A 288,358-nucleotide genomic window follows, 5' to 3' on the forward strand; every position below is an offset into this window, starting at 1 on the left:
TTAAGGAGATATATTTTTCATCATCATGAATGAACAGTCAGGGGTTCAAGGAAGAACTTCAGAATTTATTTACTACCGTTTCGGACCAAAAATCACCGTGATGGTTGGGTATTTTAACCGGTTGAAAGGCCAATGGCATTATTTATGATATAAACATCATAGAATTAGTTTATAAACGAATATAGTTATCATAACCCAAAGCAAAAGAACAATAACCTTTTTGCAGACAAATTTTTTAGTCGGTAATTTTATTTCAATTGTATTTCATAACAATATTATTATCCGAGAGTTTCGAGTTTGCCCTAATTGTTAGTAATTGTTTTCTACTACAATGAGCACTTTGTCCCATCAGAATGATACTTTTCCGTTCCACCATTAACCAAATATAACGATCTTACAATTTTCGAAGAAATAATGATATATTTCTGCAGAAAAGCAGGGTCTGTGTCTTAGGGCTTGACGTAGAGCTGTGATTGTAGAGATTGACATTCCAAATAGTGGCCTGGAATAGAGCTGTTTATTCCATGAACCAGTAAGCGTTGAAGTTGTAGAAAGAATTCAGAACCATGAATCATCAATGGAGTCTATTTCCAAAAAAAAAAAAGTATTCAAACAAATACTTCATCACAAACATGAGAAACAAGACATGCCCTGTTTTATTTTATTTGTATGCTCTCAATTCAAAATCATTCACAACCTCTACATTTGAACTTATCACTGGGTAGCTTCTTTCTTCAGTTATTAAATTTGACTGAATAGTATATCTATCATCTATATAAACTTAAGTCTAATTAGTCAGTTAACGCAGCGAATTCGTTTCGGTGTCTTCAATGCTGTCAAAACGGGTCCCACGGAGAGGTAATTCATTATATCATGGACTGACACACAGCTGTACTATCGTTGTACCTGTACAGCGTTGTACGGGTACCCTCGAAGCATGACAGACATACTTTGGTTGTACATTGTACCGCATGTCAAACGGACAATCAGAAATTTGACCAATTTTCACCACATATTTCAATGAAAAAGGTTTTGATTTAGCGTCTAGCGTCTAATGTAAACTGACCAGGCGTCCCGCATTTCAACAAAATGCCCCGCGTAAGATTCCGTCCCACGAAACGTCCCACATTTGGCAAAAGAAACGAAAATGTCCCGCAATATCAATATATTTCAATATCACAATTTGATCATGTTGATTTTCTTAAATGGATGAACCTCAAAAAAAATTATTTGGCAGACTGTTCAAGAGCGCTTCCAATGCATTCAACGATTAATACGTTGAGCTGGTTTCATCGCACCGACAGTGGACTTAAGAAAGTTTAGAGAGTATCTACTGGAAACGACATCCACAAAATTGGAAAATGATTTTTATAAAAGTCCCCTATTGATCCGCAGGGACAAACGTGAGTCAGACGAAAAGTTCATCTTTGGACACCTAGCTCGGTCAGGGCTTAACGTTTTAAATAAGCCGGAAGAATTAGTGTATACTCGACAGGAAGAGGCAGAGTTGTTTGATGAAGTATCGTAAATGAAGCGCTGGGCGGTCTTACGGAAGTTGGCCGGAACCATGGCCGATGAAAAGATGTATATCGGCGTGTTATTTTACTTTTTCGCCCAAAAGTTTTCTATCGGGCGCAGCTGGGGAATATTGGGAAGGTTGGGGTCTTCGCGATAATGTTTATCTCCAGCCGATCCATCCTCCAGTGATCTTTTGGCATAATGGGCTGATCCCAGTTTCGGCATAAAGACCACATCACCTTCCAAACTCCGACAAGCACTTCGTACTATATATCTCTCCGTTCACCATATGACTCGAAAGAAGAGCGGCTTGGACATTCCCTTCACGTCTGTCAGAGAAGGACCTTCTTCAAGAACTTGATGTGAATGATATATTCGACGTCATTGCTTACCTGGGGAACGTAAAGTACCCGGTCCCCTGCCATTCGTTGAATTCTAGCATCAAGTACGTCTCGTCTTTTATTATGAGTACGAAAAGAAGTTTTTCACTTCTTTCGCCGGAAAGAAGTTTTTCACCAGCACCTCAAGCTACTCCTTCTGGGTGATTGCCTGCTGGTCAGATACGGCCGGTCTCGTCTGATGTCCATTTTGGCTAGATTCTTCTCCACCGTTTGGCCGGTTGGTTGGATCTCCCGGCTTAAGGAGTGGCAAAGAGATGATATCCTAAATACCAGATCGGCTATATCTGGGGGACACAAAGTGCCTCAGGATGTCCAACTCCTTCGCTGTGGGGTGGAGCTTGCAGTATGGAAAAATCATCAAGTTGCTTGACAGTGCTGCTGCTGCGAATCATCAGCCTTGAATCATTTTTGTTGTAGACTTAATAAACGTAAGATTTAAAGAAAATTGGTTCCTATAAATTGTCTTTCATCGCCATCCGAAATTAGTTCATTTTTTTATTGCATACGTCAACACTAAAATCGATGAAAAATGAATTGGAGTTTTCGAGTATTCCATTCGGTAATTTGAAGAAAATTGTAGAATTTGAACCGTGCTTGCCAGGCGTAAATACTCTGATTGAGCGAGTGATTTCCCGGCGTAAACAAAATCTAAACTACCGAAAAATCACAACTAAGGGACGATGATCAGAAAGAAATAATACTGATCAGTTTAGACTCGCTAAACTATGGTTTATGTTCACATAACGTATATATATATATATATATATATATATATATATATATATATATATATATATATATATATATATATATATATATATATATATATATATATATATATATATATATATATATATATATATATATATATATATATATATATATATATATATATATATATATATATATATATATATATATATATATTGCATTTTTTTTAGCATATCTATGGGTTTCTTTTTAAAACCAATTGGAATCTAATCATAATCCAGAAAAAAAACTTATTTCATGATTCACGATTTTCTTTCCTTTTGTTCCACACTGGAGAAATAGTTTAGTAAAAGCAGCTACCAAATCTTTAGTAGCAAAAACATTGGTAAAATATACACATTTTTTGTAAATATTACTAAAATTGCGTAAAAAAGATTTCAGACGCAATGAATGTTCCTACCAGGAATTCGTGTATTTTACTTCATACCATTAGTAAGTTTGTTTTTATTGTCATACCTAACAACTATGATGTGCGCACTTTGTCTTTTGTCTTTTGGAGACGAAGCGATTTGGAGGTAAGCACTTTGTTTTTATTGAATTCAATTATGCATTCAACTCCCCCGAGAATTTGTTTTCATATTTTCAGCGGGGAAAATATCATAAGAAATTTTGATCCATATTAACATAGTTGACCTAATACCATTTTTTTCTTTTTTAGTTGGCCTTAAAATTATATGCAGTACAATCATTCATCATAAACAAATCGGAGATAAGTATTCGTTTTTTTTACATCATTACATCAGTCACCTCGGTCGGGAAACTATTTTCATATTCCCGCCAAGGATAAACATCAGTTATATTTTATACATTACAACACTATTGACCTTTTTCCTTGTCTTTACAGCTGGCATGATCCCAGACTCGTAATACTTGTTTACCAAAAACTATCCAAGCTATGGGATTGAAGGTAACGGCGAGTTTGTCGCTAAGATTGGAATCTTTCTTCAACACATCATCGACCGTAAAAAACTTAAGGTGAACATACATAATTTATTGCATATTTAATATCATCAACATATGTATTTCTTTTCTTCATAGGGACACGAGAGAACAAAATACGGATGAAACGTGCTAATTCTACCGTCACTCTGCTAATCAGCTGCTAATCAGCTAATGCAAATCAGAGCGATGCAGCAGGAAGAGGAACGGGAACTTGCTTTGGAAATGCTCATCAAATTGAGGTGGTTGAAGCTGCGATTAAAATTTGCCTCTTGTACGCAGTTTATAGAATGATTCCAACGAGAATTATTGATGTTGTTAATAGAATAAGTTATTAGTATAATGTATTCTAAGTATGTAGAATTAAACGCAATCGAATACAATTTTTTAAATTAAAAATAATTATTAAAAAATATTGTCATTATCCCTGATGATTACCTCTAACAAATATGAAGCAATATTTTCACTGTTATTGCACCAATGTTGGACCAACAATTTGTAGTTTGTTTGACATATGTGCCTACCATTCTTTTTTTGTAACATGTACCAATGATTAGTAGGGTAGAAAATGACTAGAGAATTGTTACCAAAAAATTCGTCATATTTACTAAATTTTCCTCTCAGTGCATTTTTCAATTGTCCAAGAAAAGATGGAATGGTTTTGTATCAGTGTTTTTTTTGTTTTGAAAATGCACTGGAGAAATAGTTTAGTAAAAGCAGCTACCAAATCTTTAGTAGCCAAAACATTGGTAGAATATACAAATGTTTTGTAAATATTACCAAAATTGCGTAAAAGCGATGTCAGACGCAATGAACGTTCCTACCAGAGATTCGTAGATTTTACTTCATACCATTAGTAACTTTGTTTTTTTGTCATACCTAACATCTGTGATGTGCTCCCGTGGCCGAGTGGTTAGCGTCATAACTAACATGCCGGGTGTTCGGGTTCGATTCCCGTTCTGGTCGGGGGAATTTTTCGTCAAAGAAATTTCCTCCGACTAGCACTGTGATCACGCGTATTCTAGAGCTTGCCACTCAGAATGCATTCAAGGCGTATTATTTGGCATAGAAATCTCAACTAAGTACTAATAAAAATGACGCAAGTAATACTACGTTGAGACGGCGAAGTTCCTCTAGGAACGTTAGTACCATTGAAGAAGAAGAACATCTGTGATGTGCGCACTTTGCAATCGCTATTTCTATTTTGGAGATGAAGCGATTCGGAGGTAAGCATTTTGTTGATGTTACGTTTCATTACATATATACATATTTAATATTATTAACATATGTATTTCTTTTCTTCATAGAGACACGAGAGAACAAAATGCGGATGAAATGGGCTGGTGCTACCGACACTCCCTAAATAATGCAAACTAGAGCGATGCAGCAGGAAGAGGAACGGGAACTTTCCTCGTGTACGCTGCTCATAGAATAAGTTATATATTATTATTATTATGTATTCTAAATATGTGGAGTTAAATGTAATCAAATAGAATTTTTAAAATTAAAAATGATTATTAAAAAACATTTTTATTATCCCTGATGATTATCTCTCACAAATGAGAAGCAAAATTTTCACTGATATTGCACCAATGTTGGACCAACAAATCGTAGTTTTTTTGACGTTTGTGCCTACCATTTTTCTTTCGTAATATGTACCAATGATTAGTAGGGTAGAAAATGACTAGAGAATTGGTAACATGTACCAAAAAATTCGTCGTATTTACTAACTATTCCTCTCAGTATGGATATTATTCTTTGCATTCAACCAATGTCCTGGAAAAAAGGTAATGAAGATGGGAGAGTTTCGAATGACATAGTATGCGCTGCCAAAACTATTTTTCAAATAGTGACGTCAGTTGTCGTGTTTATCTTTGATTGCCCACCGCATCCGTGTGAAAATGCTTTTTTCAATAAGTGTGTTATCAATGAAAAACATACATTTTATTGATGTTCCCGCGTATTATTAACATAATGTGATAGCGTGCAGTGGAAATTTGTGAAATCACGACGAAGGGAACCAACAAAAGTGAAATTTTAGTGAAACATTTTCACTCCCCCACGGCAATAGAAACAAACGAACTTTCCTTTTTCTAACGATACCATATTAATATGACTATGGCTCTCAGTGTGGGTGTGCATGATGTGAGAAAATAGTGTTCAATTAAGCAGCGTTTCACTGAATATGTTACTGCTTTCGAAGATTAAAACTAAGACTACTCTCTGGTTTTTTAAAACCATATTAATAAGGGAAATAGGCCACAATACAATTGTCATCTGTTTAAAGACAAAAAATTGCAAGATTTCATTAGAAATTTGGCACAAACCATCATGAAACCGTGAGTATTTCGAACATTGTTTTGTTTCTTCCATATACACTTCGTCAAGAACGCAAATAATTACGAAACCATATTTTGGTCGCCAATACAAATATACTTCGCCTACTGCTTCACCTCTATATGTACATCATTGGCATTCAACAGTTACAATGCAGTGTGTCATTCAATGACAGCTCCAAGGTCAAGTTTGTTTCGATTCATATTGGAAACGAACATGTATTTCCTAGACATTTCTATATCGTAGACAAATTTTATTTTATCTTGTAATAACTTATTACTAGCACATTTTACGAAAGTTCTAATCATTCTCTGTAAGTGAGATATCTTTGTGGGTATTAGTCCATCTTTATTCAGTTCTTTTTGTTTCAGAATTAAAACTCTCAATCCTGAATCATGTATTCAAACTCCGGAACCAATCTTGCCTCTCTAAGCCCGTCCGAGATCAAGGACTGGATCAACACATTTGATACCGTGTTAACCGATTGTGATGGTAAGAGTAATCGTGAGCTAATGGTTTTCTAAACTATTGATTCTGATCGTGTGATAGGTGTAATTTGGGTGGACAACACTCCTTTGCCGTTTGCAACCGATGTCATTAACAAATTCATCGAAAATAACAAAAAGTTATTTTTCGTCACAAATAATTCCACCAAAACTCGCAATGAATTTGTGGCGAAATCTAACAAATTAGGATTCAATGTCGGCTTGGTAAGATGTTTGAATGTTTTTGCATGAAATCGCAACTAAAGCATCGTTCTATTTCAAGGATAATATTATTTCCACTGCATACCTAGCAGCCCAATATCTGAAGGCTAAACATTTCGATAAAAAGTGCTATGTAGTGGGGACAACCGGTATCACCAGAGAATTAGACGCTGTCGGCATACGACACACGGGAGCCGGGCCGGATGTTCTACAAGGAACACTAGGCGAAGCTGTCCACGCGTTTCAACCAGACCCAGAAGTTGGCGCGGTCGTCGTTGGCTTTGATGAGCATTTCAGTTTTCTGAAAATGATGAGAGCTGCTTCGTATCTCAACGACCCGGAGGTGCTTTTCATCGGTACAAATACCGATGAACGATTTCCGATGCCGGATTGTGTTATCCCCGGAACGGGCAGTATTGTGAATGCCGTGACGACGTGTGCTGAAAGGGAGCCCATCGTTATGGGGAAACCAAACAAGCATATCTGTGATATCTTGGAGGAGGAGTACAAGGTGGATCCGAAACGGACCTTGATGATCGGCGATCGATGCAATACGGACATTCTGCTGGGGAAGAATTGTGGCTTCCAGACTTTGCTGGTCGAAACAGGCATCCACAATGCTGCTGATATTGAAAAGTTCGCACAGTCAAATGATCCTGACGTTAGGAAACTTGTGCCGGATGTGTACACAAGCAAACTTGGGGATTTGCTTCCCTATCTGTAGCGTTATATGTTATAGAGACAATGACAAAATCAAGCTATGGCGATAATTATCTGTTGATATTCATGCTGCTTCAAAACCGTTTTGTTTGCAATAAAAATGCATTTGCTGCGAATTATTCTCTCTTGTTTTATTTGATTTAGGACTAGGTTTTTTTTCTGGGAGAGTACCATTTAAAAAATTATAGGGGATTGCATCCAAGACACAGCTGCTTAGGACGTAGAACTACGCATTCGCTCTTGTTTATCGTTTCGAACATTATTCATAAATGCAAAGAATTTTCATAAATCACTCTTTATTAGATTAGTTCCGATGAGCCTGAAAAGGGTAAATCATTAACCCTTGGCTTCGTAGAAGCAGCGATTCTCGCTTACCTTTGCGAGAACAATACACGAATGTTGCAATTTCATCATGTCAATGCACGCATTGCACTGAGTATTCATCGCGCTCCCGACGGTCTATTTCGCATTTGACACACACACTCGGTCATATGCGATTAAATATTTGTTCCACCAGCACCCACTGTTACTCCACATTCCTTTACCACTTCAATATATCTTTAGCAACCCATAAAAACAACAAAAATGAAAATATTTGCAAGTAAAAATTATCGTGCTTCATGATGGTTAGTGTTGCCCCAATGATATCGCACCTATAGACATCTTCCGTGCATCACCACTACTTACTGTACTGTACTTACACCCATACCTCGCTAACGACCGCTCTTTATACGGCTTTTCGTTGAACAAGCTTGGAAACGATCCGATAGAGTTTGTATGAATTTGTATTGGAATACTACTAGAATATACTGATTATTTCTCTCAGTGTATTGATGATCATAGATCCGTGATGCATTGGAGTACCCCTCACCAATGTTGTTGATTTATTTGACGTTTAACTGATTTTTAACTGGGCCATCGCCCAGTTAGCGAGCGCCCAGTTAAAAAGCAGCTCAGTTAAACAACGCCCAGTTAGCGAACGAGTGCTGTAATTGATTCGTTATATGGCTTTTTTCTTAGCGACCTAGGAACGTATCTAGGCCGTAAAGCGAGGTATGGGTGTACTGTGTCAGGGTGGAGTTTACGTCGCAAATATTCTCTTTTCGTTTATCCCCTTCGTTGTTTCTATTCTCGCGGCTGCATAAGTTGCCCGCTATTGACAGCTTTGTTCGGGAAAGCACAAATGTATGGGAAAATGGGAATGCTTCCATTTTTCATCAATTTAAACTGTTTAGATGCTATGGAATTGTAATGCATAGCATATCAAACAAATCTTAGAGAATTTCCGATTCGATTGGTATGCAAATCGTCAGAATCCGTTTGCAGCAAAATTAGTTATTAACGTGAACTTTATTTCATAAAAACGTGACCTGTTTTTTGATTTGGCACCCTAAATGAAAGACGTAGTCCTTCTACCTATAAAAATGACGTAAAGAATACTACGATGAGACGGCGAAGTTTCTGTAGGTACGTGCGATTTACGAAGAAGAAGAACGCAGTGTTAGCAGTCCTGAGTCAAAATGCAAGATAGCCATTTTTTCAGAAAAAATGGTGAAATAGGATTCAAACGCAATATAATTCTTCCACATACAACTGTACCAAAGTAGCGGACAGAAATAATTTTGATTTATCCGTTTCTCCGTACCCATTACAAGCAGAACCCCAATTATGACTATGAGTTGTGTATTATCATCAGAGCTTGGAAATATTGAGCTTGTTAAGTAATATTGAAAATATATTTTTATCAGTGTAACGCGTTCATTTTGCTTGTCGATGCTGCTGTTATTTATTCGACGGCAAACAAATTTACAACTGTGTTCAGTCATATTCATTCTGTACTATCTGAGCTTTTCTTAAAGCTTGAGTCATGAGAATTCATTCACATTTATTCATTGCCTTGAATTTTCAGGAATATTGTAACTGTTCATTTTCAATATCACGATATGTGTGTGATTTTCTCATTGAGTCAGTGCCCTGCTTATTCAGTTATTTTTGAAGTTACTTCGAAAGAGCAACGCAAATCGGTGGCGCAAGCGGAAATGAAAACAAAAGAGCAATATCTGCATGCACACTCACAGCTAAGGATTGCATAGTCTTGGACGGCGAGGAGGTATTCCGCAAAATCGATCCGAGTAGCGAATGCAAACTTTGTCAGCCAAAGCTGTATGTTGGCAATTTCATCCGCTAATCCTATAACACAGTTTAATCCGTTTGCAAAAGGAAGCTCGAAATATTCCCATTGCGGTCGTGTCTTGGACACCACCATTTTATGTTCGTGTGTTCGGAATTTGAGTCAAAAATAAAATGTTTGAAATTTAAGTCAAGACGTCATTTTTTTACATCGGAATTGGAGTCTTTTGAAGCGTTTCTGACAAGTGGAATTGGAATTGCAAATTCACTATGTAAAATGAAAGCATTTTAACTGAGATGGAAACCTTGCATGCTTGAACAATTTAATTTCTTGTCACTATTTTTCACAACGAATTTCTCCGTTTTGTCAGTGCCCGAGAACGCTGCTGATAGTGAATGAACTGGTATATTAATATCAATGAATGACAAAACTAGGGATATTTTCTTCTGCTCACATTCCGTGAACGCAGAACAAAATGAAAAAGAGAATGAACAAAACTGGATGAATCAACTGTGAGCGGCTTGCTGTGATTGTGAGGTTCGGCGTTGGTTTATTTTCGGTATCGAATGTGGTCGGAAATTCAGCTGAAAAGATTGATGTGATACTGATATTTTCAAGCACTGATTATCATGTTCGACCGCTTTCGGTGCTTTAAATCGCTTTATAATGGGATGGGGTTTCATTAGTTCTCATCATCGTCAACAGTTAACTGTGATTGCTTGGTAAGTGTTTCGCAGTTGACTATAAAATATAACCAAGTGTAATGTAATTTTCGTTCAAAAAATCACAAAATAAAGTGTCCGAAATTTGAATTCAATCTGTCTGAAATTTGATTTAGTGTCCGAAGTTTGATTTTTATTCGCTTCATTTGAAAAGCATTTTATTCGATGATTTTTTTATGTGTTCAATCAAATTGGTACCAAAGTAGAAGGCTTAAAAGCATATTGAACTAATTTATTAAAAATATCAACCAAATAATACCTGTACATAAAGTTTATATCTGTTTTCTGCATCATATGCCTTAAGCGTCCGAAATATGATTCAGAACGGTACTTAAAATTATCCAATTTAAGTCAAATATGCGCCGTTTTATTCGCAAGCTTGTTGCCATTTAGTAATACGTTGGTCGCAAATTGCATTTGCAACATGGATTGACGCTGTCACATGATATGTGTTAGTATATGGATGCCCTAACATTGGAATTTGTAGATTGTCACGCTAGCTTTTGAACACAACGTATTAGCGTTAATTTTATTCGGATTTTTGCGGCAAAAACATCAGGACAACGTAAATGGAGTTTGAAAGAAAGTGAAGCGATACAAATAAACTCCGGAAAATGTCGGAGGAACAATCATGGAATTGGAAACAACCGCTACTATTAATGAGGCGTATTCGCTTTCATTTTTTGCAGAGGCGATCATGTGATTTAGGTTTCTAATTATATCAAGAATAAAACTAGACTAATGATACGAGCCCCGAAAGTAAACTAATATTCCATAGCCACGAGAGAAGTCCGGAGTTGTATGGTGCGATTTTCATGATTTATTTCCGAAAAAAATAGTAGAAAGTCCACGTGGACAACAGGAGAATAGGTATAGGAAATGCTCATTATTCATGGAGAAAGAGGGGGTATCCAAAATCGTGCATTTTCTGTCCACTTGGTATATAGGCAGCTCCTAACATACATGTCAATAAAAGTAATTAGTTTTGATCAAACTTTAACGCAAATTGAGGGATTTTTTCTCGTGTCGGTCACTGTTGTTCATAAATCATCACTCCATTCATCAGCACCACCGCTCGGAGGTGACCCACCTTCCAGGTATATTATTTCTTTCATGTTCTAATTACCTTTGGTTGTTTAGTTGTAACAATTGTCATCACAGAAAGCACTCACCCTGGGTATGCTTTTGAAACATTTTTATATTTTTTTCTTCAAATATTCTAGCTTTGGTTTGGACTGAACATACAGTGGGTTCCATTATTTTTAGTATACATAAATTCGCTACGTTTATTGTTCATTACTCCGGTTACCTTCTCAGAGATTTTTCGCATCCACTATCATCAAATAAGCGTATATGGTCCCACTAGCACTACTTGAGAATTATTTTGCTATATTCCATAGTTTCAGTTAGCAGTATATTTTTTTTTATTTCAATAAATATTCAATTCTTGAGCTATTGACTGCCGCTGCTGCCCTTTACAACATCTATTTGAACAATTAATTCCATCTAATCTCGCCGCACTTACAATCTAGATTCACATCTGGTGGTTCCTGTTGAAATCAGTATTGGCAATAGGAAGCAAACCCGGCAATTTGGCCATTTTTTGCTTAGATTCTGCACAATGAACACATGGTTTACGCGCTACTCGATTTTAGATCTTATGCTGGGGCGGTATTCGCTCACTTCGTGACAGGTACAGAAACCAATAGAAAACATTGATTGCGAGGAACAGCAGCGGGAAGAATATCCTCGAGGCTCGATCAATTTTGGAGACCGAGTTGAATCGGGGCGTTCGCTTCCTTCGTCTCCGGCGATGGTTGTGATTTGGCTGCGATTGGCTTGCGCCACAGCCGCCTAGCGGTAGTGAGAGTCGTTTCGGGGCTGGTACGGGGGTGGAAAACGATGAGCTAGCGTACTGGATTGGTGGTTCCTGGTTGTTTCCACCGAAGCACGACAGGTCGGCCCAGGACGTTTTCGATGATTTTCGGAGGGGTGTGACTGGAATTGAGCAAACAGAGAGGGGTATAACTTCGACCACCTTGGAATCGGTACCACCAGTTCCGGAGATTGAAGTAACAGCTGAGCAGCGTTTTGAGGCGCAGGAGGAGATTTTGATTGAGTGCAGATTATCACTGCTGACGCAGTCCCAATCGCTATCTTCGTCCGAACTGGAGTTCAACTCATCCGCGCTGAAGTAACATTCGCCGGAGCCGTACTTGGTGAAGTAGTGGACAATTGCGAACTGAATGATCGTTGCGAAAATGAAGGCGAACGAAAGAAATACGAAAAAGTCCAGCGCGGTGGGGTAAGGAACTTTCGGCAAATCTGTGCGTGCTTCCAGCCCTAGGAAGGTCATGGTTAGCACCGTCGTGATGCCTAGGGATACTCTGGAAAGGAAAGTAACTAAGACTGTTTATTTGTGAACGTTGAATCTCACGAATATCTTACCGATCGGCTGTAGCTTCACGATTCAGCCAGAATGAAACCCAAGAAAGAACGACTAGCAGTACACACGGACCGTATACCTGGATCAGGAAATTACCCATATGGCGCTGAAGATGGAAGCTGACTAGGAGCATAGAATATTCGGCTGAAAAATAAAGAAAACATTTTGCTGTACCACATGCATATGCTTTCATATGTTACACGGATGAAAGAGCGGCTTTATGTATGAAATAAAGGCTGGTATTCACCAGATTAGAAGCAAAATTGAATAAGATTAGGATCAACAGCATCAGAGGAGTAGATACCTATTAGTCAATGATGGCATGGTTTTTAGCTCGATGACAATTCGTTAGATCGATTTTTAAACTCATTTTCATTTCATTTTTTTCGATCCTGTGAAATATGTTCCCTTCCTAGATCAGAATAAATAATATTTATACCATTACTGATTACTGCCTTTCATTGAAAAGAACCACGAGATGAACTTCACCCACAACGGGGTGATGTTCTCGCCGAAGCATGTCCTCATAAACGGTATGTCTGTGAGTGGCACCCTTTCAAAAGCCAAAGTAGCTTCCCTCTCTGTTCAGCTTTATGGTTTTCACTATGTTTCACTATGTTGTCTGCCACAATAGACAACAGTGAGGAGCCACGGAACGGAATGGAGAATAAATGTTACAGCATCAAACATATTGCTATTGACTTTATCCTTCTCCATGCCACGAAGAAGAAAAAAATTCTTCCCGAGCGAATGGAACGAATCCATCATTTACCAAGACTGTTAATCTTTCACCCAATTTACATTCTGTTATGCTTACAGTTCATTTTTCTTCTCTCCGCCCAATAGAATAGAGCCACATTAGAGTATGATTCTGGGATTTTGTGTTTGTTTTGGATTCGCTCTGATTGGCTGCGGATCAAGGTTGGAACGTGAATAGGCTGTCTGGATTGACGACAAACGATGCCATTCCGGCGGATACCAGCGATAGCTCGGAAGCGACGGATTGGCCACGGAAGTGTTCAAGAAATAGTGCTCAACATACAAAACGAAACAGCGCTTTCCGTGTGCTTTCGAGTGGATGATTGGGTATTTATTCGAGCACTAGCAGCACGGATTTCTTTCTCAATCAACTGAACACAGTGTTTGCGTAAAAGCTGATTATAATCAGTCAGGATGGCGGATTTTGGGAACATCTAAAATTTCTAACGTAATCGATTTGAATTTACGGAGATCCGAAACCAGATCTTGGTTATTGTACTTCAGTGCGTTCAACGATTGACTAACTTGTGAAGTTTTTCACTTGTATTGAAATGAACATTTTGAAGGATTTCAGAAAAAGAAGGTTGGCTGCGAAGAATATTTAAATCGTAATTCATGTTACATTTTTAGTTTGTGGATAGAATAGAGCAGTTTCGTCTGCAAAAAGCATTCATAATGTCATCCAACAATTCAGCAGTTGCAGTAGATTTAACGCATTTTGAATCCGGGATCACGAAACCAGTTGTATCTCGGGGTTGGTTAAAGCTACATAAAATGTTCTTATATCAAAATGCAGATAGTTTATTGTTCTTTTTACAAAAAAATATTGAAATAAATATTCCGTTTCTATTTTGATGGATTTTCATACTTTTCTTCGGATACTGTCCATCAAGTTTGGACTCTCTATTGGTCAACCTCAGTGGCCATTTTTTTCCACAATCACTTCATGACTTCCACTTGTCAATTCCAAATATTTTTCGATTGGGCGGAATCGGGGGCAATTGTCACGGTACCACTGAAGCACCTCTCGATCTGGCTAAAACTTCACCGGACCTTAATAAATGAGCCTTAATGAACGGAAGGAGACGTTTCTGCAGGCACTGCATACTAGGGTGGCAGCGAAAATGGTCATGTCAAATTTCAAAAACCGACCATGTACATTTTGGTTTTTGGTTCAAAAGAATTACCTGTGCAAAGTTTCAGCTCAATCGGACATGATTTAGTGGTGACTCAAAGCGTTCAAAGTTTTGATTTTTTATCCTCGAAAATCTTACAAGGAGGGCGTAAATAAAATTTGTGAAATCGAACATTTTTTTGAAGGAAATTTGAAAATTTCGACCGAGTGGTCGAAAAATCTAAAGCTTCGAGGCACCCCTTAATCATGTCCAATTGAGTTGAAATTTTGCACAGGTCATCTTTTTGGGCAAATAAACAAAATGGACATGGTCGGTTCTATAAATTCAATGAATAATTTTTGTCCAGACATTCATTGCCACCCTACTGCACACCCTATACATTTTTGAGTTCATTGACTTGTTTGTGTCGAGAACCTTGGTTTTCTATCTACAACTGCAAAATCCTTGCCAAACCAAGAACTTCCTGGCAAATTTTACAGCGAAAATGAACCTAAATTTGCTGGGAACGTCTCTTCTAGCAATGTCCTTATAGTATTCTAGACCTGGGAGCTGTCTAAAATCCATCTTCACGTACGTTTCATCATCCATCAGCATGCATCCTTTGTACTTCATCGAACCTTGTAGGGGTTGTGGGGGCAAATAGGTCATGGGGGGCAATGTGGTCACCTGCTTGTTTGGTAGTATCACTATTGACTATAGATGTCGTATTGATAGTCACCTTATGGTTGAAGAATTTAATGACTTTTGAGTCACCCTGTACTTCAGTAGAGCTGTCGCATGTCAAAATACAAATAAAAACAGAAATTACTCCCTCGATAGCCATTCGGCCGCAGTTCTGTGCGCATGGTATCTAAGGAATTTCTCGTGAAATTTAGTTTATTTAATCTGATATGTTGGACAAATCATCAGTTTGGACGACTGTTTACATATTCTAGGAGAGGTGAACAGATATTTTGTTTAATCTCAGCGAATAATTTGCATAGAAATTATTTTCATGTTTGGGGGCTAAGTGGTCATAGGTGAATAACAACTTACAATGTTTTGTCTACTAAAGCTGATATACCGCATCATATTCTGCTCTTGAAGAAGATCCTTTTGTGGCTTTGACCCTGGATGAATAAGCCACTCCAACTAAACCAAGCCTCATTATGCGGAACGTTATGTGTTCCTTACTACGTTTTTGTATGCAAGAGAAAATTTAAATTGCGACGCTAGGTGAATAGGCCAAGCTTATTTCATGCATGTACCTACTATAACAAAAATGATTTGAACAAATTTGGACGAATAAAACGCATAAATCTATCCCATTTAGCTTGATATGTGTGAGTGACCACTTTGCCCCCAATAGGTGACCACTTAACCACTAAGCAAAAAAAAGTTCGATTTTTCATTTTTTTTTTCTAATGATGAAAAGTGTACTATTTTGAATTTTTATTGTAAAAGCCGTATGCTATCTTGAAGAACAATGAGTTGAACCATAAAATTCTTCCAGAAAAGAGAATTAAATCGGTATGTGGGCGCTGAAATGGGCATACTCCTTAGGGTGACCACTATCCCCCCACTTCCCCTACTACTTTGGAGCGCATCTTTCGATCACCAGATTTTGCTTCAGCGTCCTGTTTGTTTGCTTGCAGGCACAGAAATTACGATAACCTTCTGTCATATGGATTCTTCGGATATGGACTTTGGTTAGGGTTGTGTTCGTGGCGATGTCCGATAGTCCGAAGATCCCGAGTTTGCCTCAATTGTTCTCAATACCTTCAACCACAGATTCCGATCGTGAGTTGCACTACGACGCGTCCTTATTCCGAACAACAGTTGCACGTTCACGGAAACGTTTCAGCACAACATACACGGTTGATTTAGCCACATTCAGCGATTTCGTGTTTTCAATACCTGATCACGCCGGATTTTTAACGAGGGTGTCCAAAATCAAATTTGTTCACTCGGCTTCCACCCTGCATAACTTTTTCAAAACAAAACGGATCAACGTGAAAATTTCAACGATGAAAGATACAGGTACGACACTACACAACGACAAGTGAGTACAAAAATACTCAACACAAAAAAATACCCCTGACTTGCATGTTTTGACAAAGCGGATTCCACCATTCACATTGATTTTGAAGTCCGTGTTAGGGAAACACAGCTCGGTGGGAACAAAAATACCCCCGACTTGCATGTATATTTGGAAAGCGGATTTCCAAAGGTACATCGATTTTGAAGTCTGTGTTGGGGAAACTGTAAATCGGGCCAATCAAAACTTGGCACTTTTAGCGTTTAGATAACGCTAGACATTTTACAGTTATTCAATTGTTCATCTCATGAAAAATTACATTTTATTAATTGTAATAGACGCGTAGAAATATTTCCTATCCATTGATGCAAACATCTTTCCGATCTGTTAAGAAATGTACTAGATATAAGCATTCGAAATAAGGCTAGGGTTAGCATAAAAATCGGCAGAACAAATGTATGGAAATAAAGGAAGTTCTTCCAGTTTTTATTAGCGAATTAGCGAATTGTAATTTATAACATATCAAACAAATCTTACAAAATTTCCAATTTGATTGGTTTGCAAATCATGAGAATTCGTTCACAGTGAAAATAGTTATTAAAGTTAACTTTATTTTATAAAAACGTGACCTGTTTTCTGATTTGGCACCCTTCCTGAAAGACGTAGTTCTACGTCAAAAAAATTAAGGTTTCCGAGATAATTTGAGAGAAAACAATGGAGTTACTTCTGACAGCGTTAGTTGAAATATTGTCGAAACCGCAGCTTTTATTATGTTCAAGGTCGTTCATTAGCAGAATAGCTAATTTTCCGAAGTTGGTATCACAGATGAACTTCGAAAAATGGTACGAATCGATCAAGACACTCGTTTTTCGATTATTCAAAAGTACTGTTTCGAGGAGCTATCTTGTAGAAATATTGCAAAACTTATGAAAACGGTCTAGGTCTGCTGTGTACCAGATTATCAGGAAGTTTGAAGAGCACCATAGTCTTGAAGATTTGCCAAGATCCAGAACCATAAGAGGTGCTACTAATCCTCAAATCGAGGAGAAATGCTTTTGCTGTCCGATGAATCTGAATCTGTACAGAAAATAACTGAAAAAACTAAAAAAGTTAGTGTCGGAACCGCCCAAAATATCAAACGGAGGAACAACATCAGAAACAACTAGAAACACAAGACACCGAAACGGACCTCGGAACAGCATGGACGGGAAGAGAAGCGATACCGGAGGTTGGATACGATCCTGAAAAAGCGAAGAAACTGTTGCATTTTGATGGTAATGAAATTCATTACTGCCTGCGTAGTGATCATATCACGAGACGCGGGATCCAAGCTGCTTGGAACCAGGTGGGACCGCAGGTTGCGGATGGCGGAAAGTACCCCTAGATATGGGGGTCGAGTGTGAATAGCACCCTCGGGTGTAATAAGCACTCCCGGATTAGCAGCAGGAGCTTAGGTAGGGCGGAATGGAATGCGTAGGGGGCTCTACAAAATCTCCATGACCATTACCCAACCTTTCTCCTCAAAGGCGAGTCGACGCCGCCTTAAGCGACTAGCGCACACCAGTGCGTCAGTACTCCAAGAGGAGCGGCCCAAACAGCGTCTGCTGGCATCCAGCGGCTGAATAAGAAACGCTGTTCCCGTTAGCTAAATCTAAGATGGCAGCCCAATCACGGGATAGGGACTTTAGGCTAACAACCTACTGTTCCCGAAATACCGAAACTACAGAAACCAATAATGAAAGAAACTTATTACAAACTGGACACAACAACACTCATTTTTTAATGTTATTGTTTGTAAGGAAAAACCAGATGGCCGATTAGAATGGACAAGTATGGCAAGAATGTGTTTGTATGGCAAGCTGTTTGTTCTTGTTGAAGACAAGTTTGCCATATTTCACAACAAGAACCACAAACGCTAAGAATTATAGAAATAAGTGCATTCAAAAAATGTTGTTACGATACCGTTGTTGTTAGCGATACCGTTGTCAACGTTTTTCAAATGCTGTAGGGGAAGTGGGGGTAAGACGGATATGTTACGAACAACTTCAATTGTATCTTTGGAAACTCATGTTTCCCGAAACATGAATGCAGTTTCTTACAATTCAATATACTGTTTTTCGAAACATTCGGCCAAATGCGTTACAAAAAATGTGTTTCAATATGTTTCACTGAAATTAAAACACACCAAAAAATTGAACATTTTTTTCGATACGGATAATATGGACATATAGTAGGAGGAATATGGACAGGTATGTAATATACGAAGCGTAGAAGTTTATCGCTCGCGAGAGGAATAATTTTATTTAACCAAGGTCTGAACTCATCACGAATGTCTGTGAAATGATGAGAAAATCGATTTAATCCACCTTGTGCTTTTCTTTTTTTGAGGGTATGGCCGTTTATACCGCTTTTCTGCGGTATAAACGGCCATACCCTCAAATATTTTGATTTTGGTTCCAGTCAGCTTCTAGACCAGTGGTAGCCAACCTGTTGCCCTCTGGCTTTGTTCATGCGGCCCGCAGACTCATTTGAAAAATGTTGAAATTTTTTTTACATTTGAGTGATAAATGAACATTAGGGTGCCAATAAAAATGGTCATGTCGAATTTCAAAAAGTTACCACATAAAAAATGTTCACCACCTCGAAAAAACACCCTATGCCGAATTTCAGCTCAATTGGACTTAAGGGAGAGTGGCGCAAAGCAATCAAAGTTTGGGTTTTTTGAAATCCGAAAAATCACAGAAGGTGGGAGTAATTCGGGGTTTCGGTTTTCGAAAAAAAAATTTATGTCAAATGTCTTAAAATTGCATGAAACGTCGAGATCTAGTGTTTTCTCGAAAAAAAATTTTGGTAAAAAATCGACATTATGGGACTAGTTATCTCGATTTTTCATTCGGAACTTGTTACGAAATGTTGATTTGCACGATAATATATCCTATGTAAAATATTAGCTCATTCTGACTTCATTTACTGGTGTCACAAACGTTAAAATTTGAGTTTTTTTTTAAAAACGAAAAATCACCAAAAATCGTGGTTTTCAAAAAAAAAACGAACAGTTGATTTTGAGCCTGCAAGGTGAATCGGATCACAACTCAACCAGGTTAAAAAAGGAAGGATACTCATGTTGTTCGAAAAACAAATGGGAAAATTTATTTTGACCATTTTTTTACACTGAGAATTTCTGAAGTATCGTCAACTAGGAAATGCTTTGACGCACTCCAGGCGATGAAGGCTGATTTTTCTCGCAAGTTTGGGAACCTCAAAGCACATGAAAGAATTCTCCAAGCTTTTTCCTTGCCCCTTGAAATGCAGATGGAACTCATTGAAACGCAGTGTGATTCAGAACTGCGTGACGAATTTGATAAGCATTACCTTTTGAATTTCTTCTCTAAACTTGTTCCAGAAACGCGATTTCTAGAACTAAAAACATGCTCTTCTTATTCCTTCTTTATTTTATCCCAAATACATTTGTGAGAATTTTTTTTCGTTATGAAACAAGTGTAATCGAAAAAAATGAGAAAAAATAGCTAATGACTCAAAGAAGTTGTCTAGGTAAAATTGAAATGGCGTTGAAGTATGTTTGTATTTCAGCATTTTCTATATTAAAATACAATAATATGTTTTTGAAAGACTGAAAGAATATCGAATTTGATCTTCATACCGTCTTCGTATTGTGAAACATAATATTTTCTAATTTGAATGCTATAGTGAGCCATAGAAAGAACCGGCTAAATACGTATATTTTACTTTTTATCATAAAAAGCAGTGGGAAAAAATCATTATGGTTTGCGGCTATGATGGAAAATCTGATCCGGCCCGCATCATGCCTAGGCTCTGTCCAACTTCTATAAGACCAGGTGATGATCTGGCTGCTTCGTGCCATGGTAAACAAACAATGCTTCAACTTATATTCTAGTGTATTGGTATTGGTGACTACCATACACTGCATGATTTTCATATGTGTGTGTGCAAGCGCTGAGCGTAAACCAAAGGTTTTGTTTTTTTCATTTTTTTTTTGTATTTTTCATTTTTCATTTTCAAAATCCTCACATAAAGAGGGTTTATAAGGTTAAAGCTCCTCATCTTACAGCATCTCACATCGGAAGACATCTGAGTTTTGCCAAAACTCATATGAACCGACAGTGTGACATGGTATGTTGTGACAAAGAATGTTTCCAACAGAATACATTTTGCTATATACCATAACGAAGAGTTCTTCAATGTAAAGGTTATCTTTACTGACGAAGACAAGTTCAATTAGGATGGTTCTGATGGTTCAACGGGTGCTGGCGTGTTTACGGAAGAAGGAACAGTATTTTCCAATTTTCCATGTTCTGGAATTCTCTCTCCTACCGTTTTTTCGTGGATATTGTCACAAAAATGTCACATATTATATCATATTCATATCAGCAAGGAAACTAAGCAAATAATTTTTTGGACTGGCCGGCTCGCTCTCCAGACTTGAATCCTGTTGAAAATCTTCGGGGAATCCTTGTATACAGAATCTACACTGAGCGAAAACCGTACACCACGATTGAAGAGCTCAAGGTCGCAATTTCGGAAACATGGGAACAATATCGAGAAAATCGTCCAGCAGCATTTGGTAAATAGTATTCCAACATGAATTTTCCAGGTTTTTAGCCGAAATGGCATGGTTGCCAATTATTGACATGTAAATCAGTCTATCGTTTTGAATTTTTCATTGATAATACTTATGAATTTCGAAATGGTCTTATAGAAACTGGTCAGCTGAAATTGTCATATTTAAGTACAATAAATAAACAAACAACTATTTTCAACGAAATTGACGTTAAATATACTTAATTCTAAGCATTCACAAATGTATGAATGTATCTCGTTGAAATTATAACTGTTTGTGTTGCAACGAAATAGAATCAGGGTGGTCTTATAGAAGTTGGACAGAGTGTATACCTGGTCACCACTGTTCTAGACAGTCCATCTTTGGCGATTTGATTCCCGTTATTAGAAGCAGGGCATTCCTCAAGAATATAATAAACAGGCTTTTCACAGTCCATCTCACTCCCACTGGCAGCTGTCCGTTTTACCCCACCAAATACAATTATTTCAATAATTTGAATTTTCCACTCAAAAATGAATTTACTTTTCCCTACATACCAAATATCGCTTCTCTGTTAACTTACAAACCGGAATGTAACCATTTGCGAGTTGAATTTAGAAATTGAACCAATAAAAATGCTTGATATGGAAGCCGCAAAAATTACATCCACACGCGGAATCATATGAAAAAACAGGAAGTGGGTTATATCTTTGGTATAACCGCAAGGTTGACGAAAGAGTATTGTTGATTTAGTGATTATTTGTATGAAGTTGAATCTTAATCCTTTCTGAATGAATGAATAAATGAATGTTTGGAGTACTTTAGAAGGGGGAACGATAGCATTACATTAGAGGCACAAGGTTTTATGCATATGAAAATGGATACGAAAATATTCTGCTGATGGGGAAGAATAATCTTCAGAAACTTTCCTGTTAATTGCACTTGATTGAAAAATCACAAAAGGAAATGCAATTGATCGCAGTATTATATGAATAAAAAACATTAAAATAAACTCTTTCGCTTGAATGTAATTTTTAATTTCCAGGGGAACGTGCAGATTATTTTTCAGCAACGATAACAGCTTTCCGGAATCTTCTCGATGATGAATGGCAACCAAACGAAGAGTTCCGCGCGTGTATGTGTGTGTGTGGCGGCTGCTCCGATGTCTTCGATGTTTTCCTTCGGCTTTTCTGCGCTCCCTCACAGTTCCAAACAAACTGAATGCGATTCAGGTCAGGTAATGAATCCCTCGATCCCTCGCCGTCCAGCTCGTCCAGCTCGTTCAGTTCGTTCAGTTCGTTCAGTAACGATGTTGTCTTGTCGATGTCCTCACGAAAAATGAATACGTTTCAACACCAGAATTTCGCTTAAGTATGCTTTTTGTTCGTGATTGAATCGAGAGAAGGTGTGGTTTACGATGGCAATTTGGAAGGCAAACTAAAGGCGAATGAACTCTCTGAGTTTGAAACTTTCAGCGACTGAGCAATAATCGATTGAAAATTATATGATTTTGGCGATGCGAAACATTTTCCGTTGCGCGTGCATCCAATATTGAATACTAAAATATCCTACTGATGGGGAAGAATAATCTTCAGAAGCTTTCCTGTTAATTGCACTTGATTGAAAAATCACAAAACCAAATGTTTTTGGTCGCAGTGTTTTATGGTTAGAAAACATTAAAATAAACTCTTTCGCTTGAATGTATTTTTCAATTAATTACAAGGGGAACTGGCAGATTATTTTTCAGCAACGATGGCATCGGGGGCCTCCGTAGCCACATTGGTTGCGCGTTCGCTTAGTAAGCGATCGATCGTGAGTTCAAAACTCAGGGCCCTCATTGACCATCTTTGTGTTGTTATAGAATAACTACGTCCACGCAACAATCATCAGCGATGGAGATCGATCCACGGTCGTAAATATGATCGATTCATCCATACAACTGCTCTGCTCTGCAAGAAGACACATCGGGCTGCTGTTCTATAAATAACTCAACAATGATCAATCAACTGTCTCCGCTGTCCGGTCTAACTGGATAATGGAAGAACAGATAGAAAACTCTTACGCCTAAATGGCTGCTACTGTGTAAATGTGTGTACCATATGGAATGGTATAGAAGGGAATACTCTAACGCCGAAAAATGGCAACTGTGTAATGTGCTAATTATAGATATGATAAATATGTGACATGTACACGATTAAAATTCGGCTCTGTTACAGCTAAAATGCCAATGAGCCTGAAATAAATAAATGGGACAAAAAAAAAACGATGACATCTTTCCGGAATCTTCTCGATGTTGGATTGCAACTAAACGAAGAAAGTTCCGCGCATATATGTGTGTTCGTGGCATCACTATCCTCCTGATGGATTCCCATCTGGCCTAAGGTGCACAAACAGGCTCTTGGTGACACCGTTCATCAGCGCTTTCATGATGAACGAAGTAAGCTTCACCACAACAGCGACAACATGCTCCAATCGCTGTTCAATTATAACTGAGTGGATTTCCGAGCGGCACTCGCTTATATACCGATTGGTGATTTCATTAGCCTGTTTTGAAAGCAATTTTAAGGCTATTGAAACAAGTTTTTGGATGAAACAGTAACAAGTATAGAACGCGCAGACATTTTATCTTTCAAATGAAGTGTATATCATACCATTTCGTTCAGTTGTTTAGGAGCTATCAACGCTCAAAATCTAGGTCTCCGGCGTAACACTTTCGTTTTAGAAACATTGATTTTACACCTCGGTATAGATATGAAAGACGTAGTCCTACGTTCCAGAAAAAATATAAAAATATATAGCGTCTTTGGTCCCGAGACCATGAAACTATCAATAATAACGAAAACATAATTCATATTTTCTGCAACTGTAGTATTCATCCAAAAAAGACCAGCTAATTGGCTTTAATTTAATATATCGAACATCTGAATTGGTCCAGTGGATCGAATGTTATGAATTTTTGAAAAAAGTCATTTTTGGCAAAAATGCGAACAAATGGAAATGCCTAAAATGGAAATGACCACCTAAAATGAAGTGACCACCCTAAAAAAAAAATAAAAAAAATACGGGTCTAATAATTTGCGACAAAGGACAAAACTACCACTTTTGACGAAAATCTGAGAACCACTATATAGGTTTGGAATAGAATGGCTGTTATAGAATAACATGTATACATAAATTTGAAATTCATAACGTTACTTGACAAATCAACCATCTGTCCATATCACCCCGCTGTTCATCTTAACCGCACCTTCCCTAGAAGTTGATGTAGCGCGTTAACGCACCATTCCACCGAACGATTGACGGTAACATCATCAATCATTCTCAATCTATTGGTGCGACTTTAGGCGTTGTTGTAACTCGCTGATACAACTGAACTGTTCATTCGAAGACAGCAATCAAAAAGTGCTCTGTCTAGCATATTGCTGGAGTCATTTCGTTCAGCGCTGAGACTATTTGTTTTGATGCTCCGAATAAAAAGCTATATGACCATACAATGATAAATGATGAATGTTAGATTCAACATCGATTACATTCAAACAAACACTAATTTTTTCACCATTTGTCGGACAACAAACGGGCAATACTTACAAACGTACAGCTTCGCGTTCCGATCCGAACCGTCGATGTCGTCCACGTTGTTAAGCACTGTCGCCCCCACCGAGGCCGTACTGTGGACCACACGGTCGGTGACGTTGCCCGCCGGGCAGTCCACCAGATCAAACTGGGACAGCTTCATGTCCTCGGCAATGGCCACCGCCGAACGGCCGCTGTTCCAACGATACAAAACGTCCGCCGAAGTGTAGCCAACTGGAATGAGAGGAGAAAGGATAAAACGAGAATACTACATTCATCCTGTACTCGGAAGGGATTTTCCTTGATGAGCGCGAGGGGAAGAAACAATAATGAATTTAATTGCTTGTAGTGTGCCATTTCGCCATCGTCGTGTTGTCAGATGACAAAGACCAAACAATTTCATTCCACTTGTACATGTTTAATGTAATTAACTAAGCCGTCTGCGGAGAGCTTTGAATCCTTCGAGTAACGCTGGTATTCACACCGATTCACGAATGTTTGGCGCAATTGTCGGGATAAACATTAAATATCGGCCTTAATCGCTGGTCTGGGTGAATCTAGGTCTTTATCTTTGATTCAAACCGGAAGATTCGGCGGCTGATTTAGCCTTTGTAAACCCATGAATAATGAATGGCGATCATGATTCTCACACATTCGGCGGGCGATGCAAAGACAGCATCATAAGATGAATATTTCCCCGTCGAGCTTCCAATGTGGAGCATATGATGAATATGCATCGTAACTTTTACTCGGTGGATTTCCCAGCGGCCGAACATTCCGCGGGAGGAGTTGTAATACATAATGAAATGATTTCAACACCATTGTGATGGTTTCCCGCCTGTCAAACAAACAACCAGGCAAACACTAAACTACTTTATCAACCAGCAAATCCTTGTTTGCATATATTTCCACCATCCGGGTCCCACGAGGGGTCCCACTTTAGAATGCATCCGGTCGCTCACTGGCAGAAAATTAATTTATTCTGCTTGGTTGACTCGCGCGACTGTGTGCGGTGTGTTTTCATGTGAGTAAGTTTCGAGCAGTTGTAATTGCCGGCTCAATGGGGGAGATTTGTTCAATTTCGAGGAACAAGTTGAGCCAGGATTAGACGATCCCGTTTCCATCTGCCGAGCAATGCCAGACGAGCGATTTGCATACAGATAAGATAGAAATTTTGCTTGAGTTGGAATTTGGGTACGGTATGGGCCGGGAAAACATAAAGTAATGAAATTAGTTTAGGATTTCGCACCGACTGTCCGAGAAGCGGGGAGCTGTGATTGAATTGAAGTTTGGCGTAGACTTTTGATGATAGATTACAATGCTATAAGATTGTGGAATTTCTTCTTCAATGGCACTAATGTTCAGGCAAATTTTATCTTTTTACGTATCATTGGAAATATAAGTTGAAGGCTTTTTGATTGATAATAAAATAATTTTTCTAAATATATTATTTAAAACATTGTGCAGCGAATATCACATCTTTTTTCATCTTTTTGTCAATATATATTTCTGCTTTCTTTATTGAAGGGATGCTCAGCCGAAGGCTGACTCATCTCTGTATGGTAGGGTGGAGAGCCTGAGGAGGCTCTCCCAAATAGTGGGGGATATTACCTGTTACACTCTGTATTATGTTACACTCTATTTATGGAGCCCTGAGGGGGTTAAACCCAGGTGTTGGGGACATCAAATTCTACATATTGATATATTTGCTTAGCTTTGGTTTACATTTTCGTTGGCCTTGTCCGTACCTGTTCTTTACTTTATTAATCCTTTGTTTCCGTTTCCATTATCGTGTCCGGTTGAAAGGTCGTTTCGTCATAGTTTATTCATTTGTTGTATGTTATTGAGAGTCGGTAGTGTGTGGCACCATAAGCTATAATAATAACCTGGCCGATATCGCCTGTTATGCCTCCAGTAATATCCCACCTTTTATGCATATATTTGAAGCACACAAATACGCACGTTACTCACATCCAGTCATACAGCAACAAGCATCGCCCCATAACGAAAGAGTGATTCGGCTTCGCAGTGCATGTTGGGTGATTCCTCCGCAATAGATGTCACACATTTTGGCGATTCTGCCAGACTGCTGAATTTTCAGCAGAAATTCTGGGCTTGCTTTTCTTTACTGAGGAATCACCCACACCACAAGAGTTTTCCAATAAAAGGTGAAATTTTGTTAAAAAGTGGAATCTGAAACATGATCCGGAAAGTGGTCGCTGATAAATCGCCATCGCTAACGTAAGCAGGGATGCAAGGTATTTTTTTAATGTCTTTCATATGGTGCGTGCAAAAGTGTATACACATATCTTCACAGTCATATCAAGGGAGACTGGTATTCGTAACATACTTTTAAACAAGGTTTAAAATATTCAGTGTTTATTCGGATTGATATTGTTGTATGACGCGTTTCATTTGACTTGCCTTGAGATTTCGGGGTTGGTTTCGGTGGGTGTAGGGAAGGAACGTATTGCGTAATTGCGAACTATGTTTTATGGGTTTGGAAATAATGTTTGGCTTGATGGACTGTTGACTAAGTGGATGTAGCCCCACAGAAGCGGAACTGTCATGACTCAATTTGTTCAGCTTCGCAGTTTTGGTTGTGACCCAGACCAAGTCCATAGAGCTGGTAGTTGAATAGGTACGTGACCGGAAAATCTTTGATTTGTGAAGTGGTCGTTTGAAAAATATAGGTTGACCTATTCTATATATTCAAGGTCCAAAAATAAAAATACAATGTCACAATCATTCGAACTGATGTGATCTAGAGAAAATATGTATTCAGACCGCTGGAATTCACTTTGTTGTTGAATTCATTCTACATGCTTGTGGATTTTTCTGATTGGAAAGGTTTGGAAAAAACAAGTGAGTGACCCCGGGACAAAGGTCTCCGTTGATTTCTGGGAGCGGAAGCGGACAGGTGACACTGATAGAAAAGTGAGCGAATAACACTGGGGCGAAAGACCTCCTTTTTTACGATATTTTTGACCTATAGTTGAAAATTCATGGAAGTAGGATCTCTCAAAAACCCAGGTACGCTATCATACAGAAATGTATTCACATGTTTCGTAGTGTCTCCGAAATGTCTTCACAAAATCAAATTATCTTCACTGTGAGTCAAGTGTCTTCAAAATGAGGACATGTCTTCATACGAGGCATTTCTGGGCGTAATGGTTTTCTTGAGCGACGGGGACATTGAAACTCAAGATACCGGGTGATATAATAATAAGCGTAACGCTAAAGGAAAACGAACAAATTATTAACACCAATATGTTCCCCTTTTTTCAATATAGCAAGGTAAAAATAGGTAAATCTTTTATAATAAGTACGGTGTAAGTACGGTACGATAAAGTGGGTATGCGGGTATACAAAAGAAAATGAAAAAAGTGGATCGGGACGACCGCACAAACAAGTACGGCTCGGGACGACCATATAAAAAAATGATAATAATAAGAGTGCGGATCGGGACGACCGTGGTGTGTTAAAATGGAAGTAAAATTATTTGCGGATCAGGACGACCGCGCAGAAAAAGTACGGATCGGGACGACCGTAGAAAAAAAAATAATGATAAAAGTGCGAATCGGTACGACCGTGCTGTGTTAAAAATCGAAGTAAAATTATATGCGGATCGGACAACCGCGCAGAAAAAGTACGGATCGGGACGACCGTACAAAAATATAATGATAAGACTGCGGATCGGGACGACCGTGCTCTTTAAAAATGGAAGTAAAATTAGTTGCGGATCAGGACGACCGTGCAGAAAAAGTACGGATCGGACGACCGTGCTGTGTTAAGAATGGAAGAAAAAATTATAATGATAAGAGTGCGGATCGGGACGACTGTGCTGTGTAAAAATGGAAGTAAAATTATATGCGGATCGGTATGACCGCGCAGAACAAATACATTTCGGGACGACCGTATGAAAAAAAATATAATGCTAAGAGTAAGGATCGGGTCGACCGTACTGTGTCAAAATAGAAGTAATTTTTTTTGCGGATCGGGACGAAAGCGCAGAACAAATACGGCTTGGGACGACCGTATGGAGAACAGAACTTGACTCGATATTTTGTTAGCTAAACCTCATACATAAGTCGATATATCCAAAATGTGGTTGAAACATTCCATTGAACATATTAAATTTATCTACAACATACTGTCGTCAGCAGATCTTGATAGGATATATTTGTTGTTCTCATTCAGCAGTGGTGACTCGATTACGCAGGTGACTGCATTTTTTCCTAAATCAACAGCGGATCGAATCGACCATCATGGTTAATAGCGGCTCGAGATGACCAAGTAGAATCTTGTAGATAGCGGTTTGGGATGACTCCGCAAGATTTTTTTTTATAGTGGATCAGGATGACCGCGTAGGATTCTGTCGATAGCGACTCGGAATGACTGCGCAGGATTCGTTCGATAGCGGCTTGGAAAGAGTATGCGCAATTTTGTCGATAGCGGATTGGGATGATTGCGCACAATTTTGTTGTGGTTCCAGATCAGAATCTTGTGTGGTTCCAGATCAGTCACGCTTTTGAAAACTGACAGTTTGACAGTGAATTACCGAACGATAGGTATAGCAATAGATTTTTTTTAGAAATACTCTATGTGAAACCGATGAAAGATTAGCCAAATGATCATTTCGTTTTTTTATGTTTTACTTTGCACTTCTTCAAATTTTTGGGATGGGGGAGGATGGGTGGCACCATAAGCTATAATAATAACCTGACCGATATCGCCTGTTATGCCTTCAGTAATATCCTACCTTTTATGCATATACTTGATGCTTGATGCCGCAGCCGCCTCTGCCGAAAAAACCTTGGAAGCGTCTGGAAAACGATGACAAGTTGAGATATCGGGTTCCGTCACTCCTATTCCGACTCTCTTCAATGCTTTGAAGCAATCCGAGAAACGAACAGCGTTCTCCGCGCACCAGGTATTTAAAAGTTCCGCAATAGTTTTCCGAACGGCTTGTAAGTTCGAGCCGGCCTTGTAGCGATCCTTTATCATTGTAGGTTTCCTGGAGGAGGCGGTAAGCCTCGGCAAGGAGAAAACCTTTCCCGTTCGGTATTTCTTTCTTGATTAAAAATCCGATCGCACAGTGACATAGAGGTTTCCTTATATAGACTCGGACCGAGAGTATTTATGCTGTTCACAGCGCAAGTACAGCTGCTGCAGAACTACCGGGGCCCAAGCTCGGTTATATGCATAGGCAATGTCCAGAGCGGTTAGTTCGGTGTGAAGGTTCTCCATCCTTGCCTCGTTCAGAGCATGGCTCAGGGTGTTTTCGACGGTTTCCGGATAGGTGTTGAGTCAGTCGTCGGTTCATCATTTTCTCCGTGACCTTGGAGGCGCAGCAGATCAGTGAAATGGTACGTTAGTCCTTTGGCCAGCGTCCGGTTTTGTTTGTTTTTTTTCATCGAGACGACCAGGCTGCTGGATCATTCTCGAGGGAAATCGCGATCAGTCCAGAACCGCTTACAAATCTCCAGCAATGTTGACTTGCCTCTTGTGTCGACAGCCAGCGACAGGTTAAGTTCGCGAATTCCAAAAAGGTTGGTTACGAGTTGGGGTCAATGTGTAGTATTTTGTATCTCTGTATCGAGTCTGTCTTGGCATTGTTTTTTCTTGTGAAGTATTCAGGATAGCCATTCAACGCCGCTAGATGGAAGTGGTTTCCCGTGGCGTTTGCGACTGCGAGTGAGTCAGAAATAATCTCGCTTATCACGGACTGGGTGCTGTATTCGCATTTCCTTTCCTCTGAGAGGGCGTTCACTCGCCGCCATAGCTCAGCCGAAGTGTTGTCACTAGATAAGCCGTCGATTAACTCTCGCCAGCTGTTCATTGTTACACTACGTATCATTTCCTTACATTCGTTCCGAGCCGTGCGATAGGGCTCAACCGCCTTTATTCAATCCGGGTGCTCCGCCAAGTATTCGTTTGGCCGCTCGTAAATACTTCCTCCTCGATTTAACTGCAGCTTTCACTTCGGGAGATCACCACCGGGTTGCTCTCCGGCCATGGACGGAGCTGCTCCTCGGTATTGATGTGAGAGCTGCATGAAATAGACCTTTCAAGAGTTTATTCATAGTCGGGCCGGGATCTCGGTTGAGTCGATCCAGGAGCTTTTCGTCGTTGGTTTGATAGGCTGTCCGCTTGGTCATACTGCTACCATGGTCGTCTGGTGAGCATCGAGGGTTTATCATCAGTCCGAATGATGATCGGATAGCGGTCATTGCCCATCGGGCCAGTGCGTTATTTTTTTCCTGTTCTATAGTGACTGGTTGGTGAACTTCCACTGCAACCGCTGGAAGTTCTGTGCCTATAATCACTTCTTTGAACGGTTGACGGATTCCTATTGCGAAGGAATGGTAAAAATAAGAGTGTACGCTTAGGACCCACCTGTACCGGTTACCCAGGGATCTGTTCAGTTTCGCGGAATCGACTTTGTGGACTTCCTGGTTGGCTAACATAATTGGGGAGTACTTTGAACCAGGAGTTGTATATCACAGATGTTGTTGAAGTAACCGTTTATGTTTCATTGGATTGCTAGCCCGTAGGGTTCTGCTGTGGTACTGATGCTGATGATAGCAGTGCGATAGCTGCTGTGGTACTGATGCTGATGATAGCAGTGCGATAGCTGCTGTGGTACTGATGCTGATGATAGCAGTGTTTGAGCTTGTTAAACGAGTTGCAGACCCCGATAGAGCTCCGCCGACAGCAGTAGTTCGAGTGGGCCACGCTGTCGGCCGAAGTGAGGGAGCCGCGCCAAAAGTGTTGGGGCTTTTGTAGATGTAATAGATCTTTGTTTTTCGCGAATTGTGTTTCTGTTGTGAAGCGTCGAAAAGGTTTGTTTTGATTCTTTTTATATTGTCTTGCGAGGGATACGGGATGTGCTTGTTCGTCTCGCTTTTATAGGAGCTTCTCTCGTTGTCCTGCGTGGAATACGGGGGAGATGCCCACTTGTCCGTCTCGCTCTTCGTGGCTTGTCACCGGCAGAGGTGAGGGAATCACGGAAAATGTAGGAGGTACTCGTGAAGGTCTAGGAATTGGTATTGTGTATTTTCAGATAGTTAGTCGTATTTTGACGTAGGACTACGTCTTTCATTTCTATACCGGGGTGTAAAATCAAAGTTTCGAAAACGAAAGCGTTACGCCGGAGACCGAGATTTTGAGCGTTAATAGCTCCTAAAAAACTGTACGAAATGGTATGATAAACACTTCATTCGAAAGATAAAATGTCTACGCGTTATAAACTTGTTACTTTTTGATCCAAAAACTTGGTTCAATAGCCTTAGAAATGCTTTCAAAACAGGCTATTGAAATCACCAATCGGGATAGAAGCGAGCGCCGCTCGGAAATCAACTCAGTTATAAATGAACAGCGATTGAGGTACCATCGCAGGAATGAATGAATGGTTCACTAACACAGACTTCAAAACCATGAAGCCTGGGGAAACTGGCATTGCAAAATAGATGCAAGCAGCGGGTACTTTCGTACACGTTTGCGCTTTTGCAAATTTGAATGTTTCCCTAACACAGACTTCAAAAACATGGAGCCAAGGGAAATCGGCATTTCAAAATAGATACAAGCAGCGGGTAACTTTGTACTCGTTTGCGTTTTTGGAAATCTGAATGTTTCCCTAACACCGACTTTAAAACCATGGAGCCTGGAGAAATCGGCATGGCAAAATAGATACATCGGGTACTCTTGTACTCGTTTGCGTTTTTGCAAATCGGAATGTTTCCCTAACACAAACCATGGAGCCGGGAGAAATTGGCATTGCAATTGAGATGCAAGCTGCGAGTACTTACAAACCGGAATGTGTTTTCACAACTTCTATCGCCAGCTCACTAAACTTCTACGCATACCGTTTGATGATTAGGCAAAATGTTGATAATCATTTGTTGCGATAACCACTACCATAATGCATGAATCGACCTAAATTGGGATTTGTGTGCAATTGAATTCGTAAATTGTTTCATTCATTCACTAGTTTAATCAATAATTTAATCAACAGCTCTGCGCAGTGGCGATATCGTACCCAATGAGGAGAATTCGAAATGCGATTATTGCTAATTGGAAAGACACAAATGATTACTAGGCCAACGGCAGTCCTACGTCAACCTTGCGGTTATATCATAGGTATAACCCATCCATAGTTTTTTGGTATCAACTGTTGCGTTCGGCGGCATAGTTTCTCTCCCCGTAACTCTCGCAGATCGTCGGAAGGGTTTTATTGCTATAACTTATACACTGGGAGGGTTTCGGTTAACCGGGAGTACGTCTGTCTTATTTTGTCCTTCGTTGTCCTGCGAGGAATACGGGTTGGGGTCCGCTAGTTCCTCTCTCTATCGTTTTGTTTATACATACTTCCCTCATTGTCATTCGAGAAATACGGGACTAAAACACGCTTGCCTTATCGCTTGTTTCCGTTGGTTGTCGAGGGTTGGCTTGTCAGTTCCGATCCTCCAAAGATATCCACACTGGCAGGGCCTCGGCTACCCAAGGTTGTGTTGCCGGTTGCCAAAACCTCTTTTCGAATATTTTATTTGCAATTCCTTTAATTTAGTGTTTTAGAAATCAGTTATATGCATGCATATGAAAAGTAAATCGCGAAAATTGTTATTGTATGATATTTTTTTTATTGATATTTTGTCAATTGTTATTTCATGTTATTCTTAAGCGAAAGTCGTCGGTAATGCCTTGTATATGCTGCAAAACAGATTTAAATTTGGTGATCTGCTGATATTTTAAGATAACTTTGAACTTTGAAAACAACACAATTGCCCCGGTGTACCTTGTTAGGATCTGAATATCAAATTGTTATCTGGAATTATCGAATGCATGACTTTGAATCATATCTTAAAATTGTGAGTTCTGCAACTCTATCTTGAACTATGAATTTACATAACTCCAATAAATGAATCAAAACTAAAAATACAAGCAATTCTAGTTTTTGAAAACTCTGAGGCATTGTGAATATCAATCACATGTAAAAACGAGCAGCATGTCAGGGTAGATTCCGAAACCATTAAAAAGTAAGTATTATTGGGTTATGTTTATTGGATCAAAAACATACATTCATTTGATTGAAAATCATTTTCTGGATTCAGTTGCTCCAATGATCTCCTCATATTTTTTTATTCCGTTTGTTTAGTTATTTAGGCTCATTAGCATTTTAGCTATAACAGAGCCGGATTTGAATCGTGTACATGTCACATGTTTTTGTCGTATCTATGAATAGCACATTACACAGTTGCCATTTTAGGTGTAAAAGTATCCCTTCTATACCGTATTGAATATGGTACATCACACAGTAGCCTTTTAGGCGTAAGAGTATTCCTTCTGTTCTTCCATTCTTCAGTTAGACCATCGGACAGCGGAGTCAGTTGATATGATCATTTGTTGTGTTATTATCAGAACAACAGCAAAGCAGTTGTATGAATTAATCGATCTTATTTCAACCGTAGATCGACCTCCATCGCTGATGATTGTGGCGTGAACGTAGTCATTCTGTAACAACACAAAGATGATGAATTGAGGGCACTAAATATTGAACTCACGATCGATCGCTTACTAAGCGAACGCGCAACCAATGTGGCCATAATCTCCTGATAATAAATGAGATTAATTCCACATTACAAGAATGAGCAGCTTATTCATTAAAACAGGAATAATTTTCGTCGAAATATGTATTAGATTTTGATAAACAGTCTGATAGTCAATGTATATGGAGATATTTTCGAAACTAAAGTAAACTTTAGTTGGTTTTGTCTACGAATGATTGACATTAATACAGTTACATACAGCCGTCAAAGCCTTCATATATACGACACCATTCATATTTATGTAACTCATAAGATTCTTTCTTCCAAATCTTCCTTTCTGAAATCCAGTATGCACATATCTAACGTATAATCATATAAAACATTGGAATCACCTTCTATGTTTTCCCCAAGGAAACAAAACATCTCTTTTCAATGAAGGAAAACATATTTCCCATTGCCGGTGCCAAACTCAAATGTTTGTGCGGGTTCACACGGTCCCAAAATGCCAATAAAGTTGCTCTTCGCCTTTTGCTCCCGGTGGCCCACATTTCCCGACTTTCACCACAAAACTTTCCATAACTCGACCTCACTTTGTCACTTTTCTCGGAATGTGTTTTGCTTGTATCCGTGTGGTTGGCTGCACTTTTGTTGCTACCTTCCCCCGTAAGCCCCTGTTCGCTTTGGCCCCACAATCCCGAAAGGGTTCCGGCGAGGCCACAAAGGATTCAAAGAGTTATGAGTATTACTCTTAACCTGATGCTTTTCCCGCTCGTACCAAAAAAAATATTAAGGTTGCTAAAGTTTACATGTTTTTTTTATGTAACGTCTCCGCAAGGGTGGCTGGGAAAATGCACTCGCAAACAACTCAAGGAGAGGGCGTTGCATCCGGAATAAGATATATGTTGGTTTACGTCCGTCTCTCGACGAGCGGAGTATTTCCTCGTTTTCATCTCATTCCCGTTTTATTTTTGGGGTTGCGCAAAGTAATACTGGTTCGTTCCAGACATCCACCGGTTTATCGATGCAGGTAATCAGTTTTTCCTTTCAGTGAGTTGGTTTTAACTATGTTTCTGAGGTTAGTGTTGAGGAAGTGTTACTCACAGGAAATTTATTCTACTGTAACATGAAGGTTAACTATCGGTCAAAACGTCAATATAACAACTATACTTACATGATCCGAACTTCAGTGGGCAGCGCTGGATGTCCATCGGGAAGTCCTCCAAGTTCATCGGACAGCCCGCCTTAATGGTTAGCCTTTGTGTATGCGTATAGGCGTGGGTGTGAGGAAAGAAACGGAAAGTAGAATTATCTGTATCGACTCGTGAAAAATGAGACCATCATCATCAGTATAATGAATACTTTGGTGCGACTGGAAAGCTTATGTATCGAGATAAAAAGAGCTCTATCAAATTTCCTGACAGCCAAAAATAAATGAATCACGTCGCCTGACCGGAGCAGGAGCGGGTCTGGGAGCGATTCTGCCATCACATAATGAAGGGATAATTGGCAATTTGCTGTCTTCCATGGCTCCTGGCGGATGTATGATTTAGGATACGCGGGAGCGAATAATGCATGAAACTTCGGTTCGATCTTTCCACGTTTGATGGTTCACTCAGCGCAGGGATAGCAGAAATCGAATCCGATTGCTGGCAGGACTTGGGAATCCATCAATTATGTGTCGAGAATTGACAAATTGAGATAAACACATTCGATCGGTCGACATGGGGAAGTGATATTTGAGAAGACTTCTGAGCAGCAGATTGATACGGAGTTTTTGTTTTAAATTCAATTCCTATGTGTCCACTTTGGTTGGCAGCTATTTGACAGTTTACAGTCGGAAACATAATCGAGATTGAAAAGGGAATCGAATCTTTCGTTAGTTGCTGTATTCATAGACTCTAGTTTTTTTTTGGGCATTACAGGAACGTGAAATTCTATGTCGAGTCACAGTTTCACATTATTCCGATATAATTGAATTGCCAGCGAGATATGGGTCAGATGTTCCAATGCTTCTGTTGCACATCCCACACCCGTCTGTGTCATTCAATATCCATTGATGAACGAAACGGCATCCTATTTTCGTAACGACCGACAGGTTTTGAAAATTACTCCCATCGCGGGGATACAGTTCTAATGGAACCGAAACAAGTGATTGCAATTAAAGTCACATTTGCATCCACGTGTTCGGTGGATCCATTTTGATAATTGTTTGAGCTGCTGGCTCAGAGACCCGGTTTGTCGAAACAACACAAAACCCCAGTGGTATAAACAGTACCGGATTTGATGGCTGCTAACCGCAATTGTTGTATCCCGTCTGGTGTACGGTTTGTGGCGGTTCACCACACCACAATGGTGCAGTTCCTAATCACCGTGTGACCTCACGTGGATGTGGTAATGTATGGTTTGGAGTGGGGGATTTGGAACGAGTGGTTTACAGGTTGTTTTGCTTCAACACTTTTTGTTTTGCTGCAGTCAGTTATTCGCGATTATTTTATGGAAGAATAGTTTGTTGATCGTTTATGGGAGAATGAATTTAGAATGAGAGCTAGTTTGTTCACGAAATTCTAACTATTTTAATATTTCAATTTTCTAGTTATGACAGATGGCACGCGTTCCTCACATCATGAACAAACACGGTGTTTATAATTCAAACACATCATGTACAAAACACACCACCCGTTGTCACAGTATGCATTGCTCTTCGTTTCCTTTGATGCACGGAAAAAATAGTGCTCCTAAAACATTTCTTTGTAGAATACTTTTTTCACAGAAACTAACCAGAAATTTAGTTCGTATTGCGTATATTATGCGTTACTTTGCTGCTCACCCCAATTACTGAAAAAGTGTAATAACTTGTGTGCAGTTTTCCAACGTTCTCTGTATTACACAATTAGTTAATACATCCTGCACAACAAATGTTATTATCAATATTTCTGTAATTTTTAACGAATATCTAACAGTGTAATTATTCGCTGGCGCTATACAGCACGTTTTGAATTTCAGTAATCTTCACCGATCAATCATAAAATTTGACTTTTAACTCACGGAATGTGCTGTAAAGCACTGCCGAATAATTTTGGTACATTATATTCGGACAACATGTGTGGTGTCCAATTCGCTTCTTCTACTCTACACACTGCCGTTGCTTGAGGTGAAGATGCAAGAGAAATTGTGCATCATGTTTGTACATCATATGAAACGTTGGGATCAGTTGGGATCATTGATCCATTCACTGAAAAAATCGCTTTCGTTCGTTCAAATATGATCTTACAGAAATCATTTCCCCCAGCGGCATTCTTTTGTTGTTACGTGCTGCAAATAACGACACAAAAGAGAACGACACAATTTCGATATTGATCGAAATTCAAACACTGGTTAGGATCAAACAACGTATATCCAAACATACTACGAATAGAAACATGTCACATGTTCAAACACAGGTACGAAAAAATTATGTTTGTGTGCAAACACAAAACTGCGAAAATAGCATGACCATGATCATCCCGTACGCAGTGTTTTATGTGCAACATGGTAGAGTATTTGCTACCACATTCTCGAGTCAGTTTGTTGTTTCAATTGTCCGATGTTGGCGGCACCCTCTCTGCTGTGGATGTAATGTCTAATTAATAACGTGTGAGGATACACTCTGTCCATCTTCTGTAAGACCACCTTGAATATATTTCGTTGAAATGCAAACATTCAGAATTTCAACAAGATATTTTCATACATTGTTGAATGCTTAGATTAAAGTACGAGGGCAGTCTGATAAGTGCTTAGCCTACAAAAATACGTTTTCTCGAGGCCTGCAAAGTAGGACTCCGTTGCGGGGATGACCTCCTCCGGCGAGTTACTTTTTCAATTTTCGAAGCAAAAAAAGTCACACGGGGCCAAATCTGGAGAATACGGTGGATGGGGCAGCAGTTCGTAGTGCGACGGCGGAATTTCCATTTTTCCATTTTCTATAATCCGCGGACACGCCCGTTTTCACACACGGTCAAAACAAAACTACGAGTCCGATTCAGCTGAAATTTTGACAGTAGCCGTTTACGAGAACGTACTACACAATATTTATTTATTCATTTCGTCAAACAAATGTAGACTACACACTTATACACTAATGTTACAATGTTTTCTTAGGTTAAATATTATTTTTGCGGTACATGTTTCTAATAAGTAATATATATCGCGATACTGACACCATCGGGCGATGAGGCTAAGTACTCATATATTTAACGTCAATTTCGCCCAAAAGAGTTGGTTGTTTATTTATTGGCCTATATGATAATTTCAGCTGTCCAGTTTTTTAAAGACTATTTCAGAATTCATAAGTATTATAATAGAAAAATTCAAAACAATCGGCAGCTTCACATGTCAAAATTTGGTATCCTGGCCATTTCTGTTAAAAACTTGGAAAATTCAAGTTGGTATACTATTCGCCAAATTTTGCAGAGTGGATTTCTCGATATTTTCCGATGTCTCCGAAATTGCGGCCTTGAGTTCATCAACCGTGATGTACTACTTTCCCTCAGTGTAGATTCTGCGTAGATCCTAGGATCCCCCAAATATTTTCCACAGGATTCAAGTCTGGAGAGCGAGTCAGCTTAGTTTTGCTTAGTTTTTTTTTGCTGGTATGAATAGCGGCATTGTCTGATTGAATGTGATTTTTTGCGACAATATCTACGCAAATACGGTAGGAGAAAGGATTCCAGAACATGTACGCAATCCTTGTTATTTATTTTGAGGGATGTGAAAGCGATCTTGATCTATCCGGTTGCAACGAATCCCGCCGAAACCATGCACGACCCTTCACCAAAGTTTATGGTTGAAAAATACTGTTCCACCTTCCGTAAATCACGCCAGTACCGGTTGAAACCCTCAGGACCATCCAAATTGAGCTTTTCTTCGTCACTGAAGATAATCAAACAAAGTTAAAAATAAAAAATGTCGTCTTACATTGAAGAACATTTCGTTATGGTATATAGCAAAATGTATTCTTTTGAAAACATTCTTTATCATAACATACCATGTCCCACTGTCGATTTATGAACTTTGGAAAACTCAGACATCTTTCGATGTGAGATGGTGTAAGATTAGGAGCTTTAATCTTTTTAGTCCTCTATATGTAGGGGAAAGGAGAGCAGTTTCGGACGACACTTGTAAAAATTAAGTGGTACAATTTTCAACCAAATTAAAAATTTGAGTAAGTTTACAGCCCTTACACCAACAGCTGTCAGTGCTCTTTTTCATACACGTTTCGAAACTTTTGAGCTTGAAGTTGTAAGTATTTCCTGATTCCTTTGTGAGCGATTTAGAAATTTAAGTACACCACCTCAGTTAGTAACTAATATGACATTAGTAATAATATATAATAATGACATTTTAATACTCTATAATTCATCAAGTTCGTTCGTTACAATGACATAAAGCAGCAAGATCATCAACTGGTCTTATAAAAGTTGGACAGAGTGTATATTTTAGGCACATTTCCCATACATGTTCCATCCGTCCCAGATATGGGTTGATGGAATCTATCAATTTCGCGGTTGAAGTCTGCTGTTGAATCGATAATTGGATTCTCCTTGATTTTGTAGTATACTAGTTTTCCGAACACAACCCAGTTCACCATCCAGGAAATCTTTAACCTGTGGAACCGACACTGCTTTCCCCAAAACTTTGCAGAATACAGGGAGATGATCTGGCGTAGTGGTAACATCCATACCTCTCACGCTAAAGGTAACGAGTTCAATTCTCACTCCCGACATTCTTCCATAATGGAAGGTAAAAGTGACGAACCAGCCAAAAGTGTTGAAAGTCACTATAATAATACAGGAAAAAAAATACACAGAGCTTAACTCGTTAAAGGCATCGTTATTTTTTCGACACTGATGCCAGACAACATCATCGAAACAGCTATCAATACCACTCAATAAAATGTTATTTCTGAGTCATAGCGTTTCATGTCATGAAAATCAATAGAATAAAATTGTGTTGATATCAATACAATCATTATTTTTACGTTTAATGGGTCTATAATGTAAGTTTTACCAACTTTAACATTGAGTAAGAAAATTGTATTGCAGAGCTCGGAACACTGCCACGGCTGCTTATGCTTTCAAAAACAGTAAACGGAAAAGTATTAAATTCAATCTAAATGCCTCGGCCAACGAAGAGAAGGGTAAAGGCTCTCTAACGTGAATATGTGAAAACAATACGACCAACGAAGGAAAATATTGAGGAATTATCAACATCGAGTTACTATGCGGTAGAACTTGTTAATATCAAAAGAGCCACAATTCGCATGTGTTATAAATTTGCACATGTTACGCTCGCGTATAATCAGAATTTTACTTCATATGCAAAAATACCCCTTCTATATATTTATGTTTGCAATTGGATTGGTTCATCGGAACATATCGTTCATACATTTAACTTCAGTATTGAATTGTTATTTTTTTTTTCAAATGTATTCAAAGACTCGTGTCAATGAAGCACCACACAGTCTTGATGGCGAAGATCAGAGGACCTGTGACGCCCGTCGAATCGTGTCCCGAGAAGCTGAAGGTCATTGTGGAGGGTTTATTTCCGATGCATGATCCTACGATATGGCCACCGACACCGTACGCCGAAATCGCTACCGAACGTTCTTAAGTTTCCAGTGAAGAACTGGTAGCAGTGGCGAAGAGACTGCAGGTAAAGAAAGCGCCCGGCCCCGACGGAATCCCCAACGCGGCCTTGAAAACGGCGATTCAGGCGTTCCCGGACATCTTCAGGATAGTGCTACAGAAATGCCTGGATGATGGTCACTTTCCTAAGAAATGGAAGATCCAAAAGTTAGTGTTGCTGCCAAAACCAGGAAAGCCCCCGGGGGTACCAACATCCTATAGGCCTATATGCCTGCTGGATACTCTTGGGAAACTCTTGGAAAGGATTATCCTCAACAGACTGACGAAATGTACGGAGAGTGACCATGGTCTGTCAAAGATGTAGTTTGGATTCCGGAAAGGTAGGTCCACCGTTGATGCTATCCGGACAGTGGTTGAAAAAGCAGAGAAGGCGTCACAGCAAAAGCGGAGGGGCGACCGACATTGTGCTATAGTAACGATCGACGTGAGGAATGCTTTCAACAGCGCTAGCTTGGAAGCCATTGCCGAGTCCCTACACCGTATGAAGGTTCCTGGGTACCTGTGCAGAATTCTAGGAAGCTACTTTCAGAACCGCCTCCTAGTCTACGAGACGAGTACGGGGCAGACAACGTTGAATATAACGGCCGGAGTACCACAAGGCTCTATCCTGGGCCCAACGCTCTGGAACGTAATGTATAACGGAGTACTGAATCTGAAGCTTCATAAAGGCGTGGAGATCGTGGGCTTCGCGGATGATATCGCTCTCACAGTGGCAGGCGAGACACAGAGATGAAGGTGCTTGCAACCGAGTCCATCGTCTCAGTAGGGAACTGGATGCAAGCAGCGAAACTGCAGATTGCTCATAATAAAACGGAAGTATTGTTGGTGAGTAGCTGCAAAGCCGTGCAGCGAGCGGAAATCACAGTCGGGGAACACGTGATAACTTCTAAGCGTAGGTTGAAACACTTGGGAGTTATGATCGACGACCGGCTGAATTTCAACAACCACGTCGACTACGTCTGCGAGAAAGCAGAGAAGTCCATTAGCGTGATAGCGAGAATAATGCCGAATAACGCAGGACCTTGCAGTAGCAAAAGGCGTCTCCTGGCTGCTGTATCCTCGTCCATACTGCGGTACGGAGCACCAGCCTGGTCTGCGGCTCTCGAAACCCACCGGAATCGTAGAAAACTGGACCGTACGTTTCGGCTCATGGCGATGCGAGTTGCGAGCGCGTATAGGACGATCTCGTTGGAGGCAGTCTGCGTTATCGCCGGCATGATCCCTATTGGCATCACTCTGGCGGAAGACGGAGAGTGCTACAGACGAAAGGAAATCAGGGGTATCCGGAAAACAGCGAGATTAGAATCACTCTTGAAGTGGCAGCAGGAATGGGACACGGCGGAGAAAGGCAGGTGGACGTATTGGCTCATACCGGTACTATCGACCTGGCTGAACAGGAAGCACGGGGAGGTGAATTTTCATCTGACACAGTTCCTGTCTGGACATGGCTGCTTCAGGCAATATTTGCACCGGTTCGGGCACGCAACGTCGCCACTCTGTCCGGAGTGTGAAGATGTGGGGGAAACACCAGAACACGTGGTATTTGTGTGTCCCAGGTTCACCGCAAGACGCGAGGGGCTGCCTGCCCTTCATGCCGGGAACATAGTGGAGAAAATGTGTCGCGACGAGGGCACCTGGAACGCTGTGAACAGTGTAATCATACACATCATGTCCGAGCTACAGCGAAAATGGAGGGCCGACCAGCGTGGTAATAAACCATGGCCATAGAAGAGAAACAAATGCGAGGGCTGTTGCAAAGTGTAGTACCCCACGAGAGTCGTTGTGACGGAGTGCGCGTTATTTTGGAGGGCACTGCCTAATCGGCGCTCCGTTGGGAAGAGAAATCCTGCGAGGGTGGCTGTGACGGGGCGTTCGTCAAGTTGGAGGGCGCTTCCTAATCGGTTCACGTCTCGACAGGTGAGAAACCCCGCGAGGGTGGCTGTGACGGGTTGCGCGTCAAGCTGGAGGGCAATTCCTAATCGGTACACGTCTCGACGGGTAAGCGGAATCTGGAGAGCAGGAGCAACAAAATGCTGGCAATGCCTATTGGTGGATTGAGAGAGGAACACTGCGAGGGTCGTTTCGGCGAAGCGAGGCCTAGGAGAGCATCATCAAATCGGTGGGTACCCCACGAGAGTTGCTGTGACGGAGTGCGCGTAATGATGGAGGGCGCTCCGTTGGGAAGAGAAATCCTGCGAGGGTGGCTGTGACGGGGCGCGCGTCAAGTTGGAGGGCGCTTCCTAATCGGTTCACGTCTCGACAGGTGAGAAACCCCGCGAGGGTGACTGTGACGGGTTGCGCGTCAAGTTGGAGGGCAATTCCTAATCGGTACACGTCTCGACGGGTAAAAGGAAGCCTGTGCAGTGGATGTGCGTGGCGGAGTACAACGGAACCGTAAATGAGATGTATAGAGAAAAAGGGAAGGATCAACGCTAGTTAGCGTTGAAAACTCGTGAAGTGCATGAGCACAGCCGCCCTCTGAAGTAGTCGCCTAGATGTGGTCCCGGGGGGAATGAGGCTACGAGTAGAGGGCTTGGTTTTTGTGGGTGCGATCCCCACTCGACGTTTGGGTTATCCCTTCCCAGATAAGGCTGGAAGAGCGTTCCTCACCTCTATAAAAAGAACAGTCTGATAAGTGAATTGATCTATTTACGTGTGCTTTGCTCTTCTCTCACAAACACTATTACCCCATTTTTACACGTGGGTTTACCTATACTACTACAATGGCTAGCTTCCACCTTCACCTTAAAAACAAAAAACTTTGAAGTAGCTCGGCTGCTAAGCCCCATACATGCAAATCAAATGTCAAATTTCATGGTATGGGTACGTTCGTAATTCTTCGGATCGTTTGATACACTATCGATCCTTCGAAGCGACTTCGCTTTCGGATTCTCGGATTTCTTCGATAATGCTGCTGGCACATACAACGGTTCTACTCAATACAATGGAATGTAGATGGAATCGCATGTGGCTGCCTTCAGTGTGTCTAGATGAGGAAACGCGTTACGCGCATTGGCAATAAAGCACAAATTTCGACATATGCCCAGATTGTTCCATAAAATCATAGCACTTTTCAGGGCCATGGAACCTTTTACTAAAGAGTTATTTCAATAAAATTCAATGCAACAGTTCGATGCATTCTAAAGTAATATCTGAGATAATAAAAAGCAAATTGATTTTGATTTTTTTTTTAATTTATTTATTTCTTTGAATCATCTGACTCACATTTGGTCTAAATGATTATTTAAAACTAAACGTCACAACTACATCAAAGCTTTGGTCATACGAAATAAAAACGATACAAAATACAGAATAAGTCATCTACGAATGAGTCGTCTATAAAAGGTGTCCGATGAGATATTGAAGTCGAATAAGTCGAAAACTTCGTTGAAACGGACTGACATGAAACGGACAGGATTATGCAACGCATAGTTCATACTGCGTCCTTCGAGATACAGGAAGTTTCTGACACGAAGAGTACGTTCAGGAGCATAAATATTGATTTGTGTCAACAGTGCAGGGCAGTCGATTCCTCCGGTCAAAAGTTTAGCGACAAACATAGCTTGAGCGTTGAAACGCCTTCTTTCCAGCGTCTCCAGTCCCAAAAGTTGACAACGCGCCTCGTATGGTGGCAAGTTTAGAGGATCCCGCCACGGAAGGTTCCAGAGAGCATGTCGTACGAATTTCCGTTGAACAGACTCAATCCTTGAAATCCAATTTGCTTGAAATGGGCACCATACAACTGCGCTAAACTCCAGTATGGATCGAACTAGGGAGCAGTAGAGAGATCGGAGACAGTGTGGATCACGTAATTCCCTTGTAATTTTAAAGATGAATCCTAACTGCCGGTTGGCTTTTGCGATTATTTCACTGAAGTGTAATCGAAAGCTAAGTGCATTATCGAGTGTCACTCCAAGGTCTCGGATATGGCTTACTCGCGACAGAACTTGGCCAACAACTTGTGTGAATTGAGAAATATTTTTGGGTTTATTAGTGGCTGGTGATTTTTTGATCGATCATTCAATTTTCACGAATTATTCGTGCATTGTTTCCGAGTTGAAAGTGGCATCAACATTGGAAGGATGATTTTTTCAGTAGTGAGAGCTGTGTTCTTTGATTGAAAACTGAAGGTTGAAATTCGTTCCGATGAGATTGCTGTCTATACTTGCCGCCATCCCTATCGATTTCGGATTTTGCGTTGACGTTCTTCAAAAGGTACTGCATAGTAGAATTTCTTAATTATTTCTTTGGTAATGATCATGTTTTTGATGTGGGTTGGAGATGTTATTTTGCTGAGAGTTACAGAAAAACTTCTTGAGTATTCTGAACATTCTGTCAACTATCTACCGGGAATTTGCGTTTTTAAATCTATAATTCATGCATGTAATGTTCATCTAAATTTATAGTATCGGCTTTAAAATGGGCTCCTTCTGAAGCAACACACTTTTTTCAACAAACAATCCAGTCATCGAAACACTTCTAATAGCAGGAATTACCAGGAATTAGTTCGTTTTTATGCCTTCAATGCTTTCAAAACTGGTCCCACGAAGCGGCAATTTGAGTTTCGAAAATAGGAAAAAGTCACATAAACTCATATCTGGAGAGTATGGTGTCATTTTTTTTATCTTGGTGCAAAATCCAAGTGTTATCCTTCCACAAATCTGGCCGTTTGTGACGAATTTTCGCTTTCAAACACCTCAGAACACCGAGGTAAAACTTATTATTGACTGACCTCCAGAAGGAATGCTGAATAGACAACATCACGAAATTCAAAGAAAACAGTCAGCATTACCTTCACGATTTGACGTGTTTTTTTCGGTTTCCACTCGTGCAGAGGTCTATGCTGATGATTGTTGACTCGTTTGCATGTTACACTCGTTTACCCATGTCTCGTCGCCAGTAATTATGCGTTGGATGATCGTGGGTTCAGAATTTGATCGTTCAAGCATGTCCTCCAGCCACTTGATTGCGATGAAATTTTGATTAATGGCAGATCGCGCTCAAAATTTACATTAAGATCACTGACAGTAGTACCAACTCAGAAAAAATAAATTGGAAAACATTTAGCGAGAAGATTTGAAATTACAAATTCCCGGTATTTATTATATTTGACAGAATGTATGATAGCTAGTTCGTTGGCATTCGTTTTCATCCAACTTCAATTAGACCGAATACTTAGACAAACCAAAGTCCCAGACAAAATATAAAAATTGCCCAAAATAATCTATTTTCATGAATTTAGTTCATATCCTGTACGTTGAATATGTGAAAAATTATTTGAAATTATTATTTATTATAAATGTTTCGATATTGCTTTCATCCCACGAGTCCTTTGAATTGCATTAAATTTTGCAAAACGCTATTACTTTGAGTGTCACTTAAAAGCTTCTGAGTAACATGATTTATTTTTAGGTGGATGTCCGCCCATTCACTTCCTCAACTGTGACTGTTGGGTGTATGGTTTTTCCATAAACAGTTGGCATGTTATTGATGAAGTACAAAGTGTGTTAAAAGTCTTCGGGCTTTGGTCATCCATATTCTCTCCGGTTCATACTGATGTTGTTTGCGGTGAATCACTCATCATGGTGATAAATAATTTGAATCTACAACGGATTTGATATGTAATCATCGTCGTGTAAAAGAGTGGTATACTTCACTCGTTAACATACAAACCCTATACACTTGCTCATATCTAATTGCAGTGAGTATCATGTTTCTTTCTTCTCCGACATGTGTCCATCTATCCAATGCAGATAATTGGAATAGAAGTGGAACGACTCAACGGCTTCAACGGTGTGCCAGAGCAGCAACGAAAAAAAAGGGATAAACACAGAATGCCGGTTGCATCCCACCAACACGTGATAACCCATGGTATTCTCGCCCACAATTCCGGTCTCCAAGGGCCGCCTGCTAACAATTGTGTTTATTTCCAAAACAGAGTTCGAAACTAGATCGGTTGCGCTCTATCTTCTACACACGGCCTTCATTTCAGTGATGAACCGAGAGAATCTGTAAATATTGCACATTCTCTGGACATTTGCGTCATACGAGAGCAATCCAATTTGCGAACTGTTTTTCTTAGGCACCGAAAAGGGGAAATGATCAATTTTTGGAATTGCTTGGAGTTATGTCTCCCCGAAGCGGTGGTGTGACAGCAGTTGTCCTCTGAGAAGACGGACAGTTGAACGATATAACGACCTCGCCCATTAGGTTAACATTACACTTCGAAAAAGTAGTGGCAACGGATTAAATCTTTCATGACAGTTAATAGAAATGTTGACGATTCCCCTATGATATGATATCTAGCCTATTTCGTGGTTTCTCCGGACTAATCACGTTGGATTTCGTTGTAATATAACTGGACACTTACCGGCTGGAGTAAAGCACACGACCATCCTGGTAAAGCCGCACAAATTTATTAGGCGTGGTGATTGTGTGCAGGTAGCTTTGCTTGCCGTTGTAGAAGTAGGTATCCGGTTTCCAAATGCGCCCAAGCATGGAAATGCTGAGTGCTAGCGTGTCCTGGGCCCCACTGAAGGCTAACCGTCGGTCTACCCATGACTGACGGAAATAGCAATCCATTGAGTAAGTCTGCGGGGTAGAATATACATGTTTGGATTATTACACGTTGATTTGTAAGAAACTTGTCGTGATTATACATTTTAGGATCAATACTTTAGTCTTACATAAAAAAGGAAATATATTTTTAATAATCTAAAAGTTCTTGATCCAGTTTTATTTTCACATCTTTTTTAAAAAAAAAATTAATGCATTTTGCTATTGACCCTTTCCAGCGTGACGTAACAACGTTTTGACTCACTAAAAACACGTTTTTTTCACGTTTTCAAATGTAGGGGAACCCGGGGCAAGAGTGCCACCTTAAGCTGATACGTGTTTTTGAATGCTCTTTTGTTATATATTTTTTTCCATTTTTTGTGCTGGTTTGTTCATTTCTACTCCTATTTAGGTGTAGCTATGCATTAAATTGTTCGAAAGTTATGTTTACTATGAAAATGTTTCATTTACAAAAATGATGTTTTTGGCTTGTATTTTTCCAGTACGGGGCAAGAGTGCCACCTCGACGACAAAAATATAATTTTTGATGAAAAAAGCACTGTGAAATTCACAGTGGTTCCAAAGAACGCAAACTCAAGTTCTGATGGCGTTCACGAAAACTGGTAAGCTAATCTTCTCCGGCCAATTTGGATGTTTTGTCGAAAGAGTGATCTAAATTATTTCACTCTGCGATTTTATACCCTAGGTTCCGGATGTCGTGTATTGCCAGCCCATAAAATAACTTCTGCATATCAAGGATGTGACTCACGAGTTGCTCCTCCTGTTGTTTAGAAAACACAGTTTTAAAACGACTTAACTTCTGCACATATTTGGCCAATGTTCTTCTGGGCAAACTATATTCCTCCGCAGCTCGTCTCCATGATTTACAGAATGTACGACAACAACCATAGTTTCCATCTGCCACTGGTTTCGGAACGAAATCCGTTCATATTTACAAACCATTACCATAACAAACACAACCACGATTACACTAATTGCGTTTGACAGATCGAATTCGAGGTTACGACTATGGCATTTTTACCCCGGTAATAATGCCCCGGAAGTTGAGAGATAACAAATTTATTTTTTATTGAAATAAATGTGAACGATTTAAATTAGTTCATACAGTAAGTTGAAGAAAAATGATTATTCTATTTGTATTTATGGGTGGAGTCATGCAAACGTATAGAAACTGAGGGTATTTCGTTAATTTGCGCCTGTGTGTTCTTATATAGATTGCAGTTGTAAGAAGATCAGTTAGTATTTGCCTTTTTTCCAATAAAGAATATCTATGGTTCTGGCTGATAATATGTGAGATATATGCAGTATCTGTATAAAACAAAATTCTGTAGTTGAATAATTGTAAAAGAGGGAAGTAGGCAAAATAATCAGATGGGCACTCTTGCCCCGGGTTCCCCTAAGTCATGCGATTTCCAGAAAATAAAAGATGTCAAAGCAAATTGAGAATATTTCCTACAAGAATTAGTTAGCTGGAGAGTATTTTACATTTAAATTTGCTTGTTACCAGATACATACTTTACAAATACTCCCTGAAATCTTCTCACATTCCTCTGATATCTCCCTTCCCCTTCCAAGGATGCAACAAACATCTATTAACACTCTAAAATTTGTTTTTTTGGTACACAACCTCATGGAATGGGTCTTTAATGTTTTTGACCACCAGACTATGCTAACGTAATGTATCAGTACAGCGAAGTCTCCGAAGGACCGACGGACATGGGACCAAAAACCAAAAATTAAGAATTAACAGTCCTCCAGCAAGCGATCGACGTCGCTCGTAACAGGACATTCGGGCTTCAGCAATACTTAATGAGTACATCTCTACAATTTAGATAGCACTACCAAACACCTCATAAGGATGTGTAACATCTTCAGAAGACAATACCAGAGTTACGGGTGAAGAGCTGATTAATCACGACATGTTTGTTTTTGTAACTAAAATTTTTTATCGGTGCTTGGAGCTTAGCTATTTCCCATCTCTGTGGAACTAAGATCATTTTACTCGAGTTACTAACATCAATCAGCGGCAGCAATGGTGCCTTTGGACATTGAAAAGGCCGTTGACAATATTTGGTATGATGGTTTGGAGTAAAAGTTGCACCGATACAATCTTTCTATGTATCTAATTAAAATCAGCAGCAGTTGCTTTTCAAACATAGCTTTCCAAGTTAGCCTATATTAACATCTGTGCACAAACTTTCAACATTCCTGCGGATGCGCCCCAAAGAAGAAACTGATCTGTTCAATATCTTTATGTCATACATTCCATACCTCCCGAATGGTGGTCACAGTTTGCCATTTGATACGAAGGTCGCGTTCTACGCGTCCTGACATTAATCCGCACGAAAGCAGAGCAGCAACTGCCGAACATGTTTGTTCTTCTTATTTTTCTTGTTCTTTTCCTTTTTCTTTTTCTTCTTCTTCTTTTTCTTCCATCTTTCGGGAACAGATTGGGTGTGCAAATTTGAAAACTAATATTATCTAATAGAGGCGAATAAACTGAAACCCTCTTAAAGCCAAAAAGAAGAAGAAGAAGACTATTATCTAAACGAAAATCCCGGGTTCTGATCACTCTCCGTATATACAGGGTTTTCCATTTCGGGCTTCCGAAAGTATACAGCCCTGCGCTGACAACCGTTTGACATAGCTGTCAACCAAAGCGTCATATCGTTAGTTGAATGTTTGCCATTTTACAATATGGATCGTCTTAGCATCGCACAACGTGTTAATTTCGTTAAATTATACTATAAAAATGTTGAAAAACCGGCAAATGTTTTTCGAGCATTACGGACGGATTTTGGTCGTCATGGACGGCCTACAGAGCACACAATCGCTAATGTAGTGCGTAAATTCGAATAAACTGGATCCGTAGCGGATATTGTGAAACCTGTGCATCATCGTAATGTGCGTTCGGCCGAAAATATTGCTGCTGTTACTGCCAGTGTGGAGGATGACCCGAATGTTTCGATTCCCTAGCGTGCTCAGCAATTGGGTTTGTCAAACACATCATTGTGGCGAATTTTGCATTTGGACTTGCACCTACATCCATATAAAGTCCAACTGGTACAAAAATTAGAGCGTGGTGACCATGGAATGCTTCGGGCATACGTCGATTGAGTGAACGAACAACAGCAGCAAAATGATGAATTTTCGCATCAAATTTTCTTCAGCGAAGAGGCACTTTTCGAGCTCGGTGGCTATGTGAACACCCAAAATTTCCGTATATGGGGCTCAGAAAATCCACACGTGATTGTTGGGAGGTCATTGCATCCGCCAAAAGTCACTGTTTGGTGCGCATTATGGTCTGGTGGAGTCATCGGGCCGTATTTCTTTGAAAATGAGGACGGCGAGACGATAACTGTGAATGGTGAGCGCTATGGCCGCATGTTAACCGATTTTTTTTGCCACAAATTGAAGATATGGATACGGATGACATGTGGTTTCAGCAGGACGGCGCCACGTGCCACACAACACGACCGAACATGGCCATATTGCGAACGAAATTTGAGGGACGCATAATTTCGCGTTTCGGTGATGCCAATTGGCCGTCCAGATCATGCGATTTGAGCCCGCTAGACTTTTTTTTTGTGGGGTTATGCGAAAAACCGTGTCTATGCCAACTCTCCGCAAACTCTTGAACATTTGAAAAACACCATTCGTGAAGTTATGGCTGAGATACCGCCCCATATGTGCCGAAAAGTCATCGAAAATTACCTGTTCCGGATCAAGGTGTGCGAGCAAGCCCTAGGTGGACATTTGAATGATGTTGTATTTCACACATAATGGCATAAATCAAACTTTAATTTGAAATAAAAGTTTCATCGAAATTCGAATTCTAAGTGTGTTTTATTTCAATTTACTTTCGGAATTTAAAGTTGGAAAACCCTGTACTTTTTATTGTTAGGCGTGATGCACAAATTACGTAACGCTAAGATGCATTTTTGGATCCCTCCCTCCTAGGTAACAATAAGTAACGCAAGTCAAACCCCCCTTTCCCTCATGTTACACAAAGTCAAAGTCGATTGATCATAATGTTCTAGATTTTATTAAATAACGAAAATTTCAACATAAAAATCAGACCTCTGCTCAGGTCGGAATCAAAGGATCTTCGAATAAAATATTTAAAACTAGCTGACCCGGCGAACTTCGAACCACCAATAATTGATATTTTCATTCAAATGATTTCGAACACTCAAGCCCCTACATAAATTATTTTTCTGTACGTGATCTATATAAAATCTGTCTTAGTGAGGCGCGATTTGTCTTGTACTCAAAAAATACAAAATGCATCAAAAATCTAGTGCGACTTTTTTATTGCGGTACACCCAGGTGTTTTTTTACGCGTTTTTTTTGCGTGGTTTTTTTACGAGGTTTTTTTACGCGGATTTTCCAATTAAAGCGGTGTTTTTAAGCGGATTTTCCAATTAACGCGGTTTTTATTACGCGGAACCCGCGTAAAAAAAGACCAGTGCAATGTCACATCTCCCCCTCAGCTCCCATTTTTCTTTTATGTTTCCTCAGAGCATATTAGAGTAATTAGTGCTTGTAATGGAGCTTAGCGCTTATGAAAGAAATTGGTTCTGCACCTTATCACGATTCTTACGTGGATTTTAGGTGTTAGGTAACCGGTAGCTCAGCGGGCTGTACAACGGGGCGGGGTTTTTACGGGCAGCGATTCGTGAATGGATTTCCCTGTCTACTTAGCTCTGGACGGTCCAACAGTGGTACTGCACGTGCCTCGGCAGTAGAGTGTACACATCACAAAAGAATCTTCTAGCAACAGCAGATGTCCTCATTCGTAAGGAAAACCTAACTATAGCTACCAGTAGCTAACGAAATTGCAGGAAAAAGCAACGCGTTTTCGGAAGCGAGTAGCAATCAACTTTTTACTTCCGTTCTACGTAAGGATAGTCCCATTTGATATCTATTATTAGGTGGCATGGTTTTTTTTACGCGGATTTTCCAATTAACGCGGTTTTTTTACGCGGATTTTCGAATTAATGCGGTTTTTTACGCGGTTTCTTTTACGAGGTACGTATAAAAAAACGTAAAAAAAACTTGGGTGTATTTAAAAAAAAAGAAGTCATCGGTCATTTAATTTTTTTCTGTCTTTGATAGGTATTTCATCGCTCTACATAGGGACTGTGTCAACTAATTCCCATTTTCATGTTTTGTCCTGTATGTTTTAAGATAGGAGCATATTGGAAGGAGTAAAGAGTTGATTTTATGATCTGCGCAACTGAGTAGACCGCTCATTGAAGTGAAAAAAAATCGAATGTTGATCACGAATGGAATCATTAGGATTTGGGTTATTTTCAAAAAGAAACTTTTTTTATGCGGTCCCTATCCACCGCATAGTAAAAGTTTTTTTTTCAAATTGTGTAGCGATCATTATTTTTAAAGCTACTGGTGAAGCTAGTATGATTTTTTATGCGCTTTTCTTCGTGCGCTCCTTATCCCCCGCATAAAAATAGATTTGCCTGGAATAATAAAAATTACGCAAGTAATAGGGGAAAGTCGGGAAAGACGGACTGGGTAGGAAAGATGGACAACTATGTATGATTGATAAATTACATTTTTATTTTGAATTTGAATGATGTACAAACTTGAAATACAGTGTATCAATACTGTGTACACCAAGCCTCTGTTAAAATTGTAAATAAAAAAAAAAACAAAGACCAGCTTGATGTAAATTTTCGTCTGCAGAAAATAAGGTTCTTATTGTTATTTTATTGAGTATTTTTCGTTACGTGAGTGTTTTATCATCACGCCAGTTTATCGAATCAACGGTGAGCTTCTCATTTTTAATCCAGAAATATCGAAAAAAAACTAATCAAGTCGGTTGAGACGGACTTTTCCCCGAAGGAAAGACAAACATTTTGTTTTGAAAAAAATTATCTCCTACTTATTTTTTAACAGATGCCCACTAACTACGTTTGCAAGGTCAACCAAATATCATAGACGAATTAGCAGGGCGGGTTCATTCCGAATGCTGGAAGCTAATTTAGACGTAAAAAAGACGGGTGGGTAATGTCGGGGACATAACCGGAGTGACGTAGGACTATACAAAGGGGACAGCTTTTGTTAAATATATATTTTAAATATATTGTTTGATTTTCTTCTCCTGAAAAATGGATTAGTTTACTGATTACTCTTTATGAACATGTTGGTGGTTCTGAAAAGAACCTTTGGCGTTGTGTTTTTGCGTTTTTTTCTGAAACCTTTGTACTTATCAACGCCGGGCAACTTTTGGCGTATGCACATATCGTACAATCAAAATGATGGCTGTGATAGGGAATGCATAGGTGGTCATCAGCGCGCGTTTTGTACTCTAGCGGTACACACTCACAGGATAGAGACAAATCGGCATACTCAGCCAAAGGGGCGAGTTCAACGAGACGAACGAATGAGCGTTAAAAGGGAGCGATGACAAAAAAATACATTCATTACGATTTGTTCGCTCGTTGGATTCACATGCAGGCTAAAAAGGGTCCTTTTCAGGGTCACAAAATTATCTTCAATCTAAAGAGTTTATTGTTTTGTTATCACTCGATATCCCCATCTTGTTCGGCTAAACCTTTCTGTTTAGCGATTGCGTTTGCCACTCGCCACAGCTTTCACAGTTGGAAAATTTCTTCCCATCCAGCTTTGTGACATGTTGTACAGTAAATTACATTCAATGCGACGTGCCGAAGCGCCACTCAGTGGCACATTGGAGGCGATTTTAACCTGGAATTGAACATTTGCGATGACAGTGGTACAGTGTCGACTTTCAATGTGGGGTCATAATTTGGATCTCTATGTTTACAAAAATGTTCAACTAAATAAGTCGCATTACATGTCCGTCCAATTAGCTAAATGTCGAACTAATTGTAAATTACTGTACTTTCAATCTGGAAACAATTCAAGAATAGGTGAAAATTGAATAATCAGGAAAGTCCCCAACTATCAATAAGCTCAGAACAACTGCCAAATTCACATTCTCATCATATCCTGGCAAACAAATTATGAAAAAATCAATTTGTGTTTTATTATTATTTTGGATATTGTTTTAGAAAGCATTGAACTGTATTTCCTAAACTCTTTTTTGAAAGGTTTAATGGCCCTGAAAAGCGCCTTGTTTTATGGAATGGTTCCAATTTAGAAAACTTAGTACTCGTGGTTTTGAAAAAAACCATTTCGAACGTCCTCGATGCCGCCTTGTTCTGGATTTGCCACCAAAGCAGTTTGTATAAAGAACAAACTTTTTTCTTCTGCTACCTGATGCCGTCTTGTGATTGCGTTTGCCATTCGCCACTCGCTGCAACTGCCTGTTGTCTTGATGTCCACCGAACTGAATGTGCTCTGTTCCGAATGCGGGGTTTCTTATCGTCGCGAGCAGCTTTGCCAGCTAACTCGATCACTTCGGCGGCCGAAACTATATAACGCCGGCTAGGTGGACTGGTGCACTGGTACTAACGCGCTCGGCCTAGCTACCCTTGCGGGGAACTCCAGATCAACACGGTTCGAGCGGGATTTTGCCTTTCCCTTCACTTTTCCTCCTTTACCATGTCCAGACATGGCTGCTTGGGTTGGTTTGTTGATGTGTTGTGATGCGAACCGATGTGGTGTACGGTTTGGATGAGAATGATCGTTACGGAAGGAAGGAAGGTCTTGAATTATAGAGGCTTTAAACTTTTGCAGTTCATTCGTCTCTAGCCTTGAGGAAGGCCCTTTGAAAACTCTACTCTACTCTACTCCAGCGCTACCACCTCCGCCCTCTTGCCATGAGAAAGGCACTCGATCCCTCGCCGTCCAGCCCGTCCAGCAACGATGTTGTCCAGTCGGTGTCCACACAAAGAATGATCGTTACGGCAGCGGAGCGGGGATTTTTAAGCTGACTGGCTGGCTCGAGAATTACGCATGTGTGAGACTGCGACCAATGTTTCGTTCATTTTTTTTTCTTTTTCCTTTCCAATCGTGCTTCATTGTATTTCGCTGCTGCTCTGGTTGCCCGTTTTGGTCGGTACGATTTGAGGAGCACAAAATGGACCAATCAAAAATGGGCACATAGTGCATTTGGATAATGCTTGATATTTCACAATTATTCAATTATTTATCTCAAGAAAAATGAAATGTTATTCGTTATGATAGATGCGTAGATATATTTCCTATCAATTGATGCAAAAACCTTTGCGATCTATTGAGAGATGCTCGAGTTATAAGCGTTCCAAATCTTGCATTTTTTCCTACTTGTTCAGTGCCTAGATTTCCATTTCACCCCCTATATCTTCCGGTTAGACGTAGTCCTACGTCAAAAGTGAGAAAAATGACGAGTCCTTCTAGGTGATTTTAGTCAAGCCTTTTTGTTCAATCATTTTCAAGGACCTCCAAAACTTATCGAGAACATAAACTTGAATTTTCAGTTAGTGCCCGTCTCTCCTGATTCATTCTTATTTCTTCAAAGATCCCGGACACATTCATTTTGCAAAAATTTGCACTTTTGTAGAAGTTATTAAAATTTGTTGCTTGAGCGTTTCATCTGAAAGACCCTGTAGACTATCTATTTATGGTGAGATAGCTATTTATGTTTACAAAAATCAACGTTTACTTGAGGGGTCCGTCTTTACCATCCTTCCCCTACTACGTTGAGATGGCGAAATTATTTAGGAATGTTAGAGCTAAGAAAAGAGAATTGGAATTGTTGAAAAGGTGATTTTATTAGTGTTTTGAAAAATATATAATATAAACAGCGGCCCTCTCCGATTTTGATGGAGCTTGGTACACATGATGGAAGCTACCTAAAATGATAGTTTACATTATCATATGACCAGAATAAATTACGACAGATTTCTAATAATAATCTTTCAAAAAAACGAAACCCAAAATCTAGATGTCTGATTAAAATATGATGTTTGAAAAAGCTGTTGGAAAATAAATGAACCAGTTAGGAAAAATAACATTTAAAATGAACTGTAAAAAAATCTTACACAAAAATTAAATTTAATATTGAAAACCTATATATTTCAAACACAAAAAACAAGGAAAATATAATCATTGGCTAAGAATTCTAAACCGGAATCCGGTACCATTCATTCCGCAAACCTGGAACTACATCAGCAGCGAGAGCTATGAGGTCCAATAAACCAATAGTGAACAGCTTGTGTTTGCAGTCGAAATTTTATCATTCAAAATCTTTGCAATCCAATTACGTATAATTTGCAACTACTCCCCATCTTCCCACTTAAAGGTGTCGATTTTACCCCGACAGGGTGTCGATTTTACCCGCACTCCCATTTATTTTATCAAAAAACAACAGTTTTTGTATTTTATCAAAATTCAAGTTAAACTCAAAAAGTTAACAAATGACACTGTAGAATGGTTCAGTGGAGTTCAAGTGTGGTTCTGTAACGATTTGAAGTTGGAAATATGTGGAAATCTTTAGGGTGTTGGTTTTGTTCTGATTTCCTCTACGTGGCGAATGTCAATAAAGTGAGTGGGTTCACTCGCTTGTATATTCGAACGACGTTCTTTTGAAGCGAACGTTCTTTTGAAGCTTCTGTTGACATAGTTACTGTCTTTAGAATGTGGAACATGCTATGTGAACTAATCAAAAAATATCATAAGAATTTTTACGTAGGATTAACAGTTCGGCTAAAAAGTTTATAAGGTAACACAGTAAAACATTTTTTTTTGCAAAATTCAATTTTATTATTCAACATGAGCTTTAGTTTTCTTAAGTGGTCTTTTTCAAGGCTCAAAGCCTTGAAAAAGACCACTTGAAGATGTTTAAAGTATCTATAGTTCAAGTCTCCCTCTTTTTCTCTCTCTCTCTCTCTCTCCTGCTAATTGAGTTTTGTTCTAGACATTGAAGACAACAGTTCAAGCTGAGAGTTGATTAGAATTCGGTATTCTGTGCAATACCTTATATGCATTTGTTGAACAGAATAAGAGACTTCGTTATGAAATGTGTTTGTTGCTTCGTTTTGCATCGACGACTTTTTGTCGATGAAAATCGTTGTCCAGATTATTTCTCGGGGACAGAAAGAAGTCGTTTAGTGCTCAATCGGGAATGTACGGGTGTGATATATTAGTTCTATTTTTTAAATGTTAAAATAGCCTGTTTTAGACAGGGCCGTGATAGCTTCGATGGAAAGCGATTCTAATCAAATTTCGAACAACGGTTTGTCACCGTTACTTAAAAATTTACATGTAAACAATATTCCGAACTGTGACCCTCAAGATCTCCGTCATACGAGACATAAAACACTTCCAAATCAAACCAGATCAACTCCTGCGCCCGTACGAGACGTGAGAATCCATTGACGAAGACAATCAAAATTGAACTGCGATAGGTAACCCGCCCCGGGTATTTCATCTCCGGTCCAAACGGTTTGCAATATTTATTCATATATGCATAGGGGGAAAAGGCGAACGAAAAAATATGAAAGTGAAATGAACCATGCACTAAGTTGAAGATGAGTGGCGCTGCTAAACGTTTTCGGGCGTTTTGTTTTTTATCACTCAGCAACATGTTCGGTAAAAATCTCACTTCCTTCCTCCCTCTCCTCACCGTTTTTGTTTGGTTAGTCAGAGACACTTTCATCCTGTCCCATCGACATCTCCTCATCTGGCGAAGAAGCTACAAAATACTCCCAGCGTGACGACGGAAGACGCCTGCTTACACTGCAAAACGTTACCTCAGAGTTCTCTAGAACAAAAGACGCGTGTAGTTGATGCGGGGGAGAGAGCACGAGGAAAAAATGTGGTGAGAATGCGAAAAATTTCCTCTTGTGCCAGAACAACCTCCGTCAGGGCGACGACAGTGCTTGTGGCATGTTGGCGAAAACCGAGACGCGATTGCGGTTGGATCCGATTTTTACTCGTCAGCGCACACCAAGCGCGAGACAGGAAATAATCAACGGTTGTTTGAAGGTTGCTTCGGGAAGGGAATCCTTTATGGGTGCGATGAAAAGTGGAAACAGTTTAAGGGACCAGGAGGTGACAGACAGGTGTTTACTAACTTTAAGCACGGTGACAATTGAAAGTGGGGATCAATGAGATGAAGACTTGAAATGGGTTGAATGTTGGGGATTGTGTTTCATAAGTAGTTCAACTGTATACACAAGTTGTTGAGAAATTCGATCTGCGTGCTGGTGTTTGCTTCCAAGAAAAGCAGAACCACTTTGAAGAGCAACATTGATACAAAATACAGAGACACTCCCCCATCTTTTATCTCCATGGCCAATAACGAAGTTTTGATAAGTTCATTACATCAGCGAATTACGTTGTTTAATTCCAACGTGAAATCAGTATTTACCACAACCTGCTAACCGCCGGTAATGTTCACAATCGAGGGTGCTCAACCGCAACCGAAAAACTTCCCGATAAGTATTTCAAACTCGTTCGTGCGTACGGAGAGGCTCGCTGCCGAAAGATGGATTCTCGGGACACCCAAATCGCCCAAGATGACGGAGATGGAGAAATGAAAAGAAACACAATAATAAAGTTAGTCCACCAGCACGCGTCGAGTTTAGTACCGCTTCATCAATGATGCTCCACAACAAACCCGCAATCGTTTTTCGGTAACAGATACCACAGTGGAAAAGGTTGGTTGCCGTGGGGATGTGATGGAATCTCGTTCCTTTAATGTGGTTTCCCTCTGATATTCCGATTGTCGACGGTGAGAAGTGGTATCAATCGACATGCTCGAGAGTATGCCAATAAACACAACAGAACTAATACCCACTGCGAACGGGAGGTGAAATTTTGACGAAGGAAAACTTTTCCCCCTCCCCTCCAGGCCTTAACAATAAGGGTGGCTGGGATTGTTATGCCCGATTTACTTTCTCGCTTCGATTCGGCCCCAGTGAGGACCGCCACCACTACAATAGGCTTATTGATGGTCTCAACTGTGCTCACAACATTCTTTTCGTGGAATCGTATATTAACTTGTTGACAAGTGTGTTTTCTTTTTCTCCTGGAAAGGTAGTAGGAAATGATTGAGGTGAAACTTACCATATCCACCTCCGAGATCGGTCCCATGCTTCGCACCATGATGTCGACTTCAATCACAGCCGGTGGCCCTGTTTGCAATGGGGAAGAGGAAATACGTTAGATAAAAGGTGAACTTTTTTGACGTAGGACTACGTCTAACCGGAAGATATAGGGGGTGAAATGAAAATCTAGGCACTGAACAAGTAGGAAAAAATGCAAGATTTGGAACGCTTATAACTCGAGCATTTCTCAATAGATCGCAAAGGTTTTTGCATCAATTGATAGGAAATATATCTACACATCTATCATAACGAATAACATTTCATTTTTCTTGAGATACATAATTGAATAATTGTGAAATATCAAGCATTGTCCAAATGCACTATGTGCCCATTTTTGATTGGTCCATTTTGTGCTCCTCAAATCGTACCGACCAAAACGGTCAACCAGAGCAGCAGCGAAATACAATGAAGCACGATTGGAAAGGAAAAAGAAAAAATATGAACGAAACATTGGTCGCAGTCTCTCACACATGCGTAATTCTCGAGCCAGCCAGTCAGCTTAAAAATCCCCGCTCCGCTGCCGTAACGATCATTCTCATCCAAACCGTACACCACATCGTTTCGCATCACATCACATCAACAAACCAACACTAGCAACCATGGTTGGATATGGCAAAGGAGGAAAAGTGAAGGGAAAGGCAAAATCCCGCTCGAACCGTGTTAGTCTGGAGTTCCCCGCAAGGGTAGCTAGGCCGAGCGCGTTAGTACCAGTGCACCAGTCCACCTAGCCGGCGTTATATAGTTTCGGCCGCCGAAGTGGAAAAGCTGCTCGCGACTATAAGAAAACCCGCATTCAGAACAGACCACATTCGGTTCGGTGGACAACAAGACAACAACAGGCAGTTGCAGCGAGTGGCAAACGCAATCGCAAAACGACAGCAGGTAGCGGAAGAAAAAAGTTTGTTCTTTATACAATCTGCTTTGGTGGCAAAACCAGAACAAGGCGACATCGGGGGCGTTCGAAATGTTTTTTTTTAAAAACCACGAGTACTAAGTTTTCTAAATTGGAACCATTCCATAAAACACGGCGCTTATCAGAGCCATTAAACCTTTCAAAAAAGAGTTTACGAAATACAGTTTAATGCATTCTAAAATAATATCCAAAATTATAATAAAACACAAATTGATTTTTTCATAATTTGTTTGCCAGGATCTGATGAGTATGTGAATTTGGCAGTTGTTCTGAGCTTATTGATAGTTGGGGACTTTCCTGATTATTCAATTTTCACCAATTCTCAAATTGTTTCCAGATAGAAAGTACAGTAATTTACAATTAGTTCGACATTTAGCTAATTGAACGGACATGTAATGCGACATTTTTGTAAACATAGAGTTCGGGGTCCAAATTATGGTTAAAACACAGGTTAAAATCGCCTCCAATGCGACACTGAGTGTTTCGGCACGTCGCATAAAATGTAATTTATTGAACAACATGACACAAGCTGGATGGGAAGAAATTTTCCAACTGTGAAAGCTGTGGCGAGTGGCAAACGCAATAGCTAAACAGGAAGGTTTAACCGAACAAGATGGGGATATCGAGTACACAACACCAAAGGTTTTTTTCAGAACCATCAACATGTTCATAAAGAGTACTAATCCATTTTTCAGGTAGATAAGTAGGTATTCACGTAGGAGAAGAAAATAAAACAATATATAAAAAATATATATTTAACAAAAGCTGTCCCCTTTGTATAGTCCTACGTCACTCCGGTTATGTCCCCGACATTACCCACCCGTCTTTTTTTTCTTCTAATTTTAGAAAGCTTTTGGCCTTTAAATGTATAAAAGGTATTAAGTTAATAAGGGTTTCTACGCATGTATTTCTTGTGATTTGAGAGTAGCCATAAGTCAGAGTCAGGGTTTTTCATTCTTGAGAATAAGATTTTAAAATTATTTTTTTTGCTTGCTCCATTCCCTTTTAATCAGAAGTACAAAATGCTATTCGTACTCTCAGAATGTACGATAATGTACGATTTGTTAATATCGTTATCATGAGTTTACAATGTGCATAATGAGCTTACAAAATTACGAACCGCTCATTCTTTGAGTACGCACTTCTGAGTTCGTACTTCTGGTAAAATTGACGATGATGTGCTTCTCTAATTTACTCCAAACTTTGATCGATCGGCTAATAAAAACCGCTAAACGTACCAATATTACCACGCGCACACACTATCTTGAAACCCAAAAATTTCAGTAAAAGTTTTACTCGCGCTGACAAATGAGATCCCTAGGGACTCTGTTCAATCTTTCCTAGTTAATCGACGGTCATCCAAAAACGATTTCCTGGATTTGTGCTACAATTGTTGTTGTAATGACTTTAGTGACCTCGATTATATTCAGCAACCCAAATTTTTACTGTTTTATTTGGAAGTGAACAATCCTCATTACGCTTTTGATAATAGCTCATGATTCAATTTCAGAATTGTACGATTTTCCCTTTTTCCCATTGTAAAAATACCGTGCAACTCCAACTTTGAACAGCTGTTGATATGTTGAATGGGTTGACCGATCTACATGATACTCCCAAAATAATTATGCCTGCTGATAAAATGACGGAAAATGTACCGAGTGCCCAGCTCACTTAATCGCCAAGCTGACGATGTCTGTGTTGCCTGAACTGGGCATGCCACACATCTTCTCTTTTCGCCAAAAAAAAAGAATTGAAAAAATAGTCACAGGAGGGTTGTGTCCGAGGCACGACCGCATAGTTTACGTAGGATTCCGTTAGGCTATCTGTTGATTTTGGATATGTTTGAAGAATTACATCGTTAAACTCTTTGATAATGATTTGGTGGCCTAATTATATTTTGTATTTTTTTGTATTGCTTGTTCACTCCACCAGCGTTTACCAAGTGATGATGACAGAAGGATGGTAAACAGTCGTTGGATGGTGCGTATCAGATGAAAGTTACCGAAGAGGAATGAGATATGATGAAAATCCTCCTCTATGATCCTAGACGAGATGCCTCCTGTGCTATGTATGGAAGAAATAAAGAAAAAAAAACTCACCAATGTAATATAAGATAATTACCAATACCAAACACAATTATCAATTTTTCTCATCAGGAAAACATGTTACTTTAATATAGAAAAACCATAATTGAAATGGAAAAGGTAATCCTTTTATAATTTTTATTTTATGTGTGTTATGTGTGTTAAATCAAATCAATGCGAATGTTAATTGGACTAACAACATCTAATACTACATGTAGAGCAAATGGGAAATCACTTTTTCTAATATTTCTTCACTTTTCCAACAAAACAGACAATTTAAACCAAACGACCTGTTCTCGAGCGGGAACACACCTTGTTTTTTATTTATGAGAATTGCAATAAATGGTTTCATATATCAATTCATTTTTAACACAACTACTACCATATACAATTTTACACTTACACTTGTGCTCAATTTTACATAAAACATATGAACTTTCACGAAGCAACCAACATCAAAGTTCCAAATTTAAATTTGATTTGCTAGATTGAATCGCATCACTCACCTTACTTGCAATATAAAAATGCCTCCGACTTACATATGTTTGCAATGCCGATTTCCCCCGGGCGCCTTGGTTTAGATGTCTCTGTTAGGGAACACTTTACGGTGGGAACAAAAGATCCCCCTTCTTCTTCTTCTTCTTCTTCTTATATGGCACTAACGTTCCTAGAGGAACTCCGCCGTCTCAACGTAGTATTACTTGCGTCATTTTCATTAGTACTTAGTTGAGATTTCTATGCCAAATAACACGCCTTGAATGCATTCTGAGTGGCAAGCTCTAGAATACGCGTGACCACAGTGCAAGTCAGAGGAAATTTCTTTGAAGAAAAATTTCCCCGACAAGAACGGGAATCGAACCCGAACCCCCGGCATGTTAGGTTTGACGCTAACCACTCGGCCACGGGAGCACAAAAGCTACCCCTACTTTCATGTATTTGCAATGTCGATTTCCCCCAGGCAGCTTGGTTTGATGTCTTTGTTAGGGAACACTTTTCGGTTAGAACAAAAGTTCCCCCTACTTTCATGTATTTGCAATGCCAAATTCCCCCAGGCAGCTTGGTTTTGATGTCTCTGTTAGGGAACACATTTCGGTAGGAACAAAAGCTTCCCATACTTTTATGTATTTGCAATGCTGATTTCCCCCAGGCAGCTTGGTTTTTATGTCTATGTTAGGGAACCCATTTCGGTGGAAGCAAAAGCTCCCCCTACTTCAACGTATTTGCAATGCCGATTTCCCCCCGGCAGCTAGGTTTTGATGTCTCTATTAGGGACCCGTCGCATCATCTTGTGATAGGGGTTGATATTTTTCAATTGTTCGATAGCTAGTTTCATGACATGTGTTTTTTCTTCAATATAAAAAATTGTTATAGAGTGCCGAAATCGATTGACGCAAAAATTTAATCAATCCATCATGAAATGACTTAGCAATAATCGTTTGAAATTGGACAATTTTCACGATGTGCTCGATTTTCGATTTTCAATTTGGACCCCAATATGTTCCCGAAAGACGTAATCCTACGTCAAAAAAAAAAAACGGAAAGAACACATGCATGTGAATTTTGTTCCAGTGTATTTTCCTTTACAGAAAACATTTGAACCACCTTTGGGATGTATGAGCTTATTTATGACGTTTAAATAACAAAATATTGAGTCAAGTTCTGTTCTCCATACGGTCGTTCCGAGCTGTACTTGTTCTACGCTTTCGGCCTGATCCGCAAATAATTTTACTTCCATTTTTACATAGCACGGTCGTCCCGATCCGCGCTCATATCATTACATTTTTTTCATGCGGTCGTCCCGAGCCGTACTTGTTCTGTGCGGTCGTCCCAATACGCTAATAATTTTACTTCTATTTTTATAGAGCACGGTCGTCTCGATCCGCATTTTCTTTTGTACTCATACGGTCGTCCCGAGTCATAGCAAGTCATAGCCGGCATCATGATGTATGTTAACGACAAACTTAAGTATAGTGTCATGAATTTTTCTTCATATCCACCAAGAACGCCATGTTCCGAATATATTGCGATTGAAATTCTACCTCACCATGGAAAGATATTTTTAGCTACTTTTTACAATCCACCTGAAGTTGATTGTGCAGACATAGTCGATACCTTGTTGTCTCACCATGGGACAACATTCGAAAATATACTCCTAGTAGGCGATTTTAACACGAATATTCTTGATAACAATTCGGCTAAGACATCCGGATTTAAATCCGTTTTATCCATTCACAAAATGTTCAGCTTTGGTTGCGAACCAACATTTTTCCATAGGGATGGTTCATCACAATTAGATCTTATGCTTTCTAATCGTAGAACGCGGTTGCTTCGCTTCAATCAAATATATGTACCTGTACTTCCGAATCATGATTTGATTTTCGCTTCACTTGATTTTGAAATAGTATCCACTTCATCACAAGTCGAATATCGTGATTATTCCTCGAAAAGTTGTGCTGACATTAATCTCTCTTCCAAAGAACTGTAGAAAAGATGAAAAACATTAGGTTTTTGTCAATCAAAATCATCCTGTTCTGTACAATTTGACTCTAATGAGATAAATGAGGGTTTTGCTAGAAATTTTCCTGCAAATTCGATTTCCACTGAGAATAATGTCAATCAAGTTGTAACAAATCGGAATTCACTTCATTTCGATATGATTAATGAAACTGATATCATAATTACTTTATGTCATATAAAATCCAGTGACTCTTGGTCTTGATTTTCTTCAAATTAAATTCTTGAAAGCAATCATTTCGATTGTGGCTAAAATTAAATTTATTTAATTGTATCATAAATACTAATGTTTTTCCCGATGAATGGAAAAAATCTAAAATAATTCCGATAAGAAAAAAGGCAAACATAAATAACATCCAAAATTTGCGCCCTATAAGTATACTTTGTGCGTTGTCCAAGGTATTTGAACGAATTATTGAAAAGCATGCGAGTTATTAAGTTCGATGCGATCTGGATATCGTCCCCATCACAGCACAAAAACCGCAATGCTGAAGGTGTTCGATGATATAGGACTTATTGTGGATAACGGTCGACCTGTTGTCCTATTACTTCTAGAATTCTCAAAAGCTTTTAACACGATTGTCCACGAAATTTTGTGTGAAAAACTGTTGCAAAACTTTGATTTCACGAGCCATGCAACGGCATTGGTGCGATCGTATCTATTAATACATAGTCAGGCCGTTTTTAATAACGGTGTTTATTCTAGATTTGTTCCAATATCCTCTGGAGTACCTCAAGGTTCGATATTAGGACCAATCTTGTTCTCATTGTATATTAACGATCTTCCTGATGTTCTAAAATATTGTAAAATACACATTTTTGCGGACGATGTCCAAATATACTTCGACTGTCTGGATAATACAGCAAAGGCTATTTCAAGAAAAATAAATGAGGACCTTGACAGAATACATGAAGGGTCGTACAGACCTTCTACTGAATGCTAATAAAACCAATGCATTATTCAGAAACAACTCACAATCTAACAATATTCTCAAACCAATGCTGCAGTTGAATAGCTCAGTAATTCAATATGTTGAGCATGGTTCGAGTCTTGGTATAGTTATTCAATCTAATTTTAGCTTTGATAATTATATTTTCAAACAATATGGAAAAGTATATGGTAGCGTTCGTACATTGTATGCAACCACATCTTTCCTCAGCACTGGCACTAAACTTAAGCTTTTCAAAAGCCTTGTATTGCCGCACTTCATTGACTGCGATTTTCTTTTATCTAACTCAACAGTTTCCGCGCAATCTAAACTACAAGTAGCTTTGAACGCTTGTGTTTGATATGTTTTTAGACTGAGTAAATTTGCCAGGGTCTCTCACCTCCAATATCGTCTGATTGGTTGTCCGTTCAGTAAATATACTCCGATGAGATGTTGCCAGTTTTATTCAACCTTGCAAACTTGGACAAAACTCCCAGACACGAAAAATTAGTAACTCTTAGAGGGTTATGCTCAAAAAAATATGCAATTCCACGTTACTTCACTTCCAGGTATGGTAACTCTTTCTTCGTGAGAGGCATTTCACACTGGAATTCATTGCCAAATGAAGTAATTCTTGTAAATTCACAAGCAGTATTTAAGAGGAAATGTATAGAGCACTTTAGTCGTTAAACTCAAGAATTTCTTCAAAGCAACAGTTAATAATTTTATAATCAGTAACACACCATTTGTTCGTAAATCAGTGTAACAATTAAAGAGACAATATTCTCAAGTTACTAATTAAATTTGAATAAAATAAAAAAAAAAATAGGAGCACGGACGGGATCCTGACATAGGACTGAGATTTTGTGTAATAATTGCATTAGAATTGAGCTTTTACATTGTTCAAAATCTGTAGAAGCCCATAAATGGAAGCCCAAAAAAACCGTTTCCTTATGAACTTGTATCCATTGAACGGGTTAGATGACATAACGTGGTAGAATCCGGAACCAAATTCTGTTCAAAAATGTACACAAAAATACCATTAAAGTGCATTCGAGGGAGTGAAGCGGGCTTCTGAGAAAGACATATATGGGGCACATAATATTACGAACGCGAGTACTCAATCTATCATAATCCGATATGCGTGAGTATACCTTTTCGAGCTTCTAAATAAGCAGCCGGTTACATTCATTTTTTTGCGATTTTTACATAACCAAACAACATGCTCGATATTTTGTTATATTATGATAAAGACGTGAATAGATCATACCTCCATTGATTCTGCTAACTTATAAATGCCTGTTTGTCCGAAAAATGGAGAATAACTCGTGATATGCATCGACTCACATTGTGAGTTAACGCCGAATTGCAGGCAAAAAGATTGCTCGTTGCGAGTGGTTTGTGCAATCGAAAAAAAGACGGGTGGGTAATGTCGGGGACATAACCGGAGTGACGTAGGACTATACAAAGGGGACAGCTTTTGTTAAATATATATTTTAAATATATTGTTTTATTTTCTTCTCCTACGTGAATACCTACCTATCTACCTGAAAAATGGATTAGTTTACTGTTTACTCTTTATGAATATGTTGATGGTTCTGAAAAGAACCTTTGGTGTTGTGTTTTTGTTATCACTCGATATTCCCATCTTGTTCGGTTAAACCTTTCTGTTTAGCTATTGCGTTTGCCACTCTCCACAGCTTTCACAGTTGGAAAATTTCTTCCCATCCAGCTTGTGACATGTTGTTCAGTAAATTACATTTAATGCGACGTGCCGGAGAAACACTTTGCCACTCACTGAAACTAATTGTTGCCTTGATGAGCGCCGAACCGAAGCTGCTCTGTTCTTGATGCGGGTTTTCTGATTGTCGTGAGCATATACTGGTGCTCCGGCACCAATCCGTTCGGCCTAGTTACCCTTGCGGAGCAATCAGTGAATGCAACCAACAGGGAACTGGAGACCTGCACGGTTCGAGTGAGACTTTGCCTTTCCCTTAACTTGTCCTCCTTTGTTACGTCCACGATGCCGATGCCGTACAACCATACGGGTTTACGGTTTGAAAGAAAATATGATATTTTTTTGGGGTCCGCGTGTTTTATACTCTAGCGGTACACACTCACAGGATAGAGACCAATCGGCAGACTCAGCCGTTGGGGCGAGTCCAACGAGACGAACGAATGAGCGTTAAAAGGGAGCGATGGCAAAAAAATACATTCATTACGATTTGTTCGCTCGTTGGATTCACATGAAGGCTGAAAAGGGTCCTTTTCAGGATCACAAAATTATCTTCAATCTAAAGAGTTTATTGTTTTGTTATCACTCGATATTCCCATCTTGTTCGGCTAAACCTTCCTGTTTAGCGATTTGTTGCCACTTGCCACAGCTTTCACAGTTGGAAAATTTCTTCCCATCCAGCTTTGTGACATGAAAATTACATTCAATGCGACGTACCGAAGCGCCAATCAGTGTTGCATTGGAGGCGATTTTAACCTGTAATTGAACATTTGCGATGACAGTGGTACAGTGTCGACTTTCAATGTGGGGTCATAATTTGGACCCCGAACTTTATGTTTACAAAAATGTCCAACTAAATAAGTCGCATTACATGCAGAGCTGCAATCCATCACCGTCAATGTCACAAAAAAGCTGACCATAGTCACTCAATTCCTCTCACCGCACGTGAGATCCAAATATTCAGTAGTGATACTCACTCTTTTGTTTCTGACACCTAACCAAATGACGGTTGGTTCCAATGCCTCTCACTACCGATCGCTCTGTTTACAACTTTACGTTACGAGAGCGGTGGTTGTGGCGTATGATGGTAGTAGGAATGTGAGTAATCAGACAGTTCCAATCATTTTTGACAATCGCGACGGTTGTTTAGATCAAGAAGGTGGAGTTAACAGGTGGCTCGCAATTTTCACTATTTAGAAAAGACGTATGAGGAATGGCAAGACGAAAGGTTTGGATTTGTTGATGTTATTACTTACGTTGGTATGGTTACATTTGATTTCGTCGAAGGTATTTGAAGCAGTATAATAAATAAACAATTGTCGTTGAAAATAGTAACCTAGTAACCTTTATGCATATGCTTCCGCCAGCTGGCTCGGCTAATGTGATATGATTTATTCAGGGAATGTTTTGATCGTGGTACCGACATGGTGCATAATTTGCAGCTTTGTTTTTTGTGCTGGTTCATAACGGCAATCAACTGTGCCGACGAAACTGTAGCCAATGTTTAGTGTTGTTTGGATACCATCTATGTAAATAAATTCAAACTTACGGGATACGTCCGAACGGCAATTCTGACATTACGTTTTACCTTCCACTTCACTTTCCTTGGTTTAGATTTGTTTGTTGAAGTAGAAGTTGTTGTTGTTGTTAGAGATGTCTAAATTTTTAGTTTATTCGATTATCGATTAAACGTGGGGCCATTTTTAAATATTCGATTCATTCGAACAATTGTCTTTCAGTATTCGAGTATTTATTTCTTGCAGTTAAAATGAACAAACATTTATAATAAAAAAGATTATGGTGTCATAATTTTAAAAGTTATATTAAATATAATTTTCAAATAAACATGGTGCAGCCAAAACCATTATTTGAATGAAATGGTATTTAAGTATATTGATAAATTTATCATTTCATAATTATTTGCGGATCATGAAAATGATCCGATTGAAACCCGACAAGGCGTTTTTTTATTTAGAGTTAAGCCTTACCAGAACTATTGAAGTTTAGTTAATAAACGTGAGATGAACACAAAAATTTCATTTTTTTATAAAACGAAAGAAAATTGCGATCTCAAATAATCGCTCAAAAATCATCCACTTCCATTGAGGCTTTATTGAGAAACTTCTTATGCAGTGTTACAAACTGCGCCACGAACACGTCCAGATGGAATATATGTTTGCTTCCTTGCTGCATCCAGTGTTCATAATGCCCGTCAAAATTCAATGTTTGCGTCTTCAGACTCATATCGCAAATTTTAACCAGATTCGGTACCAATCCACAGATTATAACATTCGATAGAACGCCTTGAAATAGCAGCTCGTATAGCCGTTCGCTCACCCCCTCCAGCTTCTGTGGACTTTGTTCGAGGACAATCTGATTGGCGGTTTCTCGATGGAATATTTGCCAGTCAATTTCCGGTACTTCTTAGTTGACCGTGAACGGTTACTGTTGTACCTTGCAAGCTTCCAGCATGAGGATAGCGTAATTCTTTTCTCCGAAGGAATGTGCTGAAATGCAAATAGTGTTGTTACATTCAAGAAACAAACAAATGACAATATTACATTCAAAATTTTAAGAATATCCTCCTAAGATAGAGCCGGCCCCCTTATTCCCAAGCAACGACTTCTCACCGCGGGAATAACCCGCGAAGTAGAATTGGCGTACAAAATCAATCTGCACCTAGACACAAACTTTTCAATGGTTCTTCTCAGTGCATCCTGGGTATCTTTGGTCAGCTAATCCACCACGGACAAGACGAGTCTCATATTCACTCTACCCACTGGGATCAATTTGATTGATCAAATCCGACACGACCATCCTGTCATATATCCCGGTAACCGATGAATTCAACTCGGTGTGGTAATTACTGCTGATGGTACTGATTTCCACCTTCCGGTTCGAGGGCGTTGTGAAGTTTTCGTAGTACAAAATTTGTTGATTATCTTTGTGTGAGTACCATCACTTGATTCTCACGACAAATTGCAGCTCTGATTACATGTCCGTCCAATTAGCTAAATGTCGAACTATTTGTAAATTACTGTACTTTCAATCTGGAAACAATTTAAGAATTGATGAAAATTGAATAATCAGGAAAGTCCCCAACTATCAATAAGCTCAGAGCAACTGCCAAATTCACAAACTCATCAGATCCTGGCAAACAAATGATGAAAAAATCAATTTGTGTTTCATTATTATTTTGAATAATGTTTTAGAAAGCATTGAACTGTATTTCCTAAACTCTTTTTTGGAAGGTTTAATGGCCCTGAAAAGCGCCTTGTTTTATGGAATGGTTCCAATTTAGAAAACTTAGTACTCGTGGTTTTGAAAAACGCCCTCGATGCCGCCTCGTTCTGGATTGGCCACCAAAGCAGATTGTGTAAAGAACAAACTTTTTTCTTCTGCTATCTGCTGCCGTTTTGCGATTGCGTTTGCCACTCGCCACTCGCTGCAACTGCCTGTTGTCTTGATGTCCACCGAACCGAATGTGTTCTGTTCCGAATGCGGGTTTTCTTATTGTCGCGAGCAGCTTTGCCAGCTAACTCGATAACATCGGCGGCCGAAACTATATGTCGCCTGATAGGTGGACTGGTGCACTGGTACTAACGCGCTCGGCCTAGCTACCCTTGCGGGGAACTCCAGATCAACACGGTTCGAGCGGGATTTTGCCTTTCCCTTCACTTTTCCTCCTTTACTATGTCCGGACATGGCTGCTTGGGTTGGTTTGTTAATGTGTTGTGATGCGAACCGATGTGGTGTACGGTTTGAATGAGAATGATCGTTACGGCAGCGGAGCGGGGATTTTTAAGCTGACTGGCTGGCTCGAGAATTACGCATGTGTGAAACTGCGACCAATGTTTCGTTCATTTCTTTCTTTTTCCTTTCCAATCGTGGTTCATTCTATTTCGCTGCTGCTCTGGTTGCCCGTTTTGGTCGGTTCGATTTGAGGAGCACAAAATGGACCAATCAAAAATGGGCACATAGTGCATTTTGACAATGCTTGATATTTCACAATTATTCAATTATTTATCTCAAGAAAAATGAAATGTTATTCGTTATGATAGATGCGTAGATATATTTCCTATCAATTGATGCAAAAACCTTTGCGATCTATTGAGAAATGCTCGAGTTATAAGCGTTCCAAATCTTGCATTTTTTCCTACTTGTTCAGTGCCTAGATTTCCATTTCACCCCCTATATCTTCCGGTTAGACGTAGTCCTACGTCAAAAGATACCCATTATAATCGTTAAATTGTTTAACTTTTTTATTATATTTTCTGTTGGTGTTCCAAGCAAAAAATGGGTGGGTTTTATCTATGATATAACCCCAAGGTTGACGTGGGACTACCTTAGCTTAGCAATCATTCGTTTGTATTGATTAAATTCGTGATTGAATGAAACAGTTTCCAAATTCAATTGAATTTAATATATTTGCTCTGTGAGTAAAAAGATTAAACAAATGCCATGTAAAGTCAATTCATGCATTGTGATAGATTGTTTTTCGTTACAAGTAAATTTAATGACAGACCTTTTACGTTTGGTATGATGCCTAGGACAAAATATATGTACGGAAGAATTATCAAACGTTTGATGAACCAGCCTAAGTCTGAAAATCTTTCTAATAAAGACAAAAAAAAATATCAAACGTTTATTTCATTTTGCATTTCTCTCTGAAGTTTACATCTCTCAAGTGTATGAACTTCTCGAACCGCGAATTTGCTTGACACTGGAAATTTCATTCGCTTCTAGTGTCTGCACGATTTCCCCAGGTTCCTAAGTTTAGAAGATCGTGTAGGGACAGACATATTCTAGTCTGCACAAAGGCAAGCGAGGACAAAAGTACTCGCAGTTTGCATTTATTTGCAGAGCCGGTTTCCACAGAAACCTTGGTTTTGAAGTCTGTGTTAGGGAAACACATTTCAATCGAAACAAAGATACCCTCGACTTCTATGAATTCGCAATGACGATTTCCCCACGCTCCATGAATTTGAAGTCTGTGTTAGGGAAACACATTTCAGTAGGAACAAAAAGTACCCCCGACTAGCATGTATCTGCAACGCCAATTTCCCCACGCTCCATGAATTTGAAGTCTGTGTTAGGGAAACACATTTCAGTCGGAACAAAAATACTCCCGACTTGCATGAATTTGAAATGCCGATTTCCTTCAGGCACCTTGGTTTAGAAATCTCTGTTAGGGAACACATTTCGGTGGGCACGAAAGCTCCCCTTACTTTCATGTGTTTGCAATGCCGATTTCTCCATCGCTGCTCAGTTTAGAAGTCTGTGTTAGGGAACATTTTTCGGTGAGAGCAAAAGTTCCCCTACTTTTATGTATTTGCAATGCTGATTTCCCCAAGGCTGCTTGGTTTTGATGGCTGTGTTAGGGAAACCGTAAATCGGGCCAATCAAAACGAGGCAGTTAGGGCGTTTAGATAATGCCTAGTATTTTACAGTTATTCAATTGTTTATCTAATGAAAAATAACATTTTGTTAGATGCGATGGATGCGTAGAAGTATTCCCTATCAATTGATGGAAACATCTAACCGATCCAGTATGAAATGTTCGAGTTATAAGCATTCAAAATCTTTCATTTTTTCCTGCATGTTCTGTGTTTAGGTTTTCATTTTACCACCCATATATTCCGGTTAGACGTAGTCCCACGTCAAAAATTACTGGATAAATTTCCTGTCTAATGTTATATAACGTTTGCATGAAAAATGGACTTTTTCGGATGCTGATAAGTTTAGTTTGATAAATTTCTCATGAAAGGTAATTATTATTTTTTTTTTTTATCCATAATATATATTTTTATTAAGGCTCATATGGCGTCAACCTGACGGGGCCGGGAGTTCAATATTTCGACAATGTTTGCCTTATAACTATGTTAGTAATATGCAACCGATTACCCGCGGTTGGCTCGAGGTTAGTATTACAAGTGTTTTCGTAATTGTGATGTTGCTGTCTCCAATGCTCTGTACCTGTGCCCGACACGGGATACTTCCTTTTGGGATGCAGCTGACCATTAATCAGCAACGCCCCCTAGTCTGTACCCCATATCTAGCGTGGTGCGTCTTCTCGACTCGAGGAATTCAGGATAGAATGGTCACTAGCCGGCCCAAACATCAGCTCGTGTAGAGTTGTCATGAGCGGTACAACCTTTGGTTCTTGTTGAATCATCAGTGGACTGCACAACCTTTGGCCCGTGTATCTGTAAAGAGTGTGTGTATGTATTGCCGCGACTAAGTAAAAGTTTATAGATCGGATAGGAGGGATATGAAACGGGGACACAACGAAGGAAACATCATTAAACGTTGACATCGGCGTTTCTGAGGAACAGGTATAGATGAAGCAGAAGATCAGGATCACGGCTACCTAAGATATCCCGGACGGGGATATCCGATTGTCTGCCTTTTGCTCTCAGTGCTCTAGAGAGCTGAGAGCGAGCAGCATGGAACCGGATACACGACCAGACAATATGCTCGATGTCGTGGTAGCCATCGCCACAATCACAAAGATTGTTTTCTGCGAGCCCAATGCGATAGAGATGCGCGTTTAGGTTGTAGTGATTGGACATAAGCCGAGATATCACGCGAATGAAATCACGACCTACATTCAATCCCTTAAACCAAGCTTTCGTCGAAACCTTAGGAATAATCGTGTGTAACCAGCGACCGAACTCATCTTCACTCCACATGCGCTGCCAACTAACGCCAACTAATGTGAAAAAATTCATTATAGGTAATTTGCCTTTCAAAAAGTGTGCCTTCTGAAGCGCCCACCTTAGCTAGCGAGTCCGCTTTCTCATTCCCCGGAATCGAGCAATGAGAGGGAACCCATGCTAAGGTAATCTTGAATAATTTTTCGACCAAAACACTCAATAGATGTCTTATTCTTGTTAGGAAATAAGATGAGCGTTTATCAACTTTCATTGAGCGGATTGCCTCTATTGAGCTGAGACTGTCTGAAAAAATAAAATAATGGTCGATGGGCAGTGTTTCAATGATCCCTAGCGCATAGTATATCGCACCCAGTTCAGCGACATACACGGAACAAGGATCTTTGAGTTTGAAAGAGGCACTGGAATTTTCATTGAAGATGCCGAAGCCAGTGGACCCGTTTATGAATGAACCGTCAGTAAAGAACATTTTATCAGATTTAACTTTCCCATATTCTGCCGAAAATATCGGCGGAATAGAATCGGAGCGTAGATGATCTGGGATTCCATGGATTTTTTGTCGCATGGACAGATCAAAATTGGCGCAGTCGGTAGGACTAAATTATATTAGCTTACTTGCAAAAAACAATCTACGCCCTTGCGAGCGGCCTTCCGACTATTAACCGGAACATTCGCCATGATGGACGATGACATGCGTGTAGGCATGTTTTTGAGTTCTGTTTTATTTGTTGTATTTGTTTTATTTATCAATTCCTTCTCAGTTTTCGTGACAAAATTGTTGGAGTAGATCTTACGCTTCAGGTTTGCCCAGAAATTCTTGTTTGGACGCAGCTGGGGGACGTTGGATGGGTTCGCCGACTTGAGTACCTAATCGTTATTCAGCCACTCCATCTCCTCTAACGATCGCTTCGAGTAGAGGGCCAACGCAAGGTCCGGCCAGAACACCTTATGGTATTTCTTGATAAACGACGCATCTTTCGGCAGGCACTTCGGCACTACTATAAATTTCCCCGTTCAGGGCCAGTTCGGAGCTACAGAAGAGCGGCTTTGACTGATTGTCAGCCACAGCAGCACTTTTTTGGGGAACTTGATGTGTGAAATAAACTTCACTTCGCCATCCGCCATTCAGTGTGAGATAGGTTTCGTCGTCCACCACCACCGCCACGTCGCGATTTGCCGGGAAAATCAACTTGACCATCTTATTCAGCCGCTGCCGCTGAGTCATTACCTGCAGCTCCGAGACCAGTGGATGGGACTTCCACTTCCTGACTTGTATGTCCATGTTCACCAGATACTTTTTCACTGTCCGGCCGGTTGCACCGACCTCCCGGCCAAGCGCACGCAGCGATGAAGCCACTTTCCCCTCGATCTTTCTCTTCAGCATCCTTTGGAGCTTCTTGTCGTTCCGGGTCGTTGACCGTCCGGAACCGAGCTTCCTTTCGATGCTCTGATTGTTGCCCAATAGCGCCAAGATATTGTAGATGCCGGAACGGGCGGTCACTTCACTGTTTTCGCCATCACGGTTAGAGTCTGATTGATACAGCTGTCAATTTTCTTTTACTGACTCATGGGTTACTATGTTTGATGCAGCATGGGTAGTTTCGTCAGTGCGTGTGAAGCTAAACCCATGAAAAATCAACAATATTTGTCCATTTTTTTTAATGCAAACGTTATTCAAGCGAGAAACAGAAAATGCAGCAGAATAAATATTGCCGCTGTTATGGCAAATCATCAGTTTATGATTTCATATCGTACTGGATGGATTTACAAAGTTGTTCGCTTCAGAATTAATTATCAGAAGCCCTTCCAATAAAAAAATAAATTTTTTGCCTCTGGAATATCCCAAATTTTCGTATGACCCGTTTTGATTTCTTAAAGTGTGAAATTTTGTGTCGCAAACAATTGTTTTGTGCCTAAACGTTGTAAATGTTGCAAAATACATTTGGTGAATCAACTATTTCGAAAACACGGGTGTATGAATGGTAGAAGGCGTAGAATATGTGAGCGATTTTCCACGTCAAGGACGAACATCTTCAACTCTTGGAACTGATGGAAACATCGACATTTAAGTCTCAGAGAACTAGCTCGTGAATTGAACGGTCTCACGAGACCGTTCGTCATATTTTGGTTGATGTTTTGGGCACGAGTAAAGTCGCAGCACAACTAGTGCCAAAATAATTCTAATTTCTTCAAAATTGGCTTTTAATTTTATATTTATGTTACGTAAAAAGGTCTTGAAAAATGATATAAACAATTTTGGTTTCTTTGGTCTTGACAGCTCAAACCCCACAAACACCTAAAATTGTTGAAGGTTTCTCCTAACAGTAGACTTTTTTTTCAATAGATAATTCAATCAAATATCTTCTTATTGCTGGTAAGAGATTGGAAGTCGGTCAAGTGTCTAAAAAATAACATTTTTTCTATAATGGTTATACTCGGAAATGAAATTCAAAATTCACCGTTCCTCACGATCGCTTTCCACTATCAGAAACAACACAATAAAACATTATATGCACCATAAAAGGACACTCACCGCCAAAATCCGGCCGTATGCTATTATCATAACCCCGCAATAAATTATCCAATAATTCGGAAATGTTCCCATGGTTGTTACGTTGCGTCAGCCGGATGGCACAGTCCACCAGGATGCTGGAGCTGCCGGAGCCGGTGTTTGGCGTCGCAGCCCAAAAAAATGAGGTCCCAATCCCGAATACGGCACTGCTGAAAGAACTGAAGATGATTCGGTTGATGGCTATGAATAAATTTGCTTTCATTAAGCCGCTTGTCGTCGTCGTCGTCGTAGTTGCTGTGGTCGCGTACCATGGCCGCGATGCCGATCCAAGCATACTCGAAGCGGGGTTCTCCCGGCTGGTTTTAATGGACGTCCCGTTAGGATGTCTCGGAAAGCTTCAGTCTCTGTATCTTGCTTGTTTTTCGGAAGTAATAATCGACCAGGATGTAGCCAATTTGTGACCCATTGGGTAGTTGATGCGCGGATCAAACAGCAGCTGCTTTGCACTTTTCCTTTGAAGGGCTGTTGAATAGAAAAGAAATATTCCAGTGTTTAATAAAAGATAAAATAATGCTATATTCAAATATGGGTTGATGATAACTGGAACACTTAATAGTTATTGCTAGTTATTCTGGCGCCACTCGAATGGTTTTTTCTGCTCTTAAAACGAGCCGTACCGATAATAAATTAACTACCAACAGTGGATGTGGTCAGAATATGCTTAAACACAGCATCGTTCCCGCCATAGTTTTTCATCATCCATGCCATCTACAACCCAAATTTCTCGGAAGTGGCCACCATCTCCAAATATAGCAAACACAAAAAAAGCAATCAATCAACATCAACTATTCATTTCTACCCTCCGAACCGCTGAACATTCCTTGCATCGGAGCGCTAGGAACGGCTTATCCCTGGTACACTTACTTTAAATATGACCAGCGTACTGGCAGTTCGCCAGCATCCACAACCGTTCATGTGCTCCAGGGCATGGCACCCCCCAGGTGATTGTCATATAACAATCACACATACACACACACATACTGGAACATGGGATATTTTGCTGCCGTAATTCACGCGAATGTGTTTCCTCGGGCAGAAGAGATTAAGCGCCTTTTTCACCGGCTATTGTGTGAGATGTATGAAAATGGGCCCTAAGGGCACCCACGCCAACGTCGCCCCGAATCGACCGGTCATTGATAATTCATCGATGCCGCCGCAAGTTAAGCCGATAAACAATTATTATTCTCATTATCGTTGTTGTTGTGTGTGTGGGGGTATCACATTTGATGTACCGCTTTACGTTAGATGGGGAACATTGGATGGGACACTGTGAATTAAGCCGATGATGGTGACCATGTTAGGTGAAAATTAAAATTCGATTGTTCTTTATGCTGCTTTACACCATTGATTTACCAGACATATTTTTTATTGAATCGTGCCAGCTATAGTCTAGCGATGAATCATATCATTTTCCTTTCAAGCAATTCAACGCCAAATTAACCGGTCGCCTCCACGACCCTATCCATTTTTATTATTTTTTATTATATTTTTATTTTAACGGTTTTACTTAGCTTGTCCTGTAATATGATTGTATGATTGTATGTTTGTAACATGTTTGTCTGTAGCGCTTACCCGCATTAATAGAAATTTGACCCTCTTCCTGTTGACCGCTTGATCTGAAATCTGGAACACATCTTTATCTCTGTAGTCATTATAAAACTGCATATTTCATTATCTTGGAAATGGCAGCCGCTACAAAATGACGGATTACATATTTTCTCAAAACCTCATCAAAACGGGTTTTCCAAAACCCCATCAATATGGGTATCAAATGAAAGCGCTTCACTAGTGGAACACAGTTATTTATGAAAAATACAAATCCAAGATGGCTGCCACGACAAAATGGCGGACATATTTTCTCAAAACTCCATTAATATGGGTACCAAATGAAAGTGCTTGACTAGTAGAACACCATTTTTATGAAAAATGCAAATCCAAGATGGTTTTCACTACAAAATGGCGGACTACATATTTTCTCAAAACCCTATTATGATAGGTATCAAAAGAAAGGGCTTGACTAGTAGAACACGGTTATTTATGAAAGATGCAAATCCAAGATGGCTTCCACTACAAAATGGCGGAATACATATTTTCTCAAAACTTCATTAATATAGGTATCAAATGAGAAGGCTTGACTAGTAGAACATGGTTATTTATGAAAGATGCAAATCCAAGATGGCTTCAACTACAGAATGGCGGAATACATATTTTCTCAAATCTTCATTAATATGGGTGTCAAATGAGAGGGCTTGACTAGTAGAACACGGTTATTTATGAAAAATGCAAATCCAAGATGGCCTCCACTACCAAATGGCGGACTACATATTTTCTCAAAACTCCATTAATATGGGTATCAAATGAAAGGGCTTGAATAGTAGATCACAGTAGATCATGAAAAATCCAAATCCAAGATGGCCGCAATCTCAAAATAGCAAATTACTTTATTAAACTGTTTTATTCAGCTTGAACTGTTTGTATGTATGTTTGTATGTCTGGTTTTGTCCCAAATTAATAGAAATTTGAGTAATAGGAACTGACCGAATTTATAAAACACTTTTATTTCTGCTGTCATCTTAAAACTGCATATCCCATGATCTTGAAAAATCCAATTCCAAATCCAACCTATTTTTTTTTTATCCAAAATATATATTTTTATTAAGGCTCATATGGCGTCAACCTGACGGGGCCGGGAGTTCAATATTTCGACAATGTTTGCCTTATAACTATGTTAGTAATATGTAACCGATTACTCGCGGTTGGCTCGAGGTTAGTATTACAAGTGTTTTCGTAATTGTGATGTTGCTGTCTTCAATGATCTGTACCTGTGCCCGACACGGGATACTTCCTATTGGGATGCAGCTGACCATTAATCAGCGACGCCCCCTAGTCTGTACCCCATATCTAGCGTGGTGCGTCTTCTCGAGGAATCCAGGATAGCCGGCGCAAATCCAACCTAATATTATGTTATTTTTGCAATATCTTTTATATATTTTTCCTACTTCAAACTTCAACCAGACCGCTCGGCTGAAACCAAGGCTTTGAAATGCCCCGGTCGGAAATGGCGATGTACAACATAACCTTTTTTTAGAACTTGTGCTTGAACTTGTATTTCACTTCAGGCGGTGTGGATGACTTGTCGCTAGAGTAGTAATTATCATTTCTTGGAATATGCATTATGGACAGCGGAAAATAGCTTTCGTCGTCCAGAACGAAAGACATCCCGCGGTATTTTTTGGTCATCCACCGACACTGTGATTTAACCGTCTCAATCTGTTCCTCCGTGTACTCCGGCGACCTCGTCTTCTTCCTGCAGACGATTCCTTCCATCTTGAGGGTCCGATGGATCAATACGTGGGAGCAGCCATATTTCCGACTGGCGTCACGCAGGCTGGTTGCGTCCTCGTTGTCAAACAGCTTCTTTAACGATGTCTTCCTCTGCTTCGTCATTATCGTCACCGGACGACCACTTCCGATCTTCCGCTCTACGTTCAGGGAACCCAGGATACGATATACCGTACTGACAGGTACATTTTATTCCTTAAAATGTGCCACCGTGAACTTTTTTCCTTGCTAGAAATGCGTTTCGTAGAACCGTATACTGCGTTCGCGGAGCACGTGCTGTTTCGACGCCATCTTTGCTTTGACTAAATTCAAACTAGCAAAACCAAACACCCCTACTGTTTCTAGGGAGCCCAAAGAGCAATTTTCTCGGAGAAAGAAAATTTTACGCTCTTTATTTGAGTTACTGAAAGGTATTGAAAAAATTCTCATTTTTTATTAAACACCCGTTAGCAGCTAGTCTAGGGTTAGTCTCATCAATGCCATAGACTAATATAGAAGAGGTGTGATAACTACTACTTGCCTAATTATTTTCTAGCTTTTAGTACAATATGCTGTTCAATCACAATGAAACCGTTTAACTTAAAAAGTTTTTTATACTTGTCTTATTTTAATTTGTACTTCAGTTAGAAACTACCATAAATTACAATTTTCGTTATTGTGATAAATTTTGATCAATTTGATTTGCACCGCACCTTGAAATTCATTTTTTTTTCTAAATACAGTGTTCGATAAAGTTGGAAGCAGGAAAAATATATAAAAGATATTGCAAAAATAACATAATATTAGGTTGGGGAAAAAGTAATCCATTGTTTTCTAATTAGCTGGCTTTACTGTAATATCGATCATACAATTTCATATTTAGGCACATTGTAAAGGTGACATTTCACACTAAAAAAATTCTTTTGCTGTTTTTTGTTTGTTCCATTCAGTTGTGAGTTACGGGGTGGTAACAATGGAAGTCAACAAAAAGAAAAGTCGATACATTGTACACATTGTACACAGACGAAAATGCAAGCCAGGCTGCTGAAATTGCAATTGTTGGGTAAGAACAGTTAAAGAACTTAACTGGGTGATGATTTTGAGGTTCGAAAAGGTATACTCACGCATACCAGATTATGATAGCTTGAGTAGTCGTTATCTCAATATTTTGTTCTCCATATATGTCTTCCTTAGAACCAACCCCTTACAAACAATGTTCCGGACAACGTGGCAACGGAGGAGAACTGCTATTTTTATCTATAATATATTTCTGTAGTCATAGATTTATTTGACTTAGGCTTATATTTATGTAGATCTTAGCTATTTAGACTTGTGTTTAAAAATGATAAATGATGATTCCTTGTCTTCTTCTGTATAATTGAATAAAAAGAAGAAATAGGTAGCAATGGCTTTAATGGTGTTTTTACGAACATTTTTGAACAGAACAGACCGGATCCCGGTTCTACCACGTTATATCACCTAACCCGTTTAAAGGATACAAGTTCATACAGGAAACGGTTCTTTTCAGGGCTTCCATTCGATGTATCGAAAGAGAAAAAATACTGATTTTGAACTGATTATGTCAAGATCCGGATCATGCCGTTTATCTCTATTTGGTAGATCAATTTTATCTCTATATAAGCCATTCCATGCCAAACCGATATAGCGGTTCTCAGATTTTCGTGAAAAGTAGTAGTTTTGTTCTTTATCGCAAAACATTAGACCCGTATTTTTTTTTATTTTTTTAGTAGGGTGACCATTTCTATTTTAGGGTTGTCCGAAAAATCAACTTTTTACCCTTTTTTTTTTCCAAAAATTACTTTTCTCAAACATTCATTACTTTTGAACTACTAAACCGATGTTTTGCAATAAAGAACAAAACTAACAATTTTTACGAAAATCTGAGAACCACTATATCGATTTAGCATGGAATGGCTGTATAGAGATAAACGGCATGATCCGATTCTCAAGCACTGACACGTTTTTCAGATGGACATTTCTTACCGAAACGGTCTACAACACGAGAAAATTTTGTTGCAGTCCATTGTGCTATACTGTTATTCACTCCATGAGGAACATTGTTCGACTGATGAACGATGTTTGAATTTGAGTATCTTTATATCATATACAGAGGTCCATTAAAGATACCAGATTTCAAGTACAATTTAGGCATAACGTAAACAAGTTATATGTTTTAGTACCCATAGCGTTCAGTTGAATCAACAAATTGTATTTGTGTTGTTGGGATTTGAATTCTACTTCAAAAACTGTTTGTATTTGATTGTGCAACACAAATAGTATGTTGAGAGTTAGTATTGAGATGAAAAAAAGATTTTTTAATGTCGCTAAGTTTTGTATTAATCCACATGTCTTTAAATGTTTTTTTCCTAAACATATACTTTTACCATAATGATGTGCTTGGAAAAATTATTGGAAATTATAAGCAAATTCATAAAATTTCATGAACATGACGGTATAACACGACAAACATATAGAAAGGACCTATTTTTCACAAAAAAGACAATAAATTAGACATATTTTTTTTGATATCTCGAGAATGGCTGCATTTGGAAGGAGATTGATCATTAGTTTTTTTTTTGTTTAAAATCACATCAGGATTCTTAATTTGTGGCTAAAAATGATTGTTAACATACAAAAATTCGAAATCTCGAAAATTCATGAAAATCCGATGTTTCACAAAGTTTTTTTTTCTAAATTAGTTTATTTTTACAGGCTTAGTTACATAAGTTTAAAGGAGCCGAATATATATATATATATATATATATATATATATATATATATATATATATATATATATATATATATATATATATATATATATATATATATATATATATATATATATATATATATATATATATATATATATATATATACCGATTACTCGCGGACACTTCCACAAAGTTTGTCAAAATTGTTTTACCATCTTGGACTGATTTTTTTCAATTTTCTACATGATTTCTATTTTATCTGAAAAAAAAATTATATAGGGTAGGGCGCGGCTAGTTTGCCATAGGCGTAAGTTGGTCAGTGACGATATCTTAGAATCTGAGCGTCCAAAAAATTAGATCTATGGATGAAAAATAGCGAATTGCTGATGCAATAAAATAAGCAAATTGGAAAAACTTTTTATTAAGTAGGTTAAAAAATACGAACCTGATGCCGGTTTCATTCACTGTTTGCGCATTATAAAATTGGTTCTGAAAATGGCTAATAGTCATGAGAAAAAATCGGTTCTAACGTAAAACAAAAAAATATTCGTTTCAAATACACTTTTTTTTAAATTTGGTTTGTCACACAAATTGCTCATTTGAGAGCAACGCATATAAAATTTCAGGTATGACTCGTTTCATTACGCAAGCTATAAACAAATAAGGAAAGCATACGTTTTACTGCTAAACCCAGTGTATTTGAAACGAAAAAACCTGATACCAACTACCACACAACCACTTGCAATATACTTATCATATTTATATTTTTGGCTGTAAAATTTTCATTAAATATAATGAACGCTATCATTGAATATCAGAACTTACAATAATGCATCGAGTAATGTAGCATACCTGGAGGTTATTTCAATTTACGAGGGCAGTCCGATGAGTACTTAGCCTTAAAAAAAAAAAATTTTTTTTGGAAAAGTGGCGATTTATTTCTCAACATAGTCTCTTTTTAGCTCGATATACTTGACCCAGCGATGCTCCAACTTCTTTGATCCATCTGAAAAATACGTTTTCTCGAGGTCGTTCGACTCAAATTTCTGCCCGGTGAGTGACTTTTTCAAGTTTGGAAACAAAAAATAGTCGGACGGGGCCAAATATTGAGAATACGGTAGATAGGGCAGCAGTTCGTAGTGCAATTCGACCAATTTAGCCGTGGCGACGGCGGAATTTCCATTTTTTAATTTTTTCTAAAATCCGCGGACACGCCCGCTTCCACACACGGTCAAAACAAAACAAAACAAAAATTTTGACAGTAGCCGTTTACGAGAATGTACTACACGATAAGTAATCTCTCTTGCGAAACTGACACCATCGGGCGGTTAAGTACTTACCGCCCTCGTACTTTGGGGCGAACGGTACAAATGTCATCAAGACAAATGAAAGCAAGAAATCGGTTGTGCGCCGCAGGGATGCCAGGTGATTTTTTTCAAATGTTTTCACCATAATATCGGAGGAAAGTTCTTCAGACAAAAACGGAACTGTGATAGCTCTTTTTGTTATTACAGCTTTGAAGTTTTTGTTGTAAGTCAAGCCATATCCATGAAACTAATTGTTGAAAAAGGTATGTAACCGGAAATTCTTTGATTTGTGAAGTGGTTGTTTGAAAGAACTAGATTAATCTGTTGTATAGTATAGGCCCAAAATAATAGAAATGCAATGTCACAATCATTCCAGTTTTCGAGCGCAAATGAACTAATGTCTTCTGGAGACAATATGTATTCAGACCGCTTCATTCACTGAGACTATAGCCCTACTTTTTGACGATATTTTTGGCCAATAGCTAGAATTTCATGGAAATAATATCTTTTAAAAATCCACGTACGCTGTCATATTATTCACATATTTCATGATGTTTTCAAAATGTCTTCAAAAAATCAAATGTCTTCAAACCTGGCGCCGCAAAGTGGAAGAGAGACGAAATCGCTAGAAAAGATTGTCTGACTAATTTCCAACAGCGATGAGATTTTTATTTTTAATTTATTTAGCTTTTTTAATTTTTTTTTAAATTTTATTTATTTTTAATTTTATTTATTTTAATTTAATTTATTTATAGCTTTAAAATATTTAGCTATAAATTTAGAATTTAAAATTTTTATTAATTTGTTTTTTTTTTACTTGACTACATGATATTTGTTAACTGTTTTTGTTTTGATTTAATTAATTAATTTATAATGAAGGAAACTTCTAATGGAAAACGTTTAATAATTGCTCATAAAGAACATGCCCATTGTTGACTAACTTACCCCGTGCGTGGGGTAAGTTGGTTAATTTATTCTGAAATATAAAGAAGTTCAATAAAAGAAAAATGTCAAATAAATGATTCCCTGCTTATTTTTCATTGAAAGGGTAAAATGTAAGCTTCATTGTGGTACATAACATTCAAACGCAAAACTTCGTACTACAAAGTTTTAGCCAAATTTATTCAAAAATGACTAATTAGCTCCGCCCTACCCTATTTTAGATATTGCAAATTAATTTTTTTTTAAATAAAAAAAGAGAGTACTATTTTTTTTCTCAGTGTATATTTTTTCACGTTTAAACATCATTACTCTATAACTCTTTCTAAGACACTATTTCGGTACGACTCATAGTTTTTGAGATATAAATTATCAAAGATTTCTCTTCCTAAAATCGATACTCCCATTTCAAAAGTCACGCTTCAGTCAAAAAATGTCCAATTGCTGTGGAAAACTCATATTTCCTCCAACCCAAACGGAATACAAACTTTCATTCGAATCAAGAATACATGTTTTTAAAATCTGCTTTTCTAGGACGAATTCATTTGGAATTTCTCTGTTCTAGAGCCAAATGAATTTAAAGCTCAGAGCTAGAAGCAAAAAAATAAATTTTGACACAACTGTCCCATCCGAAAACGCGAGGAGTCTCAAATCGTCTACTTCTCCCAAACCGATCGAGCCATTATGAAAGAGCAACCTTTCATTTAGTAACAGTCAATGGAACAATCGTATGGACAGCATGTGATGAATTAAAATTCAGGTTAGTGGTTCAGTAGGATGTGATTTAAGTTGCATTAGAGGAATGCGACATTCGGCCACTTGTATTTTATTCTTGTGAAGGCAAGGCAAAATTGAATCAACTATCTTCATCCGATTGTATAAAATTACGTAACCATCGGTCATTTCGGGGCCAATTCTTGCTCTTATTACGAAAGCAGTTGCTATGTCGAGTAATTTCGAAATTTTATTATTTCACTGGGTCACTGAGATTATCTGATTCTACGCCGCTGCATTTTTGCTGCACGTGCACATGCGAACTATCTGGAATATTTGAGGCAGCTGGTGATCAACATCTGAATTGAGTCATGAAAGCGGTGATTTGAGTGATATTTTATTCCGGAATTACCATTTTTTTAGTTCCTCGACTAGACTTCCTTCAAAAAACTGATGAAGCATTATCAACAATTCCTTCAAATCATTTACACAACAGTTAATGAGAAACTCAAGAAACGAGTTCAGATCTACCGAGCACATTCTGCATAATAAGTGCATTCTTTAATTACCGAGTGACCTTCCTCTTAGCCAATAGCTGATTATTCCATATCCAGCTGCTGCACTTTCCATCAACTTAACCTTCCAACCTTGCTCAACACACAATAGTGGTGAAGACTTCCGTTTCGCTGAATTTCGCTTAATCCAGCAAAATTTCAACGTGTGACCGGGCCGTGCGGTTAAGGGTATTATCCTTGTTATCCCTTTTGCATCCGCACACCACCCAAACAATCTAGGTAGACCGAAGGGGGAAAAATGCTGAAAAACATCCGGTTATCTGGCTGGACCTTCGTTCGGTTGGTGGCTTTCCCGACTGGCCGCCAAAAAGTGGAACGAAGTACAGTGGTTGGTAAACTTGCTTTCAACCTCACTGTCTACATGAAGGATCGGTTTGGCAGAGAGCGGTGAGTGGTTGGGTTTTTGATCGTTTCGTTCGTTTGTTTGTTGCCGCGTTACGTTACGCTTACGGTGAAGTTGCTCCCGAGCCAAATTTTCAACTATAGCACCCTGTGGCTCACTTAGCAGTGAACGGATTATCCATCGGATTTTTTTCTCTTACAATCAACAAACGTTTTGTTTTCATGTGTGACACACTGTTCATGTTTCCAGGTGCCTCTCTTTGGTTTGCCTGTCTGGTTGAATTAATTCGTCCATGATTCAAGATCTTTAGAAAAATGAGTTGAAAATTATTTAAGAGTACCTCCTCAGTTAACACACAACGAAAAGACATTTCAAACATAACAGGAAAAAATACTCCCTATCCGTTACTCCAGCGTCAAGTTTATGTATTTCGTTCCGTCTAGTTGAACAGTAGTAGTATTTTGTCAACTCCAACTTTTTCAACGCTTTTTTGGCCCTACACCTCCCCAGGGGGTGGCTCACACGAACTTTTCCCCCCGCATGTTTTCATCCTGTTTGCATGCTATGGTGGGTGACAGAGTGGAATACAGTGTGCGCTCGCCCAGTGAAAGTTCTGCCCCAGCCATTATCCCCGTCTCGGTGTACTTTTGCCAGAGGGAACGTGGACGGTAAAAGTTGAATTAAATATTTACACATCACATTTATGCACTTTAATTACACTTGTTGGCACGGGTTTTATTTACGAAAGTGTTTGTCTTCTGTCATTTGGACATTTGAATTGGGTGGGGAGCATTGCTTTTAAGTTTATTGGAAGAAAAAAAGTTTGAGTGAGCTCCGATATTTGAGAAACTGGAAGGTTTGAGTTTAGCACGAACACGTTTAATGTCTGTTTGCGAAAGAAATGATCCATCATTCAATCTTACTCAATAGCCCCACTAGGCTAGTGATGAGAATAAACACGGACAACAACGAGAAAAAGCAAACGAGCGCAACAAATGGTTGATGTTTCTTCTGTTCCGTATGTTAACAGTGGAAGAATCAACACAAATCGCCTCTCGGCCATGTCGCTTCCCGTGGTATTAAATGTCACCCCACCGGGTGCTGATGTTTTCCCAATAAAACTAAGATTTATTGCCTCTGCTGGAAAGTGAGACTCGTTGGATAGGGAACCGTGACAGGATTCGGCACTTCGGGCGCATTTGCTAGCGTTTTTTTATGAATCGTTAGCATTTATTGACACGGATCATAACTCATTTCTGCGAGATTTCGATACTGTCGAGAAATTGATTGTTTATGAGAGATGTGGATTAGAAATAGGCCAGTGTTATAGAATGAACACTTTGCAAAGAGGACTTAAACTGGCCCCAATCACAGACATCTCTTTGCTTAATTTAATTTTTAAGAGAATTCAACCCGAAAATATCATAGATGCGGAAAATTATGCGGTAGCATTACGTTTTTAGAGACATATTGAGGGTACGGTCGTGTCATGAAAAATTGTCCTATTCTAAGCACTTATTGCTCGGTCATTTCTTGGTGGATCTGCGAGCTTTTTGCGCCAATCGGTTTTACCACTCTCTAACAATCTGAAAAATGTCACAATTTTTAATAGTTAATTTGTTGGTATTGCTTTTATTCTTCATAGATTTGTGCAAACCACATTCTTCTAACACGGACTCACACTCTTCAATGCAAACAAGGATTGCAAACATTGCTGTTCACAATGTACTTTAATGATGTGGTAACTCCTCTGCGAAACGGTGGGATACTGATTTATGCTGACGATCTTAAAATTTTTCTAATTGTTCAAAATGAAGCTGACTGCAGAGAGCTGCAGGAGCTCTTCAATCGTTTTGCGTATTGGTGCACTATAAACTTTCTCGAAGTGAGTGTCACTAAATGTTCGATTATAACCTTCCGGAGATGTAAAAGGCCTATCATATACAACTACACCATTCGTGGAGAACGACTTGAACGCATCGAGAAAGTTAAGGATCTTGGAGTGTTATTGGATTATCGACTCTCTTTCAAACTGCAATACACAGCTATAATTGATAAAGCCAATCGTCAATTAGGGTTTATCTTAAAAGTCGCCGAAGGTTTTGATGATCCCTTGTGTTTGCGTGCTCTCTACTGTTCGCTAGTCAGGCCAATTCTGGAGTATGCATCTGTCGTTTGGTGTCCATTTGAAGCAGTGTGGATTGCGAGAATTGAGCCCGTGCAAAGGAGATTTGTGAGGCGGGCGCTGAATAACCTGCCTTGGCGTGACCCGATGAATCTTCCACCTTATGAGGAACGATGCGCGCTGTTGCATATTGAACCCCTTCAAATTCGGCGTGCTAACAATCAAGCTGTATTCGGAGCAAAGATCCTACGGGCTGAAATTGACAGTTCTGAGCTACTGGGTCGCATGCGCATATATGCACCTGAACGAGTTCTGCGATCTAGGCAAATTATCCAAGCTACACGCAAGAGTACCCGATATGGCTCACACGATCCAATTAATTTTGTTTGTAGACGTCTTCATGTAGCATACAATTTGTTTGAATTTAATGTGTTCACTTGTACATTTCGCCAACGTATATTTTCCGCGTGTCCGTTTTAATTTATGTAGTAAGTTTCATAAAGACCTTGATGTCAAATGATGAATAAATAATAAAGATAAAGATAAAGATAAAGATAAAGATAAAGATAAAGATAAAGATAAAGATAAAGATAAAGATAAAGATAAAGATAAAGATAAAGATAAAGATAAAGATAAAGATAAAGATAAAGATAAAGATAAAGATAAAGATAAAGATAAAGATAAAGATAAAGATAAAGATAAAGATAAAGATAAAGATAAAGATAAAGATAAAGATAAAGATAAAGATAAAGATAAAGATAAAGATAAAGATAAAGATAAAGATAAAGATAAAGATAAAGATAAAGATAAAGATAAAGATAAAGATAAAGATAAAGATAAAGATAAAGATAAAGATAAAGATAAAGATAAAGATAAAGATAAAGGATGGAAACTGTGGGCTGGGTTGTACCCGAGTAAAAGAAAACAACTGAGTATATTTTTAGTTTGTACATGAACGGTTTGTAGTTTGTAGTGCATTGTCTGAAAATAAATAAATAGTCATTTATGAAGTGATCGTTTTGATCAAATCGAATTGAAATTTTAAAATGTATTTCTACAATTGCATATTTTTTAGAACAATTTGAGAAAATTTATACAATTTTCAGAAAGTCACCTATGGAATACATTTTTAAAGGAGCTATTGTTTTTAGTTATTGGGTCTGAAACTTAATTCGTTCCGCTTTCACAAGATAATCGATGGAGACAGTCGATTTTTGCTGAATAGTTGAGTGTCGATATCTGTCAAACAAATATTGTGTAGGGTAAGTGACCCAATTATGGAGGAGATATGTCATCAACTTGCAGAAATTTGCGAATAAATACTCTATTTTAGTTTAAAAGTATATTTTTTCTAGCAGTTTGAACTCTGTTCTTGAAAATTCCCACTGATATTTTGATGATTGATCGATTAAATTGTATAAAAAAACATGTTTGAAAATGCCGCTTCCATGTTCCCATTATGGCAATAGTATTCCTGGAGTTTCGTAATGAGTGTACCTATTAAGGTAATAGTCGTTGTCACACGGAAAAAAAGTATTAATAGGATTCAAATAATACTTCGATAATAATCTATAAATAAAAATGGAAGGCCAAATGGGTTGCGCAAAACCCGAGGAAGGAATGGTTCAATTTGAGTCATCTATATATCGTTGTATTCGTCTCTTCCCGTAGATCAATATAGCGGAGAGAAAGATCGGGAAATTCGGGAAATTGAATTCCCATATGTTCTACAATTAGCTACGCGTTGTTAGTCCATTTTATGTTGGCGCTAACGAAATTGATTTTTGTTCGAAAGTGGAAAAGGATTTTCAGACGGAATAACGCATTCCTATATCTTCTATCTATATAAACAAAAATGGAAGGAAAATTGTGTTGGTGTGCCCTAAACCCGAGGAAGGAATGGTCCGATTTGAGCTGTCTTTATTTGTAATATTCTCTGTATCCAACATGTATTCCATGCAACGGAGAAACATGTTATTTCCAAATGCTTGAAGAATCTTGAACGAGAATTGTGTCTGAAAATAATTTTATATTATAAGGACGAATTTTTGTAGAAGTACTAGACAATTTATAGTAAAAGAAAATTGTAAAGACTCAAAGGGTAATCAATCAATGAAGAGTTAAGTGATTGGACTCACTAACGTTCACTTAGTAAGAAAACGTGGATGTTTGAAAGTATTCAAATCGAAAAATCTAATTTTGGACGGGACAAAGTTCGCCGGGTCAGCTAGTGAATAATAATAATATAAGGGGCAATAAATGTTTCTATAGTGGTTTGACACTCGCATAATTCGAGAATCAATCAAGCAAACGAAACCAAATTTGGCATGTGAAGGTTTTAGAGAGCACGAAATGTTTCTATGGTGGTTCGATACTCCTCTCCCCTCTCTAAGGGGAAGGGGGCTGCCATACAAATGAAACACAAACTACTGTATAACTCAGAAACTAATCAAGCAAATAGAGCCGAATTTGGGATGTGAGGGTTTTTGGGTACGAGAAATGTTTCTATGATGGTATGACACCCCTCCCTCCTCTGGAATAGAGAGGGGGTCCCATAAAAATATTACACATATTTCAACGAAACATGACAGTTGGAAATTTTCGGAAAACTCTGAAGGGGAATTGGGAAAATTCGGAATTCAATTCCCATATGGTCTATAATTACACAGTGACAAACCTTGTTAGTCCATTTGATGTTTGCGCCAACGAAATTGATTTTTGTTCGAAAGATGGAAAATTTTATTGTGATAAAACGCATTCCTATATCTTCTTCTATTTATATAAATAAAAAAGGATCGCCGAATGTGTTGATAAGAGCAAAACTCGAGGATGGAATTTTCCGATTTAGGACTATCTTCATTCTATCATATTTTCTGTATCAAACTTTCATTTGATGTAACGAAGAAACATGTTTTTTGCTAGTGATTGAAAAATCACGAACGAGAATTGTGTCTGAAAATAATCTGATATTATAATGACGAGTTTTGGTAGAAGTCCTAGGGAATTTATATTAAAGGTAAATTGTAAGGGTCAATTAGAAGATGAATCAATGAACAGTTCTACGATTGGACCCATGATCGTAAGTAAGAAAACGTGAATGTTTGGAGGTATTGATAACAAAAAATAAATTTTGGGCGGGACGAAGTTTGCCGGGTCAGCTAGTTTTTAAATAAAACTATGCCCCTGAATCTTATTCCTAGTATGCAATACTATGTCATTGATTCTACACTCGACAAAAATTAAGGGAACGGGAGTGCGAAGTCGAAGTTTTTAAGTGATTCTAGAAACACTGTAACTTTATGAAAAACCAACGCATGAAGATGGGATATACATCTTTTTGAAGCTTCATTTAAAGCTTCAAGTTTTGAAGTGTGATACTTGCTTCTATCTTTTTGTGTGTAGGTGTAGTAAATAACAATACTGGAAAAAAAATCTGTTTTTTTTTAAATTTTGAAGATGAACGCAGTGTTTTATTAACCAAGTCAATATAAAATCCAATTAACCTTATCCATCAGCATTCATTTGAAACTTTTGTGTAGGTCATTTTACTACAGGAAAATGTTTTGATAGAATGAAGAATTTCCTTTTTTCTAATCAATACTTTTGCAATAAACGATTATTCCCAAATCAGAAAGCAGTGTGAAAATTCAATAAATTCTGTACAAGGCTAATTACTTATTATTCATTCATTATTCGGCAATTTTTGCTTCGATCGATTCTCTTAATTGGTTTTCTCTTATGATACTAGGGCTTTTCAGACAGATTTTGTGCTACATAATTTCAATATGCAAAGAACATCAACCAATTATTTGTATTCAAAATTTGAAAAAAAACTACGAACTTCCGGGATGATAATCTTAGAGAGGGTACACTTAATTAACTACAAATCAAAACAGAATTAACAAACATTACAAGTTCTGGTTATGATTTATCCCCTGTTAATGAGAAATTATTGTTTTTTTTTCTAGTATCCGGTATCGGTAACCGGATAGGCAGGATACCGAATATCCGTTTCATCTCTAGATTAGACTGTTATTATGTGCTTCCCGGTTGTCAAATAACTGCCGGCTCCTCATTGCTAGGTCTCTCTGCTAGGTGACAAGAGAATCACAAAGGCGTGATGGTTGTGATGCAGTTTTCGCTTCTCTTCAGTAACTGAAAAAAGGGTATTCACCCATTCCATCTAAGATTGATTTTCAACAGAGTGGATCAAACAAATATGCTTCGGTCGGACACGCATAGTGCTATTTCACAACACTACTGAGCGTTCAAAAGCGCCCTATGATATGTAATTGTACAGCGTGAGAACGTGAGTTACAACCATAATAGCATAACAACCACAACATAACAACGTACTACCATAATAGGAACATATAGCAGCTCTGCTTTTCAGCTTTGCAGTGATTTCCTACAACCATAATAGGAACATGCATCTTTCGATATTGCGATAATTGGCACGTAGATGTGAAATTGTACCAATTATGGTACAGTCAACCCTCCTATAACGCGGTGAGTGCGTACCACGATTTGGTAACCGCGCTATAAGAAACTCAGATTTTGCATACAATCCTGGCTAATCCGTAGCGCGTTGTATGGAAACCATATACCGTGTTGTATGGAAACCGCGCTATAAGAAACTCAAAATGAGTACAAATCACATCCTTCGTACCGCGTAGTATGGAGACCAATTAGAGATCATAAAAAAATTATTAAAAAAAATAAAATAAAAAGTAGAAGGGGCCTAGGGGCACCAACGGAAGTTTGACGTAGTACAGTAATTGTTCAGAACAGTTGTTTTTTAAAATGTAATTCTTTTCATTCATCAGAAATCTGTTAGTTTATATTTTTGAAACTCTAAATAGAAGCCCTGAAATGGGCCTTTTATTATATGTACTCATAACCGTCATACGGTTTGTAACGGTTTGTACTCATAATCGGGAGCAGTAGCTTTTTCGGTGGAATAATGTTCGTTTGCAGACTATCACAATCAAGTTCTACTGCTCAATCTATCATAGAAGGAATTTAATCATGGAGATTTATGAATATGAGTCATGAAGATTAATATTTCATTTCGTTTCATTTTCGTGATGCCGTGATTTTCGATGTAATGCCGACCTCAATAGGTTCTCGTATGATAATCGCTGCCATCCTCCTAGTATTGATATCATTTGTCGCTGTACAGCCCGCAGCCCGGAAGACACTCGCTTATGATGTTCGTCACCCCGTCATATACAGAAGTCATTCCCTAACTGGAATATCTTCAACTGGCCTTATCTATAACAGGGTGTACGTTAGCCCAGTTAGCAAAGCATTTATGTATCAATAATAGATGTCATCTTCAATTTGAAGTATAGCTTTTGCTGTTTGCAGTCCAGTTAGCGAATAAAATTCGATAAGTGTATTGGGTTTTCGGCCCAATTAACGAACCTCTTTTATTTGTTCAATTGTACACTGTTTTATTATTTTCACTGTTGACATCTCAGGCAAAAAAAATGCTAGATAAATTTGCTGTCTAATGGTATATCTTATTACATATATCGTAAGAACAATTCTGCGTAATATGCATTTGAAAACTCTTAATAAACGTTACATTTTTCGTAGAGTGACCCCCCCTATATAGAAATCAAAGATGTAGTTTTACGTCAAAACTAAACTAAAAATTTTCTTTATATTGGGGAAAAAGTATTCTATTATTTTTGGGTGAAATTCAAAACTATTTTTGATATACGAAGCATATCAAAAATAGTGTCCGATTTGGGTCAAATACACCGTTTTTTATTGGAAAATTTGTTGCCATTCTAAAGATAGCTTCATAATGCGAAAGACCATAGCAATAGATTTTTACAATCTTCTCTTGATTCCAATTTCTTATCACTCTGAAAATTTTCCATTGCGAGAAAAAGGTGAAAATCGTTTGGTGCCAGGTCCGAGTTATATGGTGGATGCATTAAAACATCCCAATCAAGCTCTCGGAACTGTGTGGCCTTTTTTTCTCAATTATAGTGACTTTCAACACATTTCGGCTGGTTCGTTACTTTTACTTCCATTATTGGGAGAAAGTCGGGAGTGAGAATTGAACTCGTGATCTCTGCGTGAGAGGTATGGATGTTACCACTTACGTCAAATCGCCTCCACATTGTGTGGCCTTGCGTTGTCCTGATGGAACACAACACATCTTCTGTTGGCCAATTCTGAACGTTTCTGGTCAATCGGTCCATTTGTTGACAGTAGCGATCATAATTTAGTGTATTGCACAGAAAAAAAAATTTAAAAAATTAAAGAAAAATTTCCAAAAAAAATTTTGAACTTGAAATTGTATGATCGATATTACGCGATATATTGAACTCTAAAGCCAGCCATAAATTTAATAAATTTAATAATTTTCCTCAACCTAATATAAACATAGCCAGTTAAAATCATGCATTGGGTGCACGTAAAAAGCTGATGGGACGTTGTTGAACAGAAACCGCGTTATAGGAGGGCTGTCGCAATTTCATCTCCGCGTTATATGGAAACCGCGTTCTGAAAGTGAACCTAAACACAGAACAAGCAGGAAAAATGAAAGATTTCGAATGCTTATTACTCGAGCATTTCTCAATAGATCAGGAAGATGTTTGCATCAATTGATAGGAAATATTTCTACGCATCTATCACAATAAATAAAATGGTATTTTTCCTGAGATAAGCAATTGAATAACTGTAAAATGTCAAGCCCTATCTATACGCCCTAACTGCCCGGTTTTGATTGACCCGATTTACGATTTCCCCAACACAGCCATTGGGGAAATTGACATTGTAAATACATGCTAGTTGGGGGAACTTTTGTTCCCACCGACATGTGTTCCCTAACACAGCCATCAAAATCAAGGTGCCTTACATTACATGGCGTTTGTACAAATTCATTACTAACACAGCAAATATGTTGAATTTAATTGAATTCGGAAATCGTTTCATTCAATCAATAATTTTATCAATACAAACAAATTATTACTAAGCCAACGGTAGTCTCGCGTCCCACCCATTTTTTTAATGCGTTGAAAATGTCGAGTTTTGTTGCAAATAAGTGCCATTTGCGGAAAGTTATGATTTTCCGTTTCAATTGGAAGAAAAGTGCATCTGAAGCGCATCGAATGCTTGTGGTAGCTTATGGTGATTCTGCACCACCGGATAGATTTCGTAGGTAATGGTTTGAGCAATTTGAAAGCGGTTATTTATGTGTTGAACGTGTGGGTCAACTAGAAAAGTTTTAAGATTACAATTTGTAGTTGAACGACGAATAATTAGTCTTGAAGGGTGTTTTCCCATGTACGAAATGTAGCTTGAACGGCACAAAAGAAAGTTTCTGACGTAGGACTACGTCTTTCATTTTTATACTGGGGTGTAAGTTCAAAGTTTCGAAAACGAAAGCGTTACGCCGGAGAACGAGATTTTGAGCGTTAATAGCTCCTAAACAACTGAACGAAACGGTATGATAAACACTTCATTCGAAAGATAAAATGTCTACGCGTTATATACTTGTTACTTTTTGATCCAAAAACTTGTTTCAATAGCCTTAAAATTGCTTTCAAAACAGACTTTTGAAATCACACCAATCGGTATAAAAGCAAGTGTCGCACGGAAATCTACTCAGTTATGATTGCGCAACGATTGAGGTACTATCGCTGGAATGAATGGAAGTTTTTCTAGCACAGACTTCTATACCATGGAGCCTAAGGAAATCGGCATGACAAAATAGATGCAAGTAGCGGGTACTTTTGTACTCGTTTGCGTTCTTGCAAAGCGGAATGTGTTTTCTCAACACAGATTCCGAAACCCATAAGTTGGGAAAATCGGCATTGCAGATCTCGGCAGTACTATTATACCCCCATGCATTTTCACACTTCAGAATTCGTTTTGCTAATACGGTCTACAAAAGCGGGTTCAAATACAACGCTTTGGCTCGGTTATTCAAGACTACATATCCCTTCATGTCGCCAGCTCACTGGACTTCTACGCATACTGTTTGATGATTAGGCAAATGTTGATAATTATTTGCTGCGATAACCACTACCATAATGCATGACTTGACCTAAATTGGAATTTGTTTGCAATTGAATTCGTAATTTTTTTCATTCTTTCACTAGTTTAATCAATCATTTAATCAATACATACAAAATATAGCTCGGCGCAGCGGCGCTATCGTACCCAATGGGGAACATCAAGGTGCGATTATTGCTAATTGAAAAAAACACAAATGATTACTAAGCCAACGGCAGTCCTACGTCAACCTTCCGGATATATCATAGGTATAACTCATCCATAGTTTTTTTTTGCATCGGATCGTTATCGGGGACGAGAAATGGATCTATTACGACAACCCATAATGTCAAAGATAGTATTTAAAGCTTGGCCAACCAGGAATATAAGCACCGAAACCGGATATCCACTGTGTCAAAGTTATGCTTTGTATTTGGTGGGACCGAAAGGGTGTGATCCACTATGAGTTTGATTGAACTTGGTAAAACGATTAAAGAAGACGGAATGTCTAACTGTCTAACTAAATCGAAAGCCGGAAGTCACAGTGACGACAAAAAGAATGACTGTCGATTTGGAAGAAAATAGTGATGTGACAAATCGCGAAACAAACAAAACAAGACGGCTCGAAACAAGAAACTCGATTCAGGTCGCTGTACACGACGATGCTAACGAAGTTCGATAGCGCTGTAATGAACGATGATATCTAAGTCAAGGCAATCTTCAAACCAGGGTTGTGGAGTCGAAAATAATCTCCCGACTCCTACTCCTGCTGAAAAAGTGGAATAATTCCAAAATATGTTTTTTTTATTAAAACGTTTCATTTTTTATAATTCATTGCATCCCAAAACCACAACTTTTGCTTATGAATTAATGACGTAAATTAAGGGGAAGACGGTAATACAGGGTGGGCCATTTAAAGTGGAAGCATCTGGCAACCCCATAACTTTTGACAGAGATGTCAGTTTAACAAATGTCATACCGCGTTGGAAGCGTCATTTCAGTACAATTTTAACCATGGAACAATACACACCTAAACAACGCGCTGAAATTGTTTAGCTGTACATTCAAAATAACTTCTCAATTGTGTTAACTAAACGTGCGTGGAAAAATAAAAATAAAGTTAAAACATCGCCTGGAGACAACACTATACGTCGATTATATGCCAAATTTATATCGTCTGGTAGTGTTGGTAATGCCAGTCATCTGTCCAGACAACGACCAAGACGTTTCGACGAGAATATTGATGCCGTTCGAGCCAGTGTTGCAGAGACTCCATCGACATCAGGTCGCCATCGTTCGCAAGAGTTAGGCGATTTTTTATTGCCATTTGTTCGTGAAAATGAATTGGACAATTACTGGTTCCAACAGGACGGCGCTACATGCCATACAGCGGCTGCCACGACCAAATAATTGCGCGAAATGTTCCCCGGAAGATTAATATCGAAAAACGACGATTATGGCTGGCCACCGAGATCACCTGATTTAACGCCTCCTGACTTTTTTTATGGGGATATTTAAAATCCAAGGTATACACTGGTAAACCAAGGACCCTGGCTGCGCTGAAAGACAATATCCGACAAGAAATTGCTGCCATATCGGCCGAAACATTGGGCAAAGTGATGGAAAATGCCGAAAAAAGGGCACATTTTGCGGTCAAGGCCAGAGGCGGTCATTTACGAGATATCATAATCCAAAAGTAGTTAGAACGAATCTCCTTGGACCAAAATAAATGAATTTCAAATTTTTTTTTTTAAATTCCACTTCTTTACTTTGCTATTGCAAAAACAAATCCTTCCACTTTAAATGGCCCACCCTGTATTTTCTTTTTTCACGATTCACTTCTGTTGTGCTCCTACAAAGATGTTTGTCTTGACGTAAAGGGTGTGTCACATCAAATTGCATCACGGAAAAAACGCTGTAGAAATTCGCCCAGTAGACCGATCTTTTTGAAAATTTTAGACAGTAAAATAAAAACTATTAAACAACTTTTGGCATTTTCTTTTTATTCATACTTCGAGCCCAAGCCCGTATGCTCGTACCTTCCTCTCTACCCCGTCCATAAGGTTCTGTACAACGTCAGGTTGTAGTTTTTTTTTAACAGAAATCCATTTTCTCTTGAAGTCCGCCTCCGATTTGACAACTTTTGGGTTCTTCCGGAGGGCCTGCTACATAATCGCCCAATATTTATCTATTGGGCGAAGCTCCGGCGCGTTGGGTGGGTTCATTTCCTTTGGCACGAAGGTGACCCCGTTGGCTTCGCACCACTCCAACACGTCCTTTGAATAGTGGCACGAAGCGAGATCCGGCCAGAAGATGGTCGAGCCCTCGTGCTGCTTCAATAGTGGTAGTAAGCGCTTCTGTAGGCACTCCTTAAGGTAAACCTGCCCGTTTACCGTGCCGGTCATCACGAAGGGGGCGCTCCGCTTTCCGCAAGAGCAGATCGCTTGCCACACCATGTACTTTTTGGCAAACTTGGATAGTTTCTGCTTGCGAATCTCCTCCGGAACACTGAATTTGTCCTCTGCGGAGAAGAACAACAGGCCCGGCAGCTGACGAAAGTCCGCTTTGACGTAGGTTTCGTCGTCCATTACCAGGCAATGCGGCTTCGTCTGCATTTCGGTGTACAGCTTCCGGGCTCGCGTCTTCCCCACCATGTTTTGCCTTTCGTCGCGGTTAGGAGCCTTCTGAACCTTGCATGTACGCAGGCCCTCCCGCTGCTTGGTCCGCTGAACGAATGAACTTGACAAATTCAGCTTATTGGCGACATACCGGACCGAACTTCTTGGATCACGTCTAAACTGCTTAACTACGCGCTTGTGATCTTTTTCACTGACGGAGCATCCATTTTTGCCGTTCTTCACCTTCCGGTCGATGGTTAGGTTCTCGAAGTATCGTTTTAGTACTCTGCTGACCGTGGATTGGACGATTCCCAGCATCTTACCGATGTCCCGATGTGACAACTCCGGATTCTCGAAATGAGTGCACAGGATTAATTCACGACGCTCTTTTTCGTTCGACGACATTTTTCCAAATTTACAAAAAATTGACAGTGAAGCATGGACAACGTGATCTATACACTCTTATCTGATTTTAAAGCGAAAGCTGAAGATATAATTCCTAAAAATTAAATTTCTACAGCGTTTTTTCCGTGATGCAATTTGATGTGACACACCCTTTAATGTATTTTTTTTTAATGCGCATCATAAACCACGTCGGGGATAAACAAATTTAACATCAAAATTTCCTTATCTTGAAATAAAATTTCGTTAAATGAGCTAAATATTTTGATTTTGTCGCCGCAAGGATCACGATATCAGAACGTGATTCATTGCCTAGCCATAGTGCGTGTGCTTAGACCGCGCTCTATAATAAATAAGTAAAATATAATATTCTCCTCCGGGCAGCGATAACCTACCGGAAAGAAGAGAAGCAAAAACAAACGCTAAGCAGGCAGCATAGATCAACTCATCGCACCATATGCGATGAGTGTTTTAAAATATTCAGGCATCACAGAGCGTAAAGCACTCTCACTCGGACTCGGACCACAAACGCAGAAGCGTCGTCGCAGTGGGAAAAACACAGGATCGTTGGATCGGATCTTCTCGCTGCGGGAGTTGGTGAGTATGTGTTAGAAAATCCGAATTCATTTGGGTATTTCCGAAAATTCCAAATCCTTCCTTCTCCTCTCCCTTTTCCTTCAACATCTTGCGTTGCACGGACAGGCTCCTTACAGACGTGGTACCATCGGATCGCAAGTAGTCGCATCCCCTCAGTAGTGCGTCTATTTGCAACGAACAACGTGTCTAGTACAAATGGATTGTCAAAAAGTTGGAAAGGAGAATTTTAGTAAAAGCTTTGCAATATTGAATATCTTATTTAAAACGGATACCGGTCAAATTTAATGAAAAAATATAAAATATGCGAAAAACTCCGGAAGTGGCGTCACAGTCGGGAATGACAAAGTGCTAAACGAGGCAGAAATCGATTACCGGAGAGAGTGAGGACTGCTCCGGTGAAGAGTTGTTTACAAAAGACGTCGAGATTACATGGTTAGGTCGACCTCGGACGACATCCATCAAACACGAGCACGGATGAGCATTCCGCATCCGGGATGAAAAAGGAGTGTATCCACCATCGAAAGCTTGCTACTTGCTGACACGCTGGTGTTCAGTTTCAAACCGATTGAGAGTCTTTATAATCGAAGGTCAACAAGCAGTTTTCCTTGGAGGGCAAACTCTTGTGGGGAAAATCGATTCGAAACAATGGCTTTAATTCGCTGGAAATGGAACACGATTGAGATTGCGCGCTTATAAAGACGAAGGTGACAAATTCGCCGGAACAATGATCCAGTTACAGTCATTATCACCACGATAGACTTCCTGGAGCTTAGCTCGGCGTGGTAGAACTCAACGTAAGAGCGAGTAATTGTTATTAGCTTTCATTGCCTTGCACTGCTCCTGCAAGGTACACACATCGGAAGACTTCACACGTGTCGACTCACATACAGCATCTTGAGGAGAAAAGTGTGTTCGTTCGAGAATTGGAATGCAAGTGCCGCTGGCTGGCTGGTGTTAGCGGCGTGTGGATTTTAATGACTGCACAGGAAGCACAGCACTTGGCATCCTGTTGAATATTCCTTCTTCGCTTGGATGGGAGCACGTGTGTAGACATGCTCTATGGAGAAGTCATTTTGAAGCCAAGCATTCTCGGCTAACGATAATGAAAACAAATCTGATGCTCGAGAAAACAAGCAAAATGTCGTTTACGTCGTTGGCGAGCTCCTGTAATAACGTCTTATTTACAGTCTCATTTTAATAGAATTCAATTATGAAACTACTTATGGCTTATATAATAATACCTAACCTAATAATTATTTTAAACCTTTCCATATTTGGGTTCATGGGTGGACTTTCAAGCAGTTGATTGATATTGTAATAATATGGTATAATTTTCAACTGACAAAAAACGTAGACGAAGTTGTGAAATATGACAAAGCAGTATATACATCATCCGATACTTTTGAGGTGCACTACGTCTTTTAGTTAAGGTGTCCAATCAGGAAATATGTCACGATATCATGGAAATTCTTTTTATAATCATAATTATTCGTGTGATGATCTGTATACAAATCGAATCGAAAATTCTCTAGGATTTTTTTTAATATGCTTAATTTTACAATTTCCGTGTCCTTTAATGATTTGAATTGACGAAAATTGTAGAAATCCCAGATTTCTATACATTTGTTTCTTCGCATTTCTGTGCTTACCTATCCGTACGGCCGAAAACGATCAACTATTGTAGCGACGAAGAACAATTTTTATAAATCCCTGTGATCTAGACGCGCGTAAATCATTCGCCCGAAATGCAAATGTAGTGTTCGTTCTATGGACACCAGGGTTGCCATAATAAAATCTGTATTAATATAATTGAAATACACAAATTATATTAATAATAATCATGAAATTGATGTCAATGAACTGGATTTCTATTTGAGTTTAAATAACTAATCATATATAAAAATCTGTGATGTAAATACTGCTAATAAATAAACTATATTTTAACAAAAAAAAAAACAAAAAAAAATATATTACTAATAGTAATTTTCTCCATTTTTGACCCAATTTCACCCCCATAACCCATTTTCATCCCCATCGACGGTATTTTATATGCATAATTGAAAGAAAAGCATCAAGTTAAAGTCGACCAAATTATAATTCGTGTTCAAATATTTATCTTATATCTAAGCGGGAACAGTAGTCCAAATCTGAAGAGAAAGAAAACTGATTAAATATAAAATGGCTTTTTTATGTCTGTTCAGGGAAATGCCACTCAGATAGTAGTCTACATGAGGAATAAAATACGATTTAGTGTCCATAATAAAGCCTCATTATCAGTGATACTCCACGAACATGACAATATTTTCAGAACTGTGCCATTTTCTAATCTTTGTCACAAATACTTAAAGATTTTGACGTAGAACTACGTCTTTCATCAAGGGTGACAAATCAAAAAACAGGTCACGTTTTTATGAAATAAAGTTAACGTTAATTACTATTTTTGCCGCGAACGGATTTTGGAGATTTACATATTTACCAAAAGAATCGTAAATTTCCTAAGATTTGCGAGCTGGACGGCGAGGGATCGAATGGCTTTCTCAAGGCAATGGGGTGGAGGAGTAATATGATGGATAAAGTAAAGTTTTCCAAGGGCCTTTTTGAACTCTACAGACGAATGAACTGAAGAAGTTTAAAGTATGAAGCAAGGAAGGAAGGCCAACTTTCAGTATCGTTCTGTATTCAAAGCAATGGATATCGCTTGTTCTTCCTTGTTTTGAGTCATCACATGTCTTCGTGTCGGATTGAGCTATGGACGCGACCAAATTACTCACTCGTTGATGTCTCTGGCATTGCAATCATTGCATCAAACTGACGCCATTGCATTAACGTTCAGAGCTACACAATTATGTGGGTAATCATCAAGCTGGCTTTCGTCAGCTCACCAAGAAAATAAATGTTCTGAGTTTTGTCAGAGATTTGGTTTCGCATGATTGTAGTAAAACTTTCTCTGTAAAAGATGAGCTAATCTAATCTAGACTGGCAATATTAACGGAAAAGGCTTCTGTTGAAAAGACCGCAAAACGGAGATAAGTGTGTATTTTTTAGTTACTTCAAGCCATCGTATATGGATATTTGTATGCGTACGTGCGTGCTTCATAACCCGTACGTAAAAATAGTGCATCTTCGCTACGCCGAAACCCCATTTGTGTCTGCTCCCGTGTGCATTGGCGATGCAATAATCGCTTAATTTTTTTATGCTATGATTGATGATTGTTTGGTGTTGCAAATTATGCAGTCGTAATGATAAATATAAACAAGGAGGGGAGATAGCGGGAGGGAAATATTTGCGCTAGGGTATTGGTAATGAATCTCTGCTGAGGCAAATATTCAGCCTTTTTCCAAGCAGTTAACATTGTTTGTTTTCTGTCATCAATGCATTGAACTGACGCTATGGTGAAGCAGGTATTGTGGTTGTGCACCAAAAAAATATTTGGGGAATACCAAGTTATTCAATAAGTTATATGAGGTTATTAATTTATTTGGGCTCGCGTGCGAGTCGCAAAACTGCTTTCAACTAGAATTGCATTTGTGCTAATCTTGATCATAATGAAGCAGTGCTACTCTTTTCGATGTTGTTGAGATTAACAGATAGAGTTTATTTCGTTTATTTAGTCACCAAGAAAGTAAATGTCGTTCTGAAATGTTGTATGTGATTTGGTTTCGCTTGCCAGTAGCAAAACTTTCTCCACTAAGGATGACAGCTGCGCTTATCTCGAGCATGTATTGATCTGCGAGCACAAGAATGAATTATCAAACAATTATCGTCAAATGATTCTACAATGAAAGAACATTTCAGGGCGACCAAACTGGTAGAATGGTTAATTCAAAACTTTCGTAGCATCATAAAATAATATCCGCAGTTATAAACAAGCGACTTGAATTAAACTGCAGCGTAGTTCTACGTCAACGGTCGTGTCTTGAATACAACCTCCTATATTTTTTTTGAACTGAATAAGAATAACTTATTCGTTTTGTAACGTCATGCAGACGATATCCTCTGAGGCAAACCACAACCCTTGATCGAGTAGGTTTAGGTTTGGGCTACCAGCTGGTAAATCTTGATGTGAGACTCGGAACATTGTTTTGAAGCTCGTTTGAGCTAATTCTCTAGCCGCCACCAAACCATCTCTAATCATCCGTTTTCCATTCGCGGGAAAAGCTCGGACGTTTCTCGGAATGATCGAGCATAGACATAATCGTTCTGTTCATTGAAGGTATCTTCGACTGTTAGGATTTTTCATCAGTAAACCGGATTTGACCATGGGTGTTCCTTGTTTTGTTGCTGGTACAATGAGTGTGATTTCTCTAACGTTTTTTCTTCAGTTGAAATTCTTATTTGCTTCTCATTCACTACAGATCGAACCCCTCCATGCATCTTGAAGCAGCAGAATCATACGGACTACGCGAGGTGATTGATTCATACACTGTTACCACAACTGAACCCGACCCATAGTTGTCAGCAAGTGCAACACTAGGTAAACGAACAGCTGGCCAAGTATGGAAAAGTTCATTCGCTCATTTCTCCACACCTAATTATAAATCACTCTTGTATCTGATTGTAATAATCATGACGAAAACAATGCAGCAAGCGATCGTGAAATTGCACGATGAATCAATTTTCACTCTCCGACCATCTTTATTCGGGACTGAGAGTGAACATAACAAAACAAAGAGTGGAAAACTACATTCAATGCATGATTACTCCTTTGGAAGGATCGCACGAAACAAAATAACGAGTGAGTCAAAATAGACCTAATCTGCGTGTATGTATGATTTTCTTTTCCCTTGTACTCTTTTCCTTGTCAGCATTCAAGTACACATGAACGTACCTTCCCGCTCACCAATAACTTATGGTTTTTTGCGTTGACTTAGATCGTTTCATACTAGAAACAAAAAATGTCATTGCAATAGTGTACAGGAAACAAATCGATTTCAACTATCTACCTATATTCTACTGCCGCAATCGAGGCTTCTATGATTGCTATTTGAGTGAAAAACGAATGATTTTACAGAGATACTCGCTGACTCAAGCAAAAGTATCCAATTTGATTCTCTCACCATCTAACGTCACTCCGAGAGGCAAATGAGAGAATGCAAAATTCTCTGAGAATAGATGAGCGAGACAGTATTTTTCCGTTCAACTCGAGAATGAACTTTGCGAAGATAATAGGTAAATGTTTTCTGTCTCGAATAAAGTGAGGCATAAACGGAGAATAGAAGGGTGAGTTTTATCTGTGAATGAGTGTTGTTGAATGAATTTCGATGCGATTTTGCCCATACCTGATACCTGGATAATGGAAGAACAGAAGGAAAACTCTTACGCCTAAATGGCTACTGTGTAAATGTGTACCAATGGTATAGAAGGGAGTACTCTTACGCCGAAAAATGGCATCTGTGTAATGTGCTAATTATAGGTATGATAAACATGTGACATGTACACGATTAAAATTCGACTCTGTTTCAGTTAAAATGCTAATGAGCCTAAAATAAACAAAAGGCATAAAAAAACGATCCAGTGAGAGACGGAATCTTTCTCGTTATAGTTCTTCCCTCATCCGCCGCTTGCATATACCGAATTATGACGCTTTTAATTCTTTATGTATCATTCATCGCTTTATACTCTTCTGTGCAGCGCTTATTTATTTATTTATTTATTTATTTATTTATTTATTTATTTATTTATTTATTCATTTATTTATTAGGCATCAACAGACTACAGTGGTCCTAATGATCCGAACATCTACTTCTAATTACAATTACAACGACGTTACTTTTTTTCGAATCCGAATGACATAGAAAATGCATAAAACGTCGAGATCTGGTTGCTGAGTGATCATCTAATTTGAAAAACCACCATTTAGGGTGTTCCGAAACCATTTCCATTTAGGGTGATCCAAAGAATAATGTTTTTATATTCTTATTATATTTTTATATTCTGATTTTTTACATAACATATCCAAAAATAAAGGAGGTGTTTTTTCGTTTCTGAATTATGATTTTTTAAAGTTAGCTGTTATTTGGAAACTCCATGGAAAGAAGAAATTTTACGCCTATGGAACCCATTGCAAACGATAGCAACGAGTGAGGACCTATTTGCCGTATTTCCACCACTTTCAAGTCAAACTCACTCCACCAAATTTCATGCTCCATCAGCTCCAAATCCATGCTGGCATACATAACACGACCAAATCTCACCTCAAATCCAGATCAAAGGCCTGTTGCTGGCGGTTATGCAGAAAAGCAATAGGTATATATTGCGTTGAGCAAATTCCAAGTTTTATATTCGTTGTCAATACAGGCGAAGTTGTTATCTGCCGTCACGCTTTAGTGGCGAAGGTAAAGTCGGCAAGAGTGTGAATGATGTTGGAACGGGGTGGCGTTCTGGAATTCCGCGCTGAAAAGGAAACTAGCTAAAATTGTGAAGATTCCAACATTTTCCAATTTTGAACCTACGTCGCCCCGATTCGAATAAACTCGTTAGACGATGGAAGATGAGATGTCGCTCTAAAATCGGATCCAGATGATTTTTTCACACATCTGGTACACTTCTTCGTTACGCCGATGCAAAAGAATGAGCTGAGTACCATGGTGGCCGTTAAAATCACAACATTACCCCTGTGTTTGATCTCCTTCGGGGGGAGTATAAACGAGCAAAATGGTTGGAAAGAAAGTACACACGAACTGCGGTGAGATCATTGAGTTCCTCACGTGGCATATCTTCATGTGATGCTGTCGGTGTTATCTCCTTGGTACCGATAGTAAAAAAAAATCCGGCCGTGGAAATGTTCGACGTTCAGATTTATCTCTCGACTTACCTATCGGAACCAGCAATACGCGTACCGGCTCCTTGGTTTGGCGGAGTGAAAAGGGTAGAGTCAAATGGCAAATACCAAATAGTAAAACTGATTCTGATTTCAATCTTCAATATTCACTGCTACCTTGTCGGGATTTCTGCCGACAAACAGTCGATGTGGGGGTGAATGCCAGGGAAATGTGCTCTAATTCCCGTTGTTCGGTGGGAGTTTTCGGTTGGTGGAATACCAGAGTACGTGGGTGGAGAAGAAATATGCAGAGGGATGTACGGAAGATGGTTTTGGCTGACAATCGCTTCAACCAGAGTGGTTCGGAAATAGTTTATATTCTTTCTCATCGCATTCTCAGGATTAGTTCGAGCGGGAAGCGGGCTCACTGCACCGAGAGGGATGATTTGCGTTGAAGCGGAAAGGGATTATTTGCATCGAGCTATAACATATCGAACGAGTGCGCCAACTAGGCGTTAACAATGTGTGAACGAATCGATTGTTGTGCACAATACATATTGGAAGGCATTATCGTGTCGTGGAAATGCAACCATTCTAATACAGATTTTTTTTTTCACAACATTGAATAGGTCATATTTATGTAGGTACCTTAGAATTTTTTTTGTGGCGTAATTTTTAATTATCTGTTGTCGAAATAGCTATTAAAACTGGAATAACCCGAAAAACTTCAAAAAACAACACATCACAATGAGCAATAAACCAAAGGTGCTGTATACATTCATGAAGCTATAAACAGTTGGGTGTTGTAAATTGCCGACTCTAAAGAAAGAACCTACCAAGCTTTTTTTCTACAGAACAGACAACCGATGTATATTATGTTCGCTCAGAAATGCATCATTATCTACAACATAAGAGCTTTCTCATTCTGTACCACAACATGGTCCAAGAAGAAAAGTACATGAGTGAAACTTTTCGGTCAGTAATGTTTTATTATCCTAGTTGAGTTTTCAGTGTTCGTTTGAACAAGTGCGAAGTAAAGCAGCGGAAACTTGTGAGCTCCATCAAATAAAACTTGTCAAAAATGGCCAAACATTGTAGTCAAGCGCCATATGAATTGGCAGCAATATTAAATGTGAAACTTCCACAAAACGTTTGCAAACGATGTCAATTATTGAAAAAGAGAATAGTTTCACATGACTTATTAGGACCTTCTCTTAGTGTCCGTCCCAAAAATGCTGAGGAGAAGAATTCATTAATTTTTTGCAAATTTATTGACGTAGGACTACGTCTAACCGGAAGATATAGGGGGTGAATTGGAAATCTAGGCACTGAACAAGTAGGAAAAAATGCAAGATTTGGAACGCTTATAACTCGAGCATTTCTCAATAGATCGCGAACGTTTTTGCATCAATTGATAGAAAATATATCTACGCATCTATCATAACGAATAACATTTCATTTTTCTTGAGATAAATAATTGAATAATTGTGAAATATCAAGCATTGTCAAAATGCACTATGTGCCCATTTTTGATTGGTCCATTTTGTGCTCCTCAAATCGTACCGACCAAAACGGGCAACCAACGGCAGCAGCGAAATAGAATGAAGCACGATGGGAAAGGAAAAAGAAAAAAATGAACGAAACATTGGTCGCAGTCTCACACATGCGTAATTCTCGAGCCAGCCAGTCAGCTTAAAAATCTCCGCTCCGCTGCCGTAACGATCATTCTCGTTCAAACCGTACACCACATCGGTTCGCATCACAACACATCAACAAACCAACCCAAGCAGCCATGTCTGGACATGGTAAAGGGGGAAAAGTGAAGGGAAAGGCAAAATCCCGCTCGAACCGTGTTGATCTGGAGTTCCCCGCAAGGGTAGCTAGGCCGAGCGCGTTAGTACCAGTGCACCAGACCACCTAGCCGGCGTTATATAGTTTCGGCCGCCGAAGTGATCGAGTTAGCAAAGCTGCTCGTGACGATAAGAAAACCCGCATTCGGAACAGAACACATTCGGTTCGGTGGACATCAAGACAACAGGCGAGTGGCGAGTGGCAAACGCAATCGCAAAACGGCATCAGGTAGCAGAAGAAAAAAGTTTGTTCTTTATACAAACTTATCGAAATGGATTTTTTCAAAACCACGAGTACTAAGTTTTCTAAATTGGAACCATTCCATTAAACAAGGCGCTTTTCAGGGCCATTAAACCTTCCAAAAAAGAGGAAATACAGTTCAATGTTTTCTAAAACAATATCACTGTTCCACTGTCATCGCAAATGTTCAATTACAGGTTAAAATCGCCTCCAATGCGACACTGAGTGGCGCTTCGGCACGTCGCATTGAATGTAATTTACTGTACAACATGTCACAAAGCTGGATGGGAAGAAATTTTCCAACTGTGAAAGCTGTGGCGAGTGGCAACAAATCGCTAAACAGGAAGGTTCAGCCGAACAAGATGGGGATATCGAGTGATAACAAAACAATAAACTCTTTAGATTGAAGATAATTTTGTGATCCTGAAAAGGACCCTTGTGAATCCAACGAGCGAGCAAATCGTAATGAATGTATTTTTTTGCCATCGCTCCATTTTAACGCTCATTCGTTCGTCTCGTTGGACTCGCCCCTCTGGCTGAGTCTGCCGATTTATCTCTATCCTGTGAGTGTGTACCGCTAGAGTATAAAACACGCGACCCCAAAAAAATATCTTATTTTCTTTCAAACCGTAAACCCTGTATCGGCATCGGCATCGTGGACGTAACAAAGGAGGACAAGTAAAGGGAAAGGCAAAGTCCCACTCGAACCGTGCAGGTGTGCAGTTCCCCGTAGGTGTATCCGCCAATTGCTCAGCAAGGGAGCGCGTTAGTACCAGTGCACCAGTCCACCTAGCCGGCGTTATGGCGGGTTTACATTAGGGAGATCTATAGCTATAGATGGATTTATTCACGTGAAAATAGGTGTAAACGGGTGAGAATAAATATGATACACTTATTCGAGGTATATATAACTTGAATAAATTCAGCATATGTAAACGCTTGTGAATTTCTTACTGGTGAGAAATCACTAAAGTTGGATGCAGTTCTACTTTAGGTGAATAAATTCACCGAAAATATGCATATATTCATTGTAGAAGTTCACGCTAGTGTAAACGGTTGATGCGATTTCTATAAATCTCATCATATTTCTTCACATGAATATATCACTGGTCTAAACCCACCCTTATATAGTTTCGGCCGCCGAAGTGATCGAGTTGGCTGGTAAAGCTGCTCGCGACGATAAGAAAAACCGCATTCAGAACAGAACACATCAAGACAACAACAGGCAGTTGCAGCGAGTGGCGAGTGGCAAACGCAATCGCCAAACGGCATCAGGTAGCAGAAGAAAAAAGTTTGTTCTTTATACAAACTGCTTTGGTGACAAATCCAGAACAAGGCGGCATCGAGGGCGTTCGAAATGGTTTTTTCAAAACCACGAGTACTAAGTTTTCTAAATTGGAACCATTCCATTAAACAAGGCGCTTTTCAGGGCCATTAAACCTTCCAAAAAAGAGTTTAGGAAATACAGTTCAATGTTTTCTAAAACATTATCACTGTTCCACTGTCATCGCAAATGTTCAATTACAGGTTAAAATCGCCTCCAATGCGACACTGAGTGGCGCTTCGGCACGTCGCATTGAATGTAATTTACTGTACAACATGTCACAAAGCTGGATGGGAAGAAATTTTCCAACTGTGAAAGCTGTGGCGAGTGGCAACAAATCGCTAAACAGGAAGGTTCAGCCGAACAAGATGGGGACATCGAGTGATAACAAAACAATAAACTCTTTAGATTGAAGATAATTTTGTGATCCTGAAAAGGACCCTTGTGAATCCAACGAGCGAACAAATCGTAATGAATGTATTTTTTTGCCATCGCTCCATTTTAACGCTCATTCGTTCGTCTCGTTGGACTCGCCCCTCTGGCTGAGTCTGCCGATTTATCTCTATCCTGTGAGTGTGTACCGCTAGAGTATAAAACACGCGGACCCCAAAAAAATATCTTATTTTCTTTCAAACCGTAAACCCTGTATCGGCATCGGCATCGTGGACGTAACAAAGGAGGACAAGTTAAGGGAAAGGCAAAGTCCCACTCGAACCGTGCAGGTGTGCAGTTCCCCGTAGGTGTATCCGCCAATTGCTCAGCAAGGGAGCGCGTTAGTACCAGTGCACCAGTCCACCTAGCCGGCGTTATGGCGGGTTTACATTAGGGAGATCTATAGCTATAGATGGATTTATTCACGTGAAAATAGGTGTAAACGGGTGAGAATAAATATGATACACTTATTCGAGGTATATATAACTTGAATAAATTCAGCATATGTAAACGCTTGTGAATTTCTCACTGGTGAGAAATCACTAAAGTTGGATGCAGTTCTACTTTAGGTGAATAAATTCACCGAGAATATGAATATATTCATTGTAGAAGTTCACGCTAGTGTAAACGGTTGATGCGATTTCTATAAATCTCATCATATTTCTTCACATGAATATATCACTGGTCTAAACCCACCCTTATATAGTTTCGGCCGCCGAAGTGATCGAGTTGGCTGGTAAAGCTGCTCGCGACGATAAGAAAAACCGCATTCAGAACAGAACACATCAAGACAACAACAGGCAGTTGCAGCGAGTGGCGAGTGGCAAACGCAATCGCCAAACGGCATCAGGTAGCAGAAGAAAAAAGTTTGTTCTTTATACAAACTGCTTTGGTGACAAATCCAGAACAAGGCTGCATCGAGGGCGTTCGAAATGGTTTTTTCAAAACCACCATTACTAAGTTTTCTAAATTGGAACCATTCCATAAAACAAGGCGCTTTTCAGGGTCATTAAACCTTCCAAAAAAGAGTTTAGGAAATATAGTTCAATGCTTTCTAAAACAATATCCAAAATAATAATAAAACACACATTGATTTTTTCATAATTTGTTTGCCAGGATATGATGAGTATGTGAATTTGGCAGTTGTTCTGAGCTTATTGATTTTCACCAATTCTTAAATTGCTTCTAGATTGAAAATACATTAATTTACACTTATCTCGACATTTAGCTAATTGGACGGACCTGTAATGCGATATATTTAGTTGGACATTTTTGTAAACATAGAGTTCGGGGTCCAAATTATGACCCCACATTGAAAGTCGACATTGTACCACTGTCATCGCAAATATTCAATTACAGGTTAAAATTACCTCCAATCCGATACTGAGTGGTGGTAATGCGACGTGCCATTGAATGTAATTTACTGTAAAATATGTCACAAGCTGGATGGGAAGAAATTTTCCAACTGTGAAAGCTGTGGCGAGTGGCAAATGCAATCGCTAAACAGAAAGGTTTAGCCGAATAAGATGGGGATATTGAGTGATAACAAAACAATAAACTCTTTAGATTGAAGATAATTATGTGATCCTGAAAAGGACCCTTGTGAATCCAACGAGCGAACAAATCGTAATGAATGTATTTTTTTGCCATCGCTCCCTTTTAACGCTCATTCGTTCGTCTCGTTGGACTCGCCCCTCTGGCTGAGTCTGCCGATTTGTCTCTATCCTGTGAGCGTGTACCGCTAGAGTATAAAACACGCGGACCCAAAAAAAATATCTTATTTTCTTTCGAACCGTAAACCCGTGTGGTTGTACGGCATCGGCATCGTGGACGTAACAAAGGAGGACAAGTTAAGGGAAAGGCAAAGTCTCACTCGAACCGTGCAGGTCTCCAGTTCCCTGTTGGTCGCATTCACTGATTGCTCCGCAAGGGTAAGTAGGCCGAACGGATTGGTGCCGGAGCACCAGTATACCTAACAGCGATTATAGAGTTTCGGCCGTCGGAGTGCTCGAGTTGGCTTGCAAAGCTGCTCACGACAATCAGAAAACCCACATCAAGAACAGAGCAGCTTCGGTTCGGCGCTCATCAAGGCAACAATTAGTTTCAGTGAGTGGTAAAGTGTTTCTCCGGCACGTCGCATTAAATGTAATTTACTGAACAACATGTCACAAGCTGGATGGGAAGAAATTTTCCAACTGTGAAATCTGTGGCGAGTGGCAAACGCAATAGCAAAACAGGAAGGTTTAACCGAACAAGATGGGAATATCGAGTGATAACAAAAACACAACACCAAAGGTTCTTTTCAGAACCATCAATATATTCATAAAGAGTAAACAGTAAACTGATCCATTTTTCAGGTAGATTTTCAGGTTCACGTAGGAGAAGAAAATAAAACAACATATTTAAAATATATCTTTAACAAAAGCTGTCCCCTTTGTATAGTCCTACGTCACTCCGGTTATGTCCCCGACATTACCCACCCGTCTTTTTCTTTTTGATTATATTATTAATTTTCTTTTCAACAACTTCCATTCTCACACTTTGTGGCAGCATTGCATTCCCTCATTCCGTTATCGTTAAGATTGCATCCAGGCTACACTGTTATACGAAGCTCATTTGACAAAATTCAATTAACATGTTTTCTAAACATCCATCTTCATCACCAATAGTTAATTAAATTCTCTGGAATGTTCGGACTGTACATAATTGTTGATGTCGGCCTGAATCTAGTCATGGTTTCTTTGAGAACTGTGGTGGTAGATTTTTTTTATCAAACGATTTTTTTTTAAACAAACGAGAGCGTTACGTAGGAGGCACAAGATGTTGGGCCTTAATACCTCTTTGTCGATTAAACAAAGATAAAATGTCTACGAGTTATTTGCTTTGAAAGCAAACTATTGATAGAGACGAATGAGCTTTCTTATGTTTGCCCTATACATAATACTTTGCTTGTCGCCAATTATCAAACTCCTTCCCTCCAGTATGTGGGATATAATTTGTATACCATCCAATTGGCGATCTAACGTACAAATCTACACCTAGGCGGCGCTGTGGTGAAAGTGATTTTTTTTTCCAATATATATATTTTTATCAAGGCTCATATGGCGTTCGCCTGACGGGGCCGGAGCTCAATATTTTGACAATTTTTCTTATTATCAATGTTAGTAATATTTAACCGATTACTCGCGGTCGGCTCGAGGTTAGTATTACAAGTGTTCTCGTAATTGGGATGTTGCTGTCTCCAATGCTCTGTACCTGTGCCCGACACGGGATACTTCCTATTGGGATGCAGCTGACCATTAATCAGCAATGCCCCCCTAGTCTGTACCCCATATCTAGCGTGGTGCGTCTTCTCGACTCGAGGAATCCATGATAGAATGGTCACTAGCCGGCGCAATCATCAGCTCGTGTAGAGTTGTGATGAGCGGTACAACCTTTGACTCTTGTTGAATCATCAGTGGACTGCACAACCTTTGGCCCGTGTATCTGTAAAGAGTGTGTGTATGTATTGCCGCGACTAAGTAAAAGTTTATAGATCGGATAGGAGGGATATGAAACAGGGACACAACGAAGGAAACATCATTAAACGTTGACATCGGCGTTTCTGAGGAACAGGTATAGATGAAGCAGAAGATCAGGATCACGGCTACCTAAGATATCCCGGACGGGGATATCCGATTGTCTGCCTTTTGCTCTCAGTGCTCTAGAGAGCTGAGAGCGAGCAGTATGGAACCGGATACACGACCAGACAACATGCTCGATGTCGTGGTAGCCATCGCCACAATCACAAAGATTGTTTGCTGCGAGCCCAATGCGATAGAGATGCGCGTTTAGGTTGTAGTGATTGGACATGAGCCGAGATATTACGCGAATGAAATCACGACCTACATTCAATCCCTTAAACCAAGCACTCGTCGAAACCTTAGGGATAATCGTGTGTAACCAACGACCGAACTCATCTTCACTCCACATGCGCTGCCAACTAACGAGTGTGTCCTGACGAGGAATGTGAAAAAATTCATTATAGGCAATTTGCCTTTCAAAAAGTGTGCCTTCTGAAGCGCCCACCTTAGCTAGCGAGTCCGCTTTCTCATTCCCCGGAATCGAGCAATGAGAGGGAACCCATGCTAAGGTAATCTTGAATAATTTTTCGACCAAAACACTCAATAGATGTCTTATTCTTGTTAGGAAATAAGATGAGCGTTTATCAACTTTCATTGAGCGGATTGCCTCTATTGAGCTGAGACTGTCTGAAAAAATAAAATAATGGTCGATGGGCAGTGTTTCAATGATCCCTAGAGCATAGTATATCGCACCCATTTCTGCGACATACACGGGTGAAAGTGATGATGGTTTTAAATTTTGCCATGTGAGCTTATGGAAGGTTTGTAGTTCTTTTCAAAATTACAATTTTATTATCATAAAAGATTATTTGATTGCGATGAGTTTTAAAAAATTTAATTCTGCGCTTTTTTATATTAGGCTGTCAAAAAAGTCCTGCGGTATTTCCGCGAGGTGTCGTTGTAAGCGCGTAGTTCTAGTTGTATTCATTGTATCGAGTCATACTATAGCTTGTTGGAAAGGTATTTTTGCGCGCTATAATATAGTCCTTGACAGTGTGTTGTTTGATTAAGTCGTTCGTGAGTTATAGTGTCGCAAATAAAGAGAAAATCCGACATATTTCACAGTACTACTATGACAAAGGCAAAAATGCATCTTAAGCTGCCAATAAAATTTGTGCAGTTTATGGACCCGATACAGTTTCCATTTCCACCGCACAACGATGGTTTCAACGTTTTCGTTCTGATGTAGAGGTCGTCGAAGATGCGCTACGCTCCGGAAGGCCTGTCGTCGAAAATTGCGACAAAATCGCTGAATTATCCGAGAAAGACCGGCATAGTAGCAGCCGTAGCATCGGCCAAGAGCTGGGGTTAAGTCATCAAACCGTTATTAACCATTTGAAGAAGCTTGGATTCACAAAGAAGCTCGATGTATGGGTGCCACACACGTTGACGCAAAAAAAACATCTTTGACCGTATCGACGCATGTGAGTCGCTGCTGAATCGCAACAAAATCGATCCGTTTCTGAAGCGGATGGTGACTGGCGATGAAAAGTGGGTCACTTACGACAACGTGAAGTGCAAACGGTCGTGGTCGAAGCACGCTGAAGCGGCTCAGACGGTGGCCAAGCCCTCATTAACGGCCAGGAAGGTTCTGCTGTGTGTTTGGCGGGATTGTCAAGGAATAATCTATTATGAGCTGCTTCCCTATGGCCAAACGCTCAATTCGGACCTGTACTGCCAACAACTGGACCGCTTGAAGATAGCACTCATGAAGAAGAGGCCATCTTTGATAAACAGAGGCCGCATTGTCTTCCATCAGGACAACGCCAGGCACACACAGCTCCGGGAGCTCGGATGGGAGGTTCTTTTGCATCCGCCGTATAGTCCGGACCTTGCACCAAGTCACTACCACCTGTTTTTGTCCATGGCGAACGAGCAGAAGTTAGCCACAAAAGAGGCCTCTGAAAATTGGCTATCCGAGTTTTTGACGTGGGACTACGTCTAACCGGAGTATATGGGGGGTAAAATGAAAACAGAAACACAGAACATGCAGGAAAAAATGAAAGATTCCAAATGCTTATAACTCGAACATTTCTTACTGGATCGGAAAGATGTTTGCATCAATTGATACGAAATTTTTCTACGCTTCTATCGTAATTAATAAAATGCTATTTTTCATTAGATAAACAATTAAATAACTGTAAAATGTTAAGAGTTATCTAAACGCCCTAACTACCTCGTTTTGATTGGCCCGATTCACGGTTTCCCCAACACAGCCATCAAAACCGAGCAGCCTTGGGGAAATCGGTATTGCAAATAGATGAAAGTATGGGGACTTTTGTTCTCACCGAAATGTGTTCCCTAACACAGACTTCAAAACCAAGCAGCATTAGAGAAATCGGCATTGCAAATACATGAAGGTCGGAGGTATTTTTGTTCCGACTGAACTGTGTTTCCCCAACACAGACTTCTAATCCATGGAGCGTAGGGAAATTGGCATTGCAAATTCATGCAGGTTGGGGGTATTTTTGTTCCGATTGAAATGTGTTTCTCTAACATCGACTTCAAATCCATGAAGTGTAAGGAAGTTGGCATTGTAAATTCATGTAAGTCGTTGGCATTTTTGTTCCGGCTGAAATGTGTTTCCCCAATACAGACTTCGGAGCCAAGGTGTCTGGGGAAATTGGCATTGCAAATACATGCAAATCGGGGGCATTTTTGTTCCGACTGAATTAAACAATCTTTCTACTCACAAAGCAAATAAATTGAATTTAATTGAATTCGGAAATTGTTTCATTCAAACAAAAATTTATTCAATACAAACAAATGATTGCTAAACTAAGGTAGTCCCACGTCAACCTTGCGGTTATATCATAGATATAACCCACTCTTTTTTTTGCCAATAAGGAAGCGAGCTTCTATAACAGGGGTATTATGAAGTTGGCATCTCGTTGGGAACAAGTCAAAACAAAACGGCGCATATTTGACTTAAAACAGATGATTGTAACTAATTTTATGAACAAATGAAAATTCAAAAAAAATACCGCAGGACTTTTTTGACAGCCTAATGTATAACATGTTATTTTCTCATATCTTTCAGTAGTGAAAATTGTATAAATATTGACAATGGTTGAATCAAAGACGGAAATTCGAGAGCACCATCAAAAACAAGTAGATAAATGCATGGTTATTGCATGTGAGAACTACCTTGGAAAGTCCGGAAGTAAAACATACGTGATTTGTTTTTCAATTTTAGGTTACCTTATCATCATTTTCTTAGTTCAAAAACAGAATCCAGATGTCTCACCGATCGCTTACGTTTTGCGTTAGATCGCCAATTAGTCGACATAAATTTTGCGCCCACTCTGTCCTTCCTCAGAACATCTACTTCTATTTGAGAAATTGTTGAGTAAACATCGTTTGCCGGCGAGCGACGAGCGGGAATGAATTGTCTTTCTGAAGATTCATCTTGTACCCCTGATAAGTTTCCGAAATACGTAACTTTACGTTGATCACACATGATTAAAGAAATTACAAAAAGAATGTATTTGATCACAGCATTTGATAAACTCTTTTGCTTCAAAGAAATTTCGAATGCTAAGAAGAATTATTTGATATGCTGAAAGCAAAACAAAATCTCTCGTGTTGTGCGTGATGATGTTCAGCTTTCTTTCGCAGTTGCTACCGATTTCTTTGGCTCTGTCGTTTTCGAGGTCTGTGCAGCGATTTATGAGAATCTGGCTGACGTTTGCTTTCGGGCAGCCGCACCGGCAGAAGCAGCAGCTTTCTTCTTGTTGGTCGTCTTCATCACCGGCTTCAACGAACACGACAGACCAGTGCCCTTCGTTTGCGCAAACAGAACCTTGGTGATACCTTTCTTTAACGCTTCCTTGATGAACGAAGCTAGCTTCGCCACATCAATCTTGCAGCAGCGATAACATGCTTCAACCGGTGTACATTAATAACTGAGTGGATAGCCAAGCGGGCGTCGGCCTATGTACAGATTTGTGTGATTTAAATAGCCTATCATTGAAGCAATTTTGAAACTATTGTAACAAGTTTTTGGATCAATAGGTAATAAACATATAACGAGTAGACATTTTATCTTTCGATTGAAATGGTTATCATATCGCTAGGAGGCGATCTGGCGTAGTGGTAACATCCATACCTCTCACGCAGAGATCACGAGTTTAATTCTCATTCCCGACATTCTTCCGAAAATGGAAGTAAAAGTGACGAACCAGCCGAAATGTGTTGAAAATCACTATAATAAAACAAAAATCATATCGCTTCGTTCAGTTGGATAGGTGGTTTTAATGCTCATAATCTTGTTGGTTCGGCGTACGCTCTCGTTTTCAAAACATTGAACTTTGAACACCCCAGTATAGAAATGAGAGACGTCGTCCTACCTCAAAACTAAATATATAGTTTTAACCTAGGACTAACCGTTCTCAAGATATAATAAATTTTATAATATTAAATCCAATAAGTAAGATTTTTTAACAGTGCATTCAAAATGTTATTTTCCAATAAGAGGCGAAAGTGTCCAATTTTTCGTGTCGCATTACAAGTCCGTCCAATTAGCTAGATGTCGAATTAGAGGTGAATCTCTGTACTAAGAGACTATCCATATACAGGTCGGACCCGATTATAAATAGTCGACCATTTTTTTTCAACAATTATTCTCAAATCCTATACATAATCGAATCTCAAGAAAACAATTTTTTCATTAATGTATGAATGTCAAACATTGATAGAAAAATTGCTTTTTTGCGATTCGATTATGTATTGGATTCGAAAATTAACGTTGAAAGTGAAATTGCGATTATATATAATCGAGTCCGACCTGTACTGTATGAACACTTGACACCATGAGGCCTGACAGAATTTTTTATTAAAGTGTCCTACTTAACGTCGACTTTGACTATTTTCATATGAATATCAGTCTGGCTTTGCCGTTTTGTCTTTGAAACGGAAACACGAGACATCTACAAGAGGTAAAGGTCCATTTATACGTTGCTAGGAGCTGATTTGACAGTGAGCAGCTACTGAGCCGGTGAACTCGCTTGACAATTGGTTGACTCGCCTTGTCCGTTCACACAGTGTGAGCTGCTGGCGAGATACTAAAGGGTGTGTCACATCAAATTGCATCACGGAAAAAACGCTGTAGAAATTTAATTTTTAGGAATTATATCTTCAGCTTTCGCTTATAATCAGATAAGAGTGTATAGATCACGTTGAACATGCTTCACTGTCAATTTTTCGTAAATTTGGAAAAATGTCATCGAACGAAGAAGAGCGTCGTGAATTATTCCTGCGCACTCATTTCGAGAATCCGGAGTTGTCACATCGGGGCATCGGTAAGATGCTGGGAATCGTCCAATCCACGGTCAGTAGAGTACTAAAACGATACTTCGAGAACCTAACCATCGACCGGAAGGTGAAGAATGGCAAAAATGGATGCTCCGTCAGTGAAAAAGATCACAAGCGCGTAGTTAAGCAGTTTAGACGTGATCCGAGAAGTTCGGTCCGGGATGTCGCCAATAAGCTGAATTTGTCAAGTTCATTCGTCCAGCGGACCAAGCAGCGGGAGGGCCTGCGTACATACAAGGTTCAGAAGGCTCCTAACCGCGACGAAAGGCAAAACATGGTGGGGAAGACGCGAGTCCGGAAGCTGTACACCGAAATGCTGACGAAGCCGCATTGCCTGGTAATGGACGACGAAACCTACGTCAAAGTGGACTTTCGTCAGCTGCCGGGCCTGTTGATCTTCTCCGCAGAGGACAAATTCAGCGTTCCGGAGGAGATTCGCAAGCAGAAACTATCCAAGTATGCCAAAAAGTACATGGTGTGGCAAGCGATCTGCTCTTGCGGAAAGCGGAGCGCCCCCTTCGTGATGACCGGCACGGTAAACGGGCAGGTTTACCTTGAGGAGTGCCTACAGAAGCGCTTACTACCACTATTGAAGCAGCACGAGGGCCCGACCATCTTCTGGCCGGATCTCGCTTCGTGCCACTATTCAAAGGACGTGTTGGAGTGGTACGAAGCCAACGGGGTCACCTTCGTGCCAAAGGAAATGAACCCGCCCAACGCGCCGGAGCTTCGCCCAATAGAGAAATATTGGGCGATTATGACGCAGGCCCTCCGGAAGAACCCAAAAGTTGTCAAATCGGAGGCGGACTTCAAGAGAAAATGGATTTCTGTTCAAAAAAAAACTACAACCTGACGTTGTACAGAACCTTATAGACGGGGTAAAGAGGAAGGTGCGAGCATACGGGCTTGGGCTCGAAGTATGAATAAAAAGAAAATGCCAAAAGTTGTTTAATAGTTTTTATTTTACTGTCTAAAATTTTCAAAAGGATCGGTCTACTGGGCGAATTTCTACAGCGTTTTTTCCGTGATGCAATTTGATGTGACACACCCTTTAGATACTACAGCACGCGTTTACCAGGGATGGCAGGTGATTTTTCAAATGTCCATCAAATAGTCAGAAACAGCAATCAGATCCGAATTTGACAGATGATTGATCCGAAATCGACTACTCTATTGGCAGTTTTCGTCTCAGATTTTACGTTGCATTTATCGTTACATAATTTTATCGTTTTTTGTATTATAATATATGCTGAGGCTGAGAACATAGTGAATGGGATGCGGGCGCGGTCTCGTTTGCGGGAAAGCTCTTTCATTCACGAATGCGGAAATCAAATGCAAACCGCCCGAACCTGGTACGAGGGTCACTATTTATGTTTCGGGAATAGGAACAAAAACAAATAGTTAAGCTGCGAATATATTTTTATTGTTTTTCAAAGTACTCGCCACGATGATCGATACACTTTTGCATGCGCTTAAACCAATTTTCAAAGCATTTATTCCAATCGACACGAGCCTTTTTTTTTGAGCGATTGTCAAATTATGTGGGATCCAACGTGAACTTAATTTTCGCACAACTGTGTTCATGTAAAATCGCATATATGCTGGTGGAACTAATGCTTAGGGATGCCTCAATCTCACAATAGGTTACATGACGATCTTGCTTAATCATTTCGTGCACAGCATCGATGTTTTCTGGCACTACAGTCGATTTTGGACGACCTTCACGAAACTCGTCGGACAGCGAACTACGACCACGATTGAATTCACTATACCAGCGATACACAGTGGTTTTTGATGGAGCTTCATCGCCAAAAGTCAAATTAAGTTGATTGACGCACTCTTGTTGTGATAATCCACGTCGAAAGTCGTAAAAAATCATCGCACAAAAATGTTCACGATTCAGTTCCATTTTTTTGCCGAGACCAAACTTTCAACTAAATATAAAATAAACAAATAGCGTCCGTATGACAAAATGTTCTGAGTACGTATATCGTCAAAAATGTCAAACTTTACGATGGAACCGTCAGATGACATCATGACATCAGTGTTGCCAATTCCCGAAATATAAATAGTGACCCTCGTATAGTAAAAGCGATGCGAACGCGATTTCAATGCGGCGAAACTGTGTGTGGAGTGTTTTGCCGCCAGTGAACGCAAATGGTGGTTGCCAGACGATTTTCATAAATATCTTCACAATCGAACTCATCGAACGAAAATAAAGATTGAGTTGTTAAATTACTACTTTCGTTATGTTCGATGAATTATATAACTTTATTCTAATTTACATAATGCATATAATGAAAACTTTACGTTAAAGGCTTTCCATTTACCATGTTCACAGATAAAAACGACCTCACAATTCAACTGTTTACAAAATGAAGACATGTTATCATATCTGACATCCTTGTGCTAGGTTGTTTACATGTAGAATGGAGTGGAATTAAACATCGAAAAACGCGCGATTTAAAGCGATCAGTATGTCATAGCACGCGATGAACTCCAACTAATCGCACCGCCTTTACTACAGGTGGAAACACTGTTGGATTTCAAATCTAAAAATACAACACTGCAAGAGTGTAATGACATTGATGTGCCTTTCTTCTGGAATATCGTTCAGATTATTGATTATTTTAGAACCTCGAAAGCATCCATAGCTAACATAATTCCGGAAGTATGTGATGCTATAAATGGCAGTCTAAAAGATTTTCTAAAATTTTATTTACTTCGCCTTGACAGCAGTTTCGTGCTACAATTTGTGAAATGAAAATGATAGTAGATTTACTGGTGGAATAAATACGCGTCAGAAATAAAAATAATGAATGAAAATGGAGTTCTTCAAATCGCATATGTATTCTGTTTTCTAGAACAATGCCTTTGTTTGCAAGTGGTGAGTGAATTTTGAATGAAAATTGTGTCTGATAATGATTTTATATTATAGACTAGCTGACCCGGCAAACTTCGTCCCGCCCAAAATCTGTTTTTTGTTATCAATACCTTCAAACATTCGCGTTTTCTTACTAAGCGTTTTTTTTTCTAAGTTCATGAGTCCAATCGTAGAACTGTTCATTGATTGATCTTCTAATCGACCCCTTTAAATTAACCTTTTATTAAAAAAATATCACATTATTTTCAGACACAATTCTCGTTCAAGATTTTTCAACCACTTGCAAATAACGTGTTTCTCCGTTACATGAAATAAATGTTTGATACAGAAAATATGATAGAATAAAGACAGACCCCTCCCCTTTTCTCCTTTTAGAGGGGAGGGGTGTCTATTCACCATAGAAACGTTTCGTGTCCCCTAAAATATTCACATGCCAAATTTGGCTACATTTGCTTGATTAGTTTTAGAATTATGCAGAGTTATTTTTTCATTTGTATGACAGACCACCCGAAAAGAAGGGGAAGGAGTGTCGAACCACCATAGAAACATTTATTGCATCCTACAACCTCCACATGTCAAATTTGGTTTCGTTTGCTTGATTAATTCTCGAGTAATGCAGAAATTTGTGTTTCATTTGTACGGCAGCTCCTCCTAATAGAGAGGGGAGGAGTATCTAACCACCGTAAAAACATTTATTGTACCCTAAAACCTCCACATGCCAAATTTGGTTTCGTTTGCTTGATTAATTCTCGAGTAATGCAGAAATTTGTGTTTCTTTTGTATGGCAGCCCCCCTTTAGAGAGGAGGGTGGAGTGTCTAACCACCATAGAAACATTTATTGCATCCTACAACCTCCACATGTCAAATTTGGTTTCGTTTGCTTGATTAATTCTCGAGTAATGCAGAAATTTGTGTTTCATTTGTACGGCAGCTCCTCCTAATAGAGAGGGGAGGAGTATCTAACCACCGTAAAAACATTTATTGTACCCTAAAACCTCCACATGTCAAATTTGGTTTCGTTTGCTTGATTAATTCTCGAGTAATGCAGAAATTTGTGTTTCTTTTGTATGGCAGCCCCCCTTTAGAGAGGAGGGTGGAGTGTCTAACCACCATAGAAACATTGATTGCGCCCTAAAACCTTCACATGCCAAATTTCGTTTCATTTGATTGATTAATTTCCGAGTAATGCAGAAATTTGTGTTTCATGTGTTCCTCCTTCCCCAAATACCCCTACATACCAATTTTCATGTCGATCGGTTCAGTAGTTTCCGAATCCATAAGAATCAGACAGTCAGACAGACAGAAATCCATTTTAATATATATATATATATATATATATATATATATATATATATATATATATATATATATATATATATATATATATATATATATATATATATATATATATATATATATAGATTTTATATATATATATATATATAATATATATATATATATATATATATATATATATATATATATATATATATATATATATATATATATATATATATATATATATAGATTTTCAAAACAGTTTTTGTCTCAAAAAGAAAGTGTGTCATGCCAGCGTGCAAAATTAAATAACAACGATTTCGTTTAGAAACTATGATGGTTATATTAGTTTTTCCAATAACTTTGAAGTCTGTTCATATCTTCGCATATTTTTTTTCTTCAAAATGGAGATATTTATTTTCACGCTAAATGTTGTTTTTGACGTTTTTGGGGATGCGAGTGCGAGTAAAATCAAAAAATTTTGAAGTAGCTCGCACGCCGGATCACACATGACACTAACTGGCATGGTGTGTTCACACGGTATGAGTAGCTGCACTGCAGTAACTGACTAGACCGACTCGTATGCTTACTCACACCGTATAAACTAGGCTTAAGAACGCTTACTTCCTGTCGGCAAGACACAAACCGTGTGTCGGTTTTACTTCGAATAGACTTGAAATTTCAAAACAAAACATTTGAGCATCAACAAGCAACAAAACCACTCGCAGAATACACTGAATAATTATTTAAAAGTACCTAGACTAACAAAAAGTATCGAATTTTACGAAAATGTTACCAGCGAATTTTTACACGGACTGTTTCCAGTTTGTTGATCGATTTTGTTTTGTTGTTTGTTTTGTCAGAAAAGCGATTTCAGCAGCTGTAAGGTGACTCGAAACGTAAGAAATGGTAAGTGTGTACAACGAGCATCGGAAATTGCAAAAAAAGGTAGGACTAACGTTGACTTAGCAATCAATAAGTAACAATCATATACATCTTGTACATTTCATCTTTCAAATGAAGTGATTATCATATCACTTCGTTTAGCCGGAAAAGAATTATTAACGCTTGAGAAGGAATGGATTCATCCTCGGAATAACAAGTTGAAAATAAGACCCTCTTCACCATTTCATATCGTATTTTTCACTATGAAATCCATAGTCAACGGTATCGAAGTATCATCGACACCACGATTTTCGCTAAATGCTCCTTTCAGTTCGGCCTGCAGAAACTTTTCCGAACTGTAATCCATCAAATTTGATGTCCCTGAAAAGGGTTGTTGATTATATGCTAAGGTACTCAGGTAATAATGACGAAAGCGGAAGAGCGGCTGTTTAGGCACGCACTCCTCGGATACGACGGGCCAGATGGATGTCCTTGGGCATGATGTGACGCGTTTTGCATGGATAGCACACAAATTGCCTATCTTAATATGCCTCGCTTGCCTCCTGCAGTGCCATAACGGCGGAACTTTGGAAGCGCAAGTCGGTTTTGAAGTCCTGGACAACTTCATGAACCAAAAGCTGGAACGGTAACTCGCAGATCAGCAATACGGTCGACTTCTGATAGCGACTAATTTCACGCAAAGCTACGGTTCCCGGTCGGTAGCGATGTAGTTTCTTCACCCCTCCTGTGGCTGGTGCGCTTTTCCGAGTTGCTTTCGTGGCTACCAGTTTACATGGTGCCTTACCACTGGTAGATTTACGAGCTGTCTGCTTGGTACGAACCATTACAATGAGCGATATGAATACGATGCATTCTAAGTTTTCTCAATGAAGCGAGTTCTCACGGTACGAGAGTAGAGGTAGCAATGGATGAAAGCAAAGGAAGCGTCATGTTTTATACTCAGACAAGGTGGAACGAATGGATTTTCAGAGCGTGTGCGAGTTTATAGACGGTTTCAATAACCTGATTTCAAAGCAATTTTAAAGCTATTGAAACAAGTTTTCAGGTCAATAATTAACAATCATATAACTCGTGGACATTTTGTCTTTAGAATGAAATGATTATCATACCACTCCGTTCAGCCGGTAAGAGGTTTTAATGTTTAAAATCTTACAGTCCAGCATCACTCTCTCGTTTTCGAAACTTTGAACTTACACCCCGGTACAGAAATAAAAGACGTAGTCCTACGTCAAAATGACTCTCAACTAGAAAAGTCAGAGGGTGTCGGTTTTACTCTGATTTCCCCTATACGGAACCCGTCGCGAAAGGGTCAATGTGTGCTTATTTGTAAAGTGTCTTTTATTGTTTGCTCTCTCAAATTCCTGTTATACTGCTATGACATTTATATTATACACAAACTCGCCTCTCGCTTGAGTAAATGTTGAACTAATATGAGCGCATAACACTTTATTTTTCTTATTTTGTGCCAACAATTTATTTTGGGTGTATATATAGCGAAACATATATTATTTAGAAGAATGCGGTTATGGATTGTAATTAATATACAATGTTTACATTTTTTGGCATACAACGTTTGTAAACTAAAATAGTCTTCATGGTTTTATTTTATACTGTCATACCTATCGATTCCAGCGCCTTTGTTTTTTTTTTATTTTTTAAGCTTTTGTTATTGCATGTTTGTGTTTAATTTTCCCTGATAATATTATTTCAAGTGATTATGAATTTTTTTTCTTAATTTTGGATAAGTGTTTATTAAAATATATTCTAATTAATTCGGAGAGGATCCAAGCGGGGATGATTCTGCATGGGATAAAACAAAAATCAAAGCCACTTCTTTGATTTCAGATATTTCAACAATATCATTCGAGACTCAATAAGCATTACAACTCACGTCGCTCGACAGAATTGCAATCATGTTTTAATTACTTTCGAGGCACGAGATAAAAATGGAGAACTCCCCAAGCATGTAACCACCCGGATGGCAACTTAATTAGAGGTCAATTAATCGACTCGCATTTCCATCACTTTAATTGACACAAATCCTCACAGCAGCGGCTGGCTGCTGAAGGGAAAACTACTCTCGGTTGCAGTTGCTTGCGGCACTCGCTGAGTCGCCGTACCCTTCCTCGGATCTGTGAGAGTTTCAAATGAACAAATCGTATGCAGCTGAAGGAAATGTCGTTTCCTTCCCCACATGCGAGCCGTCTTCTGTGGTGGGAATACGAAACTCAAGATTCTAGCTACGTACACACACTCAAATGGAAACACGCTTACATTTTCCTTCCTACTTTCCATTTCCGGGTTAACGCAATTGTGAAATTGTATGAGAATAGACATCCACGAGTGGTTATTTCAAAATCGGAAGTAATAAACTACGAAAATGTTCTGTAATATGCCACAGTGTTAAAAGTATCACACAAAGTTCCGACGTCCACAGAAACATGAACCCATCCCACCTCTCCAATATGGGCGAGCCATTTTGTTTACACATAAAAATTCATAATGGATTAACCTAAATTCTCTTGTTTATCGTCGAAGATTTCGCCTGTTCCTGTTTTCCCCGAACATTCTGTTGATCCCACCAATTAGAAGCAGCATCACGGTGGTGTTAAAAGTCCCTAAACTTTTAATAGGATAAATATTTGAAGGATTTCAATTCGTTCAAGTCTTTTATCTCGGCATCGCCGCTTGTGCTGGTGATTTTTTTTTCTTGCCGAAGAACAAGGAAAAAAATTGGCCCGATTCCAACCGATCTACTAGATTGAAAATAACGATACTCTTCCTTCTGAGTTTTTCGGTTTGATTTGACCCTCCGGTGGATCTAGAAGAAGAATGATAGCTAGAAAAAAAAGCGAGTGCCGCGTTGTCGGTCGGAGAAAGGACACGACTTGCCATCGACTATAAATAACAAATTTTCCACACCAGATTATAAAACACAGGTGACAGCGGACAGGTGGGTGGACTCATTTCACTTCCGATAATTGAGCACATCTATGTTTTCCTTTCGGTCCGAGTTGTTCAAAACTTCCGTGGAGGAATGGACTCTGAGTGCGAGGTGTAAGAACCGAAACAGTGTGAAAGTTGTTGTCTAGAAGATGGGGAAATTGAACTGCGAAAAGCGCAGAGGATAACTGAAAAATCACGCAAGCAAAAGTCAAGCTTCTTGAAGTGAGAAAAAAAGCTAGAAAGAGAGGTTTGAGTCAGGAGAGGAACATGTGATTATATTTATTACATGGTGTATGGTTTGAGAAATATCTTTTGTCACATAGCTGCTGTTTCCATTTGCACACTTTCGCTTCATTGGAGGTTATTGGCAGATTCAGTTTCGTTTTAACGATTTTAATTAGAATTCTTTTTGTTTTAGATATCTGGAGAGGCATTGTGGACAGATGACGTAAATTCGAGCTATTTGATCGTAAATATCGATTCAGGATTGCTGCTTTTTATTTATATGTTTTCATTTTCGGGTGTCAATAATCTCTAAATCCTGAAGCCTTCACGGTGACGATTGGTACTCCCTTTGTAGGTTATTTACTTTGATATCGTTTTTTTTATCCAAAATATATATTTTTATTAAGGCTCATATGGCGTCAACCTGACGGGGCCGGGAGTTCAATATTTCCACAATGTTTGCCTTATAACTATGTTAGTAATATGTAACCGATTACTCGCGGTTGGCTCGAGGTTAGTATTACAAGTGTTTTCGTAATTGGGATGTTGCTGTCTCCAATGCTCTGTACCTGTGCCCGACACGGGATACTTCCTATTGGGATGCAGCTGACCATTAATCAGCAACGCCCCCCCTAGTCTGTACCCCATATCTAGCGTGGTGCGTCTTCTCGACTCGAGGAATCCATGATAGAATGGTCACTAGCCGGCGCAAACATCAGCTCGTGTAGAGTTGTCATGAGCGGTACAACCTTTGGCTCTTGTTGAATGATCAGTGGACTGCACAACCTTTGGCCCGTGTATCTGTAAAGAGTGTGTGTATGTATTGCCGCGACTAAGTAAAAGTTTATAGATCGGATAGGAGGGATATGACACAGGGACACAACGAAGGAAACATCATTAAACGTTGACATCGGCGTTTCTGAGGAACAGGTATAGATGAAGCAGTAGATCAGGATCACGGCTACCTAAGATATCCCGGACGGGGATATCCGATTGTCTGCCTTGTGCTCTCAGTGCTTTGATATCGTTGTCTCTAATCTAATTCAAATCAATAACACGGATCGCGAGCGATTTGCAAAACCAATCGGAACCGTTCGATACGAATACATATGACCGTGTAAAATAGTTCGAGCAAATAATCACATCAAAGCTAAATCATAAGTCGAAATTAGTTGCCAGCGAACCACGAATCAAATAGTAGTTAGCGATTCTAATGATTCGACAGATTCATGTTTTTCAGCGGCTTGGTTTCAAGTCAATTTAATGCTCCACCAAACACACCGTTTTCGTCGTGGGGAAGAATCCACGTGTCATAGGTTACAGAAGCAAAAGTGTAAACTAGCGACGAAAGACGTAAATAACGTCGGGTTTGAAAGTCCCTATCCCTATCCGGCAGTAACATGGAGCAAGCTGCTCGTTAACTCTGTTTATGGGACTTAGCTGAGAACATCATAACTCGATAACAGGAAGTTAGATCCCTCTTACTATCCGACGAATGGAGAGAGCTATGAGCATTGAACCAACTCCACTCCTGGATAGGCAGCAGAAGAATTCGATTCTACGTCCGGAGTAAATCTCTCCTGATAATTTTCGCTTTCGTCCACTAGCGGCAGGCACACTGCAAATTTATCGTGTTGTCTTCGATTTTATTCTCCGACGTTTCATTACGTTCTGTTCCCCCCGCCACAGCGCCCACCAGAGATTCAATTTGTCCGATGCCAAACGGATTCTGGCGAATCTGTTTCGGATGCAAAGTACATCAGGATGGGAAATGGGCTAAATTGATGTTATATTGTGTTTCGAATGTTTGAATACTAAACACTTTCCAGCGTCGGAGTAGGAAGTGCTAGATTTCTATGGACGACAATTCATTCCCGTCTGGTCGATTTCGTTTTGAGCGGCAAGATAGGGAACGCCAGACAGGGTGGAAAGTGGTGTTTATCTCCGACAGCGTGCTCAAATATTGACACTCGAATCGCTGATTTTCTCGCGAGATACTGAAATTTCGTGTCGACAATTTGACGTTCGAAGCGATAGACGATTATCCGTCGAATGCGTCCTTGGGCTATTCGAATTGCCACGTAAGGAGTGGATTGATTGCACTCAATTCGCATGAGAATGAGGCTAATGTGAGATTTTAAGTTTCAAGTTTCCAATAGAGAGAATTGTTTGTCTTTGACGGTTATTCGAGGCTATAACATCTGAATATTATTGGAATGGCTCATTGTGGAAATAATAGTTCAAGTAATCTTGATTTTATATTAATTTGATATTAAATAATAGCAGTAAAATATAATTTTCAATAGTTTTGTTTATTGTAATATGAGTTTTGCAGTAATTCCATCCTACTGAGGATCCCTCTTCCTTTCGAAAGATAAGCCATTCTACTCAGTTTGAATGTTTCATATGGTGTAAAACCACCCTGAAACACCTTTTGTGCAACCTGAAAGACAAAGTTTCGCCGGATGAAAAATGTGGAATCTACCAGGTTACTCAATCGATAAGCATTCCCCCATCACATTGATCACGTTCGTTACAGCTGATTTGGCTACATCTCACAATTTTTCCAACTTCGCTTGCGAGAAGCTAAAATTTTCGTTGGACGGCCAAAATTTCCTTGCGATGCTCCTCTTCCGTGGTCACCATTCTGTAGAAAATGAACAGCAAACGTCAAAATCAAAATAGAACAATCATTCCAAAAGCACCTATAACCTCAAATACAACTCGACAGTCATCCAGGTGGCAACATATTGGCGCAGAGGCATCCAAATGGCTTGGTCTGGAGGCGATTGAACTGCAAAAGTTTAAAGCCTCGATAGGCAAACTTTCTCTCTCTCACACACACTCTCTCTATCTTTCTCTTTCTATAAAAGTCTCGCTCTAGCCGACGACCAATCAACGGTTCGGTTCGCAACATTAAATAGGGTACGGGGTCTTCGTAGCCACATTGGTTGCGCGTTCGCTTACTCAGCGATCGATCGTGAACTCAAAACTCAGGGCCCTAAATTGACCATCGGGGTGTGTTGATTTAGACGCAACACGCAACAATCATCAGCGATGGAGATTGATTCATCCATACAACTACTCTGCTCTGCAAGAAACATCGCGCTGTTGTTCTATTAATAACACAACAATGATCATATGAACTGTTTCCGCTGTCCGGTCTGCTGAACAATGGAAGAACAGAAGGAATACTCTAACACCTAAATGACTACTGTGTAATGTATCATATGCAATGGTATAGAAGGAATACTCTTACGCCTGAAAATGGGTACTGTGTAATGTATAATTTATAGATTCGATAAAACATGTAACATGCACACGATTAAAATCGGCTCTGTTACAGCTAAATGCTAATGAGCCTAAATGAATGCACAAATGGGATAAAAAAATAGGGTGAATGATGTTGGTTATTTCAGTCGAAAATATGATCTTGGTTTGTCCACTTTTTCTAGTTCAACGCACCTGTGTCAAATCAGATATAAAATTGTCTTAATTATAATTTACAGCAGTTTTACAGGATATTTTTACGGATTCACATGTTTTAAAGTCCACCTTCTATTAGTGTCAATGCGTCACTCATTTGAGCTTTTTATCAACCACCAGATGATTTTTTGGTACATATTAAAACCTTTTCTGGATTATAACACTTACAAATATTGTAAACATCAAGCTTGCACACCATTTGAATCAGATGTATATAAGATACACCGGGTTGAAACACAAGGTAAGTTGTAACGGAAACCATAAGTTTTACTTAGAATGATGGATTAACGTTATATTTTTTTCAGTAAACAGTAACTTTTAACCCACCTTATGACATCCATAACCAAAATATTAGTATGCCTTACCGCAATCCACGCCTGTTTTTATTTTCGGTGTTCGTGAAATTAAGACAAACTTTTTTGCGCATTGACTCAATCGGTCCAAAAACCCTATTTTTTTCAAAAATATCGCCATAAATTCACGTCAGGTAATCAAACAGGGATAATTAAGTGTAGTGAATTTGAAAACTAAGAGGGAAATTCTTTTTCGCGCATAGCTGTGAACTTTTCAACCTACCCCATGTTTTTTCAACCCTGTGGTAAGTTAAAGCAGCAGTGAGATTCGATTATTTTTATAACTTAGCTGCAAGCGGCGGACGTTATTCGCCGATGATTTTTATATGAATCAATTATGATAAATTTAAAAAATAAAGAACATTCTTATTTCGTTCCTCAGTATTGTCTTCGTTATTTATGAATATACAGAGATAAGAGAAGTCAAATTTGTTAACTTTTCAACTAGGGAAACACAAATTTCTGCATAACTCGAGAACTAATCAAGTGAATCGAGCCAAATTTCGCATGTGGATGTTTTAGGGGGCAGGAAACGTTTCTAAGGTAGTTGGATATCCCTTCCTCTCTCTAAGTGTGAGGGGGAGGGCAGCCATACAAATGAAACAGAAATTTCTGCATTACTCTAAAACTAATCAAGCAAAAGGAACCAAATTAGGTATATGTAGGTTTTATGAGTCAATAAATGTTTCTATGGTGGTTTGACACTCCTCCCCCTCCCAAAGGGGAGGGGGGGGTTTTGGTACTGCAGTACTCGAGAATCAATCAAGCAAACGGAACCAAAATTGTGCATGGAGGCTTCAGAGGGAGGAGGGGGGGGGGGTTGTGGTTGCATAACTCGAGAACTATACAAGCAAATTGCAAATCTTTCTATGATGGTATGACACCCCTCCCTCCTCTGGAATGGATAGAGGGTCCCATAAAAATAATACACATATTTTAACTAAACATGACAATTGAAAATATTCGGAAAACTCTGAAGGAAAATGGGAAAATTCGAAAAATTCAATTCGCATATGTTTTATTTTATATGAACATATAGAATTGTGTCTGAAAATAATCTGGTATTATAATCACGAGTTTTGGTTGAAGTACTAAGAATTTTACAGTAGAAGGTAATTTGAAAGGGTAGATTAGAAGATCAATCAATGAACAGTTCTGCGATTGTACCCATGAACGTGCGCTTACTAAGAAAACGTGGATGTGATAACAAAAAATAAATTTTGGGCGGGACGAATTTTGCTGGGTCAACTAGTATTTGAATAATTTTATGATCCCATAAACCGTTTGAGTGGCTCTTTTCTGAAATAAAAGCGTCTAAAATAGTTTTCTTTATTTAATTGTTTTGTATATGAATTCCTAGTATGTAGTGACCAATTTGCGTGTATCAGACTACTCCCCTACATCTAACGTATACCGAAACCCTTCCTTTCCAATACTTTTTATGTAATTTCTTCAAATTTTTGATTCATAAATCAGCTGTAGATAATTCGAGAAGCAAAATCGCACATTAACTTTAGCGTTTCAACTTACCTCGCTCTATAGGGCAAGTTCAAACAATGCATATGAAAACTAAAAAATAGAAAATTTATATTTTTCGGAGCATCCAGTGTGAATCTCTATTTTCTATCGGAAATCATCTGTTATCTCGTGTGTATGGTGTACACAGATTTCAATTCAGTGATTTAGTGATTTTCTAGGAGAACTTTCAAGTTGAACGTCGAACAACCCGTTTCAACTTGCTCCGATGGAGCTTATTTAAGTCATGTAATCAATGCATCTCGATGACTTCAACTCTGATCATGGTCATGGTTTGTCCGATGCACTGATGTTGGTTTGTCGACATGATTACTATGGCAGCCGCTTGGCGCGCAGCAGTTTCTTTCGTTCCTAGCAGGAATAAAGTTCTCTGTGTTGAGTGCTGTTCACCTTTACAATGCACAAGATAAGGCAACATTCTGAAGATAGTCTAAATTATGAATGGATCAATATGATGACAGTAAACTTAAGCAAATGTTGCATTTCTACATCTACTTGGAAATTTGAATTTCTTCATTCAAAAGGTGTGATTTCTAAAACCGAACAAACCATAATCATTTTTCGGACAAATCATGATCAGAGCTGAACAACCGATGATTTTAATTTTCTTTGAAGAAAATCGTTAAAAAACATAAAACTTTGGATAATTTGAACATCTTATGGTAGCACTAGCAACTAGACACTTGAGGCTTTTCAACAAACCCAAACTCGTCTTGATTACATGTGATTTTTATGAACAAAAATAGATGGGTCTGAACCTAGGGGCACGGACGGGAGATTGACATAGGACTGTGATTGTTTGTAGTGATTGCATTTGAATTTAATTCATTGTTCAGAAATCTGTATTTTTTACTCTTTTGATACATCAAATGGAGGTCCTAGAAAAACAGTTTCTTATATTAACTTATATCCTTTAAACGGGTATTTTCTTCTCTCTCCATAAGCACTTTTCCCTTTGGCATTTTCCAGATTTATGGATCAAAACAACTAAAACAGCGGAAAATGTAACTGGTCTTATAGAGACTTGACACTTAAAAAATACCAAAACATTTGTTTACGATCAGCGCTTGCATACACACATATTTTCATGCACACAATCATGCAGTGTATGGTTGTCATCAATACCTACACACTAGAATATATAGTTGAAGCATTTTTTGTTTACAATGACACAAAGCAGCAAAATCATCACCTGGTCTTATAGAAGTTGGACAGAGTGTAGTGGTTCTCAGATTTCCGTGAAAAGCGGTAGTTTTGTTCCTTATCACAAAATATTAGATCCGTATTTTTCTATTTTTTATTAGGGTGCCCATTTCCTTTTTAGGGTGGTCCAAAAATCGATTTTTCCCCTTTTGTCATAAGCTCATAACTTTTGAACTACTCGACCGATTCCGATGATCAACATATCAAATTGAACCCAATTAGCTAGTATTCTCTGAAAAAACACAACACTCGAAAAAAAAATGGATTTTGTTCTTGTAATTATTTTCTTATTTTTGTTCTTGAATTATAATTTTTCAAAGTTAACCGATGGCATGAAAAATAATTTTTCCCCATTTTTTTTCCCAAAAATGACAAAAATGTTTTCATAAATTCATAACTTTTGAACTACTGGGCCAACTCATATGTTCAATATATCAATGTGAAGACAATGAGTTAGGCTTCCTACCTCACACCTCACTTGCGTGAAAATTGAATTATTGTTGCACATGTGTAGTATAGTCGATAGAAATATTGATATAATTATGATTGAAATATGGTTAACTTTAAAAAATCATAACTCATAAACGAAAGAAGACACCTCTCTGGTATTTCGTTATGGTATGTGAAAAACCCTCAGCTTTCAAGAAAATATATAAAAAAAGTATGGTGCCCTTGGTCCCTAAACCATGTAAACTATGAAAAACAACCAATAATTACGAAAACAAAATTCTATTTTTCCCAAGTGTGATGATTTTCTAAACAAGAATAGCTTAAATTTGATATGTCAATCATCTGAATCGGTCCAGTAGTTCAAAAGTTATGAATTTTTGGGGTGCAAAAAGGGGTAAAAATTGATTTTTCCGACCATCGGTTAATTTTCAAAAATCATAACACAAGAACAAAAAAAAGCCTCTGTGATTTTGGATATGTTATGTAAAAAAAATTCAGCTTTCAAGAAAAAACATAAATAAATATTGCAAAATTAAATAATAGCGCCATTGAACCCGAGACCATGTAAACTATAGAAAACAAATACACCCATACCTCGCTTTACGGCCTAGATACGTTCCTGGACCGCTAATAAAAAAGCCGTATAACGAATAAATTATCCCAAAATACAAATGCATACAAACTCTATCGGATCGGTTCCAAGCTTGTTCAACGAATAGCCGTATAAAAAGCGGCCGTATAGCGAGGAATGGGTGTTCATTGCCTTTAATTTGATATGTTGATCATCGCAATCGGTCGTTCTGCTTCAAAAGTAATGAATTTTTGGAAAAAGGCATTTTTGGAAAATGGTACATGGTACGTGGAAAGCCCCTTATGTAGACCGTGTGAATTTTTAATGTAGAATTAAAAAAACAATTTTAAAGCACAAATTTTACAAAACACCATTAGTTTAAAAAAATGAGTATCATGTGGTATAATATTAGAAATGAATAGTAACGTTGAACAAGTGAACTAATTCTGATTAAAATTGGATGTGCAATTTAATTCGTTCCGTTTCCACAAGATGGCTCAAGGTGCTATAAATTGTCAACGGCGACAGATTATTTTGCTGAATCGTGAAGTGTCGAAATATGTCAACCAAATATTGTTCACGGGTCTTGGAGTTTTACACAGCAAGTTCAATTTTTACTGCGTTGAAATAATTAATATTCTGTATTTGGTACGATCAAAAAGCTGTGATCCACTATGAGCTGCAAAAACCTGGCCACACGACCCCTGGAAACTTCTACAAGCAGCAATTGATCCGTTTAAAACGAGTTGAAAACGTCCAGACTAGGCTCGAGTCGATAATATTCCATGATAACTGTTTTGTCTCAACACAACACAAAGTCGCTGACGATCGCACACTCAGATCGCAGCTTGCTCTGACTCGTCGAAGGACCACGGCGCACATTCGCCGTAAAACAACACAAAATAAAGTCAATTTTCACCCTAACTTTTAGCGGCACACAGCAGAACTAGCAGAGAAATTTCAGCGGCTAAAACACGCCATTAACCGCTGCACAACACGATGCTGGCAAAAGGACGACAGGATCGAACACGTTCGTTGCTTGTTTGTCGCCCGGTGACTCACAAGACAACGGAGGATGGAAATTACGTTGGTCGCCCTGTTGACCAGATTGGATTTCACTGCTGCTGCTTCACTGGGACACTTCTTCAAAATAAGGCAATTTCAATTTAAGATCCTACTCCTTTAATTGTCACAAACAGAATGAGGAAAAACTTAAATCTACACATCCTTACGCACTAACAGAATAAGAAAAAGAAAAACTTAAAACTACACTTCTCGCTATGTATGTGTGTACGACTGCATCGACGAGTGCAGCCGATTACATCTTCGTTTCTTCCGATTACATCATCGTTCTCCCCCTGTTCGTCTGCAGCTGGCTCGGGTCGCGTTCGTCGCGAACATACTCCCGTCGGTTGGAATATCATTCCAAATCGGAAACCTTCGTCTCTTCGTTATCGTTATCAGATATAGGAAGAGGTGCTAACTTCCGGATAGATCGTCGGAAAACTCCTGTCGTTGTCTTTACATCAACGACTCGGACCACATTATCTCCTCCCGGGTAAAGTGCAACAATCTTACCCAATCTCCATGATTGAACGGGTTGATTATCTTCTATAATTAACACAACAGTATCCATTTTCATATTCGGCTCACCTTCGGTCCATTTAGCTCTTGACTGTAGCGTCGACAAATAATCACGGGACCACTTTGTCCAAAATCTATCACGTAAATGATTTAAATACTGATGTCGGGATAAACGGTTCACTGCTATATCAGAATACGATGGTTTCAAAACTGGCTCCAACGGTTCACCAAACATCAGATGAGCTGGAGTTATCGGAAGTGTTTCGTTGGGATCATCAGATAACGCATAAAGTGGTCTGGAATTCACTATAGCTTCGATATGCGTTAAAACGGTACCGAACTCTTCGAACGTCAAAATTGCGCTGCCTAACGTACGATGTAGATGACGTTTGACCACTTTAACACTTGCCTCCCACAATCCGCCAAAGTTAGGGGTTCTAGGCGGAATGAATTTCCATTCTATCTCACGTTTAAGTAGAAAATCGTCAATTCTAGTCTTTGAAGTTTCTTCACGGAACATCACGAATAATTGGTGTAACTCCTTAGCAGCGCCAACAAAATTGGTTGCATTGTCCGACAGAATTTTACGAACCATTCCACGTCGGTTGATAAATCGATCCAAAGCGGCAAGAAAAGCTTCGGTCGTTAGATCCGAAACCAACTCGAGATGAATAGCTTTCGTCGTGAGGCACACAAACAATGCGATGTACGCCTTAATATGTTTCGGCTTGTATCTTCCCTCTTTCACTATAACAGGACCAGCATAGTCCACACCGGTGAGCTCGAAAGCTGCAGCTAACGTCACACGTTCCTCTGGTAAATTTCCCATTAATGGCTGCACTGCTCTCGGATTGGCCCTAAAACACTTCACGCAGCTGCGTGTCACTTTTCGAATAACAGAACGAGCTTTTACAAACCAGAATTTTTGTCTTATCGCTGCCAGCAAACCGGATGGTCCCTCGTGAAGTCTCTCCTCATGATATTGTCGAATCAGCATCTCCGTCACCCGATGATTATGTGGAAGAAGCAATTGATGTTTGGCATCGTACGGTAATTTAGAATTTTGTAGACGTCCGCCGACGCGTAGAAATCCTTTCTCGTCCACAAAAGGTTGAAGATTTGCAAGTCGCTTGGGTAACTTATTTCTCTGAATACACTGGATCTCTTCATTTAGCGCAGTATTCTGAAGTACTCGTACTATATATCCCATCGCATCCCGCATATCTTGTACAGAAATGTATTGGGATTTGTTTCGCTCTTCCTTCGCCATACATAGTAGTCGAGTGAATCTCACCACCTGTGCCAAAACACGTTGCAATTTTGAAAACGTGCCGCACCGCTCAAATATTGGTTCATCTTCAAAATTTACCACTGGATTACTAACAGTCGGTCTTCTCATTTCTGGTAATTCGTCATCTTGTAATATTGGTGTCTCCAGAATTTCGTAGTTGGTAGCTTGCAAAAACGGCGGACCATTCCACCACATGTCAGAACGTCATAAACTTTCTGGATGACAGCCTCTGGAAACCAGATCTGCTGGATTATTTTCAGATCTTACATACTTCCACTCATAATCGTTAGTAAGTCCATATATCTCTATAACTCGATTTCTCACGTAGGTTTGAAGTTGATTGGGATCCTTTTTTATCCACGCAAGCACTATCTGACTATCCGACCACAACTTGACATCATGCACTTTTATTTTCAAAATAGGTATCACTAGGTTGATCAATCTTGCCAATAACAATGCGCCACACAGCTCAAGTCTAGGCATAGTAAGACGACGCAGAGGACTAACTCTGGACTTGCTACACACTAGTCTAAATAACACTGTTCGCTCCGTTTGAACACAACGTAAAAACACACAAGCGCCATAAGCAGTGCACGACGCATCGGAAAAGCCATGAATTTCAATGCGATGAGCATCAGAGATTACGACACATCTCGGAATTTGTATCTCGTTCAACTGCGGTAGTGACTGATGGAACACGATCCATCTTTTCAACATCTCACCTTCGAGGGCCTCATCCCATCCTAACCCAGCAGCCCACAATTGCTGCATAATGGACTTGGCTGACACTATTACTGGTGATATGAGCCCGAGCGGGTCAAACAGTTTGGCAATTTGGGATAGAACATGTCTTTTTGTCACTTTCGCATCGGATTGCATCGTTTCTGGACTTCTACAAAACAGGAACTGGTCAGTTTTCGGATTCCAAAGAACACCTAAAGTTCGAATCGTTTCACTCGCTCCAGAATCTTTTATGTGCACTAATTTCTCACGATCTTGATCAGGAACACCATCGAGCACCTCGTTGTTGTTAGAACACCACTTCCGAATAGGAAACTTTCCGTTCATCATAAGTTGCTCAATTTCACATCGCAATTGCTTCGCAGATGATAGCGTTGAAGCACCACTCAGAATATCGTCCATATAACAGTCTTCCAATATCACTTCGGCAGCTGCAGGAAAGTTTCTACTCTCATCTCGTGCCAGCTGAACCATTGATCTCACTGCTAAGAACGACGAAGGAGATGTCCCATAGGTTACCGTTGACAACTCTAACACTTTTATTTTTTCTGCGGGCTGGTCACGCCAGAAAATTCTTTGGTATCTCGTTTGTTTTGGATCGATCTTCACCTGCCTATACATTTTCTCAACATCTGCTGAAAATGCATAAATGTGTTTCCGGAAACGCAGTAGTATGGCAAATAAATCGTTTTGGATTTTGGGACCGATCATTAGCACTTCATTCAAGGATAATCCATTTGACTTCGCCTTACCATCAAATACCACACGTAGCTTTGTGCTGGTACTTGAAGGTTTGAGTACAGCATGATGTGGAAAATAATAATTCTGCTGTCCTGGTGGATCGTTCTCCTCGTGAATCTCGTGACAATGGCCAAGGTCCTGGTATTCCTTGATGAAAGTTTGGTACATCTCTTTCATAATTGTATCATTGGATAGGCGCTTTTCACTTGACAGGAATCTCTTCATCGCTAAAGATCTGGAATTACCTAGTTGGTTAATGGATTCGCGGAAAGGTAATTGGACCACAAATCGACCATCTTCATCACGACGATACGTTCTGCAAAAATGGTCTTCTATCTGTTGTTCTTCACTAGTTGGCATTTTCTCCTCAAAAAGCTCTTCTTGCACGAAAAACCTTTGAATCTCTTTCAACAACGGATCCTCATTGGTGGCACACAACACGTTAACAGCTTCGGTCTCGTACTTGAGAGCACCAGCAAAAACCCATCCAAATTGTGTCTCGTACAAGCTTGGAAGACCTTCGGCCAATTTCAGTTGATTTTGTCTCAAAATTTGGAAAAATAGTTCGGCCCCGATCAACAGATCCACATCTCTTGGCTCATTAAACATTGGATCGGCTAACACAATACCTGGCGGAATATTCCATTCAGAAATGTCAACTGGAGCAGAAGGAACTTTTCCTGTCACTTTTCTTGTCACTAAACAGTCCACGTCACTTTGGAACCCAGTATAGTCGGAAAATAGGCGCATAATCACATGATGTAGGATTCTAGACTTGGCACCACCTACACCAATAACTGGAACGTTCGCAGGATACTTTGGAAGCGCCAGTAAGTGAATAGCAGACTCAGATACCAGGTTAACTTGAGACCCGGAATCGAGAAGGGCACGTAGCTTAAATATTTTCCCACTTTTTGATGCTACACTCACCAACGCAGTCATCAAAAGAACTTGTTTTGTTGGTCGTTGAATGCTGGAACATGCTGTAGACACTGGACTTTCGGGAATAGCTGACACTGATGCTGTCTTTTCCGAAGTATTTGAACTTTGCGACTTAGGTTCGGTACAAAATTCGCGCTCAAAGTGCAACATTGTGTGGTGCTTTTTACCACACTTCGAGCATGACTTATCTGAAGGACAGTCTCGAATTTGATGGCCTTTACGAAGACAGTTGAAACACATCCCAATTTGCTTCACCTTGCTGACACGCTGACCAACATTCATTTTCAGGAAAGAAGGACACTTGTAATTAAGGTGCGACCCTGTGCACACGTCACACACGCTATCTGATGGAACGGATGTCGCTGGATGAGATGTTCTCGGTGACCAGCTGGGCTTCCCCGACTTAGGAAGTTTTTTGGCTACGTTTGAAGAGGACGTCTTATCTATCTCACACCTTTCGAGGACCTGACAATAATTCCTGAGAAACTTTAGGGATTCATCAAAGTTCGGAAGTTCCCCATGTTCCAAAGTTTGTTCCCACTGCTTTCTCGTTTCTCCATCGAGGCAAGATGTCAGCAGCTTCACAACGATAAGACCAGCTGTCCCATCGACGCTTTGCTCCATAAATCGCAGCCCCTCTACATGACGATTGCAATTGTCGATCAAGTTTCTCAGTTCTTTCCAGCACTGCTTAGATATTGGTTTCATCGACAATAAACCGGAAATGTGGGTGTCGATGATCACTCGCGGGTTCTCAAACCGCTCCTCTAACAACTGCCACGCTTGTTGATAGTTGTTGTCGTTAATGATTCTGGCATCCAGGATGCCGGAAACTTCACCAATTAACGCTTTGTCAAGGTATTGCAGTTTTGTTGCATCGGAATCACCACACTTACCTACCAAATCATTAAACAGCGCCTTGAACTTTGGCCACGCTTCATACTTTCCGTCGAATGTCGGAATCGGCGTCTTCAGAGGTTGTTGGGTAACAATAACTTGAGGAGATCTACGGTTGTTATGTGTTGAATCGGCACGAAAGAAATCCAACAGATGATTGAGCTTCTCCAAAGCATCAGTATGAATGCTGTCAAACTCATCCAACTTTTCGTCCTGGTCTTCTGTTTTCCCAAAACTGGGACACTGAGCCATGATCAAATCATGTTTCGCCATATACTCCGCATAATGCAACTCTAGCTTCTTCTCATACGCTTTTAACTGCGATAAGTTGGTATTATCGTTTTGCTCTATCGCATCACTTAGCTTGTTGATAATCACCGATACTCGCGCCTGCACTCGGCCTCTCTGGTAAACTAATTGTTTAAATTGCTCCATGGTTTCTCTCAATTGCTCTCAAATGGCAACACTTTCGCTAACACAACTCAAATGTTCAAAACTTCAAAATAACACTGTTCGGAAGTTCACACTGCGTATGAAGGCTCACACTTTATTAATCGCGGAAGGATGTATCACACTCAAATCCTTTAATAATCGCGAATACACGTATCACACTGGTAATTATCCGGTTCGCATGGGACCAAATGCTTTGTCTCAACACAACACAAAGTCGCTGACGATCGCACACTCAGATCGCAGCTTGCTCTGACTCGTCGAAGGACCACGGCGCACATTCGCCGTAAAACAACACAAAATAAAGTCAATTTTCACCCTAACTTTTAGCGGCACACAGCAGAACTAGCAGAGAAATTTCAGCGGCTAAAACACGCCATTAACCGCTGCACAACACGATGCTGGCAAAAGGACGACAGGATCGAACACGTTCGTTGCTTGTTTGTCGCCCGGTGACTCACAAGACAACGGAGGATGGAAATTACGTTGGTCGCCCTGTTGACCAGATTGGATTTCACTGCTGCTGCTTCACTGGGACACTTCTTCAAAATAAGGCAATTTCAATTTAAGATCCTACTCCTTTAATTGTCACAAACAGAATGAGGAAAAACTTAAATCTACACATCCTTACGCACTAACAGAATAAGAAAAAGAAAAACTTAAAACTACACTTCTCGCTATGTATGTGTGTACGACTGCATCGACGAGTGCAGCCGATTACATCTTCGTTTCTTCCGATTACATCATCGTTCTCCCCCTGTTCGTCTGCAGCTGGCTCGGGTCGCGTTCGTCGCGAACAATAACAACGTTCGTGAGACTCATGTTGTTCGAGTTGAAAACTATTTGGAAAATAGCGAATGGGAAATTGTGGTTCACCCGCTTTATAATATCCGCAATTTGTCAGAATGATTGGGAAAAGTAGTGGCTAGTGATCACCAATATTTTGAATAATGTATTAATTCATTTCATTATTCAAATAAAAAAAATGAGTTTTCCATGCAACGGAACGAATTAAGCTTCATCAATTCTGAAGTAGGAGTTATAATTGAAAATTAGATCTACATTCCCCAACATCTTCAACTGAATCGGGAAAGGAAGTTCGATAATCTTTTATTCAAAACTAATGCATCCTTTATAGAATAAAACAGAATGTAAAATGTTCGCTGATAAATGTTAGGATGCGATCTGGCGTAGTGGTACTTCTTACGCTAAAGATCACGAGTGCAATTCTCACTCCCGACATTCTTCCAAAATGGATGGTAAAAGTGACGAACCTGCCAAAGGTGTTGAAAGTCACTATAATACAGAGAAAATAAAGGTCGCTGATAAAAGGTCTCCTTAAGATTGTAATTGATTACCAAGTATACATCATAACTGTTTGTCTGAGAAAGCATGACTTGATAAAAAAAAGAACAATTTCTCATAATGAATACTCTTCACATTCTTTTTCACTCATACTCCCAAAAGAACTCATTTTGATGATTGCAGTTGAAGCATAACATTGCTCCGCCAGAAACAAAACGCTACAAAAATCATTCAGCTCAAAAAAAAGAAAACAAGCAACTACTAAAATAAAACGCAATAAGCCAGGAGACTATTCACTATGGAAACGTTGCGATGGTATGCGATGATGATATGGCCCCATTATCTGCGCTGGAAACCCGGCCAAGTCCTAATGGGTGTGGGACGGCCAGCAATAACAATATGCTGTCCGCAGCATTGGCCATTGAAAGCGCATTGTCCTCTTGGAGAGTTGTTCCATTGTATCGGAATCCTAGAGAGAACAAGAAATTAATTGAATACATCTCATATCTTTGCTCTGTACACCGAGCAAGCTATTCGTACAAAGTGCCAAAAGGCTGACAACCCCTTCGGGAAATGGAGAGGGAGGGGGTCTCTGTTGGCATGTTGACGGGTATGAAAGTTGTTTAGATTTTTGCCCCTTGCTTTCTGTGGTAATTATTCGAGGATTTACTCTGAGGATCCCGCTGAAACAGGATTTTCTCGTCGAATGATGAGAATTCGATTGGATGCGGACTGGTTGCTAGCGAAGAGATTGTTACAAATTATTGTGCTCTGTCAGATTCGCTAACCGTAAGCATATCGTTTAACCACCATGAATTTACTGGAGCGATTCAATCCTGTAATGGTCGGAATATTTATCGCAGCACAAGGCCAAAGTGTGTGATTAATTAACGCTACATTTATTATCAGGCCTCGTTCGTTGCATTTCTCACCTCCTAATGGATCCCACATTGGGAAGCTATTAGTGAACTGCTCTTTTTTTCATTTGCACAACGTCATCGTGAGAACTTTTTAAGCGCGACTCCATGTTGCATACAGTCGACCCATTTGCAGGAAATTAAACTTCCGCTTAATTGTAGTGGACAAATTAAATGCCTGCCACCTGAAGCGATTCTTTTCATTCGTTTCACGTTTCACGTGGCTTTCCGTACCCTAGGGGTTGAAACGAAGTTGGTACGATAAAATTGCCAACACCTTCGCCACGCTGATGGGTTGTTCGTATGTTGTATTTGTTGAGGGGTGAAAATTTTGATGAATTGACGAGTCATGAATTGATTTCACTCAATTTATCAAATCTCTTTTTAGTCGCAAAGCGACTTCTTGTTTACACTGGGGTATATATCAAGCCACAAATGTCACAAGATTTACGATCGAATCAGATGGACAATTTCGCACCTAATGGGATATAATTCTTCAGGCACACATGGTGAAAGGAGAACACAACGGTATTAGGAGCTGTTATCTGCTTGATTTTACCCGAAATCCCGAGAGACGGAATACTACAAACGACATTTATCGTCTAGGTTGGGATCAGCTAAGCGATTGCTTTTACCGCCCATTCAGTAAGTAACCCAAGGGGCGGAGAGAAAAAAGGATTTTACCCACGAGCAACAGAAAAAACGGAAAGCAGGTCACATCGGAAGAAACCCATCCCCCAGGCGCTCAGTTGGGGCGTATGCTAATTTACCCTCGGTTCAGCCGTCATCCAAAAACCCACAAAAACCATCCCACAAAAAGAGAATCTATCACATGCGAAATCCAAACTGGCGCGTTCGAATGCGAAAGGACACGTGATAACGAGGTGCTTATTTAGAGCTTGCTCAGAATGTAGACGCCTCGGAGATGTGATGGGTTCTAGGAGCTCGAAGCCATGTTGTCCTGCTAGGGGTGGAGAAACGCAATTTAGAAGTCATTTACTCCTCTCTGGACCGCGTTTAACCAGTTTCTTTATTACATCGGATCCAGGATGTGTGAAAGGATAACAATTCGACCGGGGGAGCAAATCGTAGAAGCGGTTTTAGTCGATATTAACACATTAAGGACCGGAAAGAAATCTGTAAGACATACGCCTGTGACCGCACGTTTTGACTTGTGTGAAGTTAACAGATGAAAGTTCAGCGGATAAAAGTTTTTGTTGCGTGCAAGTTTATGTTCAACGTTTATATAAATTGATTGTTTATCAATTAACAAAAATCATTCTCATTAGATAGAGAATTGAATCATTCATCTTTCCACATAATTCATTTTTTTCTTGATCGTGACAGAGAATAGTTATAAACTGAAACGTGAGCATGGGTCAATATACCGTTCTGAATCATATTTCGGACGCTTAAGGCATATGATGCAGAAAACAGGTCTAAACTTTATGCACAGGTGTTATTTGGTTGATATTTTTAATAAATTAGTTCAATATGCTTTTAAGTTTTCTACTTTGGTGCCTATTTGATTGAAAACATAAAAAAAATCATCGAATAAAATGCTTTTCAAATGAAGCGAATAAAAATCAAACTTCGGACACTAAATCAAATTTCGGATAGATTGAATTCATATTTCGGATGGATTGAATTCAAATTTCGGACACTATATTTTGTAATTTTTTGAACGAAAATTATATTATACTTGATTTTATTTTATAGTCAACTCCGAAACACTTACCAAGCAATCACAGTAAACTGTAATACTCATTGGATAGAGAATATCTTTATCCATTTTCAGTCAAATTTTTGTTGGCCGAAAAAGGGTCTGGGAAAAGTAATGGGCCAAAACGTATACAAGTTGTAGGAGGTAAATTAATAAATTCAAAGAATATTGGAAAAAGTTATTTGAAAGGACCCAACACACATTTTTGAGATAATACTCAATCGATAGAGAATATTTTTATCTAGCTTTAGCCAACTTTTCATTGGTCGAAAAAGGGTCTAAGAAAAGTTATAGGTCAAAATCTGTACAACTTGTATGGGTGAAATTAATTACAGTGGAACCCTGATTATCCGCTAGCGGATGATCCGCGATGCGGTTAATCCGCGAAAGCGAGTTCCTTAGTAATTCTATGGACTAGTCCGAAATTTATCATTGAATGGTAGGCTTGTGCTTTTTTGTTTTGGTCATGGATTTCACATTATTTGACCACATGTACATGATCTTAGAGATGGATAGTTTAATGATTCTTGTATTGATAAAACAAAGTTATCATGCTAAACAATTTTTTTTGTGTTTGCATCTCATTTTTAGTCATTTATTGTGTTATCCGCGATTTTCTTGATCTATTGACCTTGCCAGACTATTCCGCGGATAATGGGGGTTCTACTGTAGTTTAAAGAAAATTTAAAATAGTTATTTAAAAGGGCCCAAAACACATTTTTGAGATAGTACTCATTCGATAGAGAATATTTTTATTTATCTTTGGCAACATTTTCATTGGTCGGAAAAGGGTATGAGAAAAGTTATTGGCCGAAACGTTCACGAGTTGTACGGGGAAAAAGGGTCTGGCTGGGTATGGAAGTAAAAAGTGCCCCCAAACCAAATCACCAGCTCTGTGGAAAATATTGTACAGTAATTTTTCGAATCCCTTTGTAATTCATCATAGGATCTACGGTGATAAACATACCTTTCAATTTTTAGCCCGCCATTCTCAATAGCTTCGAGATAAAAGTTTGAAAAAAAAATTTCGAAAGTGCATCATGATATATCGAAATATCGAAATATCGATATATCGAAAAATATAATTAAAAAAAATTCCTAAAAAATTGAAGTACTGAAAAAAATCTTGAAATATTGTTTTTTTTCAGGATTTAGAGATTCAGTACTACTCTAATTCGTATTTAAATGTGTTCCTTCGCCTTTTATAGATATGTGTGATTTTTTTCAGAATTTTAACAATGTTGCACGGTACAAAAAATATATATTCCCAAATTTAGTTTTTTTTCAAATTTTGAAATTCAGTGCCGTTTTTATTTATATTTAAATATGTTCGTATGTTCGGTTTCTGATATTTGTATTTTTTTCAGAAAACTACGAGACCTATGCGGTACGAAAATATTTAATTAGTTTAAACATTCTTTTTAATTCCTTTTTTTTATTCTTTTTTCCATGAGTTCCATGACTTTTATTTTCCATGGGTTCGTAAAAAGTTCCCCAAACATTATCACCAGCAGTATGGTTACCTTATTTTTCTAGGGTACCAAACTAGAAAATAAGATAATTCTGTGTGTATAGAATTTATTGGAGTTTTCAAAACTGTTTTTCGATGATTATTTATTAAACTATTCATCATCAAATACGAATTCGAAATTTTTCGTTCGAACAGTGGTAGACATTCGTTTAGTCGCACCCTATTTTTTCTTAATATTTTTAAAAATAAGTGAATTATTTGTACAGTTTTGTTCATAAAAGACTATTGTTGTTTATTTTCATCGAATTCATTCTAAAAAAAAAAAGAATAAATTCTCTTTTTGTTTTCTAAGTAATTGAAATATATGGAATCAGGGTGGACATTCATTCGTTTACTCGCATCCTAAAATTTCAATAAAAGAACATTTGTGCCGCAAATTTCGAGTCCAATCGGTAGCTAATATTTAGTATGTCCACCTCCATTTCGGATCATTTTGAAAACGTTTTGGCATCGAGTCAGACAGCTTTTAAAGTGTTGCCATGTTGATTATAGCCCAACGCTCCTGAATTACTGCCTTGAGGCTGGAAATGTTGTCAAATTGTCATCCGTTTGCATAAACCATCTCGGCCAAGATTCTTCATAGATTCTCTGTGGGAACGCAAACGACTGCAAGCAGGTCATTCAAGAAGCGGAATGTCCTTCTCAGCATACCATGCCTTCGATTGCTTGGAAACGTGGATCTATGCATTATCCTGCTGATAAAACGTTATCCTCGGTAGCGTTATTCTCAATATGGCCAATCAAAACGTCCTCCAATAATTGAAGATACTTTTGGAGTTCATTCGGGTGAAAATGAAACAAATGGGAATTTTGCTGTGATAGGAAAAGGCTCCCCACACTGTCAAACTTCCGCCCCAAAGTTTCGCTTCGCTCTCACGACATTCCGTCGACTTAAATTGTACCAATAGCAACTGTAACAGTCCGGGCCATCCAAATTAGCTTTTTTCGCCGGAAAATACAACATTTCTCCATTCCAGTTTCCATTCCATGTGTTGCCGGGCGAAAATGAGATGGTTCTGCTCATGGGTGGCGATCAGTTTCGGCTTCCCTTGAAGTTTCTTCCACATTATGTTTGGTGACTCGTTCAAGATGCACGCAATATGCCTCTTTGTTACTGGAACAACCGATACTGCCTTAATGTATGAGCAGGACATCGTTTCTTGGTTGCTTCTTGTCTTATTCGACATTTAAAACGCAAAGTAACTTTGGTGTACCCATTTGTTGGTCGCTGTATCCCATATTTCAGGCACTATTTAAAGAAATTCCGTACCACTTTCTCAGATCGACCAATTTTTGTTACGATCGAGCGATTAGAAAACTGTTGTTCACTGAATATCTTTATTATTTTACGCCCCTCTTCCGTCAGTAGAATACCTTTCGCCATTCCTTTAAATTCTACGTAGATCACTAATCTGACCAACTACTTACGTTGCACATCTAATATTTACCTTGTAAATTTAACATTCCCAAGTATTTTTTCAAAAAAGACAGATAAAGGCTTGGTGATTATGCGAAAACCTGATTTTTATGCCCTGCGGCTAAGCATATGTCTCGGAGGAAAACGACGTTTGAATGTTTATATCCACCGATGCCGCCTTGTGTGTGTGTGTGTGTGTGTGTGTGATTGTGACGCGCGTCCTTTCAATAAAATTGACTTAAATATACTTCCACTACAGCAAATAAGTATCCCGATAAAAAGAACATTCCTTGTTGTTGTTTCAGTGCGACTAAACAAATGTCTATCACTGTATATTTGTACTGAATGGTACTACAACAACGTTATAGAAATCAAATGAAAGATAGTTGATAACGTTAATTGGATTTGCTATCTTTGAAAAAACAGAAAGAAATCGATTTCTCATTTCTTCCCGATATTTTTGTCCACTATATCTACATACATCGAGATACAAATTTCTCTGTAAAATATTCCGTGTAAATCCATGTAAATTATGCTTTAAAATGTTTTATAACTCTATTAGAACAATTTTTTTTTAAATTCAAAATTCTGTATATTTTCCTATATTGACCCATGCTCACGTTTCAGTCTATAACTTTTCTCTGTCACGATCAAGAAAAAAATGAATTATGTGGAAAGATGAATGATTCATTTCTCTATCTAATGATTGTGAAAGAGGTTACTTGATAAACTATCAATTTATTTCAATTAAAATAATTCATTATTCAGGAAAACCAGCAAGACGTTGAACAGAAACTTGCACGCATCCGAAACTTTTATCCGCTAATTTCACACAAGTCCGTAAAGAGAGAACTCGAAAGCGAGAAAACTCATGAGCGGTCCGTAAAGTGTTAATACTCAGAAAGCGGATGAGAGAACCGGCTTTTTTGTTCGAAATTTATCACTCATTCTAGTGAATGATTGCGGCTCGAGAAGAATAGCAAAGTTTCCACCAGCCGATATGATAAGTTTGGTATTATTTGAGATGTCGCTAATCTCTGTCGTCCCCCCAGCGATGTTTCTCCTCATTCGTGGACTAAACCGTAATCGGTCTCAGATTATCGCAGCTGATGAACACATAAATGATAGAAAAAAGCCTTCCGCACTTGCCGGCGTCAGTTCTTGCTTGCTCAATTTTTCTCGACATTTTTCATTTCACGGATTGTTGAACGGGACGGAAGTATATTTGCTGCCTTTCGTCACCTCATTTAGCGACAGCTTTTTTTTTCTTCGGTTGGTCTGTTTCTTGCCCCTTCCCTGAGGGATGAATATAAATCGCTTGCCGGGACTTTTGGATGCGCTGTGTTAACCCATCGCTTTTGGCGGTTTGTCATAAATTTTAACGCTCGACGCGGCCTTGCACTGCTTTTGGTCCCTAGCCAACGAAAGTCGGGGAGTATCAGTTTGTGCTCTGTTGGATGGAAGCGGTCGGCGACTGGGTGAAAACATGATTAATAGAAAAAAAAAGTTGAATAACTTCTTCAGCTAAGTTTGTGTAATCGTTCATAAAATGTTCTCTAAATTTCAGATCGATTAGAAATGGGTTCACATTTACATCGAACCACTGCTTTCAACTGCCATGTCCGATCTCAAGTGAAAACAAACAAAAAATGAGATCAAAATTACACTGAATCAATTATCAAAGTATCAATCTGAGAAGGCCTCTCCAAAGCTCAAATAATGTCATAATCAAGCAACTCGCCATCAATGAGTAACTGTTAATGACAACTTTCTAAAGGGTTGCCCTTGCAGGCTACAGCAGGCAGGAAGCATCAAAATTGACCTCTCCAGACCGTCTCCGTCCCACACAACCAGCAAACCTAAATCAAATTGTCATAAAATTTCACCCTGATAACGCAGCACCGATGACATAGTCAAAGACCCTCCTCCCTCCTCCACGCTCGATAGTATCCCGCGTAAATTGCTCGCAAGGGATTCAATTTGCGTGCGCGTTTCTGCTGGTGGTGGGGTACAACCCGACGAGAGCTACTCTAACCGACGAAAGCTCCTTTTCATTCATTGACAATGTAAGCAATTTACTGCTGTGGTAACAAATGGGGAGGGGGAAGAGGGGTGGTGTAGGGATAAAGCGGCTCGTTTGATAAGAGAAAATATCATAAGCAGATCTGTGCACCGAGAGACACAACGCACCAACCCAATGTACGCCAGAGAGTGGAAGCTTTAAATAAAAGATGGGAAAAATCACCGCACCCATAAAAACCCCATAATGGGAAAGCTGGAGAAGATGTTCTTTCGGTAGTAAATTGAATCACTTCATTGGATATTGAGATTTGGAGATTGAGCTGTGTGGGTGGAGTGGGATGTGATGAAGAGTGGGAAGGCGGGGCAAATTGGAACGATAATAGAATTATGATTTTTATTATTTCAATCGAGAGAGATCTTTGTCACTCTGGCTGAGTGGTTGGCCCTCGACACAATTTTGTTGGGTTTACATTGGAAATTGTTGTAAGTACTGGGGAGCCGTTCTATATCGGTTTCGGTGATTCTAAAATGAAGAATTAAAAAGTTTAACCGTTAGATAATGGAACCGGATTTCCTAAACAGATAATAGAGTGGTCTGTGGATACAAGTTTTTTTGTTTTTGACGAACACATCGACTGTATAATTATTTCTTCTATATTTACATTATAACTTATTCTTTTTAGTTAGAACTTGACCACAGGGTACATACAGTATTTCTTCGATTAAATTTAGAACATCGGCAATCCACTCTGGTGAAAGAGGATATGAAAAAATGACAACACTGTATTTCCAATGTTTGTGAAAAATAAACAATAGTCAAAATAAAAAGATGGCGAAACATGAGAACATAAAGTCTGTCCACGTTAAATTTCGGACACTTTTCTTTCAGTGTAGTTTATGAAATATTTCACTAATCAATGAAATATTTCACTTTTATGACAGCTGAAACCCTCCCCTTTATTTCGATGTCCAACATGTTTACATTCTTCTTCATTTTGGTAAAATGGTGTCGAATCAAGTGGAAGTACGCAAACGCATTTTGCGCGAACGGCAGCAAAATCCAACACTGTCGGTACGCGATCTCGCCAAAAAGCTAAAACTACCGAAGAGTACCGCGTTTAATGTGTGCAAATCGTTTGACCAGCGCTTAACTGTGGATCGGAAGGTTGGAAGCGGAACAAATCGAAAAGTATTCTCCCGACAGATGGACCGAAAGGTGGTTGCCATTATTGAGAAATATCCCAACCTTTCAGTTAGAAATGTGGCTCGAAAGGTTGGAAAATCAGAATCATATGTACAAAAAGTGAAGCAGAGGCATGGACTGAAGGTGTACAACGTGAAAAATGTGCCCAATCGTGATGATAAGCAAAATTTCACTACAAAAAGCCGTGCTAAGGTGCTCTACACCCATTTTTTGCAAAAATGTTCATGCACCATAATGGACGATGAAACTCATGTTCTCGAAGACATCAAACAGCTTCCGGGTCTCGCTTTTTATACTACAATACGAAGGAATGCTACAGCCGGGTGTTTCCGGATCAAGAAGCAGCATAAATTCCCCCAAAAAGTACATGGTTTGACATGCAGTTGAGGCCGAAAATCCAAATCTTTCGTCTCTACTGGTACTATCAACAAAGATGTCTACGAGAAGGAATGTCTCCAGAAGCGGTTGCTACCATTCATAAGAAGCCACGACTCTCCAGCGTTGTTTTGGCCAGATTTGGCCTCTTGTCACTATGCAAAATCCATCCTGGAATGGTATAATGCATATGAGGTCAAATATGTGCCAAAAACAGCAAATCCACCAAACTGTCCAGAACTTCGCCCAGTGGAAAAGTACTGGGCTCTGATTAACGAAAACTATTCGAAACTAAGAAGAAAGCGAAAGGCATTAATGATTTCAAGAGGAGATGGAAAAGCCGCCAGCATATCTGAGGATACTGTACGGAACCTAATGGCAGATGTTCCCAAGAAAACTCGTGAATTTTACAGACAACGTATTTAACATCGAAGTAAGCTTTCCTCGTTTCAGATATAAGTATATTTTACTGAAATAAACAATTACAAAACAATTTTGTTGCATTACGTGAATTTTTGTTTTACTGGCATCTTCTTGGTGTCCGAAATTTAATGTGGACAGGCTTTACGTTCATCGTTTGTCATATTTCTTCGTGTCCAAATAAGTGTCAATGAAATTGTTCAGCAAGTAAACGTGTCGAATCAGCAGTTAATTACATAAAGGAGACTTTGAGAAACATAAAATATCGTACCTTTCTGAACGGAAACAGCATTAGAGCCGATTTGATATAATACCCCATAGCGACATTCACCTGAATGTAACAATAACCCATATGTAACAAGAACCCAAATGCGACATTCACCCGAATGCAAACTTTTACCCGAATGAAGAAAGAAAAATTCCGACAAATCAAATTATGAGTTTTGTCGAATCTCTTGTTGATAAATCAGATTAAATCAAGAAAACATGAAAGAGTAACAAAAATACGAAGTAAAATGATAAATTGTAGTGAGGAAATTCGAAAATGATGTTCGCTGTGTTCAGACATTAGTGTAGGCACAATTGACATGCCATCTTCTTTCCTTTCCCTATTGCTCTTTAAGGCCAAAAGATCACTCAAAAATGAGCACGGGTTATGGAATATTTCGGAAACTAAGCAGGTAATTTCAACATAAAAAATATAAAGCATAAATGCCAAGAAAATGTGAACAGAATTGATAAGAAAAAAAGTGGTACTTACATATTTACCATCGCAGCGCAATTTTTATAATGAATTTATTATTTCGTGATGAAATTTATTCTGAGGTCATTTAACGAGGAAAAGGAATCGGCGGCCTCTCGCAAGCAAACCTGTGTAACACCGATTGCCCGGTTTGTTTGAAACATAGGAGAAGACCGTATAATTAGGTCCGACCGTGCGTTAGCGAGCTGCATTCTTTCACTTTTCATTATTTAGCAAGGGATTTTATCCAACACCGCTATTTCTCAAATTGCACTACCCACGAAAAATACTTCTTGAATGGAAATACAAGACAAATATAATCTTTATATAACACTCATCAGAAATAAATATACAAATACTTCCTAATAATAAATTTTGCGTATTATTCGAATATATTCTTCAATTTATTTTCTAGCGTGTAGGTATTAGTGACTACCATATATTGCATGATTCCCATATGTGCGTGTGCAATCGCTGAGCGTAAACGATTGTTTTTGTATTTTTCAAGTGTCAAGTTTCTATAAGACCAGTTACATGTTCCGTTGTTTTAGTTGTATTGATCAATAAATCTGGAAGATGGCAAAGGGAAAAGTGCTCACGAAGAGAGAAGAAAGACAAATCGATGTATTTCACCAATAAAGTGTTAGTATCAAAGAAATTACTCGTCGGTAAGTGTTGCAGTATTGTACACACCTATCGAGTACACCCCTGCATAGCTGTTATTCGTATCTTGCCTCTCCCTTATTTTCTTGTCACTTGCCTGATTGGAAGTTTCCGGTTGCATCATCATCAGAATGAATTAGAGTTTGAAAGGGTGAAGTCGTTATAATCGAAATCGTGAAAAATCGTCCGTAGAAAACCGAAATTTAATCCGAGAAAAAAATCGTTCTAAAGTTGCGTAGTGTCAGCTGCCATTTGGTTTTTTTCCGGTCAGGATCGTCAGGATCTCATCAAAATGGATCCAAACCAAATGAAAATGTTCACAAAATGATGGAAGGAATGCAAGCAACCCAGAATCGGGCTCAAGCAGTACAGCTGCAGCAACCAAGTGCGTCGAATGTGCAGGTTCCACAGCCGTCGTCTCTAGCAGTTGAGGGCGACATGCACGAGAAAAAACCCCATCATATGGGTATCAGATGAAAGGGCTTGACTAGTAGAGCACAGTTATTTATGATAAATCCAACTACAAGATAGTCAATTACTTTTTTCATGCAACTCCCGCATCGAATGAAATGATTTGACTAATATAATACAGTTAATCATGAAAACATTCCATTCGAAATATTTTAAAATTGTTTGGGATATAAAACGGGAGTGATGAAGCGCGGTTATCCGTATCAGAGAAGTTTGATACATTGGTTGGCAATCTTCAATCTTCACATGATGCAAAAGCTGCTGCAATATCTATTGTAGATAAATATTAAGTGGAACCACATTTGCTGAGATTAAGCGACCCGTTGCATTGGTGGAATGAAAGGAAACCTATCTCTTCGCGGCTCCACAATTTTTTTGAAAATATGTTTCTCCGAAAGCAAGGCAAGTTTGCAGAGAAAGATGTAATACACTTTCATCATATAACATTGAAAAGATAATGTTTATAAATAAAAAAAAGTAATGAAGATTATTGTGATGGAAATATACCAGAGAAAACCTTCAGTAAAGTAATATTTCTTCTATTCTCTGCACTGATGATTGTTTCAAACCTTATTTTTTACGTCTTCCATTCTTTACATATCCGAATAAACCAGTTCTTGAAAAGAGGCGTCGAGCCACTCAAATGAGCCGGCTCTTTTAATTGAGCGCCCGGCTCTGAGCCGCTCATTGAAATGAACTGTTTTGCATATCTCTAGTTTTACAATCTTGGACTGATTTTCTACATGATAGAAAAAACAAAAAAAAATTAAAAATGCGTATGCAGAGCGGAATCGATTATATACAGCTTCCGATTTTTTTTCACTGTATATAATCGAATCTTGTATATAATCGAATCAAAAAAAAAATTCTTTTCGTTTTTTTTGCATGTATTTTTCTCTTCTTGAATATAAAAGAGTAATTTGATTCGTCCCCTTAAAGTCAGAAAATACATTTCTCACATGAAAAAAAAATTATCCAGATTCTCTCAGAGGGTGATAGACGATCATATTTGATGAAAAATATTCTTCTACGCATACGTTCGAAATTCAACAATGACAGAGTTATTAACTTTTTTGACGTAGGACTACGTCTTTCATTTCTATACCGGGGTGTAAAACCAAAGTTTCGAGAACGAAAGCGTTACGCCGGAGACCGAGATTTTGAGCGTTAATAGCTCTTAAACAACTGAATGAAATGGTATGATAAACACTTCATTTGAAAGATAAAATGTCTACGCGTCATATACTTGTTACTTTTTCATCCAAAAACTTGTTTCAATAGTCTTAAAATTGCTTTCAAAACAGGCTATTGAAATCAAAAATCGGTATATAAGCGAGCGCCGCTCGTAAACCCACTCAGTTATGATTGAACAGCGATTGGAGCATGTTGTCGCTGTTGTTGTGAAGCTAATTTCGTTTATCATGAAAGCGCTGATGAACGGTGTCACCAAGAGCCTGTTTGTGCACCTAAGGCCAAAAGGGAATCCATCAGGAGGAGAGTGATGCCACGGTTCCGCTTGAAACATCGAAGCAGCCGCCACACACACACACATACACGCGCGGAATTCTCGTTGCTATCATCGTTGCTGAAAAATAATCTGCCAGTTCCCCTGGGAATTGAAAAATACATTCATGCGAAATAGTTTATTTTAATGTTTTCTATCCATATAACACTGTGACCAAATACATTTGGTTTTGTTATTTTTCAATCAATCGCAATTAACAGGAAAGCTTCTGAATATTTTTTTCCCCATCAGTGGAAATTTTCGTATCCAATATTGGATGCATAACATGAAAAACGGAAAATGTTTCACATCGCGAAAATCAAGTCATTTTCGAGCGATTATTTGCTTTCTACTCATATAATGCTGCGACCAAATACATTTCGTTTTGGATTTTTTCAATCAAGTGCGATCAACGTAAGACCACGTCTTTCGGCAATTTATTAGAGGTGCAATGAATCTTTAGGAATTCCCACTCTACGCGCACTGGCAAACAATGTTTACTCAACAATTTCTCAAACTAGAAATGGGTGTTGTGAGAAAGGATTAGCGAACGCGAAAACGACAAACGGGAGAAAGATACGTTTGGAGGTTGAAGGAAATTGGCAGAAAACTTCTTCATTCTATCATTCAAATAATGTGATTCATACCACATCGTTTTGCCAGAAAGAGATTATCGGTAACGAATTATTATCGAAACCACGATTTTCGCTAAATGCTCCTTTCAGTTCGGCCTGTAAAAAACTTTTCTGTACTCTAATCCATCAAATTTGGAGCCCTGAAAAGGGCCGTTGATTATATGCTAAGCTAATAGCACGCTCTCCTCGGATACGATGGGCCAGCTGGATGTCCTTGGGCATGATGTGACGCGTTTTGCATGGACAGCACACAAATTGGTATCTTCGAACAAGCCTCCTGCAGCGTCATAGCCGCGGAACTTTGGAAGCGCAAGTCGGTTTTGAAGTCCTGAGCAATTCCACGAACCAAATGCTGCAAAGGTAGCTTTCGGATCAGCAATTCGGTCGACTTCCGATAGCGATGAATTTCACGCAAAGTTCCCGGTCGATAGCGATGTGGCTTCTCCACCTATCCTGCTACTGGTGCGCTTATCCGAGCTGACTTCGTGTGCCTTACCACCGAATGACTAACGAGCTGTCTGCGAAAGACTAACGAGCTCGAGTCCTCACGGTGCGAGAGTAGAGTAAGAAATGAACGAAAGCAAAGGAAGCGTCATTTTATAAACCATAAAAGTATAGAATCTAAATCCCACCCTTATTATATTCGTGAGTATACAGTAAGCTTATACAATAAATAGGGTGGGGTTTACATTCGATTCTTTTATGTTTTATAAAATGACACTTCCCTTGCTTTCGTTCATTCCTTACTCTACTCTCGCACCGTGAGGACTCGTTTCATCGGGACTAAGCAGACAGCTCGTTAGTCTTTCGGTGGTAAGGCACCACGAAAGCAGCTCGGATAAGCGCATCAGCCGCAGGAAGCGTGAAGAAGCCACATCGCTATCGACCGGGAACTTCGCATGAAATTCGTCGCTATCAGAAGTCGAACGCATTGCTGATCCGCAAGCTACCTTTGCAGCATTTGGTTCGTGGAATTGCTCAGGACTTCAAAACCGATTTGCGCTTCCAAAGTTCCGCGGTTATGACGCTGCAGGAGGCTTATTCGAAGATACCAATTTGTGTGCTATCCATGCAAAACGCGTCACATCATGCCCAAGGACATCCAGCTGGCCCATCGTATCCGAGGAGAGCGTGCTATATTAGCTTAGCATATAATCAACGACCCTTTTCAAGGCTCCAAATTTGATGGATTAGAGTTCAGAAAAGTTTTTTACAGGCCGAACTGAAAGGAGCATTTAGCGAAAATCGTGGTGTCGATGATAATTCGATACCGATAGGTGCCATGGATATGGATTTCATAATGAAAAATATGAAATATATGACATGATGTAGTGAATATATCCCCATATCGAAGAAATCACTTTGATGAAACTGTTTACCGTTTGTCGTTTTTAATTGTTGGGAAAGGGCATTATTTCTGCTGACTAAATTCCAAGAAAAAATCCATTCCTTCTTTAAGCGTGATTCATTCTGCTTCGGATCAACGGAACAGTATGATAATCATTTCTTTCAAAAGATAAAATGTCCAAGAGTTATATGATTGCTATTTATTGAGTCGAAAAATTGTTTCAATAGCTTAATGATAGCTTCGAAAACAGGTTATTGAAATCATTCGTATCCGTATGTAGCGCGTCCACTTGGAAGCCCATTAATCTTATTGGAATGTGAGATGGGGAAGCTCATACTTACGTCTATGCATTATGCTGTACACTACAGACTTTTTTTCTCCGTACTGATTAAGAAGCCGACCGAACTATCGGTCGACAAGTCAGTCTGCAGTCGGCGGGGGCTCTTAATTTCGTTTTTGCAGGCCGAACCGAAAAAATTTCAGTCGAGTTAACTCTTTTTTACAGTAATGCTTTTGAATCCGGACACATTCAATATCATACCACAGCCATAACATTTTTTTCATGTTGAATTTATGCGATTAATAGTTGCTAATAAAGTTACTGATAGTTTCTTGATAGTTACTAATCAATCGCATTAATTCAACATGCAGAAAATGTTGTGGCTGCGGTATGGTATTAAATGTAACGCAAAGTGTCCGGATTCAAATACATTACTGTATACTTACTTCGATGTTATTCGTTTCTCTCTCAGGGTAAGCAACGAATATAATAAGGGAGGGGTTTAGATTCTATACTTTTATGGTTTATGAAATGACGCTTCCTTTGCTTTCGTTCATTTCTTACTCTACTCTCGCACCGTGACGACTCGTTTGTTTGGGACCAAGCAGATAGCTAGTTAGTCTTTCAGTGGTAAGGCACACGAAAGCAGCTCGGATAAGCGCATCAGCCGCAGGAAGCGTGAAGAAGCCACATCGCTATCGACCAGGAACTTTGCGTGAAATTCATCGCTATCGGAAGTCGACCGAATTGCTGATCCGTAAGCTACCTTTGCAGCTTTTGGATCGTGGAATTGCTCAGGACTTCAAAACCGACTTGCGCTTCCAAAGGTCCGCGGTTATGACGCTGCAGGAGGCTTATTCGAAGATACAAATTTGTGTACTATCCACGCAAAACGCGTCACATCATGCCCAAGGACATTCAGCTGGCCCATCGAATCCAAGGAGAGGGTGCTATATTAGCTTAGCATATAATCAACGGCCCTTTTCAGGGCTCCAAATTTGATGGATTAGAGTTTAGAAAAGTTTTTTGCAGGCCAAACTGAAACGAGAATTTTCGTTTGGATGCCATACAGCATCGAGAAAATTCCGGAAAGATCTAATCGTTGCTGAAAAATAATCTGCCAGTTCCCTGGGAATTGAAGAATACATCCATGCGAAAGAGTTTATTATAATGTTTACTAATTATATGACGAACACAGCGACCAAATACATTTGATTTCGTAATTTTTCAATCAAGTGTAATTAGCTGGAAAGCTTCTGAAGATTATTCTTTCTCATCAGTAGGATATTTTCGTATCCAATATTGGATGCATAACATGAAAAACGGAAAATGTTTCGTATCGCCAAAATTATATAATTTTCAATCGATTATTGCTCAGTCGCCGAAATTTTCATACTCAGAGAGTTCATTCTCCTCTAGTTTGCCTTCCAAATTGCCATCGTAAACCACACCTTCTCTCGATTCAATCACGCACGAAAAGCATACTGAAATGATATTCTGGTGGTGAAACCGATTCATTTTTCGTGAGGCGTCGTGCACAAATTACGTAACGCGATAAGAGGGGAGGGGGTAGATGTTGCGTTACTTTCTGTTTATTAGAGATAGGAAATTGCGTTACGAAAGGGGGGGGGGAGAGGTGGTTCAGAATTCGGATTTCTAGCGTTACGTAATTTGTGCACGACGCCTGAGGACATCGACAAGACAACATCGTTAGTGAACGAGCTGAACGGCGAGGGATCGAGGGATTCATTACCTGGCCTGACCTGACCTGAAATGCAATCAGTTTGTTTTAACTGTGAGGGAGCGCAGAAAAGCCGATGCTGATACTCTCGTGACCAAGAGAGTATCAGCATCGAAATACGGTTCCTCGGGAAGACATAGAAGCAGCCGCCACACACACACACATACACGCGCGCAACTCTTTTCGTTTGCTGGTTATCGAGAGGAAACCTGGAAAGAAATGATCGTTACTGAAAAATAATCTGCCAGTTCCCCTTGGAATTGAAAATTACATTCAAGCGAGTTTATTTTAATGTTTTCTATCCATATAATACTGCGACCACATACATTTGGTTTTGTGATTTGTCAATCAAGTGCAGTTAGCAGGAAAGCTTCTGAAGATTATTCTTCAGAACAAGGTTTTTTGTATCCAATATTGGATGCATAAAACCTTGAGTCTCCAACGTAACACTCTCGTTTTTGAAGTCACCCAAATATATATTTATTCATTCATTCAGGATGGATTTAGATTCAACTTCAAACAAGTGATCTCTAAATCAACGATAGTCCTACGTCACCCTTGCGGTTATACCATAGATATAACCCACTTCCTGTTTTTTTGTTTTTGACTCTGTTGCCTCAAACTGACTCTACATTACAAAGTACGCTACGGAAGACGATTCTGTTGCTTTCATTTGAACGATGAAAATTTAGTACAGGATAAAGTAGTGAAACATCTAAATCAATGGATTTTAATAACATTTTGGAAGTTAGTAATTTTTAATGTGTTATTATTAATGTCATCCTAATTTTTTTATTAAACTAGATTGTTTCTATCAATTAAATTTATGCTCTTTAACCGCTCTACAATTTGTTCTCTGACACCTAAATTCTATTTTTCTTAATATGGCTGCAATATCGATATAAACAATTCCTGGTGAAAATAAGAGCAAAATCTCCAAAAATCACGATTTTCATCCCACTGTACATGAATTAGTCACTTAAATTACACCTTAACGTTGAGAGGTTACATTTATTTTTGAAATAAGTCATATTTGAAATATAAAAAAAATTTTTTTTTTCAAACTGTATATAATCGAGTCCAATTGTATATGATCGAATCACATATAATCGAGTCCGATCCGTATTACAAATTTGTGTTTTTTGGAAATAAAAAAAAAAATTTCTCAGTATATTTTTTCACATTTAATCATCAATACTCTATAACTCTTTCGGTCCGACTCGTAGTTTTTGAGATATAAATTATCGAAGATTTCTCTGATTAAAATCGATACGCCCTTTTCAGAAGTTACACTTGATTCAAAAAATTCCCAAATTCTGTGGAAAATATAATCTTTAGATTATTTTTTATGCATTAAAGTTCACAGTTTTATTTTTCCTTTTTGTAATTTTATTGAATTCTAGGATTCATGATTAAAAATATAAACGTATGTCTAATTGCCAGTATCAGCACCAATCACACCTATCAGGACCGTTTGATTTCGTACATTTTGAAAAATATTAAATTGCTTACATTGTATTATTTCTGATTTTTCAAATGTTTCACACATTGCAGAGATTATGTATCAAAATCAAAGAGCCAGAATATCGTCGTATCAAAATGGCATAGTTGAATCCAGACGTAATATAACTCATTTTTTTGGCTACAACCATTATGAGCACAATGTTCCTAGCACATGCATCAGCAGGTTCGGTTATCACCAAGCGTCTCATGTTACACATGTTATCACTAAACTCTCTTCCTCATTGATTGAAACAAATTGCACAGCAACTTCAACTTATCTAGAGATAAGACATTGTGTACAACTTATAGACATTTTTTGAATCATTTTAATAAACGACAGTTGGTTCTCGGCCGTCGAAAGGGATTGGATTTGTTGAAGGAAATGTTCCAATGCTGACATGACTTTCACTTCTTTGTTTTTTTGAAGAAAAAAAAAAGTTTCCATTGAAAATACGAGTTAGCACAAAATGGAAGTGATGTGTTTAGAAGAGCACATATTAATATCTATCCAGTTTGTGAATTTATATCAAAAAGAACAACTGTATTGTTGTGATTCACGATAATTTGTGCAGTTAAAAGTTTTTTCTTCTATTATGCTCGTAAAATGACAATTCATGCTGAATATTACATGATCAACGAAAAATGTAAATGAAACAATTTCCTTTGAAAGATTAAGTAATAAAATAAAACTAAAAAAAACGTGCACGAATCCCTTCAAATTATGTGTGCTTCATTTCCAATATAAGTATTCAAAAAGCACAGGTAGCTTGTACTACATGAAAAGCAAACATTGTTTGCTGCAAACTTTATGTTCCAATCCTGTCGAAAAACAATTTCAAAAACAATCTTGAAAAGTTAGTTTCACCAGTATCCAGGCCAGGCAGAGTATTTCATCGTATTTAATCCAGCGCTTCATTCCGTACAAAAGCAACACTACAACGATTAAATTCCTTCGTACGAAGCGCGGGCAAGAAACGTTTTAACTGCATTTTCAATTAAGTTCAAATACCTTTGAATTAATTTTGCTTCCCTTCCATCTCTCGTTAATCCGAGTGAAACGCGAAGAAAAAAAGTACGTCCGAAGGAAAAGTCTTCCAGAGCCGTCGTCTGCTTCCACTGGTATCGTTGACGAAGAAAACACAAAATAATGCTTAACTTCTAGGCAATAATTTCATCCCGTTCTCAGCTTCTCAGTCGTCTCAGCATCGTCGTCGTCGGTTGATTGTTGTAAAAAAATATGTTGTTCTCTTAAATCTTCATCGCCACGAGACGAAAAACAGGAAAACAAAGTTCGTGTATACGCTCCTTTCCTCCCGATCACTAAGAAGCTTAAGTCACTTGTTTAACTCGGTATACACTTTTACTGAGATTTTTTCTCCTTTCATCCAAACCACAAGGCCTGAAAAAACAACAATATTTTTTCTATTAAATTGAAATTCACATAATTCAAGCGAAAACACGTCGCATTTCTCTTCACACCGTCACACGATCCTCCCGAGGGATTCGATGCGATTCAAGGTATTAAACGGTACTGTATTGAGAGTCCTCACTGCCAATGGCGAACCATTGGGGATACCGCCGCGAGCTTCTAGGATTCGCGTTCAACCGCGAGCAAATCACAACAGCAACTGAAGAACGCTTTCCATAAACCGTCAGTCGGAAGCCCTTTTTCGTCCCAAGTCCCAATCACCGTGCGAGTGGGTAATCGGAGTGGGGAGGCAAAAAAAGCTGCGGAGTGCGGAATGGAAGCTTTTCCCACGTACCACGTTCGTTACCATCCTGTGAGTATCCCCGTCATGTTCACAAGGATGTGATAAACAGCATCTCGGCAGAACGGCATCTCGTACAATAATGAATTCGGCATGAATGGGCGGCTACGCGAGGTGGGGCCGCATTACAAGGATGGTAAACACAACACAGAATGTGTCCCGCGTAAAGTTGGCGCCAAATTCGGTCGCAATCGTGGAGTAGTCTGAATTGATGCGCACGCACTCCACGTGTTGGAATTCCGCAAAACCCGAACGGAAGCTGCCGAAGAAGACCTTCGGCGTTTGGTTGTTGTTGTTGTTATGTTGTTGCCGGTGAAGCACGTGGTTTTCCGGGGATTCCCTCTGTTCTTTTTTCTAGGGAGAAGCACATCTAAACGTGAAATGAACTGGAAGAACGCCGGTAAATTCTTAATCATAACATCAGCTGATTTTCAGGGTGGTGTGTTACTTTGTAACACAAATGTCAAATGCAACTTGCAGTATATCATGGTTAGCGAGAGTTAATGAGTTTTCTTTATTCCTGAATCCGATTTATTATTTTTGTTGATTCTTTCTCATTTTCGTCATTTTCTTCCTCAACATTTTGAACCAGAGCAATTCCAAATGAAATCGACAAATGACAAAACATGAGTATTTTTGATTCGAACGAAAGTTTGTATTCCGTTTGTGTTGGAGGAAATATAAGATTTCCACAGCATTTGGGAATTTTTTTACTCAAGTGTAACTTTTGAATAGGGCGTGTCGATCTTAGTAAGAGATATTTTGATAATTTATATCTCAAAAACTACGAGTCCTATCGAAATAGTGTCTTAGAAAGAGTTATAGAGTAACTGTGGAAAACTGATATTTCCTCCAACCCAAACGGAATACAAACTTTCGTTCGAATCAAAAATACAAGTTTTTAAAATGTGCATTTTTAGTTCCATTATTAAATAAAGTTATTTGATTTGGAGTATTATGAATATGGACCAAAAAACTCATTTGCAAAAGTCTGTATCTTTAAACAAAGTTACCCCGCTCTTTGCTCGTAGCTCGTAGCTCGCAGAATTATCGTCACCATTCCTACGCAGAATATTTCAATCTGCAAAACAATTCGATTAATTCCCACCATCTGGGCAAAGTTTAATCTGAAGACGTACGGATGCACTGCACCAGACTGGAAATAAATTACTTAAATCAAATCAATTATCAATTGCACATTCCGATTGCTTGAGAATCATCCTGTGAGAATTGGCTCTGTTTTGTGAACAATTGTCGTTCGAGTTCTCGATTGAGAGGACTAGAACAGCTGCTTGAGGGCAACATCATATCCATTCATTTAACCTGTTTAAAACAAGGTGCTCAGCTATATCAATGCGAATATTTCGATGCCGAAAGCATCGATTCCGGCACTGATTACTGCTTCATTCTTGTACAATTTACATCCTTGTGAAATCCCACTATAATTTACATGAGATCTAGTTTCATACGCTTCCTATTGTGGGTGTTACGACTGTTCCTACCCTTCCATCTCGATCAGTATACTTCTGTGTCCTGTGGCTGGAAATCTGTTCCAATTCTGCACACAATGTTAAGCGGAGTTGAATTGAGATGTGCAGCTTTATGTCGGTGCGATAATTGCTTTTTAAATTTAGGATCAGATCTAAAAAAATATATAGTATTGATAAACATTGAATGTTCACATTAGAATTGTTGTTATGGTTCCATGTGAATCCCACCATAATACCGCCGAGTGGAAATAAGCCGAATCGAAACGTTGGCTGAAACATCTGTGCTCGATTGGAAAGCGGAAAGCTACTCTCCTGGAAATAATGATATAATAACAGGCATTAGCCACATAATACTTTTGATGTTGATACACACATTGGAATGTATTTGATGGTTAAAAAGGTTCAACAGGTTTGATTACTTTCTATTTCTGTTCGCTACCGGAGAGAACTATTTTTTTGTGAAGAAAAAAAACCATTATTTTACGTAATCCTCAAAACGCCATTCAGTATGGATAGAATGATCTGATTCAGGTAGAATGTGCTCCATTGCTTCCCTATTGGCAAAAAAAAACTGAGACAGTCGATTTTTACAAACTTTGCTTGTGATGAATTTTGTACCATTGAAAGATGGCGTCATGTCAATTCCACCAAACATATTTTTTTTCTTTTATATTTGTTCCAATTTTTTAATGATAATGTAACTTGTGAATTGTGTAATCTATCCGGGAAATGAATTTGTTAACTGAAAAACTGAAACTGCCCTCTAACCTTTGAGAAAAAAGAATTGAAAATCGAGCGATTTGAATAAAAACTTGTTGTGAAACGTTAGTTTTTCAATGAAAACCGCTATTAATAAAATAAAATAAAATAATGAAAATAATAAAAAAAATTTAAAAATTAGATATCGTTCTTACAGTTATTATTTGGCTGATATTTTAAATAAATTCAATACCCTTTTAAGCTTTCTACTTTCGTACCTATTTCATTGAAAACATAAAAAATCGCCAAATAAAAATGGTTTTCAATTGAAGCGAACAAAAATCAAACTTCGGACACTACTTATAAAAAATAAAATTTAGCCCAGAGTGAATTCGAATTTCGGACACTTTGCTAAACGGTTTCTTGTGGTTTTCAGCTCAATTTATACTTCTGAACAATTACTAATGTAGTAATATGATCAAACATCCGAAAAAACGACGACTTGGCCTGTCTAAAAGTTACTGCAACCTTCCATGCACACACAAATGTCTTAAAAATTTTCTACAACCATTGTTGGCTTGTAAACTTGTAATAGAACTTTTACCACTTGTTTTTTTTTTAATTTAACTCGAAATAATTTTCAACAGCTTCTCTTGTGATATTTGAAAGCATTTTCATCATTCCCCTATTTTCTCCCAAAATGCTTGTCGTTTATTGATGTTTCTTTGTAGCTTCATGGTTTAAAATACCCTAAGGGTTATATTGCTTTAATGATAATTATATATTTGAATTCAGGCTATTTGTTGCTCAATGTCATAAAATAATTGAAAGTTATTCACAGAGCAAGAATCTTGATTCTTGATTTTGGTTACATAGTTTCATCTATTTTGTCATTATCCTTCTGTACCAATTTTACTTTCGTGATTTTTGGATTAGCAGTTTTTTTTCCTTTTCCTTTCCTGAAGCTTTTGACGCTTCGTCATTTTAATCAACTTCATCGCAAATTCTACTGCTTTATATAACATATCCCAGGACTCGCTTGTGGCCATTACAGGATTATCGTGAGGTTTACTTTTATCGTGAGTTGATGTGTTGCCAGGATACACGGTAACTTAGGAAGGGCTCAATGTTTCTTCTGTTAGAAGTTCATCCAGTTGCACACTGTCCACTAATTATTCAGCTTCCCCCATATTTATCTGCTGTTCTGTTGCAAAACATGTGTATTATTTATGCAAGATTCCAAAATAATTTATATGAATTATATGAATATATATGAATATACGCCTTGCAACCCTAATAAGCCTGAAAACTCATATTGTAATACCACCAATTTCAACTGTCCGAAATATGAATCGTAGGGAAAAAGTTCGATTAAAATTTCGTACGATTTATAGTAGAGGCTTATCGATCGCGAGAGGAATAATTTTATTCAACCAAGGTCTGAACTCATCACGAATGTCCGTTAAATGATGAAAAAATCGAATTAATCCACCTAGAAGTGATATCGGGCATTTCAGCAGTATAAACGGACATACCCTCCACAATTTGGTTTTGGTTCCAGTCAGCTTCTAAACAGTCCACATTTGGCGATTTGATTTCCATTTATAGATGCAGGGCATTCCTTAGGAATAGATTAAACAGACTTTTCACAGTCCATCTCACTCTCACTGGCAACTGTCCGTTTTACCCCATCAGTACAATTATTTCAATAATTTAAGTTTTCCACTCAAAAATGAATTTACTTTTCCGTACATATCTAATATTGCTTCTCTGTTAATTCTCAAATCGAAATATAACTATCACCGAATTGAATTTTAATATTGAACCACTAAAAATGCTTAATATCGAAGCAGCTAAAATTACAACCACACGCAGAATCATGTATGATTTTCGGTTTTTGTTTCCCTGTTCCACTTTTGATTAGTATTCATTGCCATAGGGTGGCTTAAATATTATAGAATAACTTGTAGAAGGTGTTCACCTTAACAGAAGTTTGAAATTCAAAATGTAACTATACAAATCAACCACCTGTCCATTTTACCCGCGGTTCCCCTACGGTTAAATTCTACATGCGCACGCTATGCGAACATCATATACAAACCATAATGGATGCTGTTATATTTTTACCTACTGTAATTCTCATATAAAATAATAGTGAAACCAAGGGATTGTTCAAAAGAACCAATTGTGACATTAATTCTATAGTTATACAGCGCGGACTCGATTATATACAGTTTTTGATTCACTGCATATAATCGAATTCTGTGTATAATCGAGTCAAAACAAATTTTTTTTTATTTGTTTTTTTTGCATGTATTTTTTGTTTCTAAAAATAAAAATGGAATTTGGTTTTTGATTCATTCCCTTGTAGTCAGTTCTCACATGAAAAAAATATATTTATCCAGATTCTCTCAGGAGGTGATAGACGATCATATTTGATGGAAAAAATCCTTCTACGCATATGTTCGAATTTCAACAATGACAGAGTTATAGAACTTTTTTTTTGTTTCGGACTCTGTTGCCTCGAACTGGCTCTACATTACAAAGTACGCTACGGAAGACGATTCTGTCGCTTTCATTTGAAATATAAGAAAATTTGATACAGGATATAGTAGTGGAACAACTAAATTAGTGGATTTTAATAACATTTTGGAAGTGAAAAACTTAAATGTTAATGGTTTTTAACATGTTATTATTAGTTTAATCCTGAAAATTTATATTAACCTAAATTGTTTCAATCAATTGAATTCAAGTTCTTTAACCGCTCTACAACTTATTCTCTAACGCCCAACTTCTATCTTTCTTAATTTGGCTGCAATATCGATATGAACAATTCCTGGTGAAAATTCAAGCAAAATTTTCTAAAATCACGATTTTTATCCCACTGTGCATGTAATATACACTAAAACTTCACCTTAACGTTGAAAGGTTACATTTATTCCTTGAAATAAGCCATATTTGAAACATGAAAAAAAAATATTGTTTTCCAAACTGTACATAATCGAGTCCAAAATCCATAATCGAGTCCGACCTGTATCATCAAAGCATTAAGCATTTCTAGATATTATTACAAAGTGTCCGAAATATGATTCAGAACAGTATTTCATCTAGAATCACAGCATTACATTGGAATCCTTAAGGTGGCCGTACACTGTTTGACCGGAGGTCAAATATTTGACACTTTTTGACAGAAAAAAATTGGTAAAAATTTAGTACAAATTTGATGTTGATATTTTACAACCATAATTACACGTATTTGTTTTTGTCAAAAATTTGACATAAAACTATTTGGAACTAGAGGCGAATGAACTGAAAAGTTTAAACCCTCTTAAAGCCAAAAAGAAGAAGAAGAAGCTATTTGGAATGAATGCCAAACACGGTTATCACATAGTACACTGTTTGTCGATTCGGATACTATTTTGTGTGCGTCCACTGTCATTTAAAAAAAAAAGAAAATATTAATAGATGAAAATAGCTTAACGGCTGAAACAGTATCGACGTCTGGTGGCGACTTTTTATTTGGGGCCATAATTTTATCATCTTTGACGCTCTCCTAAACTCGTAAACGAAGCTCAATGCCGTCAATGCGAATAACAGCAGCTCTGGCCACTGCAGCATAATTAAAGAGGTTCCATAACCGCAGCATCTGACATGATCGTAGACACGATTTGTTCCTTCTCCTTGATCCAATTTTCCTCATCAGCCATACCCAAGTAAAACTGCCACAATCAATTTGCACAGCTTGGCGTAAGCTGGACACGATCGAAAATGATGGAAGGATCACACGGTTTATAATATTCTTCTTCATCACCCAAGAACTTCTGCGAGTTCTGTACGACTTACTTGACCCGCTCACCGAGCATATTGATATCATCGGCTTCGACGTGAAAAATGAATCAGACTAAATCTACACAATGCCGCACCAGATAAGAAGGGCATATTTTTAGGAAAAAACTTCTAAACGAAACTTATAACTAACACTTTCTCTTTCATTAATTCAATTCAATTCACCCTGTGAATTACATTTTGGCCAAATGATGACACTTCCAATTTTATTTCACTACCATTTTGTGTTCCCTTCGAATAACAGTCATGAATATTTTTGTTGTTTATCGACTATTTCGATGAGATTAAATAACCAAGAAATACACAAAATCTATAATAATAATACCAGCGACGGCGCCCTTCACGTAACGGAACTTTCAATTCAAGTATGTAGTGTCTTTTTTATGCTTTTGCTAAAGCACCGATAAGTTCTGTGTTTTGATGTCCAGCTCAGAGTGAACCGTTCCGCACTGCAAAACGTCGTCGATGTTCTGAACCTACAAAATAATGTCGATCAACAAAACTTCCGTTGTGCTAAACAATGTATCGTCTTACCATTATCCGTTGCACATCCTGAAGCTGTGTATTTATAGTGTTGATATTTCTTCGTCGATCCGAATGCTTCTGCAGTAAATCTTCCACCCCCATCAGATTGCCATAGTCGTCAGTCAACAGCCGCTGCTTTTCTTCCTCTATCGAGTCCAAGGTGTAGATCGTTTTCTGGAAGTTCTGCTGCGACTGAATGGAAAACTCCATTCGCATTCTTCTAGCACACAGCAGCTCCAGCAAGTAGTTCCAAGGTCGCAACACATTTTCTTTGCGAGCTGCAGTTCGCTTCATATCACGGTAACGTTCAACTTCCAGCTCGTTCGAGACAATTCTGACAATTCCACACATTCTGAACACAAAAGGCAAAAATGGCTGTCTCGATAGCCTCATGCTTCTTGGCAGCTGCTTCCACTACAGCCAGATTGAATCCGAAATTATCGGTACTGCCCAGACGTTGACATTCCGAAAGCCAGGTATCTCTCATGATTGCCTTGCGGTTGTAACGAGCTAAGACAAGACCAGACAACTGGCTTCTTACTCTTCTTCGTCGTCCAAAAACGAAGCCATGACATGAAGATGCCAGAGCTGCCAAATATTATAAAATATCGGATTTTTCAAATTTCTATTTTAATGAATCGTAACATTTGGTTGGTGCGAATTCAATGATTATTGCATATTTTCAAATAGACAATCTCAAAAATATGCTTTAAAAGGATAAAATAAGTCTTTTAAATACCCATATCTATAATATAATCGTTTCCAAAACAAATTTTGGATTTTTTTTTAGCAAATAAATCTAATCTGACAACCGTTACAGCGTTATGCAGATTCTCATTGTCTGAACCAAAACATTCTATCTTATTATATGAGCAGGAATACAACCAAAACAACGTTAGGAAGCCATTTTATTCATACAAAACGTAATCCAAAAATAAAAATGAAGTGTAAAGCCTTAAATTGTGAGCGAAGGACGGATACTCATCCTGAGTATAAATTTTATCGGTTCCCTCAAGACAAAAATATTCGGAAAGAATGGATTCGATTTTGCGTGAACAGTGAATTAGAAGTTCCATTCTTTGAAATCAAATCAAGCACAAGAATATGTAGCGTAAGTATTAAAAACTAATTCTAAAACATATCCTAATACTAGTATATATACAGGCTCATTTTGTTGATGGGAAATACAATGAAAATGGAGTTACGAAAATTCCGACCTTAGCTGCATCCGCGAATGAGGAATGGGAAGAGATACAAAGTATTGAGAACAATTATGATTTGGTTGACGTATATGAAGGAGATAAACAACTACAGGAAGAAATATTTCGTTTGAAACATCAAATTTCCAAGCTGAAAAGGTAGTGTGTCAAAAAATATGTTATTTTCTAATATTTTATATTGATGTAACCGTTAATAGAATTGTAAAACAATGGAAGAAAAAATGCGGATATCTGACCTCGAGAATTCGTGGAAAACAACCCTTGAAGAAGCTTTTCAGAGAAGATCAAATTAAGCTATTAACAGGAGAGGTTAAAAAGTGAAACGTTGGTCCAATGAAACGATTACGGAAAATTTACAAATTCGGTTTGCATGTCAAGGTGGATACGACAAGCTTATTCAAAAAGGCTTCCCGTTCCCATCCACGAGGACTCTACTACGCCAAATTGAAGGAGTTCGTTTCAGTCCTGGTATGTAATTATAATCATATGTCTCATCGCATGTTAATATATGAAATGATATTTTGTAGGTATTCTTGAAGATATATTCGAGCTGCTACAACATAAAGTCTCCACAATGTCGGTTGAAGAAAAGGACTGCGGATTGGTTCTAGACGAAATGAGCATAGACGAGGCAAATGAGTTTTGCCAAAATACGAAGCAGTTTGTTGGAACAACAACGCTTCCTATGTCCCAAACTTTAGCCTGTAAAGCTTTGGTATTCATGCTAGTTGGAATCGCAGCGCGCTGGAAACAGGTGGTTGCTTTCGAGTACACCGGCAACTCTATACAAAAAGAGTTTTTGAAGAATGCTGTATTGTCTGCAGTTTCAAGAGCAGAGGGAATCAGTTTGCGTGTCCATTTTATAACAACAGATTCCGGGTCCGAAAACCAGCGCATGTGGAAGGATTTGGGGATCGATATTCGTCGCAAAAATGAGACATTAAATGCTGCGATACCTCATCCAAACGCTGAGAACAGAATGCTAGAGATCATACCCGATCCCGTACACGTATTTAAAAATACAGTACATGGCTGGTTGAACAATGTCTACCTGAAAGTTCCGGATTGGTATGTTCGTGAAAAAAAGCTAACATCCAATATTGTTCATCGAGACCATTTAACCACAATCGTGAACTCCGAAATAAACAACACGTTGCGGCTTTGTCACAGACTAACGGCCTCGGATGTGTGCTTTGACAACAGAACATCTTCAATAGATAAAATGAAAGTATGCAACGCAACAAAATATTGCAACAGGACGGTGGCTGCAGCATTGAAGTTTCATGCGGAAATACGAGAATTACCGGAGCTTCTTACTACCGCATGCTTCATAGAAGACTTTGCTCGATGGTTCGAGCTTATCAATAATAGGCCAGAAGAAAAAGTATTTTGTTTGAATGATCCTATGAAATATGACGAGGATATCGCTCATCTGAAGACCATGGTGCGGTTAATGTATGATCTCCAAGTAGGACACGGACATTGGAAACCATGGCAAACAAGTGTAATCGTTTGCACGAATGCAATTGTGAGGTTGACAGATCGGCTTTTGCATGAAGGACACCCACAAATATTTACATCGCGGTTCGTCCAAGATTGTCTGGAGAGTCTTTTCTCATTGATTCGTGCAAAGCAACGACGCCCAACTCCATTGCAATTCAGCAATAACTTGAAAATTGTGACTCTTTCGCAATACATGACCGTAGTACCGAATGCTTCGTATACAGCCGATATACAACAACATCTTATTGGATTGATAGATTTGCTATCAAAGCGGCGTGAAGAATGTTCAGCCCAGAAATTGATGGACAATGAAGCAGCATCGACATCATATCGAATTTCAGCTTCATCTAATTCTAGTGATAATGTGGATGATATGAATATTGAATTCGACTATGAGTACACCGTCGATGAAGCGAAAACTTTTCTCGACAGAACAGAACAAAATTCATTGTTCTATATAGCTGGTTTCATCATCAAAAAAATTATTCAGCGGGAAAGAACATGTCAGCAGTGTAACAAGAGATTGGTAGTCAGCAAAACACAACCTAGATTGTATCAACCGTCTCTTTTTTCATATTTGCGAGCTACAGCTTCTAACTCTCCCATCTGCATAGTGAATGATGAGACTTTTAATTTCTTCTTAGCAATGGAAATTCTATTCCGAAATATGAAATCGCATTTGGAACCTAACGAAGCTGATTTGCCGGAGAAAATGGCAGGAGAAATGTATGTTTTGCCATCCACTTTATTCCATTGTGAAAAAACAAGGAATGACATTATAAAAAAATTTATATCTTTTCGTTTAAAAAGCGGAGAAAACAAAAAAACAAGGAAACGAAAATTTGATAGCAGGAGCATGGCATGGTAGAAATAAAATATATTAGTATCAGAAACCAAATAGATTATTATTAAACTAAACTTATGTCCATTTCCATTTTAGTGTTGTCCGAAAACTCATTTTTTCCACTTTTTCCCAAAAATGACTTTTTCAAAAAATCATAACTTTTGAACCTCTGAACCGATTCAGATGATCAATAAATCTAATTGAAGCCAATGAGGTAGATTTTTAATAGAAAAAATATTGAAAAAAGTATTGAACTTGGAAAGAGGGTTCTAGAGAGGTGTTTTTTTCGTTTTAGAGTCATTATTTTGTAAATTTAACATGTTTTAAGTCTTCGTTCAATATTCTTATGTGACTAGACTAGACCTATGCGACTAGAATCCTATCTTTCCGGTAAGTGTGATATTTTTTCAAAAAAGATTGGCTTATTGGCTTCAATTTAATATGTCGATCATCTCAATCAGTTCAGTAGTTCAAATGTAATAAATTTTTGCAAAAAATTATTTTTGGATAAGAGTGGAAAAATGATTTTACGGACCACCCTAAAATAAGAAAAGGTCACCCTAACGAAAAAATAAAAAATACGGGTCTAATATTTTGCAATAAAGAAAGAAACTACCACTTTTCATGGAAATCTGAGGAGCAACATATCGGTTTGACATGAAATGGATGTATATATATATATATATATATATATATATATATATATATATATATATATATATATATATATATATATATATATATATATATATATATATATATATATATATATATATATATATATATATATATATATATATATATATAAATTTTTCAATTCAATCAAAATATAGTAAAAAAATAATTAGGTAAAACGTGTATACAATTCCTTCACATTTCCTCTAAACTAAGTATCGTAATATCAATTAAATTCATTTTTTTTCTAAATTCAATACAAACCCAACGTAATTTATTTTTATTGGCAACACTGGAAAAATCGACTTTGTTTACAAAATTTATCGAAATCGACCAATCAGAAATCAGAACGACTGACAGAAATTTGGTCCGTATCTGACAGAAATTTGGTCCGTAAAAGACCCCCTATTGTCTGATCTTATCTTAGGTAACGAGAAGTCAGTTGTTCGAGCTTCTGCTGTCGAAAGGTCTTCTCTCGTTCGTGATCAGATTTCTCCAAACGCTCCCAGGCTTTGTTGATGATGATTTTTCCCTCCTTGGGTGTGTACGGTTTTTGATTGTTTACTCTCATTTTAAATTGCAGCGTGCAGCACTTCCAGATTGCATTTCTCCACAAATTTTGTTGTTTTTTCCACTCGCTTTATTTGACCATCCAGAAATTTCTAACCGTAATGATCTGAAATATAAATCAATCTTATAAATAACAAAAAAATCTAATATAGAAAATATCAAACATTAGTGAACATTTCGCAATAAGGCTGAAAGGTAACAGCCATATTGCGAAATGTTCACTAATGTTTTCTTTAGGGCATGAATGCCAGGTGCACAGATTGATCCGTTTTGCTTTTTTTTTCAATGTATCTCAGGCCTAAAATTCATTGAATTATTTCGTTGGGGTTAATCAAATAAAAAGAGTGACAAACTCACCTGAACAATTTAGATAGAAAACACATAGTACACAGATTTCCACTGGTTTGAAAATGAATGAAAAAAAATATAATAAAAAATCTGGCATCCCTTTCGGCAGTTTTATTTGCCACTTGCCACTTTGTTTGCCACTCCTCAATAATCAACAGTGGTAAACACGGCAAACATCAAAAAAACAAAAAATATGACTGAAATATTTAACGTACATCAGTACACGGTTTGACAAATCGGTCTAAAAAAGTTTAAGCAAACAAGGACTAAATATTTGCTTGTCGTGTTTTTTTTGTCGACCAGTACACGTTGATCAAATTTTATCTGTCAAAAATAGTCAAATATTTGGCATCGGTCAAACAGTGTATGAGCACCCTTACATGACAACATATTAATTCTGCGTTCAAAAGATAAAACACATGGTGGGAAGCCTTTAAGCTATCCCCTTTAATAACAAAGATTCTCTAGCGAGATGCAAAAAAAAATCCATAATGAAACGTGACCAAGTGGCAATCCTTCGGTCGCTAGTTTCATTGCTTTCGTTCAATTTCCCTCAAAACTGTGGTGGAAATTAGAATCATCGATAAACTCGATAATTGCTCTCAGAATTGCACTACTTTTCCACGCTCCACCAAGGTCGATCAATTCATTCACTTACCTACTATAAAAACAAGGCGATGAACTTAAGGCAACTGATTTTCTTCGCGCAACGCTGAATAAACTTATGCCATTGATCTGTGTTACATAAAAGCAGGGGCTTTAGAGATTTTTCGGCTGATACGACTTGTCTAGACCAGTTGATCATGTTTGCCATTCTGTGCTTATCAAGCGGCTAAAGATCTATTATTTGCCACTTGCCATAAAAGAAAGTCGTTGTAGCCGCTGAAGCGATGGAGGTAGGAAAATCCAAAATTCAACAGCAACTTTGATCATTTTTAATGTCTTTGGAAAGAAACCATATGGAAATGTTTTTGCACCAAATGATAGCTTAGTTTATTAGCTACCACTTGTCATCAATGTCATTTAATTTTGTATGACTTCATTAGGCAATAAATTCGGCTTAAAGCAAATATGTGCGGAAGGTGTTTCTTTAACAAACTTTATTAAATACAAAAATAGGTGAATAATAACTTTTTAGGAATATTACTTTAAAGCAATTCCACACCAAATCACCCGAAAAACGACAACGACCATCTCCGATTTTTTTTTTAAATCTTGGGGGCTGTTCACATACCACGTGGACAGAAAAAAAGCACGATTTTAGACTCCCCCCTCCCCCTCCGTGGACAAGCGTGGACATTTTCATATCCCTACCCCCCTTTGTTCACGTGGACATTTTTCCTTTTTTATTTAAAATAATTAAGGAAATAACTGAATTGCGCCTAAATTCCATTAAAGTTTATTTTATTTCAAATTTCAGTAGCTATACCCTGTTGTACCAGCTTTGCTGTGGCTTATTGTTGTTGTACGGTAGAGAAATGAGTAGCACAAAGCACATGTTTAATTTAATTTTGACTACACAACTTCAAAGATTGATCTTTAGTTTTACTAATTGTGATTGCAAACGCCAATCGAATAAAAATAAATGGATTGAAAATCATTTTTAAATACAGGGTTTTCCAGCTTTAAATTCCTAAAGTAAATTGAAATAAAACACACTTAGAATTCGAATTTCGATGAAACTTTTATTTCAAATTAAAGTTTGGTTTATGCCATTATGTGTGAAATACAACATCATTCAAATGTCCACCTAGTGCTTCCTCGCACACCTTGATCCGGAACAGGTAGTTTTCGATAACTTTTCGGCACATATGGGACGGTATCTCGATCATAACTTCACGAATGTTGTCTTTCAAATGTTCAAGAGTTTGCGGAGAGTTGGCATAGACACAGTCTTTCGCATAACCCCACAAAAAAAAAGTCTAGCGGGTTCAAATCGCATGATCTTGACGGCCAATTGGCATCACCAAAACGCGAAATTATGCGCACCTTTAGTCGGTAGCGCAATTCGAAACCTTTTCCGTCATAATTTGTAGAATTTTCAAAGGGTATTGAAAGCGTAATAAAATATTTTTTTATTCATCAAATCCTTATCGACCATTCTGCAATTCATTAACTTATTGCGGTCGTATGTCTGCTATCAGCCACCACAGCAAGCAATCATACTAAATACTTTATCCTACCACATGAAATAATTTACACTTCATTTGTACGAATTTCAATGTCTAGTGAATTTGATCACGAATCAATACGCAGTTTCTATGGATAATAGATAACGGTACTCGGTGTAAACAAAAGATGATTAGCATGGAGAGATAATAGGATATTATTCAAGGGAAATTATGACGACTTGTGGTGCATGAATTATCATACGCAATTTACATTTACACATTAAATCCTAGGAATTGAAAAAAAATCCAATGCTTTGAGAAATTGTAACTTTCCGAGAAAAGTAATACAACAAATTTATTTTACACGTCATTCCGCATGAAGAACTTTACAGACATTTTTATTCTAAGACTAACTGTTCTCGAGATAGAACAAAATCTATAGAAAATTAGATTTGATGAAAAAACCATATTCGTAATATCATGAAAACTCAACCGTTATGGAATTGTATAATTTTATATTATAGTTTTTGGTTATAAACGTCTATGCATAGCTCGTAACTATAAAAGTCATAGGATCATAGGGAATAGCTCAGTCGTTCACAGTTTACGTCAGTCATTTTCAGAATATGGATTCCAGTGAAGAGGTCCAATGATTTAGTAAAAATATATGAAGCACTCTCAGGCAACTCAAGCAGTTCATTGATACTTACGGAATACTCAGGTTAGGCGGAAATTCTTGAACACGGAACAGTTTTTATTTATTTTAGAATGTATTATATTTGATGATTATATTTAAAAAAATATTTATTATTCGTGTCCACGTGGACATAGTTTATACCCCCTCTCCCCTCTTCGTGGACAACAGTGGACATTTTGATACGCCCTACCCCCCTAAAGTTGTCCACGTGGTATGTGGACCGCTCCTTGTACATATGGTGTCCCAAAATAACAATTTTCATTATCATATGACCAATTTTATTACGACTGATTTTCCATAAGGGCGTGTGCAATAAAAGGAACATTTTTTCAAAAAATCGTCACTTGAAATCAAGATGTCTGGTTAAAATATTATGTATGGCATAGCTATTGGAAAATAATTGATATATTTAGGAGAAATAATATACACTGTTGAAAAATATTACTCTAAAATTGAATTTAATATTAAAAACATATTTTTTATTACATTTTTATTGGAAAACAACAAACAACAAAACAAATTTTGACATATAGTGATGCGATGTCAGACTCTCTAAATTAGAGATTTAAATTTTTAAATATGAAATTTGAATAGAAATCGTAACAGTTTAAGAAAAGTAATATGAAAAAGGGAATTTACATGTGATTAAACATGAAAAACTATAAATAACTATAAGGTTTTATGCGACTGAGGCTCCGACACTGTATAGATATTTAACCCATTTCATGCCAAGCGTTCGAAAAATCAAACAGCAACTTTGATATTTTTTCATGGCTTCGGAAAGCAACCGTTTGGTAAGGTTTTTGCATCAAATGATAGCTTAGTTTCTTAGCTACCACTTAGTATTAATTTCATTCAATTTTGTATAACTTTATTAGCAACTATGTGCGGAAGGTACATAACCTAACAAAAAACAAAACCTTATATAATGCAAAAAATGTAAACTTTTTTACAGTATTAGTGTGTCTAAAGGGTGTGTCACATCAAATTGCATCACGGAAAAAACGCTGTAGAAATTTAATTTTTAGGAATTATATCTTCAGCTTTCGCTGAACACATCGGGACATCGGTAAGATGCTGGGAATCGTCCAATCCACGGTCAGCAGAGTACTAAAACGATACTTCGAGAACCTAACCATCGACCGGAAGGTGAAGAACGGCAAAAATGGATGCTCCGTCAGTGAAAAAGGTCACAAGCGCGTAGTTAAGCAGTTTAGACGTGATCCGAGAAGTTCGGTCCGGGATGTCGCCAATAAGCTGAATTTGTCAAGTTCATTCGTCCAGCGGACCAAGCAGCGGGAGGGCCTGCGTACATACAAGGTTCAGAAGGCTCCTAACCGCGACGAAAGGCAAAACATGGTGGGGAAGACGCGAGCCCGGAAGCTGTACACCGAAATGCTGACGAAGCCGCATTGCCTGGTAATGGACGACGAAAACTACGTCAAAGCGGACTTTCGTCAGCTGCCGGGCCTGTTGTTCTTCTCCGCAGAGGACAAATTCAGCGTTCCGGAGGAGATTCGCAAGCAGAAACTATCCAAGTTTGCCAAAAAGTACATGGTGTGGCAAGCGATCTGCTCTTGTGGAAAGCGGAGCGCCCCCTTCGTGATGACCGGCACGGTAAACGGGTAGGTTTATCTTAAAGAGTGCCTACAGAAGCGCTTACTACCACTATTGAAGCAGCACGAGGGCCCGACCATCTTCTGGCCGGATCTCGCTTCGTGCCACTATTCAAAGGACGTGTTGGAGTGGTACAAAGCCAACGGGGTCACCTTCGTGCCAAAGGAAATGAACCCGCTGAACGCGCCAGAGCTTCGCCCAATAGAGAAATATTGGGCGATTATGAAGCAGGCCCTCCGGAAGAACCCAAAAGTTGTCAAATCGGAGGCGGACTTCAAGAGAAAATGGATTTCTGTTCAAAAAAAAAACTACAACCTGACGTTGTACAGAACCTTATGGACGGGGTAAAGAGGAAGGTGCGAGCATACGGGCTTGGGCTCGAAGTATGAATAAAAAGAAAATGCCAAAAATTGTTTAATAGTTTTTATTTTACTGTCTAAAATTTTCAAAAGGATCGGTCTACTGGGCGAATTTCTACAGCGTTTTTTCCGTGATGCAATTTGATGTGACACACCCTTTACGTTCACAGAGGAGTGTCTGCCTAACTCTGTTACTTCCTAACCAACTGAACGAAATGGTATGATAACCACTTCATTCGAAAGATGAAATGTCTACGTGTTATATGCTTGCTATTTATTGTTTCTAAAACTTGTATCAACGGTTCAAAAATTAAAATCACAAAAATCTGTATAGAAGCGGATGCTAGCTCGGGAATTCATTCAGTGTATCTGACAGTTGTCAGTATAAATAAGCTTAGCGACAGGGATTATTACAGTCAGATCTAGTACTGCCACACTGAAATAAAACAACTGAACAGGTTCGTGTAGTGGTAGAATACTGTCAGTTTTGAATAGGCAGCTAAATAATAGCTTCAATAGTAAAAAGAATTGAATTTGAATTTGACTTAGCGAATAATAAGTTAGGTTCAATAAAGCCACTCAATCCCAATTGTACCGCCAAAGTGAACAGAAGTGTTAAATAAAATTTATTACAAGCCATTAGCCGATCCAAAGTGCCTACTGAATTGCTCTACATCCGATTAGAAATCAACGATCCTGCCCTAACAGTATCTTTTGCTTTCGCATGGAGTGGTCATGAGACAATGTTCACTTGTAAATGCACCCGAGTGAATGGATTTGTGTTCGCATACATTTGCACAATCGATTAGGTGTCCTGTGATGCAATCGCTACCAAGAGTATCAGTTTTTGAATAGTCTTCCTCAAAACATGGAGAGGAGTTGGAATTAAATATTCCACAAGAGCCTTTTTCCGGGCTAGAGGTAAATAAACTGGAAAAGCTTAAAAGATCTTTAATACAAAAACGAAAACGAATGCGGATGATGCATCAGTTTCAGTTTTACTTGCGAATGCATTCCAAGAATTCTGTACAAAGCTTTGTACAGAACTCAATCAGAAGAGAAATAATCATTAGGCTTCTCAAGCTTTATACTTGAAAAGAAATTGATAAATTTCCTAATTTATATTAATTTCTGGCTAACTGTTCCAGTGATGAAATTATACCTGAACGAAAGAAGAAGTACTGGTTGAATATATCCATACCATTGAGAAAACAATAATATCGAACCAATGTGTATCTTTGTGTTCAAGTGAAAAAAGAAAATATTCGTTCATCCATTTATTTAAATTATTTAGATGCAACCTTAAACCAATTATTACAAAACCAACGGTAGTCCGACGTACACCTTGCGGTTATATCACAGCTATAACCCACCCCTAATTTTCTTTTCTTTTCCCCTCTGCCTCTTTAGTTTTTCCGTCGGGTTGATGGTACGTCATCCACTTTCTTCACCTTCCTTGAGTTTGAGCTTCATCTTGAGAAGACTGTACACTTCGTAGTTGCTCTCTGTGATTGACCTGAACCGGCGAATGACGCTTGGGAGTAGCAAATCATTCTCATTGGGCATGTTTCAGTGAATCGAGCTTTAAATAGTTAATAACGATGCCGGTGTCGCCTCTTTAACAGGGTTCCCTAGCGATTATCAAAGAAGGGATTGTTGTTAGTGAGGGGAGGTAAGAAACAGGATTCACTGTGGTGAGTGATGTGATTAAGAGTTTATCCATTTCTCTCTTTGCATAATAACCATGAATAACAGCTATTACCACCATCCTCCTTAGCTCTTGTTCTCAATAGTTTCAGGTTCTTTTTCGGATATGCATTATGGTAATACGAGTGAGTTTTATATTAGTATCGAAAACATATCTTATTTTGAAAGGCTCTAATATGATTTTTAAACATCAGAAATCTCTTCTTTGTCGATTTTGGTTCTTGATTCCATGCGAAACATTGTTCTTTTGTTGAAAAATTTAGTTCGAAATTAGTGTGTCCCATTGATGCTTGCTTCTAAGCATTTTGCTAAGGAATATGCGATCAAAATAATGAGATTTTTAAGCTGTGAAGCGCTGTTTTGATGCAAACACAGTGTAGGCGCATACATTACAACCTTCTTGATGTTGCGATTCGGCCAATTTATACGATTTTATCGAAATAAACATGTATTTTTGTATTACCATAATTGGTACAATTTTACATGTACGTGCCACTTATCGGAAGTTATCCTGTTCCTATTATGGTTGTGCGAACTCGCTGCAAAGCTGAAAAGCAGAGCCGATATGTTCCTTAGGGTGGCAATGGATGTATGGAAAAAAAATCATCTCGGAAAAAAATTTTTGGTCGAAAATCGACCTTTTGGGACTTATCGAATAATTATCGAATTTAAAGAACCGACCATGTACATTTTGTTTATTGGTCCAAAAAAATTACCTGTGCACTCAAAGCACTCAAAGTTTTGTTTTTTTGTCACTCAGGCTAAGTCCTAAAAAGCCGATTTTTGGCCAAAAATTTTTTTTCCAGATAACACCAGATCTCGACGTTTCATGCATTTTTAAGTCATTTGGCATCGAAAACAAAATTTCGATTTTCCAAATTTCCTTAACTCCCCCCTTGGAAGATTTTCGAGGATCAAAAAATCTAAACTTTGAGCGCCTTGAGGCACCTCTAAATCATGTCCGTTTGAGCTGAAACTTTGCACAGGTCATTTTTTTGGGGCCAATAAACAAAATGTACATGGACGGTTCTTGAAATTTGACATGACCATTTTCGCTGCCACCCTGATGTTCCTATTATGGTTGTACGTTGTTATGTTATGGTTGCTATGCTATTACGGTTGTATCTCACGTTTTCACGCTGTGCAATTGCATATCAAAGGGCGCTTCTGACCTCTCAGTAGTGTTGTGAAATAGCACTATGTGTGTTCGACTGAAGGATATTTGTTCAATCCACTTTGTTGAAAATTAAATCTTAGGTGAATGGGTTAATATCCTTTGTTCAGATCCTGAAGAGAAGCGAAAACTTCATCACAACCCTCACGTCTTTGTGATTCTCCTGCAGCTAGCAGAAGAGCCTAGGTACGAAGAGCAGGCAGTTATTTTACAACTAGTAAGCACATAGCAACAGTCTAATCTAGAGATGAAACGGATATTCGGTATCCTGCCTATCCGGTCAATATTTGGTATCCGGCCGGATACGGGATATTAGAAAAAAACAATAACTTCTCATTAACAGAAGATAGATCATAACCGGAACTTGTAAAGCTTGTTCATTCTTTTTTTATTTGTAGTTAATTAAGTGTACCCTCAGATTATCATCCCTGAAGTTCTTAATTATTTTTATTTTGATAACAGGTAATTGGTCAATGTTCTTTGCATATAACCGTGTGGCACTAAATCTGTCTGGAAGGCTATGGTTATCGTAAGAGAAAGTCGATGAAGGGAATCGATCAAAGCCAAAGCAAAAATTAGGCGCAAATTGCCAAATAATGAATAATGAATAATGAGTTTTGTACAGAATTAATTGGAATTTTCAAAACTGCCTTCTGAATCGCATTATTGAAAAAGTATTCATTAGAAAAAGGGAACCTTTTCATTCTATCAAAACTTTTTCCTGTAGTAAAATGACCTACAAGAGCGTTCTTGGGATCGAATGGAAGTTGATTGATAAGGTTAATTGGATTTACTATTGATTTGGTTAATAAAACACTGTGTTAATCTACAAAATCTTAAAAAAAACAGAAAAAAATTGTTTTTTTTTTCTTTCCAGTATTGTTATCCACTACACCTACACACAAAAAAATAGAAGCATTCAAGTATTACATCTCAAAACTTGAAGCTGTAAAATGATGTATATCCTTTCTTCATGCGTTGGTTTTTTACAAAGTTACAGCGTTCCTGAAATCACTTAACAATTTCGACTTCGCTCTCCGTTCTCATAATTTTTGTCGAGTGTAGAATTAACGACATAGTATTGCATACTAGGAATAAGATTTAGAGGTATAGTTTCATTAAAAAAATATTATTGAAATATTATTCGAATCCTATTAACACCTTTTCCATGTGACACCGACTATTACCATAATAGGTACACTTGTTACGGAACTCCAGGAACACTATTACTATAATGGGTACATTGAAGGGACATTTTCAAACATGTTTTTTATACAATTTAGTCAATTAATCATCGAAATGTCAGTGAGAATCTTCCAAAACAGAGTCTAAACTGCGAGAAAAAGTATAAAAAAAAGTAAAGATTTATTCGCAAATTTCTGTAAATTTGTGACATATCTTCTCCATCATTAGTACATTTACCCTCCCCAGGAGTGTCCTTGCTTCTTGTGTCCAATCGCGGTTTCAAAGGTTTCTTCGGCGTTTGTAGTATCTCAACCGTTTTCTCCCTGGCTCCTATCAGCACCTGTCCAGCAACCTCTGTTTTCATTTTCAGTGCGTTTTTCTCACGTTCAGCACTATGGCGTTAAATAAAGGGCGTGTCACATCAAATTGCATCACGGAAAAAACGCTGTAGAAATTCGCCCAGTAGACCGATCCTTTTGAAAAATTTAGACAGTAAAATAAAAACTATTAAACAACTTTTTGCATTTTCTTTTTATTCATACTTCGCACCTTCCTCTTTACCCCGTCCATAAGGTTCTGTACAACGTCAGCTTGTAGTTTTTTTGAACAGAAATCCATTTTCTCTTGAAGTCCGCCTCCGATTTGACAACTTTTGGGTTCTTCCGGACGGCTTGCTTCATAATCGCCCAATATTTCTCAATTGGGGAAGCTCCGGCGCGTTGGGCGGGTTCATTTCCTTTGGCACGAAGGTGACCCCGTTGGCTTCGTACTACTCCAACACGTCCTTTGAATAGTGGCACGAAGCGAGATCCGGCCAGAAGATGGTCGGGCCCTCGTGCTGCTTCAATAGTGGTAGTAAGCGCTTCTGTAGGCACTCCTTAAGGTAAACCTGCCCGTTTACCGTGCCGGTCATCACGAAGGGGGCGCTCCGCTTTCCGCAAGAGCAGATCGCTTGCCACACCATGTACTTTTTGGCAAACTTGGATAGTTTCTGCTTGCGAATCTCCTCCGGAACGCTGAATTTGTCCTCTGCGGAGAAGAACAACAGGCCCGGCAGCTGACGAAAGTCCGCTTTGACGTAGGTTTCGTCGTCCATTACCAGGCAATGCGGCTTCGTCAGCATTTCGGTGTACAGCTTCCGGGCTCGCGTCTTCCCCACCATGTTTTGCCTTTCGTGGCGGTTAGGAGCCTTCTGAACCTTGTATGTACGCAGGCCCTCCCGCTGCTTGGTCCGCTGGACGAATGAACTTGACAAATTCAGCTTATTGGCGACATCCCGGACCGAACTTCTCGGATCACGTCTAAACTGCTTAACTACGCGCTTGTGATCTTTTTCACTGACGGAGCATCCATTTTTGCCGTTCTTTAACTTCCGGTCGATGGTTAGGTTCTCGAAGTATGGTTTTAGTACTCTGCTGACCGTGGATTGGACGATTCCCAGCATCTTACCGATGTCCTGATGTGACAACTCCGGATTCTCGAAATGAGTGCACAGGATTAATTCACGACGCTCTTTTTCGTTCGACGACATTTTTCCAAATTTACGAAAAATTGACAGTGAAGCATGGCCAACGTGATCTATACACTCTTATCTGATTATAAGCGAAAGCTGAAGATATAATTCATAAAAATTAAATTTCTACAGCGTTTTTTCCGTGATGCAATTTGATGTGACACACCCTTTATATTTCCCACACTAAGTTCCCGCACAAGATCTTTCTGTGGCTGATAATCAGCGGAAGGGAATGTCCAAGCCGCTATTCTTTCCTTTGATTTTGTGCCGAACGGAGAGCTATACAGTACGAAGTGTAAGCCGGAAGTAAGTTGCCGGCCTCATCAAACAGTATCTCGCGAAAGGGGGATGGGGTCTTTTGGCTGGAACGGGTCTCCGCTCGTTATGCCAAGAGACCGCTGGAGGAGATAAAGCGGCTAAAGATAAAGTTGTATCGGAGACCACCAACTTCTCCAGCTGCGACCGATATTAATTTATTGGGTAAAATTCAAACGAAGGCTCTACTCCAGAAAAAACAGTGGCCAAAACGGAGAAGCATCTAATCGCCAAGGCCACGAAAGAACTGAGAAACATGCTGAAATCCATCTATTCATCGGTCATGGTCAAGCTTACGGCCAAATTCCCAGCAGGGCGTCGAAGCACTTTTGTAGAAGGATCATAAATGTAAAGGAGATGTGTCTAAAATGCACCTGCCGGGCAATTTGACCCGCCTGATTTTCTCGTAAACCAGCTAGAATAGAAATGCAATGGATATAGGCAATCGTGCTAGTCAATGATAGAATCCTACCATGCAAGTTTTACATTTGTAACATGCTTAAAAAAAATGAGAAAAATAATGATTTTCGATGTAATTTTCTACATCATTTCTATCAGGTTTTTGTTGCTCGAAACCGATTCAGAGGCGATAACTGTGGGTCATATTTATTGAGTCGAGTTCCCAGTCCCCAGAATATATCAGATGAAGAAAATGGTAAGAAAAGATTCTTTTCTTTCTTAATTTGATATTTTCCGTATCAGCTTACCATCGGGCAGTATGGCATACCCTCGATCGGAGCAATTTGGTCGCTTTCGGCCGTAAACATTCTCACGAGAGAAATAGCTTGTATGTGAGGGATGCTAGATGATTTTTTCAAATATATCTGCATGGCAGGAATAATTGTCTTCAAATGTAATCATAATGAACAAAAATGAGCAAACCATCACGATATTTCTAAATCATGACCTCAGTATGTTTTCACAAAATTAAATGTCTTGAAAACGAAAACATGTCTTCACATCTGGCATCTATATTATGTGCTCAGAGAATACAGGAAAACAAGAGCACGGACTGGAGAATTAATGCACGAATACTGGGAGAACACGCTCACCGGAGGAACGGTTGCTTCTCTTCGCTGGTGGGCATGAAGGGAATAGATTGATGGAATCTCTCATTCATACAAGCTTTTTCTCTGAGCTTTTTAGTCTCTGAGAGAAACAACTCATGGGCATATTATACTTCTGCTGGGCCATTTAACACCGTATGATTGGAAACTTAGAATTTGGGCGCCTTACAAAATAAAATTCGTAGTACTTTTGTTATTCAGTATCCAAAATACAGAACGATTACAGATGATTGAGGGTTAACTAATCTACGTACTGACGTAGTTGTTACCTTAAATTTTAAGAGCACGTACAAGATAAATTCATTCTCGCTTAGGGGGTGCGTATTACACACTTCTTCTATAGGATTCAAGGAAAATTTGGTCCGTTGAATTATCTTATATAATTTTTTTCATACCCATCCGAAATGAATCCAAAAAATTTGAAATGCATACTTAAGTTACGGTTTCCGGTTTCAACTCGTCCCGGTGTACCTCATATAAAATGTACTGTGTTTTCGCTCAACTCACAGAAACCATGAATTTATGATCTAGTGAAAATTGTTCAAGAAAAATATACTTTACGAAATTTCGCCGTAAAAATCGGTGAAATAGTCCAAAAACATACATGGTCGTTTCATCTTTCTGTAACTAATAACTAAATCCTAAACATTCAACTATTTCAAAGGGGGCGATTAAAAACTAATAAATGTTTAAAGCTGTAAAAACGGTTGCAAATTAACTGTTACATTAGCTATGGTTTTGCATTTCTGGTTATCCCAACGTGTCAGCATCCACTCTTGCAATTATGTTCGTTCGAGAGAAATGAATGCAAAAGTCATAAAAAAGGCTTAAAAATTCAATATACAGCCAAGTGCGATAGAACGCTTCCCATGAAACAATTTTTCCTCAAGTGGCAGGAGTACGGAACGTATTTTCACCTGTTCTCTTACACCGAAGCCTCGCGCGAAGCAAGCAAATGTGGAAATGTTTTATTTCTATATTTTCACCTGAATCCCTTCATCATCATATGGATGTACAATTGAAAGTTGAGCGCTTGCAGGGAATGCAGCGGGACAATATCACCATCAGGGATTTCATGTTCGCAGTTCCTGAGCGATCTTTATTGCTCTAAATTATGGTACAATTCTGACGATGCGAACGAACGATGAATGCACAATGTGTTGAACATTAGACCTTCCTACACCTTCATACAATGAGATAATGATAAAAAAAATTGCAGATGCATTCATCCACAACAGTGTATTATCACTACAATAGTGTAACTACACATTGCGCACCATATTGTGGGTGTCCTTTTCAAGACGAACAGAAGCATGAAAAAGCTTCATTGTGTCAATATTATGTGCGAACGATCCGATTATCCGATTCCGACTATAATGTCTACGCGATAATGCAATCCCTTCAATTAGCCCAGCTCACCTGCAATCTCGTAAGCATACAAACATACGGTACGTATGAGGTGCTTTGCCTAGCCGTGCTACCCCTTCTGGGCCTCCAGAAGGTCGTACCGATCGCGGGGGTGAGCGAGATTGTGTGCCTCTGTGTGGAGATACCCGAACGGTCGTTCAAAATTACTCTAACATTTCTCAAACCATTAACCATACACGGTGTGACGATGGCGATTAGGTTTTGTTGTTTGCTAACGTTCGGCTCTGTTGTTATAAAAAGTATAGTAATGACAAAAGCACAGTCATTCGCGATCGTGGTTTTAATCGGCGTTGAGGTCCCGCAGGGTTTAGACAGGTGACGGAGTGCTTTCCGGAGAGAAATTGTTAGTATTGTTCGGACGAACTGTAGGTTACGATCGAAATGATCAACAGTGCAATGAAAGTGGTGCTACTGTTTGTGATATGTGTTTTTGGGGCTGAATCAAGTGGATCTACTCAACCGAACATCATAATTATAGTGACCGATGATCTAGTGAGTTCGAAACATAAAATACACGGCTTTCTTCGACTGATTGTGAATCTCATCCGTTTCCTCCCAGGGATGGAACGATGTCAGCTTCCATGGGTCACTCCAGATACCCACGCCAAACATCGATGCACTGGCGTACAATGGTATCATACTTAATCGTCATTACACACCGCCTCTCTGTACCCCATCACGAGCCTCTCTCATGACGGGGAAGCATCCGATCAACATTGGAATGCAGCATCACGTTATCGTGTCGGATGAACCGTGGGGTTTGGGGCTGGACCAGAAGCTGATGCCGGAATATTTTCGAGACGCTGGTTACAGCACTCATCTGGTGGGGAAGTGGCATTTGGGATTCTACCGGAAAGCCTACACCCCCACGCGGAGGGGCTTCGACAGTCACTTTGGCTATGTTGGGCCGTACATCGACTATTGGGATCACAGTTTGCAGATGCACAACGTAAGTTTTTCGACTTAATCTGATATGTAATTAAAGCCAAGAAAGGTCCGTTATTTCGAGTGTATGGTTTCACATTTAGTTATGGCGGTTATCGTGTATGAACATGAGAACGAAGTTAATTTGTTCCTTACTTCTAAAGACTTTGATATTTTTCAACAAGTGTGAAATGGGAAATTTCAAAAGTGTTTTTCGGATTTATAAAGTGTTTTTCGAATTGCCTAATAAATGAGTAAAAATTTCGAAGAAAATTCTGAAATAAGTGAGACCATATCTAGAAATTGGTATCAAAATAGTTTTATAATGTACTATTAACGTTCGAAATTTGTGAGTGTACTCAATTATACAGCGCAGAATTGCAATTCGTCTCGGATTTGGCAGCACTCTCTCAGAATTAGTTCAAACTGTAGAGATAAACCGGATGTGGAGATATTAGCTGTAAAAAAGATCACTTTGGAATTGGCTCTAATCGCAGGAAAATAAAAAGGCAACATTTTTGACTACATATTAGGATTGGGCGAACCTAAAGGGTGTGTCACATCAAATTGCATCACGGAAAAAATGCTGTAGAAATTCGCCCAGTAGACCGATCCTTTTGAAAATTTTAGACAGTAAAATAAAAACTATTAAACAACTTTTGGCATTTTATTTTTATTCATACTTCGAGCCCAAGCCCGTATGCTCGCACCTTCCTCTTTACCCCGTCCATAAGGTTCTGTACAACGTCAGGTTGTAGTTTTTTTTGAACAGAAATCCATTTTCTCTTGAAGTCCTCCTCCGATTTGACAACTTTTGGGTTCTTCCGGAGGGCCTGCTTCATAATCGCCCAATATTTCTCTATTGGGCGAAGCTCCGGCGCGTTGGGCGGGTTCATTTCCTTTGGCACGAAGGTGACCCCGTTGGCTTCGTACCACTCCAACACGTCCTTTGAATAGTGGCACGAAGCGAGATCCGGCCAGAAGATGGTCGGGCCCTCGTGCTGCTTCAATAGTGGTAGTAAGCGCTTCTGTAGGCACTCCTTAAGGTAAACCTGCCCGTTTACCGTGCCGGTCATCACGAAGGGGGCGCTCCGCTTTCCGCAAGAGCAGATCGCTTGCCACACCATGTACTTTTTGGCAAACTTGGATAGTTTCTGCTTGCGAATCTCCTCCGGAACGCTGAATTTGTCCTCTGCGGAGAAGAACAACAGGCCCGGCAGCTGACGAAAGTCCGCTTTGACGTAGGTTTCGTCGTCCATTACCAGGCAATGCGGCTTCGTCAGCATTTCGGTGTACAGCTTCCGGGCTCGCGTCTTCCCCACCATGTCTAAACTGCTTAACTACGCGCTTGTGATCTTTTTCACTGACGGAGCATCCATTTTTGCCGTTCTTTACCTTCCGGTCGATGGTTAGGTTCTCGAAGTATCGTTTTAGTACTCTGCTGACCGTGGATTGGACGATTCCCAGCATCTTACCGATGTCCTGATGTGACAACTCCGGATTCTCGAAATGAGTGCACAGGATTAATTCACGACGCTCTTTTTCGTTCGACGACATTTTTCCAAATTTACGAAAAATTGACAGTGAAGCATGGCCAACGTGATCTATACACTCTTATCTGATTATAAGCGAAAGCTGAAGATATAACTCCTAAAAATTAAATTTCTACAGCGTTTTTTCCGTGATGCAATTTGATGTGACACACCCTTTAAAAAAAAGATTGATTTTGACGAATCGGTTTTCTAAACGGTTTAATCCATTGATTCATTGATTCATTGATTAATAATGGTACCGATTTACCATAGAATCGATCTTTGTCGAATCGATTTTTGAAAAATCAAAAGTCTCTTTTCCAATTTACCTGCTTGTTCTATATGAGTGTGATATGACTTTTCTTTAAACTGGGTATAAAAATTCTATATTTCAATTCAAATATTAAAGCATTTTGTTTCGTTTCTCAGTATGAAAAATATATCATTTTGGAAGCAAACATTAACCGGGCAAACGTATGCCGTCTGACCGGACAATCGGTGAAACACAAGTTTGCTTGCGAGAGGTCGCCGCTTCAGGCGGCGGTTTGGTGGCTAGGGATCGCCTTGATTCCTTATCCCCGTTAGATGAGGATTTCGCACTAACCTCAGAATAAATTGTATTAAGAAAAAATAAATTTTATAATAAAAATTTTGCTACCGTGGCGTTTGTACCGTTCTGAATCATATTTCGGACACTTTGTTCTAATATCTCGAAATGCACTGATGATATAACTGTCACATTAATAACACAATTGCAAGGTGGGAAAATTTTCTCCATAAACAAAATATATGACGTCATAATTTTGTTTATGTTTAGATTGCCGGACGTTCGAGTTTCAACATTCAGTTGAAACATTTTGCGTTTACGTTTAAACTTTAGATAGAAGTGTTCAGCACCCAATTGTGTGAGAAATTATTACAGTTGTGGTCAAGAGGTAAGCTACTTAAAACCCACCTGAAGTTCAGAGGCAACGGATGTAATTCTGCCGTATCCAACAAGAAGCGAAAAATTTATGCGTGTGTTCGAATAATTTCTCTGCCGAATGCTTTGGAACCAATGTACAGTTGCAGAGACGACTTTTTCAAAACACAGAAATTGGGCACAAGAGCTTTTAACATAATCGAATTATAATATACTCGAACTCCTTAAATCTTCTCAACTTACGGAGGATTCCATTTCGATGGTCATTGGTGAGATTAAAATAGATGTACACTGAAAAAAAAACTCTTCCTAAAACTTTTTTAAGATCGAAAAAATCGGAAGAAAAAAATATTTTCTGCGATTTTTTCGAATACCATGAATGAAATCAGAAGTCGGAATGGAAGAAATCACCCAATCCTACTATAGATTGGCCATCTATATATATAAAAATGGAGTGATATCTGTCTTTCTGTCTTTCTGTTTTTCTGTCTTTCTGTCTTTCTGTCTCTCTGTCTTTCTGTCTTTTTGTCTTTCTGTCTTTTTGTCTTTCTGTCTTTCTGTCTTTCTGTTTTTCTGTCTTTCTGTCTTTCTGTCTTTCTGTCTTTCTGTCTTTCTGTCTTTCTGTCTTTCTGTCTTTCTGTCTTTCTGTCTTTATGTCTTTATGTCTTTCTGTCTTTCTGTCTTTCTGTCTTTCTGTCTTTCTGTCTTTCTGTCTTTCTGTCTTTCTGTCTTTCTGTCTTTCTGTCTTTCTGTCTTTCTGTCTTTCTGTCTTTCTGTCTTTCTGTCTTTCTGTCTTTCTGTCTTTCTGTCTTTCTGTCTTTCTGTCTTTCTGTCTTTCTGTCTTTCTGTCTTTCTGTCTTTCTGTCTTTCTGTCTTTCTGTCTTTCTGTCTTTCTGTCTTTCTGTCTTTCTGTCTTTCTGTCTTTCTGTCTTTCTGTCTTTCTGTCTTTCTGTCTTTCGTCTTTCTGTCTTTCTGTCTTTCTGTCTTTCTGTCTTTCTGTCTTTCTGTCTTTCTGTCTTTCTGTCTTTCTGTCTTTCTGTCTTTCTGTCTTTCTGTCTTTCTGTCTTTCTGTCTTTCTGTCTTTCTGTCTTTCTGTCTTTCTGTCTTTCTGTCTTTCTGTCTTTCTGTCTTTCTGTCTTTCTGTCTTTCTGTCTTTCTGTCTTTCTGTCTTTCTGTCTTTCTGTCTTTCTGTCTTTCTGTCTTTCTGTCTTTCTGTCTTTCTGTCTTTCTGTCTTTCTGTCTTTCTGTCTTTCTGTCTTTCTGTCTTTCTGTCTTTCTGTCTTTCTGTCTTTCTGTCTTTCTGTCTTTCTGTCTTTCTGTCTTTCTGTCTTTCTGTCTTTCTGTCTTTCTGTCTTTCTGTCTTTCTGTCTTTCTGTCTTTCTGTCTTTCTGTCTTTCTGTCTTTCTGTCTTTCTGTCTTTCTGTCTTTCTGTCTTTCTGTCTTTCTGTCTTTCTGTCTTTCTGTCTTTCTGTCTTTCTGTCTTTCTGTCTTTCTGTCTTTCTGTCTTTCTGTCTTTCTGTCTGTTTTCTAAACCGATCGACATGAAAATTGGTATGTAGGGGTTTTTGGGGTCGGGGAAGGTTCTTATGATAGTTCGAGACCCCTCCCCCTTTCTAAGTGGGGGGTTGTCATACAAATGAAACACAAATTTCTACATTACTCGAGAATTAATCAAGCAAGTGGAACGAAATTTGGCATGTGCATGTTTCAGGGTGCAATAAATGATTCTATGGTGGTTAGAGACTCCTCCCCTTCACTTAGGGGGGACTGTCATACAAATGAAACACAAATTTCTGCATTACTCGAGTATTAATCACGCAAATGAAATAATATTTGGCTTGTGTAGGTTTTAGGATGCAATAAATGTTTCTATGGTGGTTACATACTCCACTCCCCTCTCTAAGGGAGAGAGGGGGGTGTGCTGCTGCTATACAAATGAAAAACTTCCGCATAATTCAAAAACTATTCAAGCAAACGGAACCAAATTTGGAAGGAGAGGGGGTCCCATGAAAATAATGCACATATTTCAACCAAACATGACAATTGAAAATTTTCGGAAAACCCTGAAGGAAAATGGGAAAATTCGAAAAATTCGATTCGCATGTGTTCTACAACTACCTATTGACAAGCGTTGTTGTCTTCATTCTATCATATTTTCAGTATCAAACATTTATTCGATGTAACGGAGAAACATGTTATTTACAAGTGGATGAAAAATCTTGCACGAGAATTGTGTCTGAATATAATCTGATATTATAATGTCGAGTTTTGGTAGAAGTACTGTCATTGTATAGTAAAAATAATTTTGAAGGGTTGAATAGAAGGTCAATCAATGAACAGTTCTGCGTTTGGACCCATGAACGTGCGCTGAGTGATAAGACGTGGATGTGATAACGAAAAATAAATTTTGGGCGGGACGAAGTTTGCCGGGTCAGCTAGTATATCAGAAAATGGACATATTTGAAGAAGGAAGTTTTATGCCAACAATATGTCAAACTGCAATCACAGCCATTCCATGCCAAACCGATATAGTGGTTTTCAGATTTTCGTTTCGTGAAGAGTGGTAGTTTTGTTCCTTTTCGCAAAATATTAAACCCGTATTTTCATTTTAGGGTGGTTCGAAATATCGACTTTTTCCCCTTTTTTCCTAAAATTACTTTTTTCAAAAATTCAATACTTGTGAACTACTGAACCGATTAGGGATGGTCAACATATCAAATTAAAGCTAATGAGTTAGTTGACACAAAGCTAGTCTTTCTTGGAAAAATGAAATGATAAAGTACCCACAAAAGATAATCCTAAACAAACCATAGGATAAAAACTGAACAAAAGTAGAAGTCGCATTTGGCTAATAAAGCTTAACCAAGCTCTCAAAAGAACAATAATAATTTCCTATATAAACCGAGATTTCATTCAAAACTTTTTCAATGCGCTAGCCGGCTTCCGATATACCATTAATAACGTCAAGACGTGTTACGTGTTAAAATCACCCGAATCGCTATGATAGGAACATAGGTTTGACGATACAAACAGGATAAAACCGTTATCCAGCTTCAACCTTGACAATACTTTTTGTGACTACTTTTTCTGTTGGACATACAAGATATCTACATATGCACATTCGGAACCACATCGTTTCACTTTTGTTGTTCAAACTGATCGTCATTAACTTCGTCCTATTATGATAGATCAGCATGATGTGGCTTCCGTTTTTTTTTCCGCCTGTTTCAACAGAGTTTTTTACTTGCGATAACACCTGTCATAATCTGCATTCGGAGCCGTGATTTTTCATAACTAGATGTGTGATGCAACTGCTGTAGATAAAAATCGGTTTATTAGCTGAAGTATCGATGTTCGTGGTAATGAACTCATTCGGAACATTTAGGATTCGCACACTTTTCGGTTATTACGTTGCAGGTTAAATGTATGAGATTACAATTTTTTATCGTTCTCGTTCGAAGGTCGTTGCCGAATTGGCAACCAATCGCATTCTCTCACCAGAACAAGTCGTTGCATATTTTATCGCTTACCGTGGTGTTCAACACTTATCTAAGTAGGGTTTAGGGAAACAATTACTAATTGTTTCCGTGAAAAGCTCTTAGAGTACTGGGAGTATCAAATTGATCACAGGTACGGTAGCAGCTTTGTATCCCACGCTCGCAAACCTCCCACAATAAAACACTATCATTTAACGTACACTCTCCGTGTGCGATAGTGCGATACAGTGAAAATATCTGTCTAAAGTTTAAGCAAATGTTTTAATTGAAAACAAATGTTGCAATTCCGATGCACAATCGTGCGAAGCTTATGGCCTTTATGACCATGAAAATTAATCATGTAACTTATGCGTCGGTTTTTATTGCATCTCCCATGGAATAGAGTTCAACCACTTTCGACAGATAAGACAGAATTCAAGATGACCGACTCTGACGTTATGATTTGATATGGTGACAGACTTCAAGCAATTTTCTGATTGCTTTGAACTTCGAGAATATAGTAACAAGAACAGTCTGACTGTTGAAAGAACATTTCCAAAGTTAAAGTCCTGAAAAATCAAATATAGAGATGAACTCTATGCAGGTATTGGCGAAAGATGCTTTTCTCCGATACGATACGCTCTGTTTTGTTATTTTGATATACTTCAACATAACATGTGTATTTGAATTGCATCTAATATGGTCGCTTTTTGACGCTTGAATTTTGCTAAGAATGTTATATTTTATAATATTCAATTGTAATTCGAGATTATGACGCTGGTTCTAATTGCAAACTTCTAAATTTGACACCTTTCTCTCTTTTTTCAATTCACCTATGTTTTGAAACTTGAAATTGTGACATTGTGGAAAGTAATCTGAGGGAGACTGTTAAAAATTAGAAAGCATTTGATCAACCTAAAAATGGGAGGCCACACCTCTGACGATGAATCTCTCGTTAGTTGCAGTTCACACCACTTTTGACTTGAGTTTATTTCAGATGAGTCCGGTAATATAAACACTACGGCAACGGCAACCAGTTCTGGAAGATATCAAATCTTTCATTTAAATTTAAACAAACAATTGACATCAGGCAAATTTGACAATACTATTGACACTATTCATCACGGACATCGTGGTGAATTGAGCAGATTCGACGCATGTTTCGTTCATACGGATCTCTTCTCACTTTATCCCTTCCAAATAACCGTTCCTTTGTTTAACCCTTTGTAAGGCCGTGGAAACTATATTGCTATCCAGAAAAAAAATTTTCGCTGCGCTTGGAATATTTTTCCAACATTTTGCTTAACCGAGGTCTTCTAAAAGCATTTGGGAATATTCCATTTTTTAGGGTTGTCGAAAATATACGATATTAATTTGGGAGTCGTTTTCAAGTAAAAAAAATCGCGATTCTAGAACGCCGGCAGAAAATTCCGTGAAAATGCTGCAAGTTAATATATTTTTTTTTACTGGAAATGTTTTGTTTCGTTTTTTTCCTTTTTTAGTTTTTTCAATAAAATAAACGGTGTACAGCGCGGACTCGATTATATACAGTTTCTGATTTCTTTTCACTATCCTATGTCCTGTATATAATCGAATAAAAAAAACATATTTTTTTTTGGTTTTTTTTGCATGTATTTTTCTTTTTTTTTGAATATAAAAGTGGAATTTGATTTTTGATTCATCCCCTTAAAGTCAGAAAATACCTTTCTCACATGAAAAAAAAATTATCCAGATTCTCTCAGAGGGTGATAGGGTGATATAATCGAATCACATATAATCGAGTCTGTATATAATCGAGTCCGACCTGTATATACAATTTTGAACTCGATTATATACAGTTTAAAAAAAATATATTTTTTATGTTTCAAATATGACTTATTTCAAGAAGAAATGTCACCTTTCAACGTTAAGGTGTAATTTAAGTGACTAATTCATATACAGTAGGGTAAAAATCGTGATTTTTGAAGATTTTGCTTGAATTTTCACCAAGAATTAATTATATCGATATTGCAGCCAAATTAAGATAGATAGAAGTTGGGTGTCAAAGAACAAATTGTAGAGCGGTTAGAGAGCTTCAATTTGATTGATAGAAACAATCCAGTTTAATAAAAAAAATCAGGACGACATTAATAATAATACATTAACAATTACTAACTTTTAAGTTTTTCACTTCCAAAATGTTATTAAAATCCATTAATTTAGATGTTCCACTACTATATCCTGTATCAAATTTTCTTATATTTCAAATGAAAGCGACAGAATCGTCTTCCGTAGCGTACTTTGTAATGTAGAGCCAGTTCGAGGCAACAGAGTCCGATACAAAAAAAAAGTTCTATAACTCTGTCATTGTAGAAATTCGAACATATGCGTAGAAGGATTTTTTCCATCAAATATGATCGTCTATCACCCTCTGAGAGAATCTGGATAACTTTTTTTTTAAATTCCTCTTTTATATTCAAAAAAAAAAAAGAAAAAAAAACGAAAAAAAAAATTTTTTTTTTGATTCGATTATATGAGGGGCTCAGAATGCAAGGGGTGTAAGTGACTTGATCGATTTCTCTTCATCAACTTTTTATTTAGTTAATAACTTAACTGCAAAAACGTTCCAATTTAAGTTTGCTATACAATCCGATAGATGAGGTTCGGACCTATCTTCCACATTTTCAAATACAGCTGGGAATGTATTTGCAGCTAAGTTATGGCCAAAAGAGAGAGTCGATGTAGAGAAATCGATCAAATCACTTACACCCCTTTCATTCTAAGCCCCTCATATATAGTGAAAAGAAATCAGAAACTGTATATAATCGAGTCCACGCTGTAATCGAATCACATATAATCGAGTCTGTATATAATCGTTTCCGACCTATATTAAAATTTATTTTTTTTTTCATTGTAAGTCTATATAAAAAACAGGAAGTGGGTTATATATTTGGTATAACCACAAGGTTGACGTAGGACTATCGATGGTTTAGCGATCATTTGTTGCATCTGAATCAATTTTCAATGAATGGATGAATGCATATTCGGGGGAATTCAACAACGAGAGCGTTTCGTTGGAGGCACAAGGTTTTAAGCCTCAATAGCTCTTTGTCAACTAATTGAAGTGACACGATTATAAATCTTTCACTTTTGTATACAACATCGTCGAACAATTTGCTCGCCAATAATTCTCAAACTCTTTCGAACTCTGTGATATGATTTGAATACAAAATATCTGTCGATTGTATGCGACATGTATGTCTACATAAATGTTGCGTTCAATCATTCTTGAGTTGAGTTTACTCAACAATTTCCCATTTGAGATTTGTTGAGTAAACATCATTTGCCGGCGAGCGTCAAGCGGGAATTGTCTTTTTTAAGATTCATTGCACCCCCGATAAATTGCCGACAGATATGATCTTACATTAATCGCACATGATTGAAAAAATTACAAACCAAAAAGCGATCAAATATATTATAAATGGAAAACAAACTAAATTCTTTTGCTTTAAGTTATTCAAAGTTCTACAAAGAACTGGATTTGATTTTCTAGTGCTGTGTTCTGCGCTCAGAACCACTTTGCTGCTTTCTGTGGCATCGCTGTCTACGGTTTCTGTGCAACGGTTTTTGATGGTTTCGTTGGTGTTTTCTTCACTACAGAGCGGTACCGGTGATCAGGTATGGGTAAAATCGCATCGAAATTCGTTCAAAAACACTCGTCCACAGATGAAACTCACCCTTCTATTCTACGTTTTTGCCTCGCTTTATTTGAGACAGACGCATGTTTCGTTCATACGGATCTCTTCTCACTTTATCCCTTCCAAATAACCGTTCCTTTGTTTAACCCTTTGTAAGGCCGTGGAAACTATATTGCTATCCAGAAAAAAATTTTTCGCTGCGCTTGGAATATTTTTCCAACATTTTGCTTAACCGAGGTCTTCTAAAAGCATTTGGGAATATTCCATTTTTTAGGGTTGTCGAAAATATACGATATTAATTTGGGAGTCGTTTTCAAGTAAAAAAAATCGCGATTCTAGAACGCCGGCAGAAAATTCCGTGAAAATGCTGCAAGTTAATATATTTTTTTTTACTGGAAATGTTTTGTTTCGTTTTTTTCCTTTTTTAGTTTTTTCAATAAAATAAACGGTGTACAGCGCGGACTCGATTATATACAGTTTCTGATTTCTTTTCACTATCCTATGTCCTGTATATAATCGAATAAAAAAAACATATTTTTTATTGGTTTTTTTTGCATGTATTTTTCTTTTTTTTTTGAATATAAAAGTGGAATTTGATTTTTGATTCATCCCCTTAAAGTCAGAAAATACCTTTCTCACATGAAAAAAAAATTATCCAGATTCTCTCAGAGGGTGATAGGGTGATATAATCGAATCACATATAATCGAGTCTGTATATAATCGAGTCCGACCTGTATATACAATTTTGAACTCGATTATATACAGTTTAAAAAAAATATATTTTTTATGTTTCAAATATGACTTATTTCAAGAATAAATGTCACCTTTCAACGTTAAGGTGTAATTTAAGTGACTAATTCATATACAGTAGGGTAAAAATCGTGATTTTTGAAGATTTTGCTTGAATTTTCACCAAGAATTAATTATATCGATATTGCAGCCAAATTAAGATAGATAGAAGTTGGGTGTCAAAGAACAAATTGTAGAGCGGTTAGAGAGCTTCAATTTGATTGATAGAAACAATCCAGTTTAATAAAAAAAATCAGGACGACATTAATAATAATACATTAACAATTACTAACTTTTAAGTTTTTCACTTCCAAAATGTTATTAAAATCCATTAATTTAGATGTTCCACTACTATATCCTGTATCAAATTTTCTTATATTTCAAATGAAAGCGACAGAATCGTCTTCCGTAGCGTACTTTGTAATGTAGAGCCAGTTCGAGGCAACAGAGTCCGATACAAAAAAAAAGTTCTATAACTCTGTCATTGTAGAAATTCGAACATATGCGTAGAAGGATTTTTTCCATCAAATATGATCGTCTATCACCCTCTGAGAGAATCTGGATAACTTTTTTTTAAATTCCTCTTTTATATTCAAAAAAAAAAAGAAAAAAAAACGAAAAAAAAAATTTTTTTTTTGATTCGATTATATGAGGGGCTCAGAATGCAAGGGGTGTAAGTGACTTGATCGATTTCTCTTCATCAACTTTTTATTTAGTTAATAACTTAACTGCAAAAACGTTCCAATTTAAGTTTGCTATACAATCCGATAGATGAGGTTCGGACCTATCTTCCACATTTTCAAATACAGCTGGGAATGTATTTGCAGCTAAGTTATGGCCAAAAGAGAGAGTCGATGTAGAGAAATCGATCAAATCACTTACACCCCTTTCATTCTAAGCCCCTCATATATAGTGAAAAGAAATCAGAAACTGTATATAATCGAGTCCACGCTGTAATCGAATCACATATAATCGAGTCTGTATATAATCGTTTCCGACCTATATTAAAATATATTTTTTTTTTCATTGTAAGTCTATATAAAAAACAGGAAGTGGGTTATATATTTGGTATAACCACAAGGTTGACGTAGGACTATCGATGGTTTAGCGATCATTTGTTGCATCTGAATCAATTTTCAATGAATGGATGAATGCATATTCGGGGGAATTCAACAACGAGAGCGTTTCGTTGGAGGCACAAGGTTTTAAGCCTCAATAGCTCTTTGTCAACTAATTGAAGTGACACGATTATAAATCTTTCACTTTTGTATACAACATCGTCGAACAATTTGCTCGCCAATAATTCTCAAACTCTTTCGAACTCTGTGATATGATTTGAATACAAAATATCTGTCGATTGTATGCGACATGTATGTCTACATAAATGTTGCGTTCAATCATTCTTGAGTTGAGTTTACTCAACAATTTCCCATTTGAGATTTGTTGAGTAAACATCATTTGCCGGCGAGCGTCAAGCGGGAATTGTCTTTTTTAAGATTCATTGCACCCCCGATAAATTGCCGACAGATATGATCTTACATTAATCGCACATGATTGAAAAAATTACAAACCAAAAAGCGATCAAATATATTATAAATGGAAAACAAACTAAATTCTTTTGCTTTAAGTTATTCAAAGTTCTACAAAGAACTGGATTTGATTTTCTAGTGCTGTGTTCTGCGCTCAGAACCACTTTGCTGCTTTCTGTGGCATCGCTGTCTACGGTTTCTGTGCAACGGTTTTTGATGGTTTCGTTGGTGTTTTCTTCACTACAGAGCGGTACCGGTGATCAGGTATGGGTAAAATCGCATCGAAATTCGTTCAAAAACACTCGTCCACAGATGAAACTCACCCTTCTATTCTACGTTTTTGCCTCGCTTTATTTGAGACAGAAAACATTCACCTATCATCTTCGTAAAGTTCATTCTCGATTTGAACGGAAAAAAACTGTCTCGATCACGCTCATCTATTCTCAGAGAATTTTGCATTCCCTCATTTGCCTCTCGGAATGACGTTAAATGGTGATAAAATCAAATTGGAAACTTTTGCATGAGCCAGCGAGTGTCTCTGTAAAATCATTCGTTTTTCATTCAAATAGCAATCATTGAGCCTCCATCGCGGCAGTAAAATATAGGTAGATAGTTGAAATCGAGTTGTTTCCTGTGCACTATTGCAATGTGTTTTTTTTTTCTGTTTCTAGTCTAAGCCAACGCAAATGATCATACTAACGCAAGTTATTGGTGAACGGGAAGGTAGATGCATGTGCACTTGAATGCTGACAAGGAAAAGAGTACAAGGGAAAATAAAATCATACATACCAGCTTTTATCTCTTCAAGGGGAAAGTTTCATTGTTGCTCGAGCTTTCTTGGTCGCCTTCTGAGCGGTACCAATCTTCTCCTCGGTGGATTCCCTTTTGGCCTCAGGGGGAACTCTGCTGTTAGTTTGCAACGCGTAAAAGGAGCAAGTATACATATTTCCAAATTCCCTTTTCTTATCCCTGTCCAACCCAAAAACACAATAATCCCGTGCTCATTAGTTATCCAAAGTGTTCTTTAATTCTCCAACGCAAGCCACTTTCCCAAATCCTGAGCTGTCAACATCCAGGCCTCCTTCAGGCGAAGGATCCGTGTGATCCATCTTACAGATTTGTGTGATTTCAATAGCCTGTTTTCAAATCAGTTTTTAAGCTTTCGAAACAAGTTTTAGGATCAATAATTAACAAGCATATAAAGCGTAGACATTTTATCTTTCGAATGAAGTGGTTATCATACCATTTCGTTCAGTTGGTTAGGAGGTATTAACAGTCAAAATCCTGTTGTTCCGTAACACTCTACTTTACAAAACTTAGAATTTACACCCCATTATAGAAATGAAAGACGTAGCCGACGTCAAAATATTCTTTTTTGCCGTACTAGAAATATTGTTTTAATCAAACAGTAAACCCTTTATAAGGCCGAGGCAACTATATTTCCACCCACGAAAAATATTTTTTTCACTGCACTTGAAATATTATTTCAATATTTTACTTAGCATTTAGCATTAGCACTGAGCAAGTTGCACAATATCGCAGGTGGTACGAGTTCAGAACTGTTAAGTTAAAAGCTAGCCTCCATCCATTGCTGACGATTGGTAATATCTCTTAGATGAAGGCATGCTTACTCCAACAGTTAAGAATTATCCTGGCCACGTCCTTACAACTGCTAGGGAAAGGGAAGAAATGTTAGTTCGACATTTACTTAAGAGAGATGCAGAGAACTCTACAACCTCTCATAAATGTCTCGGGAATTTAGGAATGTGTTAGTAAGGAAGGTAATCCATAGGGAATATTATTTCAATATTTTACTCAACCTAAATCATCTAAATATATCTGGCAATACACCTTTTTTTTGCGATATTAATTTGGAAGTCTTTTTCATGTAATAAAACCACGACTTTAGAGCCGTGGCAGAAAATTCTGTTTAAATTCATTGAAAAGTTTTCCACTGTAAACGCATTATTTAGGATCTACTGTGTAAGATTATGCAGTTTTTTAAATAAAATAAGTGGTGTTCAGTACTGTTCAAACTTTAATTTGCTTCTTCGAAACACTATATAAAAAACAGGTTTTCTCACTGCATTCAAATAATCGGTATCGCTGCACTAGAAATATTGTTTTGATTTTTGCATAACCAAAGACGCAATAAAGTGAAATTACATGGCAGGGTTTTTGGCTTTAACGGGCCACGGTAACTATGTTGCCACCAATTTTTTCAACTATTTCAATAGTGAATGTTTTTTCAAATGCAAATATGTTTTATTCCTCATGTAAGGATTATGTTCTATGAAATTGGAATCGATTCGTTGCCTAGTTTCTACGGCCTTATGAAGAGTTAAAGAGCGCTTCTGTTAGTCCCAGCGACTCTCGTAACTTTCACAAGCTGAGAGCACGTGTGGGGTTCTCCCGCAATATGGACACTTATGCTCAGTCGCACTGCTGAATTCGTCCACATATTGCTCTCCGCGAGTGGCACAGCGCTCCTTGTTGGCACAATAAGCTGAAGTTTGATCAACTTACTTGCACTTTTGGCAAGTCATGGTAGCCTCAATTTGTCCATCATAATGTAGACAGGGAGGACGGAGCCAGCAAAAGTGACTCGAAACGAGTCGGACTGCGCAAATTTTTTTCTCCTTCCTGGGTGACTTTTCCAAGTTGGCGACATTCCATGATCTTGACTTCCATCGATGGAAGGCTCTTGAACTTGCCAACTCCCATACTTTGTACCGTTTTGCACATCAGACTCGTTTCAGATATGACGCCCCCCCATTTCTACCTGGGAGGGAGTGAAAACTCGATATTCGAGGTTGAAATGCTTATCAGTAACAGTCTCGTTCGCGTCCTTTCGGTTAGACAGGACAACCCGCAGTTTGCGCGGTTTTACTTAACAAATTTCTGAAACAGAGGTGTATCTTTTCAGATTTGTCATAATCTGAACGACCTTCAGCCCAAGCTCCCAATGACCAGCTCCAGGTGCATTTCCCGGAACCCTGACACGGGGAGCGGAATAGGAGAGATATTCGAGGACGAGGGTTGAGTGAGGACAGTTACATCAGAGAGGGGAGGTGAGATCGATGATTGGATAGAAGTATTGGAGGAATCAGGGGAGAGGTTTGCAATCTTTTTGACGTAGAACTACGTCTTTCAGGAAGGGTGCCAAATCATAAAACAGGTCACGTTTTTATGAAATAAAGTTAACGTTAATAACTAATTTCACTGTGAACGAATTTTCATGATTTGCATACCAATCGAATCGGAAAATCTCTAAGATTTGTTCGATATGCTATACATTACAATTCGCTAATCTCTAAATGGTTTAAATTCATGAAAACTGGAGGAATTTCGTTTTTCTCATACCTCTGTTCTTCCGATTTGTGTGCTAACCCTACCCGTGTTTCGAACGCTTATAACTCGAACATTTCTTAATAGGTCGGAAAGATGTTTGCATTAATTGATAGGAAATATTTCTACGCGTCTATCACAATTAATAAAGTGTTATTTTCCATGAGATGAACAATTGAATAACTGTAAAATGTCAAGCGTTATCTAATCGCCCTAACTGCCAAGTTTTGATTGGCCCGATTTACGATTTCACTAACACCGACTTCAAAATCGATGTACCTGTGGAATTCCGCTTTGCAAATATACAGGGTCGGGGGTATTTTTGCTCACTCGAGCTGCGTTTCCTAACACGGACTTAAAAATTAATGTGCCTGGGTCCTCCCGCTTTGCTAATACATGCAAGTCGGGGTTTTTTTTTGTGTTGAGTACTTTCGAATTCGCTTGTCGTTGTGCAGTCCGGAATATGAGTTAACGCAACTCCAGCCAGCTCAACATACGAGTCATCACAATATCGACCAGCGGTCGATAAACATAAACATTCCCAGACGGCCCGGATAAACATAAACACATCAGACCACCCGGATCGTTCCCGCTAAATATGCTGAATTAAGATAAGATAAAATTATTGTAAACCATCTCAAGTGAATATAAAAGACAGGGATAACAATTGTAAAGTCAGTCTAAAGTTATATTTCAACCAATAAATAAAAACGGAGCTTCACTCCGAAAGAAAAAATATTTTTTTAAATTAAGTGAGTTCGAAATGTCTTAACTGGCGCCCGAATAGGGACCAGCGCGAGTGTAGTGAGTGATAGTAAGATTCGCCACGGAAGAGTGACGCGAACAAAAAACTATCCGAAAAATCCGAAACTCCGACCGCCATTGAGCAGCCGTGTGGAAAGGCTCCACAAGTAGCAATCAAGCAAAAGGGAACCAGCCGCCACACCGGAAAGATTTCGGACACCGCCTGGTCTCGACCCGAGGAAGATACCGACCGTCAGAGGTTCCGGTACCGAAAATCAAAGACGAGGACTTTCACCGAAAGAGGTTTCGAAAACTCGCACTTCCACTGGAAGAAGTCGGAAGTTAGAATGCTAGGAATATTCATACTCGCCCTCTGCGTATCTCAGACACTGGCAGGAATCCAAATACACGATCTAACAAACAACCCACTTGCAATTATACCTCTTGGAAAAGCTAGAACAAAAATAGGATATATACGCATTGTACATCCAATTGATTTATTCCAAATAGGCGACACAATATCTCATGTAAATAGAGAAATACAACTAGAACCATCAAACAATCCGTTGTACGAACTTATACAAATCAAAAATAACAAATTGTATGAAATATTCCTCAAACTTAAACCATTTGTAAAAAGACAAAAGAGATGGGACACATTAGGCACCATTTGGAAATGGGTAGCAGGCAATCCGGATGCAGAGGACCTACGCATCATCAACGCAACGATTAACTCCCTCATTACACAAAACAACAAACAAGTTATGATCAACGAAGCCATAAGTAACAGGATCCAAGAAGTAACCAATCTAGCTAACCAAATCCTTACAATTGAAAATCAAAGAATCAAGAATCACTCTATTGAAATCAACCACCTTATGATGTTATCAAATTTAGATTCACTTCAAGACCAAATAGAAACACTTGAAGAAGCAATCTTGATGGCAAAACATGGCATACCAAGCAGCAAACTTTTATCCATGCACGACTTTAACACAATCGCAACCTTTTTGGGAAATCATGATGTATATGTTACATCATTCGAAGAACTCCTATCACAATCAACAGCACAGGTGATGTTAAACACAACACATATTGCATACATTCTGAAAATTCCTCAATTTTCCAAAAATATTTATGAATATGAGTACATTGATTCTATCATAAGCAATAATAAACGAATCGCATTACAACACAATTATCTTATGCGAAATACCACATATGTATATGAATCAAGCCAACCATGTGAAGACCAAGGAAACTACTTCTTATGTGAAACTCAAACATTAACCCCAGGCAATGATTGCATAAACCGCCTCATACGCGGACAACATTCTAATTGCACATTTGAAAAAGTATATTCAAAAGGATTAATCAAACGAATAAACGACGCCTCCATTCTCATCAATAATGCAATCGTGACAATTTCATCAAATTGCAGCAATACAAACCAACAACTTAACGGTTCATTCTTAATCCAGTTTGAAGAATGCAGCCTACAAATCAATGGAGAATTCTTCTCAAATTTTGAAACCGTCATACCTGGACGACCATATCATACTACAACAGGCTTATTAGCCACTGAAATTGACACTCTTGATGCACCACCTGCCGAATATCTCCAACATCTAACATTAAAAAACAGAGAACAATTAGAAACAATAAGTCTTCAAAATAATTCACTCACCTGGAAGCTTAACTTATTTGGATCTTTAGGAGGAGTAACATTCATATCTAGTATCGCCATTATCGGAATATTCCTATATAATTCAAGAAAACCAATCATCAAAGCCGAATTCAAGGTTCCAGATATCAACAGAGAAAATATCACCCTTGAGGAAATCCAAACTCCAGTCAACAGAAAAGATGAAACCATCATCACAAATCCAGAGTTAACAACAACAGAATTATCAGAACAACGCAAAACAGAAATACAATCATTTATCAATATGCCATCACCATTTCGAACAATCCAACTTTGAGGACAAAGTTACTTAAGAGGGGAAGAGTTAACGCAACACCAGCCAGCTCAACATACGAGTCATCACAATATCGACCAGCGGTCGATAAACATAAACATTCCCAGACGGCCCGGATAAACATAAACACATCAGACCACCCGGATCGTTCCCGCTAAATATGCTGAATTAAGATAAGATAAAATTATTGTAAACCATCTCAAGTGAATATAAAAGACAGGGATAACAATTGTAAAGTCAGTCTAAAGTTATATTTCAACCAATAAATAAAAACGGAGCTTCACTCCGAAATAAAAAATATTTTTTTAAATTAAGTGAGTTCGAAATGTCTTAACTTATGTTACCCTAAAACGTACTTTTAAACTGAAAAGCATGGGAAATCGTTATTTCAGATAGTAGAGATGAATGAACTTCCGCGATTCATGCACTACGTAAACATGAGATGTGAAATAATTTTAGAGGGAAATGTAAAATACAATGATCGTTTAACAATTCTTCCGTTCACATATTTTGGTAGTCCTAGGCACAATATCAAACGTAAAAGGACGTTCATTACAATGCTTGAATTGATCTTACATGGCAATTGTTCTAACTTTTTACTTACAAAGCAAATATGTTGAATTCAATTGAATTCGAAAATTGTTTCATTCAATCGATAGCTTATTCAATACAATACAAATACTTACTTAGACAAATAAAAATTGTTACTTTTGAAGTAGTATCAATAAAAAGAACTAAAAAGTTGTTTCAAAAATTTCAATGCATTCTAAAATAACATTCGAAGCGGTAAACAAGTGGATTGCATCATATAATTGCGTAGTTCTACGTAGAAAATGCGGTCGTGTCCTAGATACAACCCCTTACTTTTTTTTTTTGGGGAGGCTTGGCAGGGTGAGGTGAGTCGTCCCCAAAAGAAGTATCTTCGGGTATAGGAGTACGTTTAAGGGACTTACTACTCGCAAGGGAGGGAGAGTCCAATACAGACGCCGATCCAGACAACTGCAGAGGTGCTGCTTCCTCGGTTCCAACTGCTTTGGACACTTTGAGCACTACTCCACCACGGAACACACGAGAAAAAAAAACAACTCGTTGGGTAGGGGAGAAAAAAAACTTCGATAGCTTGAAGAGTGATGAAAACTGCACCAAACTCCTTCTGGTTGTTGGCGAGGAATGACTATAATAGTTCATCAGTCATCGCTCTCAACGCTCGTCAATTAATTTTCTAGTCAATTTAAACCATATTGACTTCGAATGCCGAAGTAGTCCTAGTCGAAGCGAAGCTATCAAAAGGATCAAAAAGGATCAAAGGAAGGATCAAAAAGGATCAAAGGAAGGATCAAAAAGGTAATTCGCGTTGATGATATTGGGCTTCGTATCACAAGTTTGGGAAGCGAAAATGACCATAATGAATATTTTAGATGGAATGAACACACTTTCAAGATGAAAAATTATGAATTGAAATAACTTTCCTATATCTAATATATAATATGTTATATATCTAAAATGTAAATCTAGAGTGTCGACATCTGGTAGCGATATCCATTTAGGGAGGTATGTTACTCTCTATCAGTTCACCAGGCCCGAAGGCAGTTTTAAATTGTTGAAATGAGAATGAAAATGAAAATTTCTACTTCAAAAGCAGTAAAAATAATTAAATAGCTAAAAAGTTATTTCAAAAATTCCGATGCATTCTAAAATTATATCCGAAGTGATAAACAAGCGGATTTACTAATATAATTCCGTAGTTCTACATCGAAAATGCGGTCATGTCGTGGATGCAACCCTTTTTTCCTACTTGTCCTGTGTTTAGGTTTTCATTTTACCACCCATATATTCCTATTACTATTCACTCACGAGACGCGACACGGAACTACGACACAACACTTATAATCCTTACAAACATTAAAAGGGTTAAAATTACCTTTTTCGTCGACCGGTTTCGGGCTCGATGTTGCCCATCTACTGGACGGTGTCCGACTGGTTACGATGGAGCACTAACACATATTCATACGGTTATCAGTACTTGTCGAAGATATATTTTGCTGGGTTATCAGCTTCGTCAGATGGAAGAGTTGAGATGATATTGGTGCATCTTCTTCGTTCATAAGTGGGGAATCGCTGGTTGAGATGTACATTGATTCCCATGCATTCAGCTGTGAGGCTTTTCGTACATTTCTAATAATTTTTGCTTTCTCCCAGTCTACGCAGTGGGTTTGAGTTAAAGCATGTGCTGCCACACTTGATTCATTGGCTCGTTCATTATCCACCGCATTCTTATGTTCACGTAGGCGGATTTTGAATTTCCGACGAGTTTGACCGATGTATACACTAGTACAGTCTTTGCAGGGAATCTGATAGATCCCTGATTTTTCATCCGGTGGAATTCTATCTTTCAGGTTGCACAAAAGGTCTTTCAGGGTGCTCTCACTTTTGTACACCACATGAAATCCGTGTTTCCGGAGTGTAGACTGGACTGCGTTGGTTATTTTGTGATAGTACGGTAGGCTGATCCTTTTGTGTTGTTCCTTCTCAGGCTCTAATGTGGTGTTGTTTTTTCTCCATTTCTTCTTCTCGTGTTTCCGAAGGATTTTCTCCACAAAACATCTCTTGTACCCATTCAGCTCTGCAGCATGGTAGATTCATTTTTTCTCCGCTATGTAATCATCTCTCTCCATTGGTATGTTGAGGAGACGATACACCATGGAGTGGAAGGCTGCTTGTTTTTGTGCGCCGAAGTGATTAGAGTCATATCGAGTCATATCATATCGAAAGAGTCGAAGTGATTAGAGTCATATTATATATCTATCCGTAGACGTTGGTTTACGGTATATCCCAAACTTTAGCCGATTATCTTCCTTCCGGGTAATGTACAGGTCCAGAAAAGGAAGTGTACCGTCTTTTTCTTTTCCGACGGTAAACTAAATCGTCCTATGTCGGGAATGTCGGGAACCTATATTCCTAAAGAACCTGGCTGAGGAACTCACCCTTCCCTTACATTGCATTTTCAATATGTCACTACAAACTGGAATATTCCCAGAAAAATGGAAACAATCTTTTTTGGTACCTATCTTTAAATCAGGCGCTAAATCTGACGTACGTAATTATCGTGGAATTGCCATTATCTCTTGCATTCCTAAACTATTCGAAGCAATAGTCAACGAAAAAGTCTTCCAACAAGTAAAGAATAGAATTACGTGTATGCAACATGGCTTCTTCAAAGGCCGTTCAACTGCAACTAATCTGTTGGCTTTTGTGACTTTTATTTTGAATGCAATGGAAAATGGCAAACACGTAGAAACTCTTTACACTGACTTCAGTAAAGCATTTGACCGCATCGACATTCCATTACTACTCTTTAAATTGCAGAAAATAGGAATGGAATAAAGACTCTTAAACTGGCTCAATTCTTATCTAACAATCCGTGAACAAATTGTTCATTTTCAAAATTCTCTTTCAAATCCAGTAAAAGTCACTTCGGGAGTCCCACAAGGCTCTCATCTTGGTCCTCTTCTTTTCATTCTGTACGTTAATGACATCTCCTTCGTTCTCAAGCGTATCAATGTACTTGTGTATGCCGACGACATGAAGCTTTTCGCGGAAATTGGAAATGAAAACGACATCGAAGCATTTCGAAACGAAATACATGTATTCCATACTTGGTGTGATAAAAATCTACTAACACTGAATGTGAAAAAGTGCAACTCTATAACATTTAGCAGAAAAAAACATGTACCAAATATTGTAATATGTCTTGGAAATCAAAATGTAGAAAAATGTGAAATAGTTAGAGATCTAGGCGTCGTCCTGGACTGTAAACTCACATTCATAGAACACTACAACTCTGTAATAAATAAGGCGAATAGTGTGTTAAGTATTGTCAAACGCTTCTCACATAACTTCCAGGACCCATACACAATAAAGCTTTTATATATTACATATGTAAGGCCTATTCTGGAATACTGTAACATCGTTTGGAACCCGTATATGGTCATACATGAAGAACGCATTGAGTCAGCCCAGAAACAGTTTCTTCTATTTGCACTTCGTAAACTCAACTGGACCTCATTTCCACTTCCTTCATATGAAGCACGTTGCATGCTCATAAACATCCAAACACTAAAAGAACGCCGTGAATTTGCAATGCTTTCTTTTATTAATGACCAAATTTCGCAACGAGTACAGTCAGCTGAATTACTATAAAAACTAAATTTCTATGTACCTGGACGTCAACTAAGAACGCGAAATTTGTTTCTAACCAAAACATCCAGAACAAATTATGCAAATAACGTCCCTATCAATCGCATGATGCGTATATACAATCAGCACTGCGAAATAATTGACACAACAATGAATAAAAAACAGCTAAAAAGAAACATGTACCGCAAAAATAATATTTAACCTAAGAAAACATTGTAACATTAGTGTATAAGTGTGTAGTCTACATTTGTTTGACGAAAATGAATAAATAAATTCAACAACTCCAACGTCTGCTTCAAGTAGTGTTCTTTCACAACTGCGAAGATGTCATCTACATAGCGTCTCCACATTCGAGGGAAGAATTTTTCTTTTGCCAACTCTGTTTTAAAATCTTTCATGAAAACCTCCGCCAAGAGTGGCGATAGCTTGCTACCCATACTGAGACCGAACGTTTGCTTGTAGAACTTTCTCCTGAACGAAAAGAAGTTCTGATTCATACAGGTTTTCGTTACCAAAAGATATGCTTCGATCTGATTGGGTGGTACGCGTTTCCGTTCCAGATGTCTGCGCAAACTATCTACCGCCTCTGTTACTGGCACGTTCGGAAAAAGAGCTGTAACATCGAACGACACCAGAATTTCCCCTTGCCTAACCTCGAAGCCTTTCAAATGGTCTTCTTCTTCTTCAATGGCACTAACGTTCCTAGAGGAACTTCGCCGTCTCAACGTAGTATTACTTGCGTAATTTTTATTAGTACTTAGTTGAGATTTCTATGCCAAATAACACGCCTTGAATGCCTTCTGAGTGGCAAGCTCTAGAATACGCGTGATCACAGTGCAAGTCGGAGGAAATTTCTTTGACGAAAAATTCCCCCGACCAGAACGGGAATCGAACCCGAACACCCGGCATGTTAGTTATGACGCTAACCACTCGGCCAAGGGAGCACCAAAATGGTCTACCAACTCAAACTATATGTTGACATTTTTACCGTGAGTTATGGGATATTTTTTTCAATTCTTCAACCAATCAAGCAGCCATTTTTTCAGTTAGAGTGCAGATGTTAGACGAAATCGGTCGCATCGCCACAGGATTTTTATGTATTTTTGGGAGACATTCAGTTTTCGTTCAAGTTTATCCCCACCCATCAAGTGTGTGACTTTTTGGCGAACAGAATTAGCTTCTTCAGTCATTGCATTAAGTGGATCTTTAGGTTTCCCATTTTTGAAGCAATGCTCTTCATACGGACCGGAGCGGATCATGTCAAGAGCCCGTAAGTCATAATCATGCTTATCCATGATCACAACTGCATTCCCTTTATCTGCCCGTGAATAAACTACCTATTCCTATATTCCTATTAGATGCCAAAACAAGTCATTCACAGTGCTAAACTTAAAGAATTTATTACGAAAAACTATTTCTTAAATTTATTATAATTTGTTGAGAATTCTGCTGTTGAGGTTAGTCCAAAATCAGCTAGCCCTTAGGCAAGATTGTATGATCATAAAACAGAGCTGAAAATATTCTTTTTCGATCTTAGTGAATAAACATCTGCTACAAGAATTAAGTGCTTTTCTCCTTCCGTGTCCAAACAATAGTTTTGATGCGCTTCATCTTATTCAAAGTGCATCATTGTGAATTTATAAACATGTGCTGTCGAAGAATCTCAACCAAGAATATAATGTTACATGCGAATAAATAATTCATAATTAGTGTTTCCATGTGTTCAACATATTAACACCTTGTAATATGAATGATATGCACATTATAATTATTTATTTTTCTCTCCATTGATAGATTCATTATTTCTTATCACCTTCTCGCTCAGATCATCCAATAAATCAATCACCCAGTCTAATGTAATGTTCATTTCATGCTCGTTTATCACATCGTACACGAGCCGATCGAGAATGATTTATTCCAACGAAGGCAATTGCGATCCACATTTAAATATACTAATGGAAGTCGTTGGGAGAGCGCACCTAGCAGGTGCAGAACTAAGCTAACAAGACTAGTTCAAGGACACCGTAACCTATAACGTATAATGAATTCAAGGTCTGATCTGTGTCTTATAACGTATGTTTATTTCCTGGGCTTTATCTACTGGTAACTGTTACTGACTGGAGAGCTGTTGGCAAACCTGCCAAGCTACATGTCATTCGTGTTCTAGATCAATCGGTCTCCCTCAGATGGGAACCATACGGATTTATACAGCAAAGCCTGGGAAAAAAAAACAATATATGCATGTCCAATCTAATCTTTAAGCGGGATAACATACAGCATCGTTCGAATGGTTGATGATTGTAATGTTTGTTTGCCTATTACTTGCCTCCCTCCGACCATAATGGAAGGTAGTATGCAAATCACAAAAAAAAAATTTTTTAATTCTAGACTCTCGCTGGTATTGGTATGATATCGAAGTTGTTCTCCACAGACATCCACACGGGGACTTGATATGCGCCAAAATTTAGAGGTGAATTATAAGGTAAACGGAACATACGCTACCGATTTATTCAACGCAGAAGCAACACGCTTAATCAGGGAACACAACCGGAGCAAACCATTGATGCTAGTCTTGACTCATCTTGCTCCACACACCGGCAACGAAGACGATCCCATGCAGGCACCAGCGGAGGAAATCGAAAAGTTTTCCTACATCAAAAATCCTCAGCGGAGAGTACTGGCTGGTGAGGAAGTCGTAAGGGTTTCACAACTAAGAATCAAAACGTTCTGTTCTTATTCTCAGCCATGATTTCGAAAGTGGACGACGGCGTCGGACAGATCGTACAAACGCTGAAGGAACGTGACATGCTCGACCACAGTATCATCCTGTTTCTGGCCGACAATGGAGCGCCCAGTCTCGGAACTCACTCCAACTCCGGTTCGAACTATCCGCTACGTGGGGTAAGGTTAAATAATTCTCCAACTTTAGCATGACACTAACAAGTCTTTGCAAATCAACAGCAAAAGTACAGTCCCTGGGAAGGAGCGGTCCGGACAGTGGCAGCGATATGGAGTCCACTGCTCAAGAGCAGTGGTCGTGTTTCGAACCAGTGGATTCATGTGAGCGATTGGCTTCCAACGTTGGCCTTTGCTGCCGGCGTGAAAGGAATACCAATCGTCAGCGAGATCGATGGCCAAAACCAATGGGGAGCGCTGCAGAACCCAGAAGTGGCTGGCAGAAGTATTGTGATGAATAATATTGACCAGTTGCATCACTACAGTAGCTACGCGAGAGACGGCTGGAAATATGTCAACGGAACGTCATGGGATGGAATGTACGATCATTGGTTGGGTTCATTGGATAGAGAAGACGAACTGAGCGAAGAAGAGTACGTTATAAAATTGATTGGATCTACGGTCGCAACCATTATGCCGATCGATATGGAAAATGTCAGCAGACTTCGACGTGCAGCAACGGTAGAGTGCAACAGGCATCCCGAAAATGCCTGCAATCCTAGACAATCAGCTTGTTTGTTCAACCTGTTCAGCGATCCATGCGAACGGAACAACGTTGCCTCCAAACACGTTGATATTTTGGAAACACTACGAGAGGAAGTTCAGCGGTATTCATTGCGAGCCGTCAAACCGAGGAACAAACCGGGTGATTCACGATCAGATCCAGCATACTTCAATAACACGTGGACCTGGTGGGAGGATGAACTGGATCGAATAGACGATATCAGGTTCTTGATTGCGATCGGTATAATTTCCGTAACAGCCGTTACGTTACTGCTGGTTGTGATGAAACGTATTGTATGCCCGACTGACAATGAATATATTTATAAGTGAATGCTACGTTTGGTTTTTTGTTCATATACTTCGAAGACGTCCCTTCCTCACAACTCAGTTCAAATAATTTGTATTTAGTATCTGCACTCTCGCATTCTATTTGAACTTGAACTTGAGTTCCGATCCGTGCAGTTCGCTTCCACCGTATGAATCGCGTAAGAGATCCAATTTATATGCAAACAGCATACACTCATTTGTATTGTTGAAGCGATTCTCAAATTATATTCCAGTTATTCGTTTTAACGAAATGAAGAAAGAAGAACGGTTCCGATTCATGATGATAACAGTGAAACGATGATCAATATTATTTATGCGACTGCTTATTGCACTTCAAGTCATTCATATAACACCTGAATCTACATCGATCTTTATACACGAGAATATTGAAGAGATCATCCCGAGATAAACGGTATTATGGGAAGCGAAAATATATCGGGAGAAAGTGAAACAAAATGCTTCTGTCAAGATTATTCAGTGAAACAAATAATATTGAATTCAAAAATTAACAAAAAAAGTCTATTTCAAGAAATTTTCTAGCGGGGGAATAGTCAGATATATTATCGAGAATTTTCAAAATAAAAAAAAAATATCTAGATTTTTATGAAGGTTAGACTCAGGTGTTACCGGTATATTTCTGACAATTAACATATTATATTAAATGTGATCATTCATAATCTGAAATCATTATCATCCCTTTAGGAGATCAATTCCTTTTGATCGTTGTTTTTGCGATTTAATAATTATGAATTTAGGAGAGCTGCGGGTAATACGGACAGTAGGGGTAATATGGACAGGTGTTTGATTTGTATAGTTACATTATGACTTTTAAATTTCTGTTAATGAGAACCCCTTCTACATGTTATTCTATAATATTTAAACCACCCTATGACGATGAATACTGATCAAAAGTGAAAAAGGGAAACAAAAGCCAAAAACCATTTGGTTGGAGAAAAATTTATCCATTATTTTCTCGATAGCTGGCTTTAGTGATCAATATATCGCGTAATATCGATTATACGATTTCAGCAAAGCGCTCATTGTAAAGGTGACATTTCACCATAAAAAAATTCTTTTGCTGTTTTTGTTTGTTTCTTTCAGTTGTGAGTTACAGGGTGTTAACAATGAAGGCCATCAAAGAGAAAATTCGGTACATTTTACATTTTTTCTTTTATAAATGCGAAAATGCAAGTCAGGTCGCTGAAATTGTGAATGATGTTTATGGTGCCGATACAGGAATAGCGAAATACGTGCAATTTAATTAATTTTTTGAAAAATTTTCATTTTTCTTTCAAATTTTTTTAATTGTTTTAATAAAAATTTTCTTTCAGTGCAATACGCTAAATTAAGATCTCTACTATCAAACAATGGACTGTTTGAATTTAGCAATTGACCAGAAACGTCCACAATTGGCCAACAGAAGAGGCGTTATGTTCCATCAGGACAACGCAAGGTCACACGATTCCGAGAGCTTGATTAGGATGTTTTATGCATCCACCATGTCGTCCGAATCTGGCACCAAGCGATTACCACCTTTTTCTCGCATTGGACATTGGAAAATTTCCGAGGTGATAAGAAATTGTAGAATCAATAGAAGATTGTAAAAATCTATTGTTAGAGTTTTTCGTCAATAAGGACCAAGACCTCTATGATAGAGACATTATAAAGCAACCATTGGAATGGCAACGAATTTTACAACAAAACGGTGTATATTTGATCCGGACAATCCGAGGCATATTAAAAATAATTTTGAATTTCACCCAAAAATAATGGATTACTTTTCCCCCAACCTAATATATACGATTCCGCGTGTAAATGTAATTTTTGCGGCTTCGATATTAAGTATTTTGTTTGGTTGGTAAGTTTGGCATTGGAACAATTTGATTTCAAATGGGGGTGGATATTTTTTGTGCCCATCACTGTACCATAGTCATCAATTAGCCGGAACACACTTCTAATTTTCGATAAAAAAAAGTTTTAAAAATCAGTTCGCTCCTTAATGCTTTATATATTGTTTCAAAAAGCTTAGAAAATTTTCTAAATAATTCTTTAGTAGAGAATTTTAGTGACCCAGAAATCGACCGATGGGTTTGCGTGGTTTTGTAGAGCTGCTGCTACAGCTAGTTTTGTAGACTAGTGAAAGCTCCTTTAGAAGAGGTCTCTTTTGTGGTCTTGACCCTGGAAAAATGTGCTTGCCCTACCAAAACCAAATCTCATTATGCGAAGCGTTATGTGTTTCTTACGTCGTTTTTGCACGTATTTCAAAATGACAATTACGACTCTAGGTGCTTATATCATACCTGCACCTACTATTTCATGATTGATTCAAACAAATTTGGACAATATACAAGGCATAAATCTATCCAATTTAGCAGGATATGTTCAAGTATTCATTTTGCCACCATCAGGTGACCATTCAATTCCCACACTAAATGTTCGATTTTTTATTTTAATGAAATGAAATGAAATGAAAATAGACTATTTTCGTAGTAAAAGTATTCTCTGTGCTTCCGTGGCCGAGTGCTTAGCGTCACACCTAACATGTCGGGGGTTCGGGTTCGAATTCAGTTCTGGTCGGGGAACTTTTTCGTCAAAGAAATTTCTCCCAATATTTTTTTTTTATTTTTTAATACCCTCTTTTTAATAACCCCCACACCAGAAAGCTCGAACAGAGAGCCCCCTTGTAGTGCACTCGTGCTAACAGACAACGAACAAAAAAAAAATAGCGGAGAAAACATCTACAAACGAAGAAAACAAAACATGAGAGATCCCAGTGGAACATTGGAGTTCCATTGAAGGGATCCACCATATTATAGAACATCCTGGAAAAAATAAAAGTAAAGAAAATATACTAGCCAAGGTCTACATATATATAAAGTGGTCGGCACATTTACAAATATATTGATTTATGTTGATGGTTATATACTGTTCCAGCTTACTTTTAAAAATATGTTTATTGCATATTGCTTTCAGGTCATTGGGAAGCATGTTGAACTTCAATGGACCGTTACTCTTTATGCGTGTAAGCCCCAGTTTCGTACAAGCTCTGCTTCTCATTAAGTCATTGTCTTTCTCGTATTCAAAAGGTTTATTTGAGTAGGGAATGTGATATTATGGTGAAAATTACGATTATCTAAAGTGTTGTGAACAAACACAATACTTTGGATATCACACAGGCCTGAAATTGGAATAATTCTATTTTGTATTTGATAGAGGAGACTTTTTCAATAAACAGGATTCCCACACATGGATCACGGTGTAGAGGAATTTTTTTTCGCGGCGAGTGGAAGGCCATATACTTTGTTTTAGTAAGATTCATGGTTAGATGGTTGCCGCTGAAATAATCTATGAGTTTCGCTAGATCTGATTCCATGACCGCTACGATGGTTTGAATATCAGGACGCGGATAGAATCACGCCGAATCGTCTGCGAAAAAGTCCGTGGTATTCCATGAAATTGCCAAGATCATTAATAAAAATCAAGAAGAGTAGAGAACCTATGCTTCCTTGAGGAACTCCTATATCAATCGGCTACTACGAAAACTGTTAATTATTACGAATTGTTTTCGATCGGACAAGTAACTTTTTACAAAACTCCTCTTACCCCACATCGATAAAGTTTTTTTCAGTAGAAATGCGTGGTTAACAGTGTCGAAAGCTTTCTTGAGATCTATAAATAAGCTTCCTACGATCCTCTTTTGATCAATTTCGCATATCAGTTCGTCGACGAGCTCTGTAATAGCGGTCATTGTTCCACAACTTTCACGGAAACCATACTGATGTTTGAATATAACATTGTTGACACACAAGAAGTCGGTAGTCAAGAGTTTTTCCAAGATTTTATTGAGAACAGACAGTTTTGAAATTGTTAGATAGTTCGAAGGATCACTATTGTCTCCAGATTTGAACACAGGTGAAACTTTGGTGATTTTCGGAATATTCGGATAATCTCCAGTTAGGATTATTCTATTGAAGATCTCGGAAATCATTTCAGAGAACCGACTTATTGATTGCCTTCATCAAGTCAGCATGGTCACTAGCCGGCGCAATCATCAGTTCGTGTAGAGTTGTCATGAGCGGTACAACCTTTGGCTCTTGTTGAATGATCAGTGGACTGCACAACCTTCGGCCCGTGCATCAAGTCAGCTCAGATGCACGGGCCGAAGGTTGTGCAGTCCACTGATCATTCAACAAGAGCCAAAGGTTGTACCGCTCATGACAACTCTACACGAACTGATGATTGCGCCGGCTAGTGACCATTCTATCCTGGATTCCTCGAGTCGAGAAAGACGCACCACGCTAGATATGGGGTACAGACTAGGGAGCGTTGCTGATTAATGGTCAGCTGCATCCCAATAGGAAGTAGCCCGTGTCGGGCACACGTATAGAGCATCGAAGACTGCAACATACCAATTATGAGAACACTTGTAATACTAACCTCGAGCCAACCGCGAGTAATCGGTTACATATTACTAACATAGTTGTAAGACAAAAATTGTCAAAATATTGGACTCCCGGCCCCGTCAGGCTAACGCCACATGTGCCTTAATAAAAAATATATTTTGGAAAAAAAAAAAAAAATCAAGTCAGCTGGAAAGATGTCATAACCTTTGCTTTTCCTAACATCAAGCTGACTTATCAAGATGCGAACATCGTTCAAGCTAGTAGGTCTCAGGAAGATTCAGTTTCACTTTTTACTTGTTTTAGATAGTCGAAATTTCGCACTGTCAATTTACTAGCTAAATTGTCACCAATACTAGAGAAATAATGATTAAATACATAATTTGAATTAATGGTTCTATCATCAACTCTAAATTCAATTTGCACACCAGGTTTAGAGCGACCAAAGATTGCGGTCAACTTTTGACGTAGGATTACGTCTTTCGGGAACATATTGGGGTACGAATTGAAAATCGAAAATCGAGTACATCGTGAAAATTGTCCAGTTTCAAACGCTTATTTCTCGGTCATTTCATGATGGATTGATGATTTTTTTTGCGTCACTCGATTTCGGCACTTCATAACAATTTTTTATATTGAAGAAAATAATATATGTCATCAAACTAACTATCGAACAATTGAACAATCTCAACCCCTATCCTAGCGGAAATACCCACTTCTTCTTCTTCTTCTTCAATGGCACTAACGTTCCTAGAGGAACTTCACTGTCTCAATGTAGTATTACTTGCGTCATTTTTATTAGTACTTAGTTGAGATTTCTATGCCAAATAACACGCCTTGAATGCATTCTGAGTGGCAAGCTCTAGAATACGCGTGATCACAGTGCAAGTCGGAGGAAATTTCTTTGACGAAAAATTCCCCCGACCAGAACGGGAATCGAACCCGAACACCCGGCATGTTAGTTATGACGCTAACCACTCGGCCAAGGGAGCACAAATACCCACTTCTGATTGGTCGAAATTGACGACGCATGCGGCTGGTCCCTAACAGAGACATCAAAACCAAGCTGCCTGGGGAAAATCGGTATTTGAAATGTATGAAAGTTGGGGGTGCTTTTGTTCCTACCGAGATGAATTTCCTAACAGAGACATCTAAACCAAGCTACCTGGGGGAAAACGGCATGGCAAATATATGCAAGTCGGAGGCATTTTTGTATTGCAAGTAAGGTGAGTGATATGATTAATTCTAGCAAATAAAATTTAAATTTAGAACATTAATGTTGGTTGCTCCGTGAAATTTCATGTCAATGACCGATCGTATATTGTGAAAAATTTAGCACAAGTGTAAGTGTAAAAATTGTATATGGCAGCAGTTGTGTTAAAAATGACTTGATATATTAAACGGTTTAATTCAATTTTCATAAATAAAAACCAAGCTGTGTTCCCGCTCCAGAACAGGTCGTTTTGTTTAAGCTGTCTGTTTTGTTGTGTTCATTTTCACCCAAGGAAAGTTTATACGGCGTGAAAAATTGTAAAAGTGAAGAAATATTAAAAAAGTGTTTTCCCATATGCTCTACATATAGTATTACGTGTTGTTAGTCCAATTAAAATTTGCATTGGGTTGAATATTGGGTCATAAAATAAAAATTATAATAGAAAGTTACGTTTTCACTTTTAAATAAGTAACATGCTTTTACTGATGAGAAAAATTGATAATTGTGTTCGGTATTGGTAATTATCTTATATTACATTGATGAGTTTTTCTTCTTCATTTCATTCATACATATCACATGAGACATCTCGTCTAGGATCACAGAGGGCGGTTTTCATCATATCTCGTTTCACTTCGGTATCTTTTATCTGAAACGCACCATCCAACGACTGTTTACCATCGTTCTGTCATCATCACTCGGTAAACACTGGTGGAGTGAACAAACAATGTTTGTTTGTTTATTTATTCATTACCATCAACAGGCCTGAACATGAGTGCCCTAATGATACCTAATAAATTAATAACTTAAAATACTTAATCTACTTAAAACTATGCCTAACTGGAAAGAGCGGTCAAGAATGCCTTTCTTAAACGGGCGCGAGATAAGTGAAAGTCATAAGATAAGTAACAGCGGTTAAATACCCAACCCAACAATCAAACAAAACGGCTCTCTCTTCAGGGCTATCAAATCAGTATCAAAGAGTTTAAAGATGAAATTCTTCAAACATATCCAAAATCAACAGATAGCCTAACGGAATCCTACGTCAACTATGCGGTCGTGTCTCGGACACAACCCTTCTGTGACTTTTCCTATACATTGGAATGATAAGCAGCACTGAGAATAGTTTCATAGTATTCCTTTTTACATTGTTTCTTCATATGTGTTTTTTGGATACATAAGATAACATTTCCCTGACGCGTACATCATTGAGACTGTTTTTCACCTTTTTGAGATAATTATTCTTGATTTGTATCAACTTCCAAAGTCTATAAGTCATGGATATTGATCCCCCTTTAATTTTATAAGTTTAGTCAAGTTTCTGGTACAGCTTATTAATAGGTTGTTATAGATTGTAGTAAGGGAATCTAAATTAGCGTCGACATCGTCAGTAACTACAAAATCATTCAAAAATATTGAGAACTAATTTTCAAGTTTAACACGTTCAACAATATTCATTTTTAGTTCTCTCTGGCTCTTCTCATTAATCAAAGAAAGAAATGAAATAATAGGAAGATGGTCGCTAATATCATTAAAAATTGTGTGATGTTGTAGATTTCCAGCAAGGTTGATCGGACATATAAAATGGTCTAAAATATTATAACTTGCTGGACGAGTTGGAAGTGTATTTGTACATACATAACCATAAGATTGTAATAGGTTTGTGTACCTGTATACTACGTTATTGTTTTTAAGATTGATTGGAATATTGAAATCTCCAAGAATTAGAAACGGTTTTGATGGGGTAGCAGTTGATAACCAATCTTCTAAAATATTTTGAAATTCGTTGTAGTCAAAGAAGGAGGGCGATAAACACCAGCAACTGTATAAAGTTGACCTTTAAGTTTTAGTTCTAAGTGAATATAATGCAAGCCGTCTACCGTTTGAGTATCTATCAATTTGTTTTCGAATGAACTATTTACAAAAATTGCTAAGCCACCAGAAGGATTATCACGGTACTAGAAAAAGCGTGATAGCCAGGAATATTGTAAATGTGACTATTCTGTTTCTTTACCCAGGTCTCACCAATAACTGTGATTACGCGTATTGTAGAGCTTGCCACTCAGAATGCATTCAAGGCGTGTTTTTTGGCATAGAAATCTCAACTAAGTACTAATAAAAATGACGCAAGTAATACTACGTTGAGACGGCGAAGATCCCATAGGAACGTTAGTGCCATTTAAGAAGAAGAAGAATATTCTCTTAGGCAGTTCATATGTCTAGACAAATATTCAAATTTTCGAAAGTATCAAAAATACCGCACTAGCAGGTACAAGCATCCAATTTTCCATCATGAAATGAACGTCACATTAAATATATGCGGAAATATTTTAAATCGCCTTACCATCACTGTAGTTTTCAGTATCTCAAATAGAAAAATCTGAAAAAATATTCAAAGTAGCCTCACATGACCGTAAGGACATGGACATGGGTCCTTTGCGACAGACACACTTGGTTTGTTACTAAGTCGCCAATCGTCAGTCGCCGTTATTGCCAATTACAATCAATGAGTATTTGAGTTCAATTTATAATTCATGCTAAACCGAATGGTCATAACACAAAAGAAGCATGTTATTTAGCATCGATGCCTCAATTAAGTAATGATTCATGAAACGATTAAACTTCTTTTGATTTATGTTTCATTATGGACAAAAGATATTAAATATATAGATATGAGAGATCAAGGTATTTTTGCAGCTTTCGAAGTTCTTATGTTTCAACGAAACCAGCAGATACATTTTAATAACGATACAGCATGTTCGTCGCAGCTAATTTCAAACCTGTTTTTTGTCGGTAGCCATATGTTTTGCGCTTATTTTGTTCTGTTTTTAACTGCCTGGAGTATTTATATTGTTTTGTGCCATTTTTTGACGTAGGACTACGTCTTACATTAAGGGTGCCAAATCAGAAAACCGGTCACGTTTTTATGAAATAAAGTTAATGTTAATAACTATTTTCGCTGCGAACGGATTTTAACGATTTGTATATCAATCGAATCGGAAATTTTCCAAGATTTGTTTGGTATGTTATACCTTACAATCCCATAGTCTGTATATGGTTTAAATTGATGAAAATTTAAAGCATTCCCATTTCCCCATACATTTGTTCTGTTCATTTGTGTGCTTTCCCGAACAGAGCCATCGATAACGAGCAACTTATGCAGCCGCTAGAATAGAAACAGTCGGAGACTGTTTGAATCGTTGAATCGTTGGATTTAATGTATCCATAAATAAAGGAAAAGAAGAAGAAGAAGAATAGAAACAACGATAGAAACAAAAACAACAACGATTTCGATAGCGAAAAGAGAATATTTGCGAAGTAAGTAAGCTGTTGCTAGTGTATAAGTATTGCATCTCCTCTGAGTAAAATTCTCAGAACCTTTCTGTGCCCGAAACAACAAAGGTCGCTTATTCTGCTCGTTTTGTGTTTTATGTTTCCCCTCGAGCTGTGAATGCTAGCGCAACTTTTTACTGAAGAGTTATTTATGAACTTTCGACGTATTCGCAAATAATATCCAAAATGATAAACCAACAAATTAAAAAAAAAAGATTGCATAGTCCTACGTCCTAAGCGGTCGTGTCTCGGATACAACCCCTCGATTTTTTATTCTTGAAGATTTATGCTTCCGATTCTATTTTGCTTTTTGTTATCTTTACCAATGTTTAGGGCGAGACCGTGCATTGATTCGCTGTACAGCTAGGTTACTAGAATATATGCAAATATTTTCAGGTGACAAACGGTCATAAATCTCAACTATGACAGAGTTATTGTACTTTTCTTCAAACTGCCTTGAACTGACCCCTATTCAATTAGTGACTATAATTAAATTAGTGAAATGAAGTACCATATAAGTAGTAAAATACCTAATAGTAAGTATTTTTAAGGAGTTTTTATAGGGCCTTCTCAATGACCTTCCTCAAGACCGAGAGCTAGTTTAAGATGTTCTAGTTGGGCGAGACGAATGAACTGAAGTTTCAAATCTCTATAATTCAACACTATTACTATTACTACCAACGGTTAGTTTCTATTTTGCTACCATGTTGAACCGATGTGCAAAATTGTTTGCTTCAGAATACTTTCTTAATTTTCTTAATAACGAGGGACAATCTCGTATCGTACCTTAACCAGCTTTGTATCAATTTATGCTTGCGTTAAACTATCCAAAACGAACCATATTTCGTTAGAATGGACTCATTATGTGAACAACAGGCAGATAAAATCACATTTCATATATCAACAGCACGTGAAACATATTTAGCCTAGCCTAGTGCACTATTGCAAATCAAATAGTAAATTAGTAATTTCATTTGTTGTAGTACTTTACGCTAGGTCAAAGCCTCCGCAATACGGTGATCATAAATAACTGATATCGGAAAGTCAACGAATTGATTAGAATATATTCAATAATCTCTACACTTCACGAGACTTGATTTCATTCGACCCGGTCACGAACTCGGCGATTATACAACTCTGAAACAAGGCCTGAATGAAACTTGCATTGAGCCAATGGTTGCATCTTGCAGAGTATACGATGTTGTGTTGTCATTTACTGAACACTGATCCTTTCGTCGATTCAACGCTGTTCATGAATTCTGATTTATCATGACAAAACATTCTTGTGATCCGATATTTAATGGTGGATTCAATATTGGGGATTAATTACTCCCCTTTATACCGCGCGGCGAGTGACGTGAGATTGCAAAGTTTACTACTTTACTATGGAAGCCACTTTACTTTTTAGCTCCTATTTGACGCTCAAGTCGATAACAAATGAGGACACGACTTCAAATCTCACCTAGTGACGAACTATAGTCACGCCATTCGCTTACGGGAATGCAGTCACTTTAGCCATCTCACGTCATTCGCCGCGTAGAATAAGGAGGACTATCATAATCTACCTCGTGCAACACTAACATGCTTTGATGACAATTTCTTCTTCAATTTCTTGACTCTACAAATTAAAATTAGACTCGAAGATTGCTTAGGAAAAACATTAATTGCTTTGAATCAACATCCCTGGAAAAGTATAAAGATGAGAGTACGAAATATTTTGTTTGTTGTTATACTGTGAATAAATTCACGGAGGAAACCGACAAATTTGAATATGTGAAAACAGAACCAGAATTTTTTTTTTTTTATTTTTTTTTTATCTTCGCTTATTTTTCGTCGGCCTATTTCCGCCACTTTAGTGCCAATCACCGACATCAGGGAGGCGACTCCACCTGTTCCTACCTATCAGACTCAACAACTCATGAGCCGGGCCAACTTCTTTTACTTCCGCTCCGAAGGAAGACGTAACCAGAGATTTTTCGCCTCAGAAAATCCCAACGACGCCAGCTGGGATTGAACCCAGGCCGATCGGATTGTGTGAACCAGAATTTGATACCCATCATAAACCACTGTCATGATTTTATCTCCCATGTCAACATGAACCGATCTGATAATGACACCCTTAATCTCACTCCCCGGCATGATACCAGATTTTACAGGCATTGTTATACAAACCTATTTAAAATATGACACATTAATGGTTGGTTATCGCAATCGAGGTTAAACAATGCTAATTAGGCGTACCCTTTTTGACTCAAGTGCCAAGAATAACCCTCTCTTATCGGTGTTGACAGTAGGAACAATAATTGAAGTGGTCAGTGGTCAGTTCAAGTGAGCGGGTGCATCTGCTCTGGAAACTTGTCAATCATGTGAAGCGTGCTGTGGAGCAGAACTCGATCGTTTGTTTTTGTTTGCAATCAGTTCCGCTGTAGCACTTGCTTGTTGAGGATGATTGATTCACTTTTACTCACGCTTCTGATGACAGTGTGATAGGCATCGACCTTGTTACTACTGTTCGGTTAAATTAAGCTGAAACCGAAATTTTTTTTTGTTTCGGATCCAATAGTATTAAATTGTTGCTATTTTTCAACATTTTACTTGAACAGTGCACCGAACCAAGTCGATGAACTTTCTGAGACAAATAATATTTTATTGCTTCCAGAATGTCAATCTGCCGTGGCCCTTATGGTTACGAGTCAATATGAAGGAAATAGATCGACCGATTTTTCTTTTACTTTAGGTTCTGTTTTGCAACGTTTCATCTGGGTTTTTGTTATGATTTAACAGTTTGTTATAAAAAAAAGACTGTATTTTTGTCACGCTAATTCTATGTGTGACCATCGCTTTACTATAATATAATGCATTATGGATTTTGCGGCCTTGCACTTTTGAATTCAATATCAATCTACTGGATAGAGAGCAATTAAATCCAAGTGGTGTTTTCATTGACAGACTATTGATAAATATTAACGTTTTCCGTACCATCAACATCGTAGTACAAATAGCGTTAAAAGTATTAGTAGAAGTCAGCTCCCATTGTTTGACAACTGATGATCGTCGTTCCCATGTAACATGTAAACCCCGAAATAAAACACTTCAGCACGACTTCGATTTTTTTTAACTCTACATACGTAGAATGGATTTCAAATCGCTGCACAGTATTCTAGTGAATAATGAATCAAATCATTGAACAGAGATTTCAATAAGTGAACATCAGAGGAATCAATCGCAATTTGCATGATGTATTCAAGGCTACTGGTGGTTCTACCACCGAGGTGGTTGTCATGAACTCTCAGTTCCAATAAACTCCTAGATCCCTAACACAGTCTAGTCTGACTAGTCTGGTTTGACTTACATCGATGCAAAGATGACCCGTAATTCTCCCCTCAAAAATTTCTGATGTAGCCATGAATTCATAAGCGAGATCGTCGCAAATTTTCACCGTGAGGCAGTCCAATAAAATAAGATTCAAGTATATGTAAAATATTGCCACCGAAAACTAGTTTGTCAAATTTTTGCACTGCAATGTAATGCTTGGTGACCGCATTCAGCGCAGAAATTCATCGATCGTAATCAACGTTCTTTTTGTCGCCCTTTTCATGTACCTCAAGAATTTATAAATATAAATGTCTTCTCTCTCTGAATCGAAGAGGATATACGCGTTGAGAACTCATTTCCTACATGAGCTGAAAAGTCCCGGAATTTTTTAATGAAAACAATCGTTTTTTGGGCAAAGCTATATTTATTCCTCAACATAGTATCCTTCGAGTGCAATACACTTGATATCCGGACCTGGCACCAAACGATTACCACCTTTCTCTCGCATTGTAAAACTTCCTAAGTGATAAGTCATTGAGGTCAAGAGAAGATTGTAAAAATCTATTGCTAGAGTTTTTCTTCAAAAGAACCAAGACTTCGTTGAGAGAGGCATTATGAAGTTACCTTCTGATTGGCAACAAATTTTACAACAATATTTGCATATGCATATTTGACACAAATCGGACAATCCGAAGCAAAGATACCAACCTTCCTGATTTTTCAGGATTTCCCAGACTTATTGACACGTTCCCTGAAATCCTGATAAACACTCAATTTTGCCTGATTTTTCTGAAATGATCCTAATTTTTCATGATTTTCGTACTTTTTATTTTATCAGAATTCAAACTGTCGGTAATGAATCTACTGGTCTCCCTTCCAAAGTTCATAAATGCTTCCACTGCTAATATCCTTTCCTCATTGGGTAAATAAAGATTAATTCCGAAACATGGAGAAATGAACTCAGAGAAATTCTGAATATACCGTTCTGAATCATATTTCGGACGCTCTGTAATAATAACTTGAATTGAGAATCCTCCCTCCTCTCTAAGGGTGGGGGGGCGTTGTTTGGCTTCCATACAAATGAAACACAATTTTTTTCGTTACTCGCGAATTAATCACGCAAATGCAACCAAATTTGGCATGTGGAGGTTTTAGGGTGCAATAAATGTGTCTATGATTGTTAGACACTCCACCCCCCTCTCTAGGGGGGAAGGGGGCTGCCATACAAATGAAACATAAATTTCTGGATTACTCGAGAATTAATCAAGCAAATTAAACGAAATTAGACACGTGGAAGTTTTAGGGTGCAATAAATGATTCTATGATGGTTAGATACTCCTACTCCCTCTCTTAGGGGGGGCTGCCATACAAATGAAATACAAATTTCTGTATAACTCGAGAACTAATCAAGTAAACGAAACCAAACTTGGCATGTGCAGGTTTTAAGATGCGATAGATGTTTCTATGGTGGTTCGACACTCCTCCCCCCTATCTGAGGGTGGGCTGTCATACAGATGAAAAACAAATTTCTGCATAACTCGAAAACTAATCAAGCAAATGGAGCCAAATTTGGCATGTAAAGATTTTAGGGGGCACGAAACGTTTCTATGGTGAATAGACACTCCTCCTCCGTCTCTAAGGAGAGAAAAGGGGAGGGGTCTGTCTTCATTCTATCATATTTTCTGTACAAACATTTATTACATGTTACGGAGAAACATGTTATTTGCAAGTGGTTGAAAAATCTTGGACGAGAGTTGTCTGAAAATGATCCGATATTATAATGATAAGTTTTGGTAGAAGTACTAATAACTTTTAACTAAAAGGTAATTTCAACGGGGTCCATTAGAAGATCAATCAATGAACAGTTCTGCGATTGGACTCACGACCTTGCGCTTAGTAAGAAAACGTGAATTTTTGAAGGTATTCATAACAAAAAACAAATTTTGGGCGGGACGAAGTTTGCCGGTCAGCTAGTGTTTGAATAAAAATGTGAAATGTTTATTTCATGTTTAACGCTAGATTCATAAACACGCGACTCTCATACGCCCTCAACTAAAAGAACTCTCAGTTCCTCTGTTTCCAACTAATATGCGTAGATTTTTATTATTATCTTCCGTAATACTTGAATTATTTGACCATAGAAGTATGGTGTATCAGAGACATATGTTTATGAACAATGTAACTGTAAATATAGTGTATGAATCAAGGCTTAAAAAAAAGACGATATTTATATAGAATAAGTGAATAAAATGAAAAAAGGCATTCGATTTTTCAAAGATCGATTCTTTGGTACCGTTTCAATCCGTAAATCGATCCCTGCGTCGTTTAGAAAATCGATCCGTAAAGATCGATCTTTTTCTAAAAATCGCCCAATCCTAGTGTGGTGTCCGTACAAGTTATCCTGGATAAGCAGTTGCGAAAATACTCTTGGGCGATATTAACGCAGCGGAAATATTGACACAATTGAACATAAACGCACCTGTAAGAACTATCCGACAGCGGGATTACCTGTTACTCGACACTCGTCGCTCAGAATATGGTCAATAACACCCAACTCGTTTTATGGCGACAAGATTCAACGTGGTCTATCAATTATTTGATTTCAGATTTACTGCTGAAACGCTTAACACTTTAACGATCACCATTCACTAAGTACCGGCTTGGATTCGGGTGCATTTACTCCCGGTTACAGCTAATTTGTCGTTACATATCGTATTACACTTATTCCCTTTGTTTCAAAAGAAGATAAATTTATTGAAATTAATGCTAGACTATTAATTTCAATAAATCTCGATAAATAGTTAATCGAACTCTATTAAATGGATGACAACAACAACAATGGTAAGAAGCTGACCTATTAAACTGGAGGATTGCCAACTTTAACAGCATTACTGTATGGATTATGGTATGGATGTCCGTTCACTAACCAAACGATCGTGAGTTCAATCTTAGGACTTTCAATTGCAATCTTCTAAATGGCTTTTTTCAAGGCTAGAAGCAAATGAACTCGAAAGTTTGAAGCCTCCATCAAAAAAGAGGAGAAAAAATGCTCCAAACCAAACGTTTGTATTTTCTTATAGAACGACAAAATAGTTTGTTATGTTCGATCTAATCTAACTGTGTCCAAACAAACTCGAAAAACTTGTTTGTACCTTTTACATTTTTTGGCTTGGCAGTTAATGGAAATGTAACTAAAAAATTAAACCCCCTTCGCCAATCCACCTTACGTAAACAAAGTATAACTGATTGCATATAAACTTATATCGTATTCGAAAACCCGCTTTTATGCAAATTCTCATGGTAATCGGTTCAGTATTTTCTAAGACTGACATGTAAATATTTATTATTATACATATAGATAGGCATTGAATATGCCCAAAATCCAGTTTTTCTTTATTATCAACGCACAGTGTTTTGGGGACATGAACAGTATAACCTGAACTGGTCTTGTTGGAATCAGAATATACTTTTTGAATTTCGTTCATAAATGCATTTGGTGAATTATAAGTTTTATATAATATAAGTTTACCTTCCACTACCATCTGAATTGGAAATATTGGGTGGGGGAAAAGGAATTCATTATTTTCTCGGTAGAAGGCTGTAGTGATCGATATCTCGCGTAATATCGATCATACAAATTCAAGTTTAGGCTCGTTGTAATAGTTCGGCTGAAAAGTTTATAAATTAATACAGTAGAACCATTTTTTTCGCGAAATTCAATTTTATTATTCAACATAATTGTCTTCGAGGGCGATAGAGCGATTACAGAGATCTTGCAACTTTTCGATAACATTTTTATAGTACTCTTTCGGTTTTTCCATAATAGGTCTCAGTTTCGGTAATCACTTCATCATCGGTCTTAAATTTCTTGCCAGCGAGCATTCTCTTCAGGTCTGCGAACAGAAAATAGTCGCTGGGGCCAGATCTTGAGAATACGGTATTTTTTTCTTTTATGAAAAAGTCGAAAATGCAAGCCAGGCCGCTGAAATAGTGAATTGTATTTATGATGACGGGACTATAACAGTAAAATACGTAAATATCAGGAGATATGTTGTGCTCCATCAAGAAAACACAAAGCCGCACAACTCCGAGAGCTTGATTGGGATATTTTAATGCATCCACCATATAGTCCGGACCTGGCAACAAGCGATTACTACCTTTTTCTCGCATTGGAAAACTTCCAGAGTGATAAGAAATTTGGACCAAAAGAAGATGGTGAAAATCTGATGCTAGAGTTTTTCGCCAATTCGGACCAAGACTTCTATGAGAGAGGCATTATGAAGCTACCTTCAGAATGGCAAACAACAAAACGATGCATATTTGACCCAAATCGGACAATCCGAAGCATAATGAAAAAGGTTTGAATTTCACGCCAAAATAATGCATTAATTTTTCTCCAGCCTAATATCCATCGCAAATTGTGTTAGTTCTATTAAAAAACCTTTTGTGATATTCTTATCATCCAATATCAGAATATTTATTCAAATCCACGACTTGGTATGACTAGTAAAAAAAGGCCCATTTAGACAGTACATTTGATGATGATGATGATCCTTCCCCTACAGAGGTTTGAGCAAGACGAGTTATCTAAAATATATTATTTTGTTTTCTCAGCATTGAAATCAGCTTAGCAAAAAAAACGAACTGATTTTATTTACAGATATAAGTTCAAAAAATTACAATGTCAAAAGACAAGCCAATACTCAGTCTTGTCCGCTACAGAACCGATACGGTCCCGACAAGGCCCTTGCGGCCAAATGGTCCACCAAGGCACAAGTCCAACCGCCAGCCAGTTTTGGATTGACTTTAAATATCCCCATCCAGAGAAATCGAGGAATTTTTCTTTACGAACAATTTCTAGACCGGCTCTTTTGAATTCTTATCCTTTATATCTGTACAACGCGCGCGATGCTCAAACTTTTGTAGACTACTTTTATTTATTTTTTTTTCAACTACTACAATATAAGAACAACAAAATAATAATAAAAATAGTCCATCATCACCAAGATCATGACAGACATAATAGAGACGAATACAAATTAAAAAACAAAAAATATAACATAAAAGAAAAATTGTTCAAAATTATCTAAACAATATAATCCGTTTAAAACAAAACTTCGTCAGGTCATACATTGAGAATAATAAAAACCAAAAAAATAAAAAAAAACTGTTCACTTCAAGATATCCGTTCGTATAAAACTTCGTCAATCACCATCGTTATCAAAATAAAAAAAATTTTGGCTGTTAGGAAAATACAGCTTTAACGTGTGAAATACAGTTTCTTTAAATTCTGCTAGTGTTGTTGCACGTTTAATATGTCTTGGCATCGAGTTGAAAACATTTACTCCTTTAAAATATAGAGAATTTTGTGAAGCACATGTTAATGTGGTGTTCTTATTTCATTCGCGTTTCTAGTATTATATCTATGAAAATCACTTCCCCTTTCAACTCGATCACACAAATATCGAGGCAGCAAACCGTTAACTACCTTAAAAATGAACACCATAGTTAAATACACAATTCTTTGCTTCACAGATAACCATTGCAGAGCGTCCAGCATCAAATATGAGGAAGTGAACCTGCTACATTGTAAAATCAAACGCATTATTTTATTCTGCAAGTTTCATTGGCCAAAAACAAAATGGAAGAACAAAAGTCTAGATGAGGAGAGATAATTGATTTGTATAGCTGTATTTTACTGCAAATAGTTAAATTGTTTCTTAGTCGACACAAAATTCCATACTTCTTGGCAATTTTCTTGATGACATTGTCAATGTGAGTATTGAACTTAAGTTTGTCATCAATAATCACGCCAAGATATTCAATCTCCCGAACTCGATCAATTGTCTCATCATCAATCACAATAGAGACGTTTTCATTTATTCGATTTCGCGAGATTACCATATATTTAGTCTTATTAATGTTCAATTTCAATTGCTTATATTTCAACCATCTACTCAAAGAACGCAAATCTACATTCAAGTGTAAAACGACCTCATGTACATTCTTAGCTGCAATGAATAACACAGTATCATCAGCAAAAGAATTAATATCACAATATCGTAAAACTCTTCGCATGTCATTGATGTACATAATAAATAAAATGGGCCCTAATACACTTCCCTGAGGTACTTCAAGATTATTCCCTACGGGACTGGAAATGAAATCGTTGAAAGCAGTCCGTTGAGTTCTGTCATATAAATAGCTTTCAAACCATTTATATGCAGTACTCGTAATTCCAAAGCGCTTAATCGTGTTCAACAACAAGGGCCTAGAAATTGTCTCGAAAGCGCGCTTTAGATCCAAGAAAACAGCAACAATCGTGTCTTTACCTTCTAGTTTTTCGTTCCATTTTGCTAACACCAAGTTCAATGCGGTTTCACAGGAATGACCTTCCCGATATCCCGATTGTTCTGGTATTAGTAAAGAGTTACGATTCAAATATTCTAACAGCTGGCCTTTAACAACAAGTTCCAAAATTTTCTCTAACGTGTGCAACATGTTGATGGGACGAAACTCTTCGGCTTTAATCGTCCCTGCAACCTTTTGAATGGGAATTCCTTCCACACTTGTGGTACATAACCAGTTAGCAATGATGTATTAATGAGGTTCAGCAAGATGTGACAAATTACATGAAAGCAATCTTGAACAACTCTAGCATTAACATTATCTATACCAGCCGTTTTTTCTTATGAGAAACAAATATTTCTAAGTTCATTCAACGTAATTGGGTGAAAATCTTCAAATTTACAACTACTATTAACCGGCTGTTTTATTTCATCGTGTTCATCGACCAATTCAATAGATTGATTGATCAATGAAACGCTGTTGACAAAATAATCGTTGAATTTGGATGCTATTACTTGCTCAGATTGTTCTAATGTGCCATTAAAGGTTATGGACCGCGGTTTGCAACTACTAGGTCTTAACAATGATTTTAAAATTCTCCATAACTCTTTGCTGTTATTTTGATGCTGATCAATTTTCCTCTGAAAATATTCACAACGAGTTTTCTTTATCGTTTGTGAATATTTATTGCGCGCAATCGTGTACATGTTCCAATGATGATTCCTATTTGTTCTACAAAACCTTTTGTACCATTTGTCCCTTTTTCGTTTTAGACGTAAAAGATCCAAATTGTACCAGCTGTTTGAGTTTTTTATAGATACATACTTTTGATCAACTAGTTGATTTGTACACATTTTCAGAACATTAGTCAAAACAGCTGTAGATTCATCTATGTTACCCGAATGGAACGGAAAATCCAGGCTTCTCACGACAAGGTTCGAAACAGTCTGTTTCGAATACTACATTTTGATTGCCAAATTTAAAAAAAGACCGACTTCCGTTCGTATTGTGTAAACGCGGTACATCATGTAGGGGAAGTGGAGGTAAGACGGACATGTTAACAAGAACTTCACTTGTATCTTCGAAAACTCATGTTTCCCAAAACTTAAAAGCAGTTTCTTACAGTTCAATATACTGATTTTCGAAATATCGGGCCAAATGTTTTATAAAAATGTGTTTTCCATGTTTTCAACTGAAATTGAAGCAAGCCGAAAAGTAGAACATTTTTATCGGTGTGGGTATAATAGACATGTAGTGGGGGGAGTATGGACAGGTTCATAATATACGAAGCGTAGAGGTTTAGCGCTCGCGAGAGGAATAATTTCGCTCACTCTCAGTGTTTGTGTTTCTCTTTCAGTTTCTCTGAAATAGAACAAAAAGAGGAAACAATATAAAAAAAAGTTGAATATTCTTCCCTTCACTTTCCATCATGCATTGGATGTGATCTTGGATATGACTGTCCATTTTAACCCCACCAGTGCAATTATTTCAATAATTTAAATTTACCATTCACGAATGAATTTACTTCTCCGTACATACCTAATATCGCTTCTCTGTTAACTCACAAATAAAAAAATAACCAGCGAATTAAATTTTGCAATTAAACCCCTCAAAATGCTTAATATCGAAGTCACAAAAATATCATCCACACGCGGAATCATGTTTCATTTTCGATTTTCGTTTCCCTATACAGTCATACCTCGATATAAGACAACTTTAGTTTTTTTTTCTCGTTACGTTATATCGAAGCAAAAAAAATATTTTTTTATGTAAAACTGTTCATGGTTACTTAAAAATGCACAAAAACTTTTTTCTATCACTCAGCATAAACCTTTCTTATGCCCATTTAAGATAATTATCGTTTACAAATATGGTCAGTCGGCAGTTGGATATTCGGCTTTTCATTTATGAATACGAAACTGGAAGACATTGCATTTGTGCATGAAGCGAATAACGGATTACATTTTAGAAGAAATAAACACATTTTTACATAAAAATAATGAACTATGGATGAATTTACCGTTTCCGTGGATATCTTTTAATAGAGATTCAAGTTTTCTGCAAGAAATCTCCAACAGGATTTTTTTCTGATTTGGATTCAACTACTTAAGGGAACATCAGAGATGCTTAATGGAAACCTTTTTATTGGAGTACATAAAATATCTTGCGACCGGTGTTGCCACACGTACAGATTTATCTGAAAAGGTACAGTTTTTTTTCGCTATTTTTGTTACAGATTCTGTACGATACAGATTACAGATTTTTTGTCAAAAAGTACAGATTGGTGCAGATCTATTCCGCGTGTGACATTTCTTACATTTGAAGAAAGCAACATTAAGTTACATGACGAGTTTTACGCCGCAGTATCGCTTCATAAGGAAGAAATTGTATAAGCATCATCAAACACTCGAATGACTTCCAAATTTAAATGTGGTATTTGTAGTAGATAAATGAGTTTTTTTTTTCGTTCTAATAAAATATATTTTTTCTGCAACGAATATTTTCGATGGTACATATTTTTTAAAGAAAAAGTTCAAATGATGAAGATTTTTAACTTCTCTGGTACAGATTAAAATGTGGCAACACTGCTTGCGACGAATCTTCTGAGAGTAACAGCTCATCGTCGTCTTCAAGACCTGTAAATGAACTAAAGAGACGAAACTGAATCAAACCTCATACACGAAACTCACGACACACCTTTTAGTACTGTTTCAACGAAGTGGCAAATGAAAATAATAGTTAGCGTAGCGATCAGGATCAGTTAACGAAATCGACGAAATATAAATCACGATTGCAATCGATTCTAAATTTGGTGCTCATTAAAATCTAAGCAGTCAATCGAGGACAAGGAATACTAGAGTTTATTTTTCAGCTTGCAGTAGTATTACAACGAAGACTGTTCTCTGAAGCAGACCTGGTGTACGAATCATAATTTACCACCGGATAATTTTGAGTACTGTTCATAAATTAATGTTATGAGTAAATATAATTTTAATTTTTAAAAAATCTGAAATGCCAGTAATCAAACCTTATTTTTTATTTATGGATAAATGATAGCAAGACCATGCTATGCTAGCTAGCTAATGCGCTATTTTGTTATGATTTATGTTGTGTTAATGAGAAATTGTGGATTTTTTCCAATATCCGGTATCCAGTCATCTAGCAAATATTGGCCGGATAAGCCGGATATCCGTTTCATCTCTAGTATCAATGTTTATGTTATAGTTTCTATGTTTGACTTACTTTATCTCCAAATGGAAATTCCTCTGAACTCTGTTCTTGAAACATGCCAAAAAATGCCATTATATTAAGTGGAAAGATCACCCTAGGATATCAGGTTGAAGGTATGCGTATTTCATTGTCGTGGACTGTAATACAAAACAATCCGTACATTGCTTTTCTATAAGTTCCTTTTTATGAAAAAATATGTAATAAAATCAGGTAATAGTAACACAAACATATTTCCTGAAATGTTCCAATCAGCTAAATGGAACGATCGGAGTCATTTTTTACGTTTGTAAAATGTTTGTTAAGTACAAATTCAACCATGTATCGATATGCGTCGTAAGTTTCCAGAACTAAATTAATTCAACTTTATTGAAAAATTCCGTTATCAGATTGAGATCCAAAATTAAAACTAGACGTGAGACATTTATTTTAATAAATTTGATTTGTTTTAAAAAAAATGTAAGCTTTATTTCCTTCCGTTTCAACTAGGGCAGTACTTATCTTGAAAATACATAATATTATTGGGTTTAGATAGTATATATTTACAAAACATTGATGAAAAGACCAATGCTACCCCTTTTTTACAGTACTTATTTGTTTCAAGACTTACTAGAAACATTTATTCGAAATAATTTATACTCCAAAAATTATTTCTGTATCGTTTATTTTTAATTCTAAGACATCTTAAAAAGTTACGTTATATCGAGTTACGTTATATCGAGGTTGCTTTATATCGAGGTATGACTGTACCACTTTTGATCATTATTCATTGCCATAGGGTGGTTCGAATATAATAGAATAACATGTAGAAGGTGTTCTCATTAACATAAACCTGAAATTCAAAATGTAACTATACAAATCAACCACCTGTCCATATTATACTAATAAAAATGACGCAAGTAATAACACTCCGTTGAGGCGGCGAGTTTCTCCAGAAACGTTAGTGCCACCGAAGAAGAAGAACAGTTGAATAGTTGAAACAATATTTCGACAAATTTCTGTTTCATATTTACACACCTGGTATTATAATTTTGTACTGCATTTTGAATCATTCTCCGTGTGGATAATTCGATAAAATTATCATTCCATCAAATGATATTGCCTTTTTGGTTCCGCGAGTTTACAAAAAATAGTTTATTTATTATCTATTCTTGTGTCACTCAGTCATCGGCGGGGTTTTTACTCAGCTTGCGGCGTTTTTACTTCTACTGCATCTCCTTATATCATTTTACGCGCAGCGCGCGTATAATAGAATAATTCGAAAACAACATGAATAACATTCACACTGGAATACTCACGTGACATCTACGATATTAATTCTGACGAATACTATAGACCATTTGCTCGTAAGACACTACTGACAAGCCGACAGTTAGTTCTGGGCCTCATTCCTGATAACTGGTTCGTTGCAGACAAATCGCAACAAACCGTGACGACAGTGTGGCTGCCTATAAGCAGTTGACACCAGCGCAGATCCCATGCCCATGTCCCATTCGAGCTGCGGACGCCGCCCAGTGAAGAGGTGCCATCGAACACAACACTGAAGTATCTGTGTATATCAATCGATTCTCGAACTGCCGATCGCCTTCATAAAAACAATTAATCTAAATTGCGTGCGTTGGCACGTTGATACGGACCAAGTGTTGCGCGCGAAAAACGTATTGAGGCGCCTCCCGCGGGTGGAACCCTACCGCGATCTACTGCGAGATGTAAACAATCGGTTGCTCCTCTGCCGGACAGAGTTTGTCCATTTATCCGAGAGTGATGTGATAACAGTTGTCTGCTGTAAACAAGAGCATGATAAGAGTCTGAAGGCAAGATTTGCAAACGAGAACACCTAATTGAATTGAGTCGTTTGTCGAATCGGACGTACAAAACTATGTGATAACTGAGTGGTTCTACAACTGAAGAAGACTAATTGTTCTCCGATCAGGGTAGTCTCGAGTTTCGGCTAAGTGATTGAGTGTAGAAACGTGATCATCACGAGATAGCAGTCTCCGCTTCCACTGGTTCATGGTCATCGAATCGTATTTTGAATGAACCTTTTAGATAGTCGTTGCGACTAACAGTTTGAAAGATCGGAAGTGTGAATAGTGAGTGTATTTAAATTTATTTTAATTTTTAATATTGAAACGGGTTTCTGCACAAAATTGAATTCATACGATGCATTGAACTCTTCCTGGTGATTCGATAACATATCTGTGCATAACAGCAGTGATCATGACTAACGCAATATGTCAATTTGTCTCGAACCAGAAGAAATTGGAAACGAATCGAGTAACTACCTTTTGCATAAGGGGTGAGATCGAGATGCTTGAATCTAGAGACAAGCACAAATGAGCATTAATATTATCTAGTTTGCATAACCGACACCAACAGAATTATTCACTCATAGATTGCATGGATTGCATAGATGGTGAGAAAAATATCGAATAACAACTAAACTTTAGGTAATCAACATCAATGGTGGTAGAACACCGAACGTGTTTTTCTTCATCAAATTCTTAAAATCATTCTCGCATCAAAATTATATTTATCAGACAGGGCTTCCAGCGCACATGGAAATCATACAGGGTTTCAGACCGTAATTTGGCAGATTTGTTTCATATTGCCCTGCACAGATAGCTACCAAAACAGCCACTGCTACGAAATGCTATCTTGTTGCACTTGTATCTCCCACCGACACATATTTGATCTCAGTCATACTGATCAGAAATTTTAACAGATTGATGGTGATCTGGTGACGATATGGGTCGGACTTGGTAAGTTGCCACTACTCATATTCCCCCAAACAGTACACAATGGTGTAGGAGGTGGATTTGAAAGGAAATTATCATTTAGATCTCGACATTTATTCCCTAGGTAAAATCTGTCTTCGACAAAGTTGTTGCATATGATAGAGCGCTCATTTTTATGTTATCAAAAATAGGTTGACAAAAATTGACGATGAAATATAAAATATAACTTTCTTATTTTTTATAGATAAAGATAAACATAGTTCAATGATGTTGTAGTCCCAGTTATTTGAGATATCTTTGTAGAACAAAGTTTTTTTTACTCTTGGAATAACCGATATAGTGCATTTTTTTCTAAGTTGCTTTAGGGTGACCATGAAAAAACTGTTTTTCGCTCTAACCATCAAACTGCCGCCTGCATTGTTACGAGTTGAAAAATTAAATGACACCTTCTGTAAATCCATCCAGTATGAAAAAATTCCATTCAAGTTGAATTTCTTTTCATCAGAGAAGTTCTCCTGAAATAGTGATACCCAGGGGATTAGCTTCCACATTAGTTTTTCGATCCGCAGCTTTAAAAATGACATTTTCATAGTTTGGGGAGAATTTTCTCAAAAAGGCCTGGTTTAGATAGCTTACCATTAACACGAATGAACAGTCAGAAGTGCAACAAAGTACTTCAGAATCATTTACTGCTTTTTTTCCTCAAAAACAATTTGATAATTGGGTAATTCGGCATCAATTCATAAAATCCGGAAGATCATGGCATGGTTTAATGAAAAGGGGCTTCAGATTCTGGATTGGTCAGCTTGTTTACCAAATCAAACCCCTGTCAAGAACTTCTGAGGAGTGATCGGATGAATAGTAAATGCAACTTACAAGCAGTATGTGTGGTTTGAAGAGCCTCACCGAGCAGTATCTTCTGCGTAGAACGAGATGCACACTACAACATGGCGCAGCTTGGTCGAAACCACCCCGAATGGGTTATTTGAACTAATTGTGAACTAAAGATGACCTACGAACTAGAAACATGTGAAATTGACGTTAATTTTGTGATGGAGTGAGAGTTTTTCCATCTGGTTCTATAGTTATGAAACACTGGAATTTTAGTTTTTCGAATGTTTCTCGCCTGGACATAACAATAAAGTTGAGATGGTCAGTCTTATAAGTGAAGATAGTTATTATTTCCTACACTATATACTTCGAATGAACCGACTTCTTATATATCTCTGGAAACTCAGAAAAATGAAGTGGTTCTATAGTTATGAAACGCAGTGAGCTGACACTGTGAGCCAACACAATATCACCTTGGTATCGTTGAAATGATGATTTTTTTCTATGAAATTGGAACCATTTCACTAACCCACTCCGCCATCTGCATTACCCTTATTCCTACACATTGATTGGATGTCTAATTCATTCGATAGAACGAATTTTTGCACACAATTTTGTGTTATATACAATATTCACGGGAACTGAGCTGAATGAAAGAATGCATAACCCATGAATTAGCTTCGCATTCGCTCGGGAAATATACCTCTTTTATTCGTTAAATTGTTCAATAGCTGACTGAATTTGCCGTCTAATGATATATATATTATATCATATATCGTAAGAACAATTCTGCGTAATTTGCATTTGAAATCTGTTAAATGCAAAATATCAGCTAAATCGGACTTGAAGGAGAGTGGCGCAAAGCGGTCAAAGTTTGAGTTTTTAGAAAATTTGAAAATTAGAGTAAAGGAAGTAAAGAAAATCGATGTTTTCAAAAAAAAATAATACCAAATGTCTTTAAATTGCATGAAACGATATCTACTGTCATCTCATTTTTATCGAAAATCGACATTTTTTTTCTTTTGGAATACGAGGCAAAACGTATAATTTTCGGTGTCGATAAAAATATTTTTCTCGATTTTTCATTCGAGAACTTGCTGCGAAATGTTTATTTACACGATGAAATACCCAATGCATAATATTAGCTCAATCGGACTATATTTACTAGTGTCGCAGATGTTTTTTCAGATAATTGTAAATATCGACATGTCATGCAATTTTATGGCATTTGGCATCAAAAATATTTTTTTGAAAACCTCGTTTTCCGGTGATTTTTCGGGATTTAAAAAACTTTAAAAAAATTAACATTGAACACGAAGATTCATATGAAAAATCGAGATGATCACTTTCATTGGCACCCTAAACCATACGCTTTGCCTCGTTCTCCGAAAAAAAAACTCGAAAAACTCAAACTCCCAGGGTGTCGATTTTTGACAAAACAAAATTTTCGATATGTTAGTATATCTCGACGTTTCATAAAACTTTAAGACATTTAGCATCAACATTTTTTTTAAACCCAGATTTTCTTTACTTGGGTGATTTTTCGATTTTCAAAAAACTCAAACTTTGGGTTTTGTTTTTAAGATGTATTAAATTCTATTTTGGAGTGAGATTTTTTATCAGTGCATTTAAAATGGGATTTTTCCTAAATAGTTCATTAATTTTCCAACAAGTTTGTCACATATCGTATATCAATCTGACATCTGGATTTTGAGTTACGATTTATTGTAAGAAAGATCAATGATTTTAAATACGTCCTTTTAAAATATCAGTCGTAATTTAAATTGATCTTATGATATCGAAAGTTGTAATTTTAGGTAGATGTACCATATTTCAGTAAAATCGAAGAGGGTCGCGTCAAAATTTACTATTTTTCGGATGATTTGGCATGGAATTGTTCAATATGTAAAAAGGAGAGAAGATAGAAACACTTTGGTTGAAAACAATATTTAATGCAAAGTGTTGGGATGAATTTAGACGTTTGTAATCGAACTTCTTCTTTGAAGCTTGTCGCTTTGTTTTTGAACAAAGTCGAACTCACGAGCGTTCACTTACTCGTGAGTTCAAAACTCAGGACCCTCAATTGGTCATCTTTATGTTGTTATAAAATAACTACGTCCACGCAACAATCATCAGCGATAGAGATCGATCCTCGGTCGAATGAAGATCGATTCATCAATACAACTGCTCTGCTCTGCAAGAAACGTCGGGCTGTTGTGCTATTAATAATCCAACAATGATCAAAATCAACTGTTTCCGTTGTCCGGTCTGCTGAACAATGGACGAACAAAAAGAATACTCCTACGTTGAAATGGCTGTTACTGTGTAATTTATCATAATGTAATGGAACAGAAGAAAAAATACTCTCACGCCTAAATGGCTACTAACTACTGAGTAATTTGCAATTTATGGAAACCTAAATATGTAACATGTACACGACTAAAACCCGCCTCTGTAACAGCTAAAATGCTTATGAGCCTGAATAAATAAACAAAATGGATAGAAAAGTCGTAAAAATTCAGTTATGTAACAGTTAGGAAAGTGGTTTGCAGCACAATAGAGTGTTCCCTCTTTTCGTTACACTCTAAAATGCGTAGACCGAATTAGCTCCATGTTGAATATGATTGAAGATTGCACATATCTGAAAAACTTCACGAAACTGTCCCAAATATAGTGCAAACTTTATTAAGCGTGTTACATCTATCCTGTTGTCAAGCGAAAAAAAAACAGCATAGAATATTTTTAGACGGCTATAAAGTTTCCTGAGCACTTCAAATATTTTGAACCGCTGGAAAAAATTCTACCCGAGCTCAATAGATTCAGTTCAAAAAAGATGTGGATCACAATTTAAATTGTTAAAATCTCACTCCCAGTGGCAATCAGTGGTGGTCGATTTGCCGAATGATTCGAATTCGCATTACTGCAATCTCTAGATAACGCGTGACCACAGTGCAAGGAATTTATACTAAGAAAAAATCCCCCCAAAACCGATCCCCCATTTTGACGTGCATGAGATTCCCACTCGGAGAACCACATTGTCTCATATAGAGTATGCAAAAAAAAAGTTTATCCACCCCCAGTGAAAAATAATATTCCTTCCAAAAAACCCACCTGAAAATTAAAACACGGTTGATTGTTGATCAATTTATTATTTATTTTTTTTTTTTTTTTTATTTGGCAGACTTATCTCACTTCTTAACTAGGCGAACCTAGCCAGAATTTTCACCTGCCCCCGGGCTTCTGAATGCCAAAGGGGGACTAGGCTCTGCGGAATGCACGTATCTGCATGCTCGTGCTGTTTTAGTCCTGACCGAGGAATTGTCGGACAATCGCGCAGGTGCTAAGGATGACCGACTTTTGGATGCCGGCCAATTCCTTCTCGATGTTCAACACCTTTAGCGCTTCCAGAAGTGTCTTCGGGATAATTCCAGTTCCAGAGAGAACGACTGGAACAATTCTTGGGACCTCCCTTAGCCCCCACAGTTCCTTGAGCTCCACGGCCAATGGTCGGTACTTGCAGATTTTGCGACCGTGGGTCTCCTCCAGATTCTGGTTCAGTGGAATAGCGACATCGATGATGGTGACTTTGCGGTCGCTCTTGTCGTAAACCATTATATCTGGGCGGTTGTGGTGGATCGAGAGGTCGGTCAGAACAGTGCGATCCCAGTACAGCTTGAAACGGTCATTTTCCAGGACAGGTGCAGGCAGGTACCGGTAGTTTGGTACGTTGTCTTCCAGTAGAGCACATTGGAGCGCCAGTTGTCGATGAACAATACGGGCCACGTTGTTGTGGCGCTCGGTGTAGGCTGCGTTGGCCAAAACGGGACAGCCTCCCATAATGTGCTCTATGTTTTCACCTGGTTGATGGCACATCCGGCAAATGTCATCAACGTCTTGATGCCAGACGTACCGCCTGCAGTTTCTCGTCGGCATTATCCTGTCCTGGATGGCTATCATGTCGGCTTCTACTACTGAAGAGAGTTCACCACGCGTTAGCCACAGATTAGATGCGGCCTTGTCGACGTGTGGCCGGTCCAGTTGATGGGGGTGGGCACCATGCACTGCCTTCTGCTTCCAAGCTGCAATCTTCTCCTCCACTGTCTGCAGATTGCAGTTGAGTTGGTACTCCGCTTGCGCCAAGTGCAGAGCGCTGTATCCTCTGTCGGCGGCGCAGACAGCCCGGTATAGCGCGTTTTGGTTGGCGCGTTCTGCGAAGTACTCGCGCAGTTGTCGTACCTGGGCAACACACAGTGCAGAAATGTCGACGATTCCAAGTCCCCCTTCTTTGCGTGGTAGTGAAACTCTCTCCAGTGCCGATTGAGGATGGTACATTCCGGCCTCTTTGAATGCTTTCCTCATCCTCCTCTCAAGGTCCTCTAGGTTAGTTTTGCTCCATTTGACTACACCAAAACTGAAGGTCAGCAGGGGAACCGCGAATGTGTTGATCGCGCGTACCTTGTTCCCCGCGTTGAGGAAAGTCCTCAGGACACAGTTCACTCGACTCAAGAACTTGTCTCGCAGCTGCGTCTTGATGTCGGAGTGGCGAATCCCGGTGAGCTGTCGGAATCCAAGATATTTATAGGATTCGCCACGAACCATGTCTCTTATAAACTCGCCGTCATAGACCTCGTAGCCTCCGGATTCGGTAAGTTGTCCTTTCAGCAGGTGGACACAGCGACACTTGTCGAGGCCGAACTCCATACAGATGTCCCTGCTTATGTCTTCGACAACCCGGATAGCTACACCTAGACGCTGACGTGAATCAGCGTAGACCTTGAGATCGTCCATGTAAAAGGTATGGGTCACTTCTTCGTGGGCGCCGTCGCCATACCTTATTTTATAGCCATGACCGTTTCTATTGAGCGTCCTACTGAGGGGGTTCAGTGCCAGACAAAACCAAAGCGGGCTGAAAGAGTCGCCTTGGAATATCCCCCTCTTTATCTGCAGCGTTCTAGACTGCAACACATTTTCCCCATCACTGAGGTGCAGAGACGTACTCCACTGCCTCATCGCATGCTGCAGGAACCTAACGACGACGGGATCAATTTTGTAGAGCTCCAATACCCGGACGAGAAACGAGTGAGGTATGGAGTCATAAGCCTTCCTGTAATCGATGTAGGCCATACTTAGGTTCCGCTGGTTATATACCGCCTGGCCGACTATGGCTGCGTCGATGATGGCCTGGTCTTTGCAGCCATGCGTATTTTTCCTGCATCCTTTCTGCTCTTCTGCGATGATGTGATGCTGTTCGCAGTGAGCAGAAACTTTGGCGGTAATTATGCTGCTCAGTATTTTGTACAGACTCGATAGGCACGTTATCGGTCTGTACTTTGATGGGTTCAATGTGTTGCTGTCTTTCGGGAGGAGGAAGGTGACGCCACGGGTGGCGAATTCAGGAAGGTTGTGTGGGTCACGTAGCACCTTGTTGAAGCACTCAGCTATCTTTGGATGTGCGACGGTCAGCTTCTTGTGCCAAAAGTTCTGGACACCATCGGGGCCCGGTGCTGCCCAGTTCCTCAGGTACCGCGAGGCTTCGCGGACATCGTTCTCTCCGACGATGATAGCTGGCATCTCTCCAATTTCACCACAACTCTCCTCCTCCCGTCTTAACCACATTTGCCCGTCGCGATGTTCTACTGGGGTCTCCCAAATACCAGCCCAGAAGTTCGTCACATCGCTAATATCTGGCAAACCTTCGCGGTAGTCGGGCTTCTCGTCGCTAATGTGGTCGTAGAACGCTTTTTCGTTATCTCTGAACATCCGATTTTGTTCCTGGCGCTTTGCAGAGTCAGAGTAACGTTTCAGCCGTTTAGTTAGGACGCTCAATTGCTGTACCAGTGTGTCGAGTTTTTCCGTCAGCTGGTGAGCTCCCAGCTGGCGAAGTTCAGTAGGCCGCACGATCACAGCAACTTGGCGACATAATTTCGCCGATCTGCTGCCTCTTTTGTACGCCATCAGTCTTCCAATTGCGGCGCGCTTGTTTAGGATCCGTTGCTCCAATCTCCTTCGCCATGGAGGCTCACGCCTTTCACGGAGATGTTGGAGCAGTCCGCCTCTTGGCCTAATACGGTATCCTAAACTTTTGGCGGTCGCCACAGCAGCACAGTAAACTTTCAGTTGCAGCTCCTCCATGTTCTCAGCATCAACCAAGTGCAGCGGAAGAACGTGCTCGTTCATGAGCTTTACTGCACTTGTCAGCCTGCGGGAATGCTGCAACTTCGGGATCCTGGGGCGCGACAAAGGGTCCGTGTCGCGGAACTGTGAGATCGCCTCGTCGTAATGGAAGACCAGATCGCGTAGTAGTTGTTGATCTGGCTGTGGATCTTCCGGCTCAGGGGGTTGTTGTACTGTGGCCTCCACTGGTGCTGATTCGCGTGCCCCACTCGCGAATGAATTGCTCAGCCGTACTGAACTTCGTCTCGACACATCGCTTGCTCTGCTTGTTCTGGAGCTTAGTTCTCTCTGCACCTGCTGCTTGATCTCGTCGACTTGCGTTTGGGAGAGCATATTGTTGCGTACAATCGCTCTACGCCTCGCGTTCATCGCGTTTTGGTCAAGCCTCCCGACGAACTCTGGATACGCTTCCTCGAACATTGCGAGTATTCGAGGGCGACCGCTCATGTCCGTCTCCAAAGCAGTGCAGATGTAATAGGCGCGGATCACGAATTCATTCATTTCATGTGTCCACATGATCCGTCGCCTAGTAGTACCCACAAGTGTGGACGACTGTCGTCTGACAGTCGCAACACGCCTCGTAGGCGCAGCGTTTCGTTGGTGATGTCGATGGCTGCTGTTTCCGTGTGGCGGTAGCTCTTCGGGTTGAACCCGGCTGGTGGCCCGCTCTTGCACATCGCCCTCCAGCCGCTGGCCGCTCGCTCTTACGCCCGTTCCAGGACCAGCTCCAGTTCGGGGACCCTCCTCGGGCGATCGCATTCTGAGTATTCTTCGTGAACGTAGCTCCATTTTCTGGGTGTATCTCCTTTGCCCGGGAGACAGCGGGTTGGCAAGGCCTCCATGACCCGGGAGGCCTTCCCCGGGAGAGATATAGCGCTCTGACTCGCTCGCACCCCCTCACTTAGCCACTTTCGACACCCGTTCTCGGAGCCAAGACCAGGTGTGTGTTTCCAGTTCACGCCCGATCTAAAAATGTCGTCATATGATCTTCGTGGAGGCGTGAGATAGGAACATTTGAGACCAACAGGTAGGCTCCTACCCTAGTGTTGATCCCCATTTGAGAACCATCTTTTTTTTTTTTTTTGGCAGACTTATCTCACTTCTTAACTAGGCGAACCTAGCCAGAATTTTCACCTGCCCCCGGGCTTCTGAATGCCAAAGGGGGACTAGGCTCTGCGGAATGCACGTATCTGCATGCTCGTGCTGTTTCAGTCCTGACCGAGAAATTGTCGGACAATCGCGCAGGTGCTAAGGATGACCGACTTTTGGATGCCGGCCAATTCCTTCTCCATGTTCAACACCTTTAGCGCTTCCAGAAGTGTCTTCGGGATAATTCCAGTTCCAGAGAGAACGACTGGAACAATTCTTGGGACCTCCCTTAGCCCCCACAGTTCCTTGAGCTCCACGGCCAATGGTCGGTACATGCAGATTTTGCGACCGTGGGTCTCCTCCAGATTCTGGTTCAGTGGAATAGCGACATCGATGATGGTGACTTTGCGGTCGCTCTTGTCGTAAACCATTATATCTGGACGGTTGTGGTGGATCGAGAGGTCGGTCAGAACAGTGCGATCCCAGTACAGCTTGAAACGGTCATTTTCCAGGACAGGTGCAGGCAGGTACCGGTAGTTTGGTACGTTGTCTTCCAGTAGAGCACATTGGAGCGCCAGTTGTCGATGAACAATACGGGCCACGTTGTTGTGGCGCTCGGTGTAGGCTGCGTTGGCCAAAACGGGACAGCCTCCCATAATGTGCTCTATGTTTTCACCTGGTTGATGGCACATCCGGCAAATGTCATCAACGTCTTGATGCCAGACGTACCGCCTGCAGTTTCTCGTCGGCATTATCCTGTCCTGGATGGCTATCATGTCGGCTTCTACTACTGAAGAGAGTTCACCACGCGTTAGCCACAGATTAGATGCGGCCTTGTCGACGTGTGGCCGATCCAGTTGATGGGGGTGGGCACCATGCACTGCCTTCTGCTTCCAAGCTGCAATCTTCTCCTCCACTGTCTGCAGATTGCAGTTGAGTTGGTACCCCGCTTGCGCCAAGTGCAGAGCGCTGTATCCTCTGTCGGCGGCGCAGACAGCCCGGTATAGCGCGTTTTGGTTGGCGCGTTCTGCGAAGTACTCGCGCAGTTGTCGTACCTGGGCAACACACAGTGCAGATATGTCGACTATTCCAAGTCCCCCTTCTTTGCGTGGCAGTGAAACTCTCTCCAGTGCCGATTGAGGATGGTGCATTCCGGCCTCTTTAAATGCTTTTCTCATCCTCCTCTCAAGGTCCTCTAGGTCAGTTTTGCTCCATTTGACTACACCAAAACTGAAGGTCAGCAGGGGAACCGCGAATGTGTTGATCGCGCGTACCTTGTTCCCCGCGTTGAGGAAAGTCCTCAGGACACAGTTCACTCGACTCAAGAACTTGTCTCGCAGCTCCGTCTTGATGTCGGAGTGGCGAATCCCGGTGAGCTGTCGGAATCCAAGATATTTATAGGATTCGCCACGAACCATGTCTCTTATGAACTCGCCGTCATAGACCTCGTAACCTCCGGATTCGGTAAGCTGCCCTTTCAGCAGATGGACACAGCGGCACTTGTCAAGGCCGAACTCCATGCAGATGTCCCTGCTTATGTCTTCGACAACCCGGATAGCTACACCTAGACGCTGACGTGAATCAGCGTAGACCTTGAGATCATCCATGTAGAAGGTATGGGTCACTTCTTCGTGAGCGCCGTCGCCATACCTTATTTTATAGCCATGACCGTTTCTATTGAGCGTCCTACTGAGGGGGTTCAGTGCCAGACAAAACCAAAGCGGGCTGAAAGAGTCGCCTTGGAATATCCCCCTCTTTATCTGCAGCGTTCTAGACTGCAACACATTTTCCCCATCACTGAGGTGCAGAGACGTACTCCACTGCCTCATCGCATGCTGCAGGAACCTAACGACGACGGGATCAATTTTGTAGAGCTCCAATACCCGGACGAGAAACGAGTGAGGTATGGAGTCATAAGCCTTCCTGTAATCGATGTAGGCCATACTTAGGTTCCGCTGGTTATATACCGCCTGGCCGACTATGGCTGCGTCGATGATGGCCTGGTCTTTGCAGCCATGCGTATTTTTCCTGCATCCTTTCTGCTCTTCTGCGATGATGTGATGCTGTTCGCAGTGAGCAGAAACTTTGGCGGTAATTATGCTGCTCAGTATTTTGTACAGACTCGATAGGCACGTTATCGGTCTGTACTTTGATGGGTTCAATGTGTTGCTGTCTTTCGGGAGGAGGAAGGTGACGCCACGGGTGGCGAATTCAGGAAGGTTGTGTGGGTCACGTAGCACCTTGTTGAAGCACTCAGCTATCTTTGGATGTGCGACGGTCAGCTTCTTGTGCCAAAAGTTCTGGACACCATCGGGGCCCGGTGCTGCCCAGTTCCTCAGGTACCGCGAGGCTTCGCGGACATCGTTCTCTCCGACGATGATAGCTGGCATCTCTCCAATTTCACCACAACTCTCCTCCTCCCGTCTTAACCACATTTGCCCGTCGCGATGTTCTACTGGGGTCTCCCAAATACCAGCCCAGAAGTTCGTCACATCGCTAATATCTGGCAAACCTTCGCGGTAGTCGGGCTTCTCGTCGCTAATGTGGTCGTAGAACGCTTTTTCGTTATCTCTGAACATCCGATTTTGTTCCTGGCGCTTTGCAGAGTCAGAGTAACGTTTCAGCCGTTTAGTTAGGACGCTCAATTGCTGTACCAGTGTGTCGAGTTTTTCCGTCAGCTGGTGAGCTCCCAGCTGGCGAAGTTCAGTAGGCCGCACGATCACAGCAACTTGGCGACATAATTTCGCCGATCTGCTGCCTCTTTTGTACGCCATCAGTCTTCCAATTGCGGCGCGCTTGTTTAGGATCCGTTGCTCCAATCTCCTTCGCCATGGAGGCTCACGCCTTTCACGGAGATGTTGGAGCAGTCCGCCTCTTGGCCTAATACGGTATCCTAAACTTTTGGCGGTCGCCACAGCAGCACAGTAAACTTTCAGTTGCAGCTCCTCCATGTTCTCAGCATCAACCAAGTGCAGCGGAAGAACGTGCTCGTTCATGAGCTTTACTGCACTTGTCAGCCTGCGGGAATGCTGCAACTTCGGGATCCTGGGGCGCGACAATGGGTCTGTGTCGCGGAACTGTGAGATCGCCTCGTCGTAGTGGAAGACCAGATCGCGTAGTAGTTGTTGATCTGGCTGTGGGTCTTCCGGCTCAGGGGGTTGTTGTACTGTGGCCTCCACTGGTGCTGATTCGCGTGCTCCACTCGCGAATGAATTGCTCAGCCGTACTGAACTTCGTCTCGACACATCGCTTGCTCTGTTGTTCCTGGAGCTTATTTCTCTCTGCACCTGCTGCTTGATCTCGTCGATTTGCGTTTGGGAGAGCATGTTGTTGCGTACTATCGCTCTACGCCTCGCGTTCATCGCGTTCTGATCAAGCCTCCCGACGAACTCTGGATACGCTTCCTCGAACATTGTTAGTATTCGAGGGCGACCGCTCATGTCCGTCTCCAAAGCAGTGCAGATGTAATAGGCGCGGATCACGAATTCATTCATTTCGTGTGTCCACATGATCCGGCGCCTAGTGGTACCCACAAGTGTGGACGACTGTCGTCTGGCAGTCGCAACACGTCTCGTAGGCGCAGCGTTTCTTGGGTGATGTCGATGGCTGCTGTTTCCGTGTGGCGGTAGCTCTTCGGGTTGAACCCGGCTGGTGGCCCGCTCTTGCACATCGCCCTCCAGCCGCTGGCCGCTCGCTCTTACGCCCGTTCCAGGACCAGCTCCAGTTCGGGGACCCTCCTCGGGTGATCGCATTCTAATTATTCTTCGTGATCGTAGCTCCATTTTATTGGGTGTATCTCCTTTGCCCGGGAGACAGCGGGTTGGCAAGGCCTCCATGACCCGGGAGGCCTTCCCCGGGAGAGATATAGCGCTCTGACTCGCTCGCACCCCCTCACTTAGCCACTTTCGACACCCGTTCTCGGAGCCAAGACCAGGTGTGTGTTTCCAGTTCACGCCCGATCTAAAAATGTCGTCATATGATCTTCGTGGAGGCGTGAGATAGGAACATTTGAGACCAACAGGCAGGCTCCTACCCTATGTTGATCCCCATTTGAGAATTTTTTTTTTTTTAGTGGCAGACTTATCTCACTTCTTAACTAGGCGAACCTAGCCAGAATTTTCACCTGCCCCCGGGCTTCTGAATGCCAAAGGGGGACTAGGCTCTGCGGAATGCACGTATCTGCATGCTCGTGCTGTTTTAGTCCTGACCGAGGAATTGTCGGACAATCGCGCAGGTGCTAAGGATGACCGACTTTTGGATGCCGGCCAATTCCTTCTCGATGTTCAACACCTTTAGCGCTTCCAGAAGTGTCTTCGGGATAATTCCAGTTCCAGAGAGAACGACTGGAACAATTCTTGGGACCTCCCTTAGCCCCCACAGTTCCTTGAGCTCCACGGCCAATGGTCGGTACTTGCAGATTTTGCGACCGTGGGTCTCCTCCAGATTCTGGTTCAGTGGAATAGCGACATCGATGATGGTGACTTTGCGGTCGCTTTTGTCGTAAACCATTATATCTGGGCGGTTGTGGTGGATCGAGAGGTCGGTCAGAACAGTGCGATCCCAGTACAGCTTGAAACGGTCATTTTCCAGGACAGGTGCAGGCAGGTACCGGTAGTTTGGTACGTTGTCTTCCAGTAGAGCACATTGGAGCGCCAGTTGTCGATGAACAATACGGGCCACGTTGTTGTGGCGCTCGGTGTAGGCTGCGTTGGCCAAAACGGGACAGCCTCCCATAATGTGCTCTATGTTTTCACCTGGTTGATGGCACATCCGGCAAATGTCATCAACGTCTTGATGCCAGACGTACCGCCTGCAGTTTCTCGTCGGCATTATCCTGTCCTGGATGGCTATCATGTCGGCTTCTACTACTGAAGAGAGTTCACCACGCGTTAGCCACAGATTAGATGCGGCCTTGTCGACGTGTGGCCGGTCCAGTTGATGGGGGTGGGCACCATGCACTGCCTTCTGCTTCCAAGCTGCAATCTTCTCCTCCACTGTCTGCAGATTGCAGTTGAGTTGGTACTCCGCTTGCGCCAAGTGCAGAGCGCTGTATCCTCTGTCGGCGGCGCAGACAGCCCGGTATAGCGCGTTTTGGTTGGCGCGTTCTGCGAAGTACTCGCGCAGTTGTCGTACCTGGGCAACACACAGTGCAGAAATGTCGACGATTCCAAGTCCCCCTTCTTTGCGTGGTAGTGAAACTCTCTCCAGTGCCGATTGAGGATGGTGCATTCCGGCCTCTTTGAATGCTTTCCTCATCCTCCTCTCAAGGTCCTCTAGGTTAGTTTTGCTCCATTTGACTACACCAAAACTGAAGGTCAGCAGGGGAACCGCGAATGTGTTGATCGCGCGTACCTTGTTCCCCGCGTTGAGGAAAGTCCTCAGGACACAGTTCACTCGACTCAAGAACTTGTCTCGCAGCTCCGTCTTGATGTCGGAGTGGCGAATCCCGGTGAGCTGTCGGAATCCAAGATATTTATAGGATTCGCCACGAACCATGTCTCTTATAAACTCGCCGTCATAGACCTCGTAGCCTCCGGATTCGGTAAGTTGTCCTTTCAGCAGGTGGACACAGCGACACTTGTCGAGGCCGAACTCCATACAGATGTCCCTGCTTATGTCTTCGACAACCCGGATAGCTACACCTAGACGCTGACGTGAATCAGCGTAGACCTTGAGATCGTCCATGTAAAAGGTATGGGTCACTTCTTCGTGGGCGCCGTCGCCATACCTTATTTTATAGCCATGACCGTTTCTATTGAGCGTCCTACTGAGGGGGTTCAGTGCCAGACAAAACCAAAGCGGGCTGAAAGAGTCGCCTTGGAATATCCCCCTCTTTATCTGCAGCGTTCTAGACTGCAACACATTTTCCCCATCACTGAGGTGCAGAGACGTACTCCACTGCCTCATCGCATGCTGCAGGAACCTAACGACGACGGGATCAATTTTGTAGAGCTCCAATACCCGGACGAGAAACGAGTGAGGTATGGAGTCATAAGCCTTCCTGTAATCGATGTAGGCCATACTTAGGTTCCGCTGGTTATATACCGCCTGGCCGACTATGGCTGCGTCGATGATGGCCTGGTCTTTGCAGCCATGCGTATTTTTCCTGCATCCTTTCTGCTCTTCTGCGATGATGTGATGCTGTTCGCAGTGAGCAGAAACTTTGGCGGTAATTATGCTGCTCAGTATTTTGTACAGACTCGATAGGCACGTTATCGGTCTGTACTTTGATGGGTTCAATGTGTTGCTGTCTTTCGGGAGGAGGAAGGTGACGCCACGGGTGGCGAATTCAGGAAGGTTGTGTGGGTCACGTAGCACCTTGTTGAAGCACTCAGCTATCTTTGGATGTGCGACGGTCAGCTTCTTGTGCCAAAAGTTCTGGACACCATCGGGGCCCGGTGCTGCCCAGTTCCTCAGGTACCGCGAGGCTTCGCGGACATCGTTCTCTCCGACGATGATAGCTGGCATCTCTCCAATTTCACCACAACTCTCCTCCTCCCGTCTTAACCACATTTGCCCGTCGCGATGTTCTACTGGGGTCTCCCAAATACCAGCCCAGAAGTTCGTCACATCGCTAATATCTGGCAAACCTTCGCGGTAGTCGGGCTTCTCGTCGCTAATGTGGTCGTAGAACGCTTTTTCGTTATCTCTGAACATCCGATTTTGTTCCTGGCGCTTTGCAGAGTCAGAGTAACGTTTCAGCCGTTTAGTTAGGACGCTCAATTGCTGTACCAGTGTGTCGAGTTTTTCCGTCAGCTGGTGAGCTCCCAGCTGGCGAAGTTCAGTAGGCCGCACGATCACAGCAACTTGGCGACATAATTTCGCCGATCTGCTGCCTCTTTTGTACGCCATCAGTCTTCCAATTGCGGCGCGCTTGTTTAGGATCCGTTGCTCCAATCTCCTTCGCCATGGAGGCTCACGCCTTTCACGGAGATGTTGGAGCAGTCCGCCTCTTGGCCTAATACGGTATCCTAAACTTTTGGCGGTCGCCACAGCAGCACAGTAAACTTTCAGTTGCAGCTCCTCCATGTTCTCAGCATCAACCAAGTGCAGCGGAAGAACGTGCTCGTTCATGAGCTTTACTGCACTTGTCAGCCTGCGGGAATGCTGCAACTTCGGGATCCTGGGGCGCGACAATGGGTCTGTGTCGCGGAACTGTGAGATCGCCTCGTCGTAGTGGAAGACCAGATCGCGTAGTAGTTGTTGATCTGGCTGTGGATCTTCCGGCTCAGGGGGTTGTTGTACTGTGGCCTCCACTGGTGCTGATTCGCGTGCCCCACTCGCGAATGAATTGCTCAGCCGTACTGAACTTCGTCTCGACACATCGCTTGCTCTGCTTGTTCTGGAGCTTAGTTCTCTCTGCACCTGCTGCTTGATCTCGTCGACTTGCGTTTGGGAGAGCATATTGTTGCGTACAATCGCTCTACGCCTCGCGTTCATCGCGTTTTGGTCAAGCCTCCCGACGAACTCTGGATACGCTTCCTCGAACATTGCGAGTATTCGAGGGCGACCGCTCATGTCCGTCTCCAAAGCAGTGCAGATGTAATAGGCGCGGATCACGAATTCATTCATTTCATGTGTCCACATGATCCGTCGCCTAGTAGTACCCACAAGTGTGGACGACTGTCGTCTGACAGTCGCAACACGCCTCGTAGGCGCAGCGTTTCGTTGGTGATGTCGATGGCTGCTGTTTCCGTGTGGCGGTAGCTCTTCGGGTTGAACCCGGCTGGTGGCCCGCTCTTGCACATCGCCCTCCAGCCGCTGGCCGCTCGCTCTTACGCCCGTTCCAGGACCAGCTCCAGTTCGGGGACCCTCCTCGGGCGATCGCATTCTGAGTATTCTTCGTGAACGTAGCTCCATTTTCTGGGTGTATCTCCTTTGCCCGGGAGACAGCGGGTTGGCAAGGCCTCCATGACCCGGGAGGCCTTCCCCGGGAGAGATATAGCGCTCTGACTCGCTCGCACCCCCTCACTTAGCCACTTTCGACACCCGTTCTCGGAGCCAAGACCAGGTGTGTGTTTCCAGTTCACGCCCGATCTAAAAATGTCGTCATATGATCTTCGTGGAGGCGTGAGATAGGAACATTTGAGACCAACAGGTAGGCTCCTACCCTAGTGTTGATCCCCATTTTTTTTTTTTTTTTTTTTCTTTCTTTATTAAAGAGATTTTCAGCCAATTTATTATTATTATTTATGTAAAAACAATGACAATTCATGTGAATTCAAAATAAAAAAAAACAAATTCATTTGAGACGTGAGGACATCGACTCAACAAACTCAGCAGTTGTTTCCGTGGTGATTTTTCATTCAGTTGAGATCACCTGCCGCAATTGCTGAATGCTTGTTGGTTTTTGCTCCTGGAGCTTAATTTCAAAATTGATCAGATATGCTAGATCGGATTAAGGTCGGGAGACCGGGCTTGGCACTCCATAACCTTGATACGATTTTCCTAGAACCACTACGATACCAGCTTTGAGAACGTATATCTGCGACCCAACTTTAGACACTGGTAGTTTTCGCTTTAAAATGTCCGAATAAATCTCCTTGGTCATGATTCCATCGATGAACTCAAGTTCTCCTACGCCGGATGTAGCCATAGATCCCCACATCATGACTCTACTTGCAGAATAAAATCATGCTCAGTTGGTAAATCAATGTTGGTAAAATATCTCACCACCGCCATGCTTGACTGTAGGCCGTAAACTATCCTTTCACCGGTTCGCCGCCATTTTCTTGTGATACCATCAGACCCAAAAAGGATTACTTTCATCACTGGTCCATTAAATGAGGTCCTGGGCCATGGCTTTTTAAGTGCTACTCTGCCCTTCTTATAAAGAAGATTTCGTACGGATTGTGATGTCGGTTGAATGGAAAACTCGCTTTCAATCTGTTTCGCAATTTTCGGAACTGATAGTACCCGGTCCAGCTTCATCTTCATCACGATAGCTCTGTCAATTCGGCCAGTTGTCTTTGAAAGACGCCCCGATCGCTTAGCTGGTGAGATAGAACCACGCTTTTTGTACATCTGCACAAACCTAGCGACCGTATCTTTATGAAGCTGGACAATATCGACAATATCACGGTAGCTTTTGCCGGTTTTGTTATGTTTCCTAATCAAATTTCGGATGCTGATCGAAATTTGTGCTTTTTTTGGCATTTTTCCATAAATAACTTCCAATTTCGGACATGAAACTGAAATTTTGAGCACGTAAACTTCAAGGACCCTGAATGACAGTTAAACATAATATTTACATTCGAGATAGTTGCAGAATACACACGTAAACTCTGTAAAACAAACTTAAATCTTAGTATCCGTTTGGGGGTGGATAATCTTTTTTTGCATACTACTTGTTACATAATGCTTGCTCCGATTTCTGTGTAATCGAAAAAAAACAACAGATTTGACAAAATTGTTCCGGATTTTAAAAAGTTGCGAAAAGCACAAAAATCTTGAAAAGATGCGCAAAAATAAAAAAAATAGTGAGAATTTCAGAAAATCATTGTCATAACATTTTAATTTCAAACAATTTCCCTGCTTCGAAACAGTTCACATGTAAATGAATTTCTTCGAAAGGCTTATTTATCATAGAATAACAGGCAGATAGAGTTATCTGCGGTCATAAAAATAATCACCTGAAACAAGGGATCTTTGATGTACATCGATTTGCTTTCGTTCCGTCAATTATAAAAAGGCATGTTCTTTTTGAAACCCCATAAAAGTTAATCTGTAGATAAAAGTAACACCATACCCATCTCCCCGCAGTGGATTGTGCTCACCTCTATTGTAATTGCTCCGAGTGCCGTTCGACGAAATCGAATTACAAAAAGAAGTCATTAAACTAATCGATGTCTCGCCGAGTCATAACACACCTATGATGCAACAGATGCAACTCGGCGTTGAAATGAAAAGTACCGGGAGCAACTCGTAAACTTGTTTGCTAACGCATTGAAGTGCTCCCGGGGAGAGAATATTAGTATCAGTTTGTTCAACTGTGTGATTTTTAAAACGTTCTCGTTTGAATATTTATGGCTTTTTCTCTAGGTAAGACAGTCATTTGTTGACGATTATGGAAACGGCTAGAACACTTTTTTGGGCTTGCACCATCTTGCTCACCCAAAGCATAATCAGGGGCAACACCATTGAACATGCACAGCGACCTCACATCATCATCATCATGGCAGATGACATGGGCATTGATGACGTGAGCTTCCACGGTTCGAATCAAATCCTTACGCCCAACATTGACGCGCTAGGCTACGATGGTATCATCTTGAATCGACACTACACGGCTCCCATGTGTACACCATCGCGAGCTGCCCTGATGACCGGTAGGAACCCCATCAGTACCGGAATGCAACACTTCGTTATCGATTCTGACGAACCGTGGGGACTCGGATTGGATCAGAAAATTATGCCGGAATACTTCAGGGAAGCCGGCTACCGGACTCATCTGGTAGGAAAATGGCATCTGGGATTCTTCACCAAACAGTACACGCCCACAATGCGAGGATTTGACACGCACACAGGCTACCTCGGACCATTCATTGACTATTGGAATTCCACGTCGAAGATGCCTTATGTGGGTATTAGTCGATGCAGCATTCATAGATATATCAGGACGCACTCTAGCGTGGTTTTATTTTCAGAGAGGATACGCTGGGTATGACATGCGCCAAAACTTGGAAGTGGATTTTAACACGAGTGGAACATACATAACGGATCATTTCACGGACGCCGCCAGTTCTATTATCCTGAAACATAAACCAGAAGAGCCTCTGTTTCTGATGGTGAACCATCTAGCCCCACATGCTGGTAATGATGACGATCCGCTGCAGGCACCGGACGAGGTTGTCCAGCGGTTCAAACATGTCTTTGACGGCGATCGGCGCACATATGCAGGTATGTTTATGTGTTTAGTTCATTTTATTTTATTCAGTACATTGGAAAAGACTAACAAATATGCCTAGCGATATGTAATAATTCGCACTACACTGGCGGCCCGTACGCATTACCACAATTTAATTCGCGTTTTCCCTATATTAGGCTGGTTATCTCATTCATTCATTCCTCCGATTTGTATCACTCTATATAAACAGTCAAGTGATTATAAAACAGTCTTTAAATTTATAATGAACATACAAACATGTGTACTACACTGCGTTTCACAACCAAGTATGGAAAAGTTCACTCGCTCATCTCTCCACACCTATTTATAAATCACTCTTGTATCATGGCGAAAAGAATGCAGCAAGTAATCGCGAGATTGCACGATGAATCGTTTTACACTCCCCGACAATCTTCATTCGGGACTGATAGTGAACATAACAAAACAAAGAGTGGAAAACAACATTCAATGAATGGATACTCCTTTGGAAAAATCGCACGAAACCAAATAACGAGTGAGTCAAAATAGACTGAATCTGTGTGTATGTATGATTTAATTTTTCCTTGTACTCTTTTCCTTATCACCATTCATGTGCACATGAATCCACCTTCCCGCTCACCAATAACTTGCGTTAGTATGGTCTTTTGCGTTGACTTAGATCGTTTCATAATAGAAACAAAAAAATGTCATTGCAATAGTGCACAGGAAACAACTCGATTTCAACTATCTACCTATATTTTACTGCCGCGAACGAGGCTCAATGATTGCTATTTGAGTGAAAAACGAATGATTTATGACACTCGCTGGCTCACGCAAAAGTTTCCAATTTGATTCTATCACCATCTAACGTCATTCCGAGAGGCAAATGAGGGAATGCAAAATTCTCTGAGATTAGATAAGCGTAATCGAGACAGTATTTTTCCGTTCAAATCGAGAATGAACTTTGCGAAGATGATAAGTGAATGTTTTCTGTCTCAAATAAAGTGAGGCATAAACGGAGAATATAAGGGTGAGTTTTATCTGTGTATGAGTGCTGTTGAACGAATTTCGATGCGATTTTGCCCATACCTGTTCACAACTATAGAACCACTGATTTTTTTTGAGTTTCTAGGGGTATGTAAGAAGTCGGTTCAATTGAAGTATATAGTGTAGGATATAATAACTATCTTCATTCAAAATACTGGCCATTTGAACTTCATTGTTGTGTTCAGGCCCGGGACAATACAAAAACTAAAATTCCAGTGTTTCATAACTGTAGAACCAGATGGAAAAACTATCACTCATTTACAAAATTAACGTCAATTTCACATGAACTACAATAAGGTTCTAATTCGTAGGTCATCTTTAGTTCTTAAACAGATCAAATAATCCATTCGGGATGGTTTTGACCAAGTTGCGCCATGTTGTAGTGTGTATCTCGTTCACTCATACTTCTTGTAAGTTGCATATACTATTCGTACAATCACTCCTCATAAGTTCTTGATAGAGTTCCGATCTGGCAATAAGCTGACTAGTCCAGAATCTGAAGCCCCCATTCAATAAACCATGCCTTGACTTTCTTGATGTTATGAGTTGATGCCAAATTACCCAATTATCACGGTGTTTTTGATGCAAAAACAGAAGTAAATGATTCTTCATTGCTTCATTGCACTTCTGACTGTACATTCGGTGTTGATGAAAAGCTATCTGAACCCGGACGTTTTGAAAATATTTTCCTTGAACCATCAAGCTGCCGCCTGCAAAGTTATGAGTTGAAAAATTACATGTCACGTTCCGTGAGTCCTTCCAGTATGACGAAATTCTATTCAAGTTGGATTTCTTTTGACGTAGGACTACGTCTAACCGGAAGATATAGGGGGTGAAATGGAAATCTAGGTACTGAACAAGTAGGAAAAAATGCAAGATTTGGAACGCTTATAACTCGAGCATTTCTCAATAGATCGCAAAGGTTTTTGCATCAATTGATAGGAAATATATCTACGCATCTATTATAATGAAAAACATTTCATTTTTCTTGAGATAAATAATTGAATAATTGTGAAATATCAAGCATTGTCAAAATGCACTATGTGCCCATTTTTGATTGGTCCATTTTGTGCTCCTCAAATCGTACCGACCAAAACGGGCAACCAGAGCAGCAGCGAAATAGAATGAAGCACGATTGGAAAGGAAAAAGAAAAAAATGAACGAAACATTGGTCGCTGTCTCACACATGCGTAATTCTCGAGCCAGCCAGTAAGCTTAAAAATCCCCGCTCCGCTGCCGTAACGATCATTCTCATTCAAACCGTACACCACATCGGTTCGCATCACAACACATCAACAAACCAACCCAAGCAGCCATTTCTGGACATGGTAAAGGAGGAAAAGTGAAGGGAAAGGCAAAATCCCGCTCGAACCGTGTTGATCTGGAGTTCCCCGCAAGGGTAGTTAGGCCGAGCGCGTTAGTACCAGTTCACCAGTCCACCTAGCCGGCGTTATATAGTTTCGGCCGCCGAAGTGATCGAGTTGGCTGGTAAAGCTGCTCGCGACGATAAGAAAAACCGCATTCAGAACAGAATACATTCAGTTCGGTGGACATCAAGACAACAACAGGCAGTTGCAGCGAGTGGCGAATGGCAAACGCAATCGCAAAACGGCAGCAGGTAGCAGAAGAACAAAGTTTGTTCTTTATACAAACTGCTTTGGTGGCAAATCCAGAACAAGGCGGCATCGAGGGCGTTCGAAATGGTTTTTTTCAAAACCACGAGTACAAAGTTTTCTAAATTGGAATCATTCCATAAAACAAGGCGCTTTTCAGGGCCATTAAACCTTCCAAAAAAGAGTTTAGGAAATACAGTTCAATGCTTTCTAAAACATTATCCAAAATAATAATAAAACACAAATTGATTTTTTCAAAATTTGTTTGCCAGGATCTGATGAGTATGTGATTTTGGCAGTTGTTCTGAGCTTATTGATAGTTGGGGACTTTCAAGATTATTCAATTTTCACCAATTCTTAAATTGTTTCCAGATTGAAAGTACAGTAATTTACAATTAGTTCGACATTTAGCTAATTCGACGGACATGTAATGCGACTTATTTAGTTGGACATTTTTGTAAACATAGAGATCCAAATTATGACCCCACATTGAAAGTCGACACTGTACCACTGTCATCGCAAATGTTCAATTACAGGTTAAAATCGCCTCCAATGCGACACTGAGTGGCGCTTCGGCACGTCGCATTGAATGTAATTTACTGTACAACATGTCACAAAGCTGGATGGGAAGAAATTTTCCAACTGTGAAAGCTGTGGCGAGTGGCAAATGCAATCGCTAAACAGAAAGGTTTAGCCGAACAAGATGGGGATATCGAGTAATAACAAAACAATAAACTCTTTAGATTGAAGATAATTTTGTGATCCTGAAAAGGACCCTTTTTAGCCTGCATGTGAATCCAACGAGCGAACAAATCGTAATGAATGTATTTTTTTGCCATCGCTCCCTTTTAACGCACATTCGTTCGTCTCGTTGTACTCGCCCCTCTGGCTGAGTCTGCCGATTTGTCTCTATCCTGTGAGTGTGTACCGCTAGAGTATAAAACACGCGGACCCCAAAAAATATCTTATTTTCTTTCAAACCGTAAACCCGTGTGGTTGTACGGCATCGGCATCGTGGACGTAACAAAGGAGGACAAGTTAAGGGAAAGGCAAAGTCCCACTCGAACCGTGCAAGTGTGCAGTTCCCTGTTGGTCGCATTCACTGATTGCTCCGCAAGGGTAACTAGGCCGAACGGATTGGTGCCGGAGCACCAGTATACCTAACAGGGATTATAGAGTTTCGGCCGTCGGAGTGCTCGAGTTGGCTTGCAAAGCTGCTCACGACAATCAGAAAACCCGCATCAAGAACAGAGCAGCTAGGAGAAGAAAATAAAACAATATATTTAAAATATATATAAACAATATATTTAATGTATATATAGAGGGGTCCCCTTTGTATAGTCCTACGTCACTCCGGTTATGTCCCCGACATTACCCACCCGTCTTTTTATTAGAGAAGTTCTCCTGAAATAGTGAAACCCATGGCATTAGCTTACCCATTAGTTTTTGGACCCGCAGCTTTGGAGATGGGGATTTTATGGATTGCATAGAAGACGTAATCGACAACACCATTAGTGTTGGAAAAACGCATTCTTGTTGTTTTTTAGCCTACATATATTGCATATCCATGCAAATTTCCGATGAAATGATCTGTCCAGTTGAAGGATATTATCGGCAAAAAGAGGGCCTAGGATGCGGATTAGAAAATATATTTTCCATTTGAATAACGCTTGCGTCTGTTCATGCGGCCAATCAATCGTTTGAATGAATATTTGTCCGCATAGCTAGACGTAATTGTAGAGTTCAGGGTACGATGATTTAAAATTTATCACTTTATTCCTCAAAGCTCATTTGGCGATTGAATAAACAAAAATAGAAGAATAATAATAATAGGAAGATATATGAGTAACATGCCATGAGAGCTATAGACCAATCAGAAGAAGGAAAGCTGTTGAGCCATGCTATAAAAGCGCTCGCAGTTCGGCGCTGCGGTTTTTCTTACAACGGACGTGGAACGAGCAACATCTAGCTAAGCTAGCAGCAGCAACAATATAAGAACCAACAGGAGCAACAAGCAGCGGAACGAACATCGAAGCCAACCCGAGCAATCAGCCATTGAGCAGCAGCAGCAGCGGTGAAATAAATCCGTGCAGCCAGCAATTCAGCTGGGTTTTGCATCGGTGTGCTTCATCGTTAGCGAATCGAAATGGACGCCGCATCGGTCTGCTTATTGTGGCAGCAGCAGCAGCAGCATCGGTCTACTTCGGTAGCAGCAGCAGTAACATCACGAGCTCAACATTGTCGGTACTCTCTCTCTCTCTCTCCGCTGATAGCGCGAGGACGCGCTTCCATTGAGCTTGAGAGAGTGTTGCAGTGTGGAGTCAACGCCGCACTACGTGATTAGCACCCACGTATTAGTCGGCTACATAAAAGAGTTTATAAAGTTTGCCAGAAAAGAATTTACAGAAATGAAAAGCCGATCACGATTGATGAGTATATTAGCAGTCGCGACAGTAATCACCAGGTTGCTCTGTTTGTAGCGCTAGTATTTACAATTCCGATAATAGTCAAAACGTCTTCGTCGGTAGTTTCAGTTGTTATCGGATACATTCAAAAACGTTTGAAAGAAATTATGTGAAATGTGATAGTACTTTTCATGAGAAACATGTTTGGACTCTACAAAGAATGTGATTCAAATGTAGATTTAGCTTATAGCACATAATACTGACAATTGTTGATTTTCGAACGATGTATGAAAGCTGTATGGACCTACGCCCGTTATGCGGATAAACAGTGATTTTTCGAAAACAGCGAAAAAGTCGATTTTGTTCATTTTGTCGTTTACGTCTCCTATACAAACATGGGCAGTATTGTGGTATGTCCATTTTTTTCCTAACACGCTTCGAGCTTATCTACTGTTTATTGATGCAGGCAGAGATGCCAACCTTCCTGATTTTTCAGGATTTCCCAGACTTTTTGACTCGTATCCTGATATCCTGACAACCATTCAATTTTGCCTGATTTTTCTGAAATGATCCTGATTTATCCTGATTTTTGAGTTTTCTACTTTATCAAAATAAAAACTATCCGTAATGAATATACCGGGATTCATTTCAAAGTTTCCTTGGTTGGAAATGAGAACTGTCGGAATAGCCTACACAAAAAAGCTTAAAATAGAATATAGCGATTGATCTTTCTTTCGTTAATTATTTATTCCGAGGCGATTCACGTTTTTGAAAGTGTCGACATTTAAAAAATTTTGAAGTTGACGTGAAAGAAAGATTCTTTATCAGATTGAGACGCTCGAATACAATTTCAAATTTTTATATTTTGAAAGAAAATAATTACTCGGATGTTTAAAACACGTAGTGCATTTATTCCACCTGAAAATCTATTATGATTTTTGCATCACTATGACAGAAAATGAAGCTCAATGTCATCAACGCCAATTGAATGAATGAACATTGAGGATAATTTTGCGATTTGTTTTTCCTTTCACTCACTTTTTCAATTTCACTTTCGCTCACAAATCCAGTTCATGCCGCCACTAATCCACCGCTGAGGAGCATCTGGTGAAGCTTGGTCTCGTAAATCTTTACGATATGAAGTTTCCACACAATTTGAATGAAATACCTTCAATGGATTGCATTTCAATCTGCGATTTGCTTCAAAACCGCAACGAAAATACCGTTTTGAAGAGTGACGGTTGATGAAAATGGATACTTTACACCAATTTTGATCGGCGAAAAAGATATACGCGAAATAAACAACCTTAAGCTAACCCAAAAGTCGATCTTCAGCCGAAGAAAGTCATGCTCTGTGTCTGGTGCGATTGGAAAAAATCTGTACAATAACTTTCTACCAAGTAACCAGTCGATAATTTCCCATAAGTACTGCTAGCAAATAAACACATTGAAGGTAGCGATCCAGGACAAACATCGTGAATTGGTCTATGTGATAGGCGTAATATTCCCTTCACGCCAACGCAAAACTTCATATCACTATGTATAAATTACATAATAAACTATTTTGAAATCTGGCTGGGAGGTCCTATCTATGGACAGTATAAAATAATACCTTGGACAGTTTTCGACGAGAAGGCAAACATTATCTGGTAGGAAAGAATTTTTAAACTGTATGAAAGATGACGAGAGATTGTGGAACAAACCTATGCATATAAAATTAAATAAATGTATGTCTGCCTACAAAAATTGTGCTTTTGTTCTTTGAAAAATTGACACAAACATTCCGGATAACCCAATTTGAGCTATCCTGATTTTTCCTGATTTTAATTTCCATTCTCCCTGATTTTTGAAAAAAAAAGTTGGCAACCCTAGATGCAGGAGTAGACTGCTAATCAAGGTACTAATCAACAATAATCTGTCTAATGAAAATAATAATCCTTGTTATAAGACCATTGGATGGGCTGAAGTCTTACTTATTAAGACTCAGCAATTGTTGAGTAATTTTATTACTCGGTGTGATAAATTTTTTTGACTGGTTAAGTTGTTCAGCCATCCAAGTGGGCATCACTTTCCGGTCTTCCCAATTATTCAGCTCACTCATCAACACTCAATCAGAAATTCCACGGAATGGTTCTGGACCATTGAAGGGTGAGCTTGAGCCGCATTTTACAAGTATATCTGTTTGTTCATTTCCCTCTATAACGCAATGGTCAGGGATTGAGTACCGTTGTATCGAACATATCTGACTTAGTTGCCCTGAAAGGCAAATGCAGTCCCAGACAATTTTTGAAGAGCACGTGAATGCATTAACGACTTTAAGTACCGCTTGAGTATATGATAAGATGCAGTATGTTTATGATTCCTTTTGAGGCAGACATTTATACAATCTACTATTGCAGCTATTTCTTCCTGAAATAATGCTGGTGAGTTCCCCATAGCTACAGCAATTTTTCATTCTGGGACCAAACACTCTAGCATCTGTTCTGACATTCTTTTCGGCACCATCAGTATAGAATATAATTGAACCATTACGACCACTGGGAACATCCTCATCCCATGCTGAACGAGATGGTTCAATCACAATGCATGAAATATCATTATTAGTCCTAGATTCCATCCAATCACTGTTCATCTCTGAGGACGTAAAATACGGGTAAACGGGTAAAACGGGTAAAAGATTCAGCATACTGAAGTGGTCATTTTTGTCCCAGTCCAGCATTCTCTTCCACTTTTTCTGGTTTAGAGCGCTTTTATTAGCAATTGTTGTTTTGAGGGATTTATCCTCATACTTTCTGTGATACAAAAAATATCCCATCTGCACCTGCGGATCTGTATGGTTGAAAAGATTTCACCGCGTTTTATGGCTCTTGTGAGAACCAATCCAGCAACTATGTTTACGACCTCGCTCTTTCAGGTCCTGTGAGACACCTTCGAGAGCATTTTATGTCACGATTATAGCTAGAACTGGTATAAGAATGGCCAGGTGTAGATCCCGAGAAGGGAGGCTTCATCACTAGGTCTAATACTTCTGAGGGATATTTTGTGAACGAACCGCCGTCCCTTTTAAGGGACCCTAGCCCGTTCGAGTAATCTTTTGAAAGAGTCTTACTAAGACTTGCAACCAAGGCTCGGCAAAGTCATATTCAAATGAAGATAGTCAGGGGACTATGAAGCCATCGATCTTCGCATTCAATTGAATATGAGTTTTTGCTTCTTCCAGCAGTTCTCCGTCAACATGAATTAACAATCATTGGAGCCGTCTTGTCGCTAACTGTTCTAGAGAAGCTCCGTGCTCACTCCTTTCTTCACTATCGAATGGACTTCTCGTCAAATTGAAGGGATCTTCTCAGACTGGATTCGTTTCTCTCTTTAGTGCGGCAAGCTCACCACGAATAACGGAAATCGCGGTTAATACAGTAAAGGATTAAAAATAATGAACAAACACGAATAATACCGTATTCCGTTTACGTTGTGCATGTATCGGTGCTTAAGTTCACGGTGAGCAAACAATAGAGCCGTCCATTAATGGTGTAACTACTTTTTTGCATCAGAAAGTTTTCGTTTCACTTCGTATGGTCGTTAAAATAATATTGTGTACGCGGGCAACGAGATTCATGCCATGGTAGAGTAGAAGTGGTGGTTTGAAGTTACGTTGAATGAAGAGGCAGATTTGCATTCATTCGTCACGTCAATTAGAATAACCATTTGCTAGAATAGTTCTTCAGTCATGCACGCTCTTAAGGCTCGTCAATTCATTCTTCTTCTTCTTCTTTTTGGCTTTAAGAGGGTTTAAACTTTTCAGTTCATTCGCCTCTAGAAGACAATTCATTTCTAGTCAATTCAAGTCATGTTGACGACGAATCTCGAAGTGAAGCGACTGAGTTGGTTTTCAAGTTTCGTCTTCAAAAATGTAGGATGCTTTCGCAGTTATTTACCCAGGATTTTCTTTTTGAACGTCTTAGCTTTCTGCTATAGTCGATTAGGGCTCTCCTGTATTGAGACCAATCCAAGATAAGTTTAGCTCTGTTGAACGCGCTGTTTTGCGAAGTCGCTCGAGTTTTTTGTTCCTCCAAGAAACGTTTCTTGTCAGAGAAACTCTCTTAAGTAGACAATTACTTTTATAGACAAATCCTGTCGTTATAGGAAAGTATTTGATATTTGTATTTACTTAGACAGCAGTTCTTGGGGAGTCATGCTTGTCATCGTAGAATAACTTGCATGAACCTGTTTGAATACCAAGTATTCATTCTTTGTGGACCCAAAGTTCTTGAATTAGAGCTAAATTCATAGCATCTCTGATAAACCTCCTAGACAGCACGCTCGAAACTGCTTTAGCGTGGTGGAGGTTTATTTGCAGAACGTTAGTGTTATACATTAGTTTTGACCGCTCATTTAGTTCATTTGGGAGAGTCGAAATCTCATCTTTTTCACAAGCTTGATCGAAGTTGCGAAACCTCTTGCGGTAGCCGCTGAACCGGAACCGCTTGGCCAAGGAACTGCCAGGATGTCAAGCTTCGCGGATTTCGAAGGCTTACCGCGTAGAATCTTCTCTTTACCAGAATCCCTGATGAAGTCTGTTTGAACTTTGCGCGTAACCACGCATTTGCCACTAGTTCCAGAAGACCCCGTGCTGCCGGGACCCGAACAGTTTTGTTTGGTGGGATTCTTCATAAAGGTCCCACGAGTTGCGTGGTAAAGAATGGCAACTGCATCAGTGACATAGTTTCAATAGTTTCAGATTCCTTTTCGTATATGCTACTACAGTGATAGACATTCGTTTAGCCGCACCCTATTTTTCCTCAATATTTTTTAAAAATAAGTCAATTCTTTGTACAGTTTTGCTCATAAAAGACGATTATTGTTTATTTTCATCGAATTCATTCTAAAAAAAAGTATGAATTCACTTTTTGTTTTCTAAGTAATTCAAATATGTGGAATCAGGGTGGACATTCGTTTAGCCGCATCCTAAAATTTCAATAAAAGAAAATTTGTGCCGCAAATTTCGAGTCCAATCGGTAGCTAATATTTAGTATATCCACCTCCATTTCGGATCACTTTGAAAACATGATTTGGCATCGAGTCAGACAGCTTTTAAAGTGTTGCCATATTGATTATAGCCCAACATTCCTGAATTACTACCTTGAGACTGGAAATGTTGTCAAATTGTCATCCGTTTGCATAGACCATCTTGGCCAAGATTCTCCATAGGTTCTCTATGGGATTGTAATCGACAGCCAGCAGGTCATTCAAGAAGCGGAATGTCCTTCTCGGCAACCATGCCTTCGATGCTGAAAAAACCTCCTCAGTAGCGTTATTCTCAATATGGCCAATCAAAACGTCCTCCAGTAATTGAAGATATATTTCGGAGTTCATTCGGGTAAAAATGAAACAAATGAGAAGCTTGCTGTGATAGGAAACGGCTCCCCACACTGTGAAACTTCCGCCCCCAAAGTTTCGCTTCGATCTCACGACATGCCGTTGACTTAAATTATACCAATAGCAACTGTAACAGTTCGGACCACCCAAATTGAACTTTTTTCGCCGGAAAATACAACATTTCTCCATTCTAGTTTCCATTCCATGTATTGCCGGGCGAAAATGAGATGGTTCTGCTTATGGGTGGCAGTCAGTTTCGGCTTCCCTTGAGGTTTCTTCCACATGATGTTTGGTGACTCATTCAAGATGCACGCAATATGCCTCTTCGTTACTGGAACAACCGATTCTGCCTTAATGTATGAGCAGGACATCGTTTCCTGTTTTATTTCCTGTCTTATTCGACCTTTAAGAGGCAAAGTAATATTGGTGTTCCCATTTGTTGGTCGTTATATCCCATACTTCTGCCCTATTTAAAGAAATTCCGTACCACTTTCTCAGATAGACCAATTTTTGATACGATCGAGCGATTAGAAAAATTTTGTTCATTGAATATCTTTATTATTTTCCACCCCTCTTCCGTCAATAGAATACCTTTCGCCATTCTTTTAAATTCTACGTAAATCACTAATCTGACCAACTTCTTACGTTGCACATCTAATATTCATCTTGTAAATTGAACATTCCCAAGTATTTTTTCAAAAAACACAGATAAAGGCTTGGTGATTATGCGAAAACTTGATTTTTATGCCCTGCGGCTAAACGTATGTCTCGGGAAAAAACGACGTTTGAGTGTTTATATCCACCGATGCCGCCTTGTGTGTGTGTGATTGTGAAACACGTCCTTTCAATAAAAGTGACTTAAATATACTATCACTACAGCAAATAATTATCCCGATAAAAAGAACATTCCTAGTTGTTTTGTGAGTGTTTCAAGATTTTTTTCAAGTGCGGCTAAACGGATGTCTATCACTGTATAGAGATTCGTAATTCGCAGGCGGTGTTCGTGGTTTCATCTTGAACAATAGTAGAAATTCTACCCATTCTATTTTTTTTTACATTCTGCAGCCATGGTATCAAAACTGGACGACAGCGTAGGACAAATATACAAAACTTTGCAATCGAAGAACATGCTTCAGAACTCGATCATCCTGTTCATGTCAGACAATGGAGCACCCGCGGTAGGCCTGCACACCAACTCCGGATCAAACCAACCACTTAGAGGGGTAGATAGCTAGACGTTGGCGCCCAATGCAAATTGAACCAATTTTTTGCATTCTTTCTTTCCTCCGTAGCAAAAGAACTCGCCCTGGGAAGGTGCAACGCGAAACGCCGCGGTTATTTGGAGTCCTCTTCTCCGGGAACGGCAACGAGTTTCCAACCAGTTTATTCACATCAGCGATTGGTTGCCTACGCTCGCATCCGCTGCCAACGTGCCGTATCCGCTCTATGATTTGGGAATCGATGGAATCGATCAGTGGGAAGCATTATCGTACGATACCGGAAGCCCGCGCAAGGTTGTCCTCAATATGATCGATGAAATATTCGGCTACAGTAGCTATATGCAAGATGGGTTTAAATATGTTAACGGGACTACTCTCAACGGGAATTATGATGAGTGGTTCAAACAATCAAGCGTCAACGACACTAGCCTCACCGACGAAGAGTACATTGGAATGGTAATGGAAACGGAAATTATTCAATCATCCACAGAGTTGTTGTCGAAAGATTTGATAAAACACTTGAGAAGGCACGCTCGAATCAATTGCGGCAGAAGGCCAGCCGAGACGAACGACTGCAATCCATTGATTAGGCCCTGTTTGTTCGATGTGATCAATGATCCTTGTGAGTTAAACGACATCTCACACAAATATCCCGGCAAGCTTCAAGAACTCGCTGCCATCGTAGAACTCTACCGTTCCAAAGCTGTCAAACCACGCAACAAACCCGCCGACCCAGCGGCTAATCCGGCCAATTTCGGTGGTATCTGGACCTGGTGGATGAATGACGACGATCTTTTCTACGACCAAGCGACACCTCCTCCGACCCAGACAAGCCTCCCGGAGAGCATTCAGTTGATTGTAATTATCACAATTCTCGTTGTTGGCACCCTGTTTGTGATAGTCGCACTAATCTATTTGTCCAATAAAAACTTGTTGCGAATCTTTAGGTCGAACAAAATGATCTCGACAAAGGAATCCGCCGAAAGTCAGGCAGGGTCCCAATCGAGTATGCCTGAGTGTGACCTTAACCGAGAGAGCGCTAAGGTATATTGTATCAGTGATAAAAGCTTAAATGTGCCTTGAGCAAAGCGAAGCTTTAATTTTTTTTTGTTGAGCGTGACTTAAGGTTGTATAGTATAAGTGACTAACATTATTCCCTATGCTGAGTTAGAACTAACCTGGGATCAAGCTCTTTATAAACTGGGAACCGCTGTTACCACTGAATGCACATTTTTACGATTTTATTCCTATTAGATTATATGAATTTCCGCAATAATACAATTTCTAGTCAATAAGATATTGTTTCATGATAATAAGTTCTATATTAGCACAAAATGCACGGCGAAAAACTGCACATAGCTTCTGCGAAAATGATTTCTCAATATTTTTTCCAGGAATTGGACATATCAACGAACCGAATCTCGCTGTAAAACCCCGTGATACATAATAAAAATTATCTCGTAATATATTATAATGAGTGCATTTTTATTAATACTTCTAAGCATACTCCTTTCCGAAAAGTACACACATTCCATCATTTGAATGAAATCGCAGAAACTGTTTTGGCAGATTCAAAGTTCATAGTGATAACCCCTTGGGGTTGATATAGATTTCTCAGAGGTCACAAGATACTGTATAAATTCTGTCTCGTGAACTTGTTATATGAATGGCTAATATTTGAATTATTAATCAAACTTGATATTTACTGAATTTTATGTCTATTTATTGATGAAAAAATGATGTCAAATTTACTCACTTAACCAACCGCAAAGTTAATGAAAAAATTATAGCGGCCTGTGTCCAAGATACGACCGCATTGTTAACGTAGAACTACGCTGTTATTTTATATAAGCCACAATTTTAGAAATAACTGTTTGGTAGAATGTCATGTCATTATCGAATCTCTGTTGTTTAGTAGTGCCTCAGTGGAATCGAACCTTCAGGCATCGTGCTTACAACGTAAACCAAGTGCCAAACAAGCGCTCGCCATAGCATGCATACAGAGTCATACATTGGTGGCTTGAAGCTACTAAGACTATAAACACTTCTCATCATTTTGCATTATTCTCAAAAGAAACGTTTCTGTTAATATAACTGGTCTCGAAAAAAGTTGCATTACACGCAAGACAAATTACATACAAAATTTCAGGACGAAATTTACTTTCTTGGTGACTAAATAAACGAAATAAACTCTTTCTGTTAATCTCAACAACCTCGAAAAGAGTAGCATTGCTTCATTATAATCAAAATTAGCGCAAATGCAATCCTAGTTGGTGGCAGTTTTGCGACTGGCACGCAAACCCAAATAACTTTTAACATTCCAGTACGACATTCAAGATGTTTGGTATTCCCCAATTAATTGTTCGTGACAGGGCCAATGCACACGGGAGCAGACACAAATATCCATATATTGATGGCTTGAAGCGACTGAATATACACACACTTATTTCCGTTTTGCGCTCTTCTCAACAGAAGCCCTTCCTGTTAATATTGCCGGTCTAGATTAGCTTAGTTCTCAGTTTGCTATACTCTAGGCAAGTATTCCCCTTCATTCTTCTTCTTTTTTTCCTTTGTTCACGGAAACTTTAAATCTTATGATTTCCCCTTCGTTTCTCATCGATAAGTTGCCCGTTATTGACAGCTCTATTCGGGAAAGCACACGAATGGACAGCACAAATGTATGGGGAAATGGAAACGTTTATAGTTTTCATGAATTTTAACCATTTACACACCAGGGGATCGTAATGTATAGCATATCAAACAAATCTTAGGGAATTTTCGATTCGTTTAATATGTAAATCACCAAAATCCGTTCGTGGCAAAAATAGTTATTAAGGTTAATTTTATTTCATAAAAACGTGACCTGTTTTCTGATTTGGCACCCTTAATGAAAGACATAGTTCTACGTCAAAAGCGTAATCGCTTTTGCGATTACGCCGGCGATATTTGTACTTCTTCGCTTTTCTCTTACATATGTTCGTATTTAGTAGTGATAACTGTGCGCATGAGGGACGAGGTTTGCCGAATGTAGATACATGCCATTTTGATTTTATTTCATTTCCACGGGGTAATCGAAGACCGCCCTAAGCCGAGCGATGATGGCGGAAAATGTGTGGAGTGTCCGGCCCGCTTGGACGCTAAACTGACGATGCCCGTGTTGCCAGAACTGGGCATTCCACACATAATCTCTCTTCTCCGAAAAAAACAGAATTGAATAAAAGAGACGAAGGGATAAATCCATGTGGATTTTGTTTCAGTGTATTTTCCTTCACAAAGAACCAGGACTCTGCAAAGTCGTATTCATCTGAGGATAGTCAGTGGACTATGAACAAATTCGTCGCTTCTTCCAGCAGTTTCTCCGTCAACATGACTCAACAGTCACTTCATTGCATATTAAAGTGACTCCCCCCAGACTGAATTCGTTTCTCTACCTCATGTATCAGGTATGCATGTACAGTAAATAGAATAATTTTAATTAATCTTTTTTTGTTTTGTGTGGTCGTCCCGATCCACGTCATTGTCTTTCTGTACTCCTTACGGTCGTCCCGAGCCGTACTTGTTCTGCGCGGTCGTCCTGATCCGCAAATAATTTTACTTCCATTCCAGCACGGTCGTCTCGATCTGCACTCTTATCATTGTAATTTTCTCAGTCTGTCGTCCCACGACGTACTCGTTTGTGCGGTCGTCTCTCTCCGCGCTTATCCACTCTTATTCTACCGTTTCATCGTACGGTCGTCTTGATCCGTACTTATTATAAAAGATTTATCAATTTTAACCTTGCTATATTTGAAAAAACGGCCGAAGACTTATCGGCTTCGCTGGTGTGTACAGGAAAACAGAGTATGGAGGACGAGAATGAACCACGAACTGGCGCAACTCGACGGCGAACCCAGCATCCAGAAAGTCGCCAAGGCTGAACGAGTGCGATGGGCGTGGCATGTTGCAAGATTGCCGGACAGCAGCCCTGCAAAGATGGTGTTCGCAACGAATCCGGTAGGAACAAGAAGGAGAGGAGTCCAGCGAGCGAAGTGGAGCAGAACTTGCCAACAATCGGTGCAGCCGGGAGTTGGAGAGCAGCAGCCATGGATCGGGTATATTAGCGAAAAGTTGTGCATCAGATCTAATCTTTAAATGGGATGTAGAATAATTGTAAATAAATAATTTTAAAAAAAATATATCAAATAAAAATATTTAAAAAAAAAGTGGAAAATATTGGTGTTAATAATTTGTTCGTTTTCTTTGTGCATCTTTAGAGTAACGACAATTATAAATATATGACCCGTAATCTTGAGTTTCAATGCGTTACTGCAAAGTAATATGTATTAATGCAATTTACAAGACTACATCATTAATTTTTTTTTAATATTGCTTACTAAACATAGAAACATAATTAAAAAAAAATCCTTTGTTTTGTGCATTGAGCTGCATTAACTGAAACATAAATCGTGGTTTCTGGCAACAAGTTTAAATGTTGCTATCTATTTATATTTATTTATTTGGTAAATCAACGGACACCTTACTGTCCTAATAATATTAATGAAAATTTCTTATCATAACAATGAAATTTCACCGAACCGCACTTCGTGAAATATCCTTCGTCGAAACCATAAGCTACTTTGTTGAACAGCCGCTGCAGGCCTTGAACAGTTGAGTTGCATCAATAGCTAGTACGACGGAATGGTACTCGGAAGAAAACGTAGTTTCGTAGAGTTCGAGATTGAACATTAAAATTGATGTTTTCGAGGATCACTGGTCATTCTGTCCTAGCCATCAAGACGTCATACATCAATAAGGCACGGTTTAGATCTCTCCGTACATGTAGCGTTTCTAGACTTATTAGTTGACATCGGCTCTCATAACTTGGCAGCTGATGAGGGTTGTTCCACCACGCCGTAAAGCGAACCGAATAAACCGTTTCTGCGCGGCTTCAATCCTGTTGACTCCATTCAGGTAATATGGTTCCAAATCGATGAGCAATATTCCAGCGTAGAGCGAACTGAAGCACTGAATAGAGATTTCAAGCAATAGACATCGGTGAAATCTCTCGCAATTCGCATAATAAACCCAAGGCTGCGGGAGGCTTTACCTACGACGTAGTTGACATGTGCTTTGAAGTTGAGTTTGGTGTCCAAATAAACACCCAAATCCTTCACACATTCGACTTTGGCTAGTGGAACACCATCAGGATGATAGCCGAAATGAATTGGATCTTTTCTTTTTGAGAAAGTGATCGTTGAGCATTTATTCGGATTCAGTGTCATACCATTGTTTACACATCATATCTGGAAAAAAATACAATTGCCGTTGGAGAAATAATGCGTCAACCTCAGACTTCACGTGGAAAAATCGTCTGCGAAGGAAAGCCGAGGGCCATCCAATACTAGATTCACATCATTGAAGTAGATCAAAAATATCAAAGGACCGAGATGACTTTCCTGAGGTATTCCTGATGTAGCCGAAAATTTAACAGAGAGGCCATCGCCAATTTTACCGTGAGATAGCGTCCGGTCAAATAGGATTTCAACCAATGCAAGAGATTTCCGCTGAAACCAAGCTTGTCTAACTTTTGCACAGCAATATCATGGTTGATTTTGCCGAAAGCGGCTGACAGGTCGGTGTAGATAGCATCCGTTTGGTTCATACCATTGGACATTCCATCGAATATGTACGTTGTGAAAGAGAGAAGATTCGTTGTGGGTGAGCGCTTCGGCCTGAATCCATGTTGATCGATGGAAATGTATTGCTTGCAATGGGAGAATATACTACCATAACTACGAGTTCAAAATGTTTGGAAACCGCGCTCAGGGCAGAGATTCCTCGATAGTATGCTCTCTTCCAAAGCGACGGAAAGATACCCGTTGACAAGGAAAGGCTGAACAAAATCCGCATTGGAGACATCAATCCAACAGCACATTTTTTTAAAATCAATGATGGGATTCCATCCGGTCCAACAGATTTCGAGTATTTCAGTTTGTTGAACGCGGATTGTAGCATTGAATCGTCGACATGCGGAAAAAAGAATTGTTCTGAAGTGGAACGCTTCTTGTGGCCATTGAGAGTTTTTCTCAATGTTGCCACAATGTTGTTTCTCAAAGAGAGAGTTGCTCTTGAGAAAGGCTCTCATTTGAGAAAATGCTTAAAACTTCGCTGAGAAAAGATTGCAAATCCCTTGAACATCAGACACGCTTTGTCCGTTAAGGAACATAGATAATGGAAGTCCCGACTCTTTACGTTGCTCATCGACGTATTTCCAAGATGATTTTGGATCTCTTCTAAACTTTCTTTGAACCCCACGTAGATATATTGCATGGCATCGTTTGCTCGCTCTTTGGTACTGATGGTTCAGTCGTTTTGCAGTTTTGAGTTGTCGAATTTCGATGATTTGCCACGGTTGGTGAGTAGATGAATGTCTATTTTTCTTAGGAACATTCCTGTCAATTAGGTAGCTCATGATGTTCGTGAAGGTTTGAACAGCACCGTTCACGTCGTCATTGTCCAGAATTGCGTTCCAGTCAATATTCAAGAGCAAATTAATTATGCTACTGATGTCAGCATTTTTAAAATCGTAGTAGACGGCGATAGGAACGGCGCTGAAACTATTCGCAGAGACTTCCAGTGCCAAACATATTGGAGGGCGATGGGGTACTAATTTCACAAGAGGCGCTGATGCTACCGATAGTGTTGGAGCTTCGTTAGTTTTACTCGCAAAGCAAAGATCGAGCATGCGGCCGTTCTCATTACTAACGGAATTGATTTGCTGAAGCAAGTTGGAGCTGTAGCCGTCTAATAAGGCGTTCGTACACGCATGAAATGTCGATTTGGCTGGATCAGCGAACAGAAATCGTCCAGACCCTATTCGCCACTTCAGATCTGGAAGGTGAAAGTCACCAAAGAAGATAATTTCATCTGCTGGAAGCGCACGTGCAGCTATTGTTGACAGTGATTGTACATGAATGTCGATCAATGCGGTATCTCGAATGCGATCGGAAGGAAACACAACGCAATTATACAGAACTCTCGCTGCTAGTTTTATCGAAACCGAAACTTGTTCGACACACGACCATGCGTTGTCAGCAATCAGCTGGGCTTTCAAACATCGATGGACAGCTATCACAACGCCACCTCCAGATGACTTAGTACTGTTGAACTGATTTCGGTCCGTTCGGAAGACTTCGTAGTTTTGTCCACAAACTTGATTGGACGGAGTCAAAGTACGTAGAATAGAAGGTAGTCTCCTCCCTGCTTTGTTCAAGTAGTGGTAGGCAAAGAAAAAAAGCAAAAAATTGTAATAAACCATCGATTGAACTCATATAAATTCGAACATTTTTGATTTTGTTTAAATTGTAACAAAAGAACTGTCTCAAAATATGTTTCCAGGGGATGAAACAACAGTTTACTTAATCACTTTAAAATTAAAAACAGTGAAATTATCGCACCTGTATTATAAAAATAACGCAAAAAACGATGAACAAATGTGTGGAGAGGTTATATCGAAGCAGTGTCGTTCCCGCAATTCGATAATATGATGAAAGATGAACACTGCTGATTTTTTGTCTTTCATTGAAGCATCCATCATGAATCATCGCGACGCTTTCATTGGTCTCAGTTTGGAGTGTTCAGCCGTAGTGGGGCCACTTAAGGGACCAAATTGGCGTTTCTGGAAAATGAGAAAACCATTTCCTCCATCCCGGATCATCTTCCGAAGTGATTGAAAATAAATATTTTGCACTTTCGCAAGGAGTGAATGTATAAATTTGGAATTTCGTGTGAAACCATTGAAACGGAACGTTTTGGAAGATCCAAGAAGCGAATGCATGGAACAGCTGAAAACATCTCCGATTAGTTTATCTCATCACAATTTATATAAAACACACTTACCTCCAGTACGAAGACGTCTTCTTCGCTGATTATAGGTTAAAACAGTATCCCCAAAAGAATCCGGCGAAAAATGAAGCGAACAAACAAATATGTTTCGCGTATCGAACGAGCTTTTGTATTCGAAAAAGTTTAACCATTTCCGTCTCAACAATTTGTTGGTCGGAAAATAGTGGAAAGTTATCCGACTTTCTTCAAAAATTTTCTACTCCGGCATCGCGGGACGTTGCACTTCGACATATTGCTGGAGTAAACAAACACTGTTCAGTATGAAATCGATAAAAAATCACATCAAACCTTACCTGCAGTGAAAATGCGGTACACTATCGTGATTATCGTCGGCTCGACCTACGATTTGGTCACTTTTTACGATTTTTCGAACTTTTCAAAACAAGAAATATTGCAAAAACTTCCGAACATCGAACAAATTGAGGATTGTTTATTACTATCTTCTTTGTGTGCGCGCTCCGTGTGTATACACAGGTAATATCACTTACCTTCTATTCTACGTACTTTGGGACGGAGTACGGTAATCAAGCCAAGTTTCCGTCAAAGCAATGATATCATTCAAGTAACTTGCAGTTTAACATGGAATTTCTGGCAACCCTGCTCTTTTATTTATACTTCTTCGAACGTATCATTTACTTACTTCTGATCTACATACCTTCAATGGTAGGCTAGTTCTGCTCGATGTTCACAAAATTGTCCAATTAAACATTACAGATCTGTCCAATTAGCTAAATGTCGAATTAAATGTAACTTACTGTATAAAAAACATTTTTGTTCGAATACCTATCGATTTTATGTAATATTTCAACTAAATCGTCTTCAGTGTAATGCAATATTTCAAATCATACGAGGTAGAATGTGCGACGTTAGCCATCTAGAAAGAATCAAATGTCATCCTAAAATCAAAACAAAACGAGGTGCTTACACAATTCGTCTAGCAAAAGTGTTTTCTCCTCGTATTTACAATAAATTAATGGTTCACTTAACAAAATGTCGTACATTAAACTTCTGAATTGTTCCCTCCATCAAAAGTCGTTTTTGTCCTTTATCCGGCCTACGTTATCTCGAATTTATTCATCATTACCAGCTGGCACCATCAGAGACATTGACGATGAACCACCGGCGGATGAGCTGCCGATAACGTCGATTGACGACGAGAATCTGAGTGCGGAACGTGAGGCGCGTATCGAACAGCTTCGCAATAAGTCTAGACTTTTACCTCAACATCGCAACATGCTTCACAACAGACGTCCGTATGATGAGTCCCAGTCATGGATTCATGAGACGGTGAAATATAAACGAATGTTACTGGGACGGTATGGAATTGAGCAGAGCGGAGTTGATCCCCGTAAGTACACACTTGTTTTTGGGAGTCTAAAAATTGTAAATCACTTTCTATGATTAATGCATTTCAGGTATTTGTTTCCCAACAAAGCAAGAAGCTCTGGAGAAGACTGAATATGAGCGGGTTGCCTTTCCGCATACCTTGCAGGAAATGATGGCTGCCAATGAAGTGTTAAAACGGGAGAAAGCCGCTCGCATCAAAACCCGTGAGGAGGAAATCGAGAAGAAAATGCAAAAGCTTGAACAGTGGACGGCAGATTTGAACGCACGTGTAGCCAAAAAAGAAGCGGATGCTCGCGCCGCAAAGGAACGCAAGGATCGATTGGTTGAGGAGGTGCGACGGCACTTTGGCTTCAAGGTTGATCCCAGAGACGAACGCTTCCAGGAGATGCTTGCCCAGAAAGAGAAGGAAGATCGCAAGAAAGTTAAAGAGGCGAAACGAAAGGAAAAGGAAATTAAAATGCTCGAGAAGCTTAAGAAGAAAACTGCTTCGTTGGAAGAGTTAGATCCCAATGCTGAAGAAATCCATCAAGATAAGGCTGAAGTCATGGAGAAAAAATGAAACAGCTATAGTTGAAGGAATCGAAATTTATTTAATAGTGAGAGAAATGATTTCCTACCAATAAATTAGAAACTAGCGACATGTGCATACTTTGGTTTAACGTTGTCCACCAGCGGCTTCTGGATTCGTTGCGCCGGAGATCAGAACCAGTATTACTACTGGAACAATGTACATCCACTGGAAAAGAAAACATTAGAATGAGTCTCTCATATATTGACCCGTTTGAAATTTCTCACATATTTTGCAAAGAATCCCCGATTATCTTTCGTTTCTCCACGTTCCCGAGCCTCTCGTTCACGCTCTAGCTTTTGGATAAAGGTGGCCGTATCCGGAATTGGTGCGTTTTCTGTGAGCTTCACATAGACTTCCGTGTTGAACTCGTCCAGCACATCAACGTCTCGAATGGTTAGACCTCTACAATTCCCAACATTGCCATTATTAACCGACTGAGTAACTCCGGTGACCGATCCACTGTGATCCAGGGAAACCCAAAGAACGTCTGTTAACTGTGCTTTGGCCAGGGCGCACTGTAAACAAAAATGCTTATAAATGGTTGCAATATCAATCGGGAACTACAGTTACCGCTTTCGATGAGGTCAAATACTTGGATCGTGAACCGTCGGCTTCACGGATATGCGCTTGCAGACGATATAGACGATCTTCCTCCGCTAGCTTGCGAAGCTGAGTTCGCTCATGCACTGATAACGGTTCCTGTGAGATAGTGGTGGTACCGGCACTTAGATTGGTTACCGTAAGATTGCCCCGGAGCGTGAACTTTTGAGGCTCGTCGATATCCAGCGCATGGTACAGTTCAATGTTTAGCCAGCCGTCATATTCGAGATGGGACTGTATGAGATGGGAAAATCAATTAGTAACATATAGCGTGTTTATGTATTATATATTACCGCATTAAGAGACGCTATTAGATAGCACAAACTGGTGAAAAATAATATTTTCATTTTGATAAATTGAATCGAGACTGACTTTGTCGGATTGAGAATACTGTTTCTGATCAATATTTTGACAGTTCAACTAATTGACTATTTCTTACAGAATTTACGTTTAACTGCCACACTGCTGAAATAATTCAACGACGCATTTCGCAAAGGGCTTATGAGTATCGACATTATTATTCATTAGCTTAACATGTGGTTAGCGTATTAGTATTATTCATTAGCTTAACATGTGGTTGCCAGTGGTTGTGTGGTTAGCGTAACAGCCTCACAATCCGATCGGCCTGGGTTCAATCCCAGCTGGCGTCGTTGGGATTTTCTGTGGCGAAAAATCTCTGGTTACGTCTTCCTTCGGAGGGGAAGTAAAAGAAGTTGGCCCGGCTCATGAGTTGTTGAGTCTGATAGGTAGGAACAGGTGGAGTCGCCTCCCTGATGTCGGTGATTGGCACTGAAGTGGCAGAAATAGGCCGACGAAAAATAAGCGAAGATAAAAAAAAATATATTCATTAGCTGGTCCGGCGAACTTCGTCCCGTTCAAAATTGATTTTTTGATATGAATTCTTTCGAACATTCATGTTTTGTGACTTAGCGAACATTCGTGGGTTCAATCGCAGAACTTTTCATTGATTGATATTCTAATTGGCCCTTTTCAATTTCCCTTTACTATAAATTTCCAAGTACTTCTACCAAAACTCGTCATGATAGTGAATTTATAATTTTCAGAACCGATTTTCGCCCGAGAGATTTGATTCACTTGCAAATAACATGTTTCTCCGTTACATGGAATACATGTTTGATACAGAACAGTAAATTTTCATTCATAATTTTTATCTTCAAAGCGCGTAACCCTACCCATATTTCGGATGCTTATAACTCGAACATTTATTAACAGATCGAAAAGATGTTAAAATACACCCTTCGACCCTTTACAATTTCCTTTTACTATAAATTGTCTAGTACTTCTACAAAAATTCGTCCTAATAATATAAAACGATTTTCAGACACAATTCTCGTTAAATCGGACCATTCCTTCCTCGGGTTTTGGACACACCAACACATTTGGTCTTCCATTTTTGTTTATATAGATAGAAGATATAGAATGCGTTATTCCGTCTGAAAATCCTTTTCCACTTTCGAATAAAAATCAATTCCGTTAGCGCCAACATCAAATGGACTTAGCTTAGCTTAGCTAATTGTAGAACATATGGGAATTCAATTTTCCGAATTTTCCGATTTTTCTCTCCGCTATATTGATTTACGGGAAGAGACGAATACAACGAAATATAGATGATTAAATTGAACCATTCCTTCCTCGGGTTTTGCACTTACCAACTCATTTGGCCTTCCAATTATATTTATAGATATAAGATATGGAAATGCGTTATTCGCCTGAAAATCCATTTCCACTTACGAACAAAGATCAATTTCGATAGCGCAAATATCGAATGGACTTACACTTATTATGATGTAATTTTCGAACATGTGGGAATTCAATTTTCCGACCTTCCTTCAGAGTTTTCCAAAAATTTTCCGATTTTTCTCTCCACTATATTGATCTACGGGAAGAAACGAATACAACAAAACACAGGAGGCTAAAATCGGACTATCCCTTCTTCGGGTTTTCCGCTTACCAACAGATTTTGCCTTACATTTTTATTTACATAGATATAAGATATGGAAATGCGTTATTTCGCCTGAAAATCCATTTCCACTTACGAACAAAGATCAATTTCGATAGCGCAAACATCGAATGGAACAACAACGCTTATTATGATGTAATTTTCGAATATGTGGGAATTCAATTTTCCGAATTTTCCGACCTTTCGTCAGAGTTTTCCGAAAATTTCCCGGTTTTTCTCTCCACTATATTGATCTACGGAAAGAGACGAATACAACAAAATAAAGAAGGCTAAAATCCGATGATCCTTTCTCCGGGTTTTCCGCTTACCAACAGATTTTGCCTTACATTTTTATTTATATAGATGAAGAATTATCTATTACAAAAATTTCAATGCATTCTTAAATAATATTCGAAATGGTAAACATGTGGATTGCATAATATAATTGCGTAGTTCTACGTCGAAAATATGCGGTCGTGTCCTAGATACAACCCCTTACATTTTTTCTCCGTAACATTGATCTACGGGCAATGACGAACACAACAAAATAAAGCAGACTCAAATCTAATCATTCCTTCTTCGGGCTTTGCGCTTATCAATACATTCGGCGATCCATTTTTTTATATGTTGATCTAGTAATCGAATAAGGGGATGTCCATACCCCATGTCGACAGAAAAGCTCGATTTCAGACTCAATCCCTCGCTCCTCATTCTCTCCATTCTCCGTGGACAAGTGTGGACATTTTCTATATCCCTTCACCTGTTGCTGTGGTATAAATAAAAACCGATGCGAACATCGTCACGCTGTTTAAGATATCAAAATGAATACTTACTTAGTAACACCACCTCAGCAAAGGTACAATATAGAGCAACCTTGCAGATATCATGAAAATAAATTAACATCGCAAAACCTTTCTCGTCTAAGTATCAGTGGCCCACTCTCTCTCTCTTTCACAGAACGCAAAACTACGTTGGCCTGTGTTTGGCGGCTAGAATGAACCTAGTCAAAACATAAAGCTGGAGTATCATTGTAATTTGTGGTTTCATCTATGTTTTATGATGATATTTTATTACAAATTCGTAAATCTTGGGAATAAAGGATTATAGGGAAAATTCGTGCCGATTTTATGGTAAAAGTTGAAATCATTAATTTTAAGACCAAAAATTTGTTCGATTCTACGTATCGTTATCCTTCACGCAACTTAAAATTCCATCCTCCCAGGACTTCTTCAGTTTTCGTTACGAAAAACTGGACAAGATACTTTTTTTTTGGTATCCAGTGAGTCAAAGTTCTTACCCCTTAGAAGATTCTACAGACATTAGATGGAATACGACGCCTATCACATTGGCGAATTCTGACCATTTGTTGTGGATCACTAACTAATTCGTTCAAATGCGAGCAGTCTTGTGGATTGCTGGTGGTCGACAGGTTGCTTTGTAGAAGAACATAATAAAAGAATTTCTTTCCAAAACTATCAAACACAGAGTATTGCTTTCTTCTAGTGAAGATCAATTTCGAAGATAGCTAATGGTGGTTCATTTCGTTTACCAAAGTTTTTTTCGTTCAATATCGTTGGAATTGATTTGATTTCGAGCCTGATCATGAACGTCACTTCACGGTGAAAACATGTTTTCGTTTATAAAGTGAGCCGCAGATGGAGATGTGTTCCATCAAATGCTTTTTGGTCAAGTTTTGTAGTACCCATACATTGTAGTGCTTCACTTAATGTATCTCCATAGGAATAGATAGATCGCTTTCCGATCATGTGCGTGGCTAGTAAAATCGAATTAACATACCCATTTCAATCGTCAAATGGTTAACTCTTTACTATATTCACTATTCATGTCTAAGCAAAAAAAAAAGAGCTGGATAATTTCATTTCTAATGATATACAACATAGCATATATCACAATAACCATTTTGCGTAATAAGTGTTGAAATTTCTTAATAAATTGTTACATGCCTCATTTTCAATTTCAAAGATTTAGTCCTACGTCAAAAATCATAGATCGAAAGCCAGCTATTTTATTAAAAATGCATTCCTCAGGAATAGAATAAACAGATGTATCTAAACAAAATCATTGTTCGTCTTACTTCCACTGGCAACCATCCGTTTCTTCTCACCAGTACAATTGTTTCAATGATTTAATTTTTTGACGTAGGACTACGTCTAACATTTCAATATAGGGGCCCATTTCAATATTTCGGTGTGAAAAAGTATTCAGTTTTTGAACGCCTATACCTCCTCAATTAATGAATGGATTTTGGTTCCAAATACACACATTGATAGGAAATATCCTCAGCAATTGCTTATACGCTACACATTACGGTTTCTCAGCTCGTATAAAGTTCAAATTGATGAAAAATTGGAAGAAAGGATTCCCTACTTTCCCATACATTTTGTCTGCGCTCCCGCAGCAAACAGCTATTGATTACAAGCAATCACGGGTACGGGCGAAACGTATGGACAAGGTGAAGGAGGGAGACAAAAAAAGTGATTATAAATAAATATAGGCGGTCGCTACAACGTTAACTATATGGCTATATAAAGTCAGCGATGGTGGGGCTTGGCCACATTCTATCATCGGACGCCAAGCAGGAAAGACGATATCTTGAAATTGATTTTCAGCAAAAGAGATATCGCTGCATTTGCCGGGGATGTTTGCGGTGCGATACCGCAAGAGTGAGAGACAGGAGTTCAATGGGACGTGGAACAGGAGAGCCTATCGAAGTGTGTTAAAAGCGGTGGAAGCGTCACGCCATGTGAATGAGTGGCTAATAGCTCTCAATTTGATAGAATGCTGGAGTTTTTAAACGGTTTTATATAGCTGTGATATATTTGTATGTTTGTATGTAACATGTTTGTCTATGGCGCTGTACCACATTAATTGAAATTTGACCCCTTTCCTGTTGACCGGTTGATCTGAAATTTGGAACACACCATGGGACAGCATGGCAGCATGGGACCGCCTCGGTTTCTTATAGTCGTTAGATGTCGTTTTTGCAGAAACGCATTTTGGTAGCACTAAAAAATAACAAAACACTACAAACAACAATACTACAACAAAGGTGGCCTTCGTAGAATAATTGGTTGCGTGTCCGCCATTAAGCGAACGATCATGAGACCTTAATTGAACTTAATTGAATTGAATCTTTGTATGTTTTTCCAGTCATTACGTCCTTGCAACTATGGTTTTGTGACGGTGATTCCAGCCTCTCACCGTTCACATACGCTCTGCTGCTTGCAGCAAGAAATATCGGCAATTAGTGCTATTATTGAACATTCGAACAATAGTAATACTCTCACGCCGAATGGTCGACATTGTGGAATTCCGTATGCTTCTCCAAGTTCCGATCCATTCTTCAGCAGATTTCGATCCACACAGCCAGATTAAACCACAAACAGCAAATTGAACTGTTATGTTCTCCGGTGGATCGCAATGCTCACTCCACACAGTACCACGGTGATGATACCCAGCAATTCCATTTTATTTAATGCCAAAAAGTGTCAAAGCAGACACAATGGAGTAATATTCGTGCTTGAAAGAAAATTATAACGGAAATAAGAGAGATCATATAAATTTGAAAATAAATTTAAACAAATAACGGTTTTTGTCGCAAAAGATACATCACAACATTTTCCGACCGCACTGTTCCGCGCTGCAAACTTATCGTGTTGCATCAAAAGATATCGCATTGCAACCGCATACAACAACAACAACAACAACAACAACGTGTTTCTGCTCTGTTTTGTTTTCAAATTTTGGCATCTGCGAACGTCAATCGCATGACATCATCCCAAAAAATGTAATTCAACGTGCATTGGAAGAAAATCAAATAGTTAAAGAAGTTCATCTGAGCGCTGAGAATAGTTTGCTGTTTTTCGTTGTCGTACAGTTCTCATTTGATGTTTTCTGTTCGCTGCTGCGAAGACAAAGAAGAATCTGCCGTGACCAACGTTTTTGCGAGCTGATCGATCCAACCGCAGAGCAATTGGAGGAAAGCGATGCGTATTTTGTTTGGACGTCGGACGTGGACCAACAAAAAGTAGAGATTGTTAAATGGCAACAAATACAGACGACGATGGTGTCGCTATTCTAATCTGTGACGATAGCTACGTTCAACAGGTGAGCATAAAAAGTTGGAGGGACTCCGTGTTTTCTTTGTGTACAATTTTCTTTGCCCGTGATGGGTCGTAGTGAAAAAAAAGAGATCAATTGGGGTCGATCTGTTGTTTCATGCAAATCAGTTCATTGAAGCGACATTGAACTGGTCGATAGAAAACTGAAAGACGAGTGTGTAGCTTCGTGTTCTCTTTCCCGTTGCTGTTATTTGTGTGTTTCGGTTATTTGGGAATTAGGTTTGTGATTGAAGCAATTGATAGATCCTCTAGCGATAGCGAGAGTTTCAACATATCACACAATTATCGTACATTTTGCAGATCAGTAACAACAATAATATCAACGACACCGAAGTAGATAGAACAGAACAAATGAGTACAAATCCGACACCGCCACCCTTACACAATCAACCTCCAGCGATGGGAATCAACATCAGTAACAATAGTAGTACCGGTAGTGGCAGTAGGGTAGTGATTAGTGTAGATGTGCTCCAGGAGCGTTATCAGCCGCCGAGCGGCAGTAGAAATGCCACAGCTAGTAGTGTAGTTATTCTTCACGGCAGCACGACTGGAACCCGC

General features: G+C 39.1%; 10 protein-coding genes and 1 long non-coding RNA gene across 20 annotated transcripts in view; 6 read left to right on the forward strand and 5 right to left on the reverse strand.

Moving 5' to 3' along the window:
• The first annotated feature begins 2,955 nt into the window (after positions 1 to 2,955).
• LOC129765117 (uncharacterized) lies at positions 2,956 to 3,507 on the forward strand. Its single transcript, XR_008741363.1, has 3 exons — positions 2,956 to 3,015; positions 3,190 to 3,205; positions 3,349 to 3,507. It is a non-coding gene; the product is annotated as an uncharacterized LOC129765117 (long non-coding RNA).
• A 2,630-nt stretch (positions 3,508 to 6,137) lies between these two features.
• On the forward strand, positions 6,138 to 7,512 carry LOC129768852 (glycerol-3-phosphate phosphatase-like). The gene is made up of 4 exons (XM_055770790.1): positions 6,138 to 6,279; positions 6,338 to 6,458; positions 6,516 to 6,676; positions 6,735 to 7,512. Exons 2-4 carry the CDS (start codon positions 6,362 to 6,364, stop codon positions 7,395 to 7,397), a joined length of 921 nt encoding a protein of 306 aa, XP_055626765.1. The 5' UTR covers positions 6,138 to 6,279; positions 6,338 to 6,361; the 3' UTR covers positions 7,398 to 7,512.
• Positions 7,513 to 11,470: 3,958 nt separating this feature from the next.
• Positions 11,471 to 164,156, reverse strand: LOC129769605 (gamma-aminobutyric acid receptor alpha-like). 4 transcript variants are annotated; one of them, XM_055771982.1, is made up of 9 exons: positions 164,091 to 164,156; positions 163,550 to 163,939; positions 76,984 to 77,484; positions 59,561 to 59,628; positions 47,358 to 47,578; positions 35,476 to 35,558; positions 24,772 to 24,990; positions 12,695 to 12,836; positions 11,471 to 12,633 (listed from the first exon to the last, which is right to left on the reverse strand). In XM_055771982.1, the coding sequence occupies exons 3-9, from the start codon at positions 77,294 to 77,296 to the stop codon at positions 11,898 to 11,900; spliced, it is 1,782 nt and encodes a 593-aa protein (XP_055627957.1). In that variant the 5' UTR covers positions 77,297 to 77,484; positions 163,550 to 163,939; positions 164,091 to 164,156; the 3' UTR covers positions 11,471 to 11,897. The 4 variants fall into 4 exon arrangements, with proteins under 4 accessions (XP_055627957.1, XP_055627954.1, XP_055627955.1 ...); XM_055771979.1 differs by having other exon boundaries at positions 164,020 to 164,154; XM_055771980.1 differs by having other exon boundaries at positions 163,550 to 163,962; positions 164,020 to 164,144.
• On the reverse strand, positions 137,514 to 139,163 carry LOC129765831 (uncharacterized). The gene has a single exon (XM_055766267.1). The coding sequence runs from the start codon at positions 139,161 to 139,163 to the stop codon at positions 137,514 to 137,516; it is 1,650 nt and encodes a 549-aa protein (XP_055622242.1).
• Positions 139,173 to 142,724, reverse strand: LOC129765832 (uncharacterized). The gene has a single exon (XM_055766268.1). The coding sequence runs from the start codon at positions 142,722 to 142,724 to the stop codon at positions 139,173 to 139,175; it is 3,552 nt and encodes a 1,183-aa protein (XP_055622243.1).
• Positions 164,157 to 170,517: 6,361 nt separating the features above from the next.
• Positions 170,518 to 175,801, reverse strand: LOC129769281 (spectrin beta chain-like). The gene is made up of 3 exons (XM_055771417.1): positions 175,539 to 175,801; positions 170,879 to 171,371; positions 170,518 to 170,820 (listed from the first exon to the last, which is right to left on the reverse strand). The coding sequence occupies exons 2-3, from the start codon at positions 171,260 to 171,262 to the stop codon at positions 170,737 to 170,739; spliced, it is 468 nt and encodes a 155-aa protein (XP_055627392.1). The 5' UTR covers positions 171,263 to 171,371; positions 175,539 to 175,801; the 3' UTR covers positions 170,518 to 170,736.
• A 13,680-nt stretch (positions 175,802 to 189,481) lies between these two features.
• Positions 189,482 to 216,108, forward strand: LOC129770319 (arylsulfatase B-like). The gene is made up of 5 exons (XM_055773057.1): positions 189,482 to 189,694; positions 189,762 to 190,151; positions 214,751 to 215,003; positions 215,063 to 215,220; positions 215,281 to 216,108. The coding sequence occupies exons 1-5, from the start codon at positions 189,584 to 189,586 to the stop codon at positions 216,106 to 216,108; spliced, it is 1,740 nt and encodes a 579-aa protein (XP_055629032.1). The 5' UTR covers positions 189,482 to 189,583.
• Positions 216,109 to 239,411: 23,303 nt separating this feature from the next.
• Positions 239,412 to 272,760, forward strand: LOC129769244 (arylsulfatase B-like). Of its 7 annotated transcripts, XM_055771363.1 has the most exons (7): positions 239,414 to 240,032; positions 258,813 to 259,350; positions 259,418 to 259,670; positions 271,142 to 271,299; positions 271,369 to 272,154; positions 272,244 to 272,340; positions 272,691 to 272,760. In XM_055771363.1, exons 2-6 carry the CDS (start codon positions 258,838 to 258,840, stop codon positions 272,310 to 272,312), a joined length of 1,779 nt encoding a protein of 592 aa, XP_055627338.1. In that variant the 5' UTR covers positions 239,414 to 240,032; positions 258,813 to 258,837; the 3' UTR covers positions 272,313 to 272,340; positions 272,691 to 272,760. The 7 variants fall into 7 exon arrangements, with proteins under 7 accessions (XP_055627337.1, XP_055627332.1, XP_055627331.1 ...); XM_055771362.1 differs by having other exon boundaries at positions 239,412 to 240,032; positions 271,369 to 272,340; XM_055771357.1 differs by lacking the exon at positions 272,691 to 272,760 and having other exon boundaries at positions 239,412 to 240,038; positions 271,369 to 272,672.
• A 7,302-nt stretch (positions 272,761 to 280,062) lies between these two features.
• Positions 280,063 to 281,273, forward strand: LOC129767717 (growth arrest and DNA damage-inducible proteins-interacting protein 1). Its single transcript, XM_055768874.1, has 2 exons — positions 280,063 to 280,528; positions 280,596 to 281,273. The coding sequence occupies exons 1-2, from the start codon at positions 280,171 to 280,173 to the stop codon at positions 281,084 to 281,086; spliced, it is 849 nt and encodes a 282-aa protein (XP_055624849.1). The 5' UTR covers positions 280,063 to 280,170; the 3' UTR covers positions 281,087 to 281,273.
• LOC129767718 (ER membrane protein complex subunit 10) lies at positions 281,098 to 282,127 on the reverse strand. Its single transcript, XM_055768875.1, has 4 exons — positions 281,992 to 282,127; positions 281,669 to 281,932; positions 281,323 to 281,613; positions 281,098 to 281,263 (listed from the first exon to the last, which is right to left on the reverse strand). The coding sequence occupies exons 1-4, from the start codon at positions 282,043 to 282,045 to the stop codon at positions 281,183 to 281,185; spliced, it is 690 nt and encodes a 229-aa protein (XP_055624850.1). The 5' UTR covers positions 282,046 to 282,127; the 3' UTR covers positions 281,098 to 281,182.
• A 5,295-nt stretch (positions 282,128 to 287,422) lies between these two features.
• Positions 287,423 to 288,358, forward strand: part of LOC129767982 (uncharacterized) — a 13,135-nt gene continuing 12,199 nt past the window's right edge. The window contains exons 1-2 of the mRNA XM_055769318.1: positions 287,423 to 287,786; positions 288,101 to 288,358. The exon at positions 288,101 to 288,358 is cut by the window's right edge and continues 154 nt beyond it. Of these exons, the coding sequence (XP_055625293.1) occupies positions 287,721 to 287,786; positions 288,101 to 288,358 (324 nt within the window). The 5' untranslated portion in view covers positions 287,423 to 287,720. The remainder of the gene's footprint in view (positions 287,787 to 288,100) is intronic.

This window comes from Toxorhynchites rutilus, chromosome 2 (assembly GCF_029784135.1).
Source record: "Toxorhynchites rutilus septentrionalis strain SRP chromosome 2, ASM2978413v1, whole genome shotgun sequence".
Taxonomy (NCBI): domain Eukaryota; kingdom Metazoa; phylum Arthropoda; class Insecta; order Diptera; family Culicidae; genus Toxorhynchites; species Toxorhynchites rutilus.

What these genes read in the sequence shown, in the direction of transcription:
- LOC129768852 (XM_055770790.1), top strand. Translation starts at nt 6,362, where the DNA reads ATGTATTCAAACTCCGGAACCAATCTTGCCTCTCTAAGCCCGTCCGAG. An exon ending in CGTGTTAACCGATTGTGATG is followed by an intron (nt 6,459 to 6,515) that starts GTAAGAGTAATC and finishes ATCGTGTGATAG; the next exon opens with GTGTAATTTGGGTGGACAAC. An exon ending in TAGGATTCAATGTCGGCTTG is followed by an intron (nt 6,677 to 6,734) that starts GTAAGATGTTTG and finishes TTCTATTTCAAG; the next exon opens with GATAATATTATTTCCACTGC.
- LOC129769605 (XM_055771982.1), bottom strand. Translation starts at nt 77,296, where the DNA reads ATGCTTGGATCGGCATCGCGGCCATGGTACGCGACCACAGCAACTACG. An exon ending in CATACGGCCGGATTTTGGCG is followed by an intron (nt 59,629 to 76,983) that starts GTGAGTGTCCTT and finishes CATTGCAAACAG; the next exon opens with GGCCACCGGCTGTGATTGAA. An exon ending in CGTGAAGCTACAGCCGATCG is followed by an intron (nt 12,634 to 12,694) that starts GTAAGATATTCG and finishes TTTCCTTTCCAG; the next exon opens with AGTATCCCTAGGCATCACGA.
- LOC129765831 (XM_055766267.1), bottom strand. Translation starts at nt 139,163, where the DNA reads ATGTGGTGGAATGGTCCGCCGTTTTTGCAAGCTACCAACTACGAAATT.
- LOC129765832 (XM_055766268.1), bottom strand. Translation starts at nt 142,724, where the DNA reads ATGGAGCAATTTAAACAATTAGTTTACCAGAGAGGCCGAGTGCAGGCG.
- LOC129769281 (XM_055771417.1), bottom strand. Translation starts at nt 171,262, where the DNA reads ATGAGGCTATCGAGACAGCCATTTTTGCCTTTTGTGTTCAGAATGTGT. An exon ending in AGGATGTGCAACGGATAATG is followed by an intron (nt 170,821 to 170,878) that starts GTAAGACGATAC and finishes ATTATTTTGTAG; the next exon opens with GTTCAGAACATCGACGACGT.
- LOC129770319 (XM_055773057.1), top strand. Translation starts at nt 189,584, where the DNA reads ATGATCAACAGTGCAATGAAAGTGGTGCTACTGTTTGTGATATGTGTT. An exon ending in TCAGCGGAGAGTACTGGCTG is followed by an intron (nt 215,004 to 215,062) that starts GTGAGGAAGTCG and finishes TCTTATTCTCAG; the next exon opens with CCATGATTTCGAAAGTGGAC. An exon ending in CGAACTATCCGCTACGTGGG is followed by an intron (nt 215,221 to 215,280) that starts GTAAGGTTAAAT and finishes GCAAATCAACAG; the next exon opens with CAAAAGTACAGTCCCTGGGA.
- LOC129769244 (XM_055771357.1), top strand. Translation starts at nt 258,838, where the DNA reads ATGGAAACGGCTAGAACACTTTTTTGGGCTTGCACCATCTTGCTCACC. An exon ending in CCACGTCGAAGATGCCTTAT is followed by an intron (nt 259,351 to 259,417) that starts GTGGGTATTAGT and finishes TTTTATTTTCAG; the next exon opens with AGAGGATACGCTGGGTATGA. An exon ending in CGATCGGCGCACATATGCAG is followed by an intron (nt 259,671 to 271,141) that starts GTATGTTTATGT and finishes TACATTCTGCAG; the next exon opens with CCATGGTATCAAAACTGGAC.
- LOC129767717 (XM_055768874.1), top strand. Translation starts at nt 280,171, where the DNA reads ATGTCGTACATTAAACTTCTGAATTGTTCCCTCCATCAAAAGTCGTTT. An exon ending in GCAGAGCGGAGTTGATCCCC is followed by an intron (nt 280,529 to 280,595) that starts GTAAGTACACAC and finishes AATGCATTTCAG; the next exon opens with GTATTTGTTTCCCAACAAAG.
- LOC129767718 (XM_055768875.1), bottom strand. Translation starts at nt 282,045, where the DNA reads ATGAAAATATTATTTTTCACCAGTTTGTGCTATCTAATAGCGTCTCTT. An exon ending in TAATAGCGTCTCTTAATGCG is followed by an intron (nt 281,933 to 281,991) that starts GTAATATATAAT and finishes CATCTCATACAG; the next exon opens with TCCCATCTCGAATATGACGG. An exon ending in GGGGATTCTTTGCAAAATAT is followed by an intron (nt 281,264 to 281,322) that starts GTGAGAAATTTC and finishes TTTCTTTTCCAG; the next exon opens with TGGATGTACATTGTTCCAGT.